Source organism: Armigeres subalbatus, chromosome 3, assembly GCF_024139115.2.
Source record: "Armigeres subalbatus isolate Guangzhou_Male chromosome 3, GZ_Asu_2, whole genome shotgun sequence".
Taxonomy (NCBI): Eukaryota; Metazoa; Arthropoda; class Insecta; order Diptera; family Culicidae; genus Armigeres; species Armigeres subalbatus.
The window spans coordinates 222924513-223168305 of NC_085141.1; the positions used below are offsets into that span (position 1 = coordinate 222924513).

General features: G+C 40.8%; 8 protein-coding genes and 3 long non-coding RNA genes across 13 annotated transcripts; 7 read left to right on the forward strand and 4 right to left on the reverse strand.

Annotated features, from left to right (window-relative positions):
- Positions 1-24827: 24827 nt before the first annotated feature.
- Positions 24828-49744, reverse strand: LOC134220204 (membrane-bound transcription factor site-1 protease). Of its 3 annotated transcripts, none has more exons than XM_062699187.1 (4): positions 48819-49743; positions 35711-38702; positions 35371-35649; positions 24828-25663 (listed from the first exon to the last, which is right to left on the reverse strand). In XM_062699187.1, exons 1-4 carry the CDS (start codon positions 49221-49223, stop codon positions 25212-25214), a joined length of 4128 nt encoding a protein of 1375 aa, XP_062555171.1. In that variant the 5' UTR covers positions 49224-49743; the 3' UTR covers positions 24828-25211. The 3 variants fall into 3 exon arrangements, with proteins under 3 accessions (XP_062555171.1, XP_062555174.1, XP_062555173.1); XM_062699190.1 differs by lacking the exon at positions 48819-49743 and adding an exon at positions 38762-38837; XM_062699189.1 differs by having other exon boundaries at positions 25522-25663; positions 35366-35649; positions 48819-49744.
- A 5763-nt stretch (positions 49745-55507) lies between these two features.
- Positions 55508-56974, forward strand: LOC134220205 (H/ACA ribonucleoprotein complex subunit 2-like protein). Its single transcript, XM_062699191.1, has 3 exons — positions 55508-55810; positions 56411-56483; positions 56549-56974. The coding sequence occupies exons 1-3, from the start codon at positions 55651-55653 to the stop codon at positions 56778-56780; spliced, it is 465 nt and encodes a 154-aa protein (XP_062555175.1). The 5' UTR covers positions 55508-55650; the 3' UTR covers positions 56781-56974.
- Positions 56975-61245: 4271 nt separating this feature from the next.
- Positions 61246-61758, forward strand: LOC134222311 (uncharacterized). Its single transcript, XM_062701454.1, has one exon. The coding sequence runs from the start codon at positions 61246-61248 to the stop codon at positions 61756-61758; it is 513 nt and encodes a 170-aa protein (XP_062557438.1).
- Positions 61759-84396: 22638 nt separating this feature from the next.
- Positions 84397-87259, reverse strand: LOC134225912 (uncharacterized). The gene is made up of 2 exons (XM_062706352.1): positions 85460-87259; positions 84397-85397 (listed from the first exon to the last, which is right to left on the reverse strand). Exons 1-2 carry the CDS (start codon positions 86855-86857, stop codon positions 85209-85211), a joined length of 1587 nt encoding a protein of 528 aa, XP_062562336.1. The 5' UTR covers positions 86858-87259; the 3' UTR covers positions 84397-85208.
- Positions 87260-87560: 301 nt separating this feature from the next.
- On the forward strand, positions 87561-88496 carry LOC134225913 (uncharacterized protein C16orf52 homolog A). The gene is made up of 3 exons (XM_062706353.1): positions 87561-87798; positions 87856-88068; positions 88134-88496. Exons 1-3 carry the CDS (start codon positions 87696-87698, stop codon positions 88319-88321), a joined length of 504 nt encoding a protein of 167 aa, XP_062562337.1. The 5' UTR covers positions 87561-87695; the 3' UTR covers positions 88322-88496.
- A 697-nt stretch (positions 88497-89193) lies between these two features.
- On the forward strand, positions 89194-116424 carry LOC134225918 (glycosyltransferase 25 family member). Its single transcript, XM_062706358.1, has 5 exons — positions 89194-89732; positions 89794-90022; positions 114698-115227; positions 115287-115490; positions 115550-116424. The coding sequence occupies exons 1-5, from the start codon at positions 89536-89538 to the stop codon at positions 116217-116219; spliced, it is 1830 nt and encodes a 609-aa protein (XP_062562342.1). The 5' UTR covers positions 89194-89535; the 3' UTR covers positions 116220-116424.
- LOC134225917 (zinc finger protein 510-like) lies at positions 108725-110429 on the forward strand. The gene is made up of 3 exons (XM_062706357.1): positions 108725-108799; positions 108866-110234; positions 110299-110429. The coding sequence occupies exons 2-3, from the start codon at positions 108882-108884 to the stop codon at positions 110314-110316; spliced, it is 1371 nt and encodes a 456-aa protein (XP_062562341.1). The 5' UTR covers positions 108725-108799; positions 108866-108881; the 3' UTR covers positions 110317-110429.
- Positions 116425-130185: 13761 nt separating the features above from the next.
- Positions 130186-130708, forward strand: LOC134224017 (uncharacterized). The gene is made up of 3 exons (XR_009982808.1): positions 130186-130278; positions 130341-130410; positions 130500-130708. It is a non-coding gene; the product is annotated as an uncharacterized LOC134224017 (long non-coding RNA).
- Positions 130709-132276: 1568 nt separating this feature from the next.
- LOC134220219 (calpain-C) lies at positions 132277-231430 on the reverse strand. The gene is made up of 10 exons (XM_062699216.1): positions 230305-231430; positions 171637-171674; positions 142890-143508; positions 142564-142831; positions 141920-142403; positions 141496-141853; positions 133315-133426; positions 133065-133255; positions 132869-133001; positions 132277-132808 (listed from the first exon to the last, which is right to left on the reverse strand). The coding sequence occupies exons 3-10, from the start codon at positions 143351-143353 to the stop codon at positions 132782-132784; spliced, it is 2037 nt and encodes a 678-aa protein (XP_062555200.1). The 5' UTR covers positions 143354-143508; positions 171637-171674; positions 230305-231430; the 3' UTR covers positions 132277-132781.
- On the reverse strand, positions 135979-136971 carry LOC134220220 (uncharacterized). The gene is made up of 3 exons (XR_009981807.1): positions 136852-136971; positions 136583-136703; positions 135979-136409 (listed from the first exon to the last, which is right to left on the reverse strand). It is a non-coding gene; the product is annotated as an uncharacterized LOC134220220 (long non-coding RNA).
- On the forward strand, positions 152547-153585 carry LOC134225925 (uncharacterized). The gene is made up of 3 exons (XR_009983355.1): positions 152547-152736; positions 152822-153003; positions 153339-153585. It is a non-coding gene; the product is annotated as an uncharacterized LOC134225925 (long non-coding RNA).
- Positions 231431-243793: the final 12363 nt, after the last annotated feature.

Sequence of the window (243793 nt, forward strand, 5' to 3'; positions counted from 1 at the left end):
CTTCTTCTTCTTATTGGCATTACATCCCCACACTGGGACAGAGCCGCCTCGCAGCTTAGTGCTCATTAAGCACTTCCACAGTTATTAACTGCGAGGTTTCTAAGCCAGGTTACCATTTTTGCATTCGTATATCATGAGGCTAACACGATGATACTTTTATGCCCAGGGAAGTCGAGACAATTTCCAATCCGAAAATTGCCTAGACCGGCACCGGGAATCGAACCCAGCCACCCTCAGCATGGTCTTGCTTTGTAGCCACGCGTCTTTCCGCACGGCTAAGGAGGGCCCCATTGCGAGTAAGCACGTGGCCTAATACTCTTTCGAAGTCATATCTGTTGTAGGAAGTAAGATTCGCATCGCGACAGTAGTGAGGATGATTTGGTGATTATCCATGCTTCTCGTATTACGTTAAATGGTTATTAAATATTTGTCCAGGATTTCAACAAATAAGTTGGTAGGTTTCTTTCGCATCAGTCATTTGTATGTTTCTATCGCGTTCTTCAGGCAGTGCAGTGCACCCCATTAACTCAATTGCTATTTTATTTATTTGAAGCAATTATACTTACGATGTTTTTATTTTTTCAGTGATTCTGCATGCCGCTGGCGATGGAAGCTTTTAGACAATACTTCTCTGGGGAAGAAGTATCATGGTTCGTAAAACCATTTTATTATCAGAAGGAGGTCCTTCAGTACGCATATAACATTATCTATAGAAGACATACAGGTACTAAGTAAACCGCAAAGGATGAGGCACGAAATCAGTCACGAGTCAGCAATAACCATTACTCACCAAACGAATGAGAAGTCATGGCTCTGCGAAGCTATCATGGAATTTCATAGGATTCTAACGACGGTAGTAAAATCGTCGGGATTTGTCAGCATGAAGGTATTTGTAGGACGTGATTCTTTCCAGTTACGCATTGCTTTCGCCCTACATATGGTCGGGTCGTGGTCGGGTGCGGTGAAAATGGTACACGACCGCAATTGCGTCCTTTTCTGAATAAGTAGCAATGAACAAAAATCAATGTACCTACGTATCAATTAAACATCCTCACTCATTTTTTGGCACTAATCATTAACCGTTTTTCACGCATCATAATCTTAATTGAAACTGGACCAGACTGGGCTATGGATTCAAAAGTTATGGCCAAAAAATGTTTAATAATTTACGAGAAAGGCAACATTACTGCTAGATGAATTAATCAATTAATCAAGATTTTTGTGGAAATGAAATAAGAGCATTTTCCTGGCGAGCGTGTTATACCTTCTTACCCTTATTATTGTGCAACATATAATTCTTAATTTCGCTAACCAACTAATCTTGAACCAAATCAAATGTAATTACATCCGCACAAGTGGAACAATTGATTTTTTATGACGATAAGGATGTTACTATACCGGTGTCTAGATAACAGGTTTTGTCATTAAATCCCGAAAATATATTGTTATTGCTACAACGTGATCTTTTGAAATTTTCAGAACTCGGCACACCACATAAATCTGCATAGAAGCGAAGCAAATGAAAATTTCCTCAGCATCCGTGCAATGTTTATCTTCTTCTTCACAAGAACGAGCATCAGACTGTTTTGGCAGAAAGTTACACAGAACAGACTTTATCTGTCGAAGCTCCTTTCCATTCGTGCATTCAGTACCGTGCCTGACTGAGAAATAGACGAAAAAACACGTCTACTGATTAAATAAATTTGTGCCAATAAATAAAACGAAGGCGATAAATTACCCAAACGGAGGAGGCTTACGCATATGCTCAGAATCCGGGCTTGAAAGATACCTCCGCCTAATTCCGCGGTGTGTTGCACGTCTCCAGTATCAACCTCTTGCATATGTGTGTCAGAATCACGTAAGCCTCAGTCTCAAGGGATGATCATTTTGTTCCGTTGCCCAAATGGGGATATATCCGTCTTCGGATGATATCGTCATTCAACAACAGCAAACAGATGGCATATCTTGCCTAAGGCACTAGAAGTGAAATATGGTACGAAGGTGTTAACACTCTGTCAGCAGGGAAGCACAAATTCCACGTGCAACAGGCGCTCGCCACGCCAGGTGCAATCATGAGATGATAAAGTGGCATAAGCGCCCGTTTAGTTATGTTGGTTAAATGGTATTTAGATATTCTCTATTCATGCAGTTTAGAATACGAAACAGTTTTATGTCAATGTCATTCATTTTATTATTCATGTGGAAAACCAAATGATACTTTTAAATATGAATAAACGAAAAACTAAAGTTTAAGGACTCTGTTTTAGAGCACTGCTGTGAATCCAAATCCATCATTGTATTTTTTAAATCCGAAGTATGATGACCATGACCCCAACAGTACGCCAATAATGGATGGCAGTCTCGATATCGGAAAACGATTTAGGCACCAGTTATCCATATGTATCTCTTCTCAACGCAGTGAAGACGGCGTTTGTAACACGTCATATAGCTTTCACCTGGTCCCTTCCTTGTCCCATTTATTATCCGCATGGGTGGTACCAACACAACCATTTTGGTGAAATATGTATGAATGTATGATTAGAATATATTATTTTATTACGCATTATATCATCATCCATCGTTTTTACAACTTGGCAGATTTCAACACGTAATACAGATTCAATCCTTATCAACAGAAACATATTTTAGAGCTTGTTTAGTAGAATGTCATCACTTAACATTAGTTATCAACATATCTGCAGATGGTATCATCAAAAAGTTATATTTTTAAGCCATCGGTTCCAAAACCGTGAGTCCAAGAAATCATTTCAATACTTGAGCCTCATTTCTGGTTTTCAAAACAAGATGCATTTTTAAACTAATTGTGTCTTAAGAAATTCTACAACATCCGTCAATTTCTTGAAAACCATTCTAATTTTGCACTTCAACTGAACATTATTACTGTGTATAAAGAAAAAGAACTTGAAAGATGTGATGCCACAATAATAATCTAACTAGGATAACAAGGGAATGATGATTAATTCCTTAAGACCTTAAGACCTTCTTCTTCTTCTTCTTCTTCTTCTTCTTATTGGCATTACATCCCCACACTGGGACAGAGCCGCCTCGCAGCTTAGTGTTCATTAAGCACTTCCGCAGTTATTAACTGCGAGGTTTCTAAGCCAAGTTACCATTTCTGCATTCGTATATCATGAGGCTAACACGATGATACTTTTATGCCCAGGGAAGTCGAGACAATTTCCAATCCGAAAATTGCCTAGACTGGCACCAGGAATCGAACCCAGCCACCCTCAGCATGGTCTTGCTTTGTAGCCGCGCGTCTTACCGCACGGCTAAGGAGGGCCCCGACCCTTAATTCCTTAATTCCTTAATTCCTTAATTCCTGTATTCCTTAATTCCTTAATTCCTTTATTCCTTTATTCCTTTATTCCTTTATTCCGTTATTCCTTAATTTCTTAATTCTTCAATTCCTGAATTTTTTAATTCCTTAATTCTTTAATTCTTTAATTCCTTAATTCCCCAATTCCCTAATTCCCTAATTCCTTAATTCCTTAATTCCTTAATTCCTTAATTCCTTAATTCCTTAATTCCTTAATTCCTTAATTCCTTAATTCTTTAATTCCTTAATTCCTTAATTTCTTAATTCCTTAATTCCTTAATTCTTTAATAATTCCTTAATTCCTTAATTCCTCAATTCCTTAATTCCTTAATTCCTTAATTCCTTAATTCCTTAATTCCTTAATTCCTTAATTCCTTAATTCTTTAATTCCTTAATTCCTTAATTCCTTAATTCCTTAATTCCTTAATTCCTTAATTCCTTAATTCCTTAATTCCTTAATTCCTTAATTCCTTAATTCCTTAATTCCTTAATTCCTTATTTCCTTAATTTTCCTTAATTCCTTGATTCCTTCATTCCTTAATTCCTTAATTCCTCAATTCCTTAATTCCTTAATTCCTTAATTCCTTAATTCCTTATTCCTTAATTCCTTAATTCCTTAATCCCTAATTCCTTAATTCCTTAATTCCTTAATTCCTTAATTCCTTAATTCCTTAATTCCTTAATTCCTCAATTCCTTAATTCCTTAATTCCTTAATTCCTTAATTCCTTAATTCCTTAATTCCTTAATTCCTTAATTCCTTAATTCCTTAATTCCTTAATTCCTTAATTCCATAATTCCTAAATTCCTAAATTCATTAATTCCTTTATTCCTAAATTCCTAAATTCTTTGATTCCTTTATTCCTTACTTCCTTAATTCCTGAATTCCTTAATTCCTTAATACCTTAATTCCTTAATTCCTTAATTTCTTAGTTCTTAGTTCCTGGATTCGTAGTTCCTTAATTGTTAATTCCTTAATTCGTAGTTCGTAGTTCCTTAGTTCCTTAATTCGCCAATTCCTTTCGTAGTTCCTTAGTTCCTTAACTCATGGTTCCTTAGTTCGTAGTTCATGGTTCCTTAGTTCCTTAATTCCTTGGTTCAATTCCAGTTCCTTGGTTCGTAGATTCCTTAGTTCGTAGTTCGTTAGTTCCTTAATTTCTTAGTTCCTCGTTCGTAGTTCCTTAGTTCCTTGGTTCCTAGTTCGCCAGTTCCTTGAATTCCTTGATTCGTAGTTCCTTAGTTCGTAGTTCCCAATTCGTAATTCCTTGGTTCGTAATTCCTTGGTTCGTAGTTCGATTCCTTAGTTCCTTAATTCCTTAGTTCGTAGTTCCTTAATTCCTTAATTCGTAGTTCCTTGGTTCATGGTTCCTTAATTCCTTAGTTCGTAGTTCCAATTCGTAGTTCCTTAATTCATGGTTCGTAGTTCCTTAGGTTCCTTAATTCCTTGAATTCCTTAGTTCGTTCATAGTTCCTTAATTCCTTAGTTCGTAGTTCAATTCCTTAGTTCGTAGTTCCTTAGTTCCTTAGTTCGTAATTCCCTAATTCCGTAATTCCTTAATACCTTAATTCATTAATTCTCAATTCCTTAATTCATAATACCTTAATTCATTAACTCCTAAATTTCTTAATTCCTTAATTCCTCACTTCCTTAATTCCATAATTGCTTAATTCCTTAATGCTTAATGCCAATTCCTTAATTCCTCAATTCCTTTATTCCTTAATCCCTAGTTCTTTAATTCCTTAATTCCTTAATTCCTTAATTCCCTCATTCCTTAATTCTTTAATTCTTAATTCTTAATTCCTTAATTCCTTAATTCCTTAATTCCTAAATTCCTTAATTCCTTAATTCCTTAATTTCCTAAATTCCACAATTCCTTAATTCCTTAATACCTTAAATCCCTGATTCCTTAATTCCTTAATTCATAATTCCTTAATTCCTTAATTCCTCAATTCTTAAAATCCTGAATTCCTTAATTCCTTAATTCCTTAATTCCTTAATTCCTTAATTCCTTAATTCCTTAATTCCTTAATTCCTTAATTCCTTAATTCCTTAATTCCTTAATTCCTTAATTCCTTAATTCCTTAATTCCTTAATTCCTTAATGATTTAATTCCTTAATTCCTTAATTCCTTAATTCCTTAATTCCTTAATTCCTTAATTCCTTAATTCCTTAATTCCTTAATTCCTTAATTCCTTAATTCCTTAATTCCTTAATTCCTTAATTCCTTAATTCCTTAATTCCTTAATTCCTTAATTCCTTTATTCCCTAATTCCTTAATTCCTTAAGTCCTTAATTCTTCAATTTCTTATTCCTCAATTCCACAATTCCTTCGTTTCTTATTTTCTTAACTACTGAACTCCATAATTCTTTAATTTCTTGATTCTTAACACCCAGTGGATCCAAAATAACTACATTTAGTTGCTCCGCCGCAAAATATCAAGGCACAAAGTTTGATGATTGAGAGTTTACTCTGAATGCTCCAGTAGTTTGGACAGCACAAACTCAGATACGGAAGCTCATTCTAGTTGAAATATGTGAAAACTTTTCTCACGGGTTATATTAGCCGTCTTCTTCTGCTTTAGGATTAAGTTAGGCGTAAAAACATCACCACTAGACGATAAGTATAAAGTCATAATTAAAATGGAGTTTCCGAAGCACATAAATCTGTTCATGAGGAACATTATAATTGAAAATTTAGCTGGAAAAGTGCGAATATAGATGATGTTTCTGTTGGATTTACTTTTATATTCAATGGAAGAAAAGTTTTGTATTCCCTCTCATGGCACTACGCTTTCAACCGAATTTTTTGCTTAACTTGTAACAGGTACGCCAAGCGTTTGTTACTTTGTAAATATTAATTATAGTTACTGTAAATATTCGTACTTGTTTACTATTATATGTATACAATAAAAGATTTGAATATACTTCCGTGGTAATAATTTATGTTCGTAGAAATTAAGTAGAAAAGCATCAATCAAATTAAATCTTCACTGACACCATAAATGTGTGCCGCCCTGTCTTATCGCGAGCACTACTATAAAAGTTTTAATTACCTTTCGCCTGAAAAGTATGCAACTGAGAGACACGACGTAACGTACGCAATTCGCGAGGTCAAGAAATACTCTCTTTCGCGAACGCGAGATTGAAATTTTGATATAATCGGAATTAACCGAAGGTCACCTGTTCGGATTTATGCCGAAGGTCAAAACGTTACTTGGAATTGGCGGGAGAATGAGACAGCAAGATCTGATGCAATCCGCGGAAGCGAGATGTATTTTCACTCAAAAGAACATGATAACCCACTTTATTCAATTTGTTCGGGACTGAAGTTCTTCCGGTTTCGAGGCTTTAAATCTGAGGACCACAGAGTTTCTCGTCCATTTGCCTGGAGTCTCGATAAAGTTTCGGAAGTGTGGCTCTGCCAGAATACGCGGTGTCCGAGTGAACTGATAATCCCACCCAATCAGTTAAGTTCAGAAGTACCTTTGTGCAAAGAAGCTAGTGATCAGAAAGGTAATGCGATTGTGTAAAATCATGTGCGTGCCATGTGCGTTGTCTAAAGTTTCCGTTGTCGTACAGCCGTGCGACGGCTTTCTGTGTCCGATTTAGGAACCACTCGCCCCACTGTAGCTGCATTCTCCGTTGAGCCTCCGTTGAGTGCAAATATCCCGGCCTTCCGTCACCAAAAGGCCATCGTGGACGGTATCGTGCCCGAGCGACATTCCGGCGGCAATCATCACGTGGACATCGACGTCGGAGAATCGCCCTCGGTGCGGTTTCGCCCTGTTAGGTGACTAGATCAGCATCAACAGCGAGCATAGTCGAGTTTCATCCGTTTTTTCATACTTTCATCTACTATCAGCATGCGGTAGCCGATCACCTAAGCCAGCAAAGTCGATCACAAAATCTAACAGGTTTGTAAGTACAAAGAGCTCATTTTTTCCCTCCGTCCGTGTGCACATGTGACAACGATCTGAGATCGTTTATGAAAGGCCCATCTCGATAGATGCCAGCCCCCAAAAATTAGTAATTTGCAAGCGCTATTGTTCCGTGAGACAACGAAAAGGTGGATGGTGTAGAGAGTAAAGACACGCACATGTAGATAGGATAGGTGAAAGCAAATGATCTGAAATTATGTAGAATACATTTTGTTAAACCATGAATAAACCTTTAGTAGATTCTTTTAATAAATTGGTTTAGATCTCTAACAATTTGGTTTAGATCCCTATCTTCTTGATTCACGGTGGTGTTGGCATGGTGAAAGATTTCAGAACGCGCGCATAATTTTTGAATTTAAAAACCGCCTGGCGGTGTGAATAGAGTTGTGAAGGCGAACCATGACGGTGTCGACCTCTGGTGTAAATGGTGGGTAGCCTCCAGTGATGATAAACGAAAGCTTTTATGGTAAGTTTCAGGACTGTTCATTTAGGGTGATTTGGGGTGCTATGTTCTTTTGAGTGAAATGCAAAAACTGTAAGACTGATGTGGAAAAATTCGGGGACTGCAAGATCGTTTCTCAACCTTTTCCAAGGAACAACTTAGGCCTAAATGGTGATAGGTCTCATGCCGGGCAATTACACAACGATGAATGGTCCTCATTAGAGGTGGCGCTTAAGCCATTCGTTTAAAATTGAGTACGTAGCGGTAGTCCCTCGTTCAGTTTCATTGAGTCTTTTTCGTTATTCAGGAGTAGTTCGCCAGTCGTTCTCAAACGACTCAATTGCGGGCTACAAAATTTTGGCGCCCAACTAAAAGTACGAATCCAGAAATGCTTTATTGATTTTTTTTTGTATTATATTTCAGGAATAATTTAGGATTTATTATAGACTTAGGTAAACCTTTTCATGCTTTGTTATTTTGTTTGGGAAAATCTTAGACTATTCGGATATTCAGATCAGTGAACTTGTACGGAATTCTTTATTTCTTAGTAGTAATAGTGTCATAATTTTGTATCTTTATTCATTTTTTTTCTGTTATATTTTTATTTATAATTTTTTTTTTCGATATTTTTCTCTTTATTTTAATAAAACATTGAATTTGATTCTTGAATTTGTTTACCAAAATGGGGTCAAAGTTTCCACATGCCGATCATCTTCTTGATGATGAAGTGGATTATGAACTAAAATTGCGAAATTATGTGGAAGACCTGAATAGCGACATAAAGGTTAAACAGAGACAGCTTAGGAGACTTTTTTACAAAGATGCCAAAGAGAATCGTGAATATCGATCTCCTTATTCAATAGACCAAGAATTTGAATTGATAGCTTCACGCGTTAACAGTATACGGTGCAAACTAGCAAAAAAATCAGATGTTCAATTAATCTCACGATTGAAACATTACTATTGGCGTGTACAGCGAAGTGCGGCAGATAATGAGGAAGCAATAAAGATGAAAGAGTTAATTTTTGGGAATATTTCAAACCTTCTTTCGGAACAAAAGGCCCTGGAACCTTTGTTAAATGCCGATCCAAATGACATAGAATCTCCACATGAATCTGATATCGATACAGTAGGGATACAGACAAATACCCCAGGTGGTGCTTATGCAGTGCTGCAACCACCGTTGCTGGAATCAGGTCGCGTTGAAATAGAAGCATCGATCACCCCGATGGAAAACGATTCAAATCGAATTTTGAAATCCTTGGGGCGGTTAAAAGAGTGTAGTTGAGAACGTATCGGTTGTGAACCATAGAGATAGCGAAGCTGCTCAAATGAAGGCTAGAATAGCAGAATTGGAAGCTCAGCTTCAAATGTTAACGGTACAGTTGACAACGAGAGATCAGGGTTACGAAAGAGTTCAAAGACAAGACGAAGGGCACGATTCAAGACGGTCAGGTTACGTTAATCCGAGCAGGAATTTCAATGCGGATAGACACAATGATAGACAAGACAGTAGCGACGATGAGAGTAGACACAGAGGAAACAGAGGTAGAGATGATAGGGTCCATTACGATAGGAAGATGGAAAATGGAATCTCCACTTTAGTGGAGATTCGCGGTCAACATCGTTGGAGGATTTTATTTATAAAGTTAAGGTGTTGGCTAGCATGAATAGGATTCCGGATAATCATCTACTTAGCAACGTTCATCTATTGTTGAGAGGAGAAGCTTCCAACTGGTTCTTCACATACTATGAACGAACTTGGACCTGGGATACGTTTGAGAATAGGATTCGATTCAGGTTCGGGAATCCGAATCAAGACCAGGGTAATAGACAACGAATTTATGAGCGAAAACAGCAAAAAGGCGAAACATTTATTGCTTTTGTAACAGAGATAGAAAGAATGAACAAATTGTTAACTAAGCCACTTTCGTATCGTAGGAAGTTTGAGATTATATGGGAAAACATGCGGCAACATTACCGCTCAAAGCTGGCTTGTTTTTCAGTACAGGACTTAGATCAGCTGATACAGGTTAATTACCGAATCGACGCAAACGATCCGTCGATACATCCTATAGGGCCGAAGTTCACAGTGCACAACATAGAAAACCAAGAGGCTAGCGAGTCAGAAGAAGAGGAAATTAATGCTTTGCTTAGAAGGCCAGATCGAAACCAAACTCAAGAAAGAGGACAGGATAGGACACAGAACTTCAGACGGGTAGGGCAACCAGAGACAGGGAGAGCTCCGCTTTGCTGGAACTGCCGACAAAATGGTCATTTTTGGCGCGAATGCAGAGAGCAAAAAACAACATTCTGTTATGTGTGCGGTAACCCTGGGAAAATTTCGTCAACATGTGACAAACACCCAAGACGTTCATCACACAATCAGGGCTCTAAGGGATCTCAGAACTCGGGAAACTAGAAGCGGAATGTGGTCAAGGGAACACTAGCATTCCAAGTGCGCCGAACGTTCCCTCTTCGAAGTTGACTCCTTATGTTGACCCATTTGAGAGCCTATTAGAAATCAGAATTCAAACAAATCGTTGCCCACACGTGACAGTAAAAATTTTTGAAGAAGAGATTGAGGCACTGTTAGATTCAGGGGCTAGCATAAGCGTCACGAATTCTAAACAGTTGGTAGAAAATCATGGACTGAGAATATTAGCTTCACCCATTCGTATCTGTACGGCAGATAAAACGCCATACTCTTGCTTTGGCTATGCAAATGTCCCAATTACTTTCAAAGGAGTAACTAAGGTAGTTGCAATAGTCATAGTACCCGAAATAACTAGAAAATTAATATTAGGCGTAAACTTCTGGGAGATCTTCGGTATAAAACCGATGATGAAGGGAGCAAATGGCTTGGAAGAAGTAGCTGAGCTATCCCTGACGGAAGCATCGCCAACTAGCTTGTTTCACTTCTTCATTCATCCTATCGAAACGTTACCCGTAATCGGTAGCGTAAAACCAGATGAATCTTTAGACATTCCAAGACTAGACCTTCCAGAGAATTCCTTAATCACTCCAGAAACGATAGAGACCGAACATGATTTAACAACCGAAGAACGCCAGGTATTAGAAGGTATAGTTAGGGAGTTTCCGTGTACGACAGACAACTATTTAGGGAGAACGACATTACTAGAACATGAAATTGTTTTGCGAGAAGACGCGAAGCCAAGACGACAGCCAGTCTACAAATGTTCGCCATCAATTCAAGCGGAAATGGATAGGGAAATAGAACGGTACAGGAAATTAGACGCTATAGAAGAATGCTCTAGCGAATGGGCAAACCCTCTGGTCCCAGTTCGTAAAGCGAACGGAAATCTTAGAGTGTGTTTGGACTCCCGTAGGATTAATGCATTGACGAAAAAGGATTCCTACCCTATGCGGGACATGAGAGGAATCTTTCATCGTTTAGGGAGCGCTAAATATTTTTCAGTGATAGACCTTAAAGATGCGTATTTCTAGATTCCTCTCAAAGAGGAATCGCGTGACTATACAGCATTCAGAACCTCCAAAGGGTTGTATCGTTTTAAAGTTTGTCCCTTCGGATTGACAAACGCTCCATTTAGCATGTGTCGCCTTATGGACAAGGTAATAGGGTTCGATTTAGAGCCCTATGTTTTTGTATATTTGGACGACATAGTCGTGGCAACTAAAACTCTGTCGGAACATTTTCGGCTATTGAAATTGGTGGCACAACGTCTAAAGAAAGCGAACTTAACAATTTCACTAGACAAGTCCCGATTTTGTCGCAAGCAAGTGAGCTATTTAGGCTATTTGTTAACGGAAAGGGGAGTAGCAATTGATAACTCGAGAATTGAACCAATTCTCAATTACTCGAGACCGAAAAATGTCAAAGATATTAGACGCCTCTTGGGTCTAGCAGGCTTTTACCAAAAGTTCATAAAGAACTATAGCAAAATCGCCGCACCCATTTCTGACCTTTTAAAGAAAAATCCAAAAAAGTTCGTTTGGTCCGAAGCGGCAGAAGAAGCCTTTCAGAGTCTGAAATCAGCACTGGTTTCGGCACCGATCCTCAGAAATCAAGGTGGCGCTTAAGCCATTCGTTTAAAATTGAGTACGTAGCGGTAGTCCCTCGTTCAGTTTCATTGAGTCTTTTTCGTTATTCAGGAGTAGTTCGCCAGTCGTTCTCAAACGACTCAATTGCGGGCTACAAACTTCTGACCACTTTTTCAGTTCGAAGTTTTTGTAACCATATACATACAAGATTTACGTATTCGATTTTCGTTCTACATTTCATTCTTCTTCTTCTTATTGGCATTACATTCCCCAATGGACCATTGCCGCCTCGCAGCTTGGTGTTCATTCCGCATTTCCACAGTTATTAATTGCCAGGTTTCTAAAGCATGTTACCATTTCCGCATTCCTATATCAGGGAAGTCGAGACAATTTCCAATCCGAAAATTGCCTAGACCGGCACCGGGAATCGATCCCAGCCACCCTCAGCATGGTGTCTTGCTTTGTAGCCGCGCGTCTCACCGTTAGGCTAAGGAGGGCCCAGTTATGTGTATCGAAACATTATTAGAAGTAGATACTTAGCATTATAATATACCTCATCAAAACATACTGCATTCGACGCGGAATTTCCTTGTTGCAAAACTGGATCGATCGGCCATCGCGTTCCACAGATATTGACAAAACATTGTTTTCTTTTCAATTTCAAAATCTAAAAAAACAGGATGATAGTTTACAATGTTGTGGAAACTCATATGTGAATATGTATGTTATGTGGAAGATATTGATTTGAAAAATGTATTGGAGGTAACCACTTTCCCTTCTATGGGACTCGAACCCATGACTCTACAGTACGCCAAACTGGTGCTTCAACCAACTAAGCTACGAAGGACCTCCGTCGGCCTTCGCAACCTAGTGGCTACTGAACGAGCTCGAGATTCCCAAATTAGACGCATAGTCAAATCACTCGCAATCCACTTCTCAAGCCAACACTTCCACATGTGTATAGTACACGTTCACATTAGAGGAGCGTGAGTGCGTACTGCGGTCGGGTCTGAGCTTGACGACCGACTGGGAAATAGCTTACACAACCTCACTTGATCAGTACAGTTGCTGATGAAGAATGTGTACAGCCGCCAGACATACTAAATATAGCAATACAATAGCATTTTATAATACGCGAGAAATACACTTTCGCGGCCAAGTGAATTATTGTGGGTATATTTTTCTATTTTTCGTCAACATTTCTCAGATAATATTTAAATGATGCACACAAATAAAACTTAACAGTCGCTAATGCTATTATCATATGTGGAACGCACGCTAAAGTGTTTTATATTGCTTCAATCTCAAATCTCTACTGCAGAAAAAAAACTCACACATGAATGGATATCAGACGGAAGTCCATTTTCGTTGCAGTATAATTATCACAACTATTTTAATTACATAAATTGAAATTGGCTCGACGATTGTCGTGCGACCATACCAATTATCTATGCATACACAGCAGTACCGAATGTGCCAATTCCGATAATGGTTTGAATTAATTGCAGCCATTCCCCAGTAACGGACATCCGTAATGAATTTCTATTTAATTATTGATCGTTATCATGTGGTGAAGGGAATCGACCATTCGCGATGAAAAAGTTATGCTTTGTATACATAATAAAATATCCCAACCGTATCCAGCATAATATGCGTACATAATTACATTACAATTATCCGATTAGTTTAGTAGATAGTGGTCCAATTCATCGTTGAATCGAGTATGTGATTTATACTACAGAACGAGCCTAATGTGCCGTCCAGACTAGGAGCTACAGATATATAATTTGATATAGAGTAATATCTTGTCCAGGAAGATTCAATGGTTCTAAGATTCAATGTACTATTTATCAAGTAATAAAGCGTGACGTCTGAGTACGTTAGCACTTGGCTTAAATAAGGGGGGCTACCCTAGAAGTTTGAAATCAAATTGAAATCAAAATTTGTCGTCATGATGTCAACTTTTATGTTAACTCCAGTTGATCTCGTTTTGTATATGTTTACACTTTGAAATCATACTGAAAACAAATTTTGCTGTCAATGAAATCAACATGATTACTGAATTTGATATCATAAGATTTTTAATTTGATATCAAAATGAGTACTCAATCAGATTATTTTTATGAGCATTCATAACAACAACACCATATCTATTTTGTTTGCAGAATGCTTTTAATTTTCGTAAATAATACACTTAAGCTCCTATCACAGACAAACAGACGTAACACTTCTCATTTCAACATCGTTCACGTGTTCAACGGTTGATTTGAAATACATCTGTGCTACGCGATTGTGCCAAGAGAGGCGCTAGTGTTCAATCGCTTTGACATTTGATTAGTGTATATGCTGCTGAATGTTTTCTGTGTTGATGACGATGATGATGATGATTAATATAGATGTATGCATTAGGAGCAAACGTCAAATGGGAAATAATCATGGCCGACTGTGTTTCTCGCGATTCGGATAACAGATGGCAGTAGTGTTTTCTGAAAAGCGAATGACGATAATTTTCCGAACAGTTTGTATGAAGAGTTACGTCTGTTTGTCTGTGCTCCTATCATTATTAACTGAGGAATGCAATTTGTATTAATTAACAATTAATATCAAATTTTGTTTTCAATGTAATCTCAACAGCAGAGCTTAATATCAATTTGCTCTCATTTTGTTAACCGTCTTTGCTCGGGTAGGGGTGTTTTCTTAGCCCTCCCTAGGATTTTTTGCCCCCCTAGGATTTTAAAAGTTAGCAGTGATTCGATTTTCAACATATAGCATAACGAATTACTCAAAAGGTTTGAAGACAACAAAAAATATCTCCCATATTCATCCTATCATAATGAAATGAGTGGACAAATGAGCTTGGTTCTGAGAAAGATTTCAATCAGCATCCAAGAAAAATTCTAATCAGAATTCGAGAGGAATTCCCATCAGAATTTGAGAAGAATGAAGCTCATACTTTTTTTAATGTTAATTCCTGTCTACACTAGTGGTACCACTTTGACCGAGTCTTCACACTGGATGCAGTCCTTCACCAGCTTCTCAACAAGAGACTCCGGTTGTGACAGATTCCTCATCGGCTTCATCTGGCTTCGCTCATTTGTCACAAGCAGAATTCATGAAGCACTGAGAGTCCTAAACTAATGCTAATAAAACAACGATGGAGAGCTCTAATCTATGTGGGGCTTCAATTGTCATTCGATGCTATGTGAAAGTACTGTTGCAAAGTGAAGTGCTGCTAGGGCACATCAAAACAAACACAAGGTGAAAACGATACGCCGTCGTCGGTTTGCGATGAAGTTATCAAAAAGTTATTTATCAAATCACAGATTATTTGCACGCGGAGAATCGCATAAAAGTGACGCTAGTAACCGTTAACAATGTGGGGCCGACGCTGTATCCATTCGATCGTCAACCTATTCTTCTTGGCGGTCTGTTGGTTTCGCTTCTCTGTTTGCGCCTCGATCGGTTGTCCGATGCTTGTCTTCGCTTCTTTTATATTCGTTCTTCGTTCGCTTCCGTCTGATCCCTTCGGCCTTAACGTGCAATCCTTTTTGGATTTCTTTTTCTCTAGTCCTTCCTTTCAACTCGTTTCATCATATTGCGGGTGTTTGAGTATGAGTTCCATCTCATGTTCGTTTATTTATAGATGTCATAGTTTATCTTCTGGCTGTCTCACTTCCTGGTTCAGTCGCTGTCAAGAGAATCCTGCAAAATCTGTCTCCTCATCTTATTCAAATCCGCCAAATCAGGACTCATCCGATGAGTCATTCATTGTTGGGATTTCAATTTGTGTGTTGTCGTAATTTCCTTCGGTAAGTAATTCGGGTGGTACTTCCTCCTGACAAAGGGGAAGATTCCTTGTAGCAAATTCTCGAAATCGCTCTCGGTTCTGCGCAAGTTCGCGTAACTCATCAGAGGTGGCTCCTGTGCATATCATATCCTGTTCAACACACTTTTCCCATATGTAGCAGGGACGGCCGAGTTTCAATGGTCCAAGGATATTATATTCGCAGATTCCGGTTTATGATGTGACCTTCTATAGCCTGACTGGTGTCAATTGATCCTATGTCTACTTGGATTTGTTGTAGTGCTAATGGATCTTCGGCGCTGCGCCTTGAAGCTTGATAGAAACCAGAGACTATGAGCAGCTCCATTTCGCGCAGTTTATCTTAGTTGCGCTTAGTCACTGTTGATACTCTTATACCGTAGAACTATATAGAACGTATACTATCGGGGGAATCACTGTGTGGTATAAGCGTTTGCTGGTGGCCCAGTTAATGCTATTCTCATTTACAAAGGTGAGCAGTGAATATCTTTATTGCTCTCTGCACTCCATCTGCTACAGTTTCTCGCCGATTCAGTGAGCTGGTAAGGTGCTTAGTTTTTGCACCACATTGATCTCATACGGACCATAGATGACTAGATGGGGTGATGTGTTGTCTATTGGATCATGAGGGCCACGAATGAGTACCTCCGTCTTTCTCACATTCAGTTCCAGTCCTAATTCCTGTAAACACGGCTGTAACGATATCAGTAGGCGGGTGATTTGCGGTTAGAATGGCCAAGATGTCATCGGCGTATACTCTGGGACATAGACGAATTCGGCCTTCCTGTGCTAGAATCAATTCTGATATTTGTTGTTGCAGACGTGAGAGCAGGGATTGAACTTATTATTTCATTATAATTTAGTATTCAGCCATGTAGTATTCAGAGTAAGCGGCTAATGTAAAACTTGCCACATTGTACGGTAAATTGGGGCACGCGAAATATGTGATTTCACGATTGGTATATTTGATTGCTTATGTTTAATGTACTATCCGCCATAGCAGAATCAAATCATAGTCTAGAATCACTTATACAAACTAAAATCATTAGCCGCTTACTCTGAATACTACACTGAGTTTTGTTGTCGAATTTTAAAACGAACAGTCGCACCGCTCTTCAACGGCGGATTCCATTCAGCCGTTTTCGGCTGGAATACGACAAGCCAGTAACTTATTCCAGAGGCAGGATTCCGAAAAGTGTTGTATGGCGGACTTCTAGCGCTTCTAGTCTAAGGGTACATTGCTCTATGTCTCATATTTACATCGTTAAACGCTAGTATCACTTAATATACTAAATGATAATAAGTGTATTCAGTATGTTAAATAATACTAGCGTCTCACGCTCTAAATATCAGACGTAGAGCAATGCAGGGTTGGTCATTTCTCACACTTCGTTTTGGAATGTTTAGAGATTTTACAAGTAAAGTGTATTGATTCACACTCGAGAGCGTTCACACGTGCGTGTGATTGAAGCCAAGAGAAACAAGATCGATAAAGAGTGAGCTAATTTTCGGTCGCGTGTGTTTTGCTGTTGTGTATAAAAAGGTCTATGTTTAGGCGCTCAAAACAACGCATTTATATGGAAGATTTACAACATAGCCTAAATGTATGCATTTAGGTAAACATCAAATTGCCATTTCCCTGTACTCTTTACACTTGTGGGCTTATGTGATGAAGAGTGGGTATGACGCACGCTCTTTGATACAAAGATAAAGTGTATTTCTGCACAATACACTCGGATAACAGATCGAGAAAGAGAAGTTTTTACACCTTCTCTTGAATACTCCTCAGAGCAAACCAACCCAGGAGCAATGTACCCTTAGGCAAAATTGTAGAGGGGAAATAGCGCTAAAACCACGCATTTTTCGGAATTCCACTTCTGGAATGAGTTATTTGCTAAATACTAAATGATAAGTTCAATCCCTGCGTGAGAGTGCTTGATGTAGCAGGTGTACGTACAATTTTGGTGACAAAGGGCAGCCCTGTTTTATACCCTTTACTTTGTTGTATGTTGCTGTTCTCTGACCAAACCATTGCAGAGATGTCTGTTCCGTTAGATATGTTGATATAATCCGGTTGATTAGATAGACTGGTACACCTAGGTTTAGGAGTAGTTGCGGGACTTTGTGCAAGTTGACTGTGTCAAAAACTTGCCGGATGTCTAAAGATACAATGTAGGTGGTTATGCCTTTCCTCCAGTGCTCATCGAGTTATTGCCTAATGATGAAAATCTGGTCCTCTGCTGATCTGTTAAGGTGATAGGCATACTGATAGTTCGGAACATGTTCTAAATATGATTCCATTTTCTCTAGCAGGAATCGTGAATACACTTCGTAGATTGTTTGGCAGTGTTATCCGACGATATTCATCTGGTCCTGTTGGACTTTGTACCTTTGGGATGGGAAGAAGTTTAGGGCGAATACCGTTTGTTCCTGCGGCTGTGTTATTACGTAGAGTCAGTGCAGACGTGTTTGATAAGTGTTGTGATTTCTTGGCTCCATTGGTTAGTTGTTAGTGCGAAGAATGAGCAGCCGACGATCTGAGAAGCTGCTTCTTTGCAGCAGCAATTGGGTGGATGAAACCGGTGGATTATCGGCATCACGATGTGATCTATCTGAGAACAGCTTCCACTTCGTTTCTACCGCTGGATAGTCGGTATTTATGGAGAAGAAGTAGCCTTTCAAAGCTCCTCTCCATTTGAGTTGGTCCAAGGGTGGAAGAGTAATGGTCCTACACGCTTTCTGTCATCGGGAAGCATATCTTTGTATCCTACGTGGGCTTAGAAGTCTCCTAGAGTTATGACGTTGTCCCTCTAACGTTCACTCAATCTGGTTAAGTAGTTGATTAGAACTCCTATCTCTGGATCCGCTTGGGTGCTCGCCGAGCGTGCGTATATGGACAAGATTATAAGTTGTTCTCCAAGCACAGTGATATCTTGACTCCGCAGGTATTATTTCCAACTCGAAAAAACTTGAACTTTCTTGCACCTCCCGGTTCCACCTCCCATCCTGGGAGAGGTCTCCGCTTGTCGATTTACATTGAACCATGCATATGCCGCTGTGGTTGTCGTACTGGTAGCTAAACGGGTCTCTTGCAAACAGGCAACTGCAATATTGTTGTCGTTTAGGAACTGATCGATGATGTTCCGATCGGACGGTTGGAGCACCCTGAGACATTCCATGTCCCAGCTGTGAAGACGTTCGGAGTGCTATCACTGTGTTGTCACATCGTAAGTGTCGACTGTATGTTGTTGTTGTATTGCTTGTATGTGTGGTCGCGGTAGCGGATTTTTGTTGTGTGCGGGACCAGTAATGTTGATGGTGAGGCTGTTTTGTTTGTTTTTGTTTCCTGCGATGGTCGTTCCTGCTTGTCTTTTCTGAGGGGGGCATCATATTTTTCTATGCTTCTTTTTCTTTTCCGTTTTACTGTATGATTTAAGTCGTTTATCAATTTTATGTTCGATGTATTGTTATTTTGCCTACCACTAGAAATATCTAGAACACTATTATAGTGTGTGTGCTCCGCGATGTCCGAGATTCTTTGAGCTACTCTCAAGGTTCTTCTCCCGTCTGCGTTGATGATGCATGCCGATGAGTGTTCTCGGTAGATTTCTATCCTGAAATCAAATTCGCTCGCCATCGCCAGAAAAGCCTCTTCTCCACCCCAGAATCCTCGGTGGTTGGATAATTGCTGCAGATGTCTGCTTTTTCGATGTTTGTCAATGCCGATACATCTTGCACATGCAGGCGGTCGCTCCATTCTGTAAGGTTTCTGCTGTAAAACTGCACTACTACTGCCCGCAACGTTCTTACTCTGAACTTGATTTTCTCCGTGTTGGGCTTCCCACCCGGATTTGGTGTCCAAGGGATGCAGGATCTGCAGGATCCTTCTTCCGTTGAAACGATATCAGATGTCATTGTTTAACTCAGGCAATGAGCCTCCGCGACTGTTTCCTTTTTAACTAATCTTAGATGCAGTTTTGGTCGATGAAATAAAATGGCGATTCTATGCGCTTTTATCTGTTGGGGGTGTTCAAAAAGTACATGAATCACGCCTGAATAATCGTTCAGTGCTCTAAAGCTATATTTTCATCATTTGATTAATCCCCCCATTTTGTTGTGCGCTTTAGCGTCCCCCAGGGTAGACCAGGCAACGAGGCCTATGAGGCTTGTACCTAACGCTTGCAGGAAAAGCGAGAGGCTGACTACTTCCACTTCCTTCAATGAATATGGAAGCCAATCGCCGTGCAGGAACATGCACCAGAGGTATCGAGGTTACGCGATAAATGGAAGTCCAACAATGTTGAAACTCTGTTGAATATGCGTTGCAAGCCACCGATTGCCCCATGTAGTCCGTAGTTCATCCTTTGCAGTGGTGGTCTAAGCATTCCGCTATTGCGGAGTGTCCTTGGTCGAACATTCAAATCTTTCTGCTCCAGAATACCTTCGCAGTCGATTCGTCCCTGTAGTATATCGGCGATCGTCATCCCCCGGGTGGTATCTCTCCTAGCTACGTTGGACGATTCGATACGTTCGGCGACATTGTTGTACGCTGGGCTCCAAACTGCAGAGCAGTACCCCAGAGTAGAACACACAAGAGATTTCAAGCAATAAATGTCGGAAAAATTCTTGGCAATCCTATATATGGGTCCCAATGTCATAGAAGCTTTATCGACAGCGTACGAGATGTGCTGCTTAAAGAGTCCAGGACTACACCAAGGTTCTTGATGTGATTCGTGCGTTCGAGTGTCGTGTCAAGTAGGTTGTAGTCGAAAATAATCGTTTTTCTTCTTTCGAGTGAAAGTTAAGACGGAGCACTTGGCTGGGTTTACGACCATGCGGTTTAGAGAACACCTGTTGGTAAAATGAGTGAGCTGCCGTTGTTAATTAAGACAGTCAGTAGTTAAACTAATTTGGAAAAACATTTTCAAATCGTCAGCGTACGACAGTCGAGGGCTTTCTATGACTAGATGGACGTCATTGAAGTAGAGCAGAAATGTACCAGATGGCTTCCTTGCGGTATTCCAGATGTTGCGTGGTAATTATTCGATTCGCAGTCATCTAAAGTCACCATCAGTTGTCGGCCAGTCAATTTCCAGCAAGAAGGAAATATTCCACTAGACCAGCGGTTCTCAACCTGGGGTACATGTACCCCTAGGGGTACCTTGGCTGGTGTCTGGGGGTACCTGAAACAAAAATGCGTAATGGCGTATGTTGTATTATATAATTGCAAAAAAAATCACTCTAGAATTGATCTTAAAGTTTTAAACAACTTTTATTATGTTTTTTTTTCTCATTCATTTGACTTTACTACCAGAGAGAACAGTTTTTTTTGTGTTGAGCAGATTTGTTGTCCTGAATAAAGAACATAGTTCTTATGAGGATTTGGTGAGATTTTACAATCGCTGTTCAAAGCCCAAGGTTAAAATCTATTACGCCCATTTAGAAAAGGTTCGTCAATTGAAGTAGTAAAAATTGTTTCTAAAGCGATTGGCCTGAACGATTCCTACGAAGATTAGGTTAGGTTCTATAACATGCACCACTTCCTAAAGGGCAAATAGAAATGGAACTACTGACGAGGTTGCTTGTATAGATTAAGGCTTCTTTTTACATTGGAGGTTAATAATCTCAAAATATTTCAGGTACATTGTTCATAACAGTAAACAGAGAAAATGAAATTCGTTTTACTATGTTCTCAAAAATCAGTGAATAGGCTTGAAAACTCCAGTAAACCTAGTGTGCCAAAGTATTTATTTAGTTTTAAAAGCTTCAATGTTGGAAAATATAGCATTATATTCAAGTAATAAAGATGTTTGGTGTCATCTACTAGAGAAGCAATAATTGCAATGAACAATGAATTATTCATTCTCTCGATTTCGCACATATATTTTCTTGCTGAATAATGCAATGTGCAGGGAAAAGTCATCATACAGCGGTGATGCTTCTCCTTTGTTAGAAATATTAGATTGGCAGTGTTCTTTCCCATGATTGACGATGCCAGCGACATCAGATGTAAGGCCAGTATTTAAAGGAGAGTCCAAGTTCTTTCAGGTTATTTTTCTACAGTCTTTTCCGGTAGCCGTTGCACTCATTGGAATCAAAGCTGCCAATTCCTCTGTGATTTGAAGACGATCTACAATATCCCTTGAGAAGATAGCTACCTGTGCCATGTTTTCACATCAGTATTTTCATTACTTGCGAGAATATAGAATCTGAGGCAGGAGTCTTTTGCACATAACGTAGTTTTCAAATCTTCTGCGAGAACTTTTGATATTCATCGTGTTCCGCGACAAACTAATGCTACTGAAGGAGGCTTTTTCTTAGGGCAGATTATGTCAAAAACAACAGATATGCATTCCGTAACAAGTTCTCCGTTCTTTAAATTGGAATGGTTTCAACTGTTTTGACAAAATTTCACCAACAGCAAAACTGACACGTGCTGCATTTTCAGACTTGGTGTTTGCTCACTCTTCCATAAGTAATTTTAATCAATATTGTTAATTTTTACTAAATAAGCACCTTACCTTTGAAGCTTTTCCAACTTTTTTAATGATCCAATATAAATATCACATTTCGTACAATGCTTGGTCTCGTAATGTCGTTAAAATTCCTTCAAAATCAAATCAAACATAATATTCTCTCAACACAGAAACAGGTTTCGAACAAATTAAGGAAACTGGTTTTGTTCTGGCCAAGGTGAATAAAATTTCTCTTATTAATTTTCAATGAAAACGCGATGTTGACATAAACTTAACGTTTTTTGGGGTAACTGGGGTCACTGCTTTAAATCCTAAGATTCTAAATTCTCAAAAGTTTTTCAAAAATATTTTTTTTAGAACAGAAAATCAAATTTCTCAAACACTGACACCTAACATTTTCCCTTTCATTTCTAGAATTTTGATGAGAATTGCAAAATTTCACTCAGGCTCCAATATTTTAAAGATATTTTCTTAACCTAGTAAAAATTTCAAAATCCTTGCAGAGTTTTTAAAGTTCTATTACTTTTCCTTGGCATTATATTATTAACTGCGATGCTTCGGAACTTTGTTGTTATTTTTGCATTGTTGGCACGACGGAACTGCCCAGTCGAGAAAACTTTCTGAACCGAACCGGGAATCGAACCCAGCCTCCTTCATCATGGTCTTGCATCAGAAGACTAAGACTTTAATTTTTCTAAAACACCGAACTTCTTTAATGTTTACCCTTTCTGTGGAAGTAGCAAGGTTAAAAATTGATGAGTCGATGTACGAAAATTCGTCAGAAGCCCAAAATTATGTTTTTTAAAAATTCAATAAAACTGAATGGTTAGGTTTGATAAAAGCACAATGAAAAACAATTACCCACTTTTACATTTGAGCTTACCGATAAATTAAAAAAAAAACTAGGGGGTACCTCCAGCTGTGTCATAGTCTGAAGGGGTACCACTCAAGAAAAAGGTTGAGAACCGCTGCACTAGACAGTGACAAATGAAAAATACGATGAAGAGGGTCAAGTAAACAAGAAATTTGTTTGCAATTTGGAAAGCAGCAGAATACCATCTGGTCCTGAATTATAGGACGACTTGAGTTTTGTTGCGGCCCTAGATATAGCGTCAACGTTGACATTTAACGCGCCTAATGTTTGGCTGCTTAATGGAACGTTGCTAGCCCCGAGTCTTACTTAGGCAGCACTAAAACGCTCATCGCTGAAGACGCTGGCAAATTTCTCAGCGAATAGCCACAGAGTTCCGATGGGGTGGACGCAGTTTCACCGTTGAACTGCATTGCAGATGGCAGACCAGACTTTTTGTGCTGTTTGTTGTTGTAATTCCAAAAAGATTTCGGCCGCTGCTTGAACTTACGCTGAATACTGTGCTGGTAACGCAAACCGTTCTGACGACGTACACGCTGGTATTCATGGTGGAGGCTCACGTACTGATCTCTCAGGGGTAGGGTCCGATATTTGGTTGGCCTTAGCCAAATATCGGACACTACCACTGAGAGATCAGTACGTGAGGCTCAACCATGAATACCAGCGTGTCAGTCGTCAGAACTTTTTGCGTTACCAGCACTGTATTGAGCGTAAGTTGGCCTCAGAGCAGCTCTCTTAACTGTCTTCAATTTTCGTAATTCACTTGTCTGCCAAGGAGGTCGCGATTCAGAACTCTTTGGAACGTGCCTATCGATGGCGTACATCATGACATTATGCGTATTAAGAACATTTCCCCAATCGATACTCGATAATACATCTGTAATACTTAAGTGGTCGACTTTCTTAAAATCATATGACACGGGCGCAGTACGTTCGATAAAGTCGTGCACGTGACTGTATTCGATGCTGATAAGTAGTGGAGGGTGATGAGCAGCATTTTTGACCAGTGCGCAAGGTGCTGGCAAGATGAGCGGTGCATTGTCCTGTCTGCTTACGAAGCATAGGTCCAAAGTGCGACCGTTTTCATTCACAATGCTGGTAATTTGGCTAAGAGTGGCTGAGCTGTAGTTATCCAAAAGGCTGACAGCACCAGCATGCAGGATCGAATTTCTGGATCAGGGTAAAAGAAACCACTGTGGGACTGCTTCCAAGAGACACCAGTCAGATTGAAATCGCCCAGGACAAGCACTTCGTCAGTCGATGTGGCCGTTTATAAGACGGCGAAGACTGACTGGCAGTAAGTATCGATGAGTAGTATGTCACGTACCAGATCAGGAAGGATATACAACGAGCACAGTAACAGTCTTCGGTCACTCATCTCGATTGATACCCAGACTTGTTCGAGACTCTTCCAAGAATCGCTTTCCACTGGTTTTGCTTTGATTCAAGAACGCACGGCAATCAAGTCACCGCCGCCAGTAGACTTCCTGCTGTTGTGTTGATTCCGATCGCAACGAAATACTTCGTAATCGTGACTAAACATTTGGCTGGGAAGTGTTCTGGAGTTTTGATAGTAGGCGGTAATGTCTGTTGCTTTTATTATCGCGATGCAGTTGTACACTTGAATTTGAGACACGCTTAGGCCGCTGATCATACTTGCTAAACGTTGGAGGTAGGAAGGCCCCGTCTCCCGATTCAAATGCAGGGCCGGGACGACAGTGAGTGACACCTCACGTCACCAGTCAAAGAACCTCAGCACATACTTGCGAACAGGCCGTTTTTTGTCATTCTTCTCACGCGCTATCCTAATCTTCCCTCCTCATCTCGACATTCCCTATGCAGCATGACAACTGTGGCCTACCTACCCCACCTTGGAAAATTTCGGATTTATAATAACAATATTCTGAACCGCAGATTTCTTTTATATAAAAATAGACAGTACTGTATTTTCATTAGTACAATCCAGAATCATCTAATGAGACAGTTCTACATAATGTATGTAAAATATATCTCTTTTGATCTTGATAACTACACTTCACAACTACCCAAACATGGATAGTAATCTGCTTTTCGCACTTAAATTAAACATCACATAACGCGCCTATCATAAATTGCTAGTAGTTCTTTTTTTATTATTTCTTAAGGCATCTTAAGATGACCAAACAATGCAGAAAATAAAATCTTTGGGTTTATCCCGCTATACGTGAACTTAGGCTTAGTTTAATCCGGCAAAATAACAATTAGTCACCTAACTATGCTTCTGCATCCCAATCCCATCCCAAGTATCGGCCCTTCCGACTCAAAAGCCTATCTTCTTGAATAAGTAGTTACATCGTCGCTTGATTGTTAGTCCTTTCGTTTTTCTTATCCAGTTGAGTAGGGCTAGCAAGATCACCACACCAGAAACCGTAACGAACCAGTTGGAGCTTAAGGTAAAACCTGAGCTCGCATCACGACTCAATGCAAAGTCGTTACTTCCGTACAGATCATTCGGATTTCCATCGTGGCGTTGTTGGTTCTGTTGATGCTGTTGCTGCTGTTGATGACTTTGTTGTTGTTGTTCTTGTTGTTGGTCTTTCGGTTGATTCTGTCCAGCCAAACCGGCCGGTACTTTTACCCCAATGGAAGCCACTGAGGGGCGTCCAGCTGATGGGTTGATAAAGCTGTTCGGTGCATTCGGTGGAATTTTGTCGGTTTTCTTGTTGCGCCATCCTGGAACGTCTGGCTCGTCATTAGCGCTTATTATTGTTGCTGTGAGGAATAAATTAATATATAAGTTAGAAGGATAGTTGACCAGATGACAATAAAAAATATTAGGAAGCAAAGAAAGGAAAATGATGGAACATATAAAGCAAAAGAAGGATGTAAACTTTAAAAAAACAATAGATAAGTAGTAGGGGGAAACACGGCTTTGGCAGGTTTTGTTTTATTATTGGCAGAGGGGTTTTTGTCGACCACATTTTATGAAATTTGGCCACAATATTCTTTGATATGCAAATGATGTGCCTAGTCAGTCATAAAAAACCCCCCTGCCAATAATAGAACAAAACCTGCCAAAGCCGTCATTCCCCCTATCCACTATGTTGTACTCGCCAACCAGTAAATCAATGAGCATAAACATTATTTAATGGCATAAAATCTTCAGAATAACTAACTTTTATCAGAATTCATCATTAATGTAAACGTCATGTATTAAAAACATACACGACGAAAGTTTATGCGCATTCTTGTTTACGCTAGTAAAATCATTCGGAGAAATGATTCAAACGATCCGGATTCATTCGAAAGTATTGGTCGTAAACATGAGAACTTGAGTTGCGTGCTCTTGCCTACGCAATGCGGTCGGGTCTGAGCTTGACGACCGACTGGCAAATAGCTTACACAACCTCACTTGATCAGTACCGTTGCTGATGAAGAATGTGTATAGCCGCCAGACATTCTAAATACTCACGCTCCTCTAATGTGGACGTGTACAATACACATGTGGAAGTATTGGCTTGATAAATGGATTGCGAGTGATTTGACTATGCGTCCAATTTGGGAATCTCGAGCTCGTTCAGTAGCCGCTAGGTTGCGAAGGCCGACGGAGGTCCTTCGTAGCTTAGTTGGTTAAAGCACCAGTCTAGCGTACTGTAGGGTCATGGGTTCGAGTCCCATCGATGAGAACGGGTGTATACAATGAAATAGCGAATAAGAGCTTAGCCTCACCATCAAAAATGTATAGCGAATTAAAAAAACACACACAGGAAATAATAATGCGACATTAGTTATTCGTCAAACCAAATTCAAGTTTACATTACAACACATTTGATAAGCAGTAAATTTCTTAAAATTTAAAAAAGGATATATCGTCATCGGGGGTGACAATGGGTCTAGGGAGTGAGAATGGGTTAACGCTTTTACCAAAAGACTGGAGGTCGGATCACAAAATTCTTCAAAAAGGTCTCTTATAATTTAGTTTTCTTGCTCTCAGGTACATTTAATCTGTTCTACAAACATTTTTCTTTTTTGCAACGTTTTTCTATGAACGTTTTAACACAGACAAACAGACGTAACACTGAGGAAATTCCCATCGACCATGAGCTCAACGGTTATTTTAAATTCAACTGCTTGTGAGTTTCACATCCAGGGGCGCGCGCATCGTATACCTTTGTATTTGATATCTCACCCTAGCGCCTTCTGTTGACATTGTCGTACTAAACTTTGTTTCGTACAACAAGCACGTTAGGTGGTGGTAAAATAGAATAGCAGGGCTTTTAAAACAAATTCTTCTAGCTGTTACGTCTGTTTGTCTGTGGTTTTAACTTTGTCTTAAGTGCGAGAAATTAGGGTACTTCACGGTATACAGAAGTTGCTCAAAAAATTTAACCAAGTTTTTCTTGAAGCGATTTATACTTACAATTTTTACTCTTAATTCTTCAAGGTATAATTCAACTTAAATGTTCCTCTACTGATTACTGAACTAAAATCCATCTATGATCTAAAAGATTTTTTCGTACAATTTCTCCCAGAAGTACCTCTGAATGTTCCTTCAAATATCCTCCAAAGATTCTCGAGAGAATTCCGCCAGAAGTGTATAATGAAAAATCCATATGAGGTAAAATTTGTTCAATATAAAACCTGCACAACATTCCTACAGTATTTACTCCAAAACAAGAACCAATTTTTTTTCCTTCTTTATTAAAGAGGCTTTCAGCCTCTGGAGGGGCCGGAAGGACTCAACCTTCGCTGGCAGTCACTTTCATTTTCAGTAAGTCCGTTGTTTCGTGCCTGGTCAATATCTTTTAATCCGTGGTGGGTCCATGTTAGGTGTTTACCTTTATCCGTGCCATTGTCCTAGTTCGTTTACTTTGTTCGGTGTACATTGTAGTAACTTCGTTGTTACCAGTGTATTTCTATGTCCTTTTTTCGTTAGCGTGGGTCGTGTGTGTGTGATCCGGGGGTTCTTGTTAAATGTCCTTGTAGATGTCTGCATCTTTCAAGAAGCGGGTGAGTACTGTCTCGTATGCCGGGTCGTCGGATAGTGCATCCCTGATACTATCAATCGGGTACCGCGACCTAGGGGCCTCATAGAGGGGGCTCTCACACAGTACATGCTCGCTGCTGTTCCTTACTTGACAGGTGTCGCACATCCGGTGGAACGGGCCCTGGCCGGAGAAGTCCTTGCTCAGCCTGGAGTGGCCCATCCGAAGCCGGCTATTAGCCTTAGATCCGTCAGAGTACCGAATGTCCGCGTCTTGGTATTTCTGTCGGATCCTTTCACAAAAGACTGCTTTGGCTCGTGTCGGGTTGGTACCCTTCCGCAGCTGCACCTTGATTGCCCAGTCGATGATTGGGGCTTTGGCCTTCCAGCTTCCCGGTCCTACTCGGAAGCTTAGATTTAGCCACCGCCTTTAGAGGAAGGTTTGCTCGTGTTTGCAGGAAGCAAGCTTGCCCATTTCCACATGTACGTTCCAGGAATCCAACTGCTCTGCATCCGATTGTCGCTGCTAGTTTGGATCGGAATGGTAATACTCCGGTTTCCGCGCAGGCTGCAAGAACTGGAGTTGATGGAAGAAGCCCAGAGATGGTCCGGATGGCCACGTTATAAATCGGGGAGAGTTTTTGCACCATTTCGTCGAAGGCCCTGCTCGTGATCTCCGATCCATACAATAGGCGAATATTGATAATAGCGTTCGCCACACGCCTCCGTATGTCTCAGTCACTCCTGGTTCGTTTATTTGTGGTTGCCCGTAGTAGATTGATTCGAGTCCTACATGCCTCTCTAATCCTTTCGATGTGAGGTCGGAATGTTAGGTACCGGTCGAGTGTCAATCCAAGAACTTTTAGGGTCTTCTTAGAAGGGATCGGGTTACCTGCGATTTTGATGGGCTCACGCGGTGGTGTATGCCTCAAGTCAAAGATGTGAAGCCTGGCACACTTACCTGCTGCAACGTCGGAACCTACATCTTGGGCTCAACTGGCGACTGCTGTCACCGCTGCTGTTCATGTTTCCTTTTAATGCTCCTGGGGTGCTTACCGGTGACGAACAGGAGAATATCATCAGCGTAAACTAGAAAAAAATCCCTTTTGGAAGCACCAAGCAGACGCTCATCGCCACGAAGAACAACGTAACCGCGATCGCCGATCATTGCGGGACCCCGGTTTCTTCCTGCACCACTTTGGACTTGTGGTTTCCCACCAGCACCTGGCTCGTTCGTCCATCTAGGAAGTTCCGCAGAAAAGCCAGCATATTTCCAGTAATGGCCCATTTCTTGAGTTTCTCCAGGACCCCGTGATCCTCGCCTGATTGTAGGCTTTCGCCAGATCAAGGGATGCAAGCTTAACATGCTCGCCATTCTTCAAGCAGTCGTCCAAGAACTGGCCAAGGGAAGCCAGGTACGTCCCAGTGCCAAGGCCAGGCCGGAAAGCATACCTTCAGGTCTGAAGTCCAGTCGTTTGTGCTGTACAAAGTGGTCCGTCAGTCTGCGGTTCACCAATCTCTCCATCACCTTTGCCACACAACTGGTCAAGGCGATTGGGCGGTAGTTGCCGACCTCGTTGACGGAACCGGTACCTTTAGGTATGGGGATTACGTAACTGTGTTTCCAGCCTTCAGGAAATGTTGCCTCCAGCCACTTTGTTCTTTCTTTTTTTTTAATTCGTTTATTTGAGGCTCATTTGTTTTATATAAAACTCTACGGAGCCGAGAAACATATTAAATAACTAAAGTGTCATAATTACAATACATTTTTTCGCGGTTTTTTGCGAGCTGCGTACTTTGCTTGTTCTCTCAGATCCTCCTCTTTCTTCTTCCGTTGTTCCTCCGCATATTCCCGCAACATTTTCTCTTTTTTCTCTGTGTAATTAAGAATTCTTTTGCGCTCGTACCACAACTGATCTATTATTATATTTTATTTTTAAATACTATTTTCGTTGGATCCTGTTCTTTTCCTGTCCTTCTTCTTCTTTTTCTTCTCCCACAGATTGCTGCATCGCTTCATTCAGAATTTCGATCGTTTCTTCCTCAATGGCTTCCTCATCAATACCTTCTTCATTGTCCGGCATCCGTTAACTATTCCGGCAAACGTGATTGCCGATTTCTTGGTCATCCGTTTATTTCGCAAAGGAAATGCATCTTTGCGATGTCCTTCCTTTTGGCACTCGAAAAATTTGTTCTTCAGATCATCATAAAAAATCTCCCCTCTAGGATTTTCAATTTCCAGCGACGGCGGTATTTCACTTTTCACGTCTATAAAGACACCTCGTACACCCGTGTACAAGTGGTCGAGGCCCAAATCCACGGGAAATTTTTCTCGCACTGAATACTCCACCGTACCGTATTGTCCGAGTACCGAAGATAGATCCTTATCCGGTATTTCTGGTGGAAGATCAAACACCCTAACATACCGTATGTTACTTCCCGCAACAATCATTCGGACTTCCACAGTCTTTCCGCTCCAATAACAAAACCTCCGTGGTTCGCGATTATTACGTAACGCGTCCTGCATGGCATCCGTCGAAGTAAATTTCACGCACAAAGATCTGTCTTCAGACGTTTTGTAAACAGTGTCCATTAGCGTTACATCAGTGTCCAACTGTTTAACAAAACCCGCTATCTCAGCCCATGTCGGACGGGGAGCGAAGAGCGGAAATCGGAATTGCACTGTATTCGCAAGCATCATGCGAACAACGAACGAATTGACCCAAACTGAGCACACAAAAGGCAAAAAACTTCTGTTCGGTACCTACCGTACCTATAATCACGCGTAGAAAACTTTTCGCTCTTCCGACTAGAACGACGGCAAAATGCAAACTGATTTGTTCATTTCTTGCAGGAGTGCTGCTTTCCCGCTGGGAGGAAGCCCTTTAAGCATTGGGTAACCCAGCTCATAGTAGGGCGAATTCTAGTTGCTCCATGGGGAAGGGACGGTTGAAAACCTTCGTCGGGTCGTGAGGCACTACGAAATGCTTGATTGCCTGTTCTGGTGCAGGGTGCCGGCTCAACAAACGAGCGGGATAGCGCCCGAAGGATGAGAGATCTTGAAAGTATTCAGCTAGGGTGTCAGCAATGATGGCTTGGTCCCTACAGGTAACGCCTGTAGTTTATTCTGCTCCAGAGCTCGGAAGACCTTCACTGTGGATCACTTCTGTGGTGAACTAGCACGAAGAGGTTACGACCGCCGCGATCGCGAAAAATCGGAAAATTTGGCTATATTTTCTCAAGAATCGAGCTCACGACCATCAAAACATGAAACAAGCACCAATAATTACACCATTTTGAAATACACAATTTAAAAAAAAATGTTCAATTTACTCAACAGTAAAGTCTGTAAAATCTTTCTAATTCAAAAGTTAAACTGATTGCTACTGGAGGATTTTTTTTTGTAAACTTTTGTAGTAACGTGTGCATTAATGCAGTATCAATCATAGTAACCCATGAGTCAGCAGACAAAATTGGGCAGCTCTATCAGTCGAACTCCAACCAACATGGCAAAACAGTGAAACAACTCTGTTCAGAAGTATGCGCGTTCAAAGAACGGCGTCCCGCCGTAACACGGCACTTGTGGACGCCGAATACGCCCGTTCCGGCATCTACAACATCTTGGCACTATTAGACAACAATCAGAGCATCGAAAGAAAGCCCGGTTCCGGACAGCCAACGACCACCAAGAAGCTCTAAAGCAAGTTGAAGAGGAAAACCAAGGGAAAAGTAGCTACCTCGCTGCGTGTGCTTGGCAGGGAGTTCGGTGCAAGCTGCCAAACAATGGCAGGCAATCGCAGCAAAGGCAGACCCAGAGGCTCATGGCGGCAAAGCCTCAATAAAGAAATAAAAGAAGTCGACCGAAATCTAACCTGGCAACAGGTTAAAGCGACAGCCGGGCAACGCTCAGGATGGAGATCTTTCAAGTCGGCCCTTTGCACCACCGGAGGTGTACAGGATCCATAAGTAAAAGTAAAAAAGTGCCAAACAATGAAAAGTACCTGGCGAACATGAACATAGACGATTGCACGAGCCAAAAAACTCCATATAAAAAATGGAAACATTGCCCTCATGAAACTTCACTCGCTATTTGAATGCGGGTAAAAAAAATGCCCTCCTATGGTGTCATCAATTAATATCAAATAAAAAGCAATTATCTGTTTTTTGCCTTTGCAATGCCCTATTTTTAATGCACACGTTAGTTCGTTATGAAACTTATTAATAAGTTTCGTTAAGAAACCAATTGTCCAATACTTCTGGAAAGAATCATTAGCAATTGTATAAAAGAAATTCCTTCAAACGTTTATTTTTAAGAGTTATATCACGACGATAATCTAACGTTTAACCTGTTGGTAAATTGACTTGGAATTGCCACAGATTTCAAGTTATTCCTGGAAATTGCTCCTGACACTCCTTTTAAATTACAGGGCTGCTACAAGCTTAGCAAATTTCAATCCGCGAAATTCACGACTAACAAAATGAAATCCGCTACTGCAAAAACAAAACCGCGACCAACATGAATAACGAAAAACCAGTTATGTGGGAAGGTGTCCGCTACTACGCTTAAATTTTTTTTCGATTAAGGTGCTTATTTTTGAGATATTAAACTTTGGATGCTTTTCGCCATACTGATTTCCGAAAGTTAACTCCTAAAGTGTCGCTGTAACCACGCTCAAAGTAGACGATGCATTGTTGTAAAAATGTAGTAGGCATAGGAAAACGAACAAACGAGATATTTTTGACCAAAACGTAATAATAAACCACAATTTTCACAACAACATTTAAGGGAACCACTGTCAAAAGCTTCGGAGACAAAAACTAAGCTCTTGGCACAATTCGGCGTTCCGGAGATCGAAACATCGTGTATACTGCAGAAACATTCATACGATAATTGAAACATAATTTGAATATAACGTCTTCCACGAAAAGCTGAAAACTAATAAGGCTGAACACGGAAGGCTGAAAAAGTAAAAATCTTACATAAGGCTGAAATAACAAAAGGCTGAAACTCGAAAGGCTAAAAAATCGTGAGGAACCAATTTTAGTGAAAGAATTCACATATGACGTTAATAGGGGCACAAACTAAAATAATCCGAAACCTTCTTGCGATTTCTTGTTTCCATTTCTATACGGAATTTATTTTTTTGTCTTATTTTTTAGTCTTTTGGCGATTTGGCGTTGCAAGAAAAAGAAGAAGCAGAATGTCGCGCATTCGAAAAATTAGCACGGGAAAAAATAGGAAGAACATTTTAAAAGACTTCTCGAAAATTCTATAAGTAATTTATTTAAAAACGGTTATTAGTACGGGGTTGGAAATGTTTAATACTGTGAATAAAACGAAACATCAAACATAAAATCTGGAAATCTAAATTATACATCTATTACGCAGTGCAAAATAATTCTAAACCCGCGCTGATAACCGTTTTATATTAAATTACTTCTAGATTTTTTTTAAAGTATTTCAAAATTGTCTTCCTATCCTTTCACGTGCTAATTTTTCGAATGCACGACATTCTGCTTCTTTTTTTTTTCTTGCAACGCCAAATCGCCAATACAGCTAAAAAAAATTGAGGTAAAGGTTCTTGCACAGAGAAACAGACGTCTCACTTAGAAAAAAATGCAATCAAAATAATCGTTACGAGAACATTGTCGCCCAAATTGAATCAACCGTTAAAAAGGTGAACGATGGATCATGTGTTGAGTGAGACGTCTGTTTCTCTGTGGTTCTTGGTTCTTGTATTTGGTTTTTGATTTTTGCCAATATTACTTTCTTATGTTTTATTTTTTATTCTTTATTTTTATCTCTTCTTTTTCCTTCTTTATTCTTCCTGCTTTCTTCCTACTTCTTTCTCACTTTTTTCCTTCCTTCTTTTTTATTCCATTTTTTCTTCCTTTTTTCTTACTAGGAAAGGTTGAAGAAGAGCAACCTTTCCTAGTTCCTTCTTCCTGTTTATTTCTTCCTTTTTTTCTATCTTTCTTCTTAGTTCTTCTTCCATAGTTCTTTCCTCTTTATTCCTCCTTCCTTGTTCCTATTTCCTTCTTCCTTCTTGTGCCTTCCTTGTTCCTTCTTTCTTTTTCCAACTTCTTTTTTCTGGTTTCTTCTTCCTTCATTTTTTTGTTCTTCTTCTTCTTTCTTCATTCTTTCCTTTTGCTATCTTATTTCCTCCTTTTTCCTTTTCCTTGTTTTTTCTTCTTTCTTCCTTCTTTCAATTCCTTGTTTTTTCCTTTCTGTCTTCTTTTCTCTACCTTCTTCCTTTTGCTAGTTTCTTCTTCCTTTTTCCTTATTCGTTTTTCTCTATTCTTTTTTCATTCTACCTTCTTCTTTCTTCTTTCTTTCAACCTTTTTTCTTTTCTTTCTTTCGTCTTTTCTTCCACTTTATTTTCTTTCTTCTTCCTTGTCCCTTGTTTCTTCATCTTTCTTTCCTATTTCGTCCTGTTTTTTCTTTCTTTCCCTTTTCCTTCTTCTTTCTTTCCCTTTTCCTTCTTCTGTCTTTTACCTTCTTCCAGTTCTTATTTTCTTCATTGTTCTTCCTTTCTCTTTCTTCCTTCATAATTCTTCTTGCTTCTTCATTATTCCTTCTTCCATTTTTATCTTACTTTTCTTTTTTTTTCTTTTTTCCTTTTTTTGTGTTTTTTCTTCAATCTTTCATATTTTTTCCTTCTGTCTTGTTCCGTCTTTTTTCTCCTTTCTACTTTCTTCCTTTTTCTTCATTCTTCATTCTTCATTCTTCATTCTTGACGCAGAACATTTTGGGTTCAAAAATGCGTTCGAATGTTGCAATGTTTAGCTTAAAAGGGAAAGCTTACTCATAATGCTCAGCTGGTTGATGGTAGGCGTCAAATATGCTCACAAGTCATTTTGTGCGAAAAAATGAGCATTGTGGCTAAGAAAGCGAAAATTTGACGCATTATGGCGATATATGTTTGGCGAAAATAAGTTTTATGAATCATTTGATATGAAAGTGCGCCAAGCTTGGACCTGCGTCAGATATGGTGCTTCCACGGTATTTGTTTAAAAAATAAGTTACGCCCAAATTGCAATCGGTCCCGCAATAATAGTTACTGAAGAATTATAAAATAAATCAGATCATAACTATGACAAGGAATGGTTGTCACTTATATTGAATTTCCCAGTTGGTTGGATGATTTCCAGGATTATTCCCGGTTTTTTCCCAGTCGAATGGGATTCCCTGTTTTCCCGACTGGATGGACACCCTGAATTCTAAGAACTTGAAAAAGTGACCCATTCTCACCCCCATTTTACCCATTGTCACCCCGACGACGGTACGTACACGAAATAGCACTAAAAAATACAAGGTAATTTTTTTTTAATCTTACAAATTATCTCACCTAATCCTTGAATCAGGATTAAGATAAGCTAAAGTTACTGAATACCTTATAGTACAGTTGTTGAATAGAGATAATAAAGATGCTATTTCTCATGCATGCAAACATTTCAAGCACCCAAAACCAGAACAAAAACTACATACCTCACCTTTTTGACTTTCTAATTTTCGAAATAGGTTTACACTGTTGTCGATTTCGTTACCGAACATCCCTTGCTGAGCCTGCTGTTGCTGCAGTTCTTGCTGCTGTTGTAACATCAATCGTTCGTTTAACCCGTACCCACTGATGGAGGACATGTTCAGCGAGATGGGATGCTCCCACTTGATTTGTTGGCACCGCGGCAATTCGCGTTTCTCATTACCCGGTCCTAGGACTTTGGAGTACAGGTGCAGGTTGTTGTTCGCTAAACGAGCGGGTGGTTTGGTGTCTGTATCATATAGAAACGGGTGAAATAGATTAAACTAGTAACACAAATTCAGTCAACTTACCCGTTATGACCTCACTGTGACGAGTGCTGTTCAGATCCCTCAGCAGGTTAGTCACATGCGACGTCATCGTGTACTCCAGTAGCGAATCCAGCAACCAAAAGCACGGCTTATCCAGGTGGGTCGAATCCAGACAATTGGAGTCACCATACACAGCGATTCGACCACCCATCTTGCGGTTTTCCTTTCCACTGGCAGCACTGTCGTTCGATTTGATCATCTTTGACTGTTCTGGCTGCAGCTTCAGCAAAGTTTGAGGCACTTCTACCATTATTATCTTCTCGCCGGTAAAATTCTGCTTCTTCTCCAGCAGTAGCTGACTAATCTCTTCCGGATGCTGTATCTTCTGTATGTCGTCTTGTTCTTCGTCTTCCAAATTCTTCAAACTATCGAAATCCGGATTCGTTTCGAAGTCTTGGCGTTGTTCTCCTCCCTCGTTGGGGACATCGTCGTCGTCGGCAAACGATTTGGCATTGAGTAGAATTCGTTTGTTGATAATTGAATCGCGATCTATTTGGCGCTCTTCGCTCCGATCCACGTCCATTTCTAAATTAAAATTATTGATGAGGTCCGGGTTCGGTGTCGCTGGTTGCACTTTGGAGTAAGTGTGGTCCGTTTGCAGCAAGCCTAGAATGGCAGTTTTCGCTCGAGTTTTCTGTCGTTTTTCGTCGGGCGAAAGGATGTCCAAACCTTGGTCGAACAAGTCTCTCTCGATTAAAATCGTGTTGTTCCCAGTAGGAAACTTTATTATATTACTTCCTGAAGCGTAGTACATGCGATGATCTCGCATATCAAAATATCCCTCCGATACTTTATCTCCAAGTACGATGTCGAAGTCTCGCAACAGTTCATTCAAGGCAGGGATGTTTGCCCCGCCTGTGTCGGGCATCCACCATTGGCGGGTGTTCTCGTCATAGAATTTAATCTTTCTCATGACGGTTGTGTTATACCAATCAGCAAACACAATTACGCTCAAATCGCGCTCTAAAATATCGTTCTTTAGTTTTATAATCTCTTCGTGGAAATATTCCTCCTCCGGGTCAACTAACAAAAGAGTTCCGTAAAAACTGGCATTGAAACATGTGTAGGGGGCTCCAAGAACCTCAACGTAATATCCAGCATTTCGGAGGTGAGTATACATATCCTTGAAGTTGGTGTGAATATGGTCAGCGCGCCAATCGAGAGGATCGGATTTTATTTTCAGATTGTCCCGCGGGAGATATCCTGGTGGATACCTCAAACTATGGTACTGATCCCACAAGATTCGTTTGTGTCGCGGAGGTTGTGGAATGATTTTTACCTTGATCGGGAAGCTGATGGTCCCGTTCCGTGGTTCGTTTTCCCCTGGACCAGCCGGACTTTGAACGGTCAGAGTGATGTGACCCTGAGCCAAACCTTCAAAGCTTCGTCCCAGAACGTTGACTCCAATGTGAATCGCCATCCAGCCAGACCACGGCCAAAGTTGTTCAGAATGCGAAATCGAAATGTTTAACATTTGGCCATTCTCATTAGTGTAGGGATGCCACGTTGGATTGTTGATCACCCTACCGATCACACCCATTCCGTTTAAAATTGTTATATTTGCTATAACCGGTGCACTTGTATAGAACAAGCTTTGCGTTGTGTAGGGCCACATGTAGTCTTCTGTGAAGTCCAGGTAAGCAGGTGATAGAGTGACTTTCGGTTTATAAGTCGACAATATCTTCATACTCTTCAAGATATTCAACTTTCCGTGGCCTTGCTCGAACATGTTGTTCTCCGTAAGACGTTGAGCGCCTTCAATCAATGCTTGCTTCATCGAAGCAGGATTAACAATATCCAGTCGGTTGATCACCCCGCTTGCCAATAGAGTAACTGCACCTGCCACTACCGGAGACGCTACAGAAGTTCCTGATAGCGATTTACAACCACCATTGAGGTTACTTCCTTTCACTTGACTTCCGTAAGTAACGATGTCTGGCTTCATTCGTCCGTAACCGTTTGGAAGTTCCCAAGTGGTCATTCCTCGTGAACTGAACTTTGCAATGTTATCGTTATAATCCATCCCGCCAACGCCGATCACATCCATCTGATCTCCGGGGTTGTTCAAAGTTCCGTACAGTGGACCATCGTTACCAATCGCAGACACCATGATCACCTTATTTGCCGATAATTCTAGAACCTTATCTACAAACGGTTGATCTAAGAAATCGGGTCCGCCAATGCTTAGATTGAGAACATTTATCTTCTTCAAAATAGCATAATTGAAAGCGTCCAGAAACCACGACGTGTAGGAAACTTGATTGTTGGTGAACACTCGGAAAATGTGCAACTCGGAGTCGGGTGCAAATCCAAGGCATTCCTTAGAGGAAGCTATGATACCCGCTACAAATGTTCCGTGACTAACTCCGTCATCTAAGGTTTTTTCATTGGTCCAATTCGTCCGTTCCTTAACCGACTTGAAATGAGGATGATTCTTTGAAAGACCAGTGTCGAAAACAGCCACTTTCACTCCTTTTCCCGTAATTCCCATACCCCACAGCACGTCTCCTTTCAGCAAGGAGGTTATCTGTCTCGGAATCGCTCTAAGTAAGCGTCGATTCGTATGGCGATTGGCGGACCCCACTGGTGGGGTGATCTGATGATTGACATCCGGTCTACTATCGTTCAGCTCATTCACGTCGGTCGATAGCTTTCTTTTGAAGTTTTTGAATTTCTCGATGAACTCGATAACTTCTTCATCATCTTCTTCTTCCTGACGAGCATCAGACACTTCATCATCATTTGCAGCGTCATCTGCCAGCTCTGCCTCATCGGGAGTGACTTCGATGGGAACATACTTCAGCGTCCGGTGCACCATCCGTTGTGGCGAAATGGACTTGATCGATGGGTGCGATCTAAGCAAATCGATTCCATCGATTTGCGACTTGGGATCCTCTTCCAGAGTGATGACATCGAAGTCGCTCGGGAAGTCACTGATCGGATTCGATCGCGGTTGGATGTGCCAGTTTTTGACCTGTAAGATGAAAAGATGGATCACGTAAATATATCACTAGTCATAAGACGAGTTAGTACTATCCAATTCAATTCCACCACTTGGTTGTAACTTTACAGATACGTATTTCGACACCGAGCTCTTCCGTATCTGTTACTTGACTCCACACGTGAATACACGAAACCGCAAAACAACTCCCTTTACGGTTCCTTTCACTCAAATCCGCCCTTGCGTGGAAGAAGCCAAAAATAAGTGAAATGCGAAAAAACCCGGTGAGTACTTTGCCTTTACTCCCGTGTTGAATTTTCACCCACTATGAAGTTTCACCAACTCAAATTTATATTATTTTCACTCACTCGAGACTATGGTGAAAACAACTCAAAATTGGCTTCTTCCACGGAACAGCACACGTTGGGTCGATGCAGCTCTCTTCGTTTATAATATTGTACTTCCAGTTGAAAACCGAAGTGAGCTCTCGCGACAATCGAGTTTTCTCCAGTTTCTTTTTGTCGCAACTACGTCGTGACTAGTGCGCATCATGGCGCACGGCGGTGGCATAGATGCGCACTAATCGCGATGCAGTTGCGACATCAGGAAATAAGGAAAAACTCAATCGTCGCGAGAGCTCACTTCGGTTTTCAACTGGAAGCACAATATCATTCATGAGAGGAAGTGAGAAAACTACCTACTGTTGAGTTAAAAATTTGAACTTCGTACTCAAAGTTGAGTTTTTTTAAACTTTTTTATGAACTTTATTTTTTCTGTGTAGGTATATCGGTATTTCTCTTTTTCAGTGTAAGCACTTAAGCAGCTACAAATCGAATAGGAAACGCCACGCCAATTGCTATTGTCGGCGTAGCACCAAGTTAGAATTCGGAAGTCGGGACTTCCGAACCGAACTTTCTTCCGAAGTTTTATTTGTCAAACTAATTGATGCGTTGTTTAGCGCATCTTTAGGCGAATCCAGCGCACTACTTCCGAAGTTGGGAAAGTTGCCTGTATCTGGGGAAGAACCCAACTTCGGTATAAAAAGCGGTATAAATTTATTTCGGATAGACAATATGCAGCCGTAGACGATTACGCAACGCAGGCGTGCGGCACGTAGAGATGTCGTAAAATTTCGATTAATCGATTAGTAACTAAACGATTACTCTCGATCCTCGTCGCTTACTGAATCGATTAATCGTTGGATATAAATCGATCCCAAATTAATCGATTATCACAACGATGAATCGATTAATCGAGGAAATCAATCCAACTGCGACATCCTTATGATGTCGTAAAATCCTGATTAATCGATTACTCTCGATTCCTGTCGATTATTGAATCGATTAATTGTTTGGTAATAATCGATTCAAAATTAATCGATTATCACAACGATGAATCGATTAATCGAAGTAATCGATTAATTTGCGACATCTCTAGCGGCACGGACAATGCATCCCTTCACCTATATGGCTAGGGTGACCATATGGTATCCTAAAGGAGGACATGTCCTCCTTTTTCGATACAAATTGGATGTCCTCCTTTTGGGCTGAAATGTCCTCCTTTTGTACATTTTGAGGGAACAATTAACAATGCTAGACATTAATTTCCGGAGTTTTTTTTTTCTTGTTATCGCTGAAAAAAATATTATAACAAAGATCCATTCGCAAGTAAAACATACGGTTGTAAATATACACTTACGTTTAATTCCTTTCCTACTTAAAACCCTTTCCAAATCACTGTTAATATACCAAACATTAGATGAGTGTATTAGAAGATGTTTTGAATTCTTTTGAAGTAATAGTTTGATAATTCCACGAAATTGTGAATAATGGGCTATGAATGAAATAATTCAAATGCTTCTCAAGATGTGCTGCGAGAAAGCATACATTGAATGATTAAAACTTATTTCGATCGAAACACATGGTACGTGTCCTCAAAATAAGTCTAAAGAAATCTAAAAATGGTCACCTGTCATAAGTCGAGTACTATTTTAATTAATTCCACCGCAACGATCCCATAACAGGTAAAGACATTCCACTAAAAGAGCTTGATAAAATGTGTTGGAGGAAACATGGGACTCAAATTTATGACCCCATTGCAAAGATGGATGCAAAAATATAGTCCCTAATCAACGATGTTCTCTAATCAATCATAAAGTTCCAAAATTTATTTATAATACCCCGCAAATCTGCAAAATCGTCATGAAAATCTCCAAAGTTGTATCCAGCCTGAAAACATATTTGAATTTCCACGAACAACTATTGAAAGCATCGTGGTCATGATGTACGCCGTGCATTAGGTGCATTCACATGCCATGAACTTGTTGGTATTCAAGGAATAATCTCCGCTGGTCTTTTGGGTGTCTTAAGTAATATACAATCAGTAACTGTTGTTTATTGCTCAACGTTGCGATGTATGCGATGTCATTCGAAAAAAATTATAATAATATAAATTTATATAATAATAATATTTTTGATTTTTTTCTTAAAATCTGTGCATTGCTGCCTAAAATAAATGCCCAGCATATTGATACACCGAACATTTGTGTACCATTATACAGATAGGTTGAAGCTTGTTTAATAGAATCTCACTATAAAGATGGTGAGTTCGTTCTTTCTTTATTTTCTATATAATGAAAAAGAAATGGTCTGTGTTCGTATATAACTCGAAAACGGCTGAATAGATTTTTTTTCGTTTTTTTCAGCAGATATTTTCGTTATCGTTTCCGACGGGAAATTTCGCATGGTAAGTTTACAACGCGCATTTTCGCCTACTATGCAGGACAACGTCTGCTGGGTCAACTAGTTATTTTAATAATTTTGTATGTCGTATTTCACTTGACGCCCCGAAAAAACAGTAAATATAATATCAAATACAGGAAATTTTCGGTTTAGTAATTTCTTGCACATGTCCTCCTTTTTCAACCAAATGTCCTCCTTTTTGGCACGATTTGAAGGAATTGTCCTCCTTTGGAAAATTTTCATATGGTCACCCTATATATGGCCAACATAGAATATGTCAAGCATAATTTTTCATAACGACGTATGTAACATTTATGAGGATTCGAGAAATCCTTTGCAGAAAGTTGGCAAAACTTTTTCTAAAACTGTTTTAAAACTAAATCTTTTCTCAATACTTTTTTCCGCTGGCATGCATCATTACATGACACGTAATAAGCGTGCTTCACAGCAAAGCTCAGTTCATTCAAATTCACTGTGAAAAACGATAAAATTATACATACACCGGTATGCTACACGCTAACCTGGATCTACCCAAAATTATGTCAAAGTGACCCAGATTCGGCAAAACCGTGGTTACTCTAATCTGGGTAAGGGTACCTTGACTCTGGGTTACCGTACAAGCGAAAAAATTTGGGTAACCGGTACCCACCGGTACCCGCTGCAGAAAATTATTATTGTGTAAAAAAGTTGAACAAAACAATTTTCCCAACCCATTTCATTTGCCAGCTGTGCTGACAATGCTCCACCATGATAAATTTAACTATTCTTACCTGTTTCTTGTTGCATTCAGTGCAAAACCCGAACATTTTATTCAAGCATGAGACTTCGACGCCAGTCGACGCCATGTTGCTGTATCCGAAAATGTTTAAGTGCCCAGTTACCCAGATTTCGGGTTCGTCTGACTCAGATCCATTTTGTTGACATACCCAGATTTTGACAACTGCTAACATCGAAAAAATCCGGGTACAAACGACCCGGCCACTGGGTTGTTTCAAGTTAGCGTGAGTGCACGATTGACGCAACTGCAGTTTTGTTTTGTTTTGCTTTTTTTGTTACATAGGTCGTTCTTAGTTCCCATATGTTAAAGCGACGTATGTAACAGTGAGACTTCAAAAATAGAAATTTTTACATACGTCGATTCGCAAAAAGGTTGAATTAAAGAATTTTAAGATCTGAAATCAGTAAAATCGATGCGTATTATATAAAGCCGCGTGTGATTGTCACGTTGTATTAAAAACCCCGTTTTGTTTACTTTTGTTACATACGTCGTTATGAAAAATTATGCTTGATGTAGTGAAATTGATTATTCTCGGGTACTTATTCAAAAGGACGTATGTGATTTTGTAAACAAAGATTCGAACGTCGATTTGTCCAATCTGATAGCACTCCCACGCAAACCATCACAATAGACAGGTAGGGGAAGCCTTCGGCTACCTGTTGGTGGCGTTGGTTTGCGTGGGAGGGCCATCAGATTGGACAAATCGACGTTTGAATCTTTGTTTACAAAATCACATACGTCCTTTTGAATAAGTACCCGAGTATTATTGAATTGAATATTATTGAAATGATTTGATTTTTCTGTCTCCGCTATTGCGGGGCATAGAACTTTTTTTTAAAACTTTATAAGAGTGATTTTTAAGTTTTTAACAAAGTTCATCGCTTGGGCATAGAACAAACCAGCACCACGCACGATGACCCGGTGATGGTGTAGTGTTTCGACCGGAGCATATTCCCGGGTAGAGGTGAATAACAAACAAACATCATAATAATAACAAATTTTGCTATGATATCAGATTTAGTTATTCCTATGTTATTTAATAATAACATAAAATAGCATCCCAACAACAAATTTTGTTATAATAGTAAAATTAGTTATTTATATGTTATTGTAAAAAGGAGCAGAACAACAAATAAAGAACAAATTTTGCAATCATAGCAAAGTTTGTTATTCATTTATCATTTGCATTTTCAACATATCAATAATAACTGATTTTGATATTTTCTTTTCTTCAAATATTTTGCTATTGGTTTGTTATTATAATAGCAAAATCAGTTATTTATGAGTTATTTTCTAGAGCAATGTCTGTTATTATTTTTGCTATTTTAGCAACTATATCAAACAAACTAATATCATATTTTGCTATTCAGTTATTCATATATTAATAGTAAAATTTGATATTATTTTGCTGTTTTCTTCTACCCGGGTTACTTGCTGCGTTGGTCAAAGTGGTCGGCAACAGCATATGAAAAGTGCAATTCTTTTCGTTTGCTGATGCAATGGAGAAATTATTGAACGGATTGATTTTTTGGAAATTATTTAAGGAACCTTCGGAGAGTCATAGTAGATGGTGACTAGTGTAGCGACACATGTAACGCAAATCTTGTGCAAAAGCAAACCATCTAGGGTGAACGGTCCGATAGTTGTGGGTGTACCAATAGTTGCGGTAGTGCACTTTACACAACAACTCCGGTTTTAACGCAGCAACCTGCTCCGTTGATCGATTTATTGACATACCATAACTCAAAACAACAAGTTTAAGACGTGAAATTCGTTATAGATCGGTAAATATCACTATATTACTTTATTATTTTATCACCTTTGCACCAATAGTTGCGGTAGTGTTCCTATAGTTGCGAGCTCCATTAGAAAACAATGGGATTCGCAACTATAGGAACGCAAAATAAAAATTACCGCAACTATGGGAGCAGTGTACCAAAACTTGGAGGACTCATTTTAGGTGAAACATTCACATCAAAGAGGAACTCTTTCGTTTGGAATTAATCCGTAAGGTTAGTGGAATGAGGTATCTTTAAATTATAAACGATTGAATAGTGTTGGGGCGTGCTTAGTTCCTCCACTCATTTATTTAATTTACATCTAAACAGATAACACTGAATCAACAATTTGACGCCACAATACACGGTTCGAGGCCGCATCTCTCCATCCTCGGATACGCCCCACGCTCGCCAAGTCGTTTTGCACCTGGTCTACCCATCTCGCTCGCTGCGCTCCACGCCGTCTCGTACCTGCCGGATCGGAAGCGAACACCATCTTTGCAGGATTGCTGTCCGGCATTCTTGCAACATGTCCTGCCCATCGTACCCTTCCGGCTTTAGCTACCTTCTGGATACTGGGTTCACCGCAGAGTTGGGCGAGCTCATGGTTCATTCTTCGCCGCCACACACCGTCTTCTTGCACACCGCCAAAGATGGTCCAGAGCACCCGTCTCTCGAATACTCCGAGTGCTTGCAAGTCCTCCTCGAGCATTGTCCATGCTTCATGTCCGTAGAGGACAACCGGTCTTATTAGCGTCTTGTACATGACACATTTGGTGCGGTGGCGAATCTTTTTGACCGCAGTTTCTTCTGGAGCCCGTAGTAGGCCCGACTTCCACAGATGATGCGCCTTCGTATTTCACGACTAACATTGTTATCAGCCGTTAGCAAGGATCCGAGGTAGACGAATTCCTCGACCACCTCGAAGGTATCCCCGTCTATCGTAACACTGCTTCCCAGGCGGGCCCTGTCGCGCTCGGTTCCGCCCACAAGCATGTACTTTGTCTTTGACGCATTCACCACCAGTCCAACTTTTGTTGCTTCACGTTTCAGGCGGGTATACAGTTCTGCCACCTTTGCAAATGTTCGGCTGACAATGTCCATGTCATCCACGAAACAAATAAATTGACTGGATCTGTTAAAAATCGTACCCCGGCTGTTACACCCGGCTCTCCGCATCCGTACCTTCTAGCGCAATGTTGAACAACAGGCACGAAAGTCCATCACCTTGTCTTAGTCCCCGGCGCGATTCGAACGAACTGGAGTGTTCGCCCGAAATATTCACACAGTTTTGCACACCATCCACCGTTGCTTTGATCAGTTTGGTAAGCTTCCCAGGGAAGCTGTTCTCGTCCATAATTTTCCATAGCTCTACGCGGTCTATACTGTCGTATGCCGCCTTGAAATCCACGAACAGATGGTGCGTTCGTTGGGACCTGGTATTCACGGCACTTTTGAAGGATTTGCCGTACAGTAAAGATCTGGTCCGTTGTCGAGCGGCCGTCAACGAAGCCGGCTTGATAACTTCCCACGAACTCATTCACTAATGGTGACAGACGACAGAAGATGATCTGGGATATCACTTTGTAGGCGGCATTAAGGATGGTGATCGCTCGAAAGTTCTCACACTCCAGCTTGTCGCCTTTCTTGTAGATGGGGCATATAACCCCTTCCTTTCACTCCTCCGGTAGCTGTTCGGTTTCCCAGATTCTGACTATCAGTTTGTGCAGGCAGGTGGCCAGCTTTTCCGGGGCCATCTTGATGGGCTCAGCTCCGATACCATCCTTACCAGCTGCTTTATTGGTCTTTAGCTGTTGAATGGCATCCTTAACTTCCCTCAAGGTGGGGGCTGGTTGGCTTCCATCGTCCGCTGAACTGACGTAGTCATCTCCTCCGCTGCCTTGACTTTCACTGCCTGTACTCTCAGCGCCATTCAAATGTTCCTCGTAGTGCTGCTTCCACCTTTCGATCACCACACGTTCGTCCGTCAAGATGCTCCCATCCTTATCCCGGCACATTTTGGCTCGCGGCACGAAGCCTTTGCGGGATGCGTTGAGCTTCTCTGGTAGAGCTTGCGTGTTTCTTGAGAACGGCACAGCTGTTCCATCTCCTCACACTCCGCTTCTTCCAGGCGGCGTTTCTTCTCCTGATAAAGGCGAGTCTGCTGTCTCCGCTTCGTCTATAACGTTCCACGTTCTGCCGGGTACCTTGCTGCAGCGCGACCGCCCGCGCTGCATCCTTATCCTCCAGAATCTGTCTGCACTCTTCGTCGAACCAATCGTTCCGTCGACTTCGTCCCACATACCCGACGTTGTTCTCTGCTGCGTCGTTAATGGCTGCTTTAACTGTATTCCAGCAGTCCTCAAGAGGGGCCCCATCGAGCTCACCCTCTTCCGGCAACGCTGCCTCGAGATGCTGCGCGTATGCAGTGGCGACATCTGGTTGCTTCAGTCGCTCTAGGTCGTACCGCGGCGGTCGTCGGTACCGAACATTGTTGATGACGGATAGTTTTGGGCGCAGTTTAACCATCACCAGATAGTGGTCAGAGTCGATGTTAACGCCACGATATGTCCTGACGTCGATAATGTCGGAGAAGTGCCGTCCATCAATCAGAACGTGGTCGATTTGTGATTCTGTCTGCAGTGGTGATCTCCAGGTGTACCGATACGGGAGGCTGTGTTGGAAGTAGGTGCTGCGAATGGCCATATTATTGGAGGCGGCGAAATCAATTAGTCGTAGGCCGTTTTCGTTCGTCAGCCGGTGAGCGCTGAACTTTCCAATAGTCGGTCTAAACTCCTCCTCTTGGCCAACCTGAGCGTTCAAATCTCCTATGATGATTTTGACGTCGTGGCTTGGGCAGCTGTCGTACTCACGTTCCAGCTGCGCGTAGAATGCGTCCTTATCATCATCAGTGCTTCCGGAGTGTAGGCTATGGACGTTGATTATGCTGAAGTTGAAGAACCGGCCTTTGATCCTCAACCTGCACATTCTCTCGTTGATCGGCCACCACCCGATGACGCGCCTTTGCATATCGCCCATCACTATGAAAGCTGTTCCCAGCTCATGTGTGTTACCACAGCTCTGGTAGATGGTATGATTACCTCTAAACGTTCGCACCATTGATCCCTTCCAACAAACCTCCTGCAGCGCTACGATGCCGAATCCACGGTCCTTGAGCACATCGGCGAGTATGCGTGTGCTCCCGATGAAGCTGAGAGATTTGCAGTTCCACGAACCGAGTTTCCAATCGCTAGTCCCTTTTCGTCGCAGTGGTCTTCGTCGATGGTTCCGGTCCGTACTCTCTTGTTGATTGTTCGTTGCGTAAGTTTTTTTTGGCTGACTTGCAGGGCCTGACACCAAACCCCCTAAATTTCCGGAGGACCATTCCTCCTTATTTCCGGTGGACCATGGTGCACAGTTTCACTTAGAGTCCCTCGCTGGCACTCGGATGATGATCAGCCGCCCCTAACATGGAGAACAGACGCTCAATAAGATTTGCACCTCCGAAGAGGAGCAAACCCCCCCTTCCCTGTCAGCATACGACCATAGTTCCCACCGGGGTTGGTTACCCGATCTTCCCTAAGGTTGCTCGTATCCCGGCCAGCACCACGGGGAGGTAGGGATAGGAGTTGCTGGGTAAGAGGCTAAGGGTCTATTTTATTCCTTCAGGTACGCGAAGTACCAATGGTACGCTTTACCCAGCATTTGCCGTGCCAGGCAAATATACGCTTCATATACGCTCAATAAAAATTATTTGTGTTTGAAGAAATAGAGACATGCATTCAGTGTAGGAAAATTTTCACTTGCCCTCCAGTGGTAAAAAACAGACAAAGTGATTGTCGAGCCATTGTCGTGTCCTTAGGAGACGGCTGCATCCGAATCAGCCGTCTCCAGCTGCTGCTGGATACGCAGCAGCTCCGAAGCACTACTGCTTCCCGCGAAATACATCACAAAACTGAAGCTAACTCCGCTCATCTGTCACTCACACATCTGGCACTCATGTCCAATGTATATGCCCTCTTATTCTGTTTATATTTAATTTATCATACCCGTCTCAATTCCTACAGTGATAAAATATTTTTTTCAAAATTTTTGATGTTCATATCAATATTTTTGTGGCTGGAATTCAAAACTATTTTATTTCATTATCTATTCAACTGTCAAAGCATTAAGTAGTTTTCTTTCTACGGCAGTAAACTAAGAAAAACACACTTCTAAAAATGAAATCATATTCATGCTTCACGTTTTTTGTTGAAGACATTAAATCAAATAGTCGTTGTGCCAAATGGCCGATACGCTAATTGACCTTACACATTATGCCAAACGGGCTTTCCCCCTTATGTACCTATATGCTATGATTTAATTACGACGAAAAAGTTTATGATTTGTTATTATCAGAACAGAACACAAAGCGTGACAGAGGAGGGTGGGGGTCTAAAAATCTTAAAAAGTAGTGGACGTCATATTTGATTCGCCCTAACACATATTTTGTGTTGCTACGTTTGATGACTGCAGCATTGTAATTATTCTGGTTAAAACTGGACTTCGTAGCTACGTGAGCACTTCAGATAACTTAATTCTTCATATTAGATAGTCAGTCATCTGAGGTTAGCTCGTTATCAGCAAAATACTTAACAAAAGACGAGAACGACACCGTTATGGTAATGCGTAAATGCACAGATAATCAAAATCGCTTGCATCATTCATCCACATATTTTAATCAAAACCTTCAAAACAACCTCCAATCACGAATAGATCTATTCATATGGGACAAATAAGCGATTCACGGCAGTACATATCCATTGAAGCGGCAGAAAAGCATATTCCATACATGTGCCAAAAGAATTCTCACCTTAGATCCATTAAGTGCCGATTGGATGTGTTTCTCCCTGGCCGCTCGCTTATAATATCCATCAAATTGAACTATGTACTCGTTTTGGACCACATTTGTCGCGAATTCAACCACAATCCGCTGCGGAATAGCTCGCTTTTGATTGCTGCTTTGTTGTTCACTATCACAACAATTCCTTTTGCTGACACTGTGACCTGGATCAACATCAGCAGCACTAGTTATGTTACTTAACTTGCTAGGGCTCACATTTTGGCCAATTCCTCCTGGGCCGCCTGCACTGCTAACGTTAACATTATTACTGCTATTACTAAAGCTACTCGTTAAATTTGTACAATCACTAAACAGCAACAGAAGCAAGATAAGGATACATCTGGTAAGCAGATTTCCTACGGCTGGAACTCTCATCTTAGGCGCACTTCGTATATAACATTCGTACGATTACACAAGCACCACCTTTTCCTCCCGCTCCTGCACTGCGCCAACCAGCGAGTTCGGGGGATTTTTATTTCTATTCCGCAAAATGCCTCTACGTTAATCCAGGTTGATACTTTTTTTTCGAATTTCGGTTCATATGTTTAACATTATCTGCATCAAAATCTCAGACAATTACACTATCTGTCCCATTTTATTCCGGAAACCAGAATCGCAATTTTTTCTTCGCCATTTTCACCCATTCAAAACTTCGAAACCGACGACTTTCTCCGCATGATGAAAAATTGATTCCGTCGCGATACGCAACATTCCCGCGCCCGAATTGTAATCACTTTACTTGCCTCCCAATCGGATGGGAAGAATTAAACTGGTTTGGGAGCCTTAATCAGCACAATTTGTTGCACATTTCAATTTGGTTCGCGAAACTTGATAATCAGTTTTTGAAGAACGAAGACGATTACTCGGTTGATTTTGATTCATTATTAGTGCTGTCCAATGAGCAGCTCGAAGTAGCTCGATGTTATTCCCATCCATCTCATGTCCGTTTGTTGTCAAAAAAGAGCGAGCAGGACGAGAACAACTTCGAGCTACTTCGAGCTGCTCATTGGACAGCATTATTGTTATTATCCCACGCACTGCTGTCATATGCGAAGTGTTGCACTCATACACGCGCAAATTCTGCTGTCACGAGGCAACGAGGGGTGTCACAATTCGATAATCAATAAATATTAAATTTAAAATTTAACTTTCCACAAAAGCCTAAAACAAATACAGAACAATTCCCGAATTTTTTGTTACTTAACTTGCTAGGGCCAATAGAATTACAATAGAATTACAATAGAAATTATTGTAACAATACGATAAATTTAATTGTATATACAATAAACTCTATTGTTGCTCACAATAGAATAACAATTAAGAATATTGTTTTCCACCATAAATCCTATTGTAAATGGATGTTTTACAATAGAAAATAGGGGTTGTTAGTTACCGTAACAACAAAAAAATCGTTTATTTCTCGAACAAATTTTTGCAATTACAATAGAATTTATTATAATTCTATTGTCCACATTTTTCTGTCAATAGATTTTATTGTACGTTTATTGGAACAACAATAAGGAAAATTAATTGGTACAATAGAAGAACAATAGAATTGATTGTTCATAAATAAAATGTATTGTAATTTCATGATATTTTAATGTAATTCTATTGTATTTTCTATTCGGGTTGAGTTGTGTTGCAAAGATTGCAAAGGAGATCGTTCGTAAAATACAACAAATCTGATTTTGAAAAAGTATCACCGGCGTGTGCTTACTCGCAATCTACATGCTGATACATTTACAGTTACATCAAACAACTGAAAACCGAAATACGCCGCTCCAAAATTACGAGGTGACAAAGCTAGAAAGAGACAAGATACGAAAAATAACATGGTGTGAAGTGTGTTTCATTTTTGCATTATGACACTTCATTTTTTCATGAAAAACACAAGCGCTAAACAGTACTTTGAAAACACAACGGGGCGATGCAAACATGCGATATTGACAAATAGGTTGACAGCCGGGCGTGGAATTTAGGCGAAAAGGATGTTGTCCACCTGGTCCAAACATTATGGCGCATTTCTGAAGGGCACAAGAGTACACTGTTAGAAAGAAGACGACTAGGGTAAATGATGTATCTTGGACAAGCGCAGGACATTCCTATATATAGGAAATATATCGGGATTGAATAGTATAAAACAATTGAAAACCACTACACTCAGCCAAGAAAACTAGTGATAATCATACGAATATCTTATGTTTATTTGCTATAAGAATATCCTATAAACTTTATACGATTTTCTTATAAACAGCGTGTTATATGACCGAGAATGATTTTCATAAGCTTGTCTTATAAAAATATTAAGTTAATTCAGCCTTCATAAAGAATTTCATAAGGGAATCTTATGAACATCAATAATTCTTGTATATGAGGGTCATAATATTTTCAACACGATTATCATATATGTTGTGCTGTTTCACAAGATCAAAAAAGAAGGAAATAAAAAATACTACACGTAAAAAAATAACCTTATATGTTTTGGCAAAAAACCATTCGAAAATACTTATACTCTTTATTATGCCACCTAATGAATGATCCCATACCAAAAAGCTAATAACATTCATAAGTTAATGAAAAGTATAAGTTTCGGAATGTATGTGACTAATGCGATGTATAAGTTTTTTCTTATACATATCATTAAGAGCCTACTTTGGCAAAAAGGTATTAGAAATATTAATAATAAATAACATTAAATTTTTTTACGTGTACAAATAATGTACAATATAATCTTGTATTTTTCTCGTGTAAACGTATCATTTTTTAAACTAAGATTTTTAACTAGCTTATATCTCAAACATTTATTCATATCAATAACTTTGGGATTATTCGATTTGGGAGACTCGAAATTCGCATGTTCAATCGGTCGGTCCTCTCCTGCTGGTGGGAAATGTTTGCTGGTATATAGTTACGATCCAGCTTCCATTGGCGCCACAAAGTATCCTGCACAATTTGACGGTCGATTTTCTTCGGTTGACGAGCGACGTCACCGCGAATCAACGATTTCAACCCCTCAATTTGTCGCCGCACCAGGTCATTGTTCGAATTGCAGATGAAGTTGAGAAAATCTGTGCTGGTGGTGTCCTGCATTGTTCAAGGTTCTGTAAAATATAAATTATATGTTTTTTTATATAACAGCAGAGAGAAACAATTAACAATAGAAACATTTACTCACGTTTGTGATCGACTTGTAGAAATAAATCTGCGATGAGAACTGCGTCCAACATATTCCACCATGTTGACTTCCCATTTCATAAGATTTGTCTTATGAGTTTTTCACATCAAGAGTAGTGATGAAAATCATAAGACAATTCTTATGTTTTAATTTTTCTATGAATAACTATTATGAACTTCATAAGATACAAAAATGAATTTCTTAACAGGCCATTACTTATCATAAGAGCCTCAATGAAAATGAAATTCGGTAAATTTTCCGCGCTTCATAAGATGAGGCTTATGATGTTCCTTAGATAGTTTAGTTGAGTGTACGTTCAGATTATGAGCTATATCACTTGATATAGAGCATCTTGACATCAGTGTTTGTACATCTAATTTTCACTGGAAATAATGCATATGGCTTCTCATGTCAAGATTCGCTATATCAAGTGATATAGGTCATAATCTGAACGTAGTCTAACCTATGATTAGTCTTGTGTCTCCATTGCCCAATTTTTGAGTAAATTACGTTTACTAGGTGTAAACTGTGATAGACTGCGAACTGAAATATTTTCTTTTTGGACATCAAATATATAATTTCGACATGGAAAATGCATATATTTTGGACAGAGTCATTTTCTCCTAATTTAAAAATGGCCACCTACAGATCTCAATGGTATGACATACCTACACACAAAAAACAAACATTGTTTCATAGAATATTTTGCACTTTACATTTGAAAAGTGCTCCGTTTTTTCAAAAACAAAAATGAAATTGATCCATTTCAATGTTATTTTCTTATTTCAAAAGTTTTTCTTTCCTGTTCCCATTGTAAAATTAAAAGTTCATCCAGTCAACTAGAAAACTGTAGATCTGTCAAAACTGATGAATTTCAAAACAGGAAGAGAGAACAGAACATCGTTTACTTCTGTTTACATAGTTCCACTATGGACTATCAGATGGTAAAAATTACCACAAAATTTATCGAGATGTACATATATTTATTTGGATTGTCATCTAAGTGATTGGTTAAATTTGTCTATTTCTTATATGACTAACACTTCCGTACAACATTACATGTGTTTAATATAAAACTTTTTTCCCACTGTGAATAGAATTATTTTTTGTCCATTCATTTATAGAAAAACTCCCGTAGTAGGTATCTATCCGTGTGCATCAGTGCATCGTCGTTTTCGCCTCTATGTTATTCGCCGCGAAACTTCTCGAACAGTTCCAACAAGTCGCGGTAAACGATTTATTTTATTTTCTCGATCATGAGCTCCGGAAAAGCCTCGGGAAAAGCGGTGCTAGGAGCAGTGAATAACTCATGGGATTGGAAGGTAGGTCATAATATTAGTGTGTAAAGACATGAAAATTTCAGACAAAAACACCTAACCCACTAACGCAATGGAACGAAACGGCTACGGAAGCAGTAGGATTTGACTGGAAATGTATCTGTCCAATCTCGCCGTTTCCGTCGGATTGCGCAGTGGACTTGGCGTGATTTTGCGGAATGCAAATATTTATTGGAATGCAAAAATTTCTTTTTTACAGATTTTCTCAAATTGCTGAACGGCAAAACATCTTAATGTCTGCAATGCACATCCAACGAGCAACTTTGCAGATTTTTGGAGCTGCTACACATTTATACCTACACGTTGAATAAAACTATGAAATAAAATAAACAAAATCTATTATTAATGCAGTAAAAATGTGAAAGAAAATTTGAATGGGTAAGCAGTGGGTGGGAGCCATTTTTTTGGGCGGATGAAACTCTCTCTATTCCACTCTTTTATTTACGATTTGATAATTTCTTTTTGACAGTTCTACAATGTTGTTTTAAAAGTTCAAACTTTTAATTTTAGAATGGAATGCAACTTTCGAAAAATGGTTGTTGCAAAAGTTAACGTACTTTTATTCTGAACATTTGCAACTCTCTACGAAAAAGAACCAACGCAACTTTTTATTTTTACCAATGGTTTTTTTAATTTCAATAATGAATTTTCTTTCTGTGTACACGTATCCACATTCATTTAAATGCATTTATTTGCTTAACTGACATAGGTTAAACCAGAAATTAACATTTTTCCGTAATCTTATCGATATCATTGAAAACAGCCTGAAAGTTGGCAATTAATGGTTCATCCATGTACTGTACATGGGGTGACCAATAAATGTCTGATGCATAAAAACATAACTTCATTTTGGTCACTCTTTTTTCATCCGTCTCGAGTTTATGTTAAGCGATTGGAATATGTTAGTATCTCAATTACAATCAAACTTTGGCCGCAAGACCTCAAAATTGCCGTTTGAACCAATTTAAACGTGTTTCAGGTGCATGTTACGAAGAGTCCTATAATGCATGTTCTCCTGCATACTGGCGCCCAGCAGGCACTTTGGTAGAAAGCTTTACAATTTAGGTAATTTTAAAGATAAATAATAGTTGATTTGTGAATTCTCATTAAGAGCCGCTAGAGTGGAGGTAAAAGTATGCCCGCATAATTACAAACTGCACATGGATATTTTTCCGTGCGGTCGACAATCGTCTCCTCTACTGTTGACAACTGTAAATGAACAATCACATATAAAGTTTTAACAGTTTGTGGTACGGTTATTTGACAAATAACAATATGTTGAATGGGTTGTTAAGTTATGTCACCATAAAAATTCGTCTGTTTTCGCGTGCAAAATTTTCATACAATTTTCAACAGTATGATAAAATGTTGACATATAATGCAGGAAATAAAGAACATTTTAGAAACAGCATGTTATATGTTGACATTTAGTGTTGATGTCGAGCACTTATGGTTGAATCGATCGAAAAGTATTCGATAACCCAACGTATACTGTGAAGCTATATCTTACATCGTAATAATGATTCTGACCATATAACATGTTGTTTTTTATTATGCGGGTGCAATGATCATATTTTCGATAAAAATTTTCCTACACATTATCTAAAATTGATCGAAGAAGCTCAGGCTTGTCCAAAATATGTACATGTCCAAAATATATCATTTACCCTATAGTTCTTTAATCGTATTTTTAAATCGATATCAATCCAAAATAAATTTTATTTATATGTGGCCTCAATGATTAGATGCAAACTATTGACATTCAAAATAACATCTATTTTTCGAACTATAATTGAAAACATGTCAAGGAACATTGACTTCTCCAAATGAATGGAGGTGTGCGTGACTTCGCAGTATTCCTGTCATTGTGTGCTGTCTTCCTCCAAAAGTATTCGTGATATTTTTGCCGCAACAAGATTACCACCCACTTTTACTTTATATATTCTATACAGTGACGTTAGTGTGCGAAAAACTGCGCTTGGAGAACTCAATTCGAACCCGTTTTTCTCCATTCGAGCTTATTGCGACATTGCATTGGCCCTTATGAAACAACTGTGTCGAATTATTCGCCTTTTGTGAATGTAATTTTTGAAGGATACCCTACACCAGAGCTACCAACCCCAAGAAAATAAAAACGATTGCACCCTGCGACTGAAATTGATATTTGCTCACGGGCTCACCATCATCAGAAAAGCAAACAGCAAATTTGTTTTGAAAAAGCACGTGCTGAAAGCGAATCTTGCCGAAACTTTCAGTTTTTGTCCATAAATTTGAAAGTTATTTCTTAAAGATGGGTAAAATTAAAGTGGAAAAACCAGACACCGACTTGGATACCACCGTGGTTAAGGAGGAGGACACATACGACGAGAAATTGCGGAATGTAAATGCGATCTCCCAGCCGATGGCATCCAAAAAGCTGACCAAAAAACTGCACAAGCTGATTGAGAAAGGTGAGGTTGAAATCAATCTGCGTTCGGAACAAACAAAATAAATCAAGCATAATTTTTCATAACGACGTATGTAACAATTATGAGAATTCGAGAAATCCTTTGCAGAAAGTTGGCAAAACTTTTTCTAAAACTGTTTTAAAACTAAATCTTTTTTCAATACTTTTTTCCGCTGCCATGCGTCATTACATGACACGTAATAAGCGTGCTTCACATCAAATCTCAGTTCATTCAAATTCACTGTGAAAAACGATAAAATTATACATACACCGGTATGCTGCACGCACGTCGGTGTACATTGGTCGGTTTTCCATAGTGCACGATTGACGCAACTGCAGTTTTGTTTTGTTTTGCTTTTTTTGGTACATAGGTCGCTCTTAGTTCCCATATGTTAAAGCGACGTATGTAACAGTGAGACTTGACATACGTCGATTCGTAAAAAGATTGAATTAAAGAATTTTAAGATCTGAAATCAGTAAAATCGATGCGTATTATATAAAGCCGCGTGTGATTGTCACGTTGTATTAAAAACCTCATTTTGTTTACTTTTGTTACATACGTCGTTATGAAAAATTTTGCTTGAAATCTTGCTTTCTTTCTCAGCGGCCAAGCACAAAACTTATCTTCGCAACGGATTGAAGGATGTTCAAGTTCGTCTCCGCAAGGGAGAATCCGGGTAAGCCTTCAAAACAAAAATGCCGTGCGCGCTGACAGTTTTTCATAAAAATGTGTTTTCCCCAGCTTGGTAGTTTTTGCTGGAGATGTGACTCCGGTGGAAATTATGTGTCATTTGCCGGCCGTCTGTGAGGAACGGAATATTCCTTATTGCTACACCCCCAGTCGGAAGGATCTGGGCGCTGCCATGGGAGTCAAGCGGGGGACGGTGGCGATGTTGATCCGGGAGCATCCCGACTATCAGGAGATGTACGATAAACTGAAGGTGGAGCTGTCGACACTTCCTATTCCTTCGTAGGAACACAGGCGGCATAGTTGGTAAGGACATAGAGTTTATATTACTATTTGGGTATACCAATATTCAGATTTTCCGGAAGGTATGTTGATACTCAATGTACTGAAGGGATTTTTTTTTTCTTTTTTAAGTTTTTTTAACAAAAAAGATGAATTCAATACATACGCCTAGAATTACGGAAAATTCAGTAATCTAAATCGTTTATTACGTTAACATCGATTCCATACAAAACGCTTCTTAAACTACCGAAAATCCTTATGCTAATGTGACTACACTTACACAACATTTAACAATTTGTTCATCACAACTTTTAAATTATCTTAATGTCAAAATAATAATAATTGTTTTATTGGTGAACAACTTTGTTGCAGTATACCTATCTGTAGGTGAAATGTTAACAATTAATGTCAAAACTAGAATTTTATTTATAATCATCGATAAATTACCTTTATGTAATTCTCTTTGGTTTTGCAACGATTGCGAACATTCCCTTCGAAAACATTATTCGATTTAGATGTGTCCAAATAATGAAACAGATCATTTAATTACATCCATTAATATTATTGTAAAGTTTGAGACATTCATTTATATAAGAGAGGCGGAAACTTGCTAGACTGCTGCAAGAATATTTTGGTCATTTAGGCCGGAACAAACATGAATTCCTTCTTTTGCCATGTTGGTCTCCATGTTGGACAACGAAGGGGGTGGTAAATAAAAATAAATGGATAAATTGATAAAATCGTAAAACTCATCAGTTTTCTTAAAGAACTTGCTGGGAAAGCACAATATTTTTTTTTCAATCAAATTTTGAATTTCCCTTTCAAATAATAAAATAAAGCCACGAAAAAATCGCCCCGATAACAGAAGAAGAAAATAATATTTGTTCCGGCCTTATTTAAATATCGGTACTGAATATGTAGTTTAATAAGCTTGGTGGAAACAATAGCGATTTGGCGTAATATTCATCTTCATGGCACTGCGTTCGCATTACCTGTCTTCCGGCAAGACGGTCGTCAAGGCTGTCTATAAACTACGTGGACAATTTAGGGGGTAAGTGGGGGTATGGCAAATGTCCATAATTCAAACAAATTCATTTTTTTTAAAATAAATCGTCGACTACAGCTTCAAACAGTTCGCCTTTGAAGTACCAAGTGAACAAACAACGTACAATAAGTTGCGTCAGGATCATGATGAGACAAAGGAAGAATCACGTTTAAAAGCTTGAAACTGTATCTTTGTCTCGTCGTAACTTGAAGAAATTCAAGTTACTAAGAGACAAAATTGTCTACGCCTACGATTCTATACAAATTGATAACTTCTATGTCGTAGCGCTGCAAGAAATGTTCAGGATAGTCCCTGCACAAAGGGACTTAAGGATAAGTTAATATTCGGAGCTCCACCGAATTGTTTCGGGTCTACTAAGGCTCTGTCTCATTTGGAGAATTAAACTTAAAAGTGACAGTTCGAAAATTAGCAAATAACCCAATCATAAGAATGGTTGGTGCTACCCAGCAATTCCAATAAGACATCGATGCAAAATGATTCGATATCTGTCAAAACTAATCTTGCTCTGCGAGCAGGGTTATTTGATAATTATTGAAATGTCACTTTTAATTTTAATTTCAGTTTAATTCTCCAAATGAGACAGACCCTTAGTTAAAAACATAATAATTGAAACAATCGGTTTTGTTTAGCGTCTGATGTCGCAATTAGATCGTGAATAGTGCGCATCATTGACAAAACCATGCGCCATGAAGTGCACAACTCCTACATTGATGCAAATTGGCTATTCGATTTTGTGAGCCCTGGATTACTCCGTTACTTTTAAGTGCTAATATTTATATGAAGATATACAGTGTTCAGTTATTTCTATCCTTTCATTACTGCAATAAAGATTGATATATTATGCAATACTAGCAGACCCGACGAACTTTGTTTCGCCTACAATTGATTTATTCTCTGATTAGTTCTCGAGTTAAGCAGAAATGTGTGTTCCATTTGTATGGGAGCCCCCTTTCCAAAAGGGGGAGGGGTCTCAAACCATCTTAAGAACCTTCCCCGACCCCAAAAACCTCTGCATGTAAATTTTCACGCCGATCGGTTCAGTAGTTTCCGAGTCTATAAGGGTCAGACAGACAGAAATTCATTTTTATGTATATAGATATAAGGATTCAAATTGACTCTGTAAACACCGTCATACAACTTCTTTCCATTAAAAGATTGAACTTCGTCGTTGAACTGACGTTAAATACCTCAACTGAATAAGATTGATTAAATCGCTGCTAGTAGTTGCAAAACACGTAGACAAGTTTTTCTTTATGAGGCAGCATAATAAAAGTAAACGTTAATTTTTGAGTTATCCAAGTTCTCTTGGTTGGAAGATTGGAACTTTTGTAATGATTCGGCCTTTTGTACCATTCGGCATTTCGTGGTTCTACCTTTTGTACTGATCCCATTGGTTCAACTCGTCTAGGGGGATGCAATATGTGGAATCACATTTTTGCCTTTCTCGTACAACTAAGTTGTACCGAAAGGCTATCATTTCACTCCGCAAACGAACTTTTTATAGAAGCCTCTGAGACCCATAGTATTATATACCAATCGACTCAGCTCGACGAGCTGAGCACATGTCTGTCTGTCCGTGTGTATGTGTGTGTGTGTATGTGTGTGCACAAAAGCTATAAAAAACATTAGACAACTTTTCGTATAGTAATCCTTATCCGATTTTCTCGCAACAAGTTTCATTCGACAGGGGACAAAGCCTTGTTGATCACTATTGAATTTTATAACGATCGGTCGTTGCGTTTAAAAGTTATGAAGAAAATGGTACATCGGACCATTTAAACCCCATATAAGGTTGGTGTCTTTACTAAATGGGAGAAAGGCACCACCAACGCTAGGTGGATTAATCTGGGTTTTTTTTTTTGCAATTTGCATTTTGTTCAAAATTGCATGAAATACATTGATTAGCGTTGGTAAGTGAAATTTATGTGTGATATTAATGAAATGTTTTAAATTTATTGAATTTTATTTATTGAAGAATGCAGCATGAGCGAAATAGCTGTAACGCCGCACGAGGGCGAACGACGCACGATACAAACGGAAAAACGCCAGAAAGAAGATCGAGATCGCGAAGAGATCAACTTACTCCGCTAATAACGCACAAAAGTTCTATGAGAAATTAAACAGTTCACGTAAAGGCTACGTGTCACTGCCCGATATGTGTAAGGTTATGACCGGGAACCGGCTCCGGATCTTCAGGAAGGAAATCGGCTGGCTGAAAACCAACAAAGCCCCTGGGGTTGACCAACTACCAGGAGAGCTGTTTAAACAAGGTGGTGAGGCACTGGCTAGAGCGCTGCATTGAGCAATTACCAAGGTTTGGAGGCATGAGGTTCTGCCGCAGTAATGGATGGCAGGTGTCGTATGCCCCATCTATAAAAAGAGCGATAAGTTGGATTGTAGCAATTACCGCGCAATAACATTGCTGAAAGCTTCCTACAAGGTACTCTCCCAAATTCCACGCCGCCGACTAACATCAATTGCAAGAGAGTTCGTGGGGCAGTACCAGGCGTAATCTATGGGCTAACGCTCTACCACGGACCAGGTGTTCGCCGTTCAAAGCCGCATATGATACAATCATTCAGGACCAGCTATAGCAGCTACCGCACAAACACGGACGCAAAAATCGAACGACTGTGATGCGCCGGGCACGTAGCCAGAATGTCGGACAGAAATCCGGTAAAGATGTTTCTTGACAGCGTTCCGATGGGAACAAGCAAGCGCGGTTCTCAGCGAGCAAGGATGAGCGATCAGGTGGAAGGCGATTTGTGGGCCCTCCGTAGACTGCGTGTTTAGCGACGTGCAGCCTAGGATCTCTTAAGGGTGACAATCGATCTCTGCATCTCCCATGCACGGTACACACATAAAATACCCAAATATTCGTTGAAGTCAATATTTCAAAGTCTGGCTGAACTTGCCCTATAGTAGACCCCATGAGGATCCATAATAGAAGATCGCTTCCCTATACCGTGACATGCCCTATTACCGTGGGGTTAAGGACGGGTCCACAATAAATTCGCTATATAAAATTCAATTTGTAACAATCAACCTTGAAAACTATGTCGCTTTAATCAATATTAAATACATTTGAAGGGGAAAATATGTTTTGTACTTCAACTCATAAAAAATGAAGAAAATAGTGTTCGACATTTGACTTATGAATATGCCTGTGGTGCGCACTACCAACATGAATGAGTGCGCCCCCTGGATACACCTATGTAGAGTAGTAAAAGTTGGCGCCGCCATATTTGTTGTCAGTCAGTTGAAGTTATAATAAAAAACAATAAACACGCGTTTTTATCTTCGTTCCGCGTTCCGTTTATTTATCGTTAGAAACGTCCTCCGGTTCCCACATTGGTGACCCCGACGTGATATTCCGTCGCGTTTGAACGAAAACACAGCGAACATGTCGCAAGAGAACCTTGCAGGAAATGTGCAGACAGCCGCGGCCGCCGTGGCTGGAGTAGCGGTTAAGCTTCCGGATTTCTGGAAGAACGATCCGGTGATGTGGTTCGCACAGGCCGAGGCGCAGTTTGCTCTGGCCAATGTGGTGCGCGACCACACAAAGTTCTATCACATCATCGCAAAAATTGACCAATCCGTCATTTGCCATGTGACAGATTTGGTCACGAATCCGCCAGCCAATAACAAATACGACACTCTCAAACAACGTCTGATTTCCCGATTCCAAGTATCCGCACAAGGTAGATTGGAGCGGTTGCTGAGTGCTTGTGATCTTGGAGACATGCGCCCAACCCATCTACTTGCAAAAATGCAAGAAATCGCTACTGGACTGAACGTAACAGACGATTTGATGAAGATGCTATTCCTTCAGCGTATGCCTCCCAGCGTGAAGGCAGTACTTTCAATCAGCGACGGAACTATCCATCTTCCCACATCGCCGTCGTTTCGAATGTAGCTTCTGCTTCCGATACCGTTGCTGATTTACAGAACCAGGTTGCGGCTTTGACGGCTGAAATTAGAAACCTAAAAGCAACACGCGGCACATTCCGAAGTCGATCAACATCTAGATCTTCAAGCCGTTATCCGGAAGACGAAATATGTTGGTTCCATCGCAAGTTTGGCGGTCGAGCTTTGAAATGTCGGGAATAGACTGGCCCAGGAAACAAAAAGTTGTCTAATTCCACGGGCACCCCCCAGGATTGTGTCTTTGGGTGAGAAAATCAATCTCTGAAAATTTCAGCTCAATCGCTTGTTGCATAAGCTGGCGCATTTGATTTGAAGTTTGTATGGGGATTTCAGCCAAAATGTATAGGAAAATACACCTCCGTCACTCATTCGATCTGGAAATTGGTTCTGATTGCTCGATTGACCTCAGAATTGCAAAAACGGCAGTTGGTATGCTACAGAACAATTTCACAGAACATTGTATGATGATTAAATGAACTTTTATTTAGGTTTCGGCTGATGCGATTCGATCAAAAAACCCAAAAATACACAAATCAGCTCCTAATAAATCAGCCGAAAATTATATAAAAGTTCATTTAATCATCATGCAATGTTCTGTGAAATTGTTCTGTAGCATACCAACTGCCGTTTATGCAATTCTCAGGTCAATCGAGCATCCAGAACCAATTTCCAGATCGAATGAGTGACGAAGGTGTATTTTCCTATACATTTTGGCTGAAATCCCCATACAAACTTCAAATCAAATGCGCCAGCTTATGCAACAAGCGATTGAGCTGAGATTTTCGGAGATTGATTTTCTCACCCAAAGACACAATTCTGGGGGGTGCCCCTTGGAATTCGACAACATTTTTTTCTCCCCATAGTAATCTGGGCCAGTCTAGTCGGGAACCATGCAGATACAGTTCAAAAAACTAGATTCTCGTTCGCTCGAAACGGCGGGAGTGAACGCAAACGCAGTCAGCCGCCGTATACTTCTATTCGACCGTTCATCTAACATGCGATTCCTTATCGATACCGGTTCGGATGTATCGATAATTCCGGCAACAAGCAGAGACAGGAACAAAGAAGCGACACCATTCATCCTACTTGCAGCGAATGGTTCCAGAATAAAAGTGTATGATAAAAGGTTTGTCACGATGGATCTGGGATTACGTCGTCGTTTCAACTGGCCGTTTCTTGTTGCTGACGTGGGAATGGCAATTATCGGCGCAGACTTTCTCGCAACACATGGCATACTAGTGGACTTGAAGCATCGACGGCTTATTGACGAATTGACCAAGCTATCATCGACAGGAGGCGTGACTGAAACATCGGTTCATTCCGTAACATTGATAGCTTCGGATCACCCGTTCCGGGAGTTGCTGAACAAGTTCAAGGAAATTACTTTACCGACGATGATCAAAACAGCAGTGCAACACGACGTTACTCACCACATTCAAACCAGAGGTCCCCCGGTGTCAAGTAAATGCCGTAGAATGGCCCCAGACAAGGTGAGTGCTGCAAAAAAAGAATTCCAAGTAATGATCGATCTCGCTATATGCCGTCCCTCCAGTAGCTGTTGGGCAAGTCCGCTCCACTGCGTTCCAAAAAAAAGTGGAGAATGGAGGTTTGTGGGGGATTACCGAGCATTAAATAAAGCAACCGTGCCCGATCGCTACCCGGTTCCTCACATCCACGACTTGTTAAACACTTTTCAGGGTAAATCCATTTTTACAACACTGGACCTCGAAAGAGCTTACCATCAAATACCAGTAGAGGAACGGGATGTGCCAAAAACGGCAGTAATTACGCCTTTCGGACTCTACGAGTTTACGCGTATGCAGTTTGGGCTTTGCAACGCTAGCCAAACGTTTCAAAGATTCTTGCACAAAGTATTCAGTGGCATGGACTTCGTAGTAGTCTTCGTGGATGATATCTGCATCGCCTCTACTCTAGCACACTAGAAGAATACTACGAACATGTGCGGGCCATTTTCGACAGGTTAAAATCATATGGCCTCGTTATAAACGTGGCCAAAAGTAGATTTGCAGAGGCTTGTGTTAACTTTCTTGGATACGTGGTAAACAAGGACGGCATTAATCCTTCCCCGGATCGGATCGTGTTAAGGGTATCGTGAATTTCCCAGCGCCTAGTATCGTAAAGGATCTAAGGCGATTTCTAGCGCTTTTGAACTGCTACAAAAGATTCATCCCACGAGTATCAGATTTGCAGATCGAACTTCGAAATCTTATTCCGGGAAATAAAAAGAACGCTTTTCGGAAAATAGTGTGGTCTGAAGAGGCAAGAAAAGCATTCAAAATTTGCCGGAAATCTTTGGCAGATAACGCTCTCCTGCATTATCCTGATTCTTCGAAACCTTTGAGCCTCCTCATAGACGCATCAAATACCGCTGCGGGTGCTGTGCTTCAACAGTTTAATGGTGATAATTGGATTCCTTTAGGTTTCTATTCCGAGAAATTTTCTCAGTTGAAGTATTCAACATTCGGTCGAGAATTAACAGCCATGAAGAAGTCGGTCCAATACTTTCGGCACATGCTGGAAGGAAGAAAATTCGTAATTTACACTGATCATATGCCGCTAACACACGCTATGACATCGAACCCAAGCAGTCGTTTACCACACGAAGATCGCTATTTGAGGTACATCTCCGAATTCACGAACGACATTCGTCATATAAGTGGACAGTTCAATGTTGCAGCTGATGCATTGTCACGAACGGCGACGGTCTCTATTTCCTCACCGATCGACTACGAAAAAATTGCTGATGACCAGGTTGATGACAGTGAGCTGAATCGTCTTCTATGCTCGCCTACTTCGCTCAAGTTAGAACTATGCCGTACAACTTTGGCATCAAAACCTCTATACTGTGATATGTCTCGGAATACCGAAAGGCCATACATACCACCGCAACATCGGCAAATGGTTCTTCGTCATTTTCACGGTTTGGCTCACCCAGGAGTTCGTGCCACTCGTCGCTTGATTTCTGACCGTTTTATTTGGAAGAACATGAACAAGGACGTAAAATTTTTTGTGCAGAATTGTCTTCAGTGTCAACGCTCTAAGGTTCATCGTCATATTGTGGCCCCTCTCCAAAACATTCCCCTACCGAGTAGCCGATTTCGTCACATCCATGTCGATATAGTTGGACCATTACCTCCATCGAATGGAAAACGCTATTTACTTACAATCGTTGACCGTTTTTCTCGATGGCCCGAGGCTATTCCAATTGAAGATATGACGGCCAGCAGAGTAGCGCTAGCGTTGTATGAGACGTGGGTCGCTCGTTTCGGCGTACCTGAGACCATTTCTACAGACCAAGGTAGGCAATTCGAATCCGAACTTTTCCGAGAATTATCAGAAACGATGGGTTCTCAACATATCCGTACAACGGCTTATCACCCACAAGCTAACGGTTTAGTGGAGCGGTTCCATCGTACATTGAAAGCAGCAATAATGGCAGTTGACTCCAAGCACTGGTGTGACCGGCTGCCCATGATAATGCTCGGGCTTCGATCTGCTTTTCGACCGGACTTCAATTGCTCAGTCGCGGAATTGGTTTACGGCCAACCTCTGCGACTTCCTGGAGAATTCCTGAACTGCGTGGAAAGTGGCGCGACCAGAACGGATTTTGTGAACGCACTCCGAGACACATTCATCAAACTACAACCAATCGATCCTGTTCATCATTCGAAGCCAGCCGTTTTTGTTCATCGACAGTTATTAAAATGCAGCCATGTGTTTATCAGAATCGACGCAGTTAAGAAGCCGCTCGTTCAGCCATATGAGGGTCCTTTCGAAGTGGTGAGGCGATTCAACAAGTTTATGGATCTAAGCATCAACGGAAAAATTCAAAGGATTTCGATTGACCGTATCAAGCCGGCATTCACAGCTGATCAAGGAATAATCGAACATCCGCAATTAGATGAGAAAACTAAAATTACACCGTCAGGACATAGGGTCCGATTTCTAGTGTAATTAGGGGGGGCTATGTGGTGCGCACTACCAACATGAATGAGTGCGCCCCCTGGATACACCTATGTAGAGTAGTAAAAGTTGGCGCCGCCATATTTGTTGTCAGTCAGTTGAAGTTATAATAAAAAACAATAAACACGCGTTTTTATCTTCGTTCCGCGTTCCGTTTATTTATCGTTAGAAACGTCCTCCGGTTCCCACATGCCTAATACCGCGAACATTTCGAAGAAGATTCCAAATACCGCGCAGAAAATTGCCTTATACCGTGCCTTATTAAACAAGCTCAAATGATGAACTTAAGACCACATTTACAATAAATTTGTAAGTAATCGAATCATATAAAAATTTCAATTAAATTATTAGGTCACATTAAAAAAACGTCATAAAAAATTACTGTTTTACACAGATACTGGAAAAATAATCATTTCCTTGGGAAGTTAGCAACTTCTCAAATAATTTACTTCACATTAATTTAGATTTTAGATAGGTGATATCCAATCGAGTGTCTAAGTAGATTTGAAGACAATGGGAGGATTTGTATTCAGATGAAAAATACCTACATTTCTAATGGAAACTGTACAGGAAAAATATTTACGTCTATAGTCTGTGGTAAATATCGCATAAATGATATCGTATTCGCATGTGCTGAATGACACAATAAAGACGATTTGTATGTTCATTAGATGTATATCATCTTCAAGTCTTCCAACAGAAGTTTCTCTTTGGGGAAGTACTGGAATAATACATATCGCAATGTGTAATTCGACCTGGACGATGCTCGTGGAGGACCAACGCACACTTGGAGTTTTCGAAAGGAAAGTGCTGCGTACCATCTATGGTGGGGTGCAGATGGCGGACGGTACGTGGAGGAGGCGAATGAACCACGAATTGCATCAGCTGTTGGGAGAACCATCCATCGTTCACACCGCGAAAATCGGACGACTGCGATGGGCCGGGCACGTAGCCAGAATGTCGGACAGTAACCCGGTGAAAATGGTTCTCGACAACGATCCGACGGGCACAAGAAGGCGAGGTGCGCAGCGGGCAAGGTGGATCGATCAGGTGGAAGATGACTTGCGGACCCTCCGTAGACTGCGTGGTTGGCGACGTGTAGCCATGGACCGAGCCGAATGGAGAAGACTCTTATATACCGCACAGGCCACTTCGGCCTTAGTCTGATTAAATAAATAAATAATGTGTAATTCATCTGAATGATGCTCCCCTAGTAATACTACGCATAAAATGTCGTAGATATTTAACATGAATGTTTCAATACCTATATGATACTGTCTAGTGGTCTATGTATCCAATGTGAGGGTTTTGTTTTATTTGTCTGAGTATCAACTTCACGGTATAGCCAAGTCACGGTATTAGGCACTACCGGCGAAGAAGATGGCCTAATACCGCGACAATGGCTTGATCAATAAAAATGCAACAACAAGAATATTAAATACCATTTCAGTATCCAGCTCGTATTTTATTGCTGTAAAAATGGGCTCAATGAGATATTGGAAGTAAATATCATTAAAAAATTAGGTTACAAGACATAGGAATGAAACCATAATTTTAAGCGTTTTGCTAAGCGGATGAAAATTTTGACTGGTCGAGCCATACATTTTCCCATTTATTTTTTAGCGCCTAATTTACGTCACAAATACCCACAATAATAATTTGCTAACATTTTCTGATATATATTTGTGCATTTCACCAAATAATGTGATGTGTATAACAGACAGTACCTCTATATTCATCTATTTGGATAAAATCCACGGTATTAGGCAATGCGCGGAATTAGGGCAGGTCACGGTATAGTCGACACTGATTTTGATTTTCATGTTCCGTTTCGGGATGTTCTCCTTTCTTATTATGAACCGTCCAAAGTATTTCTAAAATGGACACTCTCGTGTGTATTTTTTTACAAAATTTAAAAAAAAATATAGGGAGTGAGTGCTAGTAGTGGACCCCGTGCATATAATGGACCCCCTGAACAAAACTCAAATTAAACGCTGGAATCGACTATTTTCTGCCAAATTCCATTGGATCAAAGTTGCTCCACATATCAGGGTAGTTGTTCCATGCAATTCTTTTGGCTTGGGATATTTTTTTTTGTCTTTATTATCGAGATTTTCAGCCCGAGGCTGGCTCGTCTCATGGCTTGGGATACTAAAATTAAGTTATATTAACTAATTTGTAAAAGTAAATACGTTAGGGGGTCCATTACTAGCACACAAGGGGGGGGGGTCCATAATAGGCAACTGGAACATGTGGAAATGGAACATGTAAATCAAATGGAGGGGACCATAATACGTATGTAAACAAACTCTATGTTGCGTATTATGGACCCGGAGTGGCTATAATAGGCAATCTGACTACACTATTTTTAAATATTTATTTTAGTAGTAAAAATGAATGTTTTAGCATGTTTTAAGTACGAAACGCATTGCTGATAACTGTTACTTGTCATCTGGTGCTACAGAATGGCAATATATCATGAGTCTGACTCTAGCGAAGCGATTGAAGTAAATTTCTGTCCTTAAGGGGTCCATTACTAGCACTCGCTCCCTATTTTTACAGTTGATTGCATTTTCAATGCATGTAATCATATCGTTGGAATGTGAGTTAAGTTCTCCTGATGGAATTTAAAACGAAAATGGTTATATCAAGATGAATTCAATGTAAGAATAAGTACCTTGGTTCCTACTATGCTGTAATAATGAAATTATTCCTAGAGGGTCCACTATTGGTCATTATACCCTGTGTACAGAAATGGCCACTCCGACCTTAAGGCTGGTGCCTCATTGCGCATCTCGATTCGACAGCATTTTCGTACGACCATTTACATGGTTGGCTCGTTTCAAGTCGAGGTGCGCAATGTCACTGGTTTACATTTCGGAAAACGGTGTCACGGGATTTGGTCCCCCATGTTTCCTTTCGAAATGGGGGACCAAATCCCGTGACACGTTTTCCGAACTGTTAACCAGCCTTAAGGCCTTCATTATTACAGTATAATATGAACCAAGGTTCTTACATTGAATTTATCTTGATATAAACATTTTAACATTTTCGTTTGAAATTCCGTCGGGAGAACTTAATTTACATTCGAACGATATGATTACATGCATTGAAAATGTTATCAACTACAAAAATAGACATGCGAAGATAACCATGGGATCATTAAAGGTCTAAGCGGGGATGGTTTGGTAGCTGCCCTATAACTGTTTCGAGCTGCAAAACTGCCCTTGTTACACTTCAGAAATTGAGCCACATTATTCTGTTCAGCTGTATTGAATTAAAGAAAGATTATAGACACAAAATAAACATATCCATCCCTATGCTGGGTTGAAAACAAACTCTACCGGTATATTATATTGCCGATGGGTGACGTGTCATGTCTTTTGCAGTGAATTTCCGGCCGGGAAAGAAAAAGCCGAACAAAGGAGAGAAGTAAAAAAGCCATCGCAGTGAACGGTCGCCATACCGCGTGTGTGTGCTCTGAAGCCGAGTGATCAGCCGACAAGAAGGAATCGGCAAATTTAAATCGGAATATTGTTCCTGCATGCTGAATATTCGCCGAAACGGGCCTGGATTAAAGGATTAAATATCTAGTGACTTTAGCCTGGATTATTCCCCGAAACGTTCAACGTCAGTGACGTTTGTCACGTCGCAAATCGCATCACCGTATACTCATCTCTGCCAGCCGCAAACTGCGGCGACACCATCGGCATACGTGCCGAACGAAGAGATTACGCATAAAGAACCTTGAAAGCACGGTGTTTCGATCAGCGCCATTCAACACATCACAAATCGTATCACTGTAGCCACCTCCGCGAATCGCAAACTGCTCCGTCACGGTGCAGAACGAAGAAATTCCGCACAAAAGATCAACCTTACCTCAAACCGTATAGCTATGATTGCTTCCGTAAGCCGCAAACTACCGACGTTATCCGCAACGGTTCCGCACCGAGAGGGTCTGCACGAAAGAGACACGGAAAGACCATTCCTAATAGGGTGTCTTCGAATTAAACAACCCCGAGAAAGGGGTTTTGTTTTGCACCTACAGATCTGTCGACTGGGGGGTCCCGTAGCGTAGTTGGCTACACGTTCGCCTTTCAAGCGAATGGTCATGGGTTCGATTCCCAGCCCCTCCACCAAAACCCTCGCCAGTCGCCGGATGCGCAGCCTATGCAATGGCGTATTGGGGTGCACGCCTCACCGTCACGGCTGCCTGATGACGACTGACAACTTGCTCTTCTCGGAGGCATTCCTCCAAACGTTACCCGGATGAATGGCAACCGGACAATGCAACGATCATTGGATACACGACATGGACAAAACGAACACAATGGACTCACGACGAGATGGACCAGCAACGACAACAACAATGAATAATGGAAGAATCTAACAATAGATTCTGTGTGGATTCTGGCTGCAGAATACCACAGTGGATCTCGGCACAGTAGCGGTTAAGTAACACAGAGTGCCTACCAAATAAATAAAGGAATAATAATAGGATCTGTCGACACGGTGGGCTCCGAGGCCAGCGATTGCCTGGCCGGCTGCGAGTCAAACGGGTACGGAACGGAACGGCTGGAGAGAGTCTCTATTATGTCGCCAGCACTAAATTGTATTCCGACTTCCGACGTTTTACTTCCGAACTTACTTCCGACATCATGAACGTCAGAACAAAATTTGAATTTGCTATCAAAACATTGTCGGAAGAGCGTTCAGAAGTGTGGAAATCGACTTCCGAACCTCAATTTGGTGCCAGCGACGTTGTCAGCGACAAAACAAGCTCGATTTTGTGACAGATAACACCATGCAGTGTTGCATATTTATTTTATTTTTCCGTGTGAATCTCGTCGGAAGTGGGCCTTGCTGCCGTCAGCAATGTTGCTCAGTTGCTCAGCGTCATATAAACAGTTTTGGTCTAAATGCACAATACTGCCGTGAATCGCATATTTGTCCCATCTTTGCTGGGTTTCCTATTCATATGGGACAAATATGCGATTCACAGCAGAATACCATGCGTGCCGGTGATTGGGAGTGGCACAAGCTGCGGTTCTGATTAGGGGCGACCGACGACCGGTAACTGATTGGGTTAGTAGCTGCCCGAAGGCAACCGAATGAAAAGGCGCACGGCACGACGCGTCACCAAGGCAACGCCGCTTATCTGCGGTCTGTGTTAACAACGGTCGGTGAGCAAAACCACTAGATGGGTCCCCGGCCTCGCAGAGAGGACGAGTTGAAAGATTAAGGGAACAGCCTTTAACAAGGCCGAGCAGTAAGAAAGCATGTTTCGATAACCTATGCGAAGGAGCCAACGCGAATTCATGGGGTGACGCCTACAGGATAGTGATGGCCAAGACCAAAGGGAGCTCTTCACAAGTCCCTGGACAAGACCACCGAGATAGCGATCCAACATAATGGCGAGGTATTCGATACTGTGCGTTAGTGACACTTGATGTGAAGAACGCATTTAACAGCGCAAGCTGGGATGCCATCGCGCTCCCGTTACTCAGGCTTAGCATGACGGTGGGCATGTACCGGATTTTGGAAAGCTATTTCCAGAACCGTGAACTATTATACGGCTTCGCAGATGACGTAACCTTGGAGGTCTACGGGGAGTCAATTCCCGATTTAGAACTGACCGCTGCACACGCGTTCAGCACGGTGGAGGATTGGATGAGCGCAAGAGGCCTGGAGCTCGCTCAACATAAGCGGAGGTGGTTATCGTCAACAACCGCAAGTCGGTTCAACATGCAGTGCTATTCACGTGGGTGAAGTCGCGATCGCATCAAGGCGGAGTTTGAAGCTCCTTGGGGTCATAATAGACGACAAGCTGACCTTCCCCAGCCATGTCGACTATGAGTGTAAGAGGGCTTCGACTGCTATTGCGGCATTATCGAGGATGATGTCCAACAGTTCCAAGGAGTGTGAATCAGGTGGTAGGGTGAGCATCCAAGTTAGTCTCACATGGTGCGTAAAGGGTGAGCACCCAAGTTAGACTCACATGGTATGTCAGTGGTGAGCGTCAGAAAGAGTGTCAGGGTGTGCCAGAGGGTATGTTAGAGAGAGCACCCAAGTAAGCCTCATACGGGATGAGTGCCTGTGTGAGCGTGAATGAGCGAGTACATCAAGTAACCTCAAGTAACCGTCAACCCCATTCCCTGAGTGATAATCTCAGGTGCCTGTTTGCAGATTTGCCTTCATCCCCCTATAAAAAATACATAAAATACCCAAATATACGTTATTGTTCGTTGAAGTCAACATTTAAGTCTGACTAAATTTGCCCTACAGTAGACCCCCTGAGGATCCATAATAGGAGATCGCTTCCCTATATAGTCAACACTCCATTTGATTTTCATGTTTCGTTTCGGGATGTTCTCCTTCTTTATTATGGACCCTCCTAAGTATTTCTAAAATGAACACTCCCGTGTGTATTTTTTTACAAAATTGGAAAAAAACACAGTATATTTTTGCACTTGATGGCATTTTCAATGCATGTAATCATGTGTATGTATATTCAATCTAACCCCCACTGTCCGGCAGTGGTATTATGGAAGAAAGCTGTCTGTAATAAAGTCAGCTTTAGCCCGGGAGTTAGAAGGTGTTAGCTCTGTTGTAGCCCTTTTCAGACTGCCTTGTAACTAACGTCCAGTCCGAGGTCACTTTCACTTGCAGTAAGCCCCGCCTGTTTATGCTACCATTATCAATTGGATAATGGATCCATGAACAAACTTCCGGATTTTTAAATCCAGCGCGTATTTAGTTTAGGAATCGTATAAAATACATATTGAAACAATCTCACCAAATTGATTCAATTTCGGTTAAATGAAACGATGATCACTACTAGTGTCCACAAACCAATCACTTCATTCTTCCAGATCTATTCTGAGCAATTCGTTATTGGTCCATGTATTTCTGATATTATCCCTCCCCATGTATATTAGACCTCTTCATGTTTTCAAAAAGTATCAAAAATTCAACCGGTCAGCCCAGAATCACAATTCTTATACTAAAATAAGTCTCCTGTCAAATTTTCAGCTAATTCGGATAAAATTTCGAGGCTGCTCAAGACGATTTAGTGTTTTTAAGCTATTTTCAATTTTGTAAAAAGTCTAACAAGAGATAAAAACGTCGAACACTATCGCAACAACCTCTATACGGAAGCTTTGGGTGTACTCTACAAGTCTTGTGAACATTGCGATTCGTTCCGTTCACGTTTTGTCCATGTTAAAGTGATTTTCAAGCTTTTAAGTGCATAAAAATACTGTTTCCCCAAAAGCAGTTGTTCTACAAAATTCTCGAATTTATGACAAATGATTGCTAATTTATAATATAATTATTCTTCTTTTTTCTCTGGAATTTTGAATAATATAATTGTCAATGTGCGATTTATCGGTAAATTCTTAAAAATCAGAAGCAAAACATTTGTCATAAATTTGCACGCTGAGATTTCTTTAAACAACTTGTTCAAACAAAGAAGCTTCGATTTCACTTGTTACTACGATGCACTCAATGTTAAAAGCATGCAGACATATGGTGAAATTCAGGGTGTCGACTACCTGGAAAAACCTGGAAAGTCAGGGAATTTCATTTTGGACCTGGAATGTCAGGGAAAGCCAGGGAATTTTGAATGAGGTCAGGGAAAAAAATCACAACCCCCAATATTTAAAATGTATAGTGATTTTTTTTTTAATTTCGTATACCCATCATAGTTGATAGTCGTGATTGGCCAAGAAACAACAAATAATTCACAGCTCACCAATTGGACAGTTTTCTCGGGACTAGAAAACCATTCTCACTGTGCATGTTTCGGAGTTTCTTTAATTCAAGACCAATAACGATGCCGGCCACGTCCTCACAGTCAATTAGGATAAGGGTAGGAAAATTAGTTCGACACTCATTGCTACAAGAGAACGAGGAATCCTCTGCATCTCCATGAGCGCACTGGAAAGAAATAGTATGTTAGTTGGGAAGGAAATATATTGGAAATCGCCTTGGTAAGCGACTAAATATTTCTTTTGAACGACGCCATATCCATGATAGCCGATAAACAATACTCCGAGGCAGTTACAGTCGACAACCACCTCCACTATCAAGCTATAAAGATTCTTTTTTGAGTGTCCGTTGGCAGTCTCTAGACTAAAAGCCCTTTTCATGTTCCCCATGGTAATCGAGTTTGTTGCTAATGATCTCTAAGCAATAACAGAAGTTCCAAAGCCACGTTGCTCAAATGGCCACTGTTGAGACCTGATCCAAATAGCTTTTTTTCCCTTTAATATTTTAGACTATTTAGTTTGGATGGTTTTGTGTCGGAGCCGTTTCGATTTTTTTTTTGCAGTTTCCTTATTAGTAGCGTTTGAGTCATGTTCCCATCAAACAAAAGAAGTTCTGAAAGTTAGTTCAAATACTTGATCATCAATCGGGGGAGTCATTCCTTATAAAATTATTTTGAAGTACTTCCCGGGCAGAAGCCATGAGCAGAATAACAAAACGTGATATGGACTTGATTGATATAAGAGATAAAAGAACAGGCAACAATATCAAAAATTTGCACCGAAATATCTTTTGAACATCAAGATATGCTAGGGATAAAAACAAACTAATGACACATGATATTGATCACTTCTTACAAATAGCATAACTTGATCTTCTTATGATATTTTAGTGCAAAATATTGATATTATCGTCTGATCTTTTATCTCTTATATCAATCATGTCCATATCTCATTTTGCCATCTTATCAACATTTGATATTATTGAGCTCTTCTCGTCTACTCGGGTTATGATACAGGAAAATTTTATTTAATACTCTAATGAACTCTACTAACTCTGATGAAAAACTTAATATATCACATTACCTCTTGATAAAAATGTAACACCCAAATGTTTGAAGATTATCTAGTGAAAGCAGTCGAAACTGAATCAAATGGCTGAAATAGGCCATAGTTCAGAACACTTCAACAAACAATCATCAAACATGTTCAAACTACAACCAACAACTAGATATTTGGAAGTTTGTTAAACGAAAATCGTAAACAATATTTTTGTTGACCTGCGACGGCACTCTATAGTAACGTTCTCATCTCCAAACATGATTCTGTAGGTAATGTTTTAAAAACATTTCGTGAACTTCCATTTGATGATGGGCTTATAAAGTCATTGGTCGATCCTCACGTCCTTAGGTGGTCAAATTAATGGTCATGTAGAGAGAATGATAGTGGATAAAAGCATCATATGGTCTACCTCATGTACGTAGGTGGCGATGGTCTCAATTAAACCACATTAAACGTTACTCGATACTCCGTAATTATGCAAGAGGTGGATGATGTTGTTTGAATAGAATGTCTTCGTGAACGGATTAATATAAAAAATATGCAAAGAAATCTTAAAACATGTTTCAACGAGTTCTTCAAAAAACTCTATTAGATGTTCCTTATTAAGTTTCATTGCTTGTTGCAGTTGTCTGACATCTAGTTGAATTTTCTATAAATAAAACAATGCTGGAACTCCAAAACCATTTTTGAAAAACATCTAAAAATCGATAAAATACATAGAGTAGGTGTAGCTCCCCTTTAGCATTTGAGTCTAGTTATGCCCGTTATGCCCCTTCTTAAAAAAAACCCTATTTTTTTGGATACTTTTCCATGGGACCATTGCTTTATTTAAACCGAAGGTCACCATCTACTAAAAACTAAACGACTGTTCAAACCAAATTATTTAAAGTATTGCAGTGGTTAGAATGTTTTACTGGGCTTACTATAAGTGCTGCATAGATTTATGTGAGGGATTGCATTCATGATTATTTGGAAGATTGCAAGCAGTCCTTACCTTACTCAAGTATACTTGAGAGCCAAAGGACGTTTCTCGATGTTCACGAAAATAACTAATCCGTAAGATTTTTTACCGACTTTAGAAGGATTTCTAAATGCTTCCACGATGGTTTGAAAAGAGTTCAAAAGTCGTGTCAAAAGATACAAGATTTCACACAAATTTTCAGAAAGATAATGAAAACTTCAACGATTTGAAGAAGTCCGTCAGTAGTATTGAAAGTCTATTACGAATCCGTGGAATCCGTGAGAATTCCCAATGGTGGATGAAGGCACCAGGAAACTTATAACATTAATTGGACCCAATTTTGGAAAGATGAGAATTGTGAAAAAATTTCAGGAGTTCTGCGCATTAACTCGAATCTTTGTGCACGAATAGAATTGCCTACGATATTCTCCAAATCCTTAATGTTCTGTTTCTAGAGGTGATTAGACTTCCAGTAGCTCAGGAACTCATATGGGCTTCAAGGTTTTATACATGCAGAGATTTTCATGCTCTTCTAGGAATTGAAAAAACAACATTTTTCATACCTGGAATTTTTCGAGGAAGGGTCTGGAAAGTCAGGGAAAGTCAGGGAATTGTATTCTCAAATTTGAGTCGACACCCTGAAATTAACAAAATTTGGAAGTAGTTTGTTGTAAGCATCAAATATCATATGATTTGATTTATGTTTCGTTCGAACAACTTGTCTGAAGAAATCCTTACGTGCAAATTTATGACAAATGTTCAGCTTCTAATTTTTAAGAATTTAACGATAAATCGCACAGTGACAATTATATTACTCAAATTTCCAGAGAAAAAAGAGGAATAATAATGTAATAAATTAGGAATCATTTGTCATAAATTCAAGAATTTTGTAGAACAACGATTTTTATGTACTTGAAAGCTTGAAAATCACTTTAACATGGACAAAACGTGAACGGAACGAATCGCAATGTTCACAAGACTTGTAGAGTACATCCAAAGCTTCCGTATAGAGGTTGTTGCGATAGTTTTCGACGTTTATATCTCTTGTTAGATTTTTTACAAAAATGAAAATAGCCCAAAAACACTAAATTGACTTGAGCCACCTCTGAATTTTATCCGAATTAGTTGAAAATTTGACAGGAGACTTATTTTAGTATAAGAATTGTGAATCTGGGCTGACTGGTTGAATTTTTGATACTTTTTTAAAACATGAAGAGGTCTAATGTATATGTTACCTTGCCGCGGTGGATGGGCTTACGCCATTAGCACTGATATGGCAACCAAAGACATATCCTGTCGTGATGGTATCACATGTTGACTATTTTTGTTTAATGCCGCGTCATAATCTGGCATTGACGCACTGATCTTAAGGATGTGATCCAACGGACGTCGAGTCTTTGAGCCTTGAATGATAGTGCAGTCAGGCAGACCTCATCCCTCAGTGACAATGGTGGTAGATCTCTTTTCTGCAATACTTTTCTGAAGCGTTCCCTGATTATGATGAGTCATAGCCACGCTTAATTATAGCTAGATAGGTACTTATTTTTATTAAGTATGATCAAGTTTATCGACGGTGATAGGGAATTGACTGTTGGATTCACTGAGTAGAAGTTTTATCAAAACTAGGAACGTGGCGCCTTTTTTATTTTGTTATTGCTCACTTTGAAGAACCATAATTAAAAATACCACAAATTATAACGATTGTATGCAAACAATCTTATAATGGCTTCATTCACGATAATTTTTACTAATAGATAGGGAATAGGCGTGATGAAGCCTTACTTTGCCGCCGAAAAGTGAATCTATAGCTCTGACCACGACCCACACAATTATAGTCACGCTTGCTTTTAAGGCTTTAGGACAATTAGACAACTTAGGGACCATTTCTTCATCTTCGTTTAGCGCTTGACCTAGGTTTTTCGTTTAAGCAAAGCTGACCTTTAGTGATAAACAAATCTCGGGTACTTATTCAAAAGGACGTGTGTGATTTTGTAAACAAAGATTCAAACGTCGATTTGTCCAATTTAATGACACTTCCACGCAAACCAACACCACCAACAGGTTTCCGAAGGCTTCCCCTGCCTTTGTGTGGTGATGGTTTGCGTGGGAGTGCCATTAGATAGGACAAATCGATGTTTGAATCCCTGTTTTCAAAATCACATACGTCCTTTTGAATAAGTACCCGAGAAATGGAGACAATTTACTGACAGCTAAATACGCAACATAGTCTACAACTAGTATAGATTTTAACTGAATAACGTAGGAAACATGTAATAACTAAGACAGACAAAATGATAGAAGAATTTAACATTGTAAGACGATATGACACCGTACTAAACATTTGGCATAATTATGACTGAGGATTCGAAAAGATTGACAATAGAAACATAGACGTGGAGATCAATAATAAGACTTCCTAAGCCAATCATCAAATTGAAGCTCATGAACTGTCGAATCTTGTTTGGAGGCAATTCCGATGCTGTCGCGGACTATCGTAGCCCACAATGATAGTATTCGGCGTTTTCTCAAAATGAAGTTCAGAATATGTAGTGGTTAAAACTGTGAGTAGAGAATTTTTGATGATTGCTTGGTGAACGGCTCTAAACTGCGGCCCGCTTTGGCTTTTTAATGCAGTTTTAGAGGCTTTCACTAAATAATCTTCAAAATATAATGCAATGCTATAGTTAAAATACGTTTTCATTAGAGTTTCCTACTTGATCATCAATATAATTTTTTAGACTGACTTTTGCGATTGATGATTAACTAAATAATTGTTTAACGTACTTCTCGAGCTTCTGTTGCTTGATGGGAACATGATCTAAACGCTACTTATTTTAATTACAACTAAAGGTACACTCTGAAAAATCTTCACGTCATGTTTACCTGAAAACAAATGTGGTTCTCATCCACCACACTTTTCACGTAAGAGTGACCTGAGTGGCATGTAACCTAAACAAAACTTAGCTTCGGTGAGTTGCGTGATTTATCAGGTGAATCTGACTGGATTTTCCAGTACTAATGACGTGAAGTTTAAAAGAAGTTACGTGTTTCATCAGGTGAACCTTACGTGATTGCTACGTACTGGTTACGTGAACTTTTAGTGAAAGCTACATGATATCAGGTATGCTTTGAAATATATTACAAAATTGTTTTTTTTTTTTAATGAATGCATAATAAGTTAGTAACTGCCAGCAGCCGTAAATAGGAAACCTCTTCACGTTGCTGATGCGCTTGATGCGTTGAAATGCATTTGATGCAAAATGATGTCTCTAATATTAGACAAGGAATGCTGTCATTCGGCAATTGCACTTCGGAGTTATCGCTAAAACACTGTTGGAGAACAAATCAACGAATGTCGAATGAAATTTATCAGATTTGGACAGCAATGTTGAAACTAGATTCTTTCACGAACATTGCTGCTATTTCCGATGTTGAACCAATCAAAAGGTAGTCCATCCTTGGACGTTGAAATCTGAAATAAATTTTTTATGCTAACGCTACCGAAAAACTGTAGTTCTAGACTTCATGTAGCTTAAACTTCTTCCAAATCACTTTTCTATGAATCTTCTAAATTTCATGCGACTTCCGTTGATATTTTTTCCAAGGAGGGAACTGGAGGTTCGGAAAATTCTCGCCTAGTTGCACCTAAAATATCCTTTACCTCTGCGAAGCCTAACTATGTTTAGGTTATGTATAATTCATTCTTACGTGATTGTCAAGTCACTTCCACGTGAAAAGTATGGTGGATGATAACCACGTTTGTTTTCAGGTAAATCTGACGTGAAGATTGTTTACAATGCTGCACCCAAAAAAATCTGCACGTTGTTTCCACCTGAAAAAGTACGTAGATTTTTTCCACCTGAAATTCACGTAACTTTTACCTGATTTTTCGATAGAATTTTCATTCTACGTGAAAATCAGGTAAGTTCTACCTGAGTTTTGGATAGAATTCACCGGACACGTAAGTTTCACCTGAATTTTTCTGAAGCATTTGCGGCTACGTGTGCACGTAAAATGTACCTGAAAATTCAGGTGGAAACAACGTTTAGATTATTTGGAGTGTGGTTTTCCGTAAATGCCGAAGTTGCAATCACACTAACACAATCTCACTTAAGTTGTTTACGAGTACATACAAACATATTCACCAAGATTTTTAGTAAAAGTTACGTGAATTTCAGGTGAACATTACCAACGTCACGTAACAATCGTCATTTGTTCAAGACAGTTCAGTTACGTGATTTTTCACGTGAATATGACGTGATGATTATTTAGAGTGTAAAACATATAATCATATATAATAACTGACATTTCTCGCATAACTTTTCAGAAGGACCTAAGTAACATCTTTTTCATGAATTAATTTGAATAGCGCAATCAACATGAAAACATGAAAGCTATGGATTGCTGTATTCAAATTAATTCATGAAAAAAATGTTATTTAGGTCCTTTTGAAAAGTTAAACGAGATTTCTCCACAGCTTAAATATCATAAAACTATCCCCAACCTGCCCAAACTCCTTAGGCAGCGATATACTATACTGAAAATGAACTTTCCCCCCTACGAGACGAGCCAGCCTTAGGCTGAAAGTCTCGCTAATAAAGACAGAAAAAAACAAAACCTACCCCCCCTCTTTATTCCCATCTACTAACGAAGTCGAACAACCTGTACATACAAAATCGTGCAGCACGGACTGCTTTGTCTCTTTTTCGCTGCAAAGAAATAAGAAAACAACAAGACCAGAGATTCGCCCGTGCAGTGCCCTTAAATATAAAATAAATTATATAAAATTAATTAACACTTTTTTATTTAATGGTTGCTGGTTGAATACACACTTAATTTTTTTTACCGGGGTCGGTTATCAGATTACCGAAATCTCAACAGCTGAGCTCTCGGTAGTCAGCTCGGTAAACTACATCGACAACCGAGCCCTCGGTATTGCTTCCTATCTGTTGAAGTATCAAATTTTACCGATATGTTCTGTAAAATCCACCGAGCACTCGGTAAAATAATACCGAGCATTCCGGTAATTTCCAAGACAATTCTCGTGTCAAAAAATCAGTTTTACAGATGTCTCAGTACTTCTTCTAACAGTTATTCGGTATTTTTTTACGGTACATTTGTAAAAAATATCCGAAATGTCTGTACTTTTTTTTTCATTTCAGTCGTAATTATTAAAAACAAAACTGATGAATTAAATATATTTTTATTATTCATTTGGAATAACTCAATGCGCACATTATTTTGTTCGTTTGTACCAAGGGGGACGACCAACGCTTGCACATTTCAGGAGATATTTTTCGTGGGAAATAGCGCAAATCCCACTTTATTGAAAATAAAATCTTTGGGAACAAAAAAGGCAAAAAACTAAAACTATTACGAAATGTTTTCATCGTGAAAATAGGCAGTAAACAATGAGAGTAGATGCCACGTATAGATGAAAAGCTGGAAGATCTCCGAGCGTCCTTTCTCGTCAGTTATGCCACCTCGAGGAAAATTATAGTAATAAAAGTAATGTAAAACTAAGTTTACTCAACAAAGCTTAATTATATTACTTACAAGTTACAACACAACACCTAATTTGTTTGATTTTTTCTGCTCTGCTCAATTTCAAACACGAAAAGATTTAAAAAAATGGCGCTTTCTCGTGCATCACGCAAGCCTACTATCGTAACTGAGGACTCGGTTTTAAACGTACTGACATTGGTAAAATGATTTACAGAACACGGTTAAAAATATAGAAGTATCTACGACAACCGGGGAGCTCGGTAGTTAACATTTTTGACATTTCTTTCTACAGAGCGATCGGTGAACAATATTACAGATGTCAGTAATTTTCCGACTGTTAGCCGAGCTTCCGGTAAAAAATATTTTTTACAGGATAAAATCAGTAAAAAAAATTACCGAGCTGCAATTATGAATTTAAGTGTGTAGATTCAGGTTATTTATTTGGTTACTATCCAATACTCTTCAATATCGAGTAGGAGGAGAAATGTGGGTAAGCCCGTCACCCCCAGATTTCTACAAGAAATCATTTTTCAATTAACTTTGTGACCTCATGTCATGTTAGCTTTTATTAGTTTTGCTATTCTGAGTCACATAAAACCTACGGTGAAATGTCAAATGTCGATAAAATCATCAAAAAAAGTGCGAACACATTTAATTGTTAAATTTTAAGCTTTAACATGAAAAATTTCAGAGCATCAGTTTTTTCGTACACAAAATTCTTTTGTGTACTCTTTGCATATGATCAAAAATATGTTTATTATGGTGCTTTTGTAAAAAATGGGGATTGGGGGTAAGCCCGTCACTTATAGAGGGCGGTTAGCTAGGTATCCGTTTTGCATAACCAGAACTTGGAAAGCCACTCCACTGATTAATTGTCTACAAAATGGTGCATGTGCAGTTCTAAAAAACCCTAATGAATCCACATAGTGATAATATTGCCTTGCTTGGTGATGGTAATAAAACATGTAAGACGAATTTCGCGCCAACTCTTCTATGGGGCTGGCAGCACCATCTCATAATCGAATGAAACTTGGTGGGCATAAAGATATGGTATTTCTAAGCCACTCTGCATACTCAGTTTTTCAAAAATTGTCAATAGTAACATTTGATGAGGGCCTATTTTTTTCATTGATTTATTTTAAATCGATAGAACTCTAAAATGACAAGACTTACAAATAAGTGTTGTATGGCGGACTGTCGTGAAATTCCCAGAAGTTTTTTGGAAAAATATCCAAAAAATTGTAAACCGATTTCTACACTGAAAAAAAAAATAGTTTTAGAAATTAAAATTGATATTACAAACAACAGTACAAGTATTTCACTTTGACCTAAAGTACTCTTTTTTATCAATGCAATTATTTGTGTTTTTTTGTGAACCCAATTGTTTTTAAGTTACTTCGATACAAAAAGTCAAAGAAAATACAAACCCTTTTCAATTGTTGGTCCACATTAATGTTAGATTATGCTAAATTGCTTCCTAAACAAATTTTTATACCTCCAAAATGTGTCGTTGGTAAATGATAGGCTGCTGAACCTATATTTGGCGCTGTAGGCATAAAACACGCTAATAAATTTTCTCTCAATATGGACATGAAAAAAGTTTTTGTTAGAAAAACTTTTTTTCCTTAAATATGTCACAGGAACATTATTCCCAGAAAAGTTAGATAATTAAAATACCTATCTGCAGAAGGGGCCCTCCTTAGCCGTGCGGTAAGACGCGCGGCTACAAAGCAAGACCATGCTGAGGGTGGCTGGGTTCGATTCCCGGTGCCGGTCTAGGCAATTTTCGGATTGGAAATTGTCTCGACTTCCCTGGGCATAAAAGTATCATCGTGTCAGCCTTATGATATACGAATGCAAAAATGGTAACCTGGCTTAGAAACCTCGCAGTTAATAACTGTGGAAGTGCTTAATGAACACTTAGCTGCGAGGCGGCTCTGTCCCAGTGTGGGGATGTAATGCCAATAAGAAGAAGAAGAATCTGCAGAAGAAATTTCATCGATTTCTAAGATGAGGTTTCTAAAACTATTTTTTTAGTGTAGAAATCGGTTTTTAATTTTTTGGATATTTTTCCAAAAAACTTCTGGGAATTTCACGACAGTCCGCCATACAACACATTTTTGTAAGTCTTGTAATTTTAGAGTCACATCGGTTTTTAAAAAATCAATTGAAAAAATAGGCCCTCATCAAATGTTACTCTTGACAATTTTTGAAAAACTGAGTATGCCCACCAAGTTTCATTCGATTCTGAGATGGTGCTGCCAACCGCTGGTCGAGTTGGCGCGAAATTCGTCGTAAGGAAAGTGTAAAATATCATTGATACCGTTGATCCAAATTTCCACATTCGTGTAAACTCATTTCAAGATTCCCCGTTGAATGCGAACTGTTGCCTAAACTTCACTGCTTACTAGAAATTTAAAATCCAGCTGGTGAACACAATAAACGTTAATATTGTCGTTTTATAGGGGTGAACCAAATTGGAACTGCCAGACGGGAACACCTGCCGTTTCCATACTTTTACCTACAAAAAATTCAAGTATGAAAACAAAATTGATGCGTATTTTATAATGTGCCGGGCTTAACCGCATCTTTTTGAGGACATTTTCTACATGTTTATTGATTTTCATCTGTATGTTTAAATCATCAAACTTTAATGCTTACAATGTATTCATATGCTAGATAATAGGGCTGTGCACAATAGAGGTTTATCGATATCGACGATATTAATTTGGTGATATATCGGTATCGGCGATAAATCGGGTTTGAAAATATCGGATATCGGATCGATATCCGATAAAATAAAAAAAATACAGTTTTTGCCCGAGTTTGTCTACTATCGATTTTATCACGTTTCTAACTCTAATTTGTCACTCCAAAACCATTTGAAAATTTTAGTCGCTCTTATTCAAAGGCCGCAAACGACAATAATTTTCATGAAATAACTTTCACCGCCTGTGGTTTATTATGAATGATTTTAGATTTCCTGTAGAGGGTTTTGTAAGCTTTATCGTTCATGCGTTTTGCCTTTCGTCTTAGTGGGTACTGATGCGCCCAATTTCTCAACACCAGACACAATGGACATTTAAAAAACTTGATTGGTTTGCTACATATGTTTTAAAGGATGTAGTCAGTGAGCCAGTGTATGTAGTTGATTTAATTGGGCATCATCATTACAACGATTACAAAAATGTATCGATATCGGCGATATCTGAGTTCAATGATATCGGATATCGTATCGATAAATTTCATCCGATAATATCGATATTATCGATTTTATCGATATTTTCACAGCCCTACTAGATAATGACTTAAAAAAAGATTCTGTATGCAGATTACATAAGTTTGACCTTCCCATTATGTTTAATTGAACCAAATGCCGATATACAAGTCGCTCGTGAGAAAAGCTTTACCGTTTCAACCACGAGAAACTAATCGAATCAGATCAACGTTGTATTCTTTATTTGCTTGTGAGTTACATTTAGAATGTCGAATATTACCTTGTAGGGCAAGATTCTAATATTTTCACATGCGTGATAGGCAGGTGTACATTCAAACTACAATCATGTGTCACTTTTATCGCGTGCAAGAACTGTAGATCTTCACAGCTTCCATTGTTTTTTTTTACAGACTCACGATACCGTGGAAATATCGAATTAATCTAAATGGGTACGGGATTCTAATAATTCAGAGATTCTATTTTTTTCAAGATCCAGGATCTTGAACATTTAAAAAACACGCAAACTCGATAGACATCGATGATCAAACTATCCTATTTTGCCACGTTTGCCCCTATCTACTCTGTATAGTATATCGTTTTTTCAGTCAATAAGGGACGGTACACTAACAACGTAAGGATTTTGAGTTGTTCATCCCCCCTTCACTCTACTATGAGATTTGTTTTATTTTTCAAATAATTATTTCGTGTTTGAAAAAAGATCTCCTTCCCCGGCCCATTCTGGTCATATGATATTACATTTGATACTTCCTCTAAATGTTAGATTTTTTTTTGCACTTTCTGAATACCTAGCTACGTTCACCAAATAAATTCGTCATGCTGCTTGATTACATACGATTGAAATTTTATGTCACCACTAGTTTACTCACCCCACAATGTTCCCGTTACTCGTTACTGGAAATATCTTAAGCGGTTTAACTTCATTTTTAAGTCGGAGGATTTTCATCTAGAGAGCCTTCCTGTTCGCGAATGTACTGCATAAACGGTGGAACGACGCGGTCCTGGATCGATTGCTGGCGAAGCATTGCACTCGGTGGGTTCTGCTGGGTCCATATTCCGTACAAACCGGGATTCGCGGAATAGTTTTGCTGTGGCATCTGCTGCTGTTGGGGTCCCTACAACGAGTTTAAATCGAATCATCGATGGAATTTAAAACTTATTAATTTATTCAACTTACCCCGCCTCCACAAGGTTCCTCGACAAACGGTGGCCCAATACTCGGCGGTGGCATCGGTGGGAGGCGATAAATTGGTCGACAGGATAGCAACTGGATGGCCTCCACCAAACCATCCTGACTGGTGACCGACGAATGCCACGTCGAGTCAGGCGTTGTACTCTGGCTTCTATCTCCGGTGGACGACTTCGGTCCGCCGGACTGTTGTGGCACGGCAAGCTTCGATATGGGCATAATTCTGGTTTGGTTCCAGTGGACGGTCGACTTGTCCGCTTTAGCTTCCCAAGGCATCGACCATCGGCGCATCTGGCTCTCGGCATCCAGTGTCGATTCGGAGCTCACTTCACCGGCCGCAGCTTCCGACCACCGACGTTGGCCGTTCAGCGTGAACAGTGGGAAATTTAATGGACTTCTCGATCCACGGTAGAATGGTGCCTTCATACCAGAGAGATGGCCGGGATTAGGTAACGGTCCTCTGATGTTGTCCAAATAGCCTTGGATGGGGCTTGGTCCACGAATATCATGCGGCGAGGGGCCACGAGTTTGTTCATAGGCTGTAGTTCCGTGATCGGACGAACCTTGAGTGGATATCGATCCTCGGTCATACAGTCGAGCTTCTTGCATCTTGACCCCAAAGTGAGGCGACGGTGTTTGCGATCTTTGATCGTTTCGGGCAATTGTGGCAGCTGCAGACATGGGATGTTGCACCATTGGACACTCTGGATCATGAGGGAATCCCACCTGAGTTTGGCATTGATAGCAGCACATGAGTTGTGCAAATGAGTCACAGGATGCAACACAAAATTGATGCTGAAGGTTGATCATCGTTTGAGCATTATCCTGGAGTATTAGTTGATTGTATTCTCTGATATGCTGAAGTTCACATTCTTGCTCTACTGAGCTCAATGGCTGCGTTTTAAAGTCCTGCAATACACTGACAATATGCGATTTCACTGTGCTGGTGGCTACTACCGAAGCTCGTGCCAGGTCATCCCAAGCGGTGATGAACTGGAAAGCCATATGCGATGGTATCTGCGAGGGAATGAATGGTTGTTGCGATTGTTGTTGTTGCTGCTGCTGCTGGTTGCCACCTGTCTGTGATGATTGGTCGAAACTCGCCCACGGTTCCAGTGCGGCAATAGTCTGGGCTAACCGGTACCCGGCCGCACAGAGATTGTTCATAATCTGTAGATAGTTTAGCCATGCTCCGAGGCACTCGCTGACGGCCGATTTGGCGGATCCTTGCGAACTGCTAGAGCTGGTCGAAGGCGATATCGATGAGTTGCTGTAGGAAAGCACACCGGAACCGAGCGAACTGCGAGGAGTAGTCTGCGGCTGAGCCAGAGGATCGTCTTGGTCGCTCATTGTAGAAACTTTTTCACCAGCGCCACTATCCAACATCGATCTCGGTACTGTTCGCGGAATTTAGTAACAATAACTAGCGAAGAACAATATCATAATTTTGAGTATCAAAAGTGTTTAGCTGCGAGGTCGACAATTCACAATCTAGTCTACGCAAGGAAAATTCGATACTTGCGAAAAAAAAGTTTATATTCTCTCTGCCACCCACATGTGCTTAAATGTGAATGGTTCATTGATGCATCATACTGAAATCGCTTCAAGTCTAACATTTGAAAATCCAAAAAATTATATGTAAAAAAAATGTTTTTACCTCGGCATTTTCGGAAAGCCTATAGCTTATTATAGTTCCATTCGACAAATTTGTCAGAAAAGATTAAGCTTCACGAGCTTATTGACGTCATTATTAAATTGTTTTTTTTTTTTAAGTTCTTGACACGATGTAGAGCAACAGATTGATTAACGAAGATTTATTTATTTATTTACTTGTCTTGGTTTTTGAATTGCGTTGATTAGCTAGGAAAAAGGTAAGTAAATGTCATACTTTCTCATTACAAGAGTTAGGTAATTTTATGGACGTTCTTAGATTCACAAACTTACGATTCTATCGATGAGTAATATTTTCACAAACCTTAGAGATAAAGTTTAATCATTGATTATTTTATTAGCAATTTGAATACCTGACTCGGGCCACCACATGGGCGTTGCCATCAATAGGGGCGGTACCTAACTTCATTCATTCATCCTCTATCCGTGTCTCAAAACAATAACAAATCTGACACCCAACGAATCTGTCACTGGTTGTTGTGAATTTCTGTGCATCGGACGCTAGTGAAAATAGGTGAAAATGTTTCCTTAAATTTGTAAATTTAGCAACAAAATGGACAAGCTAACTACGATCAGTGCCGCGCTATTTATGGCGGCCGACGTGTGTGCCATAGTGAGTCTCGCAATGCCCGATTGGATTGTGACTAGCGTGGGAGGTAAGCTGCAGGACGATCCTCCTGAGAATGTTCACTGAGGTATCGCTTTCGTTTCAGGGGAAACTCGCCTGGGATTGATGTGGACCTGTATGACTTTGTACAATAGGCCACAGGTTTGCTTTACGCCGGAACTTCAGCCCGAATGGCTGATATCACTTATCTGCATCTTTGTGGGCTGCATTTGCATCACCACTACCATCATTCTGCTCGCGTCCAGTAACTGGGATCGGAACGTGATTCCCTACGCCAGATGGGTTGGTTTCACAGCAAGTGAGTTGACTCTTAATCAATCCAAATCAGTTTGATATACTAATACGCTCTTCCTTATCTTGCAGTGGTGCTTTTCTGTCTGGCTGCGGTGATCTTTCCGCTAGGATTCCATGTTGATGAAATTGGAGGTCAACCGTACCATTTGCCACATTCGCATCAAGTGGGTATTTCGTACATCATGTTTGTACTCGCTCTTTGGATTACGGTTATTTCGGAACTGTTTGCCGAAAAGGTTTGCCTGCCGCAATTCTAAGCACTGACATGGATGTACATAAGAATACCAAATATACTTGCACAGTATTTTTTTCAACTGAGGTAATCTCTATAGTTTCTAATTTGTGGAATTGAATTTAGTTTTGTTAGGTTTATTTTACGTAACGATTAGATGAATATTTTTATTGGGAATAAAAACGTGATATGAATTTAAATTGCACGTATGTCTGTAGTATTGATTTATCACAGTTCTTGATTAAAATCGCATTCACAGTGACTATCAATCGGTTGTCTAGAATTTCAAGTGTTAGAGAGCTACAGCTAGCCTTATTGAAAATCTCTTAAAGCTTTCGATCGATTAATAAAATATATCTATGTTTATTTGGTCTTCAAGCTATTGAGTTTCTGAGATCAAATTGGTTCTTCGAGTGAGAAAAACGATCAATAAACCGGCATCGAACGCATTCACGACATTCCAATGAGAACATTATTAATGTAATGATGTACGCAAAAGACACAGCTCTATTAACTGTTGATCGACCCTACTGACCAGCGAAAACACTGGTTCAGCATTTTAAATAATTATTCTGGATATCAGACCAGAATTGCTCATGAAACAACGTTGCCCTATCATTGCAAAATAGAAAAAAATCTAAGAATTCCATTAGTCCCAAGTTCTATTATTTTATGTTCATTGACTATTGTGGTCGTAGCTAGAGTGTGATAAGGATGCAAACTGTTCTGAGTAATTAACCATCTTGACATTTAAGAAAGTTTACATTACTTGACTATTTGGTACAACGATACATATCGGCTCATATGGTTCCAAGTTCTCTGAATAATTTCCAAGTTGTGCTCCTTATTATAACGGACTAGCATTTAACATCCATTGTTATTACGTTTACAATGAAGAATCATGCATTCATAAATTTTCTGAATGAATCCAAATAATGCGCAGGGCTTTTATGATGTTCTTTCTCTGTGCATGTGATACATAAATGTAAATACATTCTTAAAGAAGAATGCCCAAAGCAGAAGAGTCAAAACATAAACAACAATCTCGAGCATCCAGAACAGATGTGTTCTCCATATGGTGACAGGCACCGCGAATTGATATGGGCACGCTCTTGTATTCTTGCTGGATTCGTGTATGCGTGATTGCATGTGGCAGGATGTGAAATGACAATATAATGTGCATCGGCCTCATCACTATATTTGGATAATTGTGTGAACTTTAATGAAAATTATCTCTTCATGATGAAAACTTTGTTATTCGTTAGTTTGTTAGTGTATTTAATAACACTGCTAGTAGTCACTGCTAACGGGAATATAACATTTCAAAGCCCAAAAGTTCTGATAGTGACTCTAATCCGAAACAAGGAACATACGCTACCCTACTTTTTCACTTATCTCGAAGATCAAGAGTACCCGAAAGCTTGCATTTCTCTATGGTAAGTACTGGCGCATCAATCAGTGTCACTGCTCCAATTTAATCATAATCCAACCCATTAGGATCCGGTCGGACCACAACGAGGATCGCAGTCTAGATATTACGCGGGCTTGGCTGAAGAGAACGACGAAGCTGTATCACAGCGTAGACTTCGGATATCGTAGCGATGCGGAAAACCGTCCCGACGAGAAAAGCCGTACCCATTGGTCGGAGGAGCGGTTCGCTGACGTGATTCGACTCAAGCAGGAAGCGCTTGATAAGGGCCATAAAATGTGGGCTGATTTCGTTCTGGTGAGTAGCAGTGTTTCGTATTTTCATTGTTTATATCGGATGGATTTTACTTTTTCGATGCAACCCATGAGTCATATTGTTGAATAAGAAACACGATTTCCATTTATGAAATTATTATGGAACAACTTAATTACTTTCTCTCATGGAATTTTTGTCGATTACTTACGTATAAAGTTTAACGCTCTCCATGAGACGACTATGGGGATGATCATTCTGTGTCACATATTGTTTTCTGATCCATTAGATTAGTGGTACTTGATTGATGCAGGATGGTGCGTCAACATAATTCTTGCTCCAGGAGAATATTATTCTAAGCTTGTGGGGTATTTGTTTTATTATTAATAACATGCTCATATATAAATAATATTCGTATTGTTTAAGTTTAGGAAACAAAGTAATTGGAGATGGAGTAAGCTGTGTAGAAGTTGGAGAAATATTTTATAGATGATCACCACCATAATCTTCCAAATTATGAATACAGTAATATCCCGATTTTGTCACCCCCCTGGTGAATTTTGGGGTGATAAAACAGGGTATGTGACAAAATTGGAAAAAAAATATTTTCATTTTTTTAATTCATTCCACAAATATGAATCATTTTATGCCTTGGAAAGGCCAAATGCGTGAACGGTACCCGTTATTTCTTGTCGAAATTGCTTACAGAATATTTCCCAGGTACTCAGAAGTCGTTCGTAATAAACTACAGGCGGTGAAAGTTAGTTCATGAAAATCAATGTTGTTTGTGGTATTATTTACGAAAATAAAAAGAATGACAATTTTTTTGGGGTGACAAAATCGGGTCGAAAACGTGACAAAATCGGGACGTGATAAAATCGGGTCGAAAACGTGATAAAATCGGGGGTAGACAAAATCGGGGGTAGACAAAATCGGGGAGTGACAAAATCGGGTCAGTACTGTATTTCACTCTTCAAAGGTATACGAACAAAAACACGAAAGAACAAAAAATTACTCAATTTTCAATACTTTTTCAAAAATGTATAGAATTCGGAAATCACATTTACACATGCATTGCAGTTTAATTATCCTAAATCAAAAACTTTTCGAAATTGAAAGAATTGAAAATTACAAAAAATAATCAAATTACCCTGCTTAAAGACGGTCTTGTGCATTAGACCGTTAACTTTATCATTATGAGGCCTTAACTAACAGAATAGACATTTTCTTAGATTTAGAAATCGTTAGTAGGCGCATGTTCATCACGATCACGGAGTCTATTGGCTTTAGATTTATTTTGTTAATTCCAATTACAGTTGTAACGATTGACCGTGTAACGAGTCGTTCTACCGAACGCATATCACATAGACTGATACGCAGTGCGCTACAAATCCAATTACAAAATGTTCTACCTATCGGGGGTTATTTTACCGGGACCCTAACACATGTAACAAAAGGCGAAACACGAAAGGCAGAATTTCAAAAGTCCCAATTATACTTGATACTTGATGGGCTACTGTAACAGCTCTTCGATGAACCTACGCCGAATGGAGTATCTTTCTCCACTGGACTCGATCCTGGGCCAATCGCTTCCAGTCGCCCTGAACGTTGAGCGCCCTCAGGCCCTCTTCCACAGCAAAAAGCCATCGTGTACGCGGCCTTCCACGAAGCCTACTGCCTCTTCCGGGTTCTCTACTAAATATTATCTTCGCTTGACGTTTGCCGTATATAAGCTTAACATTATCCAGCCCTTTATACACCTGGTACAGTTCGTGATTCATACGACGCCGCCAGAAACCGTTCCCCTGTTTACCGCCGAGTACCGTCCGCAGCACCTTACGCTCAAACACTCCGAAAGTTCTTCGATCAGCCTCCTTTAACGTCCACGTTCCATGGCTGTATATAGCCACCGGAAACATAAGAGTAGTATACAGCGCGAATTTTGTCTTCGTTTGCAGACTACGGGACTTGAGCTGGTTACGAAGTCCGTAATAAGTCCTATTTGCAGCTGCAATACGCCTTTTCACCTCGCGGGTAACATCATTATCGCACGTCACTAATGTTCCAAGATACTTCTACTACTTAAAATTTTTCACCATCTAGCACCAGTTCACTGCATTCTGCATTCGAGATTTCCTTCAAAAATACATACTGAATTTCCTCCCATAATTTCTCCGGAAGTTTCTTCAGAAATTTATGACGGAAATCCTCCGATTTCGCTCCATAATTTAAGTTGTAAATCTATAAGAAATTCCTTCGGAAATTCTTCTACAAACTTCTCCGGGAATTCTTCCAGGAACTCTTTTAATTCCTCCGGGAAAACTTCCAGGATTTTTTCCGGGAATACCTCCATAAATTCAATATCGAAATCCTCTAGGATTTCCTTCTGGAATTTTTTTCGCAATTTATTTCAGAATATCCTTCAAGAATTCCTCTAGATTTTTTTTTAATTTCTCCAGGAATTCGTCCAAGTATTTCCTCGGAAATTCTTCCAGGTATTTTTCCCGGAATTCCTTCCGGTACTTCTCCAGGAATTCCTTCAGGAATTTCTCCGGGAATTTTTCCGCGGAATCGTCCTGGAATTCCTTCCACACTTAACTCGAAATTTACTCCAGAATTTCATTTGGAAATTGATTTGAGAGTTCCTCCAGGATGACTTCCAGAAATTTCATCAGAACAAACCCCCGGGAATTCATACAGTGATTTCCGGGAATTCTCCGGGAATTCCTTCAGGAACTTCTCCAAGATTTTTTGAAGTTCCTCTAGAAATTCAACTCCGGGTATTCCACCGGCTGTTTCTCTGAAAATTCCTCCGGGAGTTCCACCAGTAGTTTCTACGGGAATTCATTCAGCCTTTCTTTCAGGAATTCATTTAGGCTTTCTTTAGGAATTTATCTACAAATTCCTCCAGAAGCTCCTCCGAGGATTTCTCTAGGAGGTCCTCTAAGAATTCTTCCAGGAGTTCTTCCTAGAATTCTTACGGAAGTTCATTTGAGAGTTCATCCGGGAGTTCTTACGAGAGTACATCCACCCAACCAGCGGATGTTAGATTTTCTAACAATTATGTATAAGAATCTACCAAAACCTGTATAAGAACTGGGCATATGCGAAATTGTTGGATTCTTATACAAGTATTGTATAACAATCTAACAATTTTGTAAGCTTTTCTAACAATATTTGTTTGAGAGCTTACATTTTTTGTATAAGAAACTAACAATTTCGCACATGCCCAGTTCTTTACAGGTTTTGTTAGATTCTTATACAGAATTGTTAGAAAATCTAACAATCGCCGGTTGGGTGTCCGGGAATTCCTCCGGAAATTCTTCCTGTAGTTCTTCAAGAAATTCCTCCAGATGTTCCACCAGCAGTTCCTCCGTGAATTCCTCTAAAAATTTCTCCGGGAATTCCTCCGGAAATTCCTGCGGGACTTCCTCCAGAAATTATTCTTGGAGTTCCTCCGGGAGTTGCTCCTCAGAGGAACACATGGTACCCGGTAGAAACGAAAATTGGCCACTTCCCCAGGGGAACCAGTCCCTGCTCCCTTCGGGTACTTCCCGGAGGGTGGCCAATTCTATCGAAAATCGCCGAAATGTACTCCAGTGTACTTGTTTTGCAAAATCATGAAGTCTGACATGTCGCACGATGGGTTCCTAGATTGAACGAAAATTGATTTTGATGTGCTTTACAAGTCTTGTGAACATTGCGATTCGTTCTGTTCATGTTTTGACCATGTTAAAGTGATTTTCAAGCTTATAAGTGCATAAAAACACTGTTTCCAATAAAAGTCGTTGTTCTACAAAATTCTTGAATTTATGACAAATCATTGCTAATTTAGAATATTTATTTTCCTCTTTTTTCCCTGGACATTTGAGTAATATATCTTCTAATGTCCGATTTACCGTTAAATTCTTAAAAATCAAAAGCTGAACATTAATCATAAATTTGCACGTTGGCAAACAAGTTGTTCGAACAAAGAAGCTTTAATTTCACTCGTTACTACGACGCACTAAATGCTAAAAGCATACAGACATATGGTGAAATCATTGGCGTAACTAGCCCCAATTCTTAGAGGGGCTATAGCCCTTTCATCTATTTTCTCTATTTTGAGCTTCTTTTCAATATTTCTCGATTATTTTACCACCTTATTGAGCTTCTTTCATCACGTACTTTCTGTTGTATCCCAATGTGTTTGTTTACCATCCGATGATTCCTACAAACAACGACTCAAATTGATAGTGCATGGCTATTGCGTCTAAGTGTAGTAGCGTTCGGGTTTGTCTCGCACATTGGAAGGACAATATGTGATCGCCGTCAGGTTTCCACCGGTAGGCAGGGAATTTTTTGCATATTTCATAAATTTCATAAAATCTCAAATAAAATAAATGCAACATTCCTGTATGGATTCCGACGGGAATCCTCCAAGGATTTCGATGAGAATCCTTTAGTGATATTGACGGAAATGTTACAGGGATTCCGACAGGAGTCCCCAGATATTTCGACGGGAACCTCCTCCAGGAATTTTGAAGGCAATCTACCTGAGAGTCCGAAGAGAATGTTCTAGACATCAAATCTTCCCAGGATGTCTACGGGAATCCTCCAGGGATTCCAACGGGAATGTTCCAGGGATTCCTATGAAAATCTTCTAAAGAATCCGAATAGAATCCCCCAAGAACTCAGACGTGAATGTTCCAGGGATGTAGAAGCAAATCGTCGAAGAATTCCGAAGTAATCTCTCGATGGATCCCGAAGCGAAATGTCGAAAGACTTCGTATTAATTCTCCAGGGATTCCGTAAAGAATCCTCCAGCGATTCCAGCGGGAATCCTCCAGCGATGTTGAAGCAACTCGTTGTTGAAGCAAATTATCGAAGCAATTCGTCGAATGATTCCGAAGTAAATCTAACTAAATCTTCGAGGAATTCGGAAGCGAATCGTCGAATGATTCCGTCGAGGGATTTCTAAGCAAATCGTCAGAGGGAATTCCGATCGTCAAGGGATTCTGAGGCAAATCATTGAGGGATTCCGAGGCAAAACGTCGAGAGACTCCGAGCTAAATATTCTACGGATTCTGAAGCGTATCGTCGAAGAATTCTGAAACAAATCGTCAACAAATTCAAGGCAAATCTCCGAACGATTCCTAATCTTCAAACGACTTCTAAACCAACCGGAGGAATTCCGAAGCAAATTAACAAAGATTCTGAAGCAAATCCTTCAAGAGTTATAAAGGGTATACCACCACAGATTCCTAAGGGTATCCCTAAAAACTCAAAGGTGCAGCCCAATCGGGTTGTACGCAAAGGTGACGTTGAACTACGTAGCTGTATGTAATGTACAGGTTTTCTGTTCGATGAGACCAAAGCAAGCGTGTTTCAAGCCAAGGGTGAATCTGTTTTCGCTGTTTATCCTGCACTCCTGTGATTGTGTGATTTTAGACTAACATTTAAAAAGGATGATAAAAATATGTTTTTTCAAATAAACGAGGACGAATAACACTCTTAAGCGATCATATATCCAAATTATCAATTAATAAAAACTCGCTAGAGAGTAAGAATCGTTCGATAATTGTATCTTGATTCGAAGCATTATTGGTGAATGCTACTTTTGAACTTTTTTCCCTACATAACACCAAAACACAATGCCAAACATTCGATTGAGATTCATTGTTTACATTAAATTGGTATTAGATTAGTTTGGTTTACATTAAAATAATAATTTTGTGTTGCAAGATTTGAAAAGTTATCGCCGATAACAACTCGCCTACTTTTCACACCTGCGAAGTTATCAAATGATAATTCCAAAAATCTGGCTGATAGTGTACCGCTGCGCTGCCTTGGCCGCTGCTTGACAGTTTGAGAGTTTATTGATAATAATTATTATTTCTTCACGTGAGGAGTCGGACTTTGCATTTACTTCAGCCGACACCAAGAGCCGAAGAAAGATTACCAGAACGCATTTACTGCAGCAGCGAAAAAGATTCCGAGCCTCTCTACTGGCATCAATAGACGTAAGCGAGCAACTGTCGTCAAACGCCCCCATGCTTTACAGAGAAAACGCGCGTGTAAGTTAGCAGAAACGAGTTAAAAGTCCTGTAAGTTGCATTAATTTGACGTCTATGCCGTCTATGCCGTCTGACGTCTATACATAGGGGAAACTGGACACACATGATCCCCGGGGACACAAGATCCCCCCTGTTTTCTCTAAAACTAATCACATTTTTATACCAGTGATATGTGCAAACGGATCCGTTAGATAGATAATTGAATCTGAGTAACATTTGATATTAGTTACTTTATGTATATGGGTTTTTTTTATAGCCTATTCAGATTACGCCATTAATGACATAATAATTGGCGTTTCAGGGTAAATACGCTTTATGATGTCATTATTTACGTAATATTCCATACATTTTGCGCTGTCAAAAGATACCCGCTAAAAAGAGAAATAAAGAATTTATTACGAACAATTATTACGAGAGAGCTTTCGTTCTAACTGGGATGCAGGGAGAAATTCAACAAAACAAAACTGACAAGCGTCACGCTCTCTTTGCCAGAGAGAAAATTCTCTCTGTTTTCATTTCGTTTCATAGTTGACAGTCATGCTCTTTCTGTCGCAGCAGGGTCGAATGCATGTTAGATGGAAATCTTCTGAGCGCTGAAGAATAACTCGGATTGTGATGGTTTTGTGGAAAGCATTTTATATGATGAAAAATAATGATGATAATTATTTATTCTCCACTTATTCAACATGAATTGTTTAAAAAACAGATGCTCTCTAGAATTAACATGAAGTATTTAACTTAAACCTAGATTTAATAGAACAAATCGAATAAATTTTCAAAGTTCAAGGGCCAATGCGGAAGACAATTTAAAACGTAGGAATGGTTGTAAAACGAGTATATTTGATGAATAAACATGATTTCATAAATTGTTTCAATTCTGCTCCTTGAATGGCTTAATATACTTTAGATTTCAACATTTTTCACGTGGGACAACTGTACGATTTGAATGGGATGTATATATAAAGTAGAATAACCTTAAATAAAACATGGATTGGTAATGCATTAATTCATCCAAAATCCAGTTTAAATTATATCACATTCACACGATTCGATTTTGTTAGAAGCTGTATCATTGATTGTCGAGTAGAACGCAATGCACAGTGTTGCTTTTTGTCGATTTCGTGCGCTTTTTAATAGCATCGTTTCTGTTGATTTTTCGCTGTAGTTTGTTTGGAGGAAACGTTAGATATCATAAAGGGCTTTTTGAGAAAATCTGTGAAATGATTAATCCACCTAAAAGTGAGATAAAATTTTACTTTTTCACCTAAACCGTATATGCGCCTAGTGTCTTCGAGAAAGTTGTAGCGGATGGTATTTTAGGCCACTTTGCCAAAAATCATGTATCTGTGACTTATACTTTACTAGATATGTGACATTTACCGTGGAAGGCCCCTAAAATCAGTTTTTGAGCATAACTTTTTTTATATGTTTCAGGCACTTTTACACCCTTCTACAAAGTTGTTTGGCTAATAAAAATACACGTTTTTGTAGAACATTGCGAAGCTCTATCTCTTAAAATTGATAAGTTATTTGAGAAAATATGTTTTTTCTAGGGGTATTTGAGAATCGTATAACTTGGTCCGGCGCAAAATGGCGCAGACATCTTTTTAGTTCTCTGAAGCTGCTGTATGTTGACTCTTGCCTAGCGATTGAAGCTTGTGTTTACACGAAATTACAAACGAGTTATATAGATTTTAAATTTTCTTGTTTTTGGCCTTACTCGTACACTAAGATTATGTATAGGCTATAGGATCGCACTGAAAACCAATATTTGATGGTGGCCCATAAGCCCATAGTTTTATATAGAAATTCGATAAACTGAGCTGATGTCTGTATGTGTGTATGAGTGTATGTGTGTATGTGTAGACATTTAAAAGACACCTTTTTGCCTTTCTCGTACACTAAGTGCAAAACTAAAAGACTTTTTTATTAAGACTAGATATACACATAGTGTCTTCGGGAAAGCTGTAGCGGATAGTATTTTGAGCCATATTGCCAAAGACACCCCATGTCTAACTATTATACTTTAAAAAATATGTGACTTTTTCAATGGAAGATCCCTAAAATCACATTTTTTATCATAACTTTTTTTCTATTTTTCCAAGACTTTTCCAACCTTCTACAAAGTTATTTGTCAAACAAAACTACACGTTTTTGTGGAACATTGCGAAGCGCTATCTCTTAAAGCTTAAAAGTTATAATGAAAAGGTGTTTTTTCTAGGGGTGTTCAGAAATCAAATAGCCTGTTCCGGCGCAAAATGGCCCACAAAACTTTTTAGGATTCAGAAACTACTGTTCTTCTACTTTTCTCTAGTGATTGAAACTTATGTTTACACGAAATTACACGTGTGTTATATAGATTTCAAACTTCCTTCCAAACACCCCTAGAAAAAACACCTTTTACCCTTCTTACACCCTAAGAAGGGTATAAAGATCGCTTGAAAAACCGACTTTTTATCCGAGGCTCGGAGACCCAAGTCGTATATACCAATCAACTCAGCTCGACGAACTGAGCACATGTATGTGTGTGTGTGTGTGCGTGTGTGCGTGTGTGCGTATGTGTGTGCGTTACAAAAATCTCACATCAAGATCTCAGCCGTCCGTGGACCGATTTGCACGATTTTAACACTAAACGAAAGCTATGACTTTGTCATTGTACGAGTTCAATTTTTTTTTGCAATCGGACATTTGGTTCCAGAGATATGTGAGAAATACGAACATGAAGTGCATTTTCAGAAAACTAACATAATAATGTCACATGAATATCTCAGCCGTCTGTAAACCAATTTGCATGATTTTATCTTTAAACGAAAGCTATGACTTTGCCATTGAACCCATTGTATTTTGTTTTTGCAATTAGACATTGGGTTCCGGAGATATCTCTGAAATACGAACATAAAGCATTAGACGCATCAACTTCACACATTGGTAAAATATGTCCCATCAAGATCTCAGTCGTCCTTGAACCGATTTGTGCGATTTTATCTTTAAACGAAAGCTATGTTTTTGTCATTGGACCCATTCATTTTTTTCTGCAATCGGAAATTCGGTTTCAGAGATATCTGTGAAATACGAATATGAGACATATTTTCAGACTACTAATGAAGAATTGTCACACCAATATCTCAGCCGTCTATGACCCGATTTGAACTCTTTTGGGCTTAAACAGAAGCTGTAATATTGCCATTTAAGGCGGCAAATCAAATCTGCAGTCTTTTTGTTTTTTTTTTAATTGTTAAATTTCCAGAAGTATCCTTTTTTACCCTTCTTACACCCTAAGAAGGGTATAAAGATCGCTTGAAAAACCGACTTTTTATCCGAGGCTCGGAGACCCAAGTCGTATATACCAATCAACTCAGCTCGACGAACTGAGCACATGTATGTATGTGTGTGTGTGTGTGCGTGTGTGCGTGTGTGCGTATGTGTGTGCGTTACAAAAATCTCACATCAAGATCTCAGCCGTCCGTGGACCGATTTGCACGATTTTAACACTAAACGAAAGCTATGACTTTGTCATTGTACGAGTTCAATTTTTTTGCAATCGGACATTTGGTTCCAGAGATATGTGAGAAATACGAACATGAAGTGCATTTTCAGAAAACTAACATAATAATGTCACATGAATATCTCAGCCGTCTGTAAACCAATTTGCATGATTTTATCTTTAAACGAAAGCTATGACTTTGCCATTGAACCCATTGTATTTTGTTTTTGCAATTAGACATTGGGTTCCGGAGATATCTCTGAAATACGAACATAAAGCATTAGACGCATCAACTTCACACATTGGTAAAATATGTCCCATCAAGATCTCAGTCGTCCTTGAACCGATTTGTGCGATTTTATCTTTAAACGAAAGCTATGTTTTTGTCATTGGACCCATTCATTTTTTTCTGCAATCGGAAATTCGGTTTCAGAGATATCTGTGAAATACGAATATGAGACATATTTTCAGACTACTAATGAAGAATTGTCACACCAATATCTCAGCCGTCTATGACCCGATTTGAACTCTTTTGGGCTTAAACAGAAGCTGTAATATTGCCATTTAAGGCGGCAAATCAAATCTGCAGTCTTTTTGTATTTTTTAAAAATTGTTAAATTTCCAGAAATATCCTTTTTTTTATTTTGAAATCGATAAAAGCATGATAATATCAGTTATTTTATATTCAATTGAAGGTCATATGCATAGAAATTGTAATATGCACTGGGCACACACAACCATTCAAAAGTGTAAGAAGGGTTGCGTTCACTGTAGGTGGATTAAGTCGGGTTTTTCATTATAATATAACTTTTAAGCTTTAAGAGATAGCGCTTCGCAATGTTCCACAAAAACGTGTAGTTTTGTTTGACAAATAACTTTGTAGAAGGTTGGAAAAGTCTTGGAAAAATAGAAAAAAAGTTATGATAAAAAATGTGATTTTAGGGATCTTCCATTGAAAAAGTCACATATTTTTTAAAGTATAATAGTTAGACATGGGGTGTCTTTGGCAATATGGCTCAAAATACTATCCGCTACAGCTTTCCCGAAGACACTATGTGTATATCTAGTCTTAATAAAAAAAGTCTTTTAGTTTTGCACTTAGTGTACGAGAAAGGCAAAAAAGGTGTCTTTTAAATGTCTACACATACACACATACACTCATACACACATACAGACATCAGCTCAGTTTATCGAATTTCTATATAAAACTATGGGCTTATGGGCCACCATCAAATATTGGTTTTAGTGCGATCCTATAGCCTATACATAATCTTAGTGTACGAGTAAGGCCAAAAACAAGAAAATTTAAAATCTATATAACTCGTTTGTAATTTCGTGTAAACACAAGCTTCAATCGCTAGGCAAGAGTCAACATACAGCAGCTTCAGAGAACTAAAAAGTTGTCTGCGCCATTTTGCGCCGGACCAAGTTATACGATTCTCAAATACCCTAGAAAAAACATATTTTCTCAAATAACTTATCAATTTTAAGAGATAGAGCTTCGCAATGTTCTACAAAAACGTGTATTTTATTAGCCAAACAACTTTGTAGAAGGGTGTAAAAGTGCCTGAAACATATAAAAAAGTTATGCTCAAAAAACTGTTTTTAGGGCCTTCCACGGTAAATGTCACATATCTAGTAAAGTATAAGTCACAGATACATGATTTTTGGCAAAGTGGCCTAAAATACCATCCGCTACAACTTTCTCGAAGACACTAGGCGCATATACGGTTTAGGTGAAAAAGTAAAATTTTTATCTCACTTTTAGGTGGATTAATCATTTCACAGATTTTCTCAAAAAAGTCCTTTATGATATCTAACGTTTCCTCCAAACAAACTACAGCGAAAAATCAACAGAAACGATGCTATTAAAAAGCGCACGAAATCGACAAAAAGCAACACTGTGCAATGGTTCAGTTTCCATTTTTGAAAAAAAAAAAAATAAATTGCTGAGTTGCCCTTCATACATGGAGATACTGGTGGAAATACATTTTAGTTCGATAATATTTCTTGAAAATTGGTCCAATCGTCCTTTTTTTATTTATTTGTGAGAATTCCCAAAAGTATCTAAATTTTTCTATCAAATCTCCGTTCGATCATAGTACAAAATCAAAATACTTTTTAAACTTAAAAATAAATTGAGGAATAGTCTGATTCCCCGAAGAACGGCGCACCCAACTAATGAATGTAGCTTCGCTCATTATCCTTAATGAGAGCTTCAAATCAAGACAAAATTTTCAAAACGACTTATCTGCTTTTGTAAACAAAGAGTCAAACGAAGATTTGACGAATCTGATAGCTCTCCCACGCAAACCAACACCATCAATAGGTAGGTGAAGGATTCCGCTACCTGTTGATGGTGTTGATTTGCGTGGGAGAGCTATCAGATTCGTCAAATCGTCGTTTGAATCTTTGTTTTTTTTTCTCCCCTGTTCAGGTGTGCCACTGCGACCAATTATTAGATCTATTGTAGCGTTACCCGTATCCTTAGTGTTTAAGTGCATGTCGAATTACTCCAGTGCTATTGAGAAGCAATGCAGTATCGGTTTCGATACAGTTGTTGTTTTGTTTTCTCAAGACTACCATGACAAGGTCCCGCTATTTAGACCCTTCATAGAGAGCAATCCCATTGAAGGCGCGCCCCTTATCAATAGGAAATCAATCCTTTCTTGAGAAAATAGAACAGTGATACTGTTTTTGGCCATGCATCGGAGCCCTAGCCACATCCATGTTTTGCTTCTAGAATATCACCAGTAAACAATGAAAACCCGGGATTTAGCTCTGTCTACAAGACCATTTCAAGCAAAAGAATTTGTTCAGTAATAAGATCTTTCGTGTGTTCCTCTCACTACCATTGTTCACCCCGGGACCATCGTCCCTAACCCCTAATCCCAAGGCGTCAAGCGACCCGTGCCGAGGGGATGCATGGCCAGGGGGGTGAAATAATAAGCTAGGCCTTTAACGGAGCCTGTGGGGTACCTGGGCACCCTCCACAGTAATTGTCCCTTACCGCGTTATGCTGGGCTCTGGCGTGGTGGACCTCTTTTCCCGAGCAACTCGTGGGACCAAAATGGAAAACCAAGTCAATTCTTCAATTAGTGGTAGTAGTGTAGGCGACAACCCCTTCGCAAGAGGTGGGTTGTTCAGGTCTCCGTCTAGGAGGCCAGAGGCAATAGTCGGCAGCTCAGTGCGCAGCGCCAGCGTGGGTCACTCAACGTTCCTCTCGGCTATAAAAACGCCGGAAGGGGTTATTGACGGCCCATGGCTTGTGATTGCGATGAACCGCAAACGCGATGGGCTTTCGGCCTTCGAGGTGGCGACGGAACAGCTGGACGCCATCATCGACTTTGCGTCATCGAAGCATAATATCAGCAAGGACCTCAAGAGGAGCTTGCAGAAACTTCGAAAGTCGATGCTGGACGCCAAGCTGGAGAGGGCGGTCGGGACGGCCAAGTGTAAACCCGTGAAATCGGTGGAGTCGAGGTCTACCCAGACTGAGGCCCAAGGATTCGCGGACTCGGGCAAGGTCGAGTCGACCGAAGGCGTGCCAGCTAAGACGGTGGTGCCAAAGTCTGCCCAGACTGAGGCTCAAGTATTTGCGGGTACGTCGGGGGTGACTACTCCAACGGAGCAGACACAAAAACTGGGAGACAGTCTCCAGGGATGAGCTCCCTGGGGGCCGCTCCAAAACGCGGAGGGTTACTACCCCGAACAAGGGTAGTGGGGCTGGGAAGCTGAACCCCGGTCAGGTACCTCCAAAACCGGGGGAGGAAGGACCTGGAAAGGTCCTTCTCAGGCAAGACGGTGGTAAGGGGTCACGGCAGGCTGAGAACTCTCAGCCGCACCAGACCAGGGAAATAGAGGGGAATGACGCCTCCTGGACCCTGGTCAAGAACAAGAGGAAACCGAAGACGTCAAGGGCCGAAAAGAAGGCCCAGGCGAATGAGGGTAGCAAGAAGTCTAGGGTAGGCGCCAATCGCTCCAGGGGCGATGCCCTAGTCATCACGGCGGACGAGGCTAAGTACTCGGATGTTTTGAAGGCGATGAGGAGTGACGTCAAGCTCGGTGAACTCGGCGCCGACGTACGTCGAATAAGACGTACCCGGATGGGCGAGATGATACTCGAGCTGAAGCGGGGCGTCTCGCAAAGGGGCGCCGCCTACAAGAAGTCGGCGGAGGAGGTCCTAGGCGAGACGGTCAAGGTGAGGGCACTCACGACGGAGGTGAATCTAAGGGTTAAAGACCTGGACGAGATCACTGAAGTCGAAGAGCTCGTCACGGCACTGCGGCGACAGTGTGAAGTGGAGACGCCCACCGCAGCCGTTCGGCTACGGAAAGGTCCGGCAGGGACGCAGGTAGCATTGGTTCGGCTATCTGCAGCGGTCGCCTCCAAGGTAGTCAAGTTAGGGATCGTCAGTGTGCCCTGTGAGCATATACGAGCAACCCGAAGTTTGCTTCAAGTGCCTGGAACCGGGGCACAAACAATGGGACTGCAAAGGCCCTGACAGAAGCAATCTCTGCCGACGCTGCGCATTGGAGGGCATAAGGCACAATACTGCACGAACCCTCCCAGTTGTTTGATTTTTTCCAGCAAAGCTGTGAACAGCATGCACCCCATGGGGGGTTCGAAGTGCCCAGCGTTTCAGCGTGCTGCTAAATCACAGTGCAGGTAACGCAGCTGGCTTGCTCGGCCTCGCCCGAGTGTTTGGTGTGCGCAGGTTTAGAGGAAAGGCGGAACACGTGTTGTTCGTGTGCTCACGTTTTCGCGCAATGCGTGACCACATGCTTGCCACATGTGGTCTGGACACTACCCGGACAACCTAGTTCGGAGGATGTGTAAAGACGAAGTTGGCTGGAACGCCGTTTTATCGGCTATCGCCCAAATCGTCTCGGAGCTACACAGAAGGTGGCGCGTGGACTCAAGGATGGCTAGTTCAGGCGCAAATAAGAGGTGGTCCAAGGGATCGGAGTCGGCTTCATGGGTCATACCGGTGGTCATGCTCTGTGGTCGAACTCGATCCTTTTATCGAACAAGTGGCCGCGCGAAGAACAACATGGTATCGTCGCTTTCGCGGCGTCGGTCAACCGGGCGGGTTCCGAGCCCGAGGACGGAAAGGGGTCCTCGTCAAGGCTGGGGCAGGCGTAGGCCTCGAGTCGGCAAGTCCCTCTGTGTGCTGGCGAATAGGCCCTATCGCAGAAAGGTCAATTTGGGGTGCACGCGGCATCATCATTCTTGATACCAGTCGTGCAGAGGGAAGCAGGCGCGAAGTCGACCCTGCCCAACTTCCGAGGACATAGTGCGTGGTAAGGCCACCTGGAAAGCCGGCAATGCGCTGGCACGATACCATGGTGTTCTTCTAAAAAGCGAGTCACGATGTTCGATGCTGCAAGGACACGCAGCTAACCTCGAGGGTGCGTCATGCACTGGCCCCCTTTGAAGCATTACTTTCTGGTTGTACCGAAGGGACGATGGGCTTGGCGGCAATGGAAACGGTTTAGCTGGTCGGGGATGCAGCCCTGCCTCCCTCATTAGAGGTGGCCCCTAACCCAGCACTTCCTGGTCAACCCAGGATGTCTGTTGAGCAGATTCCCCCTCCATTGTTTAGGAAGAAAAAAAAACTACCATTGTTCACCAGTTCAAGAAGAGTTAGTACGTATTTAAACCCCTAACTCGATTTTTCCAGCAGTCAGTTCAGCCTAGGACCGGGTACCGAGGTTTTTTAACTTATTGCTTGAAAAGTTGTTTCCGCTGCATACAGTTTAGCCTCAAACAAGAGGAATTCGAGTCTTTCAACTGTCTGCAAGGTAACATTAATTATGTTTTATTTCTGAGACTGCTGTTGGTAGCGGGGACTAAATACGATGAATCCTTAATTACCACAACTTATTGCCCTAGCTAGAAAAATGGATTAGGTTAGGGCTCTGTTTGGTAGATCTTACACCGCAACACACTACGTCAAAGTGATCTACCGTGTTACGGGAAAATCTTTGTTTACAAAAGCAGATAAGTCGTTTTGAAAATTTTGTCTTGAAATATTCTTCGAAAATCCCTTTTCATATTTTTTTTTATATTTTTTTTCGTAGAAACTTTGTTCAGAAAAAAATGTTCGATTGTCGCCACACAAATGATTGATTTCGCAAATTAAATTTTAAAACTCTCCTTGAATTCAACCCTGTATTAGCGTGCAAATGAGGAAACATGGAAACGTCAAGATATATTATCTTGCTGCAGTCTGAACACCTCGTAATAATTGGATACCCTCTCATTTAACAAAGTCATAAATAGCCCAATCTGAATAGGCTATTAGAGAGGTTTTATTATTTGCATTTTATTATGCATTCTCAATCCTTTTTTTCTTCAGAAGAGAAAAGTTTAATAACATTGAATATGTCCAACCAAAACGTACCAAATTTTTACTGGACAAAGTTTTATTGTTGTAGAATTGAATAAATTCATTCAATTAACTATTGCTTATTTTCTATTGAATACTAAAAACAAAACAAGATAAATACTCAACACGGACACACTTGATCCCCCTACAGTTTGGACACACTTGATCCCGAAATTGCATATACTGATGTGTACGTTGCATTATGTCTGTTTGTTTGTGCTTAAACAGAGACTCGAAATTCGGTAATTGCCGAAGAGATCGGTGATCTAAAAAATTACGGATGTTTAGGTCATTTTTCGCAAGTTAATTAGAAACTGTAATAAAAATTTCTGATTTTCGGTGATCTATATATATATATATATATATATATATATATATATATATATATATATATATATATATATATATATATATATATATATATATATATATATATATATATATATATATATATATATATATATATATATATATATATATATATATATATATATATATATATATATATATATATATATATATATATATATATAACAAAATTCGCATTTGTACGACCGCGCATCACTCAAGAATGGACAGCCCAATTTTTGCTAATTTATATCACTTTTCTTCTTCTATTTACGAAGAAAAATGTTGTGATGGAACTGGAATACTTTAAATATCAATGCCCAATCTTTTCGTTGAAATGGTTTTTCGTACAATTCTGAATGATTTTTTTTTAAATTTTGATCATCTACATATATATAACACAGTTGGCATTTGTACGACCGCGCATCACTCAAGAATAGACAGCCCAATTTTTGCTAATATATATCCCTTTCCTTCTTCTATTTAACAATCAAAATCCGATCTCTCCGATGAAATGGTTTGGCTGTCGTGCATTTTGTATGATAAATGTCATATCATCTAAGTTGACATTATCATCAGATAACGGAAAGATCGATTTTTGTTAATTTTGGTTTTTCTACTAAATTAATTAGAAAAATGTCATGATAAAAAAATGTCAAAAAAAGCAAAATTATTTTGAAAAATCGGTTTGTTTTTTAGATAAATTGTGTACGTAAAAAAATATATCAGTTTTGGGCGAGCCATAGTTCGCCGGTCAGCTAGTTTTTTTTTTTAATAATTTATAGAAAACTGTGAACTGCGAACATGTAAAAGAGCTGTATTTCTTTGGAATTTCAGTACTAAGCTGAAAAATAGGCAAACGCAAACAAGTTCGGCAAACGTGGTAAATGAAATCTTATTCAGTCATATTTTTATACATACGGTTCAATTCTTGAAGTCTTTCGTGAACCATCATGGAGGGAACTGGAACTGAACAAGTCCCGCAGTCAATGACATTGTCTGCTCGAAATTACCTGAATTACCTGAGAGACTTCCGGAAGAACTCCCTGAGGAACTTCAGAATGAATTCATGGAGAAACTTCCGAAGAAATTCTTGAAGAAATTTTCTGAAGAATTTTGATGGATCTTTTGTAGGAATTCCGGGAAGAATTCTTGGAGGAATTTTCCGAGGAATTCCTGGAGAAGCTTCCTGAAGAATTCCAGGAGGAACTTCCCAACTAATTTTTGGTGGAACTTTCGGAGGAATTCCCGAAGGAACATCTGAAGGATTTGTCGTAAGAACTTTTAAAGGAAATCATGGAGGAACTTCTGGAGGATATTCTAGAGGAACTTCCGGAGCAATTCTTGAAGGAACTTTAGGAGGAACTTCCAAAGATATTCTTAAAGAAACTTCCTTAGTAATTGCTGGGGAATTTGGATGGAATTTGTTAGGAATTCCGGGAAGAATGCTTGGAGAAACTTTCCGATGAATTCCTGAAGAAGATCCCCGAAAAATTCCTGGAGGAACTTCCAAACAAATTCTTTAAGGACTTTCGGATGAATTCCTGATGGAATCTTAGAAGAAACTTTCTGAGGAAGTGCTGGAGCAATTTGAATGGATTTTTAGTAATTCCAGAAAGAATTCTTGGCGGCACTTTCTGAGGAATCCCGGAGAAGCCTCCCGAAGGAAATTCCAAACTAATTCCTGGAGGGACTTGCGGAAGAATTCCTCGAGGAACTTTCGGAAGAATTTCTGAAGAAACTTCCAAGGGGAATTCCTAAACGAACTTGCGAAGAAATTCCTGGAGGGCCTTCGGTAGGAATTCCTTGAGGAACTAATGGAGGAGCTCCTGGAGGAACTTCCGGAGAAATTCCTGGAGCTTTCTAAATAATTACTCCAAACTAACTTCTGAAGGAAATTCGGGAGGAATTCTTGTAGGAAATTCTAGAGGAATTTCTGGAAGAACTGCCGGAGGAAATCCTGGAAGAAAGGAATATCCAGACGAAATCTGGAGGGACTTCCGGAGCAATCTCTGGAGGACATTCCGCAAGGAACTTCTGGAGGCATACCTGGAAAAACTTCCGGAGAAATTCCTGAAAGAACTATCGGAGGAATTTCCGGATGAACTAACGGAAGAACTATTAGAGGAACTTCTGAAGAAATTCTTGAAGAAACTCTCTAAGGAATTGCAGGAGGAATTTGGATAGTTGTTTTTAGGTATTTCGGTAAAATTCCAAGGAACTGCTGGAGGAAATTCAAACTATCTCCTGTAGGAACTTCCGGAACAATTCTTGAACGAACTTCTTTAGGAATTCTTGGAGGAATTTCTGAAGAAATTTTGGTGCTTGAAACTAGTTCACTCCGCCACGCCGCCGCCGCTGGCTAATAAAAATGATCTATCACGGCGCCGCCGGTAAAATTCCAATCGGCGCACAGGTCTATTAAAAAAGCAAACAAATTTTCAGTCACAGGGCGTTAGAAAAATCAACAAAGATTGACAGTTTCTTGTTTAGCTGCTGGGGTTAAAGTTCAGAAATTTGCGAGTGATAATTATTTCGTTCCGTAAATAAAGTATTTTCAACTAAAATTATCAGAGAAAACTTATGAGTTTTTCATATTTGAAATCAGTTATCCCCATTGCATAATGGCATCGACCAGTGAAGGTGATTCTTTTCCTGCAAACGTCACCATTTTGCAGTATTTACTGGAAAACGAAACAACAAAAACTTCGGGCGTTGGTTCCAAAGCAAAAGAGTTCGATTTATCCTCAACGGTAGTGAATCAGCCCACTAGCGAAAGCAGTCATCAGTTGGATCCGGAACCAATTACGGTCTACGAATGCTCCAGGCCCGGCTGCGACAAGCACTACTTGAAACTGGCCCATCTCAAAGCGCATGAAAAAATACATTCCGGGGACTTGGTTTGCGATTGGGAGTCGTATCCGGAGGAAAGCGGACAAGAGGATGCCAGTGGAAGTGGTTTGAAATTCCTGTTGCAAAATGAAAACTTGGAATTAGTTTATGAGAACGATGACTCGAAATCGGAAAACGCTGATGGCATGACAGATGATGTGAATCGTTCTTATTCCGAAGAGGGCGAAGAGATGGAATGTCTACCAGAAATCATCGAGGACGACAGTAAGGTGCTGCCCGAACTATTTAATCAGGATCAGAATAATGCTGATGAAGAGGAAAAACACGTTATACATGTTTTTGACGCTGATGTAAACTTAGAAGACAACTTCATCCTCCTTGAAGAAGATCCGGAGGAGTATGTGCAAATCAGCACGAATCATGATCAACCTATGCGAACTTTCTCGACCAAAGCGAGGAAGCATCTTTGTCCATGGGATGGTTGTGGAAAATCATACACAAAAGCTTCCCACGTAACTGCTCACATGCGAGTCCATACCGGCGAATTGCCTTTCGTTTGCACATGGGAAGGGTGCGACGGTCGTTTTTCGCGAGCAGAAACTCTCACCAGACACTACCGAAAGCACTCGGGGGAACGAGATTTTGCTTGTCCCGTTTGTAAAGCATCGTTTCTTAGGAAGGATCATCTTCGAGGCCATATGAAAAGGCATAATATTGATCGTTTTGTAATCGAAAAGGTGATCAAAAGCCCGGAAAAGACGAAACCAACGTCGCTGAAGCTGGCAGCGATTGCATCGAGGCAGGGTAACAAGGCGAAGCGGAAACGAAAACCTTCAACTCCGGCGGCAAACTCGGTGCGCAATCATGTGTGTAACCACCCGGGATGCGACAAAAGCTACACCCGAGCTAGTCATCTGAAGGCGCACGAAATTCTACATGGCGAGGCTTTGCCCTTCCGATGTCCCTGGGAAGATTGCGGCAGATCCTTTGCCCGGTCGTTTGAGCTTTCGCGGCACAGGAGACAGCACACCGGGGAGAAGAAATTCGTTTGCCATATTTGCCAGCAAGCATTTATGAGGAGTGATCATTTATCTATGCACGTCAAACGGCACATTTTTAGAGCGGTTGGTAAATGACTAATATTGTTCTTGGGCAAAACTTACTTATCTCTATTACAACTATTTTCAGCATAAAGACTACCAATAACGGTATGGAATTCTTGTGATTGTCAACTGGTATATAAGTACTTACTAGTCTCCTATGTAAAGTATTAGTAAAATAAATATGAAAAGCGTGCAATTATAATTAATATTAAATAATATTTTAATTACTGGAACAAAATGTACCATGAAAACATTCATTTTATTTATTCAGACTAAGGCCGAAGTGGCCTGTGCGGTATATAAGAGTCTTCTCCATTCGGCTCGGTGCATGGCTACACGTCGCCAACCACGCAGTCTACGGAGGGTCCGCAAGTCATCTTCCACTGATCGATCCACCTTGCCCGCTGCGCATCTCGCCTTCTTGTGCCCGTCAGATCGTTGTCGAGAACCATTTTCACCGGGTTACTGTCCGACATTCTGGCTACGTGCCCGGCCCACCGCAGTCGTTCGATTTTCGCGGTGTAAACGATGGATGGTTCTCCCAACAGCTGATGCAACTCGTGGTTCATTCGCTTTCTCCACGTACCCTCCGCCATCTGCACCCCACCATAGAGGGTACGCAGCACTTTCCTTTCGAAAACTCCAAGTGCGCGTTGGTGCTCCACAAACATCGTCCAGGTCTTGTGTCCGTAGAGGATTACCGGTCTAATGAACGTTTTGTAGATTGTCAGTTTGGTACGTCGGCGAACTATATTCGATCGGAGCGTCTTACGGAGTCCAAAGTATGTACAGTGGGTCCAAAAAGTATTCGTCTAGCTGCATATTTTTTAGTAAAATTGAAATATAAAACTTAGGCTTGATAGGATACTTTAAATAAAACTTTCTTTTGAATGTGATAAAAAGCTTATCATTTCATTTATTTAGTTAACATCTAAACAGATAACACTGAATCAACAATTTGACGCCACAATGCACGGTTCGAGGCCGCATCTCTTCAACCTCGGATACGCCCCACGCTCGCCAAGTCGTTTTGCACCTGGTCTGCCCATCTCGCTCGCTGCGCTCCACGCCGCCTCGTACCTGCCGGATCGGAAGCGAACACCATCTTTGCAGGGTTGCTGTCCGGCATTCTTGCAACGTGTCCTGCCCATCGTACCCTTCCGGCTTTAGCTACCTTCTGGATACTGGGTTCGCCGTAGAGTTGGACGAGCTCATGGTTCATTCTTCGCCGCCACACACCGTCTTCTTGCACACCGCCAAAGATGATCCTAAGCACCCGTCTCTCGAATACTCCGAGTGCTTGCAAGTCCTCCTCGAGCATTGTCCATGTTTCATATCAGTAGAGGACAACCAGTCTTATTAGCGTCTTGTACATGACACATTTGGTGCGGTGGCGAATCTTTTTCGACCGCAGTTTCTTCTGGAGCCCGTAGTAGGCCCGACTTCCACAGATGATGCGCCTTCGTATTTCACGACTAACGTTGTTGTCAGCCGTTAGCAAGGATCCAAGGTAGACGAATTCCTCGACCATCTCGAAGGTATCCCCGTCTATCGTAACACTGCTTCCCAGGCGGGCCCTGACGCGCTCGGTTCCGCCCACAAGCATGTACTTTGTCTTGCATTCACCACCAGTCCAACTTTTGTTGCTTCACGTTTCAGGCGGGTGTACAGTTCTGCCACCTTTGCAAATGGATCTGTTGAAAATCGTACCCCGGCTCTCCGCATGACACCTTCTAGCGCAATGTTGAATAACAAGCACGAAAGTCCAGCACCTTGCCCCCGGCGCGATTCGAACGAACTAGAGTTTTCGCCCGAAATCTTCACACAGTTTTGCACACCATCCACCGTTGCTTTGATCAGTCTGGTAAGCTTCCCAGGAAAGCTGTTCTCGTCCATAATTTTCCATAGCTCTACGCGGTCCATACTGTCATATGCCGCCTTGAAATCAACGAACAGATGGTGCGTTGGGACCTGGTATTCACGACACTTTTTAAGGATTTGCCGTACAGTAAAGATCTGGTCCGTTGTCGAGCGGCCGTCAACGAAGCCGGCTTGATAACTTCCCACGAACTCATTCACTAATGGTGACAGACGACGGAAGATGATCTGGGATATCCCTTTGTAGGCGGCATTAAGGATGGCGATCGCTCGAAAGTTCTCACACTCCAGCTTGTCGCCTTTCTTGAAGATGGGGCATATAACCCCTTCCTTATTCCACTCCTCCGGTAGCTGTTCAGTTTCCCAGATTCTGACTATCAATTTGTGCAGGCAAGTGGCTAGCTTTTCCGGGCCCATCTTGATGAGCTCAGCTCCGATACCATCCTTGCCAGCTGCTTTATTGGTCTTTAGCTGTTGGATGGCATCCTTAACTTCCCTCAAGGTGGGGGCTGGTTGGCTTCCATCGTCCGCTGAACTGACGTAGTCATCTCCTCTGCTGCCTTGACTTTCACTGCCTGTACTCTCAGCGCCATTCAAATGTTCTTCGTAGTGCTGCTTCTACCTTTCGATCACACACGTTCGTCCGTCAAGATGCTCCCATCCTTTATCCCGGCACATTTCGGCTCGCGGCACGAAGCCTTTGCGGGATGCGTTGAGCTTCTGGTAGAACTTGCGTGTTTCTTGAGAACGGCACAGCTGTTCCATCTCCTCGCACTCCGCTTCTTCCATGCGGCGTTTCTTCTCCTGAAAAAGGCGGGTTTGCTGTCTCCGCTTCCGTCTATAATCTTCCACGTTCTGCCGGGTACCTTGCTGCAGCGCGACCGCCCGCGCTGCGTCCTTCTCCTCCAGAATCTGTCTGCACTCTTCGTCGAACCAATCGTTCCGTCGACTTCGACCCATATACCCAACGTTGTTCTCCGCTGCGTCGTTAATGGCTGCTTTGACTGTATTCCAGCAGTCCTCAAGAGGGGCCCCATCGAGCTCACCCTCTCCCGGCAACGCTGCCTCAAGAGACTTCGCGTCAGAGTCGATGTTAGCCCCACGATATGTCCTGACGTCGATAATGTCGGAGAAGTGCCGTCCATCAATCAGAACGTGGTCGATTTGTGATTCTGTCTGCAGTGGTGATCTCCAAGTGTACCGATATGGGAGGCTGTGTTGGAAGTAGGTGCTGCCAATGGCCATATTCTTGGAGGCGGCGAAATCAATTAGTCGTAGGCCGTTTTCATTCATATCCGTTCATATCATATCCTTGTGTACAGATCTTAATATTCAAATCGATCAACATGAAGATCCTCGATGTCCCTACTAGTTTTATGAGTTGGAATTGCTGCTACTAGTTTTATAAGTTGGGGTTGCTCCAAATATCACACAAGCTCAGGACCCTATGAATCACTCCATTGGTGTTGACAGACAGACAGACATCCAATATCTGAACTCAAGAATGGTTTGGAGTACCGGGAATGTTGAATTTCTTATATACTGATGTAATGATGTCCCGTGGGGCTTCTTCAACTAACTCACAAGCTCGGGAACCTATTAATCACTCTGATGGTCTTGTAGACCTCCAATATCTGTACTCAAGATTGATTTGGAGTACCGCAGGAACTCTGAGAATGTTGTGATTTGTGTATACTGGTGTAATGATGTCCCGCGGGGTTGCTCCAACTATCACACAAGCTCAGGACCTTATGAATCACTCGGTTGGTGTTGTAGACCTCCAAGATCTAAACTCAAGAATGGTTTAGAGTACCGTAGCTATTCTGGGAATGTTGTTTTTTTTTTTAAATACTGATGTAATGATGCCCCATGGGGTTTCTACAACTAACACACAAGCTCAGGATCCTATCAATCACTCGTTTGGTCTTGAAAACCTCAAAGATCTGAACTCAAGAATAGTTTGGAGTACCGTTGATGTTCTGGTAACACTGCGATTTGATAAAAATAGTTTAATTATGTCTCAAGTACCTTTGCCAACTTCATATTAGGATTGAGGCCCCGTAAAACGCGTTGTTGTTTATGTAGATCATCAAGTTCTGTACTCAAGAAGGGTTTGGAAGTCCTAAAAGATCTCAAAATCCGTTTTGGAAGCAGTATGTCCAAAATTTATGTTGAAATACGACGAAAAAAAATCCGTGTTGAATCGGTTAACCAACATTCGCTGCTTACTGGTTAGTACGAGGATGGTCCGAAGAGTTAACATTTAACACGTTATATCAATAAAAGCATTTAACACTCAATAGAGCATACACGTTGCTTTCATTCCTCAAGTTCCGAAAATTACAACAATTTCATTAAGGGCTAATTTCTTCACCTACGCTTAACTCTTAAGCAAAGCTTACCCATACGCTTACATTGTTTGCCTAAGTGTAGCTGACGAAAGCGACCCCAAGCCGATTTTTTTTTTCGCACAGTTGGTGTTAAATATTCGCAAAATATCTTGAGCCTCAAAGAAACAAACCATCCAAGTCGAACGATAATTCATCTGCTTCCCCTTAGAGCAAATATCTGTCATTGTTTTAGAATTTAATTATGTTTCTTTACAGTTTTTAGATGCAGATGTTCTACTCACAAATCCCAACACCATCGCCAAGTTGGTTAGCCTTAATTTACCAATTGTCGCGCCAATGCTGATCTCAGATGGATTGTACTCCAACTTCTGGTGCGGTATGACTGCGGACTACTATTATCATCGAACGGACGAGTACAAGGAAATCCTCAGCTTCGAGAAAACAGGCGAATTTACCGTTCCAATGGTGCACAGCGCGGTCATGGTAAATCTCAATGTTCAACAATCGTTGAATCTTTCGTTTGACAAGAAACGTCTACCGCCGGGACACTACACCGGGCCAACGGACGATATCATCATCTTTGCCATGTCCGCCAACTACAGTTCCATCCCAATGCATATATCAAACTCGGCACTGTATGGCTATATCTTAGTTCCACTGGAACAAGGCGATCCAGTGGAGAAAGATTTGGAACAACTCAGAAACACCAAAGTGTACATTATTAATGAATATGACTCGGTTAGTCTGAAAGATGACTTAAAACATTTTGTTAAGGAGATTCCGAAGTAAGATACTAATTTGTATGGGTGCGAAAGTCATCTCAAGATCTTAATTTTTTTTACAGAGATAAAATGGATTTATCACATATCTATATGATTAATCTGGAAAGAAGACCAGAGCGTAGGAAGAAAATGTTCAGCAATTTCGATGAGCTTGGTTTAGACGTGGAATTCTTTCCAGCTGTAGATGGTCGTCAGCTAAACGACGATAAGTTGCAGGAGATGGGTATTAGGTTTCTTCCCGGATATGCAGATCCGTATCATAAAAGGTAATCGAAATTATACAATCAATGATTTTTACTCCCAATATTTTTTTCGATTATTTCAGACCAATGACCATGGGAGAGATAGGTTGTTTTCTTAGTCATTACTACATCTGGGAAAAGATGGTTGCATTGGGGCAAGAGGTGGTCCTTATTCTGGAAGATGATATAAAATTTGAACCCTATTTCAAACGACGAGTTGCTCTGGTTATGGAGGATGCTCGTCGTATCGGTGGATGGGATCTGATTTACTTTGGTCGCAAGCGACTGCAGGAGAACGACGAGAAATGGGTTGATGGATCTGAAACTCTAGTAGTAGCAGGATACTCATATTGGACCTTGGGGTACCTCATATCTATTCAGGGCGCCAAAAAATTACTCGCTGAGAAACCTCTAGAAAAACTAGTTCCAGTGGACGAGTACATACCGATTATGTTCAACAATCATCCTAACGAGTCCTGGGTAAACAGTTTCAATAATAGGAATTTGGTTGCGTGGAGCGCTGCCCCACTGTTGCTTTATCCAACTCATTATACGGGTGAAGATGGATACATATCGGATACCGAAGACTCCGCCCGAATCGACAATTTCGAAAAACTTCGAAACGATACCTCAGACAGTTCAGTCGAGAAGAAAGGTGATAAGGAGCAGCTGAGTAGCAAAGGACTGATGGATTCAACAATGAATAGAGACGAGCATGACCTGAGTGTGGCCAACCGGAAAAGTGAGCTATAGCATCGGTTGTGGATCGGCTGAACGCATAGAAATGACTGTCTAAAAAGTCGCCGACTTTCGTAATGAGTGCAAAATGAGATTCAATCAAAACAGTTAGTCTATTGAAATATTCAAAAAAGCAATGAACCAAAATTTTAATGTGCCTTATAGTGTCTAACATGTGTGTGTGTCTGCAAAATTTAGCAATAAAGTTTTTTATAATCAATATGGCGTTTATTCAAATTATTCGTCGGATCAGTGATAGTAAAAGTGCTCTTGTATAACAACACTTATGATATTGAGGGGGGCTTTGGGTTTGTTGACGTAATGCTTTTGTGTGCTGACCGTTATATTTTAATACCGTCATCGAGGATGACAAGGGATCTAGGGGGTTAGAAAGGGTCATCGCTCTCACCGATAGTGTGGAGATCGGATAACAAAATCGTTTAAAAGTGCAAGTTTTTTAGTGTTTGGTGATGTTATAAAAACGTCCGGTTCTGTTATGCGGACGAGTAAATTAATAAGAAAGTGTAGCAATCAATGCAAATATGTTCAAGTTGTGTATTGGATGCAGAACGATTTTGCAGGAGGGCATGCACTATGGGGAAAGTGGTGGCCAAAAATCGAAAAATTGACTTGCTTTGAATGACGTGTCTTGTATACCATTTGAAAGAAGGATAATTCAAACCTAGATTCCCAAAATTTCAGCCCTCTGTGATGAAAACTCATTGTGCCACAGACATCAAACTTAGGAAAATTGTGAAAATTGTAAAAAAATGCATCTCAAACAAATGCAAATTTCTCAACGAATAACGGTCCAATTTTTGAAATTAATACACCGTTGGAAAGATAATTGTCTAATCCAGAGCTTCCCAAACTTTTGGGTATGTGACCCACCTAGCAAAATTCTATATGTCTCGCGACCCACCTATAAAAATTTTTCACCAAGTTTCGGCAATTTTTACAAAAATATTCACGTTACCTTCATGTACAAATGCAAAAAATGACAAACATGATATTTTTTGTCAAAATGTTTTCATTTTACTTCATTAAGGGGATAGCTTTTAGGCATAAAAGTTTTCTGAAATAACGTGGTGATAAATATTTAAAACAAATGCGGTTTGCATTTGAAATTATATTCATGAAAAAAATGATCAAAACGTTCGGCATTCGAGCTGCAATTAATATTTGTTCTACGCGACCCACCAACAATCCGCTCGCGACCCCCCTGGGGGTCGGGACCCACAGTTTGGGAAACCATGGTCTAATCTTTAAAATGGGTATGCTTTTGAGTTTACACTGTTGATAATAAATAGTCAAAAATGGGTAAATTATTGAAAAAAAAAATGTGTTTTTTGTCTAAGTTGGACTATATCTAACAAGCAGGGCCGAGCAGTCTCAAGAGACCACCACCACAGTTTAGTTTGGGGTCTATAGTATAGACTCTATACTATCTGCGGAACGAGAATCCAGCTGCGCATAGCTGCGGATGAACGTCATTTTGGCACGAAGTCGAAAAAAAAATGGATTTTTTTTTGTTAATAACAATTATCGAGCACAAACAAAAAAAAAATCGTACAAATCAAATACTGCTTCAAATGTGGAACTGTTAAATGTCAAATTTAGTCTTAAAAATTTTACCCACTGTATTAGGCCGTTACAAATATTTAATTGACTTTTGTCCTACTGGTCTCCAAAGGGTCAAGGGGAGGGGATAATAAAAATAAATAATAAAATCAAAAAAAATCTAAAAACTCCTCGGATTTGTTAAAGAATGTTTTGAAAATCCTCAAAATTATCCGAATTTTATTTTGTTGCCCCCTCAAAATATCATTTTTTGGCAAAAAAAATCCGAGGGGGGGGGGGGAGACAAAATGGATTTTAAATATTTGTATCGGCCTTATTATTTTTGTGAAAATGGGTAAAAACAAATCGAAAATTATCATTCCATATAGAAACTTGATCTACCCAACTGGACTAAAAAGTTTTTAAATGGTTTCACGATAACCTTGTTTATAATTCTCTGTTCATGTGCCATTTTACAATTTGTACCAACTATACTCAGGTATATTTATTTTCCTAATAAATATTATCTACCTACTTGCATTAAAAAGAACGGGGGAAACATTTTCAAATCATGAGTTTGTTTTCGGCTTTAACGCTAACAACGGGTACATTGTGTAGTTATTTAATGGAATAAAATCTGAAAAGAATTGTTTGTGATAATATGGAACATAGGAGCATCGTGTTACTTTTTGATCCAAAAAAATCTCAAATAGTCAATGCAACAAAAGCATTTGAATACATCAAAACAAAATATAATATTGATCTTGCCAAAGAAGAAAGATTTCTTAAAAAGTTGCAATACGTAGCACAACATTTTTAAAATCACTTTTGTTTGTAAACTTTACTTAAACTGTAAACACTTTTGATGTAAAATCACTTTTAGTATTCGAAGATCTTTACAGCTCTGAAAATGTAAACACTGAAGTCAATGCACTAGACGAATTAATGGATAATGTTGAACAACTTGATGATGATTTTGCTCTCGATGAAAATGTAGAAAATGAGTAGAATTGCTTGTCAATTTGATTTAGTTTTAAGAGAAAGTTAACAATAAAAATTTATTATGACAATTTATCAATAAAAATTAAGTTTTATTTTGTACAAAGCAATGAAATTTATTTCTTATTTTTTTGTTTTTTTTTTTCTGCAGTGAACACGCATGTTGACAAAAAGAAGCGACTAAATTGATGCCGTATTTCTTTGTTTCGCGATGAGATAAATATATATTCAATGAGATGGAGATCGGAACAGCTCCTTTATATTCATCCCTGCAGTATGAAAAATGGAGACAAATCATCAACTTTGTTAAAGATGTTGATATATGTTTAGTAAAAATAACGGAAACATATTTAAAAATAATCCTTTCGACTAGTTTGATTGATTTATTTGTACGGAAAAAAATATTTCCATAGGGGAGGGGGGGGGACAGATAACTTTTCGTGGGGGGAGGGGGAGGTTCGGAAGACAAATAATTCTTCACCAAAATACCTGATTGATAAAAGAATACTCTTATACGACATAGTTAAAAAAATGGGGAAGGGGTCAAATCTTGGTAAGGGGGGGGAGGGTCTTCCACCTCCACTTCTCCTGTTTAATCTTATACATAGCAACCTTATTCTAGCTTTAATTTGCATTTGAACTGCCCCTAAAATTAAAAACAATCGTTCAAGTTTATTGTTTAGGAATACGTAGCTCATTACTGGGTTAAATACTAGTTACACCTTCCGGATGCGATGAAAATGCATAAATATGAGGCCGATACAAATATTAAAAATCCATTTTGTCTCCCCCCCCTCGGATTTTTTTTGCCAAAAAATGATATTTTGAGGTGGCAACAAAATAAAATTCGGATAATTTTGAGGATTTTCAAAACATTCTTTAACAAATCCGAGGAGTTTTTTGATTTTTTTCATTTTATTATTTATTTTTATTATCCCCCCCCCTGACCTTTCGGATACGAGTAGGACAACAAGTCAATTAAATATTTGTAACGGCCTTACATGCTAATCTTACTAGAATACTATAAAATAATGCGGAAAAACCAAACAAATATTTTTGGCCACCACTTTGTATGGAGCCGTCCCATAGTGGCATGATTGGACGCATTTGTGTTTGGACACAGAAAAATCGCGAAATACGAGGTTGTTCCTTTTATGTCCTCTTATTCTAACTTTCTCTGCAGCGAGACGGTTTCGGAGATAAAGTTTAAACACTTGTAGACTGGTTCGAGTTTGCACGAAAACTGAGCTCAGCTCATTTTATTTTATATAATTCGACGTCGACTAACCGAATGTGTCGTTAACACGCCGAATACTAAATTTTCAAACAGATGGTTGTCAGCCGCCTTTTGACCGATTTTCACAATTCTTTTACGGATGTCTTACCCATCTCATCTAGTTTCACCATACTGGTGAGTTATGTTTCTAGGGATGCTCATTATTTCCCTAGACGGGCGTGAGTAAGGATGGTTTTTCCAATTATAGTAAAATTTACTTTACATGACATATTTAAATGTGAACAACACTTACAGGTTCCAAAAATGTTTTATAACACTATTCTACCATTGACTATACTATGTGTGAACAATATGTTTATTTTGGACATCCCTAGCGATTCAGATATGCCCAAAAAGCTCAGATATGCCCAAACCAGATGTTCTAGGTTCTCCAAACTGTTCTAGAGTTTGGATCAATTGGTCTACCAAGTCAACTGCGCTCGATAGCTATTCGAAATCTACTAGTCATGTCCGTACAAGTCCGTAGAGCCCACACGAATGATTTGCAGCTCAAATATACCCAATCCAGATGTTCTAGGCTCTCCAAACTGTTCCTACTATGGCAAATTCGGCTTTTAATCAACCCTTTTCAAAGTAGGATTTTTTTTATGATAGCGTTTCTGGCAATCAACTTACTCACTCCAGAGTGGGATTTAATTAATCCAGCCAGGTTCAGTACTGTTTCTTCCTTATCATCGTCTTATCCGGCATCGGCCGATCTTCCAGAATTGAATATTATTTTCCCAACAGTGCATAGGTCCTGATTTTTTTTTTCGTTAATGTTTCCAGTATTTGTTAATTCTCTATCATCTTCTATCTATTTAATAAAAATGAAATGGTCTGTGTTTGTATCCGCATAACTCGAAAACGGCTGAACGGATTTTATTCATTATTTCAGCAATTATGTTCACTATCGTTTCCGACGGGTCTATATTTTCTAATGCAAAAAATCACGAATAAGGTTGAGTAAATCGAAAAAGAAAAGCTAGAATTGAGATTTGTATGCATTTTCGGTTACTATGCAGGACAACGTCTGCCGGGTCGACTAGTAGCACAGACATAACACATATAACATTTACTTATTAAATTCATCGTCGTTCAAACACTAACGACATCTGTTGATTTCAGTTAGTTGGGCAAATCACGAACCAGATGGCGGCAGTGATCAAACGTCAAACTCGAACATCGGCCACGAGTGATCGATTGGCCAACTAATGATTATTTGAATTGACCAGCAAATCAGTGGACGATGGAAATTTGACGAGTGTTATGTCTGTTTGTCTGTGCTAGTAGATTATAGAATCGTACACTCTGAAAAATCTTCACGTCATATTTACCTGAAAACAAATGTGGTTCTCATCCACCAAACTTTTCACGTAAGAGTGACCTGAATGACAAGTAACCTGAACAAAATTTAATTTCCTTGAGTTACGTGATTTATCCGGTGACTCTGACTGGATCTTCCAGTACTAATTACGTGAAGCTTGAAAGTAGTTACGTGTTTGATCAGGTGAACCTGACGTGATTTGTACGTACTGGTTACATGAAATTTTAGTGAAAGCTACAAGACAGCAGGTAACCACTACATGTTTTGAAATGTATTGCAGTATAGTGATTTTGGAATGAATGCAAAATTAAACAGGGACTGCTCATAAAAGGGAATATTTTTCGCATTGTTAATGCATTGATACAGGGAATGCCGTAATTTGGTCATTGTGCTTTAGAATTATTGCAGAAACACTGTTGAAAAAAAAAACAAAAGTTTTCGGCGGATGTTGAATGAAATTTATCAGATTGGTTGAGAAATGATGTCAATGAGAATCGCTGAGAATTTGAAACCAGTTTCTTGCTCAAAAATTGCTTATATTGCCGCTGTTAATTAACCAAAAAGTAGTGGAACCTAGAGTATAATTTTTATACTAACGCGACCGGAAAACTGTAGCTCTAGACTTCCATGCAGCTTCTTTTTCTTTCACATCTTTTTTCAACGAATATAATAAATTTTATCCAACCTCCGTTGATTTTTTTTCCAAGGAGGAAAAATGCAGGCACGAAAAATATCCGAAAATATGCCCCTGAAATATCACTTACCTCTGCGAAGCCGCATTATGTTTAGGTTATGTATCATTCATTCTTGTTTACAATGCAGGTCTTCCGCAAATGCCGAAGCTGCTATCACACTAACACAATCTCACTTAATTTGTTTACGTGGATATACAGTCATATTCATCAATATTTTTAGTAAAAATTACGTGAATTTCAGGTGAGCATTACTAACGTCACGTAACAATCGTCGTTTGTTCAAGACAGATCAGTTACGTGATTTTTCACGTGAATATGACGTGATGATTTTTTAGAGTGTACAAAAACCGTAACCATGGGCTTAACCACGAGCATCTCCTGTTTCTACGATTCTTCTTCTTTTCGCTCGAAAAAATGACATCCGCTGCGGGCCGATGAACATTTGAGTGAATTCGGAGCTTTTAGTTCACCGGATGTTCACGTTGATGTTCATTTTTCGTAAACTTTGCCCTCAGATGAGGTTTTCTTCTTACTGAAAATCGATGCGTGACGTCATCGTGGTTTAGTCCATAGGAAATATTCTTTTATCACACTGCGTAAAACCGAAGACCACTTTATCAAGAAGACTGGCAGCTCTGGCATTTTTTCATACAAGCGGCCAACTTCATTGCCGGCAGAGCCTCTTCTGAGTTGAAGTGGTAACTTGTTATCTGTGCGGTTGTGATCTTAGCTAGCTGAAGTAAATGGGATCTAATAAAGGTGCGGAAGTAGTCGATGTCTGCTAGTGTTAGTTGATTGTCAACAAATAACTTTTAAGGTAATTTTTTTCTACAGTAAGGAATTCTACTCTAAATTACTTCGACATCGCGAATATAGATACAATACCTACTTGCGATATCTCTCGCAATATGCCAAAAATGTTGTCATGAAGCGTGTATACAAACTTTTTTCGCAAGTCGCCAATACCAATCAATATACATTCCCCATCCACGATTATGCCCTTCAATTAATTGCCTAGCTTCTGGCTATTAGTCAACCGGCACCACGTCCACGAACCCTCGCCGCTTGGTTCACCGGGTTACAAAATTTCTCTTTAATGTTTATTTTGCTGAAAGTCTACCAACACAAGCAAATGTCGATAAACCCCTCACCTTTATTATTTGCAATGGAATATAGCTGTCAATTCACAAAACCACACGGAATCACAAATCACCTCAGTTTTGTACTGGCAGAAAAAAATCTCGTAAAAATGAGTTTGAAACAAAAAGAGTTTTTCGTGGTAATTAAAAAAAAACACACGGGACTAATTCGGAATTATTATTTGTATGAAAATCTCGCATGGGCAGTTCTTTAGTGCTTAACACCAATCAAAAGAGAAAGAGAGTCAGAAAATTATGTGAGTGTAAGTTTTATATGCTTTAAACTTATTCCTTTGGGGTCTTTTTTGTGTTCTTATTCGTTTGTCTACAAAATAAAGTGTTGTATTTAAAAAACGAATTTGAACTTATTGGAACGGTTGAAACATCAAAAACTTAAAAGCGATAAAATGAGTTTTTTGCTTCGGAAAATTATTAATCTGTCAAAATTCTGGCTTGCTCCAAGGTAACATAATCACGGCTGGTAAACCAACATTCTCAATATTTGCCGTTCTTTCTATATATTTCCATCTATTTTTGTTATCTATCATCTGAATTTTCTCAATGAATTATTAGCAATGGCTGGTTTCCTACTCGCCGCTGCCAGCATCCAGGCGTTAACGTATATGTGCAAACAGCCAGCATGAGTTAACCGCCGGAAATTTGTATGGCGAAAAACATCTAACGCGGATTTTCTCAAAGTTAGGAACTTTTCAAGAAAAAACGAACAGTGGGTAATGTCTGTGACATAACCGCTAAGTGGACGTAGGACTTGACTTGACCACACCTTTAAGATACATAATATGTCCAAATTTCTCACATCAACTATTTTGGATAAATCTCGCGTGATTTTTGAAAACGTCGTAAGTCCAAACGAGAGACTCTCTTTCATTACGCTCTCTTTTGCCAATATCTATAATGTGGTCTTCGGTAAAACATTGTGATTCTGAACTTCCCTCTAAACCTTCTTATTTGGCTTGTTTTTTATAAGATTCAAATAGTTCTTTAAATATGATATTAGCGCATTTTTTCCGCTTTGTAAAAGAGGGGCGCCCAATAAAGGTTCCGCCAAGGGCGCTGGGAGTTCACGATACGGCTCTGTATACATTAGAATAAAAACATGGCGTATTTCCTTTCTAACTTGAAAACTTATTGAAATAAGTTTTCAGTGCGCCGACTTAAGAACAATCAATCAAATCAAAGTTTCTGTACACTGCACTGTTTGTTTGCAAGCCAGTTTGTGAGAATCTCACATCCATTTTTATCGATGTTTCAGCATCTGGCTGAAACTTCCAAGGTTTATTTCTATATGTAGATGAACCTATTTGGCAAAATATTAGGTTGGGGAGAGAGGGGTAAAATAGATCTCCAAATATAAATAATTTTACGAAACCAGATAATCGGAACCACACTTCTTAGATTTGATTTTTCCGACCCAACTGGCAACTGATCTAGCGATTTTACTAGTTTGCTTCGAAATTCTTCCAAGCGTAGTGTTTTTATTGTTTTCTATCTGTCAACAATTAAATACTCCACAATTTCTCAATCTTAAAAAATAACGTGAACTGATCATCTAGTAATGTCATTTATATAATATTCAGGCGGAGGTATTGTAAACTTAGCGCCGTCTTAAACTCCCGTTCAAAAATATTGTCCCACCAAAATATGTTCCCACCAGTTCCTCCATATATGGGTGACATCTTAACTGCAAGAACGACGTAAAGCACAATCCAATGCTTTAGCTAGTTTCCATCCATTCGGAAGGGTGAACATTTGTTATTCCTCGGTGAAAAAAAACAATAGGGGGAAAGACGGCTTTGGCAGGTTTTGTTCTATTATTGGCAGGGGGGTTTTTGTCGACCAAATTTTATGAAATTTGGACACAATGTTCTTTGATATGCAAAGAATGTTCAGGCCAAATTTGAGCATAGACGAATTTCGCGCCAACTCGACCAGCGGTTGGCAGCACCATCTCAGAATCGAATGAAACTTGGTGGGCATAAAGATATGGTATTTCTAAGCCACTCTGCATACTTAGTTTTTCAAAAATTGTCAAGAGTAACATTTGATGAGGGCCTAATTTTTTTCATGGTTTTTTATAAATCGATTTAACTCTAAAATGACAAGACCTACAAAAAAGTGTTGTATGGCGGACTGTCGTGAAATTCCCAGAAGTTTTTAAAAAAAATATCCAAAAATAAAAAACCGATTTCAACACTGAAAAAAAAAAAAGTTTTAAAAATTAAAATCGATATTACAAAAAAACCTCATTTCAGAAATCGATGAAATTTTTTCTGCAGATAGGTATTTCAATTATCTAACATATTTAAGGAAAAAAAGTTTTTCTAACAAAAACTTTTTTCATGTCCATATTGAGTGAAAATTTATCAGCGTGTTTTATGCCTACTGCGCCAATTATAGGTTCAACAGCCTATCATCAACCAACGACACATTTTGGAAGTATAAAAAATTGTTTAGGAAGCAATTTAGCATAATCTAACAATAATGTGGACCAACATTTGGAAAGGGCGTATATTTTCCTAGATTGCTTATATCAATGTTACACACAAATGACCAGATTTACAAAATTGTGATGTTTGATGGACTATTGTAAATTTGTCTGAACTATGAAGTCTGAAACATATAAGAGCGTTTCGTTCACCGAGAAAATAAATTAATGAATGTAAAGATTAAAATTGGTATAGCAAAAATAAAAATTGGAGGTCGATTTTTTTATCAAATAAACATTTTGATTCCAAACGATGAAGCTCGGTAGGTAATTTCATTAGGGGGATTTTCGGTAAACGCACATTTTAAGAATAATAAATTTTCCGCATTTTTTTAATTTTTTCTTCAATTTTATTTGTTTAATTTAATTTGTAAACTTAGTCGAACAATTCAAAGACTTTTGGGTCTTCATCTGAGTTGGAATATTTTTAGCCAGGATTTTATTATGAGCGATTGGTATAAAAGAATGAAGCTTTTGTGTGCCAATTATAGTTTTTGCTTTTTTGAAAAGTTCATCAAACTTTTGTTGAGTACCGTCGTCGGGGGTGACAATGGGTCAAATGGGGGTGAGAATGGGTCACTGTTTCAACTACTTAGAATGCTTGTAGAATGGATGTATCTGAGGACAAGAAGACAAAAATATAAGAGACCTTTTTGAACGATTTTGCTCTACGCCCTCCATGCTCGCGGTGAGAGCGATGACCCATTCTCACCCCAGACCCATTGCCACCCCCGATGGCGGTATTGCTCATTCGTGATATAACAGAAATGTAATATAGTGATATTTTTGTTTGATTGAAAACGTGCCCATTCGCCCATTCGTACAACTCCCGAGGAGTCTTGATAGTATTTCCATAATCTTTGGCAAGAGTTGCTCGTTTTGCCATTCGTTTGAGAGTGCCACCAATAGCTTCGCAAGGGCCTTTTCCGTGCGATGTTGTAAAAAAGTGCCATTCTGCTTCTAAGCCATGTTTTGAATTTAAATTACACAGACTTGCAAAGTTCCTTTTATTTTTATAATGTGCTGCAGCTCACCCAGACACAAAAGTAATTTTTGTAAAATCGATCGACTGTTTCAAAAAGTCAATTAATTTTGAAATGAATAAGTGAACAGCTTTTGTGTCATGGGTCATTACTTCTGATTAATAAAGCTAACGTTTTCTAATTAACCGTTTCTTTTAAAGTAATGTGACCAGATATATTTTGTGCCAGCGCGGGACAAAATTTGTTAAATCCTTGTTTTTATTCAAAAAGTCAAAATTTTAAAATTTGATAAACCCCACTGGGACTCGCTTGGCCCTGGATCAATCACACAATCTCACCTCTCTTGTGAATGAATCTGTTCAACTTTTTACAACGGTGCGAGTTCCTGATGGTTAAACTTATTTGTATTGGTTGCATGATTCTTTTAGCTAACATTCAAAGTGATCGTATTATTCGTTTTATGCAATTAGGCAGAGCGCTCAAATTTGCTTAAAATGCCTACATCTTACTCAGGTTTTTTTATTATTCCCCGCAAACTGACAGACGATTTATCATAAATTTTTCCATAAGCTTGAAACAAAAAAAGATACGAGTTACTTAAAATTCTTCGAACTTCAGCCAACTATCCTTTCAGAACTGTCAGAATCTGAGCCAAAGGACCATTGTTATTTTTTTCATTATTTCTAGTTGTTGACTTCTACTGTAGTGTTGATTTTCGAGATTTTTCGGCAATGCAGTCTGATTTATTAGAACATATTTTTAAATTTTGTCCAGCGTTTCGTCATCGGGTTCGATATCTTCTTCCAAGAGAAAAATATTGATCGCCTTTTGTTAAGTATGATAGGCGTTCCGTAACAAAGAGCAAATCATTTTTTTCCCTGAAGAAGACATCGAACCCGATGTCGAAACGTTGGACAAAATTTAAAAATTTGTTCTAATAAATCAGACTGTATAGTCGAAAAATCTCGAAAATTTATTATTTCTGTGAATTTTGAAATGATTTCAGTTCTTCACTTTAAAAGCATTGTTATTGTTGCAGATTGAGTAAAATATTCCTCAATAGCACGTTCAAATCTTCCATTTCACTTATTATAGCTCTTTTAGTAGATATCCAATTGAATCTTTCCTTGTTCTCGTGTCCATAAGGATTTGACTAGGATCCCTAGAATACACCAAAGCAGGCTTGTCAAAATTCCTCAAACTCGCGAGATTTTTGGACGAAATAAAATTGTAAACCGTCAAACACGTGTTTTGAGTGAGCGCTTGTGCTGCTGCTCGGCGTTGCACTACCACAGTTATAATTTTGTGGGAGACGGGAAGATACAAATGACGTTGATGATAATATGAGAAACCCTTCAAGAAACCTCTTTTCTGCGTCCAAATTATATTTCTTACATCTTAAATAAAATTATCATCAGTAACAAACAGAGTAGAAGAGAGCTAAACAAATTTGTTTAGCTCTTTCTTACTCTATTTGTTACTGATGATAATTTTGTTTAAGATGTAAGAAATATAATTTGGACGCAGAAAAGAGGTTTGAACCACATGCGAGTGTGACCGTGGCATTGGGTGAAAGACCACTCATCAAGCCTCCGGAGCGATGCTTTGTATGTGACGAAAATCGAAAACCATTAATCAATATAATAAATTTTCAAAATCTTATAAGTTCTTGAAGGACGTTTACTAAATTACTGCTATTTATTAAATATTTCTTTATTTCGCGGGACATTATCTTGAAATAAGTGAAACGCGGGACATTTCGCGGGACTCTTTTCAGCGCGGGACAAATGGCGAAAAAGCGGGACTGTCCCGCGAAACGCGGGACGTCTGGTCACCTTATTTTAAAGTAAACTTCGAATTGATGTATTGTTGCCTGGGAATTATTTCAACCTTGAGCAGCATTTTGGATAATGAATGAATAATTTTCAGAGAAATCTAACAGTACAAGTGTATTGCTGTTTGCAAATAATGTCATAAGTTATAAGTTTATCAATTTTTTCAATGAAATACGATACAAAATCATCTACAGGCTTTATAACGGTTTCTAAATTACACCGTTCAGTGGTTAGCCTTTGCTGAAAAACAACATCTTCTTTTCCACTATTACAATTAAATATCACTTCAGTTTCGTTTCGGCAACATTGCCCGTTTTCAAAGTAATTATTTTTTGTAATTGTTTTTAAGTTACTTCGATACAAAAAGTCAAATAAAACATAAACCCTTTTCAAATGTTGGTCCACAATTATGTTAGATTATGCTAAATTGCTACCCAAACAAATTTTTATACGTCCAAAATGTGTCGTTGGTTAATGATAGGCTACTGAACCTGTAATTGGCGCTGTAGGCATAAAACACGCTGATAAAGTTTCACTCAATATGGACATGAAAAAAGTTTTTGTTAGAAAAACTTTTTTTCCTTAAATATGTCACAGGAACATGATTCCCAGAAAAGTAAGATAATTAAAATACCTATCTGCATAAAAAATTTCATCGATTTATGAGATGAGGCTTTTTTTTGTAATATCGATTTTAATTTTTAAAACTAATTTTTTTCAGTGTTGAAGTCGGTATTTTATTTTTTGGATATTTTTCCAAAAAACTTCTGGAAATTTCACGACAGTCCGCCATACAACACTTTTTTGTAGGTCTTTTCATTTTAGAGTTACATCGATTTATAAAAAACCAAGAAAAAAAAAAAGACCCTCATCAAATGTTACTCTTGACAATTTTTGAAAAACTAAGTATGCAGAGTGGCTTAGAAATACCATATCTTTATGCCCTTTTGATGAGGCTTTTTTTGTAATATCGATTTTAATTTTTAAAACTAATTTTTTTCAGTGTTGAAGTCGGTATTTTATTTTTTGGATATTTTTCCAAAAAACTTCTGGAAATTTCACGACAGTCCGCCATACAACACTTTTTTGTAGGTCTTTTCATTTTAGAGTTACATCGATTTATAAAAAACCAAGAAAAAAAATAGACCCTCATCAAATGTTACTCTTGACCATTTTTGAAAAACTAAGTATGCAGAGTGGCTTAGAAATACCATATCTTTATGCCCACCAAGTTTCATTCGATTCTGAGATGGTGCTGCCAGCCCCATAGAAGGGTTGGCGCGAAATTCGTCAGGGGCATTCTCGAGTCCCTTCGAAACCCGCTGACAGCCATTTGAACACGTGTATTTCGACTTGAACATCACAAATGATGTCCAGTGACGCCCAATCCCGTTTTCCGTGTTTATTGAATTTTGACGTACGGTTGCTTTTTAGTTGGGCCATGACCCAACCAGCGGAGGCCCAACTAGAAAGTGACCCAAGTATTAAAACCCAACCAGCGAATCCCGACTCTATATGTAATGATTGTTCATCATCCAGAAGGGATGCCAACTGTTTCGTATGAAACGTTTTTAGTTCGTTCGGAAAAAAGAGGGGCTAGAGACTAAGAACTCGTCTGAAGCTACTATCTTTCTATCTTTGACCGCCAACGAAAGTAGTAGTGCGTGTCGTGCTTAAAGTAAAATTAAATCTATTGAAAATTAGGATAGTTTAAAGTCACTGTAGTGCTTCCAAACAAGATTGTATAGACAACGGTTAATAGAACTATGTGGTAAAAGTGCTAAACTTAATATTTTTCTACAAATTGTTAATTTAGCCTACAAACGAAAACGTACCTACCTACCCTTAAAAGAAAGTGTATAACGACGAACAAAGCATAAGATAAGGTAATTGAAAATTGTAATAGACCTAAAAAGAGAGATAGATAGTGAGGGCAGAGAGACGATAATTGAGGGTTACTAATTTTATGTGGCAGGTCCGTGCCGGCCTTTTCTTTTACGATCCCGGAGCGGAAGCCAGCCGGGGGCCAACAACACGTGCCATCTACGCACACAAAGCTCACCGACGCCATTTTGTGTACCCGCTGGTGCAAAGCGACTCAACTGTCGAATCTCAGAGTCATGGTTAAACGCCTCGCCGTGAATACTTCCGACGACGAATACAGCGAACCGAGCAGCGATTCGGGCTAACAGTCAAGGGACCCCGTTAGCATCCAACCCCAAATCGACGAACTGAATAGCAAATTCGGTAAACCGTCGAGGACTTCCAATCTCCATCGCACCGTCGGCCAACGCCGGTAACTACGCCCGTTGCCGAATACAGTTATACAATCAACGAGTCCGGTAAACCCGTCAACGTCGAATAACGCCAAACGTGGAGTTTTTTTTTACAAGCGTCACCGAAGATTCAACCTTCGGACTGGGAAACCTCTCACGCGGTGCGATCCCACCTGGAATCCGTTCATCACCGTGTTCAACGTGTCTTGCAGCGAACCCAATTACCACATCCGCCGGCATCCCGGCCAATCGAGCAGCCAATTCTTCCGCCGGTAAGCTCGTCGAAGATCCAGAAATCGAGTTGTGAATAACGGAGGGCCCTCCCAGCCATGCCATCACCAACCCAGCTACCCAAACGACTACCAGAACCACAAAGCACGAGTAGACCCTCATCAATGTATTGTATCGTCTCTCTCTAAGACCAAATGGACAAATAAATAGCTAGCATGTAATAAGACGGTAGTTCAATTCTTTAGGAACTCGTTATTAGTCTTCTTTCGATAACAGTTACCTTTATCCTACTCAAATAAAGATTAAAAATACCTAAATAAAGATTAAAAAAAATATATATATATCCTACTCAACGGAACGGTGAACAATTTCAAGTTAGGTTCCTGCTCAGATGAGTAAACGGAGTGTTTGATCGTTTGATCAACAGTGCTATTTTGAATAGACGACCCGTGATCAGCACAACTGCTTCCTGTTTAAATATATTTCCGTCGGAGCAGCCGAGGGGCTACAAGCATTTAATTCCTCGATGCGAGTGCGAAGTTAGATTGAATGTAGAGTAGACACCAACACATAACTGTGGGGAATAAAGTGAGTCTGGAAAAAGCATTTGCATTTGTTGGTTACATTGATGGATAAAGTGGTACGTATTTCTTATTTTATGATAAAAATAATGAAATAAACTTAAATATTTAAAAATGACAATAATAGAAAAAATGATAACGAATTTGAAATTCAATTGTAGTAGGCATTTGAAATGCCAGCATACTAAGAAGCTAATGAGAATAAATTTGAAATTCAATCTCAGTAGGCTGACAGAGAATTCTAGATTATTCGAACGGTGAAAATAAACGATCATTCAGTGTTCTGTTTTTGAGGCGTGAACATGCGAATTATCCTTCGGTGTTATGCGCTTATTTCGTTAGTAAAAGGCAAATCGGAAGACGGATTTGCTTGGCTACGACAATAACCAGTTCTTATTTTCTTGTGACCCGGTGACCTACTACAAGGGCCTGCCGTTTACTTAATGCAATCTGTGCATATGTCGCAAATTATGGCAAACTGTACGCGAAACTAATGCAAGATTGCAATAAAATGTTGCAATCTCTGGTTGAGTGCAGGATCATGAATTCGTTTATGATCTTGATCTTCAGTGAGGAAAACCGATAAAAATTTCAGTTTATGGGCGCTAGAATGCCAGTGTTCGGAATGTGAGTCATGTTCGGGATTTGATCAAAACGGTATATGTTAGGTTGTACAAAAAGTCTATTTTATTTTCTCATTTCAACTAAGCACGTACATAACAATTATTCGTATGTTTGTGAGCAAATTTGTTTCTATATAGGTATGCACAGGTAAACACAAACCTATTTGTTCTTTTCGTTTCAATTAAAACAAATTCAACTGGTTTCTATTGTGTATACACAAATATGTTTCATCTTAAAATTATAGACGGTATTCGATGTACTTAGAGTTTTCATTCTTAACAAATGTAAAACTTTCGCATGTTGCATATCCACGTTCATTGCAGGGTAACGACAAGCGGATGGAATCCCGTTCCAGATACAGGCTCATAACCCTATAATAGCAAAATTGATTTGCCAATACTGCACAGTAATTATTCGTGCTTGTTCTGGAATTTACAATGCAGCCGGTTAAAACTGAGCTCAACGATGAACTTGCCGATGTAGATGGTTGTGTCGAAGTGATATTGCCTGTTGGATCCCTAGTTGACGTTTTTCCGTGATCTTGGTCAGCACATGAAGACTGATTTTATAAACTGGAAATAAGAAAAACATTTACAATTGTAATCTTAGTCTAAAGATTTTTCCAAACCAACCTCTGTCATTCCCATGCTAATCACACCATCCTGATTGGTATCTTTTGCTTTAAACAGTTCAAAGGCCATCGTTAGGTGTAGAATGGCCGAAATAAAGTCCGACAGTCTTAGAGTGCCGTCCCTCCTCATATACCTGGAAACCAAATGATGCATGATCTGTAGAGCTGCCATAATATTATACCTTTCATTAGCTTACCTTAGTATTAGAATAGATAGGATGTCCGTACTCAACTGGAACCCGACATCGTACAATGCATCGCGGAATCGCTCTGCCCGTAGTATGCCGGACTTCTCTTTGGTGTGCATTTTGAAAACGCCCCACCAAGTCTTTAAATTCACCATAAACTTATTGAAATCGTTGAAGTTGATTCGACCACGGTTGGTTTTCTGGAAGAAGACAAATCTTAATTTTTCGGTATTGCGAGGCTAATGCTGCTTGAACCTACGTCCATTAGACAGACGACTTGTCGACACACTTCCAAACTGGCACAACTTCGAATGTAATCGTTGGGAAGACATGCTTCTAACAGCTCTTGCAGGTCGAAACAGTTCAGGGTCCTGAAATTGAAGGGTAAAAAATAATAAAGTGTTTTTTCTATGCCTATTAGTAAGATACTGAGCTTTTTCATTTAATGAAGAGTATCTTGATGTCAAAGTTCGTCATAGAGGGACCCCAAGCAAATATGTGTACCATGGTCCTCTGAAGATTTGGGAGTTGATATCATGCAAGCCAGCCTTGAAAAAACAAGCATCGAACAATCAACAAGAGAGTACGGATCGGCAAAGACCTTAGCAACGAAAAGGGACTAGCATTTGGGAGCTCGATTTCGTGGAACTGCAAATCTCTCAACATTAAGGGGAACATACGCAATGCGTATGACGCATACTCATCGATGTGCTGAAGGATCACAGATTCGGTATTGGAGCGGTACAGGAGATATGTTGGAAGAAATCAATGATGCGAACGTTTAAAGGTAATCATACCATTTACCGGTGCTGCGGGCGCACTCACGAGCTGGGAACAGATTTCATGCAGAGTCGCGTGATTGAATGGTGACCGATGAGTGAGAGAATGTGCAAGTTGAAGATCAAAAGCCAGTTCTTCAACTTCAGCATAATCAACATCCATAGCCCACACTTCGGAAGCACAGATGATGATAAGGGCATATTCTGTTTGGACCGGCTATTGGAAAGTTCTACGCTAACCGGCTGACGAACAAAAACGGTCTACGACTATTCAATTGATTTTGCCGCTTCCAATAATCTGGCAAATCGCAGAACCTACTACCAGCACTGTCGTATCGGTACACCTGGAGATCACCACTGAAGGCAGAATAAAGCCCCAAACGCAATACAACGGAACGGCGACGGAAACGGCAAATTTGACAGAAAATATATGGGCTAACTGTCAAATTTTCCGTTTCCATCGCCGTTCCGTTGTATTGCGTTTGGGGCTTAACGAATCGATCACACTCTGAATGCTAGACTGCACTTTTTCGACATAATCAACGTCAGAACCAATCATGACGCTGACCTTGACCCCTATCAGGTGGTGGTTGAACTGCACTCAAAACTATCCGTCATCGACAATGTTCAGTACCAACAGACGCGTCGGTACGACTTAGAACAGTGATGCTCAGCATTTTGAGCGTTTTTTCCTTAATTTGTTTCTCACACAATAAAAATGAGCTTTGAACATATTAGTAAGTACTATCAGCTGAGTGTTTTAAAACGAATATTGGCATTCAAATCACTCCGTACAAAATAATCAAAGCTAAAAAAGGGGCGGCCCGCGGGCCGTACTGTAACTTCACTTTGATCAAGTCGTACGGAGTTATTAAAAATCAATATCTGTTTTAATACAATCAGCTGGTAGATATATTTAAAAACTTTCGTCCAAGTACTAATTTGTATGATAAAAGCACATTTGTATTGTGTAAGAAGCAAATTAAAGAAACCCTTCTTGAGGACTGCTGGAGTGCAGATGGAGCAGCAATCATCGACGCAGCACAGATCAATGTCGGGTATGTGGGACGAAGTTCACGAAACGAGTGGTTCGACGAAGAGTACAGACAAATTCTGGAGGAGAATTACAAGGAGCAGAAGGTCACGCTGCAACAAGGGACCTAGCAGAACGTGGAACGCTATAGACGGAAACGGAGACAACAGACCCGCCTCTTCTAGGAGAAGATATGCCGCCTCGAAGAAGCGTAGTGTTAGGAGATGGCACAGCAGTACCGTTCATAAAACACACGCAAGTTCTATTAGAAGCTCAACGTATCCCGCACAGGCTTCGTGCCGCGAGCCGAAATGTGCAGGGATAAGAATGAGAGCATCTTGGCGGACGAACGTGAGATGATCGAAAAGTAGGAAGAAGAACACTGTAATGGCAGTGAGAGTGGAGACAGTGGAGAAAGACTACGCAGACGATGGAAACCAACCTGTTCCCACTTTGAGGAAAGGGAAGGGAAGTATGCTATCCAACATCCAACTATCTGTTTATCGATTTCAAGGCGGCATATGACAGTATAGACTGCGTAGAGCTTTGGAAAATAATGAACAAGAACACACGCAGAAAAAACTCTTGTAAATCTAATAATATTTGATGTAAATTCAACAAGAATTTCGCATTGTTTTGGCGGTAATAAGAAATTCTTTTTGTTTTCATAATCTAGTAAAAAATCGTATTGTTGAAATTAAAAGAAAATATGTTTGAATTTATATAGATATTTGATGGTTTGAATCTGAACTGCAGTAACGCTGTAACGTCAAGTTAACCATGAACATTATTGTTATTTTAATAAGAGATATTTTATTGTTTCAATTTGCTTCATCATAGAAAATACAATCAGAATATTGTTGTTTTAATTGTATATTTATTATATTTATTTGAAATTTAATTTTTGAAATAAAAATAAATTCAATTTAATTTCAGCTTTTTCTTTCAAATTCAAACTTTACTGACTGAAGCCCCAAGCACAATTTTAGCGGAACGGAAACGACAAATTTGACAGAAAATATATGGGATGTCACATTTGCCGTTTCCGTTGCCGTTCCGTTGACATTGTGTTCGGGGCTTGAAAAGCATTATACATATTGTTACGAATATATTTGTTCTTTTGGGAAAAATATGTATATTTTACTCACAAGATAATCACGATTAGCTGTAATATATTATCAAATAGCCAGATATAGGTGTGCCCGATCATCATGTAGAACTTTCTCTAGTCGATTCTCCTGCATCAACGATATTGTTGCCTCCGCATAAATTGTGTGATGAAAGGGATGCTTCCGTTTCCTTCGATTGAATGTTCTGAGAAGGTAGAAGTAGCAGACGCAACCTGTTCCGGTAGTACCGTTATCCTTGGTGAAATCATAAGACCAGTAGTGCATGGGAGCAGCAAAAGCGTACATTGGTCGACCGTCCGGAACGGGAAGGTGCATCGGTGCACTTACCATTCATCTTTAGTTCGCGAATGTTTGCCTTATCGGTGGTGGTGGTAGATCCCAAGTAGTTTCCAGTGGGTGGTATCTGTATGTACTATGTATATACATAAATGAATAAATATGTCTTATGAATAAAATAAAATAATAGCTCTAACTGAAAGTGATTACAAATCAAATTGAAATTGCAACGAATTGCGTTGATCATGCATAGTAACTGAAACCATTTCATCAGATTTGTTTTCACGATTGTCATTAAAAAGTACTTACCATTGAACTATTATGGATCAGGATCTTTCGATAGAGCCGACGGATCTCTCTTGCTCTAGTTTTCTGAGGTTTTGATGAATACATATATACTCCAGCCAAAATGTACACATTCATCGTTGTACTGTAATAAAATAAAGAAATATTGTCTTATTTTGAGAAATTACTAATCTGTGAGAGCTCGCAACAGAAAACATAGTTTCAAAGCTCTTGAACGTAGAAAAATTGTTCCTTTCAATAGCATCTATGAAGGTTTAACATAATTTACTTACGTGAATATTTGATTAAACTCACAAATTTCTGAAATAAATCAAATTTAAAATTCACAAAATTTAAACAAACTTTTCTCGCGTACGTACAAGAGAAATGACAGATAAGTTGTTTTATTTTTTTTCTGGATGCGTTACTCTATAAGTAATACCGTTACATGTGGTTTTTGCCCAGGGTGACAACAAGTAACTACACATTAATTTAAAAAGAAACTTGTTTGGAATAAAAATAAATTTTATTGTTTTAAAAATATTATTATTGTAAATTGGATTTTTAAAACAAACATCATTTTAGGTAGAATTAATGGAAACTAATATTATGAAATCAATAAAAACAGATATGAATCCAAAAAACTTTGATCACTTAAATACAACAAACTATTTTATAGTTTCAATTGAAATGAATTTCTGTCCGTGCAGCTTTCACGGACAGTATACAAAACTGATCAAAGAAGCGATGGATGGTGTGCAAAACTGTGTCAAGATTTCGGGCGAACCCTCTCGTTCGTTCGAATCCCGCCGGGGACTACGAGGTAATAGACTTTTGTGCCTGTTGTTCAATATTACGATAGAAGGTGTCATATGGTGTAACGGTTAGAATTTTGTAAATATTAAATGTGTTCCTGTATATATGTGAATGGGCGAAAATGCCATTCAAAATAATTAAATGTTTAACTGTCCCTTAGCATAAGCAATAAGCCATAAATTTTTGCCCAATCTTTCCTTGGGCGAGTTTATTTGTCGCCTTGAAAGGTTGAAAAGGGACGGCAGCAGGTCCAGCGCATCGAGTTATCCTTCGGAATTGTGCAATCACGAATGTGCACGAAGAACTTTCGGGAAATGGCGAATCTCAGGATTGTCCGGGATTCGCTTTCCTTAATCTGAGGAAACATAGATTCTGCCATTTCGTCTGTGAACAGCCTGTGTATAGGAAGTGTGCGCGTTTGTTAGTTTATTCGTTTTTTGTAATAAGTATGTTTAACAGAGTGACGTTAAGTGCATAAAATTAATTGAATATTTTTCGTCCTTAGATTAGAAGTAAAGTGTGCGTAGTAAGGATTTGTGTGCGATAATTAAATTAAAGCCAACTATATAAGGTAATGAGCTCGATATGTGCTGTACTGTGCTTGTGCTTAGTGTTCTGTTTAGCCGTTTTGGTTATTGAATTCGCAGCAACCGTACTCGTACCCAAGCGTGCGAGTTCCTTCCACTCCACGGACGAAAGCCTTCCCAGCAACCGTCTGCCCGTCGACAAATCGTCCGGGCGAGGCTTGGGGGACCTCATCGTGGACAGGTCCAGATATCGGTCCGTTTCATTGTACCGCCAACCGCCATCACAAGCTGCCACCGCGTGTCGCCATCACCGCTGTTTTTTCGCGTGTCGCCTCCACCGCGGTTAGCTCTCTTTTTTGCAAATTGAATCTCTTTCGGATGTTTGATTTGTCCAATCTCCACATGTGCTTTACTGTTGTATATCCACAGTCAAGCGAGTGCACATTGTTTATTAAACGAGAGGATCGCACTCCATGCCCCCCAGCAACGGACTGGGCGGGATGGTATAGAATGCGGAGGTTGGTACTCGGATTCTGATGGCTTTTCCGCAAACGAGACCTTTAAGTGGTATTGTTGTGTAGGGGCTATCACGCCTATCTAGAGAGTAGGAGGTTGAGGGTTCGAGTCCCTCCAAGACACGTGGATTCTTTTTCGCAAATTTCATATCAATTTGTCCATTTCGAAACATATGCTGTGCATATGCACAGCCAAGATATTTAACAAAAAATGGTTTTCGTACGGCCGAGTTGCCGAATAATATGCAATTAATTGATTTCTATGTGTTTTACGTCACTTCGCGTTTGTTTGTTTCGAGTCCCGTTCTCCACCATATGGGAGTGTGACGTAGTGGGCAGTTCACCTTCTATCTTTTGTTTGCTGCACGACGATCGGTGGATATCCGATGATGAGATGTTGCAAGCAGCATAACCTGTAGCGTCGCTCTTGAGTATGGGTGGTTCCCTTACCGAATTCTCTGAGTGCCTTCTTGTTGTATGAGGACGTTGCGATAATTAGTGTAAACCCGTTCGGTCGTTGGTTCGCTAGCTAGTTTAAACGATCCGTAAAATTCCTTTCGAGGAGATTAAATGGACTCGCCCTAAGGAGCGTCTCGTCCGGGCAATAAATCTGCACACGTGGTCTCCCCAGTGGAGTTGCGCTTAAGTCACGTGTTTATGTACGGATCGCTCCGTGCCGGCTACAAATGGCGCCCAACGTGGGGCTGAAACGATCCGTAAAATTCCTTTCGAGGAGAATAAATGGACTCGCCCTAAGGAGAGTCTCGTCCGGGCAATTAATCAGCACACGTGGTCTCCCCAGTGGAGTGGCGCTTAAGCCACGTGTTTAAGGGCGGATCGGCCCTGCTAGCTTCAATGAGAGTAACAGATGGGGTTTGAAACGTGAGACAACAAAAGTGGGACTGGTGGTGAATGCTTCGAAGACAAAGTACGTAGCAGGGTGGTAAAAACCGGGGTGACATTGCGCATCTCGAATCGAATCACTCGATTCGTACGTTTTGCATTCGTTTCAAAAAAATTGCGGCATTATGTATTTCGTTCGACTTCATTCAGTCGCAGTACAAGATTTCGAATGGTGGTGTACTAGCTCAATCGAGTATGTTCTGTCAAACGAAATGTAAACAGAGAGAATGAGAGATAGCTGTCTCCGTGTTTATCATGCCGCCCGCTGGAGAGACAACCTTCAGCGCATTGCGAATGTGAGTATACAAAGAGAATAAGAGTAATTTCATCTGCGTGTAGCATGTTGCCTGTTGGAAAGGCATCCTTCATGGCATGAATTGGCAGTTAATTTATGAACAAGCAAATCGTGCTCAATGACTATAAAAGCAATATTATTTATTGAGCTGTTGAAACCGATTAAAACATTATTAAAACAAACATGTCGTATCGATGTTTTATAAATTGAGATATAGTTACGACACAAATTATAAGTTTTATTATTCGGCAACTCGGCCGTACGAAAACCATTTTGTTTTTGTTAAATGTCTTGGCTGTGCATGGCTTTGCTAAAGCATTTGTTTAGTTTGATTGCTCTAATTGTAATCAAGTGTCGGTCTTCCACCGTCATTAGTCGTCTGAGTACACGCGACCGCATGCGTAGAGCAATCAAACTCATCAAATGCTTTAGCATTTATTATATTTATTCGAGTTTATGCCACAGATCCAATTTTGAGCTAAATAATTTGAAGCTAAAAAAGGATTCGATAATAAATTACTTTGATGTTTCCATGTGTTAGTTAGATGCACTTGGGTCATCTCTTGCGCGTTTTTTTATTTAACTCAACTATTTTTACGTAGATTTTGGAATATATACGTTTTTACGCAGATTTACCCCATAGATTTTTCACACGGTTTATCGAAATCGTCAAGAAATACGTGAAAACTGCAAAAAAAAAACGATTTAAGTTGAAGTCGTTTTTACGAGGATGTCGGGATTATTAGAGATTGCATATTGTCTGGAAACTATAAAAGTAGGTATACTAATGATATTCTTTCCTTCAAGATACAATGATGAAACATTTATACTCTTCCCGTAAAGAAATAATAACAAATATAATGAAAAACTTTCAGCAAGAAATGACTCTCGAACAACATTCGAAAGCTATAAAGGTGACGAGTGATTTTCATTCGACTTGAGTCGTTTTTCAGTGTGCTATCGAGTCTCCATAATGCCAAAACATCTCGTTATTCTTGTACCTCCTCGAGCATACTCGAACGATGAGTCGTTTTCGAGATCGAATCGAAAGCCGTAATGCCAAACATGTTCGACTCGATAGAATTACGTTCGAATCGAGATGCACAATGCCACCCCGGGTGCGACAGGGCACGCCTGGGAGACAGTGTTACGGCAGACTAGGATACTTTCGAGGTGGTCGAGGATGACTGGGGACCTCCTTAGCCGTGTGGTAAGATGCGCGGCTACAAAGCAAGACCATGCTGAGGGTGGCTGGGTTCGATTCCCGGTGCCGGTCTAGGCAATTTTCGGTTTGGAAATTGTCTCGACTTCCCTGGGCATAAAAGTATCATCGTGTTAGCCTCATGATATACGAATGCAGAAATGGTAACTTGGCTTAGAAACCTCGCAGTTAATAACTGTGGAAGTGCTTAATGAACACTAAGTTGCGAGGCGGCAATGTCCCAGTGGGGGATGTAATGCCAATGAAGAAGAAAGAAGAAGAAGAGGATGATGAAGAAGAAACTGCGGCCAAGAAAGATTCAAACCGAAACCAAATGTATCATGTACCAAACGCTCATAAGACCGGTGGTCCTCTATGGTCATAAGACCTGAGACATAAGACCATGTTCGAGGAGGACTTGGGGTATTCGAGAGACGCGTGCTTAGATCCATCTTCGGCGATGTGCAAGAGAACGGCGTTGAAGAATAAACCACGAACTCGCCCAACTCTACGGAGAACCCAGTGTTCATAAGATTGCAAAAGCTGGAAGGATACGATGGGCGAGACAAGTTGCAAGAATGCCGGATAGCAAGGGATTGGACCTAACCAAGGTTCAAAACCAAAAATGTCATTTGGTCTCACGCCAATTTGAATTAGATGGTTAAACTAAATCAACTTACCGCTGATCGTCTGCCAACTGCATAAATACTGGTTCGTACTGGGCTGTGCTGGTCGCTGCACTAACATTGTTGTTGGCTGAATCCATTGATATTTTGGCGTTTGAATTCAGCAGCGGGAATGGATCCAACAATAGCATGGTCTGCGTTTCCAGCAGCGATAACCGTATCGTTGTCCCCAGGACTCGAACACTGAATGACGCTTCTTCGGCGGGTTCAAACGTCGTAGCCATAATCAGGTAGCGCCCGGGATCTAACGAACATCGATGGCTGATCTGACGTGAGTTGGTATACTGTGAATTGACTAAGCTTTTATGTTTCTTGAAGAAGTTCTTCGATAGGCACCCGTTGATGTTTTGAACTAAAATTTATAAAAATAAAGTAAATAAGTTCTGGGCTTTGATAATAAATATCGAGTAATGTCTACCGTTATTGAGGTTGTACACAGTGAATCCAATCACCTTCGGTTCCAGCACACTGTGCTGGTTAACCGAGACTATCACATCCTCTTTTTCGCTTAGGAAGAGCTGCAACTGTGGGTTGATGTGGAATGAGTCGGGATTGTTACGGCAACCGCCAGCGGTTACACCACGCTTCCACGCACCCTGATAGAGACGCATCAACCAGCGTCGGTTCTTATCGGCTAACTGAGGCTCGTCTCGGGCAGTATCCGAGTCCAGGTGGACACATTCCAAATGACTAAAGGTTTGGGTCATGTCAAAGAACGACATCCAGAACTCGCCGACGTCCAACTGCTCGATGAGACGATTCCGTTCGTTCATGGGGACGCGCTCCCATGAGCTCGAGAAGGACGACCAGTCTCCGTTGAAGGTGGCGGATTTGTTTAGGGTTTGCGATACAGGATTCCGAAGTCGTACCAGCTGGACGGTGTCCCCCATGATTGTTTCAGCCTAGAATTAAATAATGCGCTACATTTATTGCATTTCCATACATATAAGCACAGCATCACAAATATTATAATTATCCACATTTAGTTGGTGCAAAATTTATTGATAGGGCACAAACCAGATATCAAAATCCTAGTTTGGAGTTTCAAAAGATAATATCTACCTTGTCTAGAGAGCACAACCGATAGTTAATGCCAACGTGTACTCCGTTCGGCAAAGCTTCGGTTTGATTCCGGATTTGCGTCGCGGTCCCGTTGTTGACTGTGCAGGTCACTATGCTGGTCGTGTCCAGTAGCGAGTGGAGAAGGGGAGGTCGTATCAGAATATTGCCATCCGTCTTGATCGATATCGATTCGGTGATGCCTCCTGTGAGATCCGCCAGGCCGTCCAGCAGCGTACCGTATTTTAAAGCTTCGTAGGACCCGTGTAATCTACAAGGAATGATTTTTTATTTAAATAATTACCAGCGTGGAATAAATCCGTATCTACTTGGCATAGGCTTTCTCCAGCAGGCCCGGCCAGAAGGAGTTTGAGTTCTGGGCTTGCAAGAACGCCAGCTTTCCGTTGATTGTTGGTAATCTATCGTCGACTAGAACTTCCAACCACTCACCGCACCACCACAGTCGGAAGCGAAACATCCCATAGTATGGCTTCTCGAAGTTTTGATCTGCTGGAACGACTCGATAGAAGAGCCCCTTCGAAAGGTAGAGCACACCCAGGCAGCTCACGAGCCATCGGTCCCCCATTTTACCCGGCACAATGTCGAACTGTGCCGTGGAATCATTAACGAACACCGGACTTTGGGTGATTTCGTGCGGCCGTTTCCATTGAAATGTGAAGGGCGGGGTCTGATGGTAAAAAACCGACGACTGCGTCGCCGGAAAGTCTTCGTCTTCCCAGAGGACATTTTTTTGCTTACATTCTGCCTTTATTCGTTCATAGGAGGAAGTCATGGTTTCGAAAAGTGTTCCGTTAATTGCGTTGCGCTGTTGGGCTATGGAGCGGATGTGAAGGCTTTCTGTTGCCGCAGACGATCATCTCATCTCGTTAGTAGGAAAATGTAATCACTGGGTACGGCACGGTATGGCACCTTGTGTGCGTCTCAATTCTGTAGAAGATAGAGAGAAGGCGATAATATAATTAGTGATAGTTTATTATAGATTTTATATGCGTCGTGTTGCGTTGCAGCTGATTGTTTTATTGTTCTCGTTACGTAGTTACTCATCTAGCAGTTATTCTATAAAACATCGTTCAAGTGATTAATGATTTTTTACTATGTTTTATTACACATAAGACTAATGCGTATTTAATATATGGATTATTTATGTAAAGCATGAGATCAGGTCTTAACCTGATTTAGATTAGGACAGTCATATTTAATTCGCTGCTTTATCTATAGCATAGCTAATGAATTTATCGCAAATTATCCGGTTAAAAAAAATCGCCTAATTTCATACTGTTCGTTAAATTCAACAGAAATTTCAAATGTGTCTAATAGGTCCCAACGCAGGGTGTTAAGTTTGATTACCAAACCCAATTTTTGCTTTTGTTGATGCACATGGTAAGAGATTTGGGCCAGACAATCTAAATCTAAAATACCTATTCCATCACCTAATTCGAAGTCATTTAGGTGTATCATGACAATAAGCTCTCACAAAAACCTGCGGTTTGGTAACGGAGATTCGCATAGAACAAGATATATCGGGACCGATTTGCGATTTGGGAGTAACTTATTTTGTAAACAAAAATTGGGAGTTGAATTCCTGCTAAAGCAAGCATTTCATGAGAAAACCACGGTATGAATCCGAATTATCTTAGATGACGATTGACTACAAGGACAAGGACATATGTCACAGAATGTTGCAACACCGCACGAGGGCGAACGAGGCACGATACAAACGAGCAAGGAACAAAACTCGAGTTTTCGGGGAGATAGCGCCATCAGGATGAATGAGACCATGAAGGAACGGAGCAACTGTACAATGCTGAGAACGCACGAAAATTCTATGAGAAACTAAACCGTTCTTGTGAGGGCCACATACCACAGCGTGTGGAAGGACATGAACAGGAAACTTTTTACAAATGAGCGAGAGATAATCCTGAACGGTGCTCTACGAAGAGCACCTACCTGAATGGCGATGAAGCAGACAACGATGGCGATATGGCGACGAACCTGCGAGCACATGCGCAGGACACGTTATCACGTTATCCGGAAAGAAAGAAAAGAAAAGAGTTCGCCAGCAATATCAAGCGGGCCTAATGTGCGGCGAACGCTCTGCCAAAGACCAGGTGTTTGCAGAAATGCCGCGAATACAACGAGCCCAGTGACATTGCCCACTCATTATCGGCTTCAAAGCCACATATGATACAATCGATCGAGATAAGGAAAAAACGGATTCCCGGGAAAACTGATCCGGTTGATAGTTTATTATAGATTTTATATGCGTCGTGTTGCACATAAACGGTTCGAACATGTTCCACAAGTGACGTTTACTACTCAAAAAGTAGTTAACTAGAACTTGCTTTTTTTATTCATACGGCCCATTTAGTCGCCAAAGCAAACTCGTCGATCGATCCATGTCTGATCATTTCGAACAAGGATATAGCTAAGAAACATATGATATCAGGGTGACCACTTAACTTTCATTTTGAAACTCCCGCATATTTCCCGACTTTTGCCTGATATTTTTTTTTCAATTCCCGATATAATTTTGAAGATTTCAATTAAAAATTTCTATTCTAATTTCAAAAAAATATCGTGAATGATTATATTTTATTCTAAAAATGGCAACCGTCTCTACTCGTCGTCAACCGACGAGTTTAGTATTTTCCATTTAATTCCACTACGATTTTTTATCTTTGCAGATACGTATTTCGACTTCAACTGTGAGGCCGTCTTCAGTGTCTCGTACTTGACTCAACTTGCCAAGTATTTTGTCCACTACCTCAGCGGTTCTCAACCTTTTTCTTGAGAGGTACCCCTTGGAACTTTTGCATTAATTGAGGTACCCCCTCTTGAAAGTAAGCTTCCAAGCCTCTTGAAAGAATAATTCTGAGCCCTATGAAGGGAGGCTTCCGAGCCTCTTGAAAGGAGCCTCTGAATCTCTTGAAAGTAGGCTTCCGCAGCTCTTGATAAGAGGCTTTCGAGCATCTTGAATGATGGCATCTTAAATGATGAGGCTTCTGAGCCTGTTGAAAGTATGTTTCCAAGCCTCTTGCAAGAAGAATTCCGAGCTTCTTGAATTTAAGCTTTCAAAGGTCTTAAAGAGAGGCTTCCGATTCACTTGTGGGTAGGCTTTCTAGCCTCTGAAAGGAGCCGTCCTAGCTTTTTGAAAAAAGGTTTTTTGCCCTCCTCTAGTAGGCTTCCGAGCCTCTTGAAAGGAAGCTTCCGAGCCTCTTGAAAGGAGGCTTCCGAGCCTCTTGAAAGGAGGCTTCCGAGCCTCTTGAAAGGAGGCTTCCGAGCTTTTGAAAGGAGGCTTGAGCCTCTTGAAAGGAGGCTTTGAGCCTCTTGAAAGAAGGCTTCCGAGCCTCTTGAAAGGAGGCTTCCGAGCCTCTTGAAAGGAGGCTTCTGAGCCTCTTGAAAGGAGGCTTGAGCCTCTTGAAAGGAGGCTTCTGAGCCTCTTGAAAGGAGGCTTCTGAGCCTCTTGAAAGGAGGCTGCTGAGCCTCTTGAAAGGCGGCTTCTGAGCCCCGTGAAAGGAGGCTTCTGAGCCTCTTGAAAGGAGGCTTCTGAGCCTCTTGAAAGGAGGCTTGAGCCTCTTGAAAGGAGGCTTCTGAGCCTCTTGAAAGGAGGCTTCCTGAGCCTCTTGAAAGGAGGCTTCCGAGCCTCTTGAAAGGAGGCTTCTGAGCCTCTTGAAAGGAGGCTTCTGAGCCTCTTGAAAGGAGGCTTCTGAGCCTCTTGAAAGGAGGCTCTGAGCCTCTTGAAAGGAGGCTTCTGAGCCTATTGAAAGGAGGCTCTGAGCCTCTTGAAAGGAGGCTTCTGAGCCTCTTGAAAGGAGGCTTCCTGAGCCTCTTGAAAGGAGGCCTGAGCCTCTTGAAAGGAGGCTTCTGAGCCTCTTGAAAGGAGGCTTCTGAGCCTCTTGAAAGGAGGCTTCTGAGCCTCTTGAAAGGAGGCTTCTGAGCCTCTTGAAAGGAGGCTTCTGAGCCTCTTGAAAGGAGGCTTCCGAGCCTCTTGAAAGGAGGGTTCCGAGCCTCTTGAAAGGAGGCTTCCGAGCCTCTTGAAAGGAGGCTTCCGAGCCTCGTGAAAGGAGGCTTCCGAGCTTTTTGAAAAAAAAAAAACTTCCGATCTTCTTGAAAGGATCAATCCGAGCTTTTTGAAAAGAGGCTTCTGACTCTCTTAAAATGAGGCTTCCGAGCCACTTGGAAGGAGACATAGGGCTCTTGAAAAGGAGGCTTCCGAACCTTCCCTAGCAGCACGCGTGTTCCACATGTGGGTTACGAGTTGCTGCAAACATTTTTACTGACATGTGCTGCTCGGGTTTTGCAAGAAGGATTCTGAACATCTTGAAAGGAGTCATTCGAGCTGCTCTGAAGAAGGCTTCCGAGAAGTGTAGAAGGATGCTTCTAATCCTCTTGCAACGAAGCAACCGAGCTTTTCTAAAACAAAAACCTTCATGCCTCTGAAACGGAGGCTCCCGAACCTTTAGATTCTAGATTTTAATTCAAAAGCATGTTTCTATCATATTATTTAACATTTTGTTTAGATCAGGTAGATTGCATTTAAGATTTTTTAAATTTGATCATTCGACGTTTTATCCGTTTGATCTTTTGTTCCGCAGCCTCTCATACGCTTTTCTGGTTGAGGAGGGTGGGGTTCAATTGGCCTTGATTTACTGATCGCCATGCATAATATGTACAAGACAATGTTTTGAAATAAAAAAATTCACAATTATCGAAACTTTATCAATAAGCTCCGATTGGAATTGTAATACGGCCGTCATTATGCATTTTTTACGAGGTACCCCCTAGGGCCAGCAAAGGTACCACAAAAACATTGTCCGTCATTTCTCCATTATGACTCCATTATGAAAATATTGAAAAATTCGTTTTTGAGAAAATTGATTTTTAAGTTTTATTTTCAATGATTGAACTTTTTTACAGTGTAGGGTAAGACGGTATAATGCGCCCCCCTGGCCAAAACGCCCCTCTTTGATTTCTAGAAAACTATAACTAACTAAGGGTCAAAATCAGTTGGTACCTATAAATATTTGTAAAACCATCGTACTATGTGAATGTGGAAGTATTTTTGTATTACATAATGAAAATAATAGCAAAATACAAAAAGTGACAGTTTTGATGTAACTTTTCATGTTTGTTTGCTCAACATTCTGGAGCGACGCTAGCATACTGTCCGCAAAACTTGCACGGGAACACTCAGTTGGGCAACAAAATAACTTTTCTCAGTGGTTAATATGATATAAAATTGCTTCACTCTTCAAAAACGATTTTCGAAAATATGTTTTACTGGCCAAAACGCCCCAGTGTAGGCAGGACGATATGCCCTTACCAACTGGACACAAGCGCGGCGAGCTTGCAGCAGTTGCTTCCAAATTGTATGGAAATTATTGAAATGTAAATAAAACCTGATTAAATGGACCTATGTTGGTTTTTTAATGTCGAGCACATAAGGATTTGTAACCTTTTTATTATGGGATTGATGAAATACTAATGAAGGGCTATGGAACTTCTCTGGCTAAGGTGGGGCGTATTGCCCAGGCACCTTTTGAAATCCATTTTTCGCGACTTTTCAAAAAAGCATTATTACGTGTTATCTGTAATATTTTTATATGACTACTCACGGGCAATGCATTTGCGATTTCTTGCACTACTAAATAACACAAAGTTTGCATAAATTGCGATGAAAAGTAAAAAGTTATCGAGGTTTGGCCTTAGGCGGGGCATATTATACCGTCTTACCCTATATTTTTTTCACAGCCCCAGTGATTACTTAAACCTAGGATAGGATGTGCCAATTAGTCATTAAAAATCGTACCGATTTTCTGTCGAAATCGATTACTTCGATCAGCGGTATCACATTTTCAAAAGGGCAGTTTGTTGTTAGTTTGGCCGTGTTGCTGGAAAATTAAATACAAATTTATGACAGAAATCAAAAGTTTGTTTTTGATTTTTTTTGGGTGAAATGAATTTATGCCAGACTGTAAATGATGTATGCAAGATTCTCAAGGGTTATGCTTATTTAAAACACTGGATTAGAAGCATTATTAACCAACTTTTTGCCCAGTTCACTGTAAAACTCATCTAATTCCATGTTAAAATTGTTTCTGATAGTACGTAACATTTTTTATTATGAATAATGGAAGAAATGAACGAGAAAACATTATTTTTTTACATATATTATTTGGCGGATTTTGCCAAAAAAAATTTCGGAAGCACTGGCCACCACCTCGTCGAAGCAATCGACTAAGGAAACAACAAGGCAGTCGCAATTCAATTGTCACATCCTATCCTAGACTTAAACCATTGCCTAAGGCACCGAAACGATTTAAAAAAAAATCCCGAATTTTTCCCGCAGTTACAGCATAGAATTTCAATTCCCGCATATTTCCCACATTTCCCGATTTCTCGACACACTGGCTCTCCTGCGTATGGATAAACTTCGGTCCATACTAACTTAATACACTGACACTCTAAGCTTGAGTGAGGCTCTCATCATCGGCAAACTCTCTCCTCTCACCAACAACCATCAATAAGCTGGAAACGACATAAACAACCCACAGTCACACTCAACATTGGAGGACGGGACTCGAAATTACAAACAGATCGCGCTGTGACGTTAAAGACAATCAATTAACTAATTAGCTACATCTAAACAGATAACACTGAATCAACAATTTGACGCCACAATACACGGTTGGAGGCCGCATGTCTCCATCCTCGAATGCGCCCCACGCTCGCCAAGTCGTTTTGCACCTGGTCTGCCCACCTTGCTCGCTGTGCTCCACGCCGTCTAGTACCTGCCGGATCGGAAGCGAACATCATCTTTGCAGGGTTGCTGTCCGGCATTCTTGCAACATGTCCTGCGCATCGTACCTTTCCGGCTTTAGCTACCGGGTTCGCCGTAGAGCTGGGCGAGCTCGTGGTTCATTCTTCCCCAGCACACACCGTCTTCTTGCACGCCGCCGAAGATGGTCCAAAGTACCCGTCTCTCGAATACTCCAAGTGCTTGCAAGTCCTCCTCGAGCATTGTCCATGTTTCGTGTCCGTAGATGACTACTGGTCTTATTAGTGTCTTGTACATAACACATTTGGTGCAGTGGCGCACCACCAGTCCAACTTTTCATTTGCCGTACAGTAAAGATCTGGTCCGTTGTCGAGCGGCCGTCAACGAAGCCGGCTTGATAACTTCCCACGAACTCATTTACTAATGGTGACAGACGACGGAAGATGATCTGGGATATCACTTTGTAGACGGCATTAAGGATGGTGATCGCTCAAAAGTTCTCACACTCCAGCTTGTCGCAATTCTTGTAGATGGGGCATATAAACCCTTCCTTCCACTCATCCAGTGGCTGTTCAGTTTCCCAGATTCTGACTATCAATTTGTGCAGAAAAGTGGCTAGTTTTTCCGGGCCCATCTTGATGAGCTCAGCTCCGATACCATCCTTACCAGCTGCTTTATTGGTCTTTAACTGTTGGATGGTATCTTTAACTTCCCTCAAGGTGGGGTCTGATTGGCTTTCATCGTCCGCTGAACTGACGTAGTCATCTCCTCCGCTCCCTTGACTTTCACTGCCTGTACTCTCAGCGCAATTCAAATGTTCCTAGTAGTGCTGCTTCCACCTTTTTCCCATCCTTATCCCGGCACATTTCAGCTCGCGGCACGAAGCATTTGCGGGATGCGTTGAGCTTCTGATAGAACTTGCGTGTTTCTTAAGAACGGCACAGCTGATCCATCTTTTCGCACTCCGCTTCTTCCAGGCGGCGTTTCTTCTCCTGAAAAAGGCGAGTCTGCTGTCTCCGCTTCCGTCTATAACGTTCCACGTTCTGCCGGGTACCTTGCTGCAGCGCGACCGCCTGCGCTGCGTCCTTCTCCAGAATCTGTCTGCACCCTTCGTCGAACCAATCGTTCCGTCGACTTCGTCCCATATACTCGACATTGTTCTCCGCTGCGTCGTTAATGGCTGCTTTGACTGTATCCCAGCAGTCCTCAAGAGGGGCCCCATCGAGTTCACCCTCTTTCGGCAACGCTGCCTCGAGATACTGCGCGTATGCAGTGGCGACATCAGGTTGCTTCTGTCGCTCTAGGTCGATTTGTGATTCTGTCTGCGGTAGTGATCTCCAGGTGTACCGATACGGGAGGCTGTGTTGGAAGTAGGTGCTGCGAATGGTCATATTATTGGAGGCGACGAAATCAATTAGTCATAGGCCGTTTTCGTTCGTTAGCCGATGAGCGCTGAACTTCTCAATAGTCGGTTTAAACTCCTCCTCTTGGCCAACCTGAGCGTTCAAATCTCCTATGATGATTTTGACGTCGTGGCTTGGGCAGCTGTCGTACTCACGTTCCAGCTGCGCGTAGAATGCGTCCTTATCATCATCAGTGCTTTCGGAGTGTGGGCTATGGACGTTGATTATGCTGAAGTTGAAGAACCGGCCTTTGATCCCCAGCCTACATATTCTTTCATTGATCGGCCACCACCCGATCACGCGCCTTTGCATATCGCCCATCAGTATTCCTCTTTATTCCCGGTGGACCATGGTGCACAGTTTCACTTAGAGTCCCTCGCTGGCCCTCGGACGATGATCAGCCGCCCCTAACACGGAGAACAGACGCTGTTGTGAGCCGATCCTGACATGGAGAACAGACGCTCGGTAAGATTTGCGCCTCCGGAGAGGAGCAAACCCCCCCCCCCTTCCCTGTCAGCATACGACCATAGTTCCCACCAGGGTTGGTTACCCGATCTTCCCTAAGGTTGCTCATATTGGTGGTGTCCAAAATGTGTACATTCGGGGGTCCAAAATATGTGTTTTCAAGTTCGTTTATTTGGTAGGCTCAGGCGTGTAAAACACTTTAGGGAGCCATCCCAAGTAACAATTTTCATGCTTGTTGGATTTATTTAATTCTTATAGCGGATTTATGACAGCAGTCACCATGGCTAGTTGCTCAGATTTATTGGCGTTCTTATTGCTATCAATAAACCTCTGATAAATCTGCACGAAAAGCTTCAAACGTCAAATGCCGATTGGTCTTGTTAACAACTCTATGGTTGTAACGAAGAGCGTAATAAGTTCAATTTTCAAAGCTTGATCAAAGCCATAATTTTTGGTCATAATGTGGTCAAATGAATAACCCCAATAAGAATATTTACATTGCAAAGGGTTTATAACGGTGTTCAATAAGAGCAACATTTTTCTGATCGAAATCTATGATGGCCATATTGGAAATGGTGAACCATCTTCAAGTCAGTGAAATTTATCACTGGAAATTATGATTAGACGGTGTTTTCGCCGCAAATGACACGTTTTTGGTAAAAGCTATAAAAAACAAACATATTTTAGTGTAATATCAATAAATTCAGTGAAGATTTACGTCATTGATGTTATAATATTTTTTATTTTCTTGCCCAAAACTATATTATTTTGCGGGCGCGTAGTGCTTAATCTCATTTTTGCACTAGCTTTCACCATGAAATCGAGCGCGCACCTCATTTCCATGAAAGCATATTGAAAAAAAAAAAACTTGAAAAAGTTTTATTTTGTATTAATACTCATCATGATTTTCATCAACATTTTTTTTTTTTTTTTTTTTTAAGCTTTATTAAAGTGATTTTTCAAAAATTAGAGTTCATCACTAGTTTTCATCAACACATTAGTTTGTTATTATTTGTTTGCAAGGTTTTGTTTCTCTTTTTTCAAAGCAACATTTTTGACAGCTGCCGCAGCCAAATTCCCTTTTTTGCGGGCGGCTTGAAACGGATTTTTATATACTCTTATAAGAGGTTTATAGTGGTAATCTAGAGAGGGCCATTTGGACATATCTTACTCTTATACCCGCATGGAAGGATGTCTAAAAGAGAACAGGAATCTACCTGGATAAGATGCAAACCACATTAGTCAAGATTCGTTTTCATCTTAGGCTCGAACCAACTCCCCTTCAAGCCTTTTCATGTGTGTGTGTTTACCCATACACTCACAGTCTGCTGTGATCCGAAGCGGTTCTGTCAAAAATTTTCTCATTACCTTCCGCGTAGTCTGCGGCGTAAGCGCTGCCCGCATGATCCATAATAATTCGTTTCTGCCGGTGAATGTGAAATTAAATTATTTATGTGTGCATTGCCGTCTAATCAAGTAATAAACAAAGGAAATAATAAAACACCCCAGGTAACCAAAATAGTTTTTGTTTGAGGATTTTATGTCAAATGTTAATTAAATTTTATGAATTATCTTCTATTTTCTAATGGCACAGGAATTGTGAAAAAAGAACTATAGGATTGACCGATGTGGACCTATCTAATGGCAGATATGCTTGCGAGGCGGCGCACGATAGAAGCAATCTGGCGAATTTGTGATACGGCATTGTATAGAATTGCCGAGCTGCGGAGCCATCTTCGAACCCATGCGGATCCGAAATCTTTTGCCGACGTTAACGTACGTGCACACCAAACCGTATGAAACCGTAGGAAAAATCCTAACATGATTCCACGGTTTCTTCTGGAATCCAATCAATATTGTCGGCGTAACACTGTAAATTCGAAAGTACTGACTTCCGATCCGAAGTTTTATCTGTTGAACAAAACGATGCGTTGCTTAACGCATCTTTATGAGAACCCGTACCGGATAGACAATGTTCTTTCTGGAGTTCAGTGGAGATTCCTTGTGGAACCCAGTCGTCATTCGTCCCGAAAGATATTCCGAAAAAAATCTCAAATCCAGAGAAAAAAAAAACATTCCGAAATCACAACACCTTCCTTTATTCCAAACAGGTTCGCATTTACAATAGACGTCCTTCACAGCAAGACCGAGAACGGAACCTTTGGGCTAAATGCCTGATTTATCCAGGCTCGATTCCAGGGCTTCCATCGGTCGATGTTCAATGCAGCTGGTTCCATTTGCTGTCACACTCGTCGATCTCTGTGTGTTTACAGAAAACATATTCAAGAATTATTGTATGAAGCGAACATTTAAATATAATTTATTATTTGAAAACATTAAATAAAAAGAAAAATTGCTTCGAACCGCTTCTAAAAATAACTGAAAATATTTTTTTAACATCCGAAAAATAAATAAAAATGAAAAGAAGAAGAATCAAGGTACCCATATCTCCGTCATATCTAGCAAAAATCTAGAAGAATGGTGGTATCCATGTCTAGTAGATATCTCTGCGTTATCTAAGAGAGTCTATCTGTCAAATCGCTATCGGCTCAAACGGTTTAAAATTGAGGTAGAAACGGTTGTTGCATTTGAGGCATATTTGAGGTGTGACAGTTACTAGACATCGAGGAAAAATATCTAGGAGACTAATTTTTTTGTCTCAGAGATATCGCGGGAGATGTCTAGGAGATCTTTCCGAGCGGGTAGTGGTCATCAGAAGGTAATCCTTTAGTAATGGGTTTTATTGTCAGTTCTTGTAATTCGATCTTGAAAACCATTCCTAGAGCGGAATAAAACTTGAAATGTTACTTGGGATAGTTCTTTGTGATATATACAATCAATATCATTTAATTTTTCAGTTAGTAAGAGAGGGGTAGAAGCCAGCGTACTCCTGGTGACTCGAGGTTAGTTTACAATGTTTAAGGATGGACGGGGCTAAGGATTTGGGATTAGGGAATTTCAGCTTCCCATCCGGGTATTCGGCGTCAGGGACAATGTGGCGTGTCGTCGTGCTCGAGGAATGGTTCGACTGGGAGCATCTTCCGGATGGCAAGAGCTATGGTGCCCTACGGAACAGAAAGCAGTGACTAAACACAAAGATATGGGCTTGTCCAAAATATGTTGCACTGTTCAAAACGAAGAATATTTTCATTTCAGAAAGTTGTATCAGCGATTTATCAACACTTGATGCCAACTTCAAATTTCTATTTCTATTTTTATTTTTTCCATCTATGAAATGGTGTGATTTCCGCCTATATCAAATGTGCCATTTGATACATATATGTAAGCAGATATCGGTAAGCACTTCCTATAGGGGTCCAAAATGGAACATTTACCTTACTATGAAAAGTTCGTTAAAATCTGTGTGTAAAAAACAGTGTGATCCTATGATCTTTCTCAAATAGTTGAAGGAAACGAAACTGAAAGAAACCAAAACTCAAATTAATGCATAAAATCTAACGTGTCCACTTTTCCTCACGCTTCCGAGTCTTCATCATCTTTTTTTCACGTTCATATATGTGGTACCACACTTCGTTGCTTCAATGCCCATCACTTCACCACATAAAATCCGCCTGCGTGTTTACTGGAAGTTATAATAAATTGCCGCATTTCATTAGCCTAGTTTACGGATGTTGGCGTTCTGTTTATGTCTGTTGTTGAACATTGTAGTGAAGACGCTACCAGCAAAAAGGCTATGCAAGGTATGAAAAGGTACCAAACAGCAATTGGGTCGGTTGATGTCTACATGTCTACCAGTTGACTAAATGTGTAAATGAGCAAAACATGTTTTTCAAAAAAAAAACATTCCTACAGTAATATACAAAAAATAGTTAAGGAACGATGTTATATTTTTATTTTAGTTTTAATAGTTTGCCCTTTATAGTTAATATTCGTTCTAATTGCTGTTATTTTTCGTATCTCTATGATCGCAAAATTGCTACTTTTATGCAACTAAATACAGAATAGTTTATTTTATTATAAGGCATAGGATTACAATATGATTTTCAGAATTAAAATTTCGTTACGTTTTTCCAATGTAAACTAACATAATTCTAAAGTAACTACTAATTCGAATGTTTCCTTTTTCAAGATTCTCAATTGTCAGTATCAATTGGAAATTAACCGCCTTCATTCTTTAACTGTGTATCATAAATTTCTTTCCACAACAACGAAGTGGCAGCGTTGTCGAGTGGAGCTTGTCTTCTACGTTTCTCCCATGTTCAACAAGCGAGACCTCGTCGGAATGGTTGTTTTGGTTTTCCAAAACAGCATGTTTCCACAACAACAAACCATTCACACCACCTCATTGTGAGAGGTTTACCAGTTTTTGTGAGCTGAAACCTAAATCCATTGGCTTTTTTTTTGTAGAAAATTGGCATTTGGCGTATTTTTGTGAATTACCAATGCAACTCTGCGCAAGAAACATAAAAAGCTGAAGATCACACACACAAAACATCTAGACATTCCTTTCAATATTTGCATAAGTAGTTGAGGCAAGAAACGTTTGAACACTCCTGTGCCATTGCTTTCGCTCCAGTTTTTCGAAGCTTTTATTGACCCGAAGTGCATCTGCTTTCCATCTTTGAGCATCAGCAACGTCTGAGAAAACGGAGAACATATTTGGTCAAATGACGCTGGTCTCAACATCGTCGGAGCCCGAGCCATTGTAGTAAATATAGTTATCATAATTTTCAGCAGTCCATGGCGATGACGTATTCTCACCGTTTGTCCGCCTTTGTTCAACATTGCGACCACCGTTGTTTGTTGAGTTGTTACTCAAGACCGCCGTCGATGATATAACGAGAGGTATTAGAAAATAGCAGAACGTCGTCAATGGGGTAGAGCGTGGCGGGATCAGTTTCATGCAATTTGAGGGCACTAATTTGAATCCAATAATAAAAACATTAGCACCCCTATAGTGGGTATTAATTAGTGAAAGTAATTGAATGTAATTGGTAATTGGCATAAGAAAAGCACCCTGAATGTATTAAAGGCGCTTACATCATGTCATTTACGTTGAAGCAAACTTCTGATTGGAGGCTCAGAGTCCTATAGACTAAAGCAAAATGAACTCCCCCAAGAAATTATGACGTTTGAGCGGGTCGCATAATGAACGCAAAATGAACTTTTGTTCGAGAAGACGACCCGCTCAAATGTCAAAATCCATCGAGTGAGTGAATTTGATGAACTCCTGCACAGGTCTATGGTCCAATGTATAGACACTATGGTCCAATGCACCGAGTTCATCATTGACGTTTGAGCGGTGCGCTGTTTACTAAGAATGAATACTTTTTCATTCATCGAGTTCATGCAAGTGTTCATTTTTAGTAAACAGCGCCCGACTCAAACGTCATTGTGTTCATTCGGTGCATTGGACCATAGGTTCCATAGACGAGCTGAGGCGAAGGCGAGTGTAGCCAAACGAACTGTCAGTTAGTGTAGCCAAACGAGCATGACGTCACGATTGCAATCCAAGCAACGGAGCGTGTGACGTCAAATTCACGTGGTACACTGTGAAAAAGTGGAAAAACACACTGTTGACTAAGAATGAATACTTTTTCATTCATCGAGTTCATGCAAGTGTTCATTTTTAGTAAACAGCGCCCGTCTCAAACGTCATTGTGTTCATTCGGTGCATTGGACCATGGTCCAATGCACCGAATGAACACAATGACGTTTGAGACGGGCGCTGTTTACTAAAAATGAACACTTGCATGAACTCGATGAATGAAAAAGTATTCATTCTTAGTAAACAGCGCCCGTCTCAAACGTCAATGATGAACTCGGTGCATTGGACCATAGTGTTAGATACCAAAATTTTCTATAGCGCAGCGTAATTGTGGTCGAATGCAACTTGCTGTTAACAAATACGATTTTTTTAAATTTCGTTATTAAAGTGATTTTTTTAAATAATTATAAAGTTCATCATTGACAAATAAATTATCAAAATGTGTGTCTGCGACATACCCATTAAAATTTCGAGTTTTAAATGGTCGTTTCGTCTGTATTCGTTATTCAATGGTTGATATGCTGTAGATCGGAAATTGTCCAAAAAGAATAAACACTGCACAAATATTCAGAAAAGAATAATGTGGTCAAAATTTTTTCGATCTTCACTTCATGTACCGATTATTTGGAATAACCATAATTATAACTTTTAAGTTATGTGATGCTGAATCATTTCTCATCGTGTATCATTTTAAAGTGAACAACCATATAAAATGATAAAAACATTTTCATGGGTGACTATTTTTAAACTTGAGCACTTTTTTCACACGGAACGAGCTCGACATGTAAAAAATAACAAACATTAACAAATCTTTATGTTAATGTAGCATGTTAAAATGTATGAAAATTTGAAAATAGCAATAATTTCGTCCATATTTGTAATGAACTAATGTTCATTTTCTTTAATTTGAGAGGGTTAAAAAAAATGTCTTCTAAAAATTTTGTCTCTCGCTGGGTTATGCCCAGTTTATTTTTCAAAAAATTTATAGCCTTTGACATTAGGGTAAACATGGACAGCTGTATAACAATCCAAATTTGGTGTAAGCTGGTTTAATTTTTTAAAGATTTTTCACAAAAATTGTCAGCTGTTTCGCTTCGGGCGCTACTCTTGTTATGAACAGAGCTTAAAATGTTCAACTTCATGAAGCTACTTCGGTCCGATTTTTGATTATTCAAAACATAGTATGACATAGCCAGACGACGTCTTGTTTATATTGACGTTTACCGATGAAAGTGCCCCAAATCGGTCTCAATTCTGTGGTTGTAAATCGGTCTCAATTCTGTGTGATAGATTATTTTGCTCATTTAAAACGTGTTTAGTTTTGAAATAATTTATCAATTTTTTTTCCAAGTTTGTTATTTGGTAGGCTCAGGTGTGTGTTATACTATCTATCGATATCATCTTATTAATACGTTAGTAAGTAACAGAGTGATAGGGTAGAACGGCATAATGCACTCCAACTGGCCAAAACGTTGATTTTTAGAAACTATAGTTAACTAAGGGTAAAAATCAGTTGGTGCTTTTAAATATTTGTAAAACCATCATACTATGTGAATATGAAAGTATTGTTGTATTACATAATGAAAATAATAGCAAAATACAAAAAGTTACAGTTTTGATGTAACATCAATGTTTGTTTGCTCAACATTCTGGAGCGACTGTAGCAAACTTGCACTGCAACACTCAGAAACAAAATAACATTTCTCAGTGGTTAATATGACATAAAATTGCTTCCATCTTCAAGAATGAAACTATTTTCAAAAATATGTTATGGAAACTCATATGTGAATATGTACGTTATGTGGAAGATATTGATTTGAAAAATGTATTGGAGGTAACCACTTTCCCTTCGATGGGACTCGAACCCATGACCCTACAGTACGCTAGACTGGTGCTTTAACCAACTAAGCTACGAAGGACCTCCGTCGGCCTTCGCAACCTAGCGGCTACTGAACGAGCTCGAGATTCCCAAATTGGACGCATAGTCAAATCACTCGCAATCCATTTCGCAAGCCAATACTTCCACATGTGTATTGTACACGTCCACATTAGAGGAGCGTGAGTATTTAGAATGTCTGGCGGCTATACACATTCTTCATCAGCAACGGTACTGATCAAGTGAGGTTGTGTAAGCATTTGCCAGTCGGTCGTCAAGCTCAGACCCGACCGCATTGCGTAGGCAAGCTCGTTCAGTAGCCGCTAGGTTGCGAAGGCCGACGGAGGTCCTTCGTAGCTTAGTTGGTTAAAGCACCAGTCTAGCGTACTGTAGGGTCATGGGTTCGAGTCCCATCGAAGGGAAAGTGGTTACCTCCAATACATTTTTCAAATCAATATCTTCCACATAACGTACATATTCACATATGAGTTTCCATAACATTGTAAATTAACGTCCAAGTCGGGTGGTTTAATCCCCGGAAATAGGCAATTAACTTTGATTGAACTTCAAAAATATGTTTCACTGGTCAAAACGCCCCAGTGTAGGCAGTACGATATGCCCTTACCAACTGATAACAAGCGCAGCGAGCGGCAGCAGTTGCTTCCAAATGATATGGAAAATGTTGAAATGTAATTCACACCTGCTTAAATAGACTTATGTGGGTTTTGTAGAGCCAAGCACATAAGGATTTGTAACCTTTTCATTATGGGATAGATAAAATACTAATGAAACGCAATGAAACGTCTTTGGTTACGGTGGGGCGTATTGCCCAGCTTTATTACGTGTTCTCTGTAATATTTTTATATGACTACTCAAAGGCAATGCATTTGCGACTTTTTGGACTAACAAATAATACAAAGTTTGTAAAAATTGCGTTGAAAAGTAAAAAAGTTTCAAAGGTATTGCCTTAGGGGGGCATATTATAGCGTCTTACTCCATAAGCCAACGTAGTCGTGGTGTCTCGAGATCAGGTTTACAATGTATCCACGAGACGAGGCATAGGATTCGGGATCAAGGGATTCAATTAATTTGTAGAATATACATAAATAATCAATGATCAATATTCGATTAAATGTTGACAGCCAAAAGCCGACTTTGAACGTGTCTGGAAGTGATCTGACAATAGAAGAAAGCGGGACTAAATAAGACTAAAGCAGGAACATATCAATCTCTCATCATAACATTCATTAGAACGTAACATTTCCCGTATTTGTTACACAATATCCTGTCTGGCATGGTGATGTTCATTTGGCGAACAACTCATGGCCATCACGGCGTGTTTAGTAGAACAAAAAAAAAAAACTACTAGGGTGGGTGTATCAATCGTCGCCATATATAAGAACAAGAAGTTTTTAAAAGTAAGTAAAAGGCATGCGGACTTTATATGTCAAGCGAAAAGTTTTACTTTCTACTTCTTAGAACAGCTGGGAAAACCACAGGACAGTAGAACGATCGTGCGATCGGCCGAATTATTGTGTTCTGCATTGCGAAGACGGTAATAAAGTTAATCATTTCAGTGCGTGATTTCTCGTGTTTCAGATTCTCCAGTAATCAGAGCGATCGGCCGGTCGTCGAAATTAAGTTTTGCTTTGTGCGGAAAGCAAAATGATCTGCTGGTCACCGAAATTTTGTACTGCTTTGTGCGAGTGAATAAAGAAAAAAGCGCGTTCTTCAATAGTTTGCTGTAGCCATCGATCAAGTGAGTACAGAGTGCTGCGCTTCCGTGCGGTCGTCCAAAACGCGAATCTTCTCAGTTTTCATATGCAACCGGGCGTGCATGTTTTAACTTTTAACTCGAATTAGTGTTATTTCCCATCCCATAGATCGTATCGCTTACCAAAGTGAATCCAGATAAATTATCCTTTGTAACTAAAACGACATCCTATCCCAAGACAATCGTGGAGATGCAGAGGTATACTCGGTCTCTAGTAGCAAAGAGAGTCGGACTAACAATCCTTCAATTCCTATATGACCGTAAAGACGTGGCCGGCGCCGTTATTGACTTTAAATATTTGAGCTCCCGAAACATGTACATTGAGAACGGGTAGCTAATCCCAAGCCCCATTAATTGTTTTCTCTGTACCAGGGTTCGGATTTCTCACTCACTCACGCGACAACTGATCACTCCACCATGCATTTTATCCGGATAAATTACTGTGCGATAAACTCCGGCACAAGCGATGGTGCGAAAAATTGTTATCCTTCTTCCCATGCTTCGCGAAAATCAAATGCCGCTTGCTTTGCCACTCCAAGCTGATTGAATCTAACGATGCGCCACGATAAGCAAAAGGTTTAATACAGGAGTTTTTCCGTTTGCTTTTAATCAATTCATGTGGTGGTGTGGTTTTAGTGGGCGCTCTGAACATTTTAAAATTGTTTTGGGTTCGAATCCCGTTGCGGTCCTAAATTTTTGTAAATATGCTTGTAAAATTTATCTGATGAGGCGACGAGAAGAAAAATTTGTGGATTAAAATTAAATTATCCGGCGATCCGGCGCTCACGAATTTATCACCGGCCATTCTATCCGGATAAAAATGTTGTGTGAGAATACTTCCTCACAGGGGGACCATGAAAAATCACACTCCGCTAAATGGATTAATCGCAGGTTTTTATTCATATGAGTGAGAATTCCGAAGCCTGCTCTGTACAATTTCGCAAGCTCAGTCAATCACGGAGTAGCAACTGCGAATTGTGCGGTCATAATGCTCATGCTCATGCTTATAACAGCTGGGAAAACCACAATAAAATTTGTTTTAATCCTCAAAATTGATTAATCCGTAATATAAACGCATGCACCAGTTGTGGCACTATTCTTAATTTTGGTTCCTTATTTAGCAAATCCCATTGTTTTCTTATGGAATTGACCAAATTGGGACCACTACTGCGACAACTGGTACAAAGAACGTCAAGAATTAAGCAAAATAAATTTTTACAATTGTGCTTTGCTTGTTTTGGAAGAGATCAAAGGTGTTATCGTATAATAAATATGCTTTATCGATATGAACTTGGTTTGTGGTGATTTGATTGGTCATTTGACATATAAAGCACTAGTGCGACAACTGGTGCTATAGCCACGACTGGTACATCTAGGGAGTGAGTGCTAGTAGTAAACCCCGTGCGTATAATGGACCCCCTGAACAAAACCCCAAATTAAACGCTGGAATCGACTACTTTCTGCAAACTTCTGTAGGGTGGAGTTGCTTTATGAAACAGGACAGCAGTTCGATACATTTGTTATGGACAGGGAAACAGGAATTTTGTAATAAAGTTATGTCCATTTAGAATCCGGAATAATAAAACATCTGTATCTAGGTAACGGATTGACATACAAATGAGGTAAATACATCAAAACAAAGGTAATTTATTGTACTTTAATGAAAAAATATAAATGCAAATCATTTCTAGTTTTCTAGTGACAATTCGTACTTTCTTCTTTATTCCTCTCATCAAACGCTGAACACCTCCGGAGACAACTTCCTTGGCAAATTTGTTCCACATTTTGTTCATCTGAGTCGCGTTTATCCACTTTTGGGCGATGGGTCAGAACTGCGGGTCTTCATGGACTTTTATGAAACTTAGTACGCGGTTTTGAAACATTTTTCCTTGTACAGCTTAGAGTCCATCGTCTTATCCGTCACGAACACTTTGGTCTTTGCTCTGCAGCTGCATATCCCTCGCTAAATAATTAGTTTTTTGGCAAATTTGTCCATAAAAGCAAACTTAATCTCATAGGAACAACTCCTCGTGCCGTCGCCATGCAGAATTTTTGGCCAGGAAGCTATCCTAAATCCATTTTGACGTAGGTTCCACCGTCGATGAACAGGATTATCAACGGGGGTGTGCAGATTTTTTTTTTCTTCTCTCGGCTTCCATCTGGAATATTTTTTACTCGCTGCACGAAACACCATAAAATTTATACCACAGAAAGTGGGCGCCTAAGTAGACATACTGCTGTCAAATAATTCCTGCAGCGGTCACTTTCCGTGCCGCTGCAATACAATAAATGATTCCGGATTCTAACTGGACAGAGCTTTATTAACTAATTTGTAAATTTAGGTGAGATAAAGGGTCCACAAGGTCCCAGCGCACAAGGGAGGGTCCATAATAGGCACAAGGAACGACCATTTTTTTTTTTTTTTTTTTTTTTTCTGCGAAGGTAATGGAAATCTGCAAACAGACACCTGGGGAGGCGAACCCAGGTAGTGTGGGGATGGGATCACCACTCCCGACCCACTAAAACCAACTCCTTCCTCTCCAGTCATTCCCCCGGCCCGCAATTAAGCAATACTTCGGGGGGATGACTATTGGGCATTGCGCCCCCTCCATGACGTACACAAGTGAACGTATGCGCCTCAACTCTTCGACACTCCCCATGCAACACATTTGCACAAGACATACTGGCACCACATGTGCCCCAACACTCACCTGCCTATGCCGCTTGAATGACTGCAAGGGACCAACTAACAGGTACCCTGCAGGGGGTACCCCATGCCGCCATCTCGCAACATAGACAGTCCTCACTCAGTGTGGTGTTCCTGCAACAGGGTGGCACCACTTGTCTACCAAGCCGGAGGCGACCCTAGGTTGGTGGCTCCTATGCCGCTCCTACCTCAGCTACGAGACAGACCCTTTCATGTCTCCTATTTCTGAGGTGCCGCAGAAGCATCAACCCCCCGACACTCCTGCCAGTCATAGCGAGACTTTCGTGTCCCCTACTTCTGAGGTGCCGCAGAGGTATCTGCCCCCCGACACTCCTGCCAGGCCTAGCGAGACTTCACTCAGTCCGTCCCTAGCAGCCGGATCACACTACTGCCTAAGCAGCCACTCTGACCATACGTACCGTGCGAGTCTGACTTGTGTGCTCACTCATACATTCAGTCCCAATCACTTGCACCACTTGTGCACCACTCTCCTGACATTCAGTCATTCACTCAGTGGGGGTTGTGATACCCCCATCTCCCATTTTTATCCACTCTGTGCACCTCCTGTGCATCGTTTGGGCGTGGAACACCCGGCAAGTCAAGCGTGCCTAACACTCACCTACCCAGGCTTTCATACTGCCAATAGGTCTCCGTTAGGTACTTTGCATGCAGCACCCACCTATTGACATTTCGAAGCCCAGATAGTCCTCAGCCAGTGTGGTGGTCTCCCCATCCTGCAACGGGGCGGCACCACTTACCTTACATGTCTCCGATTTCTGAGGTGCCGCAGAAGCATCAACCCCCCGACACTCCTGCCAGACGCAGCGAGACTTTCGTGTCCCCTACTTCTGAGGTGCCGCAGAGGTATCTGCCCCCCGACACTCCTGCCAGGCCTCACCAGACTTCAGTCATTCTAACACTACCGACCATGCGTACCATGCGAGACTTACTTGTGTGCTCACCCATACACTCGGTCCCTCACTCTGTGGGGGTATTACGAGTAATACCCCCAACTCCTGTTCGCTTGCACCACATGTGCACCACTTGGGGGTGTGTGGGTGCCACCCACTGCCACCCGCTTGCCGCCGAAGCAGCCCTCACTCTGTGGAACCTCCACAGGCTCCGTTAACGACCTGGCTTATTGTTTCACCCCCCAGGTCATTCATCCCATCGGCACGGGTCGCCTGACACCTTGGGATTCGGGGTTATGGGGCTTGTATGCTTTAAGCGGCACACGGTCGCTTGATAGGGTTTGCTTGCGAATATGTGGTTTTTGGGAGGGAATTAACAGAGCCCCCTTTTAACCCCACCACCTCCTAGGCATAACCCACTGACTCGCAGACAGCTGGGGAGGGGTCGTCAAGCCCTTGGACATGGTCCCTGCTGCCCCCAACCATTTGTTAGATCTATTGTGATATAGGCTGGATAATGCAGGCACTTTAGTGAAAATATAGCTTCTCATCTTTCTGGGTATTTAAAAAGAAATCTAACGACGGGTCCCGAACATTTTAGTAGTATGAAAGTATACATCTTCATGAAGCAACTTCACCAAGAATTTCGACAAACGTCGCATGAATATTCAAAACATAGAATAACTTACTCAGTTTCAGAGCTTTATATAATCGATTATTTTTTATGAAGCCCATTGGCCTTCTTTGTCACCCCTTTGTCACTTCTAAACATATTCATATTCAGCTCTGCACTGTCAATTTTTCGGAATGAATGTGAATGTGAGCAGTTAGTTGAGGAGAAGAATGCAGCATGGGCGAGATTGCTGCAACACCGCACGAGGGCGAACGAGGCACGATACAAACGGGCGCGGAACAGACAAAACTCGATTTTTCGAAGGAAAAAGCGCCAGCAGGAAGATCGAGATCGTGAAGAGAAGGAGGAACTGTACCGCGCTAATAACGCAAGAAAGTTCTATGAGAAGTTGAACCGTTCACGTAAGGGCAACGTTCCACAGCCTGCTATGTGTAAGGACATAAACGGGAACCTTCTTACGAACGAGCGTGAGGTGATCAAAAGGTGGCGGCAGCACTACGAAGAGCACCTGAATGGCGATGTGGCAGACGAAGATGGCGGTATCACAGACAAACAGACATAACACTCGTCAAATTTCCATCGTTCACTGATTTACTGGACAATTCAAAAAACCATTAGTTGGCCAATCGGTCACTCGTGGCGCGCGCATCGGATTTGCTCTAGTTTGACGTTTGCTCACTACCGCCATCTGGTTCGTGATTTGCCCAACTAACTGAAATCAATAGATGTCGTTAGTGTTTGAACGACGATGAATTTGATGAGTGAATGTTCAATGTGTTATGTCTGTTTGTCTGTGGCGGTATGGTGATGGACCTGGGAGAACGCGCGCAGGACATAATTCTACCGGCTTCAGATCTCCAGGAAATACAGGAGGATATTGGCTGGCTGAAGAACAACAAAGCCCCTGGGGTTGACCAACTACCAGGAGAGCTATTTAAACACGGTGGTGAGGCACTGGCTAGAGCGCTGCACTGGGTCATTACCAAGATTTAAGAGGAGGAAGTTTTGCCGCAGGAGTGGATGGAAGGTGTCATGTGTGTTTTATGGGCGAACGTTCCACCACAGACCAGGTGTTCACCATTCGCCAGGTACTGCAGAAATGCCGCGAATACAACGTGCCCACACATCATCTATTCATCGACTTCAAAGCCGCATATGATACAATCGATCGGGACCAGCTATGGCAGCTAATGCACGAACACGGATTTCCGGATAAACTGACACGGTTGATCAAAGCGACGATGGATCGGGTGATGTGCGTAGTTCGAGTTTCAGGGGCATTCTCGAGTCCCTTCGAAACCCGCAGCGGGTTACGGCAAGGTGATGGTCTTTCGTGTCTGCTATTCAACATTGCTTTGGGAGGGGTAATACGAAGAGCAGGGATTAACACGAGTGATACAATTTTCAATAAGACCGTCCAGCTATTTGGCTTCGCCGACGACATAGATATTATGGCACGTAACTTTGAGAAGATGGAGGAAGCCTTCAACAGACTGAAGAGGGAAACCAAGCGGATCGGACTAGTCATCAACACGTCGAAGTAGAAGTACACGATAGGAAGAGGTTCAAGAGAAGACAATGTGAGCCACCCACCGCGAGTTGGCATCGGTGGTGACGAAATCGAGGTGGTAGAAGAATTTGTGTACGCAGCACTTTCCTTTCGAAAACTCCGAGTGCGCGAAAGTTTCGAAAACTCCTCCACGAGCATCGTCCAGGTCTCGTGTCCGTAGAGGACTACCGGTCTAATGAGCGTTTTGTAGATTGTCAGTTTGGTACGGCGGCGACCTCTATTCGATCGGAGCGTCTTGCGGAGTCCAAAGTATGTACGATTTCCAGCCACTATGCGTCTCCGAATTTCTCTGCTGGTATCATTTTCGGCAGTCACCAGTGAGCCCACCCGAGCAGATTACAATATTAAATATTACATTTACAATTCATCGGTTGATTGGCTCCGCGAATGTGGGAGTAAATCTACAGGACAATTATCTCTTGCCTTCATACGCAAGCGCAGCGGAAGGCCATGTATAGCAGATTTCTTCTCCGATGGAGAGAGCACCGAACAAAAGAGCTTGATGACCGGATGTCTGGAAAAAATGCCGTAAACTTTGCACAGCGTGGACTTTCATAAGAGGCCAGGGTAAGGATTCATCGCTAACACTTGGACACTTTGCTTTGCCCTTAAAACGGGAGTTGAACGCTGTGAAATTCGAACGCATGCCTTGTGATGTTTTGCTGCACCTCATATGGATGGACAGCTTGCACGAGAATCTGAAGAGGGTTACAACGTTTGGAGCATATAAAGGTGGTAATCCGGAAGTGTGCCGATACGTGTGGCAATTGCAGGCGTCCAATGTTACATGCTGGTGAAAGGTTTGATGGATTCCTGTCAGGCTGTGCGGAAGCAGAGCTGGGATGTTGACGTGTCTACTACAAGTACGTATTGTCGAATGAGAGTGCTCGTGATTCCGGTAAAGGAACGCTTGGGTATCGAAACTCGCCCAATAGGATTTGGGTAATATACCAATATGGCAATATGGCTCTTCCAACACGATGGTGCAAATGGTAAGTTATCCCTTCGTTAGACGATCATGTGGTCGGGTGGGGTGTTTGTTGCTTCTGGAGTTGCGCGACAAATATTCTCCTACCATTCGTTTCAATTGGTAAGTAATGTTTACTTATCATGGACTAGACTATTACAATGGCAGTACATATAACAAAATATAGAATATTTGATATATGTAGTTAGGTACTTTTATCTGAAAATAATCTTTAATTTTTACTACTACTTTATTCTATTCAATATCGTTATTATTTTTAGGCGACCGCTTCCTCTTTTTTTGTTGATATTCCGTCAAAAGCAACCAAGCACTGGGAAGTTTTGCCTTTTTTCAAATTAGATTTTATTCGAAATGTGCATATGCGGGTACTTTAGGAAAGGATTTGATATCCCCAAATGTAAATGTAATTCATTGATAATGTGACCAGCAAACGAATCGCGGGACGTCTCATTGTCAACGATGAGGGATCCAGATGTTTTTATTAAGGAATATACCTACATGTTAGATTGTATTGAAACATACTGAAAGTGCAGCCAAGTTGTATGACCAAGTTCCTATTACATGAGTGAAGACATCATTTAGAGCGCTTTGAGGTGTATGCATTGGACTGTAGTAGAGCTTATTTAACTCCAGCTAAATTTCTCATATCCTACTCTAAATTCATATTTTTTCCAATGTCATGTTCAACATTTTTCCTGCTTATTACTGTGGTTATCTAATACCTTAGTAAAAAGAAACATTGCAATGAAGTAAGTTTAACTAAATAGATTTAGAAAACGACTATTCTCCGTGTTAACAAATAAATGACTAAACCCATATTTCCATGGATTCAATCATGTACAATTTCGTTGGTTTTGTCAAGAATACTAGGACAGTCTGCGTTTTGACTTCAAAACTGTATATTCATTGTCAGAATATACCTGGAACATCGCCACGTATAATCGCAATTGAAAGATGTTTGAAGCCTATTTGTAATTGAGTTTTGTTTCTTATTATAATCTACCCATGATTTTTTTCTCAATTAAATAAAATATATCACTGTCCTCAAGACGCCTTTACCATATTTTCAATATTTTCAATATGGTAAAGGTGTCTTGAGGACAGTGATATATACCAAAGTATATTTCTATGCAGGGTTCGTACGTTTCGTTTTATGATTAAATCATGCAATTTTCTGGTCTATGGACAATGTTTCGTAGTTTGTGGTGAAAATATCTTTGACTCACTCCTCAGCCTTGAATATTACTTTTTTCACTCAGTTTGTACATTAGTACGCATGTTCGCGGTGATGTGACGTTCATGATGCACTACGTGTCTAGTTACATGTTTGAATCTCGCTCATTACAAAAACATATACAGATATCAATATTTCCCTAACAATTTCAATTAGAAACAAAAAGGGGGAAGGGATTTAAATATTTAACTTTCTTTCTCGTTTCAGAGAGCGATCAATGGCACTTAAACCTAGGCTTATTAGCCAGGGCAAGTTTAATAGCTTCGCCCCATCCCAGCAAAATCATCAATGGAGTGACATACATTTCTTAGCATGGTCATTCCCAACGTGTATTCAATCTTATCATATCATTTGCTTATGATGATACTCCTAAACTATATTCCCTTCCAACCATCCAACTCCTTGACATCTATGAGGGCGTCGGTGAGTCGCTGGCCTCTCGTTAAGTAGATGTCATATCATCATTTCCTTCCCTTCCCTAGTAACGGAGAAGATGGGCGTGGCCAGCAATGGTAGCTTTCATGCTTTATCATTTTGGACCTCCAATTGGGTTGCTATCAATTCCCAAATAGTAATCCATAAGCAGTTGGGGTAAGAAAGATAAAGAATATACATGACAGCTATCAGTATGCAATCTACGAAATACTCCGTTACAACGCAACGCAACGCAACGCAACGCAACCAGTGAGCCCACCCGAGCAGCACAAGTCAGATCAAAATTGTTGCAGCAACTTGTTTGTGACTAAATCTGGTTACATATAAATTGCATATAAATATTCAGCTCGGTCCATGGCTGCAGGTCGCCAACCACGTAGTCTGCGGAGGGTCCGCAAATCATCCTCCACCTGATCGATCCACCTTGCGCGCTGTGCACCTCGCCTTCTTGTTCCAGTCGGATCGATGTCGAGAACCATTTTCACCGGATTACTGTTCGACATTCTGGCTACGTGCCTGGCCCACCGCAGTCTTCCGATTTTCATGGTGTGAATGATGGATGGTCCCAACAGCTGATGCAACTCGTGGTTCATTCGCCTCTTCCACGTACCGTTCACCATCTTCACCCCACCATAGATGGTACGCAGCACTTTCCTTCCGAAAACTCCCAGTGCGCGGTGGTCCTCCACGAGCATCGTCCAGGTCTCGTGTCCGTATAGAATTACCGGTCTAATAAGGGTTTTGTAGATGGACAGTTTGGTACGGCGGCGAACTCTATTTGATTGGAACGTTTTGCGGAATCCAAAGTACGTACGATTTCCTGCCATGATACGTCTCCGAATGTTTCTGCTGGTATCGTTATCGGAGGTCACCAGTGAGCCCAAGTACACGAATTCTTCAACCACCTCGATTTCGTCACCACCACTCGGTGGGTGGCTCACATTGTCATCTCTTGAGCCTCTTCCTATCATGTACTTCGTCTTCGACGTGTTGATGACTAGTCCGATCCGCTTAGCTTCCCTCTTTAGTCTGATGTAGGCTTCCTCCATCTCCTCAAAGATACGTGCCATAATATCTATGTCGTCGGAGAAGCCAAATAGCTGTACGGACTTCGTGAAAATTATACCATTCGTGTTACTCCCTGTCCTTCGTATTACTCCTTCCAAAGCGATGTTGAATAGCAGACACGAAAGACCATGACCTTGCCGTAACCCTCTGCGCGTTTCGAGAATGCCCCTGAAACTCGAACTACGCACATCACCCGCGCTTTGATCAACCGCACCATTGTTTATTACTAATATTGATTTATTCATGGGTATTTGTATTTTTTTTTCAAAGGAAGATTTTGGTTTCTTTATAGAAAATACTTCTTTTATCATTGAAATTCTTACATTTCAAAGTGCTAATATATTTTTGTTTTGTTTATGGAAGTTTTATATTTATTAATTGCTTCTTATCTGGTTTCTTTATGGGCAATTTCCGATTTTTTACAAGTTTATTTTTTAATTTTTATTTTAGTCTACCGTAATCGTATATGATCAGTCAAACAGAACGAAATAATATTGTGAACTTGTATTTTTTCTATTCATGAACATTTCGCTTAAACCGCTCTACTTGCAGCTTTAAATGCTTTTCCTCAGTAAGGAAACCAGCAGAGTACGTACAACATACGCAACATCGATGAAAGCAAACAAAACTGATCATCAGGAGGCTAGTTGGTAGCTAGTCAGTCAATTGTTGCAATTACTGAAACAGGCATCTACAACGGCTAACCAGTGGGGTGCCCTCAAAAAACAATGGCAGCGGCACTCCTCGACTAATCGCCGAGGCAGATAATAATCGAATCCATGCATTCAAATTTCGTTGCAGCCAGCAGCGCTCCTTCTGCTACCGTACAGAGAGACAAAAGGGAAAGTGTTTTTAGATCAACGTGGGGCTTAGCGGACTCAGCAGCAGGCGTCTTCGAGCCTATTGCGGGAAGAAACCCGTTTAATGAGCTATTAGGCGAGAAATTTCTCACGAAGCATACATAGCTACAGCAAAAATAAACAAATCATCGTCGTAACTCTTGAGTCATGGAGTTCAATGTTACTATTTCTTCGTGTTCGAGAGGTCCGGACGTCTAAAAAAGACTGCGGAAGCAATTTTTTCGAATGCGATTCGTTGCATCATATTGTAAATGTAGACTAATTTTTTGCCAGTAAATGAGTTAATGACCAAAGAAATCATTAGAAAAGGGGTTAGATATCATGTTGTTTGGAGATAAATATTAGAGTAACTGAGATTAATCATCGTATAAGGCATATCAAATAAATTTGCAAGAACTAACGACCGATTCTTATGTTTTAAGTCGACTTAAGTAAAAGACACTAAAGAAGGCTATGCTATGTATTTTTAATGTTATAAAGTGGAAAAATTGAACAGTATTAACTCGACTTATGGTAAGTGAGAACAAATTAATCGAATATGGTTATTTTTTGAGTTCTGGAAAACTGGTCAGTTTAGTTAAATCAGGAAAAACGGGCCAAATTTAGGTCAATTCTTGCATTTGCGTTTACTCTTTTCCGAGACGAACTCAATAGACGGAAGCAAAATCTAAAAAATGTGAATTTTTGAAAAAACAAGTTTCTTGCTTTCTTATGATACATCAGCGGACAAGACAGCAAAAGTAAGGAAAATATGATTTTGAAAGCGCCTTCTTGTTCATATGTTCTTTGTTCTTTGAATACACTGGAAAATTCACTACAAACTAATAAGCATTGTCAACTTACACTTTATTCGCCAGCAATCCATTATGAACGGAAAAATCCTGAAAAAAGAATCGAAAAAAGGAAATGAATGTGATTAATGTCATTCGGTTCGGTACATCTCACTGCCATTAATATGGAACTGTCCGAATGGTTTTAAAACTTTCTCGATATGTATTATTCCGCCCGGTCCCATCGGAAACCTGCCCAAGGCACTTGAACTTTTATCTCATCGTCGTCACCATTTCGGTACGTACACATAACATAAGTCAATCCTCTCGGCCCAGCCAGCAGCCAGCCACTTTCTTGGATAGGTTGGGTGATTTCATCATTCCACATCGCCGCACCGTACACCCCAAAACCAGATAAATAAATCATGTCCATGAGAAGAAACCAACTTCAGCGAGTTCGAGAGCGTGTTACGTTTTCACTTTCACCTTGCCAATATAAGTCAAGTCGCATCTCAGCACATCATCGGCGAGCAAGGCCTAGGCTAAGCCGGCTAAAGTTTCGATCGCGGTATTGGAAGCACTCGTTCGCATACGTGTGCTTGTTCCGTTCGTTGAATGATGTTATTTTTTTCGCTGAAGATTGTCCGTACGAGTCTCAATGCAATCAAATAGCAGCATCTTATCCGTCGGTTGTACCTCGTATAACATAAGGCCAATAAACCGATTCGCAATAGATGGATTAATTTGAAGGGCTTTATTATCGTGAAGCTCTCAACGATGAGTTGTGATGCCATTGGTTTAATTCATGGAACCTATTTCATTAATTGCAGAAAACTTTTTTGGAGGAGAAACATGTCAGATCGAGGTCCGCACTTTTCTTCGTTTTAGCGTGAAGACTGATTAAAAAACAAAACTTATAAATTATCACACTGGACGCTGAACAATTCTTAAACAATTCTTGAAAAATACACATTTTTTCATATTTTTTTTTTGTAATTCTTAGAATTATTTTTGGATTTACAGATCTTTATTAAAATGCAATACAGTAGCTCTGTATTTTGCTATTAAATATTTAAAATTTACAACAAACACTGCACAATATATGAGAGGAATATCTTATTCAATTATCATGTGTGATAACTGTGAAAAATCATGTACAATATGATATTTTGCAAAGTTTCATTCAAAACCTCAAAACCTTGTTAATATCTAACAATATCCTAACTATATTTTGATTTATTTCAATGAGGTATGATCGATAAGAACTAAAAGGTGGTAAGAACCATTATTGTAATTATAACACATTTCCGTAAAATCTAGATGTTTTTATCTGTTTTTCATAAATATAATCCGCATGAGCATTGGCACTCAACCTAATATCTTGCTTCGCCAAAACCAGCTGCCAGCGATAGAGTAGGAGCAGGCAGTATTTCAGCGCTCCTTAAATAGAAGAAAGCATCGGAACTGGTCCGACCGCTAGTCATTATTTCTCTTTTGCAATCGAACTTGATCGGCGGAGCGCCAACTCATATGAACTTACCCAGTTGTATGCCGCAGCACAGCTGCGTGTCGGTTAAGCCATTGCGCAAAGAGGTTCATTGGTAAAAATATTAACCAAATGTTGACAGCCAGAATTCAATTCTCGAATTTAAACTTTCTCGATTGCAGACTATTCTTCGATTTTGCTAGTTCGAATATAATGTGGGAAAGCTTGAATGTCCCTCCGAATAATCCAGAACATTAGGAAAATTGCCCGGAATAAGCCCTAGAGAACAGCTTCTTTTATTTTCTTTTTATTGGCATTACATCCCCCACTGGGACATTTCCGCCTCGCTTCTTAGTGTTCATTCAGCCCTTCCACAGTTATTAACCGCAAGGTTTCTAAGCCAAGTTACCATTTTTGCATTCGTATATCATGAGGCTAACACGATGATACTTTTATGCCCAGGGAAGTCGAGACAATTTCCATACCGAAACTAGCCTAGACCGGCACCGGGAATCGAACCCCGCCACCCTCAAGACCATGCTTGCTTTATAGCCGCGCATCTTACCGCACGGCTAAGGAGGGCTCCTAGAACAGCGTTTTTCCTTAAACCTTTCGGGACGGATGTGTCAATGGGTCATATATTCCCAGCGTTTTAGATTGGCTATGTAAAATCGCAGAAGAGAGCTAGGTCCCCACTTTTTTCAGCAAAATTGTTCATCAGAATCTTGGCATTGCAGAAAAGTCAAGTCGGAGATGAATTATATCCTGAAGATTTATATATCCGAGGCTTTGGGACGATTTCGCTTCTAAGAGCATGCAAGTGAATCTGAAATGTTTAAATCCTTTACCACATTGTCTGATAATTATGAACACTCTGTCAAGTTTAGTCTTCCTGAACGTCAAGCCAGTGATTAGTTTTCAGGAATACTAGATGTTCAAGGCTCTCCAAGGCATTTTCCAGTTATCAACCGGATCAACCAAGGCTTATGCAATACCCTCGCCATCGGTTTATACCCAATCCAATTCAATAAGCACATGAGCATCGTGTTAATTACTATGTCTGAAACTCGATTATGCATATACTCCAGGTGGCTTAATACGCGGCATATAGGCAATTAACTTTGAATGTACATCCGATTTTAACATCCCTCGCTCCATGACCTAGGGTAGGCTAGCTGCGTGCGTTCGTGACCTCGTCCAGTTGCTTGCACTGGAAGGTCACTTCCGTCCCCAACGACCTCACCTCGGCGCCGTCACCCAAGATCCCTTAGGTCAGCCGTCCCGCTAGCTTGCGCTCCACGTTTCAGCACTAATATTATTTCACCGGTCTTGATGCGCGAAAAGCTTCGCACGTCCTGTCCCAACGCCGAAGGCTTTTCGGTCACCCGCATCGACGTCGGCGTACTTATCCTTAGCAGTTATCACCAACTTTCTTTGTGGTTTGAGATTCGCTCGACTCCCGCTTTGAGCTACTGACCAGCTACCAGGGATTTTCGGTCCTTTGTGCACGGACCGGCTGGTACCCTCTTGCGACCTGGAGACTTGCGTCTGGTTGGTGCCTTTTGCTTTTTTGGGACCGAGAAGTGGCCTTCTCGGGTCAACGCCTTTCGGACTCCACTACACACCGATCTGCTCCGTCAAGACTTTACTGACTGAGCCGTTTTTGGTTAGGCGCAGTTTTTTCCTCGTTGGCCGTCAGGGCAAAATCAATCGCCTCTTGGGCCAAAGTCGCTCTTCCAAGGAAGGAGAAGGCCTTGGTTAAGGCACCTTTGTCGGCCTTCTCGCTTCCCCCTGGTGGCTGATAAAAGCGTTCTGTTCTTGTCTTACGACTCGAACAGAATGGCGGTGCACCAGCAGGTTCTGTTTCAGTTCCTTACTGATGTTCTGCCTTCCGCTTGCGAACTCGATAATGCTATCGAGTTGCTCGACGACCACCCGCATTCCGGGTTGGGGCCTAAATATTGTACCCAAATCACAAAGTTAGTGTAGCCAAACGAGCATGACGATGTTAGATCTTCTTTCTTAGGGGGGACTTTCGTCTGCCCCTGGTCGTGACCTCAGGGTCGTTTTATTGATAGTTTTTTGGGAGGGAAAGGCTTTAACAGAAACACTTCCCAAAAAAAAACAAAGTGGACTGCGAAAATAAGATGGAGAATCAAGGAATCGTAATTCTTCGAATGAATGCGAAATATGGAAGCTAACTGTTACAGTGTTTTCTATTCATTTTAATGGCATGCTTTCTAATGTTTTTCAAAGGAATAGGATAAGGAATTTTTAGCACATTACCGAATTATCCATTGAGGGTTCCATACTATGCTACTCGACTACTTCTGAAGGTGCAAGCCTTAAGATCTAAAGCATTAACAGCGTCCTCATTCTAACATTGAAGCAGTCAATTTCCAGCTTTGGAGTAGCTATAAGCAGCACCGGAAGGTAGACTACAAATAGATTTCAATACATGATACCAGATCGTTCCGAATAGTTCCCGAGAAAACTTTAGTCAAATTTCCTTTTTCATACTAATTTGTTTGGGATATGCTTTACAGCATTAACTTCAACAAACCACCAAAAATTTACAAGCTACAATCATCAAATTTTGGAATCAGTTCATTTAGTATACGTGTGAAATTAAAAAAATACGAGTTTCGTAAAACGAAAGAAAAAAAAATTGAGGTTTTGTCCGGGTTTCCGCCATTGTAAAGAGTAGCTCCGCACTGATCGTGTCGTTTCTGCTGCGAATAGAGCCACGCTCTAACGGCTTTTCCATACCCGAACACGAGTACTATTCCGGGTGTTCGGCGGCTGGTTGACCAGAAAGAATCCTATTTAGTGGCCAAACTTCACGGCAATCTTGCACGCTACAAAACTCTTCTTCGGCTGGCCGAAATCCACGCGGCACACGGCACACACACGGAGCCTTTTGCTCTTCTTTGGTTCACACGTCTGTTCACCACTCGTCTTTCACTTCTTATTTCCCGCTTCTCACTTCTTACTTCTTACTTCTCACTTCTTACTTCCCACTTCTCACTTTGCACTCCCTACTTCTCCCATCTAACTTCCTCCTTCTTGGCTTCACTTCTCACTTCTTACTGCTTTCCATTTCTCGTTCCTCATTTCTCACTTCTCACATCTTACATCTACACTTCTCGTGTTAAATTTCTCACTTCTTAATCTCACTTCTCATTTGTCGCTTCCCACTTCTCAGTTCTCACTGTCACTTCTCGTTTCTCACTTCTCGCTTCACACATCTTACATCTCACTTCTCATATCGAATTTCTCACTTCTTACTTCTAAATCTCGCTTCTCACTTCTAAATCTCACTTCTCACTTGAAGCTTCTCATTTCTCAGCTCTTACTTATCACTTCTCGTTTCTCACTTCTCATTTTTCACATCTCACATTTTTATCTCATTTCTCACTGCTCACTATTCATTTCTCATCTCTCACTTCTTATTTCCCGCTTCTCACTTCTTACTTCTCACTTCTCGCTTCCCACTTCTTATTTCTCACTTTTCGCTTCTAACTTCTCATTTCTTATTTCCATTTCTACGTTATCACTTCTCCCTTTTTATTTCTCACTTCCTATATCTCACATATTACTTATCACTTCACATCTCACTTCTCACTTTCCACTGCTCGTCTTTTACTTCTCACTACTCGCTTCTCACTTCTCACTTCGTCCATCTTACTTCTCGTACTTAATTTTTTACTTCTTTTTTCTCGCATCTCATTTTTCGTTCCACACCTCTCTTTTCTCACATCTCAGTTTTTACTTCTCACTATTCACTTCTTACTCCTTTACACTACTTACTTCACACTCTCATTTTTCACTTCGTACTTCTAGCTTTTCACTTTCTCTCTACTAGCTTTTCACATCTCACATCTTAAATCTCACGACATCTTAGATGTCAGATACCAAAATCTAATTTCTCATTTGTTACTTCTCACTTTTCAATCTCATTTCTTACTTATCGCACAGACAAATAGACATAATACTCGTCAAATTTCCATCGTTCACTGATTTACTGGTCAATTCAAATAATCATTACTTGGCCAATCGATCACTCGTGGCGCACACATCTGATTTGCTCTAGTTTGACGTTTGCTCACTACCGCCATCTGGTTCGTGATTTGCCCAACTAACTGAAATCAACAGATGTCGTTAGTGTTTAAACGACGATTAATTTGATGAGTGAATGTTCAATGTGTTATGTCTGTTTGTCTGTGCTTATCGCTTCTCACTTCCCGCTTCTCACTTATCACTTTTCGTATCTCACTTCTCTCTTTTCACATCTCACTTCTCTATTTCATTACTCATTTCTCACTATTCACTTCTCGCCTCTCACTTGTGACTTCTCATTTCTCCCTTCCTACTTCTCACTTCTCGCTTCAGAAATTCTTTTGAGAACTCCTCCAGAAGTTAATTCAAGGTATAAATTAGAAAATTACGCCAGGCCTTTTGACATTCGTCCAATGATTCCTTCGGAAACTTCTATGGAAGGCCTTTGTAAATTTCTCCGGAAATTCCTTAGAAACTTTCTCCAAGAAATCCTGGGGAAATCATTTTAGTAAGACCTTACGGAATTTGTTCCGAAATTCCTGCAGGAATTATTCAAGAAATTTTGTTGGAAGAATTTTTCAGAAAATTTATTATTTATTTATTAAGGAATTTTCTGAAGAGTTTCTAATGGATATTTCAAAAGAATTTCCAGACGAAGTTTTGAAAAGAACTCTTAAAGTAGGGTACCTGTTCCTATATCAATAACAATAAGGCAATGCGCATATGAAATGCATTGATTTCTCACCCAAAAATCAAGAAACATGAGAATAATTATGCTCGGATCACGTAATTTTTTATTGAAAGCAATTTAGTAAATTTAAAAATGAAATTATTATCACATTATAGAAGTATTTAGCTAAAAAACATCATCACCGCCATGCACCTATTTCAATAACATTCAAAAACAGTTAATCCTATGCTTGTACCTATATCAATAATACTGTTTCCAACATAAAATACGCACACCATTACGTGTGTGTATAGGTAACGATATGATTGCAGTGATGTCGACTTCTTCAATGTTTTGTATTTGAGTTAAAATATAGTTACGAAATTGCAGTTTTTGTTGAAGTTTTCCAACTTATCAGTTTAATTTTATGTTTGTCATAGATTATCTTTTCGATATACATTATTTTACAAACATAAGAGAGAGAATTTCACAGTGAAAGTTCATTCAAGCGCTTTAAAATAAAAATCTAGGTCGGCAACCCTTGAGAGCACTGCAAGCCATGTAAACAGTTTGGAATACGAACAAGGATGATTTAGACGTTGTTCGAAATAGACCTATATCAAACTATAGGAAATCGCGTTGGTTTTTCAAAAATAATTATATTTAAAGTGAAAATGTGATGTGCTTTATGTGTTGTGAAGTGAATTTTGAAAGGATACATTTGTGTTAGCTTGAAAATTAGTGGAAAACAACGACGTGAAAACAGATGAATCTGCTAGTAGCAATCGAGCAGTGCATCAAACCAACAGTTCAGAGGTAGGAAAATGAAAATAAAAGTGCTTTATAATTTTATCTTTTAATAATTTGATTCTTGTGCATTAAAACATTACTTAAACATAATCTTGAATAATATTCCAAACATTCAAGAATGTGTTCCATCCATTATTGTGTACATACGATGTGAGAAATTGCAATTAAATTGATTTTTTATTTGGGTTATCGACGGTTGGGATTAATATACGGGCTGTTATTAATATGGGAACAGATACCCTAATTCCAGTAAGAATTTTTAAAGTAATTCCTAAAAGAATTGTGATTCTCGAAAAAAATTAAAGGAATTTCTGAAGGTCTCAAAGAATATTCAATTAAATTTCCGGAGGAATGTCCGATGCGATTACAAGAAAAATCGAAAGAATTCCTGGATGAAGTTCTGAAGAAAATCTGAAATAATTCCAAAAATTTCTTCATGGAGGGATCTCTTAAGGCGTTACTTGAAGAATTTCTTTAAGGAATTTTCTGAAATAATTGCTGGAGCAATTTCTTGAACAAGTTCAGCGGAATTCCTGAAGCAATTTCCAAAAAAACACGAAGGAATTCTCATACGGAAATTTCGAGAGGTCTCCCTGACACAATTTCCGTAGGTAATTCGAAGAGAAATTCAAAAAATTCAAATTGCTTTAGAAATTCATTAGGAAATTGTTCGGTAATTCCCGGCGGAATTAAGGTCACTCCTGACGGAATCCAAGTTTAGGTTTTCAGGGGCACACCACTCGATACAGAAACAACGCACAACTGTTATTTTTATTATATCACGCATGCTGCGACGCAGCAAAGCTAAATCAACAAAAATGACAGTTGTGCGCCGCCTCTGAATCGAGTGGTGTGCCCCCGAAACGCGAGCACTTTGGAACTTGGATTCCGTCAGGAGTGACCTTAAGGGAGCCGAGAGAATGGAATACCTGAAAGAGTTTCCTAATATTAATTTCCTAAAGAATACCTAAAGGAATTCCTGAATGAAATTCCGGAAGATTTTCTAAAAGAATTTTGGATGAAATTTTCGAATGAATTAAAGGGATTTCTGAAAATGTTTCAAGATTTATTTGCTGAGGATTTTTGAAGACATTCGTTGAGGAATTTAGTAATGAATCACTGGAGGAATTTCCGATGGATTCCTTAAAGAAATTAACAACGGAATTACTGGAGGAATTTTTGAAGGTATGCCTGAAAGAACTTCTGGATGTCTAATCGAATTAATTCCTGGGTGTATCTTTGGAGGGGCCCTCCTTAGCCGTGCGGTAAGACGCGCGGCTACAAAGCAAGACCATGCTGAGGGTGGCTGGGTTCGATTCCCGGTGCCGGTCTAGGCAATTTTCGGGTTGGAAATTGTCTCGACTTCCCTGGGCATAAAAGTATCATCGTGTTAGCCTCATGATATACGAATGCAATAATGGTAACTTGGCTTAGAAACCTCGCAGTTAATAACTGTGGAAGTGCTCAATGAACACTAAGCTGCGAGGCGGCTCTGTCCCAGTGTGGGGATGTAATGCGAATAAGAAGAAGAAGAATCTTTGGATACTGAATTGGATCAAAACCTAAATGAAAAATTCTTGAGAAATTTCCAAAGCAACTCCTGAAGTAAATTCTCAAAGAATTCTTGAGAATATCCGAAGAAGTATGATGATGGATCAACTGCAATCCCGACATTTTTGGGTTTTTATTTTGGTGGTAGGTCATTTGGCATAAAGTCGTTTGGCATAACGCCGTTTGGCATAAGGCCGTTTGGCATAAAGGTCGTTTGGCATAATGTCGTTTGGCATAACGGCCGTTTGGCATAATGGCCGTTTGGCATAATGGTCATTTGGCATAATATTTGTGAAATCATCAATTTCGAAACTTATGCATAATATGTTAAATTATTTGTAATGATTGTCACTTTAACATTATAAAAGGGATGTTCTAAATTGATTTTTTCGAATTAAAGTACAGATTCTATCTATCTATTATTTGCCTATTTCACCTAAAATCTTTTTACCTCTGGGTCAGCAGCAAGATCGTCGTTGACTAAACCAAACTACAATATACGGAAAGTCAAATGGCAAAATTGTAAGGGCAATAAACAGCAAATGAAGTTATTTCTGCATGACATATATTCATCTTTTTAAAAGCATACTTTGTCGTTTATAAGTCCAAAAAGTATATGTATATAATGGGAAGATATAGCTCCTTCTTTCAAGAGATGCATTTTCTTGGCGAAGGCAAAGGGAGATTTTATTCAATTGTTCAATTAAGGCATTTGCTCGGTTTAAGGCAAAAAGGGATATGATCCCTTCTTTCAAAGGATGCATCTTCCCGACAGTTACATCAAAGAAGATATGGTTCCATTTTTCAAATGATACATTTGTCCGGCAGATGGCGAAATACGATATGCTTCCTTCTTCCAAATCAGGCATTTGCTCGGTTTAATGCGGGGGAAGATACGATCGCTTCTTTCAGCCATCACCCCGGATGGGACAGTACCCCGAGATCCATTAGCCCGAATACATTTCGAATCTGTAGTTTTCTGCTATTACTATTTTTAACAGCCACAGATACCGATGAATCGTAAAATGACAATCTTTGAAAAGAATTTGTTTAGAATAAAAGTATATACTACAGTTACTTAGATAAACGCAATAAAGCTTATGTTAAATAAACATTTTTGACCTAAATTATCATTCTACGCTATCTGGAAAAGTTCTATCCTACGAAATGGTGTGAGTGAGGAGATAACACCTTCTTTTTATTAACATAGGTGTACAACGGAAATAATAGCTTCTTTAAATGAACGGCAACGGGTTAAGGCAATACAGGAAGTAATGCCTTCTTAAAATGAATGCATTTGCCCAGTATAAGACAAACATAGGAGATAATGCTTCTTTAGATGAATGCATTTGTTCAACACAAGGTAGACAGAGGAGGTAATGCCTTTTTCAAATGAACGCATTTGCCCGGTTTAAGGCGAACGGAGATGATAATGCCTTCGTTTAATAAACGCATTTGTCCAATATAAGGCAAACAGAGGATAATGGTTTAACGGAAACACAGGTGATAATGCCTTCTAGAGATGAACGCATTTGCCCGGTATATGGCGAACATAGAAGATAATACCTTCTTGAAATAAATGCATTGGCCCGATTTAAGGCGAGAGAGTTCATAATGCCTTCTTTTATTGAACGCAAATACGCCCAATATAAAGCAAACAGAGTTGATAACACTTTCTTCAAATAAATGCGTTTGCCCGGTTTAAGGCAGAGTTGGTAATGTCTTCTTCAGATGAACACATTCGCCGGTTACAGTTGGTTATACCTTCTTTTAATAAACGCATTTGTCGGTTTAATATGTACAGGGATGATAATGCCTTGTTTAGATGAATGCATTTGCCCGATATAAGGCGAACAGAGATAACACCTTCTTTAAATGATTGCGTTTTCAAGGTATAACGAAATTATTTCTGTCATGTCATGAGAGGAAACGGATATTCGAAGAACAGAAGAGATTTTCTCATTCTAGGGTCTTGTAGTCATGTCCTTCTTGTCACAGTAAGGTTTATCCCCGGCAAATTTCAGAAACAACTTTTTCTACCCCTTCACTCTGTTTAAATGCATGTTCGCGAGCCGTCCCAAGCCCAGTCGACGTGGGCTGAAATTTTCTCGAAATTCTCATCTCAGCTTAAACAATCTTCAAATGTAGCACATGATATGTAATGGGAGTTTTTGGACCAAGAACTTGTAAAAGGATCGAAAAATAAGTAAGGATCCACGATGAAAATTCTCGTAAAAAATGTGTAACTTACTCAACTGGAGTCGCCCTGCTATTGAATAAGCCGTAAAACAAGTAATAATCATTCACATGAATTATAAATAAATTTCTATTGATTAATTTTTTTTTTCACTGAAATAAACTATAAACTTGAAATCAGGACTACTGGGGGTACTGGCTCATTCGGGGTAGTGACCCACTCGGGGTGATGGGTGATGACATTCATTCGAGTAATGGCGTTCGTGGTATTGGCCTTTTGGCCTTTTGGCATAACGTCATAGAGTCGAAATGGTTCCTTCTTCCAATTCAGGAATTTGCTTGGCTTAAGACACGGGAAGATAATTCCCTTCTTTCAAAAGGCGCATTTGTCCGGCAGACGGCAAGAGACGATATGATTTCTTCCTTCATTCAGGTATTTGCTCGACTTAAGGAAAAGGAAATAATTATCCCTTCTTTTAAAGGAGGCATTTGCCCAGCAAAAGCCAAAGAGAATATGACTCCTTCTATCAATTCAAGAATTTGGTACGCTTAGCTCAATGCAATGGGAAATATGATCCTTCCTTAGAAACCATTTGCTCATAAAAGGAAGAAATGGGAAAATTTAATTTAATACTGATCTATCTTGCTGGTAGGTGCGTCAACATTTCAAATGGTCCCGTTTTGACAGGAAGCTTCTTCATTCATAACTTGTCACGCCGTACAAATCCGTTCCCAATTATCATGTATTGGCCATATGAAGGAAACCACGTAACTGAATGGCTCAACAAATCTTACTTATCCATTACACAGCTCAAATAACAATTATGCCAAATGACCTTATGCCAAACGACCATTATGCCAAACGGCCGTTATGCCAAACGGCCATTATGCCAAATGACTTTATGCCAAACGACATTATGCCAAACGGCATTATGCCAAATGACTTTATGCCAAACGGGGTACAATCTTTATTTTTGGCATGAAGTCTTAATTCCAGATTGAAAACAGGGGTTTGTTTTACTACTGTTCAGATTTCAAGTTTTTTTTCGAGCTCAGTGAATTCAAAAACTGAATCTCGGCAAAAAATTCGTTTATTGCTTATTTTCAGCAAAATATTTACCTACCGTATCTCAGCAACTGTATCTCAATTTTACTGAGATTTCGTCAAAAATCATGTATGCTGAAACGCGACGTGTAGAAGTTCCCACCTCGGTAAAATAAACAAAAAATGCTGAGATCTCGGCAAAAAAATTAAGTGTGTTCAGCAATGACTTCTGCATAGCTTGATTATTGATTTAAAGAAGGTCTTAAGTCAGCTCGTGTAGTGAACCTCGTTGTACACATTTACACCCAGCAAGTAGCAAACATTGTTCATCGTCGGTATCATCGGTAATTCAAACCCGCAAGACCCTGGATGCCACAAAACCACTTTCTCTACACATTAAAACGTCTACACCCGGTTGAAAGATAAATCGTGCTGACGGCTGATGTCCGCTCGCTTTTGCCACCAAACCCAACCTAATCGCGTTTGAAGCACTGTAGATACGACTTACAATTTACTTCCTGCAGCGCGACCGAAGGGTCTTATCATCAGCATTGCGGGTACAAAAGAAGTCAACATGTCGCTTGCACTATCATTCTTGGCTCATTCCATCGAAGAATGTTCCCCCACGGAAAAAATGGTTTAAATTAACAGGTTTGATCGGTGGCTACTTTTGTAAGAGGTTGACGATATATCCGTCGTAACATCAGAAAGCTCCTATCGAGAAACGGTGGCTTCTCTCGAAGGGGGTCATTAGCTGGCGGGCCTCTTCCGAGGGTCCACTTCCCTCGCCGCCGAGTGACATACATTTTATACAATCTAAACGTGAACACACGACCGGCAAACTATGTGTTTTGCTACTGGAAAGCTTGTTCGAGTGTGACCGCGATCGTCGAGGGTCTTGATACTTGATGTCGAGATGTGTGTCTGAACGGGAAGAGCCCATGTGAACTTGGCGGATACTTAGCACTAACCGGAATGTGCATCACTGTAGTAATGAGTATGTAATAAGTGCTGTTTTAGTGAGGACAGCCTTCAGCACAAGTACCAAACAACAAGGCGACAAGAAAATCAATTCAAAGCTATTTTCAAGGAAGATAACAATCAGTGCGGAACTCATACCTTACATAATTGAATTATTTGTGAGAAACTACAATACCATTTATGAGAAAATAAAAAAAAGTTTTAAAACAAATTGGCACCGATTTTTCTCATTTCTTCAATTATTGTTTTTATGATACGCAAGCGAAATGTATAGAATTTCGTAAATATGTACATTACACATTCTATTTTGGCTAAGGGTTATTTCTAAAGGAAAAGTTCTAGCAACTATACCTTATATATGGTTTACAAAAACGAATTTTTATCTTATCTCCGTTACGTTAATCGTTCTCACGGATTTTTTTTTAAGAAAATTAAAGCTTTTAGCTTTTAAACACAGGTCAAATTTTCTCTACATGTTAGGAACATTTCTTTCTAGTTTTAGACATATAGTGGCACGCAAATGAACACCGCTATAAATAAGTTGCGCTAGAAAAACAGAAAGTGTGTGAATTGACAATGTTCCGGTTTGACTGCAGGGAAATTAAACATGCTGTAAGACATTCTGAAATGGATAAACTCCAGAGGATGTAATTTGTGCGACATCGCTTGAGTTTATTCGTTTCTGACTGATCCGCATCTTTTCGCGTGATGCTCATGCAATTAAAATAATTCCCATTCCCGCTAAAGCAAACACGCTCGCTAGCTTACGGTTGATCTCTTGGTGCGATCTGTGCTGCTGTTGCTGCCTTTCCCTTCGCGATTCACTTGAGCGGGGCGTTACTCGTTCCGTGCCGGGAGCATCGAAAGAATAATTGGGCCATTTAGCCTACATGGCTCAAGCAATGACAAGTACCACCGATAAGCGTACCAAAGCTGTGAAACAACCCTGCCCTCCACAACGAAATCTTTTCTTTTACAGTTTAGAGTAAGCACATTGTTCCACGCCAACGAGGTTTGTCACTTGTAGTCGAAAAGATTACTGAAATTATTCGCATTGCATTGTTTTAGAGCGGCGGTGAGTAGTTATACTTAAACCGAAAGACAAATTGTGCTCAACGACCTGTGGCGGCACAACACAGCGTAATGCCATTCCGAGATCCGTGCTGCGGCCGACGACGCGACGCGACGTAGCTGGAATAATTGCCTCCCATTTTGCGCGCCCCGCTCCACGAAAAGTGCGAAACACAAGTAAGTGCCACCGGTTTCGGGCCGTCTGCACCGAGGTCCCACCATCGAATCAGAGGTCACCGCCATAAACCGGAGATGCGGTTCAATTTGCCGATTTTACGATGTGGTTATTGTGCAAGATTTAAAATAGAGAATTGAGATCTCCAAGCGCAGTTTTTCGCACACCAACGTCACTGTATAGGATATATAAAACAAAAGTGGGTGGTAATCTTGTTGCGGCAAAAATATCACGAATACTTTTGGAGGAAGACAGCACACATTGACAGGAATACAGCGAAGTCACGCACACTTTCTTTTATTTGGAGAAGTCAATAGCCGAGTGGCATCTCCGCCGAGTATAGGAAAACAACGCAACGGTATCGGATTGTTTTACTATTCTCAATGCCACCATTCTCATTATTTCCAGTTTCTACAGCCGAGTTAATTTGCATGTTCGATCTATTTGTCTCTGGCGTATTTCGATCTGGTACCTACAAGTTGTTGGATTATTATTGTTCTGTGCCCACTCCTTTATACGATTTTCGAGGTCGTCGTACTGATTTATTTTCTTGAGTGGGATGTAACCTATTCCTTAGGTTTGATTGTTTTCTGTAGGATGGATGTTCACATATTTGTAATCTTGAATGTAGGAAGGAGATCCACTGACATAGGTAATATGTTCGGAATATATCTGCATGACATTTCCATTGTTGATAGTTAAAAAATATGATCTTAGTATGAACGTACCATTGATGAATTTAATTTTATTTCTTCAGAGCAGCGGTTCTCAACATTTTAATGGAAGTGCACCCCTTAAGTTCTTGGCATTGCTTATAGGTATATTAGCTGGAAATTCAAACTGTTGACGAAATACGCTACTATTACTAGGTTTGAACCTTTAGATACGTTAAAACAGCATGCAGGTGGAAGTGCACAGGGAATATGAATTATTAATTTTCCATGTGACTTCTTTCCATAAGGGTACATAGTTGAACTGAATGTTTCTCCATTAAATTTTCAAATTTAATAGCGTTCCTTCGTTCAAAATTTGGGTCTTGGAATAAGATAAATATATTTAGATTTGTACAGAAAAAACAGAATTTCAACGAATTGGAGAATACTTTGGTTTATAAAACTAAAGATCAAAGAGTTTTTTTTGATTCTTACTATCGGAAAGGAAAACCAAAAACATAAATTCGGCAGGGACTATGTCCAAGGGCTTGACGATCCCTCCTCAGGCCACCTGCGAGTTGTGGTGTGACAGTGGGCTCTGTTAAACCTCTATAAAAAGCTGCATGTCCGCAAGTAGGCTCCGCCAAAGCGACCGTGTGCCGAACAAAGCGCACAAGCCCAAGGCCTGATGTTAGACCGGCCTCTGACGAGACAGGAGGTTTGCGCACGCCGAATAAGCCGCCATTAAAAACAACCATTACGAACGACATAGAAGATAATACGACTCGATATAATCGGCAACGGCCTAGGCGACGATTAAAGGATCACGATTGGAAGCTTGGAACATGGAACTGCAAGTCGTTAGGCTTCGCAGGTTGCGACAGGATAATATACGATGAATTGCATCCCCGCAACTTCGACATCGTAGCGCTACAAGAAATCTGCTGTACAGTACAGAAAGTGTGGAAAAGCGGGCATCGAGCAGCTACCTTCTACCAAAGCTGTGGCACCACCAACGAGCTGGGAACCGGCTTCATAGGGGCCATCCACAAAGTACGTCACGCCCCTAGGGGGGAGGGGGGGTAACGAGCAGCGTGACGACTCATACAAAAATTTTAGAGGTTTAATACAAAAAGGGGGGATGGGGGTTCGAAAATCGCCAATTTTTGCGTGACGCACTTTATGGATCTTCCCATAGCGCGGGGGAAGATGCGCCAACGCGTGATTGGGTGACAGCCAATCAATGCAAGGATGTGCAAGCTGATGATATTAGGCCGTTTCTTCAACTATAGCATCATCAACGTGCACTGCCCACACGAAGGGAGACCCGACGACGAGAAAGAAGCGTTCTATGTACAGCTGGAGCAGACATATGTACGATGGATGCCCACTGCGGGATGTCAAAATCGTCATCGGTGACATGAACGCTCAGGTCCTACCTGTATAGACCTATGAAATGTATAGACCGGTCATCGGACCGGATAGTCTGCATACCGTATCGAATGGTAACGGCCAACGATGCATAAACTTTGCCGGTTCCGGCGGAATGGTAGTTAGAAGCATTTTCTTTTCCGCAAGAATACCCAAAAGCCCACATTGAAATCACCTAATCAAGTAACGGAAATCCATATGGACCACTTTTTAATCGACGGAAAATTCTTCTCCGACATCACGAGCGTCCGCACTTACCGCAGTGTGAATATTGAATCCGACCACTACCTCGTTGCAGTATGTCTGCGCTCAAAACTCTCGACGGTGTACACCACGCGTCGGAGTCGTCCGACGGTAGACTAGCCCAAGACTACGTGCAGCAGCTGGAAGTGGCACTCCCAACGGAAGAGCAGCACAGCTTTTGAAGATGGCTGAAGAGATATTCGATCCGCTATTGTAAGCACCGCAACCGCTGCACTAGGCACGGTGAGCCCGGATCAGAGAAACGACTGGTATGACGGCGATTGTGAGCAGTTAGTTGAGGAGAAGAATGCAGCATGGGCAAGATTGCTCCAATACCGCACGAGGGCGAACGAGGCACGATACAAACGGGCGCGGAACAGACAGGAAAAAAGCGCCAGCAGGAAGATCGTGACCGTGAAGAGACGGAGCAATTGTACCGCGCTGATAACGCACGATATGGGTAAGGACATAAACGGGAACCTTCTTACGAACGAGCGCACACTGGTTCAGGAGCCCCCAAAACGTGCGTTTTTTAGTTTTCGACCTGAAAACTACATTTTAGAGTCATGATGTCTTCAGAAGAGTTGAAGGATATTTCTTGGGCTTTCTTTTGATAAGAAAATATCAATGATCTATCCACCTTGAAGGGCGGTATGGAATAAAAAATTTACGCAGATGTACAAAAGCAGTGGTTGTTCTCTGCAATGTTATAAAGAATGTGAATTGGAACATCTTTTCTGAAGACACAATATTGGACAAACGGTTTTGTAAGGAATTAGAGCACGTTTTGTATGAATGACCCCCAAAAATCATATTTTGAGCATAACTTTTTTGGAAATGATTTTAGCACTATGGTTTATTCTAGAAAGTTGTGCATAATGACAAAAAACATGTTTGTCTAGAAGACTACTTTGATCTATCTTGAAACCTGTCAAAGTTATTAAGGAATCTTTAGAAAAAATAGTCAATTTTCACATCAAAACACCATGAAAAGCGGCAAGAAGCGGCAAGCCAAACAGGTTTCGATTTTAAGCTACCGAATGCACAATGTTTTGTTTTGTTCCATCGTGTTCCACTATTGTTTTGAATCAAATTAAAATAGTCCTTAATGTACGTTTTTCAGTACAACTGTTACGTAAATAATAAATTATTGGCATTGGCTGATTTTCTACCCGCCACTGCCACATCCAGGCGCTATCGTATATGCGCAAATATCCAGCATGAGTTAACCACCAGAAATTTATATGGCGAAAGGCATCTAAGGCGTGATTTATCAAAAGTAGGAACTTTTCACGAAAAACTATTTGGTACCAGTTGTGTAGGAAAGTGTTCGCTACTACGCCTACCAAATATTTTTTGATGAAGGTGCTTAACTTTGAACTTCATTAAAAAGTGGCTAACATGATTAGTTATTTATTGCATGGTTACAATATCGACAAATGGCAGCCATTTGTCTTAAATGTGGCTGTTTCGTCTTGATGGAGATTGTTACTATGCAATAAATAACCAATCATGTTAGCCACTTTTTAATTGTTTACATAACAGTTGTACTGAAAAACGTACATTAAGGACTATTTTAAGTTGATTCAAAACAATAGTGGAACACGACGGAACAAAACAAAACATTGTGCATTCGGTTGCTTAAAACCGAATCTTTCAGATGGTGGCTGTTTGGCTTGCCGCCTGTTGCCGCTTTTCATGGTGTGTTGATGTGAAAATTGACTATTTTTTCTAAAGATTCCTTAATAACTTTGACAGGTTTCAAGATAGATCAAAGTAGTCTTCTAGACAAACATTTTTTTGTCATTATGCACAACTTTCTAGAATAAACCATAGTGCCGCCGGAGTGCATGGAAGGTGTCGTGTGTCCCATCTACAAAAAGGGCGATAAGCTGGATTGTAGCAACTACTGCGCAATCACATTGCTGAACGCCGCCTACAAGGTACTCTCCCAAATTGAATGCCGCCGACTAACACCAATCGCAAGAGAGTTCGTGGAGCAGTACTAGGCGGTATTTATGGGTGAACGGTCTACCACAGACCAGGTGTTCGCCATACGTCAGGTATTGCATAAATGCCGCGAATACAACTTGCCCACACATCATCTATTTATCGACTTCAAAGCCGCATATGATACAAGATACAATCGATCGGGACCAGCTATGGCAGCTAATGCACGAAAACGAATTTCCGGATAAACTGATACGGTTGATCAAGGCGACGATGAATCGGTTGATGTGCGTAGTTCGAGTTTCTGGGGCATTCTCGAGTAACTTCGAAACGCCTAAAGGGTTACTGCAAGGTGATGGTCTTTCGTGTCTGCTATTCAACATCGCTTTGGAGGGGTAATACGAAGGGCAGGGATTGACACGAGTGGTACGATTTTCACGAAGTCCGTCCAGTTATTTGGTTTCGCCGACGACTTGGATATCATTGCACGTAACTTTGAGAGGATGGAGGAAGTCTACATCAGACTGAAAAGCGAACCAAACGGATTGGACTAGTGATCAACACGTCGGAGACGAAGTACATGATAAAAAGAGGCTCAAGAAAGGTCAATGTAAGCCACCCACCACAAGTTTCTATCGGTGGTGACGAAATCGAGGTGGTTGAAGAATTCGTGTACTTAGGCTCACTGGTGACCTCCGATAACGATACCAGCAGAGAAATTCGGAGACGCATCATGGCAGGAAATCTTACGTACTTTGGACTTCGCAAAACGCTTCGATCGATTAAAGTTCGCCGCCGTACCAAACTGACTATCTACAAAACGCCTCTTAGACCGGTAGTTCTCTACGAACACGAGACCTGGCCGATGCTCGTGGAGGACCAACGCGCACTGGAAGTTTTCAAAACGAAAGTGCTGCGTACCATCTATGGATGGCGGATGGAGTAGGCGAATGAACCACGAGTTGCATCAGTTGTTGGGAGATCCATCCATCGTTCACACCGCGAAAATCGGAAGACTGCGGTGGGCCGGACACGTAGCCAGAATGTCGGACAGTAATCCGGTGAAAATGGTTTTCGACAATGATCCGACGGGAACAAGAAGCCGAGGTGCACAGCGAGCAAGGTGGACCGATCAGGTGAAGGACGATTTGCGGACCCTCCGCAGACTGCGTGGTTGGCGACGTGCAGCCATCGACCGAGCCGAATGGAGAAGACTTTTATGTGCAGCACAAACCACCCCGGCCTTAGTCTGGTAATAAATAAATAGGCAAAATATAGGGTACAACCTCAAAAATTATGTTTAAAAAATGCAGATACAATAAAATTTCTTTTAAAAAACGCTTAATTCAACTTTGCTAGTGAAGAACTTTTTTTCCTCAATATTGTCCGGGTTTAATTATGATACACATATAGGGTAAAGCTTCGACTACAATATCCTGAAGATTTTTTTTGCCAGTATTTGCAATTGGTAGAGATAATTCATTTTGATTTTTTTTTCAATTAGTTTTTTTTTACCGTGTCGTATCTGTTAAACATTTACCCTAATTATTATTCCCCAATTTTTTTAAAGGTGAATGAATATGCAGTTTTAGGCATGATTAACAAGCAAAAAATAGTCTATTTGCAGGGTAAATCAATTTGAAGGGAATATTTAAGAAATCTTCAACCCTTTCACTATCGACACATTTACGGGTACTCTCTTCAAGAAATAGCAAAGGTAAGTTTTTGAGCTGTAGTGAATTGAATTGAACCTGAGTTGCGTGCTCTTGCCTACGCAATGCGGTCGGGTCTGAGCTTGACGACCGACTGGCAAATAGCTTACACAACCTCACTTGATCAGTACAGTTGCTGATGAAGAATGTGTATAGCCGCCAGACATTCTAAATACTCACGCTCCTCTTATGTGAACATGTACTAAACACATGTGGAAGTATTGGCTTGAGAAATGGATTGCGAGTGATTTGACTATGCGTCCAATTTGGGAGTATCGAGCTCGTTCAGTAGCCTCTAGGTTGCGAAGGCCGACGGAGGTCCTTCGTAGCTTAGTTGGTTAAAAGCACCAGTCTAGCGTACTGTAGGGTCATGAGTTTTCATAACATTGTAAATCAAAGTAGGCTTTATATGGAGGAAGAGTCGTTTGGCCAAACCCTTTCGGCCGAAAGTCATTTGGCCGAATGCCACTAGGCCTAAAGTTGTTTGGTCGAATATACCATTTGGCCGAACAGACCATTAAGCCGGAAGTCATTTGGCCGAAAGAGTCATTTAGCTGAAAGGGTCGTTTGGCCGAAAGAGCCGTTTGACCAAATGGCTCATTTGGTCGAAAGGGTCATTTGGCCGAAAGGGTCATTTGGCCGAATAGGATATTTGGCCGAATAAGACATTTGGCCTAACAGATCATTCTAAAAGTGAGAAATTAGGAGTAAAAAGAGAGACGTCTCAATTCTCATTCCTCATTTCTCACTTCTCACTATATAAACGTCTCACTATTCACTTCGCGCTTCTCACTTTTTACAGTGAGGAGTGATAAATGAGGAGTGAGAAGTGAGACGCCTCTCTTCTTACTCCTCATTTCTCACTGTGAAAAGTGAGTAGTGGGAAGTGAGTAGTGAGACGTCTCACTACAAACTTCGCGCTTCTCCCTTTTTACAATGAGAAGAGAAAAATGAGGAGTGAGGAGTAAGACGTCTCTCTTCTCATTCTTAATTTCTCACTTTTCAAATGACCTATTAGGCCTAATGACCCTTTCGGTCAAACGATTCTTTAGATTGAATGACCCTTTCGGTCTAATGACCCTTTCGGCCTAATGACCCTTTTTGCCTAATGACTTTTTAGGCCAAATGACCCTTTCGGCCAAATGAGCCTTTCGGCCAAATGACTTTCGGCCAGATGGGTTTCGGCCTAATGGTTTGTTCGGCCTAGTGGCAATCGGCCATATGGCTTCGGCCGAATGGGTTTCGGCGAAATGACTCTTCCCTCTTTATATGAACCACAACGGAAAGGAGAGCCACTAAAACTAAAATATTAATCAAAGAAATCGTTGGCAATTCGCCGTCAGTACATGTGGTAAACTATTGCAGTCTGGAGTGATAGTTTTCCAGCAGACTCCCGCTTGCCTTTTTCCATGACAAGCTGCACATTTACCTCTAGAAGAAATTGAATCCACCGGAAAGTCCATTAGTTGACTTCGAGATCTAGTTTCAGCAGCCGAAGACAGAGGAATTCTCGATTAACTTTTCAAAAGGACCTAATTAACATTTTTTTCATGAATTAATTTAAATATTACAATTAACAGACCAATATGAAAGCTTTTGTTGGTTGTATCAGTCATAAGGACCAAAAGGACCATTCGGAACTAGGTCAATCATTTCAAACCAACGAATTGACACACTGTTATAAGACATTACGGTTCCGGAAGTCCCTCGATGTCCTTAAAAGTAGTGGAACACCAAAAAACAAATCTCAAAATTATTGTATAACATTTTAGCATATATAAGTCTACAAGGTTATGCAAAGGTTATACAATAGATATACAAAACTGTATTAAAATCTGCCATACGCTAGTTTTGTGCACTATTGCAATCCACATAATTTGGTTAACAATCTTCATGATTATCAAATAACTTTTGAAATATGATACTTCAGGATTTTTTGTTCTCCAACTGCTCCTTTGTGGCCGGTTCCGAAGGTCTCCAAGAAACCGGAAAAGCGGTGGAAACTAAGGCCAAACTATATTATATATTGAGGTGGCAATAAATAAGTATTCTCATAATATCTCTATCATAGACCTTTGAATTTTATAAAAGGTTTGTTATTATCTAGCTCCTAACCTAACAAAATTGTTCTTCTTATCATTGCCTTATTCTTGATTTCAGCGCTGTGGTTTATGGGGGCCCAAAGCAATACACCACACGCCTCAGTGCTAGGTACTTATTCCAGCGAAATTTTTTGTCAAATCATTTTTCTTGTGAAAAAATATGCCTTATGACCGTTATGTCAAATGGTAAATAAACTTATGCTAAAAAATCTACTCCCCCATTTTACTCCAAAGTGCTTAAAACTGTTTTAGGAGACTCCCGATGCTGTATAGGGTAACAAGTATTCCCGACAGGCTAGAGCTGCAGTTGCGTCTTCAAGTTCAATTCCAACTATGTTACATCGTAAATACTCGAGTGAACACACACGATTATCGAAAAGTTTTGACGAAATTAATATTTCTATGCACAAAAGGTGAGAAAAAAAAATTTCTCTGTACTGATATGCTTGCAACAAATTGCACTAATTAATTTGATGATGATTGCCAATTAGCTATAAAAACGTTTAAACAAATTAATTTTCCTTAAGATATGTTGTAAGGGTTAAAAACAATCAATTGGTAAATTATTAACATGGTCAATTTTATGTACTCAGCTTAGCTTGAATCAATGAATCAACTGAACAGTTGACTGGGACTGGCTATGTTCACGTTCTTGCATTCAGTTACAATATAAAGGGCAATATATATGAGCTTAGAGAATCGGACCTTTTTTCCGATCTGTACGATACCAGTCTAATTGTTCATGCTACAAAATATAATTCGCAGATTCTTCAGTGCATAACACGTTACTCAAACGTAAACCAAGTTAGAACATTGAAAGAAATGCTGGCAGTGGGAGATGGTTTCTCCCTTCGATATATGTACAATAGGGCAGTTCAAATTTCAAAAATGTTCGAAAATTCCAACTCCCATATGTCTATTAGCATCATTTTGATAATATAGGAGTCCTGGCAAAATTTCAGGCAATTCGGTGGCCATTTAGGGGTGGCGCGAAGTCAATTTATGTTTATATGAAAATTTGTATGGAAAAAACTTAAAATTTATTCAAATCCCCCTACAACTCTTAAATCGTGATGAATTCAAATAAACATCCCCAACCTCCATTTTTGGAGTCTATTTGAGCTCAACCAGTGGATAACTCATTAATTTTAATTTATATTTTCACTGCTACGTTGAGGCTAATTACACCATTTTAGCCATTTATCTCATATTCACACTGTTAATAGAACCGTTCAATCCACTCATAACTAATGTGTTATCCGGGGGTCCCTTTTATATAGATTCCAAAAAGGGAGGTTGGGGATGTTTCTTTGAATTCATCACAATTTGCCAATTGTAGGGAGACTTGAATAAATTTTAAGTTTTTCCCATACAAATTTCCATATAAACATAAATTGACTTCGCGCCACCCCTAAATGGCCACCGAATTGCCTGAAATTTTGCCAGGACTCCTATATTATCAAAATGATGCTAATAGGCATATGGGAGTTGGAATTTTCGAACATTTTTGAAATTTGAACTGCCCTAATGTACAATGTACATTGCACAATCATAATACGAAGAAGGAATGCCTTATGCCAACTACCGTTCACGGGCACACCCACCATGTCAATTAGTAAACATCTAGCAGCCATCCATCCAATCAAAGTCACGGGCTCATATAGCAACTAATTTCATCACTTCTTTACCTACACGTCCTCACCTGAGAGTTGCGCGCGGTTCGCTGTCGCAACGAGACCTGTCGTCCTGCGTAGCACAGGGAAAAATGTTAATGATCGCGTGGCATAAATCGCTGACTCATAAATAACTAAGCCACTTGTCGATAGCTTGTGTGACTTTGACGAGCAACGCGGCGACGATCGGTCGGTCGGTGGCCGCTGCCGTTGCCTGCGATCGCGCGGTGATCGCAGTGACGGGAAAAGTGACACCATTTTTACTCCCACTAAGTGGTTAACGGCGACGACGAATCGCGGCTTATTAGCCAGACATTACAGCAGTGTTTTTTTTTTCTGTTATTGTTAATCGACTTCGGATTGGTTATAATAGGTATGAAGTATGCCGTCGCGGCATGCGATAATTATTAGCGCGTCGATCCACTACTAATCCCCGGCAATGGAAAGCTTCACGGCGACTTTACATATTTCACATCACATAACGTTACCAGCTGTGGACGTGTATGTCAGGGCTGTTACAAGAAGTTGTGTTTCAACACGATGAGGTTCGAAAATCTTTAATTGGTTGGTGTTAAGTAAAAGTGGAGTTGATAACAAATTAATGCATAATGAGTTAACGATATCATTTGATTAAGTATTTCCCAGGCCACTTCATTCAGGTTGTTTGTTTAAGAGAGCCTCAGCCAAATTTGGTCGCATCCTTTCGAAAGAAAATAATATGTAACTTTGTTCAGTCTGACTCGACAACGACAAACATGGTTTCAGTAGGTTAACACCATCCTTGTCACGTCAAGTGTTGGCAATCAATATGTAAAGCAGTCACCATACGGGTTGGTGAAGGGCAATGGTTTGATTAAAGGTTCGTTGCTTGTTGGAACGTACGACATTACTCAACTGTTTGCATGGAACATTTCTGGTTACAACCTAGCTGATGTAAGTACCGTAATTTTGAAGCAAAAAGTGAATTCTGTTTCGATTTCGTCGAAGAATAAGTTGCAATTATTAATCAGTTTACACGTTTCTGATAAAATAATTGCATAGAGCTTCGATCAGTTATTTTTTATTATCTCTCATATTTTTATATTTTTTTGTAGTAAAAACCACCGTAAAAATTATAATAATGCGTCTAACAATCTACATACATTGAATGTTGGCAACGAAATGCACACCGCTGATTTATTTTCGGATTTTGATCAATTTTGTCGAGTTCTGTTCTGCGCAGGTTTGCATAGTTGGTAGAGTTAAGGACAATCCTCACGGAATCCAAATTCAAAAGTACTCGCGTTTTCAAGGACACCCCATTCAAAACGTAAGCCACGCACAACTGTCACTTTTATTATTCCACGCATGCTGCGACGCAAAGCAAAGCTGGAATAATAAAAATGACAGTTGTGCGTGGCTTCCGTTTTGAATGGGGTGTCCTTGAAAACGTTAGAATTTTTAATTTAGATTCCGTGCGGATTGTCCTTGAGGCAGGCATTTTCCTCTTTTCATCATAGTCTCGAAAACCAATAAAAGAGACACTTTTTTGCCAAACTCATCCGTACCGCATCGTAAGTTCAGGAGAAACGTTCTGCTATAGTAGTTAGTGGAGGTCTAATAAATGGACGTTGCTTTCGTTGGTTTTAGCATGTTCGTAAAATACATCTAATGTTGATTTTCATCGGCTGTTGTGAAAAGTTAATTATTACCATTGTTAATATACTTGTCTATGTTTAGCAATAGCTATGGGCCTCCTTTCCAGTTAATCTTGCCCGGAAAAGTGTAGGATTGTAATTCCGATTCTTGGTCCCGCTCTTAGGATGTTTTTGGGAGGAACGTGATTCTCGAATCTCTGGACAGTGGGCACAGTCATTTAAAGCTTTTCTTTAATAACAAAAAAATTGCTAAACGAACACTAGGCTGAAAATGCAGGCCTAGAACTGGTTGGAATGCAAAGAAGAAAAAGATTATTGGTATTTAAAACTACTTTGGCTGCTAACAGCACCATACAGACAAAATAGAAATAATATAAATCCAATTATTTATTGAAATACTAATGCAAACTAAATGTTCGGTAAAGATTGGAAATTGATGTCAGACGTCAAGGTTGATATCACTAGAGAGAAGAGACATAGGTACTTAATTATTTCAATATTATTTTTGAGACACACACGCTGTCTAGCCACCTTATGTTTCTTTGTTAGTTTTTCATTCCGATGTCCAATGTGTGATTGTTTGAGGTCAACGTAAACGAAAAACGAGACATCAATGCCAGTTGTCAAATCAATAAGCAGTTCAAGCAGAGGATGTCCATCCTAACGTCTATGAATAAAAGATGACTGTGAACGCGGTCAAATAGTGGTTTGATCACCAATCATCTGCGTGCCTTGTGAAACAAAACCTGGCTGTTTGGTGACATTGAATTGGTCCACAAAGCGTGCTCGAAACGAAAATGTAAACTGATCTCCTCGCTCGCTAGGAAGCGTGCGCTGCATTAACTGGTAATGTTATAGTGTTTGACGCACTTGGTCGCAATCGAAATAGAATTACCTCTCGTTGGCCGACTTGAAAGATTCAAGGACGGAGAGCTATTCCATGCCTTCACAAAGTTGGTGGGCTCAATACATAGATATAGAGAACAGGTCGCGGTTCGGTTCGTAGCTTTTGGAAACTATGAACTAGCAGTACTTTAATAAACAATGATCAATTGTCTATGCAAAATAATGGTCACGTCCATCCTATTAAAACACGACATATTATTGTAATTAACACAACAATTAATCAAACGTCAGATTTTTGGATAATAATTTGTATCTATTTACTACAATTAAACGAAAAATTATCCTAATATCTAGATGATGAATGAGTACATCTTTCTTTGGAATTGTGAGTAATAAATTCATACTCGACCCAGTTGGTGCTACACACAGGTGGGAAATAAAAACGCCTCCAGTCAAATGTTGGATGATGACGGCACAGGTCGAGCTGGATATCCCACGTCATAAATTCATTGCCTAAGAACGGATGTAGTTAAGAAGGTGGTCTTGTTCACATGTTTATGGTTCTTGTACTGCGAACGAACGGCCAGCTGAATGGGTGTCGGTCGTGGGAGGATGATATATTGGTATGCATTGCAATCTGTTCGATTTTATGTAGGCACACGTATATATGTGCTGGTTTTATGATGCGGTTTGCTTTTAAGGGCAATAAAGTTATTAGCTCGGAATGTAGTCTTTCAAAATTAGTGTGAGTTAGGTGAATAAACAATTTGAACAGACGATCTCCCAGCTCGCTTCTCCCCTGCCTCAACAGAACAGAACAGTACCACCCCAAATCATGAACAGATTTCCAGCTCCACAAATCTGGAACAGATTCCCAGCCCCAGTCAACTCAACGCAAATCACCCAAGTAGCATCGACAATGGTTTGAATAATAAGTTAATAGTCTACTACCAAAATGTTGGTGGGATGAATTCCCGCATATCAGATTATCGCCTCGCCTGTTCCGATTGCAACTACGATGTCTACGCTTTTACAGAGACATGGTTGAATACCGATACTATTTCCAGCCAGATATTTGGTCCTACCTATAATGTATTTCGATTGGATCGCAATTCTAACAACAGCACAAAGAAATCAGGCAGAGGTGTGTTATTAGCCATGCGAGCCAATCTCAAAGCTCGTCTATTGGAGATTCCTGAATATGATGCCATCGAACAGATTTGGGTGGCTATCAGTTTTACTACTCATACGCTGTATATATGCGTTATTTATATCCCGCCCGATCGTAAGCAAGATATGAATGTAATCGATCGACACGTGAATTCATTTCTATGGGTTACTACTCGGATGGACATCAAGGACAGTCTCATTATACTCGGAGATTTCAATATTCCCAACATTAAATGGAAACTTAGTTCATCCAATTATCTGTTTCCGGATGAAACGCACTCCTCAATAAGCTCGACAATTCAACATCTTATTGATAGCTTTTCTTAACTCAATTCTATCCTTAACGAAAACGGCCGTTTACTCGATCTTTGTTTCGGTAGCTACGAAGGTAGTGTGCACGCTACAACTTATTGGAGGCTCCCTCGGCTCTTGTGAAGCCATCGATTCATCATCCAGCTCTACTAATTGAAATATGCAGCGTCACGCCAATCTTGTATACTGATCACAAGGAAACGGTGTTTCACGATTTCAAAAATGGTGATTACACTAGTATGAATGCTTTTCTCTCCAACATTGGCTGGCTCGACATCATCACTACGGATCTCAACTCTTCTGTTTCTCTATTTTTCAATATTCTTTTGTATGCTATTGACCAATTCGTCCCAAAGAAAATCCAAACACCACCTCGCAACCCACCGTGGAGTAACACTGCTTTGAAAGCTTTGAAAAGTTTGAAACGCTCTGCTCTGCGCAAATACACTAACCGCAAGAGCCGTCATTGTAAACGAGCTTATACTTACGCAAACCACCGGTACAAACGTCTGAATAGGAAACTGTTTTCCACTTACCAAAAGAAGATTCAACAAAAACTTACCAAAAGAAGATTCAACAAAAAAGGTTTCTGGAGCTACGTTAACGAACAGCGGAATGAATCTGGTCTTCCCACTGTCATGCTTAAAGGAAATATTGAATCTTCATCTACTGAAGGTATCTGCAGCCTATTTCGTAGTCAATTCTCTAGCGTGTTCACGCAGGAATCATTGAACGATCAGCAACTCGCCGAAGCAACCTGTAATGTTCCAGTCCATCCTCCTGTTGGAGAACACCCAATCATCGACGAAGAAACAATTGTTAACGCTTGCTCCACCTTGAAGGCTTCACATAATTCTGGTCCTGATGGTATACCTGCCACGGTGTTGAAAAAATGCGCCACCAGTTTGTCTCTGCCCCTATCACAAATTTTTAATCTTTCGCTTCAATCTGGAAATTTTCCAAACCACTGGAAGAAATCATTTGTTTTTCCGGTGTTCAAAAAAGGAAACAAACGCGAAGTCAGCAATTATCGCGGTATTGCGGCTATGTGTGCGGTTTCAATGCTGTTCGAAAAAGTTGTTTACAATTTTTTGTTCCACAACTGTCGTCACTTCATCTGCTCCGAGATGGATTTATGCCGAAACGGTCAACGAATAGTAATCTACTTCTGTACTCATCTTTCATCGCTAAAGCTCTCCAGAAAGGCAAACAAGTTGATTCCATCTACACTGATTTTTCAGCGGCATTTGATAAAATCAATCATCAGATTACTGTCGCAAAATTTGGCCGATTGGGTTTCTCTGGATCTTTTCTTCACTGGTTACAGTCCTACTTGAGTGGTCGGGAAATGGCCATTAAGATCGGTGACATCATTTCAATATATTTCCTCGTTACTTCAGGAGTGCCACAAGGTAACCACTTGGGGCCGCTGATTTTCTTGGTGTACCTTAACGATGTTCATCTACACTTGGAATGCTTCAAACTTTCTTTTGCCGACGACTTCAAGCTGTATTGGATTGTTAATGGCCCTGATGATGCTCTTTTTCTACAATCTCAGCTAGAGCGGTTCACTGAATGGTGTAAAATCAACCGAATGGACCTCAACGCTGCCAAATGCTCGGTTATTTCGTTCTCCCGTCGACGAACTTTGCTTGCTTCTGATTACAAAATTGGTGCTGATAGCCTTAAAAACGAATCGGTAATCAAAGATCTTGGTGTTCTGCTCGATTCCAAGCTTACTTTTAAGGAGCACATTGCTTACATCACCTCAAAAGCCTCAAAAACACTGCGTTTTATCTTCAGGATAGCGAAAAACTTCAAAGACATTCAATGTCTGAAATCCCTGTATTGTTCTCTGGTGAGATCAGTCTTAGAGTACTCGTGCATTGTCTGGGCACCATACTATCTCAACAGTATACAACGCATTGAATCTATTCAACGCAAATTCGTGCGTTTTGCTCTGCGCCACCTACCGTGGAATGATCCTTTCAATCTTCAAAGTTATGACGATCGCTGTAAACTTATAGGATTAGAGCTTTCAAGTGTGCGTCGCGAGGTCTCCAGGGCACTTTATGTTTCCGATCTTCTTATTTCTCAAATTGATTGCCCTGGTCTTTTATCTAGTTTGGATGTAAATGGTGCCCGCACAAATTACGGGCATAACGAACCCCTTATTGCCATGTGTAGGATATTCAATCGTTGTTCTTCTGAATTCGATTTCCATCTTTCACGCTCGACGTTGAAAAAGAGATTCACGCACCTATTCGCTACTACATCAACCACTACTCGTTAGGCATTTATTTCTTGTATTGTAACAGTAATCGTTTTACCGAATTGTACCTGTGTTATCTGTAAGTAGATAGTAATTCTAGATATAAGTCAATATTGTATCATTTGGAGTATATGTAAATTCTGTTGATACAAAAGATGAGGAGGTTTTATGCCCATTCGAGAAAGTGCTTATTGTTGCACTACTCGAACGGGCTTTTCCCTGCTCCCAATAAAGAAAGATAAAGAAAGATAAAGCCGTAATTGAATAAAGTATTAGGAAAAACATCTTTTAGAAAAAAAACTACCTTATTTCAATTACAGTAAACAGTAATATCTCGATGTTCTGTAACTCGATATTTTCCCTTAACCAATAAAATTCAAAGTGAAAAGTGTGGAGTGAGAAGTGAGAACTGTAAAGTGAGAAGTGAAAATGTGAAAAATGAGAAGTGAAAATTAAGAAGTGAGTAGTAAGAATGAAAAAATAGTGAGTAGTGACAAATTCGAAGTGAGAAATGCAAAGTAAAAAGTGAAAAGTGAAAAGTAAATTACAAAAAATGAAAAATGAAAAGTGAAAAGTAAGAAGTATGAAGTGAGAAGTAAGAATTGAGTAGTGAGAAGTTAAAAGTGAGAGAAGAAAGATATTTGAGAAGTGAGAACTGTGAAGTTAGAATTCATGAAGTGAAAACTGCGAAGTAAGAACTGAAAAGTGAAAAGGGAGAAGTGCTTACTTCGAACATATAATTTCTTACTTCTCAATTCTCACTTTTCACTATTCACTTCCAACATCTTACTTCTCACTTAATAATGAAATCAATTTGAACTATGCGGCCGTTCTGTCAAATGACCCTAAACATATTTCTGCATGTTAACCCGTTTCAGCCCGGGCTACGATTCAAAAGTATAAAATTCACTGTTGCCTTGTCTTTTAACCGATTCCAGGAAAGATGCATTATATCCTATATTTTTGTGTAGATCAGCGGTTCTCAACCTGGGGTACATGTACCCCTGGGGGTACCTTTGCTTGCTCCAGGGGGTACCTCGAACAAAAATGCGTAATGGCGGATGTATTACAATTCCAATAAAAACTTATTGATGAAATTTTAAAATTTCTAATTTCAAAACTTTCTATTGTACATAATATGCATGGCGATCTAAAAATCTAAGACTTTTGAATCCTATGTAGAGCTATATATGAAGGACTGTGGGACAAAAGATCATAAGGGCAAAACGTCGAATGAACAAATTTAAAAAAAAAACTTCAATAAAATCTAAGAATCTAAGAATCTAAGGGTTCAGAAGCCTCCAGTTGAGAGACATGAAGGCCTTTTTCGAAAAGCTTCACTGTAAGAAGTTTGGAAGCCTCCTTTCAAAAGTCTCTTTCCGACTCGTAAGCCTCCCTTAAAGAAGCTCGGACGCCTCCTGTAGGCTCCTGCTCGGAACCCTTGTCTCAAGAGGCTCGAAAGCCTGTTTCAAGACGCTTTAAAGCCTTCGCTCAAGACGCTCGGATACCTCGTTCCAAGAATTCTTCGGAAAACATCTTCCAAGGGGCTTGGAAGCCTCTTTTTTAAAAAAGCTCGGAAGCCTCCTTTCAAGAGGCCCGGAAGCCTTCTTTCAAGAGGCTCGGAAGCATCCTTTCAAGAGGCTCGAAAGCATCCTTTCAAGAGACTCGGAAGCCTCCTTTCAAGAGGCTCGGAAGCCTCTTTTCAAGAGGCTCGGAAGCCTCCTTTCAAGAGGCTCGGAAGCCTCCTTTCAAGAGGCTCGGAAGCCTCCTTTCAAGAGGCCCGGAAGCCTTCTTTCAAGAGGCTCGGAAGCATCCTTTCAAGAGGCTCGAAAGCATCCTTTCAAGAGACTCGGAAGCCTCCTTTCAAGAGGCTCGGAAGCCTCCTTTCAAGAGGCTCGGAAGCCTCCTTTCAAGAGGCTCGGAAGCCTCCTTTCAAGAGGCTCGGAAGCCTCCTTTCAAGAGGTTAGGAAGCCTCCTTTCAAGAGGCTCGGAAGCCTCCTTTCAAGAGGCTCGGAAGCCTCCTTTCAAGAGGCTCGGAAGCCTCCTTTCAAGAGGCTCGGAAGCCTCCTTTCAAGAGGCTCGGAAGCCTCCTTTCAAGAGGCTCGGAAGCCTCATTTCAAGAGGCCCGGAAGCCTCATTTCAAGAGGCTCGGAAGCCTCATTTCAAGAGGCTCGGAAGCGTCCTTTCAAGGAGCTCGGAAGCGTCCTTTCAAGAAGCTCGGAAGCCTCCTTTCAAGAGGCTCGGAAGCCTCCTTTCAAGAGGCTCGGAAGCCTCCTTACAAGAGGCTCGGCAGCCTCCTTTCAAGAGGCTCGGAAGCCTCCTTTCAAGAGGCTCGGAAGCCTCCTTTCAAGAGGCTCGGAAGCCTCCTTTCAAGAGGCTCGGAAGCCTCCTTTCAAGAGGCTCGGAAGCCTCCTTTCAAGAGGCTCGGAAGCCTCCTATCAAGAGGTTCGGAAGCCTCCTTTCAAGAGGCTCGGAAGACTGCCTTCAAGAGGCTCGGATGCCTCTAGTCAAGAGGCTCGGAAGCCTCCTTCCAAGAGGCTCAGAAGCCTCCTTTCAAGAGGCTCGGAAGCCTCCTTTCAAGAGGCTCGAAAGCCTCCTTTCAAGAGGCTCGGAAGCCTCCTATCAAGAGGTTCGGAAACTTCCTTTCAAGAGGCTCGGGAGACTGCCTTCAAGAGGCTCGGATGCCTCTAGTCAAGAGGCTCGGAATTCTTTCAAGAGGGCTTCTTTCAAGATGTTTAAAATCTTCTCAAGACGTTCGGAAGCCTCCCTTCTAGAGACTCGGAAGCTCCTTATCAGAGGCTCGTAGGTTGTAATCCTACTCAGGAGGCTTGGAAAGTCTTGTGGAAAACTTTATGTAAGAGATTAATTTGAATCAGACAGTTTCACGGAATAACGACAACTTCAGACATTTTTTCTAGGGTGTCATATATCCTGTTAGTTTTGTGGTTCGCTTTTAATATATCTTATGAAATACGCTTATTTTAATTTACAGAGAAAATAAAATAGGGGTACCTCAATGAAAGCATAAGCTTGAAGGGGTACCTTTGAAGAAAAAGGTTGAGAACCGCTGGTGTAGATGTATTAATCTGGTGATTGGGATTATGGGGACGGATTTATCGAAGGGGTCCCCTTGGTCAAATAGGGTAAAACATAGGACAACTTCCTTTGAATTGTGGATAACTAGCAGTAAATGTTCCCAATAATTATGCAATCGTTTTTATCCTTTATTTTTAAATATAGGAAATGAAAACTGAATCCTAACCTATAAAATTCGGTTTAGGTGATCCGGGAGCCTTGTTCCACCAGTCACTTTTCGAATGATTCTGAAACTCAGCTTGCAAATCAAACTGCATGATTTTGCAACACAAACACAATCTTCTATTGTATTTGTGGTGCAAAGTCCTAAAGTTTGATGTGCCGCAAGCTGGGGTTCGGAGCCACTTAAAAAGTGACCACCTTCCTGGGGGCACCAAGTTCTCAGGGAACCTTTGGAAGTGGCCAATGTGCCCAGCAGCTCTGCAAATGACTTTTATTGTACTTTTGTTGCAAAATCATGAAGTTTGATGAGACGCAAGCTGGTTTTCAGAACCATTCAAACCAGGTTTCCGGATCACTTATAAAATCCGGTTAAGGTCCAAACGTTCAATTTTAATTTCCAATATTTCAAAATCTATATAATAAAAATGAGTTGAGATTTCCTTCCTGACGATTTAACTCGCGAACGGGTTGACCGATTTGCAAGATTTTTTTCCCTAATCGGTTCGTTTTGTGATCCGCAAGGTTTGTATATACAAAAAATTGGTGAATTTAACGGGGAAATGTAAAAAATCATTAGAATACTATTTTGGGTCATCTGTTGAGGAAAACAAAACAAACGGACGGAAATTGATCTAGAGTGCGGTGTTGCAAATAGTTCATTGTGACATTTTCAACACCCGGGCAAAGCTGGGTTTCTTTCGCTAGTAATGAATAAAAACGATTGCGGTTATTGGGAGCATTTACTGCTTGTTATCTACAATCAAAAGGAAGTTGACCTATTTTTGACCACATTTGACTCAGGGGTACCCCCTTGATAAAAACGTCTCCATGTTCTCAATCACCAGGTCTATATATCTACAGGGTGTCTGCAAATTATCCGTACAGATTTTGATAGTTTGCTTCTACAAAGCAAAAACAGACAATAATGGACTGAATCGACTGTAACAGATGTATATTCTGAGAACACTGAGCGTCATTTCATGTATAAAAAAAAGTCTTTGTGAATGCTTTTTTCCGGTTTTTCGAACAAAAGGGAATTGCCTTCCTACTCACCAGATTTGGATTGACTTTATATACTCTACCATTGTTTTCTATTGAAAATTGGTCAGATCGGACTATGGGCTCAAGAGTAATGGCCAAAATACTATTTTTATAATGCACGAGAAAGGCATCATCACCGCTAGGTGGATTAATCAGGGTTGTTTCCAACACGATCGAAGACGTACAACTCAGGATACAGGGGTTATTTTAATGTGAACAAATTCAGCTTGGTTTATATAGTCCTATTAAAATAACATGCAATGCATGCCTTTTCTTTAATTTATTCCAAAAAATATTTAAAAACCTGTTTTGTTGTACGGATAATTTGCAGACACCCTGTACACAAAAATATAGGGTATTATGCATCTTTTCTCCAAATTTCATGCACATCGGTTAGAATTTGAAATCGTAGCCCGTGCCGAAACGAAAAAATATAAATGCAGGCTTCCAGAGCGCACATTGCGCATCGTGAGCCACATCGAAATTTGTCACACGCTCCCAGATGGGTCCTGTAGGTGAGACGAGACTTTTACGGTCTCTCTCTCATTCCCTTCATCGCATCTCACGTACATGGCAAATCTGCGTGCTACACGCTTAAAGTAAATTACACATCGCATGAATAATTTTCACACATGACGACGATGACACGAGAGAATAGCAATCTGTGTGAAAATTATGTGTAAGACATGCACAGTCACTGTGTAATGTCTTTTATTCTTTTAATATGTGTAAGAAACTTTGCTTCGAACTGTCAAGTCCATTTTGATCGCCATGATGGCAGTTGCGTCCGGCATGCATCGCAACGAAAATTACTTTTTCTGAGGATTTTCGTCATGTTTCGATACGATACAACTAAAATGTGCGACTATAAGCATCGCACTTTAGTTTGGTCATATCGGAACAAATGGGGACTCCTCTGAAATAGTATAAAAATGTTGCGATAATTTTCAATTTACATGAAAAAATATAATTGAGGTTAGGTCCGTTTTCCGACCGCTCTCTCACTGTGTGAAATGAACTCATCGGAAATCGTTCACCGTCGATTACACTAAAATGAGTAACATGGCAGTTACTCATAATATGTGTTGTTCCAGGTTAGGCCCGTTTTGTGTGAACGAAACACAAAATTGTGTGAATGACTTTAAGCGTGTATGCGATTTATTTACGCATCACATTCTACGAAGCGTGTGCATCATGTTACTGTTTCGTATATGCGATGTATCATGATACCCAGCTCGAGATGGTCACATGTGATGTTTCGAGTCGTATCAGCTGTACCACCATATGGAATAGCATTGTCAATAAAAACGGAAGAGAATCAAAGGAGAGCGCGATATTTATCATTTTCAGCTTCGTGGAATATGGTGGGTGTAGCAATGACTTATACTTGGGAACAATTCATTTTACTGTTATTTGAATATCATTGTAAACTTGCAACTTTTTGTAAGACATTTGAAGTTTTAACATATAATATAATATGAAAACGATCTTCATAAATTATTGTCGTGGAAACTAGTGCGACGGTTGTAAATGAAAAGTCTTTCGGAATAACTTTGTTTTTTTCCTTTGGGCTGTAAGTCTCGCTAGTAAAGCCAAAAAAAAAATTGTTTTTCGAGAAAAGAAAAAACATATTTTTGAAGCCACCAATTAATTGATTTTGACATCAACTAAGTAAGAATGAAGAAAACCAATACATAAGCCTTTTTATCGCCTAGACAAGATAAACAATCGCTTCCTAACATGTAGAATACCGTCATCGGATGTGATAATGTGCCAAATGTGGGTAAGAATAAGCCACTGTTTCAACAACTGTCAACCTGGAAACTGATTCCCTAAAGTGACCACAACCTTATTAATTAGGAACTCTTGTAATATGGGTATTTAAATTCATGGAACATGCTTTCATAAGTAGGGTAAGACGGTATAATGTGCCCCACCTGGCCAAAACGCCCCCCTTTAATTTGTAGAAAACTGTAACTAACCAAGGCTCAAAATCAGTTGAATAAATATTTGAAAAAACATCATACTATGTGAATGTGAAAGTATTTTTGTATTACATAATGAAAATATTTGCAAAATACAAAAAGTTACAGTTTTGATGTAACTTTCAATGTTAGGTAGCTCAACATTCTGGAGCGACGCTAGCATACTGTCCGCAAAACTTGCATTGGGAGACTCAGTTGGGCAACAAAATAACTTTTCTCAGTAATTGATATGATATAAAATTACTTCCATCTTAAAAAATGTAACGTTTTTCGAAAACATGTTTCACTGGTCAAACCGCTCCAGTGTAGGCAGGACGATATGCCCTTACCAACTGCACACAAGCGCGGCGAGCTTGTAGCAGTTGCTCCCAAATTATTTGGAAACTATTGAAATGTGATTCAAACCTGCTTAAATGGACTTATGTTGGTTTTTCAATGTCAAGCACATGGGATTGATAAAATACTAATGAAGGGCTATGGAACGTCTTTGGTTAAGGTGGGGCGTATTGCCTAGGCACTTTTTGAAATCCATTTTTTCACGACTTTTCAAAAAAGCTTTATTACGTGTTATCTGTAATATTTTTATATGACTACTCACGGGCAATGCATTTGTGACTTCCTGGACAACCAAATAACACAAAGTTTGCAAAAATTGCGTTGATAAGTAAAAAGTTATCAAATAGTTGCCTTAGGGGGGGGGGCATATTATACCGTCTCACCCTAATCGAGCAGATTATCGTTGTCAATGGGCCACACATTTATCGAAAGGGATCCTGACATTATGGGTCCCATAATTCTTGGAATTGTTTCTGCGTAGCTGAGGTGACAACAACCCGATTTGAAAACAATTATTGCAAATTTTGCGCCGTGTTCGACTCCCATGCAAAAAATATTGTCCCACCAAAATATGTTCCCACCAGTTTCTCCATATATGGATGACGTCTCCACTGCAAGAAAGAGCTGTTTGGGGTGTAAGATAAGGTGCAAGAATGATGTTTTGGATTGTGCTTTCGCTAATTTCTATACAATTGGACGTGTGAGCATTTGTTTTGGTACTTCGACAAATTTGCACGGTAGTCTATTCTGCGGTGAGAAAAGCAATAACTTTCCCGTACTTGATGTTTCCCTAGTAACATTTTAAGTTTTATAACGCTCTTGAAGACCATTAATTACTCTACAAGAGTATTATAAAACCCGTATAAAACCAAAATGTTACTAGGGTTTGTAACCCGAAGTGGTCTGTAACCTATACGTCTGTAAGTTTATACTAAGATAAGTTACTAATTTCAAAATTTTACCTTTCTTACACGATATTCTCTCCAATTCTGTTTTTTTTTTTCAATATCGAGCGATGAGTACACATCGACAGTATATCCTGAATTAGTTAGTTGAACATACAGAACAGGTTGACAGGGGAAGAGGTTCGGTTGTGGGCACCCTTTTGTCTTTGATCCACAACTTTAGCCCTAGTTAATCTTATGGCGACATTTGTATATCAATAGAAAGCTAGACTAATAACCTAAGTACTAGTGAGAAAATAGTTTGATTTCATCGGTTTGAAAAAATATTGGCAATTTTGCAAATTTGACATTTTTGGACATTTCAATTTTGTGGTTCGGTTGTTGGTACCCTGTGTAAAACCAGCTAGAAACAAATAAGCATGAATAGAAACCACCCAGATTTAAAGAAAAAGGAATAATTTATTCATTATAAAAGCCAGGGCGCACTAAAAAAAAAAACAGATCAATCCACCTAGCAGTGATGATGCCTTCATCGGTGCATTAGGGAGGATATTGAAAAAAATCACATAAGAAGAGTCTAAAATAGCACTTTATGTAAATGGGTTTCAATTTTTCATTGATTTAGACGATCCCCACCGATGTGTATCCAAATGAGTGTCTAGTATAGGAGCGAAATGCGTTCATATTTTATTTATGCACTTGTTCTCGCACCGGTTGTTTCTATCAACGTTGTTGAAGTGCAATCATGCTTCGCACCGGTGGTGAATATCCGGTTGCTATTGAGGCAAACACGGAAATAAATAAAATCAGGAAAAAATATTATTTATTTTCAAATATTTCAGAACGCGCTCCAACTTTTGTAATATAAATATGTGCGTAATGCATTTTGTGATTATCAGATTAGATAGACACACATCTGCTAGGCGGCGCTAGCTTATATGCAATAATTTAGTGAGGTGGATATCTCGAGATCTATAAGACTTAGAAAGATTTTGTCTTCTACAAAGTTGTTCGGGTAGCCATAACATTTATGATTGAGACTAGATTAGTTTGGAATTCATACGCATAGCGGCGCTAGTGTATGAGAAATAACCTGTTAGGGTTAAATATTTAAATATTAGGGTTAAATAGAAAGTGGCCACCTTCTACAAAGTTATCCGAATTATCTGTTAGGTTGGTTATTATGTAAGATTTAAAAGGGTAGTCCAAACCAGAAGTTTAGTTTGAAACCGCAATACTCGTTGGCGCTCGAGTTGAGTCGAATCGAGACAAGTACGAGACACTGAAGATGGTCTTACTGTAGTATCTGTCAAAGGTACAACCAAGTGGTGGAATTAAATGGAATTGTACGAACTCGTCTTATGGCAAGTTACTTTGTAGAATACGGCAATATTCTGAAAATTCCAGATTTTGAGATATTTAACCTCAGTTTATTTCTTATACGCCGCTAAGCGATTGTGTTTAAAACTAAACTTGCTTGCATCATGACGGTTTTCACCACCCAAATTACTTTGTGGAATATGGCAATATTCTAAAAATTTCAGTTTTCGAAATATCTAACCTAGCAGGTTATTTCTTATACACTAGCGCCACCAAGCGGTTTTATCTTAATCTAAACCTGCGTTGGTCATACTGGTTTTGACCACCCGAACAACTTTGTAGAAGACGGCAATATTCTAACAATTACATCTTTTGAGATACCTGACCTATCAGGTTATTTCCAATACACTAGCGTCGCCAAACGGTTGTATTATCAACTAAACTTGCTTTTGTCATGATGGTTTTAATCATCCGAACAATTTTGTAGAAGATGGCAATATTCTTAAGATTTTAACTATCGAAATATCTAACCTTTTAGGTTATTTCCAAATCACTAGCGCCGCCAAGCGGTAGTATTTCAAATTAAACTTGTTTTCGTCATGATGGTTTTGACCACCCGAACAACTTTGTAGAAGACGCCAATATTCTAAAAATTCCAGATTTCGAGATATCTAACCTATCAGGTTATTTCATATGCACTAGCGCCGCAAATCAGTTGAAATCCAAACTAAACTGACCTCCATCACAATGGTTTTGATGATGAGTACCCGAACAATTTTTTAGCAGACGGCAGATTTTTTATTTATGGGTTACTTTATATTTCCGTGTGATGGTTTGGCAACGGTTGGAGCGGGTCGCCAAATTTGCCAACTCGCTATTCACCGAAGGTTGCGTTTACATTTCCCAAACCCGTTTACCAACGACCGGTGCGAGTTCGCGTCATGATAGAGGTTGCTATTTTGGCTTTATTTACGCACTGGTGGGGATCGTCTTACGTTTTATTGATATACCTCACAGTATAGTATTTGTTCCGATTCTTGCTTAAAATTGAGATAATATGAAGCTTTGATTTTGGACTAAAATATTTTTTTATTGTGGATTAGAACGGTAATGTCCCAGTGGGGGATGTAGTGCCAATAAAAAGATGAGAAGAAGAAGAACGGATGTGGCTCTAGAATCAGACGATATTCAGGTGCGGTATATCTTGGGGTTTGATCTGGACACTAATGACACAGACCACATTACTCCAAGTAAAATACTAATTACATTAGTAAAAATGAGAGCTCGGAATATTTTTTAAGTTGTTTTTGGCACTAGTCCTTATTAATTTGAAATTGTTCTAATTCTCGTCCGATTAAGAAAATTATTTTGAGCTTACAATTAAGGTACAATCACAGACAAACAGACGTAACTCTTCATACAAACTGTTCAAAAAATTATCGTCATTCGCTTTTCAGAAAACACTACTGCCATCTGTTGTCAGAACCGCGAGAAACACAGTTGGCCATGATTATTTCCAATTTGACGTTTGCTACTAATGCATACATCTATATCAATAATCATCATCATCATCATTAACACAGAAAACATTCAGCAGCATATACACTAATCAAATGTCAAAGCGATTGAACACTAGTGACTTTCTTGGCACAATCGCGTATCACAGATGTATTTCAAATCAACCGTTGAACACGTGAACGATGTTGAAATGAGAAGTGTTACGTCTGTTTGTCTGTGGTACAATTAAGTGGTGGAATTATATGGGATTGTACAAACTCGTCTTATGACCAGTGTCTCGTCCGACACCAAATATTAAATTTTTAAAATCTATAATAATGCTTGTTAAGCTAGTATAGTAACCAGAAAGAATGGATTAAGTATAAATATTGATGATTTTTTTTAGTAATACATACAATCCTTGAGCTATTGTGAAGCAAAATTATAGAACATGACAAATATTTAAAACAATATAATAAACATTCTGGAAAACTCTATACTGTATGAACGTAAACAGAATATTAGGCTATATGTCACCACAAATTAGAATATTACTTGAAAAATATTGAAATTATTCAATAAACAAAGTGTATTTACGATTATCGGAAACGGTCTATAGTTGAGAAACATGGTTTTATTTGAAAATTATTACCTAATTAGGGAGTTATGAAGCGAAATGGTTTGGGGTGGTTTGGGTTTCTGTTACTTAGATTTTTTGGTAGGCTACCCACATTAGAGAAACTATTCTTTTGAAGAATGTGGGTCTCTTTAACGTAATTTTGAGAAGGTGCAGATTAGCGTTTATAGTGGATACCGCACATACAATTTTAGAAGTCGTGAAGCGCACACATGAACTACACGCGTCTTGCTTTGTTTAAATTTGTATTGTAGTCAATATTTTCGATTTTGGAGTACTTGAAAAAGTAATTTTGAATTTATCCATTTATCTATATGTAGCCCACTTCAGTATTTATCGTATTATATTTTATGCCTAAATAGAAGTACGTTTAATTGACTTCAAATAGATTGATATTCGAAACTGTCATCTACTAAGATAAAAAATATTATCATCGCTTTATTTTGCAAAAGAGTTTTCAAAAGTCATCTGAAAAAAATGGGCAAATTCCAAAATTCACGTAAAAACGCAAAAACACGACCTACCCTTAGAATATTAGATCAAAAGCTCAAACCATGCCTCCCAGCTCATTTTTAATCAAAGAATGTTATTGGTATGCATTTTGTTCGCAAACGATAATTTCCGCCAGAAATAATAATTATTATATGTAAATTTCACATATAATGCACTTAAATAACTTCAAATGCAATGATATGAGAATGCTTATATCATCTACCAAACGAAAGCGAAAGTACAGATTTGATAGTTCCGTTAGGATATGGCAGGCAGGGTGGTTTTATAAAGAAATAGATATGAAAGCGAGCGGAGGGCAATTTTTGTGATGATATAAAACTCACGACCATATCATTACAAAAAGCTAAAAGCATTCAACTTCTCGCGGAAGTAGTACACTCCTCTCATTTACTTCATGTGACTGATAACTCTATTTTTTTGAGTTAAAAGGCCAAATTTGAACTCAATCTTATCGAATTTTTCTTTCTCAAATATGTCCATTTTGTATAAAAATCAATGCCTGACGATGAACTTATGAATTTCAATATATATATAGCATATATAGCTATAGCAAGACCGAGCCTATGTCATCATTAAAAATCAATATTTAAAAAAAATAGTACCCGGGACATCCTGGCTACGATCTGGCGATGGGCTAAACAATAGGATATAACAGAGTGTATGTAATTAAGAGTGACGGCATGTGCCGCTTTTGACAGGTCTCCTGCTCGTTTGGAACACGATGTTGTATGGGAATGACAGATGAATTTTGTTCCAATTCTGACAGTGTCGCCACTCTTAATTACATACACTCTGGGATATAAGTAGCCTGAGCAAGACAGTACAAGCTTAAGCTTATACAAACAAACCAACTGATTCCCTACTGATACGTGATTGATGTACGAACATTCTCTCACACATCGTTGTAGTATCTTCGCAAATAATAAAACGTCGAAGCACATGAGCTATCTCGATGCGCTATTGCACATGAGCTTGTCTCACAGGCATCTCAAAAATAAGTACAGTGAGTAGGAGATGCGATGAGATTTTGCTTCATGTGGCACATCGTAAAACGAAGTGCATGCGACAAGGCACACACGTTTAACTAAAATTGTGTATGCTCTGTTGTTGCGTCTCTCCGAAACCAAAAATAAATGAGCCGAGCTGTCGCACCGCTCACGGTCGCATCCATGTATTCGTGAGATTTTTGGAAGCCTGCTTCAATATCGAGTAATGCTACGTCTTGACAGGGCAAGTGAATTGAACAACTCAGTTGAATTCAATTGACTTGCCAAAAGTTGAACATGTTCAACTTTCTTTTCTTTCAAGTGAATTGAATTAAGGTGTTTACACGTTCCATTCGCGTACGATTCAAGCGACTTCCTCAATTCACTTGCTTTGTCAAAACGTAGCATAAGGGAGAGTTCACTGCAGAAGCTTTTTTTCTGAGGAGTGCATCCGGTGAACCCTATCGAACTGCTGGCTCGCTGCTATCTTCCGTGTTTTCTCAATCATATTTCCTTAGACGTTGTATTTAAAATAGAAAATTCTCAGGACGCATCCACACGGAAACTTTGTTAAATTAATGGGTATTTTTTGCCATCTCTTTTTGGCTTCAGGAAAATTTACTCATTTTAATAGAATAAGTAAATTTACTCAATAAAATGAGTAAAATTTGCAGCTGAGTGAAAAAGATGGCAGAGAAAAAGTACCATTTATTAAAAAAAAAGCTTTTCTCTGTACCCAAATTCAACGGAACAAAATCATTATCAGTTATCCGAGTGCTGAAAAGTACTTTGTTAACTTTTTTGATAGACAATGTCTTAACGAATACACCCAGGTTTTTTTTTACACGGTTTGGTTTTAGTCGTTTGAGACCTTCAGCGTCAACGAAACAATGAGTTAACCCCACCAAAAAATTCACAAAAAATCAAAGAAAATTCAGGGGGTATTTAAAAAGCAGTGAAAGTTCAGGTTTACCGAGAAATTAATGAATTCCAACCGTGTAAAAAAAAACCTGGGTGTATTTTCGTTTTACTTTAAAGTTCGAGAGAAGAAGAGAAACCCTTTACTAGAAAGAATAAGAATGTTAGAATTGCAAACTGAAGTTAGTGAACTACAATGAATTCCTAGGATTATGTTAATTATTTAAGAATTGCTGATAAAAAAAGAAATCATTTAAGTCTTTATATACATGGAATTTAACAAAAGTTGAAAAGAATCTCGAAATAGAATAGAAATAGAATTTAACCACAGACAAACAGACATAAAACTAGAGAATTTTTCGGTGCGCGAATCGGTTTTCTCTCGTTTGCTCACTAACGCCATCTGGTTCGTGAGTTGCTCAAGTTGGACAAAACAATAGATGTCTAGTGCATATGGGAGTATGCATTTTACGAATAAGTATTCCATGTGTTATGTTTGATGCGAATACACACATAGGGTATCGGTCCATTTTGACAGAACCCTCTATTCCCGTCCGTAATGCTAAGATTTTTGGTGAACAAATCAAGTCACATGCTTATCATGACACTAGTTTGTACAATTCCATCACTTGATTGTACCGTATTACGCATTTCGACCTCAACAGTAAAGCCGTCTTCAGATGCAACAAAAAGAGCATTCACTTGATATTTTTTTTCCGATTTTTGCAAAGTACTGGGCGTACAAACTATGGATGGGAATGTATTGGATCTTTGAACTGAAAATCAAATCCGAAATCCAAAACATGTCTCCAGTTAGCCTTGCAAGCGAAAGCGTAGGATTGCCAATCCGGAGATGGCAAGTTCGACGGCTTAAGATTTTTCTTATCCATTCTAAATCAAGTTTGGGGTGTTCAAAAGTTTTTGAACTTGATTTAAAATAGTTCCCGTCCACCAAAATTCATCAAATTTTGGATTTGGGCTAAGTTTTTATAATAGATTCAAGATATGTAATAATCTCAATACCCATTAAAAACACTATTGCATCAGTTATTGGGAGAAGCGCCAACTGATACAAGGAACGGTTACAAGATTGGGATGAGTAAGGTGGATATAAAAGAGGGTATAACCAATAACCTTAGTTTGAAGATCAATAATAATAAAGTTGAAAATCAGAATGATTTACCATGTGTTTGACAACCTTGATAAGACTTTAGTACTTGTGGACGCTCCGATGTAAATATTGACCATCGTCATAGAAGCTAATTCCAATGCAAGTATGCCTTCGTTATTAAAATATCCATGGTCACATGCACTGTACACAGATTTCAACAACTTGTCTAAGACAGATATTGACAATGTATGAATCATATATACGAAAATAGGCTGAATGCTTTCGACAGATTGAAGGCGGCATATGGTATTGAAATGCACAGTGCAATGATTTGCGCTCTACAGAATCATTACAATATGAAGAAAATATAAAGCAGTGGTTTCCAACTCAAAGCATAGCATGTATGAGTTCTCGCTTAACTTTTCAAAAGGACCTAAGTAACATTTTTTACATGAATTAATTTGAGTACTGCAATCAAAAGCTTTCGTGTTGTTCTGTTGATTGCGCTATTCAAATTAATTCATGAAAAAAATGTTACTTAGGTCCTTTTGAAAAGTTAAGCGAGTGTTGTGCTTTTTATGCAGACACGCGGATTACAATGCACATTTTGTTGCCACACAAATGATTTTGAATGTGGTTGTTTGAAAATTCGAATGAATAGAAACACAAAGGAATTTTCCATCCGACAGTCACATTTTTATCATATTAGAAGTTATGAGACGAAGAGCCAGAACAGAAGCATTATATTAAACACTTATTTTAAACTGATACATATAGGCGGAACCACAAAACAAACAAAGAAGACTGAAACATGACTACGCAAGCAGCAGATTAAAGACCACCGATTGAATATAATTTGGTGTGAGCTTACATATGCGTTTCGAAATCCACCCACAACGTAACAATTTTCATGTCTATGGTGTATACAATTATGAAATCCATTGAATTAAACGTAAAATGACATTGTGTGTTTTGTTTTTAACCCAACGTCGTATTGCATTCACATGGCGAATATCAATCGAAACAGATAACCTGCCAAACTAATTGGTATTATTACTTTCATAGTGCCCACCGCTCGTACATGAATGACTCGGGGGGCTGGTAATGAAATTTTCCATGCCACATAAATAGACGTCGTCGTTGGACGGACGACGGTCGAATGCCTGCACGTCTTCGCGTGTATGCTGAGGTGCGCTTTATGCGAACGATTGAGCAATCTGGCGCACATGCATTGGCGATAGAGCACACAGGGTTTGCGGTTCGGCGTTGGCTATATCGCACCTGACGAATTGCCAAGCGACTAAACATAAGAAGGCAGCCACAGCTAGGCTGCTCCCCAGTCTTAAAGGCGCACACATATACATAGCATTGGTATTTAGGGATGTTTAAATGTTGGCAGGTCTATTCTACATATTTATGTCATGTCGGCTATTTAATTGAACAAATTTGTTAACATTCGTTGTTTGTAGAACGGTAAATGTCCGACATTCTCCAACATAAGTCATGAATAGGAATTTACATTGTCCAAAAACCCCACCTGAATTAGGTTTGCTTACGATTAAGCAAAGTTCTCCCACATTCTGGTGGGACCTCAATCTTTCAGACTGAAGAACGGGGTGATGCGGTTCTTTTTTCACTCGAATTTGATTTAATTATTAAAACGTTACGTCAGGGAGACTCGGAGGTGGGCACTACAGTCATTGCAGCCTACGTAAAGGTGTATGTAATCAAGATGGGAATAAGGCGGACGTGAAGAAAAATGTTGCTAACTGTACTTATTGTGGTTTTTTTTCGAGTTCCTGTTTTGCGGTTTTCTTCTGATGTTCTTAGCTGAGCCATCGAACATCGGAGCACAATGAAGGTGAAAGATTGAACTTGGAAAGCATGTGAAGATTTGTTAATGTTATGAGCATGATCATTAAGCAAGATTCCATTCTCAACAAATTGGATAGATTAAGAAAATGACATTTAATTCATTTGGACTATATTTTAAAAAAAAGTATGCCAAATTTTACAAGCACAAGCCATGTAGAAAGGCTGCCTTAAAGCCATCAATCAATCTTAATCTATCAAAAAATTGACATTTTACTTTGCTTTACTGGGTTATTCTTCTAATTTATGTTACGAACATCAACGTATTTGGCTTCAAAAGTCTTACATAAATGAATTATGTTGAGCAGAATGTTGCTAGTCGAAAGCGTAAGGATAGAACGGTCAGGCAAATGCATGAAAATTCTATTGTTTTTAGAAATTTGCAATCCAGCTCATTTCATGCTCATTTTCAATCATGTCATGCTTCATCAATCATGCTCATTTTTTGTTAGTATCAAGTGGAATAATGTTAAAACTAATGTGCCTGATAAAAATACTGCGTCATGGAAATCACCCACTGCGCAATCTCAGAAGAAAAGGTAAATTCCTGAACCAAGAAGGATGTTTGCTTTTTGCAGTGTTACATGGGGACCGGTGCTCCAAATTGGGAGAGACGCGGTTGCGTAAGTAAGTAAAACGGAGAAGATTAGAAATTGTTTGCGTGTCTTGAGTACCGCAATGGCGAGTTTGGAGGACCGCCAAGAAAAGATGAATTGTTTTGCGAGTTTTGAGGACCGCAATGGTGTGTTTGGAGGACCGCCAATAAAAGATGAAATGATTGGCGAGTTTTGAGGACCGCAATGGCGAGTTTGGAGGACCGCCAAGAAAAGATTAATTGTTTTGCGAGTTTTGAGGACCGCAATGGATGGCGTGTTTGGAGGACCGCCAAGAAAAGATGAAATGTTTCGCGAGTTTTGAAGACCACAATGGCGAATTTGAAGGACCGGCAAGTAAAGATGAAATGTTTTGCGAGTTTTGAGGACCGCAATGGCGTGTTTGGAGGACCGCCAAGAAAAGTTGAAATGACTGGCGAGTTTTGAGGACCGCAATAACGTGTTTAAAGGACCGCCAAATAAAGATGGGATGATTTACGAGTTTTGAGGACCGCAATGGCGTGTTTGGAGCACCGCCTAGTAAAGATGATTTTTTTTCGGTTTTTGAGGGCCGCTATGACGTGTTGGGAAGACCACCAAGTAGAGATGAAATCACCCATTGCGCATTATTGCACTCGGCGAAGGTATGGCCTTACTCGGATCACTGTTGGACTCTGACTGAGAGAGAACGATGCTTGGCTGCTTGCTCGTCACCAACACTAAGACGGCATAAACAGCATATAATATAGAGTGGTATACAACAGGGCTGTCCCGCCCCACACACACTTTGTTCCAAATTCCGAGCGGCTTAAATATCGCACAAGATGACGTTAGTCGAAGAGTTTTTATTGTAGTATAAAAAAGGAATAAACAATGGTATGGGCTTCTAATATTCTGTAAAAATAGAAAGGACAAGTAGTAGTCAATGTATGAAGAAATTATTTGAGCAATCTGCAGTTTGCAAGTAGTTCGAATTTCGTAACGTCAATTACTCGTGCAATGTAAACTAAATTGAGCTGTCATTTGTGGAAAAATATTCCTTATCGCGAGGATATTTTGCGCCTAATAGAGCATTGTTTTTTAATCTTTGGCAATGAATCGCCTACTTTGAGCGGCACACTAGGAGTTAATTTTCGGAAATCAGTATGACGAAAGGCATCTAAAGTTTAATATCTCGAAAATAATCATCCTAATCAAAAAAAATATTTGGTAGGCGTAGTAGCAGACACCTTCCTACATAACTGGTACCAAATAGATTTTCGTGAAAAGTTCCTGCTGTTATAAAAATCTGCCTTAGATGTCTTTCGCCATACAAACTTCAGGTGGTTAACTCATGCTGGCTATTTTTACATATACGTTAGCGCCTGGATACGACAGTGGCGGGTAGGAAACCAACCACTGTATGCAGGACCGGATTTAGCCGGGAGGGGGCCCCGGGGCCGACAGCTTGTGGGGGCTCCAAAATGTACAAAAAAGGTTGGTTTTGGTACATAAGATTTGTGGGGCCCGGGGCCACGGCCCCCCGCCCCATTAAATCCGGCCCTGACTGTATGTGATTCATTGGGGTTTGACAGTTGGCAAGCAGATCATATGAAAGCGACCGTACACTGCTCAAAGCACGTCCAGAAGCTTCGACAACAGGCAACGTTATCGGACACGAGCGGAAATCGAGATGGATGTAATGCATCAAGAACTGACAATTGTGTCAAAGCCGGGTGACACCGTCTTGAAATGGCGAGTGAGCTAATACCACAGCTGCCTTCCGTCCCCTGAAACCGTGACAGGCTTTAGGACATTCCATCCCAATCTAGCCATCTGGATCATCTAACCAGATGGAATTAGGGCCAGTTGATTCCTTTCTGGTTTACACCGATCCAGCTCTGAACATCGAGGTGTCAACCCTCGCAAAACCTCACTGTATCCGCAAAGATAACCATGGGTTCAAAAAGGCGACTATTCCAGCTACGTTTAAGGCATACCTGAGGAGGACCCAACAATAATGCTGTCCAATGAGCTGCTCGAAGTAGCTCGAAGCTATTCCCATCCCTCTCATGTCCATTTGTTGACGAAAAAGAACGAGCAGGACGGAAACAACTTTGAGCTACTTCGAGCTGCTCATTGGACAGCACTAATCATTAATAATTCACAAAGAGAGGGTTGGAGAGATATCTACCCAACGCATCGGGTGCGAGAGAGATGGAGTTGAAGGAGATGAGTGGCCAAATAATCGTCGAGGAGAGCGCTAATGGTGCGCCAATTGCAAGGGCGAAAGGCGTAAGACAGTCAGTCAACGGAGTTGGGAACCTAACCCAACCCAGAGAAGCCAGCGGTCGGACGATGGCAAACGATGGCCAGGAAATCGAAGAAGGAGAAAGCTGCAAACACGCTCCCAGCGGAAGCCAGGGCTTATAAAAAACAGAGAGAGAGCACTTCGCCGACGTGCTCAAGGCGACGCCCAGTGCCTTGAAGCTTGCGGATCTCGGTAAATAAGTTCGCAGCATAAGGCAATCTAGAGCGGGCGAGATGAACCTTGTGCTAAGAAAGGGCTCACGGGCGGTCGGCACCTCATATGGAACGCTAGCACAGGAAGTCGTAGGTGAGGGTATAGAAGTGAGGAATCTTCACGATGAGGTGATCATCCAATGTAAAAAGGATTTAAAAAGGGAAACAAGCGAGATATATCGAACTACCGTGGTGTGATTTCTCTGAGTGCAGGATCCAAAGTTTTCAAAATTTCGGTGAGCACCGAGTTATATCGATCAGCAAAGCTGTATATCTCACCAGACTAACATGGATTCTTTCCTGGCAGATGAATAGCAACAAATTAGGTGCAATTTACTTCCCTGTGCTTGAAATCTATGAACCTTGGAATTATGTGATATTGGGAACTGTGTCCGAACCTTTAAGCAACAACTCCGGCGTACCACAAGGCAGCAATCTAGGGCCCCTGCTTTTCTCCTTGGTTTTCAACGACGTATGTTTTGTCATGCCCCAAAATTGCAAAATTGTATATGCCGATGATTTCAAAATCTATTGGCTCGTCTAAGACGACTGTCGGTTGCTGCAAATGTTCATCGACAATTTTGTTGATTGGTGTAGACGTAATTTATCATCAGTGTGAAGAAGTGCACCATCATATCGTTTACCAGGAGAAAATCTCCCAACATTTGAAACGAACCATTAGCCAGGAGCTGATCCGTGAAGGACCTTGGCGTTATGCTAGATTCGGCATTCAACTTTCGTGAACATTAGAGCCACGGCATCAGTAAATCCAATCGGAATTTAGGGTTCATCTTCCGGATTTCTTCGGAGTTCCATACTGAGAGATTTTCTTTGGATTCAAATTCTGGAACTAGAACTAGCGGACGGATCCAGATCTGCGGCGATTTGTACGACGGGAAGATTGCCGATCCATGACAAGGTGAACACAAGAGCAGAGGGTGCAGTTATAGCGAAAATAAATGGAGTGTGGCTCATAATCCAGTAGTCACTTCAATGCGTAGGCGACAAAGTGGGTAAGTCGCTTTACTAACCGGAAAGAACAAACGTTGCTGGAGGCCTTGGCCAAGCTTGATGTCATGCGGGACAACGACGGCTCCCAAAGTTCCCTCCAGCAAAGCGGCATGGAATCGATAAGAGGCGTAACATTCTGCAGTCCAAGGTTGGCCAGTGATCTGCAGTAGAGGATTGGCGATGGTTACATCTACAGTGACCGCTGCGGAAGATAGGATAATAAACAGGAACGCAAGCGTCAGCTACCAACGTCGCAACTGTTGTCAGCTTGCGGTGAGCGCGTAGCCGCAGAGCATGAAGTCACTGCTGATTGCAGGGGTGCTTTCGCTGTCGGGGAACTTCTAATCGAAGAAGGATAGATCCGCCGTCGGGGACTATTCGAGTTGTTCACGATCGCGATCGAGGCGGGCGCTGAATGGCTCAAGGACGTTGAGAATCGGTTACCGGAGTAGCTTCGGGTCGTCTGGTCTCCATTGAACCGGAAGCTATATCCGTCCGGAATCTTTGGACCGCACCGTCGGGGACTATCTGAGAAAAGTGCGAGAACATTGAAAGCTGGTGTGGTGCTGAATGGCACCAGAAAAAGATTTAAAAGGCTTAAGGCTGTGGTGTGCTTACTGGCATATGCATAAAAGGGCACGAACTATGAAGTCAAAGTGTTCAGAAGTTAATCAGAACATTGAAGAGCGGGACCGCAAAGAGTGTCGTTTTTGGAGGATTACGTTAAGTAGTGCCTATCTCCCAAAAGTAATGCTGAATGGCATTCCCGGAGGGAATGAAGGGGTTGGAGGCCAAGATGGGTTTAATGGGTATAGACAGTCACGGCTGGAGTAAAGCATTTCTTTATTGTAGAAAAAGAACCTCGTTCCTTACACCGAAGCACAATGAGGGCTTGTTTGGTAGCACATCTATTACAAGGACGATTTGATTGTCCTTCCTTCTGGGACGAATCAACCACCATGCAAAACCGCAAGCCCGCAGGAATATTTCGATCCTTAGGGTACCCGAGCAGCGCAAGTCAGACAAAAATGATTGCAGTAACTTGATTGTTACTAAATCTGGTCATATATGAGTTGCAGTAGCCTATGTGGATTGTGTGTGCTGCTAGGGTACAAAACGAATTATTATGTGTTCGATGCTATCGACGGTCTGCAAAGACTATTAATATGCATCTTTTTTTGATTCTAACTTTTCCCGTCAACTTCTTTGTTGATGGTTTAGTTCGTTTTTACCTTTCTCGTATAGTTATATACCGATCGACTCAGCTCGACAAATTGAAGTGATGTCTGTGTGTGTGCGTTTTTTTTTCTTCCTATGCAATGGAGAGGAATCTGCTCAACAGACATCCTGGGTTGTCCAGGAAGTGCTGGGTTAGGGACCACCTCCAACAGCAAACGAGGGAGGCAGGACTACATCCCCGACCCGCCAATCCGTTTACAATTACAATTACAACAATTACAATTGCAAAAAATGGGGGCAGCAGGGACTTTGTCCAAGGGCTTGACGACCCCTCCCCATGGCCTCTGCTAGTTAGACCGGGACCATCGTCCCTAACCCCTAATCCCGAGGCGTCAAGCGACCCGTGCCGAGGGGATGCATGGCCAGGGGGGTGAAATAATAAGCTAGGCCTTTAACGGAGCCTGTGGGGTACCTGGGCACCCTCCACAGCAATTGTCCTTTACCGCGTCATGCTGGGCTCTGGCGGGGTGGACCTCTTTTCCAGAGCAACTCGTGGGACCAAAATGGAAAACCAAGTCAATTCTTCAATTAGTTGTAGTAGTGTAGGCGGCAACCCCTTCGCAAGAGGTGGGTTGTTAAGGTCTCCGCCTAGGAGGCCAGAGGCAATAGTCGGCAGCTCAGTGCGCAGCGCCAGCGTGGGTCACTTAACCTTCCTCTCGGCTAAAAAAACGCCGGTAGAGGTTATTGACGGCCCATGGCTTGTGGAGGCGATGAACCGCAAACGCGATGGGCTTTCGGTCTTCGAGGTGGCGACGGAACAGCTGGACGCCATCATCGACTTTGCGTCATCGAAGCATAATATCAGCAAGGACCTCAAGAAGAGCTTGCTGAAACTTCGAAAGTCGATGTTGGACGCCAAGCTGGAAACGGCGGTCGGGACGGCCAAGTGCGAACCCGTGAAATCTGTGGAGTCGAGGTCTACCCAGACTGAGGCCCAAGAATTCGCGGATTTGGGCAAGGTCGAATCGACCGAGGGCGTGCCAGCGAAGACAGTGGTGCCAAAGTCTACCCAGACTGAGGCTCAAGTATTCGCGGGCACGTCGGGGGTGACTGCTCCAACGGAGCAGACACAAAAACGAGGGAGACAGTCTCCAGGGGATGAGCTCCCTGGGGGCCGCCCCAAAACGCGGAGGGTTACTACCCCGAACAAGGGTAGTTGGGCTGGGAAGCTGAACCCCGCCAGGTACCTCCAAAACCGGGGGAGGAAGGACCTGGAAAGGTCCGTCCACCCAGGAAAGACGGTGGTAAGGGGTTACGGCAGGCTGAGAGCTCTCAGCCGCCCCAGACCAGGGAAATAGAGGGGGATGATGCCTCCTGGACCCTGGTCAAGAACAAGAGGAAACCGAAGACGTCAAGGGCCGAAAAGAAGGCCCAGGCGAATGAGGGTAGCAAGAAGTCTAGGGTAGGCGCCAATCGCTCCAGGGGCGATGCCCTAGTCATCAAAACGGACGAGGCTAAGTACTCGGACGTCTTGAAGGCGATGAGGAGTGACGTCAAGCTCGGTGAACTCGGCGCCGATGTACGTCGAATAAGACGTACCCGGATGGGCGAGATGATCCTCGAGCTAAAGCGGGGCGTCTCGCAAAAGGGCGCCGCCTTCAAGAAGTTGGCGGAGGAAGTCCCAGGCGAGACGGTCAAGGTGAGGGCACTCACGACGGAGGTGAATCTAAGGGTTAAAGACCTGGACGAGATCACCGAAGTCGAAGAGCTCGTCACGGCACTGCGGCGACAGTGTGAAGTGGAGGCGTCCACCGCATCCGTTCGGCTACGGAAAGGTCCAGCAGGGACACAGGTAGCATTGGTTCGGCTACCTCCAAGGTAGTCAAGTTAGGGAGCGTCAAGGTGGGGTGGTCGGTATGCCCTGTGGGCATATACGAGCAACCCGAAGTTTGCTTCAAGTGCCTGGAACCGGGACACAAACAATGGGACTGCAAAGGCCCTGACAGAAGCCAGCTCGGATTGGAGGGACATAAGGCACAATGCTGCACGAACCCTCCCAACTGTTTGATCTGTTCCTGCAAAGCTGTTCATGTTCCAGCAAAACCCCCATGGGGGGTTCGAAGTGCCCGGCGTTTAAGCGTGCTGCAAAATCACAGTGCAGGTAACGCAGCTAAACCTGAACCACTGTGATGCAGCCCAGCAACTGCTGTGTCAGACAGTTGCTGAATGGGGGAAGGATAACGCCATCATAGCAGATCCTTACCGGGTACCCGCCAGGAACGGTAATTGGGTCACCGATGGGTCTAAAATGGCGGCGATATGGACAACGGGGAAATACCCAGTCCAAGAGTTGGTGTCTTCGACACACGAGGGCTTCGTCATTGCCAAAATGAACGGGGTCTTTTTCTGCAGCTGCTATGCGCCTCCTCGATGGTCGATCGAGCAGTTCGGACGAATGCTAGATTGTTTGACGGCTAACTTGATGGGGCGTAGGCTGGTGGTGATAGCGGGGGACTTCAACGCTTGGACCGTGGAATGGGGAAACCGATTCACGAATCAACGGGGGCAGATCCTGCTGGAATCACTGGCCATGTTGGATGTGGACTTGGCTAATGTCGGTACCAAAAGTACGTACAGCTGGAACGGTACCGAGTCGATTATCGACGTTACGTTCTGGAGCCCTGGCCAAACGAGTAGTTCGAACTGGAGGGTAGATGATGGCTACACTCACAGCGACCACCTGGCGGTTCGCTACAGTATCGACTATACGACCAGCATTCAGCGGACGGAAGAAGGGGCGAGGCCTAGTCCTTGTATGTGGAAGACATCACGACGAGGTGTTTAAGGAAGCGCTCCGCCGCGAGCACAATACTCTCGGTCTGAGCGGCGAGCAGCTGGTAACAGTACTCTCGCGTGCATGCGATGCCACGGAGGCGGATGCAGCGAGCATGCACAGAAGAGGAGCGTGTTGAACGACGGGTGGCGTTCGTGGCTGCTAGAGCCGCTCTGAAGACTAAGATTAGATCAAGCAAAAAAGCCTGCTTCGAGGGCCTGTGTCAAAGTGCCAACGCGAGTCCATGGGGTGACGCCTATAGGGTCGTAATGGCCAAGACACGTGGGGCGATGGCCCCTACAGAGCGGTCTCCAGAGATGCTGGAGAGAATCATCGCGGGGCTCTTCCCACGTCACGACCCAAGTCCCTGGCCTCCCTTTGTGGAGCTGCCACGGGCCAGGGTGGCCGACGAGGGAAGAGTAACGGTGGCGGAACTTGCGGGGATTGCACAGTCCCTTAGTGTAGGTAAGGCGCCAGAACCGGATGGTATTCCGAACCTGGCCATCAAAACGGTAATTGCTGAGGCTCCCGAGATGTTCAGATCTGTCATGCAGAGATGCCTGGACGAGGGAGTCTTCCCTGAAGCATGTAAAAGGCAGAGCTTGGTCCTATTGCCAAAGGCGGGAAAACCACCGGGGGATCCGTCGGTATATAGACCAATATAAGGTGCTCGAGAAGATCATCCTCAACAGGTTGTTGATACGCACGGAGGGTGCGGATGGTTTATCGAGTAATCAGTTTGGCTTCCGAAAGGGTAAGTTGACCGTAGACGCTATCTTGTCGGTTGCCAAATCCGCGGAGATAACTATCCAGCATAAGATGAGACGAATTCGCTATTGTGCAGTAGTGACTCTCGACGTGAGGAATTCTTTCAATAGTGCCAGTTTGGCTGCTATTGCAGATGCGCTCCTGCGCCTTGGAATTCCCGAGTACCTGTACAAGATTCTCGGAAGCTACTTCCAGAATTGACTACTGGTATACGACACGGAGGCGGGTCGGAAGTGCGTTGACATAACTTCAGGGGTTCCGCAAGGTTCCATACTGGGTCCGGTGTTATGGAACGTCATGTACGACGGTGTCTTGAGGTTGAAGTTCCCGGTGGGCGTGGTAATCGTCGGCTTCGCTGACGATATTACGCTGGAGGTCTACGGCGAATCGATCGAAGAGGTGGAGTTGACTGCAGCCCACTCGATCGCAATTGTGGAGGAGTGGATGAGTTCCAGGAAGTTAGAACTGGCTCACCACAAGACTGAGGTGGTTGTTGTTAACAACCGAAAGTCGGAGCAACAAGCGGTGATAAGGGCAGGCAACTGCACGGTCACCTCTGAACGCTCCATCAAACTCTTGGGGGTAATGATCGACGATAAGCTCACCTTTGGTAGCCACGTCAATTACGCCTGCAAGCGTGCCTACACAGCTATAGTGGCATTGTCCCGGATGATGTCCAATAGCTCTGCGGTTTATGCCAGCAAGCGCAAGCTTCTGGCAGGCGTTGCTCTGTCCATACTGAGGTATGGGGGCCAGCTTGGGCACGGCCCTGCATATTAACTGCTACACTACGACCCTGCGTATTAACTGCTGGAGCGATTGGCGCCTACCCTGGACTTCTTGTTACCCTCATTCGCCTGGGCCTTCTGTTTGGCTCTTGACGTCTTCGGTTTCCTCTTGTTCTTGACCAGAGTCCAGGAGGTGCCATCCCCCTCTATTTCCCTGGTCTGAGCGGCTGAGAGCTCTCAGCCTGCCGTAACCCCTTACCACCGTATTTTCTTGGTGGACGGACCTTTCCAGGTCCTTCCTCCTCCGGTTTTGGAGGTACCTGGCCGGGGTTCAGCTTCCTAGCCCCACTACCCTTGTTGGGAGCCTTAACCCTCCACGTTTTGGAGCGGCCCCCAGGGAGCCCATTCCCTGGAGACTGTCTCAACCGTTTTTGAGTCTGCTCCGTTGGAGCAGTCACTCCCGTGCCCGTGCCCGCGAATACTTGAGGCTCAGTCTGGGGAGACTTTGGCACCACCGTCTTCGCTGGCACGCCCTCGGTCGATTCGGCTTTCGAAGTTTCAACAAGCTCCCCTTGAGGTCCTTACTGATATTATGCTTGGATGACGCAAAGTACAAAACCCTTAGCTGGCGGTCGATTGTCATCGGAAGACCCGTGGAAGTGTGAGATAGGAACTTCTGAGGACCAGAGCTGTGTAGGTCGCTCCTTCCCAGATGTCAACTTACCATTTGGCAGCCCGTGTGTGTATGTGTATGTGTGTGCGCAAACTAATCTCATTCATTTTGTAGGCACTTATCCTTAACCGATTTGCTTGCATGTTGCATTCGACGCGGAATCCTGTCCCATTGTTTCGTATTGAAAATTGGCCCAATCGGACTATGGACTTCGGAGTTATAGACAAAATATATATTTTTTACAACAAAAAAAATCTCACTCACTTTTTAGGACTTACTCTTAGCCGAATTGCTCGCAACAAGTTTCATTCGAAGCAGAATCTTATCCCATTGTTTCCTATTGAAAATTGGACAGATCGGACTTTGGGTTTTGAAGTTATGGCCAAAATTCATTTTTTACATAAGAAACACGTAGAAAATTCTCACTCATTTTTCAGGCACTTATCCTTAACCTGCTTGCAACATGTTGCATTCGACGCGGAATCCTGTCCCATTGTTTCGTATTGAAAATTGGTCAAATCGGACTATGGGATTCAGAATTATGGCTAAAATACATTTTTTACAAGAAAAATTCTCACTCATTTTTTAGGCACTCATTTTTTTAGGCACTTATCCTTAACCTGCTTGCAACATGTTGCATTCGACGCGGAATCCTGTCCTATTGTTTCGTATTGAAAATTGGTCAAATCGGACTATGGGATTCAGAATTATGGCTAAAATACATTTTTTACAAGAAAAATTCTCACTCATTTTTTAGGCTCTTACTCTTAGCCGATTTGCCGTTACCAAGTTTCATTCGACGCAGAATCTTGTCCCATTGTTTCCTATTGAAAATTGGACAACATCACTGCTAGGTGGATTAATCAGGGTTTTTCAGAAATAGTTAGTAATGATTCATGACCAGTGTTCCTTCAAGCCTTCAACATTCTTCGCTAATAGTCCGGCTACTGTAAAGTTGGAAGGAACTGCCGTCCAACAATTTGATTCAGTTGACGTTAATGGCTAAGAATAAAAAGCGTTCAGCAAGTTCGTTGAGCTTAGTCTGCATAGCAGGGCACTTTTTTGGACTAAGAGTGCAACGTCATCAGTCAATTTGAAATCGTTTAGGTGCTTCGTGGCTGTTGGCTGCCATAACAGCCCACGGCTTGGTTCAGGGTTAATTGTCGATTACGATTAGGAACAGTAGCGGAGATAGAATACATCTAGGGCTCACACCAGTTACGATCTGGATAGGATCGGACAAGACCCCGCTGTGCAGCACTCTTTACGAAAAGGAATAGAGATACTCATTAGCCAGAGATAAAAGGCAATTAATTTTAATTGCCTACACTTTTGAATAGCAGAATCTTTCCGAAATAATATCATTATGAATTTCTAACAAAATCTTCTCCTAGACTACCTGAATGATATCAAAACAGATATCAGAAACAAAATCCCAGATTGATTTCTGAAAGAATTCCATATATCAGGTATTGGCAGATAATTGCAATATTATCATATACGAGAATACTGAGCGAAGCTAAATTTGATCTTCCTGAGACGATAACAGTAACTCCGAGGAACTCCAGCCCCGATTCGAATAAAGCAGAATGAACACTCACAATAATGAAATACTCAGAAAAATATTTACATGTGCGTAAAGATTATTATTTTATGAACGTGTGATGTTGCTTTCTGGTTTTGCTTTTATATGAATATTTGGGTCATGGCGGGCCGCATGCGTAAACTTCAACGCAATTCTCCACGAGCCGCACAAGCGGGCTTACAATATGCACGATTTAGGGTAAAGAAATATTTTTTTAAAAAATGATCATAAGGTGAAACCAATCAAACTAATTTCCAAAGCAGGGTGGTTCGTATGCGAGTATTTGAATAAATGACGGGTCTCTTGAAGTCGAAAATTGTGGCATATGTCGAGATAAATTCCAAGTAGATATTGCATATCAGTGAATAAGAAGGTCTTCCATTGTTAACCTATGTAATATCGATATTTGTGATTGTTACATACAATATTAGCTGAGTTTACTTACCAACAATAACGAATTTCTGCAATTAACGAATGATGCCAATCAGTGTCAGCTTGATGGGAAATTTATTCACCAACCGGGGGGGAATCAATATTCGAATGCTTTCAAACACGAAGGAAATATCTCCTTTGTTGGTTGGATGCACTTTATTCAATTTTCAAAGCAAGCAAAAACAGGTTTCTCGTCACTCTCTCCAATTCAGCGCAACAAATTCGTCGTCAACTTCGCAACTCAGTAACCAGCTACCAGTTATCAAATCTTCCAAGTTTGAGCAGACGGCTCACGGCACTTTTTCAACTCCTCAAACCAGAAACCAGATTTTATTTGCTTCTCTTCGTCACACCTCTCCGCTTTCTGTTTCATTAAAAATTCAATAATATGAAGAGCTATAAGTTGTTCACATTCACTGCGGTAGGATTTTCTTCTTCGCGTACGATGTTTCGAATCAAACGAGGCACCCAGTGGGAAGATAATTGTGGGAGGGAAATTTCACTTTGAGTGTTTTACTAATTTTCACACAATCTGCACGTTCGAAGTCTTGGAAGCGTTTAATCGGCATCGGTTGGAGGAATTTCCCTCGATGCTCTTCACCTTTTGGGCTGTAAAAAGTGTCATCAATTTCCTACAAGACAGGTGATGATCTCATCGGTGCTTTTACCTCTATCACAGTACGTTCAGCACTTGCTCGAAAGTGTAGACAATGGTTCCTTTTTATGGTATCGTAACGGCTTATGCATAAATTTTCACCCAATTGGTCATGCCTTCGATTTCGCGCACTAATCACTTTGCCTTTTTTATGACAAGGTTCGTCACTTTGCTTCACTGGAATCTTTTGTACGTACCTACATGTACCGTTGCGTTGCACTTGATTGGATATAACTCCTCACTGCACCGAATGTACTGTGATTACTGTAAATTATGCATTCGTTGGTCCTTGTCACACTGACTCCACCATTTAATCCATAAGGCCAAGCTGAAGAATTCCAAAATCACCAAAAAATACACTGATTAGTCCCAGAACCTTTTTGCAATAGAACACAGTCTAATCTCGACGACTGGAAGGCGACCGCGAAACAACCGTAACGAATTAGTCTGCGTCCGACGAGCGTTCCCAACGAACTGATGGTTGCGCAAAGCCGTGGAGCAGCGAAAACCAACGGAAAGCCTCAACGCTGGCTACAGTGGACGCAATCGAAGAGCAAGGAACCACGACCAGACGCGCAGAGGTGGGCACAACGAAATAAATCGGATTTTAATCGAACCGGTGTTCATCAGATGATATGCTACGAAGTAGTGAAATTTACTCGATTTCAAAGTTGTCCTATTTTAATTACAGAAGAACTTCACTTACCGAAGAATTCAAGTCAGTCTTCAAGACGATTGCTTCGGTCACTGTGAGCCAACAGCGCAGATCAGATTCGCTGGTCGCGTGTACGATGCAGTGCAAGATGAATTCGGTGTTGCGGAGAGCGTTACCTTGGAAAACATGGTGCTCACTCTGTTGGATCTGTCTCGAGAGAGCGCGCGCGCTTTAGCTCGAGAAGCCAACTTTCATATCGCGGAGTCGAACGGCAGTTTGTATGCCCGTCTTACGCTGACTCTGCTTTGCGTTTTGAGTAGGCTTAGCGGATTTTTTCTTCCAGTTTTTTTTGCCTTCTAGGAGACTGGTTCGTAGCCAGTGTTAAGGAGTGTGGATGGAAAATGGTACGAAAGTGTTGATTCATGTTCGCATCAGATTGAAGCCTACGCGTGGCTTGATTATTGTTGATTGAAGCATGAAAGTTGATAATATGGCAAATCTTATACTGTTTTTCCTAATTGAAAATAAATAAGATCGTTAAATGTATTCAATATGTCAATAAGTCAGAATATTATGTGAATGTATTTTGAATCGTTTGAGGTAATACACTCAACCCTCTTTTTAGGTCACTTATTGGGGGGACGTAATCCGAATGTGACGTAAAAAGAATTCGTGCTAAAATTTCTAGTATTTCACTTAATTTATTGATCGCTGGATACTTTTAAATACATTCACTTGCGTCTTACATGAGGTATTGTAAGATCTCTCCAAATCCAGGCATCTGAGATGTTATAAGATCTCCAAATTGTCCTGGAGTTTGAATCAAATTATCTACCAAATCAACCAAGGCTTCCACGATGTCCCCAGTCTTTCACTTCCATCTCAAGTCCAGGTATATGAGATGTTGAAAGATCTTCAAATTGTCCTGGAGTTTAAATCAAATGGTCTATCGAATCAACCAAAGCTTTCATGATGTCCCAAGCCGTGGTATCAAATTAATTCTGTCCTCCGAAGATTTTTATTTCATTTGCGTCTCAAAACAAGACATATGAGATGTTGTAAGATCTCCAAATTGTCCTGAAGTTTGAATCAAATGATCTACCGAATCAACCAAGGCTTTCATTCCCAGCCTCGGTGTCAATCCAATATAGTCCTCCGATTATTTTGCTTCCACTTGCGTCTTCAATTCTTGCATGTATGAAGTTGTAAGATCTCCAAATTGTCCTGGAGTTTGAATCAAATGGTCTACCGAATCCACTGAGGCTTCCACGATGTCCCCAGCCGCGTTGTCAGCCCAATTTTGTCTTCTGAGTATTGGTCTTTTCACTAACGTCTCAAATACAGGCATATGAGATGTTTTTTTTTTTTTCTTCCTAAACAATGGAGGGGGAATCTGCTCAACAGACATCCTGGGTTGACCAGGAAGTGCTGGGTTAGGGGCCACCTCCAATGAGGGAGGCAGGGCTGCATCCCCGACCAGCTAAACCGTTTCCATTGCCGCCAAGCCCATCGTCCCTTCGGTACAACCAGAAAGTAATGCTTCAAAGGGGGCCAGTGCATGACGCACCCTCGAGGTTAGCTGCGTGTCCTTGCAGCATCGAACATCGTGACTCGCTTTTTTAGAAGAACACCATGGTATCGTGCCAGCGCATTGCCGGCTTTCCAGGTGGCCTTACCACGCCCTATGTCCTCGGAAGGTGGGCAGGGTCGACTTCGCGCCTGCTTCCCTCTGCACGACTGGTATCAAGAATGATGATGCCGCGTGCACCCCAAATTGACCTTTCTGCGATAGGGCCTATTCGCCAGCACACAGAGGGACTTGCCGACGCGAGGCCTACGCCTGCCCCAGCCTTGACGAGGACCCCTTTCCGTCCTCGGGCTCGGAACCCGCCCGGTTGACCGACGCCGCCTAAGCGACGATACCATGTTGTTCTTCGCGCGGCCACTTGTTCGATAAAAGGATCGAGTTCGACCATAGAGCATGACCACCGGTATGACCCATGAAGCCGACTCCGATCCCTTGGACCACCTCTTATTTGCGCCTGAACTAGCCATCCTTGAGTCCACGCGCCACCTTCTGTGTAGCTCCGAGACGATTTGGGCGATAGCCTATAAAACGGCGTTCCAGCCAACTTCGTCTTTACACATCCTCCGAACTAGGTTGTCCGGGGTAGTGTCCAGACCACATGTGGCAAGCATGTGGTCACGCATTGCGCGAAAACGTGAGCACACGAACAACACGTGTTCCACCGTTTCCTCTAAACCTGCGCACACCAAACACTCGGGCGAAGCCGAGCAAGCCAGCTGCTTTACCTGCACTTTGATTTTGCAGCACGCTTAAACGCCGGGCACATCGAGCCCCCCATGGGGTGCTTGCTGTTCACAGCTTTACTGGAACAAATCAAACAATTGGGAGGGTTCGTGCAGCATTGTGCCTTATGTCCCTCCAATCCGCAGCGTCGGCAGAGATTGCTTCTGTCAGGGCCTTTGCAGTCCCATTGCTTGTGCCCCGGTTCCAGGCACTTGAAGCAAACTTCGGGTTGCTCGTATATGCGCACAGGGCATACCGACCATCCCACCTTGACGCTCCCTAACTTGACTACCTTGGAGGCGTCCGCTGCAGATAGCCGAACCAATGCTACCTGCGTCCCTGCCGGACCTTTCCGTAGCCGAACGGCTGCGGTGGGCGTCTCCACTTCACACTGTCGCCGCAGTGCCGTGACCAGCTCTTCGACTTCAGTGATCTCGTCCAGGTCTTTAACCCTTAGATTCACCTCCGTCGTGAGTGCCCTCACCTTGACCGTCTCGCCTAGGACCTCCTCCGCCAACTTCTTGTAGGCGGCGCCCTTTTGCGAGACGCCCCGCTTCAGCTTGAGTATCATCTCGCCCATCCGGGTACGTCTTATTCGACGTACGTCGGCGCCGAGTTCACCGAGCTTGACGTCACTCCTCATCGCCTTCAAAACATCCGAGTACTTAGCCTCGTCCGCCGTGATGACTAGGGCATCGCCCCTGGAGCGATTGGCGCCTACCCTAGACTTCTTGCTACCCTCATTCGCCTGGGCCTTCTTTTCGGCCCTTGATGTCTTCGGTTTCCTCTTGTTCTTGACCAGGGTCCAGGAGGCGTCATTCCCCTCTATTTCCCTGGTCTGGTGCGGCTGAGAACTTTCAGCCTGCCGTAACCCCTTACCACCGTCTTGCCTGAGTGGACGGACCTTTCCAGGTCCTTCCTCCCCTGGTTTTGGAGGTACCTGACCGGGGTTCAGCTTCCCAGCCCCACTACCCTTGTTCGGGGTAGTAACCCTCCGCGTTTTGGAGCGGCCCCAGGGAGCTCATCCCCTGGAGACTGTCTCCCCGTTTTGTGTCTGCTCCGTTGGAGTAGTCACCCCCGACGTACCCGCAAATACTTGAGCCTCAGTCTGGGTAGACTTTGGCACCACCGTCTTAGCTGGTACGCCTTCGGTCGACTCGACCTTGCCCGAGTCCGCGAATCCTTGGGCCTCAGTCTGGGTAGACCTCGACTCCACCGATTTCACGGGTTTACACTTGGCCGTCCCGACCGCCCTCTCCAGCTTGGCGTCCAGCATCGACTTTCGAAGTTTCTGCAAGCTCCTCTTGAGGTCCTTGCTGATATTATGCTTCGATGACGCAAAGTCGATGATGGCGTCCAGCTGTTCCGTCGCCACCTCGAAGGCCGAAAGCCCATCGCGTTTGCGGTTCATCGCCTTCACAAGCCATGGGCCGTCAATAACCCCTTCCGGCGTTTTTATAGCCGAGAGGAAGGTTGAGTGACCCACACTGGCGCTGCGCACTGAGCTGCCGACTATTGCCTCTGGCCTCCTAGGCGGAGACCTGAACAACCCACCTCTTGCGAAGGGGTTGTCGCCTACACTACTACCACTAATTGAAGAATTGACTTGGTTTTCCATTTTGGTCCCACGAGTTGCTCGGGAAAAAAGGTCCACCACGCCAGAGCCCAGCATGACGCGGTAAGGAACAATTACTGTGGAGGGTGCCCAGGTACCCCACAGGCTCCGTTAAAGGCCTAGCTTATTATTTCACCCACCTGGCCATGCATCCCCTCGGCACGGGTCGCTTGACGCCTTGGGATTAGGGGTTAGGGACGATGGTCCCGGTCTAACTCGCAGTGGCCATGGGGAGGGGTCGTCAAGCCCTTGGACAAAGTCCCTGCTGCCCCCGCATATGAGATGTAGTAAGATCTACAAATTGTCCTACACACTCAGTTTTTATTTCTGCAGCAAAATCCGCACAGCCGTGTGCCCAGCAAAATAAAAACTGATATCCCGTCAAAAATGAGGTTGGTTAGCAGAGTTTTGGCAAACTATTTGCTGATTTTCAGCAATTTTGACATATTTTTTTTCAAATATTTGGTTTATTAGGCTCAGTCGTGTATGACACTTTGCGGAGCCGTTATCTCCTTTTTGTATTGATACAAAAAAAAACATTTTTCACTTAAAGCTAAATAAAAAAACTAATCATGGTAAACTTCTATCTGCTCCAGCGAAATATTAAGTGCTGTTGCTATTCTCGCCCTGTCGTCTTCAATGATAAGTTTTCGTTCGGTTTTATCTGCAATCCACTCATATGTTGGTACACTGAACCGCCGCTTCCCGATAGGTGATCCTGACGAGAGCACAGTGGGACTGTCATCAATCTGACCCTCGCTTCTAGGTAGCATGTTTGCGTTCTGCTTTGCAACGGAATCCATTGGTTGCTGTTGCTTTGCGTTAAATTTTTTCGCTTTCGGTTTGATTTTCGTGTTTCGGTCACCGTTATTGGTGGTATCATCACCATTCCCGACGGCAGCCGTGGCTTCTTTTTTTCTTCTTCTATCATCTCGATCGCTTGCTTCTGTAGAATTGCATTTACACGTAAACGTTCTTTCTTCGTCGGACAAACCTTTTTAAGTGGGTGTCTGCCTTACACATAAAGCACTTTACCTTCATGCCATCGTAGTGAATCCTCCCTTTTCGATGGTGAAAATAAAGCACTTCTGGAATCGCATTTTCTATATCCATGTATACTCCACGTAAACCAGTAAACATGTCCAGCTGGAATTCGGCTGGGAATCGTTCACGCACATTTCGCTTTACCTTACCATATTTAGACAATACCGTTGATAATTCCAGATCCGATATTTCTGGCGGCAAATCATACACGCGCACATATCGAGAGTTTCTTCCCGCTATAGACATTCGTACCATTGCATGTTTGCCATTCGTGTAATTGAATGGAAGCACTTCGCTATTGTTTTCCAGTGAAAACATCATAGCCTCCTGGGACTTGAAACGTAAAAATACGGACTTCTCGTCCGAAATTTTGTACATCTCTCATCATTCCAGTTCGAGACAGCAACACGTACGGACGTGTTTTTTGCTCGCGCATTTTTTCGAAGTGTTTTTTTTTCTCGTTCTTTCGCTGTTTACGTTTTCGCTTGTCGCGTTGGCGTTATTTTCTCCCGGACCCGTCATGGGAGACTCGGTGGCCGATTCGGTCGCTGGAAAAGTGCCTAAGCGCACTGCTCTTGGAGGCGCGGGTAACCCCTCCAAGCAGCTTTTGCAAAGCAACGTGTTCTCGCCGTTGCCGCTTGATGACGCCGGCAAACCGACGAAAAGAAGGAAGAAACCACAAGCGCAGCAACCGCAGGTGCAACCGGAGCGGAAGCAGAAGTGCCCGCCCGTGTTTGTGAAGGGCGATCCGCCGGATTTACGCCCAAAATTCGCCAGCTGATCGCTAAGGGGCTGAAATGTACTTTTCGGCTCTGCAGCGAGGGCGTGAAAGTGATGCCGGCCAACAGGGACCATCATCAATCCGTCGTGGAGTTCCTCGAGGTCCACAAGTATGAGTACTACACTCATGACCACCCCGGCACGAAGCCGCTCAAGGCTTTGCTGCGAGGACTTCACGACATGAAGGAGGAAGAGCTCCAAGCAGAGCTTGAAAGTTGCGGACTGAAGCCAGTAGCCGTCCACAAGATCGCTCGTCATGACAAGGCGAGGAAATATCGCGACCAGCTTTACCTGATCCATCTGGAGCACGGCTCCACTACCTGGAAGGACCTGAAGCTGGTTGGCGTTATAAATTACACCGTCGTTGACTGGGAGCGATATCGGCCAGTGCACCGCGATGTCACGCAATGCACCAACTGCTTCAATTTCGGGCACGGCACCAGAAACTGCCGCATGAAGCCGCGCTGCAACAAGTGTGGCGAACCCCATCCGACTGACGAGTGCGACAAAATGGAGGTGGCCGATCCCAAGTGCGCCAACTGTGGCGACAAACATCGGGCCACCACAAAGGGCTGCCCAAAGCGAGCCGAGTTCCTGGAAATCCGGAAGAAGGCTTCCACCAGGACCATTCCGAAGAAAAACCGTGTTCCTGTAATCAACGAGGTGAACTTTCCAGCTATCCCGGCTCCCCGTCGTGTGATTCCAATACTCCCACCGCTACAGCCGCACAAGCGACTGGCTTTGGGTGGGCCTGGTCAACTGGAACGCTTGCTCGCTAAAGAGCAAAACAATCGAGCTGAAGGATTTCCTTGAGGAGAAGGAAATAGACGTGGCGTTCATCACCGAAACGCACCTAAAACCGGAGGTGAACATCAACATCCCGGACTTCCGCATCGTGCGACTCGACCGGCCGACCAGGGGAGGTGGTGTGGCCATCGCTCTTCGCTACAACATCAACTGTCGTCTGCTTCCAAGCTTCCAGCTCAGTGTCATCGAGGCCATCGGTGTCGAAATCACCACTTCGGTCGGCACAATCGCGCTCATCGCGGCGTACTGTCCAACGCAAGCCAAAGCCGGCGATGGATCATCGGCTTCCCTTCGGAGGGACATCGTCAAGCTGACGCGGAGGCAAGGCCAGTATATCATTGCCGGCGACTTGAATGCCAAACATCAAGCCTGGGGCAACAGTCGCGGCAATCGAAACGGCACCATCTGGAGCAACGACATGGAGGAAGGCCACTACACGATCCTGAGCCCGGATTCCCCCACTCGGCTGAGTCGGTCCGGTGCCCACGCAACGCTCGACCTCTACGTAACAAACCTGAGTGACCACGTCTCGCAGCCGGTTGTATACCAGGAGCTCAGTTCGGATCACTATCCGGTGGTGGCGGAACTGGGCTCCTCGGTCAATCGGCACCAGCAGTTACGGCGGAACTACCACCGAGTGAACTGGCAGCGTTTCCAGCAGTGCGTCGATAACACCGTCGACTACGAGGTGCGTCCGGAGACGCCGGAAAGTATCGACCGCCAGCTGTGCGCTATCGAGGAGGCGATCACGGCGGCCCGAGAGCAACACGTACCGACGGCTCGGCAGGTAAGCAACTCCTTAAACATCGATACACTCACCAAAGATTTGATTCGATTGCGGAATGTCACTCGCAGGCAGTTTCAGCGTACTGGACTGCCTGAGCTTAAGGCACGCTGCAATCGAATCACAAAAAATATCAAGGCCAGAATGGTGGACCTCAAAAATAACGACTTCTCGAATAAGATCCGCACTCTCCCAGATTATGCTAAGCCGTTCTGGAAAATGACCAAAATTCTAAAATCCAAGCCTCGGCCCATTCCACCTTTGATCCCACTAGACAATAATGGCTCTAAGGATCGCTTGATAACTCCTGCAGAGAAGGTCGCTGAAATAGGTCGTCACTTCGTCAGCTCACACAATCTTGGGCAGAACATCGTCAGTCCACACGAAGCAGCCGTCAACGAGCATGCTAACAACATCCATTTGATTCCCAACGACTTCTCGGAGGAGTTGGAGATCTCAGCTGGCGAATTGACGGCCTATATCAAATCGTCGAAGAACATGAAGGCCCCAGGCTTCGACAGCATCCTGAATCTCGAGCTCAAACACATGAGTGCTCCGTTCTTTGAGCACCTCTCGCTGATCTTTAATCAGTGTCTCCGGCTCAGCTACTTCCCATCGTCCTGGAAGTCAGCGAAAGTCATCCCCATCCGGAAGCCTGGGAAGGATCCTTCCTCCCCAAAAGTTATCGATCCATCAGCCTACTCACAGGGTTATCCAAGCTATTCGAAAAGCTATTCACCATCGGTTACTTGAGTCTGCCGAAAATCTCAACATCTTACTCGAGGAACAGTTTGGTTTCCGACGCGGTCGGTCAACTGTACACCAACTGACTCGAGTTACGAACGTCGTCAGACGGAACAAGTTTGTCTCAAAACATCCGCCATGGCCTTACTCGATGTCGAGAAGGCATTTGACAACGTATGGCATGATGGCCTGGTGTACAAACTACAACGCTACAATCTTCCCAGCTACCTGGTGAAAATCATCAACAATTACCTGTCGGCAAGGACATTCCGGGTCTCAATCAGCGGAGCGAGTTCCAATGCACAACATCGTCGCAGGCGTCCCCAGGGTAGTATCCTCGGGCCCCTGCTTTTCAATTTGTTCTCCTCCGACATCCTAGAACCTCCAGAAGGCGGCATTCTGTCTCTGTTCGCAGATGACACCTCCATCATCTACAACGGTAGAGTGATCAGAGCGCTAGTGGCAAAACTCCAACAAGCCCTGGATGCCCTGACAGAATATCTCACCAGCTGGAAGATTTGTATCAACGCGGCGAAGACCCAGGTCATCATTTTCCCCACTCCAAATCCCTAAACTTGTTCCGCCTGGGGACTGTAAAATCATCCTCAATGGCACGACTGTGGAATGGGCCAATGAGGCCGACTACCTTGGCTTGACCCTCGACAGCAAGCTTATTTTCAGGCAGCAGGTTGACAAAACGGTGACAAAGTGTAACGTCTTGTTGAAACTGCTGTACCCTTTGATCAACCGCCGGTCGTCATTGTCCCTGAAAAATAAGCTTGCTGTCTACAAGCAAATCATCCTCCCTGTGATCGAATATGGCATGCCGGTCTGGGAGAGCTGCGCTAAAACCCACCACCTCAAACTTCAACGGGTCCAAAACAAATTCCTGAGGATGATCCTCAACACCCCTCCCAGGACAAGAACATCCGAGGTCCACCGTCTGGCCGGAATAAAAACCTTACATGAACGCTTTGGTGAGTGTAAAGAAAAGTTTAGGGTCCGTTGCTTGCATTCGGATCAGGCTCCAATTAGGGCGCTAGTTCCAATCTAGGTTATCAAATTTTTATTGTAAATATTAGTGTACATAGTAGTTAGGTTATCAAATTTCTGAAATAATCAATTCCTCGTAAAGGATGATATGGTAAATCAAGCTAGATAATCTTTTGAAATTTTATTGAAAATAACCTTAAAACCCAGATTAATCCACCTAGTGGTGATGGCGCCTTTCTCGCGCAAAAAGGTAATAAATGTAGCTTTTACGTTTACACCTCGATGATGTACAAGAAACGCAAAATAGTTACACCGTCTAATGTTATGATAGAAAATTTACACTAGTAGACAATAGATGGCGCTGCCAAAAGTTTCTCGAATTTCCTATGTTCGAATTTTGACTTTCGGACAATTTCATAGTACTATGAAACTGAACGAAGAGCATACTTACGCCTAAATGCGTGCAACACGAGCATCTTTATATTACGATGATACTCTTAATGGGAGCAAGCCACGGATAAACTTTAAAAATATTCATAGATGCAAGGCATTTTTCATAACACATTATTGTTCTATGTGACTATGTCTCATCACTATTTTAATATTATCTATTTTTTGCAATTTGCAATTATTATGAAATTCAATAGTGATCAACAGCGTTTTAGTCTCTGTCGGATGCAACTTGTTGCAAGAAAATCGGTTAAGAGTTTCTATGTGAAAATTTGGCTAATGTTTTTTATGGCATTTTGTGCACACACACGCACACACATACACACACACACACGCACACACGGACAGACAGACATTTGTTCAGCTCATCGAGCTGAGTCGAATGGTATATAACACTATGGGTCTCCGGGACCTCTATCAAATGTTCGAATTTGGAGTGAAATGATAGCCTTTCGGTACAACTTAGTTGTACGAGAAAGGCAAAAAGAGACTAAAGTTGAAGGGCCTTGTGGCCAACCACTTGAATTGTTTTTTTAAAATACTGTACTATTCAAAAATTGAAAAATAAACGAATTTAAGTCAAGTCGAAATTTTGTACGCCGCATCCATCATCAAATGGTCTCCTTTAAGTCAGGGAACAGGAATGCCAACGTACTTTCCACCGTTGTTTCACTATACATTTCGACCGTGAATACCGTTGACGATCGAATAAGGCACAAGCGAAAACAAACTAACGAGTGAACAAACGCGTCTATTCACCTTGAGATGAGATCGTCCACTGAATTTTGACAGATATCTCAGTGAAAACCATGTTTGCTGGGGCTCGGCTGTGCGAGACTCGGTAAAAGTTGAACAAATTGCTGAGATCCCGGAAAAAAATAAGGTTGTGGAGTTTGAATCAAATGGTCTTATGAATCAACCAAGGCTTCCATGATGTCCTAAGCCGCGGTATCATCAAAATCATGCCCTCCGAGTGTTTTTCTTTCACTAGCGTCTCAAGTCCAGGTATATGAGATGTTTTAAAGTCTCTGAATTGTCTTGGAGTTTGAATCAAATGGTCTACCGAATCAACCAAGGCTTCCACGATGTTCCCAGCCGTGGTGCCAACCTAATTTTGACTTCTAAGTATTAGTCTTTCACTTACATCGCAAATATAGGCACATGAGATGTTGTAAGACCTCCAAATTGTCCTAAAGTTTGAATCAAATGATCCATCGAATCAACCAAAGCCTTCATGATGTCCCAAGCCGTGGTATCAACTCAATTATGTATTCCGAGGATTTATCTTTCACTTGCGTCTCAAAACAATCCATATGATGTGTTTTAAGATCTCCAAATTGTCCTGGAGTTTGAATCAAATGGTCTACAAAATCAACCAAGGATTTCATTATGTCTTCAGTCGCGGTATCAACTCAATTATATTCCCCGAGTAGTCTTTCTTCTTCTTCTTCGTCTTCTTATTGGCATTACATCCCCACACTGGGACAGAGCCGCCTCGCAGCTTAGTTGTTCATTAAGCATTTCCACAGTTATTAACTGCGAGGTTTCTAAGCCAAGTTACCATTTTTGCATTCGTATATCATGAGGCTAACACGATGATACTTTTATGCCCAGGGAAGTCGAGACAATTTCCAATCCGAAAATTGCCTAGACCGGCACCGGGAATCGAACCCAGCCACCCTCAGCATGGTCTTGCTTTGTAGCCGCGCGTCTTACCGCACGGCTAAGGAGGGCTTCTCCCCGAGTAGTCCACGGTCTTTCAATTGTCTCAAATCAAGGCATATGAGGTGTTGTTTGGGTAGCTTGCCAATTGCATCTCATATTCGGGCATGTAAGATGTTGTAAGACCTCGCAATTGTTCTAAAGATTGAATCAAATTGTCTACCGAATCAACCAAGGCTTCCAATATGTCCTCAGCCACGATATCAAAGCCATTATGTCCACTAAGTGTATTTAGATTACCTACAAAATGAACAACGACTTGCATGATGTCCTTAGCAACGGTATCGCCCCAATTGTGTTCTCCTAGTATTTATAGTTTACCTGCGATCCTCCAAATTGCCTTAGAGTAGGAACCAAATAGTCTACCAAATCAGCCTCGCCTGGAACTATGTCCCCAATGAAGGTGTGTTCCCAAAGGTTCTATGGATCAAAAAGAGCATGAATCATTTTTGAAAAAAAGATAACAACCCTTTGGTTATGCGTGTAGATATTGAAGCCTACACTCCAGAGAATTCTTCGATGACCTGGAATGGAATAATTGTTGAATGCGTATCTAATATGGATCTATGGATCAAAAGGGGATGAACCATTTAAAAATAATAATCCTGTAGACCTTAAGACCAGTACTCGATGACTTTCTTTTATTACCTGGAATGGAATAATAGTTGAAGAGGTATCCAATATAGACCTATGGATCAAAATGGGTATGAGCAAGTTTTTTTATTTAAGAGATAACAGTCTTTCGGTTACGCGTGTTGACCGTAAAGTTTATATTTCAGGGATGAATGATATTCATGGATGATCTGCAATGAAACAATAGTTGAAGTCGTATTCTTTTTGGTTCTATGGATGAATAAGGGCATGGCCCAATGCATATGCGACCGGATTTAGTCACAATCAAATTGCTACAACCATTTTTGTCTGACTTGTGCTGCTCGGGTT

Excerpts from the sequence above, each read along its gene's own strand:
- LOC134220219 (XM_062699216.1), bottom strand. The coding sequence starts at position 143,353 with ATGACTTCCTCCTATGAACGAATAAAGGCAGAATGTAAGCAAAAAAAT. Across the intron at positions 142,832-142,889 it reads CTGGAGAAAGCCTATGCCAA|ATTACACGGGTCCTACGAAG; the intron begins GTAGATACGGAT and ends CATTCCTTGTAG. Across the intron at positions 132,809-132,868 it reads TTAGCATGGGAATGACAGAG|TTTATAAAATCAGTCTTCAT; the intron begins GTTGGTTTGGAA and ends TCTTATTTCCAG.
- LOC134225917 (XM_062706357.1), top strand. The coding sequence starts at position 108,882 with ATGGCATCGACCAGTGAAGGTGATTCTTTTCCTGCAAACGTCACCATT.
- LOC134225918 (XM_062706358.1), top strand. The coding sequence starts at position 89,536 with ATGATGAAAACTTTGTTATTCGTTAGTTTGTTAGTGTATTTAATAACA. Across the intron at positions 89,733-89,793 it reads AAAGCTTGCATTTCTCTATG|GATCCGGTCGGACCACAACG; the intron begins GTAAGTACTGGC and ends CCAACCCATTAG. Across the intron at positions 90,023-114,697 it reads TGTGGGCTGATTTCGTTCTG|TTTTTAGATGCAGATGTTCT; the intron begins GTGAGTAGCAGT and ends GTTTCTTTACAG.
- LOC134220205 (XM_062699191.1), top strand. The coding sequence starts at position 55,651 with ATGGGTAAAATTAAAGTGGAAAAACCAGACACCGACTTGGATACCACC. Across the intron at positions 55,811-56,410 it reads GCACAAGCTGATTGAGAAAG|CGGCCAAGCACAAAACTTAT; the intron begins GTGAGGTTGAAA and ends TTTCTTTCTCAG. Across the intron at positions 56,484-56,548 it reads CTCCGCAAGGGAGAATCCGG|CTTGGTAGTTTTTGCTGGAG; the intron begins GTAAGCCTTCAA and ends TGTTTTCCCCAG.
- LOC134222311 (XM_062701454.1), top strand. The coding sequence starts at position 61,246 with ATGTCGCAAGAGAACCTTGCAGGAAATGTGCAGACAGCCGCGGCCGCC.
- LOC134220204 (XM_062699187.1), bottom strand. The coding sequence starts at position 49,223 with ATGAGAGTTCCAGCCGTAGGAAATCTGCTTACCAGATGTATCCTTATC. Across the intron at positions 38,703-48,818 it reads CGGCACTTAATGGATCTAAG|GTCAAAAACTGGCACATCCA; the intron begins GTGAGAATTCTT and ends TTCATCTTACAG. Across the intron at positions 25,664-35,370 it reads AAAATTAGAAAGTCAAAAAG|CAACAATAATAAGCGCTAAT; the intron begins GTGAGGTATGTA and ends TATTCCTCACAG.
- LOC134225912 (XM_062706352.1), bottom strand. The coding sequence starts at position 86,857 with ATGTTGGATAGTGGCGCTGGTGAAAAAGTTTCTACAATGAGCGACCAA. Across the intron at positions 85,398-85,459 it reads AGGAACCTTGTGGAGGCGGG|GGACCCCAACAGCAGCAGAT; the intron begins GTAAGTTGAATA and ends AACTCGTTGTAG.
- LOC134225913 (XM_062706353.1), top strand. The coding sequence starts at position 87,696 with ATGGACAAGCTAACTACGATCAGTGCCGCGCTATTTATGGCGGCCGAC. Across the intron at positions 87,799-87,855 it reads GATTGTGACTAGCGTGGGAG|GGGAAACTCGCCTGGGATTG; the intron begins GTAAGCTGCAGG and ends CTTTCGTTTCAG. Across the intron at positions 88,069-88,133 it reads ATGGGTTGGTTTCACAGCAA|TGGTGCTTTTCTGTCTGGCT; the intron begins GTGAGTTGACTC and ends CTTATCTTGCAG.